Source organism: Neolamprologus multifasciatus, chromosome 9 (assembly GCF_963576455.1).
Source record: "Neolamprologus multifasciatus chromosome 9, fNeoMul1.2, whole genome shotgun sequence".
Classification (NCBI taxonomy): Eukaryota; Metazoa; Chordata; class Actinopteri; order Cichliformes; family Cichlidae; genus Neolamprologus; species Neolamprologus multifasciatus.
Window position 1 is genome coordinate 29,926,877 of NC_140447.1, and position 284,261 is coordinate 30,211,137.

At 42.0% G+C, this 284,261-nt stretch overlaps 15 protein-coding genes, 1 long non-coding RNA gene and 1 other non-coding gene across 40 annotated transcripts in view; 11 read left to right on the forward strand and 6 right to left on the reverse strand.

The window, feature by feature from the left end:
- The first annotated feature begins 3,876 nt into the window (after positions 1-3,876).
- On the forward strand, positions 3,877-19,982 carry apoob (apolipoprotein O, b). Of its 3 annotated transcripts, none has more exons than XR_014875971.1 (10): positions 3,877-3,988; positions 4,331-4,441; positions 4,622-4,747; positions 5,741-5,773; positions 7,200-7,254; positions 7,360-7,455; positions 8,497-8,588; positions 13,846-13,935; positions 14,021-14,909; positions 18,550-19,982. XR_014875971.1 is itself a non-coding variant. In XM_085171988.1 (9 exons), the coding sequence occupies exons 1-9, from the start codon at positions 3,971-3,973 to the stop codon at positions 14,063-14,065; spliced, it is 663 nt and encodes a 220-aa protein (XP_085028114.1). In that variant the 5' UTR covers positions 3,877-3,970; the 3' UTR covers positions 14,066-14,723. The 3 variants fall into 3 exon arrangements, 1 of the variants encoding a protein (XP_085028114.1); XR_014875972.1 differs by having other exon boundaries at positions 14,021-14,118; XM_085171988.1 differs by lacking the exon at positions 18,550-19,982 and having other exon boundaries at positions 7,203-7,254; positions 14,021-14,723.
- Positions 19,983-22,598: 2,616 nt separating this feature from the next.
- LOC146511816 (diamine acetyltransferase 1-like) lies at positions 22,599-25,415 on the reverse strand. The gene is made up of 6 exons (XM_085171994.1): positions 25,152-25,415; positions 24,114-24,165; positions 23,953-24,033; positions 23,187-23,288; positions 23,069-23,109; positions 22,599-22,983 (listed from the first exon to the last, which is right to left on the reverse strand). Exons 1-6 carry the CDS (start codon positions 25,212-25,214, stop codon positions 22,807-22,809), a joined length of 516 nt encoding a protein of 171 aa, XP_085028120.1. The 5' UTR covers positions 25,215-25,415; the 3' UTR covers positions 22,599-22,806.
- A 4,658-nt stretch (positions 25,416-30,073) lies between these two features.
- On the reverse strand, positions 30,074-38,726 carry LOC146511817 (sterol 26-hydroxylase, mitochondrial-like). Its single transcript, XM_085171927.1, has 9 exons — positions 37,562-38,726; positions 36,518-36,699; positions 34,572-34,771; positions 34,240-34,437; positions 33,833-33,996; positions 33,490-33,656; positions 32,260-32,341; positions 31,919-32,119; positions 30,074-31,619 (listed from the first exon to the last, which is right to left on the reverse strand). Exons 1-9 carry the CDS (start codon positions 37,856-37,858, stop codon positions 31,503-31,505), a joined length of 1,608 nt encoding a protein of 535 aa, XP_085028053.1. The 5' UTR covers positions 37,859-38,726; the 3' UTR covers positions 30,074-31,502.
- A 3,315-nt stretch (positions 38,727-42,041) lies between these two features.
- On the forward strand, positions 42,042-55,620 carry acot9.1 (acyl-CoA thioesterase 9, tandem duplicate 1). 2 transcript variants are annotated; one of them, XM_085171944.1, is made up of 16 exons: positions 42,042-42,223; positions 43,733-43,836; positions 45,539-45,565; positions 45,966-46,011; positions 48,216-48,386; positions 48,842-48,879; positions 49,780-49,863; positions 49,943-50,046; positions 50,178-50,251; positions 51,279-51,346; positions 51,427-51,538; positions 51,636-51,726; positions 52,353-52,438; positions 52,533-52,620; positions 54,286-54,436; positions 55,042-55,620. In XM_085171944.1, the coding sequence occupies exons 1-16, from the start codon at positions 42,210-42,212 to the stop codon at positions 55,095-55,097; spliced, it is 1,314 nt and encodes a 437-aa protein (XP_085028070.1). In that variant the 5' UTR covers positions 42,042-42,209; the 3' UTR covers positions 55,098-55,620. The 2 variants fall into 2 exon arrangements, with proteins under 2 accessions (XP_085028070.1, XP_085028071.1); XM_085171945.1 differs by lacking the exon at positions 45,539-45,565.
- A 578-nt stretch (positions 55,621-56,198) lies between these two features.
- pdha1b (pyruvate dehydrogenase E1 subunit alpha 1b) lies at positions 56,199-66,289 on the forward strand. 5 transcript variants are annotated; one of them, XM_085171939.1, is made up of 13 exons: positions 56,199-56,371; positions 57,453-57,473; positions 58,322-58,474; positions 60,753-60,818; positions 61,280-61,453; positions 61,578-61,704; positions 61,795-61,886; positions 61,976-62,068; positions 62,247-62,402; positions 62,698-62,769; positions 62,977-63,044; positions 63,128-63,236; positions 63,335-66,289. In XM_085171939.1, exons 1-13 carry the CDS (start codon positions 56,312-56,314, stop codon positions 63,497-63,499), a joined length of 1,356 nt encoding a protein of 451 aa, XP_085028065.1. In that variant the 5' UTR covers positions 56,199-56,311; the 3' UTR covers positions 63,500-66,289. The 5 variants fall into 5 exon arrangements, with proteins under 5 accessions (XP_085028065.1, XP_085028066.1, XP_085028067.1 ...); XM_085171940.1 differs by having other exon boundaries at positions 56,200-56,371; positions 58,322-58,420; XM_085171941.1 differs by lacking the exon at positions 58,322-58,474 and having other exon boundaries at positions 56,202-56,371.
- On the forward strand, positions 66,240-135,525 carry rps6ka3b (ribosomal protein S6 kinase A3b). 8 transcript variants are annotated; one of them, XM_085171893.1, is made up of 23 exons: positions 102,684-102,789; positions 103,741-105,655; positions 106,017-107,893; positions 118,029-118,145; positions 118,573-118,654; positions 119,946-120,026; positions 120,142-120,221; positions 120,585-120,691; positions 122,819-122,856; positions 122,984-123,126; positions 124,194-124,264; positions 124,749-124,837; positions 125,654-125,718; positions 125,847-125,949; positions 126,044-126,153; positions 126,700-126,825; positions 127,805-127,894; positions 129,799-129,957; positions 130,507-130,668; positions 132,035-132,111; positions 132,516-132,633; positions 132,759-132,899; positions 134,629-135,525. In XM_085171893.1, the coding sequence occupies exons 3-23, from the start codon at positions 107,699-107,701 to the stop codon at positions 134,749-134,751; spliced, it is 2,277 nt and encodes a 758-aa protein (XP_085028019.1). In that variant the 5' UTR covers positions 102,684-102,789; positions 103,741-105,655; positions 106,017-107,698; the 3' UTR covers positions 134,752-135,525. The 8 variants fall into 8 exon arrangements, with proteins under 8 accessions (XP_085028021.1, XP_085028024.1, XP_085028019.1 ...); XM_085171895.1 differs by lacking the exons at positions 102,684-102,789; positions 103,741-105,655; positions 106,017-107,893 and adding exons at positions 66,240-66,380; positions 83,116-83,175; XM_085171890.1 differs by having other exon boundaries at positions 103,741-107,893.
- On the reverse strand, positions 75,870-75,963 carry trnai-uau (transfer RNA isoleucine (anticodon UAU)). The gene is made up of 2 exons: positions 75,926-75,963; positions 75,870-75,905 (listed from the first exon to the last, which is right to left on the reverse strand). It is a non-coding gene; the product is annotated as a tRNA-Ile (tRNA).
- A 124-nt stretch (positions 135,526-135,649) lies between the features above and the next one.
- Positions 135,650-152,676, forward strand: LOC146511822 (NACHT, LRR and PYD domains-containing protein 3-like). Its single transcript, XM_085171857.1, has 15 exons — positions 135,650-140,902; positions 141,883-141,987; positions 142,201-142,320; positions 143,706-143,810; positions 144,015-144,134; positions 145,019-145,123; positions 145,338-145,457; positions 145,687-145,791; positions 146,579-146,691; positions 146,800-148,591; positions 149,423-149,596; positions 149,903-150,076; positions 150,218-150,394; positions 150,592-150,765; positions 151,200-152,676. The coding sequence occupies exons 1-15, from the start codon at positions 140,793-140,795 to the stop codon at positions 151,222-151,224; spliced, it is 3,519 nt and encodes a 1,172-aa protein (XP_085027983.1). The 5' UTR covers positions 135,650-140,792; the 3' UTR covers positions 151,225-152,676.
- LOC146511823 (uncharacterized) lies at positions 150,446-160,021 on the reverse strand. Of its 3 annotated transcripts, XM_085171962.1 has the most exons (3): positions 159,901-160,019; positions 158,142-158,371; positions 150,446-158,036 (listed from the first exon to the last, which is right to left on the reverse strand). In XM_085171962.1, the coding sequence occupies exons 2-3, from the start codon at positions 158,142-158,144 to the stop codon at positions 156,927-156,929; spliced, it is 1,113 nt and encodes a 370-aa protein (XP_085028088.1). In that variant the 5' UTR covers positions 158,145-158,371; positions 159,901-160,019; the 3' UTR covers positions 150,446-156,926. The 3 variants fall into 3 exon arrangements, with proteins under 3 accessions (XP_085028088.1, XP_085028089.1, XP_085028087.1); XM_085171963.1 differs by lacking the exon at positions 158,142-158,371 and having other exon boundaries at positions 159,901-160,021; XM_085171961.1 differs by lacking the exon at positions 159,901-160,019 and having other exon boundaries at positions 158,142-159,191.
- Positions 160,022-160,747: 726 nt separating this feature from the next.
- Positions 160,748-167,566, forward strand: eif1axb (eukaryotic translation initiation factor 1A X-linked b). The gene is made up of 7 exons (XM_085171996.1): positions 160,748-160,920; positions 161,780-161,863; positions 164,164-164,267; positions 164,446-164,496; positions 164,779-164,860; positions 165,384-165,475; positions 166,339-167,566. Exons 1-7 carry the CDS (start codon positions 160,905-160,907, stop codon positions 166,342-166,344), a joined length of 435 nt encoding a protein of 144 aa, XP_085028122.1. The 5' UTR covers positions 160,748-160,904; the 3' UTR covers positions 166,345-167,566.
- A 116-nt stretch (positions 167,567-167,682) lies between these two features.
- map7d2b (MAP7 domain containing 2b) lies at positions 167,683-204,586 on the forward strand. Of its 7 annotated transcripts, none has more exons than XM_085171910.1 (17): positions 167,683-169,380; positions 170,331-170,417; positions 171,260-171,313; positions 171,530-171,690; positions 182,860-182,998; positions 186,470-186,559; positions 189,702-189,788; positions 191,849-191,967; positions 193,361-193,434; positions 193,563-193,756; positions 194,168-194,306; positions 194,864-195,044; positions 196,180-196,284; positions 197,510-197,573; positions 200,117-200,258; positions 201,210-201,505; positions 202,513-204,586. In XM_085171910.1, the coding sequence occupies exons 1-16, from the start codon at positions 169,344-169,346 to the stop codon at positions 201,499-201,501; spliced, it is 1,965 nt and encodes a 654-aa protein (XP_085028036.1). In that variant the 5' UTR covers positions 167,683-169,343; the 3' UTR covers positions 201,502-201,505; positions 202,513-204,586. The 7 variants fall into 7 exon arrangements, with proteins under 7 accessions (XP_085028036.1, XP_085028035.1, XP_085028037.1 ...); XM_085171909.1 differs by having other exon boundaries at positions 202,524-204,586; XM_085171911.1 differs by having other exon boundaries at positions 201,231-201,505; positions 202,524-204,586.
- LOC146511826 (uncharacterized) lies at positions 197,582-199,730 on the forward strand. The gene is made up of 2 exons (XR_014875979.1): positions 197,582-199,535; positions 199,575-199,730. It is a non-coding gene; the product is annotated as an uncharacterized LOC146511826 (long non-coding RNA).
- Positions 204,587-206,771: 2,185 nt separating the features above from the next.
- Positions 206,772-219,212, forward strand: LOC146511827 (uncharacterized). Its single transcript, XM_085171902.1, has 11 exons — positions 206,772-207,021; positions 207,935-207,978; positions 209,202-209,852; positions 210,194-211,012; positions 213,884-214,053; positions 214,636-214,756; positions 214,908-214,977; positions 215,082-215,218; positions 216,574-216,640; positions 218,001-218,100; positions 218,774-219,212. The coding sequence occupies exons 2-11, from the start codon at positions 207,944-207,946 to the stop codon at positions 218,785-218,787; spliced, it is 2,184 nt and encodes a 727-aa protein (XP_085028028.1). The 5' UTR covers positions 206,772-207,021; positions 207,935-207,943; the 3' UTR covers positions 218,788-219,212.
- On the reverse strand, positions 211,590-232,386 carry lipib (lipase, member Ib). Of its 2 annotated transcripts, XR_014875965.1 has the most exons (11): positions 231,863-232,386; positions 227,852-228,243; positions 227,104-227,212; positions 226,810-226,911; positions 225,642-225,731; positions 225,391-225,558; positions 224,753-224,842; positions 223,623-223,731; positions 223,177-223,350; positions 218,284-222,283; positions 211,590-216,081 (listed from the first exon to the last, which is right to left on the reverse strand). XR_014875965.1 is itself a non-coding variant. In XM_085171936.1 (10 exons), exons 1-10 carry the CDS (start codon positions 231,912-231,914, stop codon positions 222,199-222,201), a joined length of 1,371 nt encoding a protein of 456 aa, XP_085028062.1. In that variant the 5' UTR covers positions 231,915-232,386; the 3' UTR covers positions 211,590-222,198. The 2 variants fall into 2 exon arrangements, 1 of the variants encoding a protein (XP_085028062.1); XM_085171936.1 differs by having other exon boundaries at positions 211,590-222,283.
- Positions 232,387-238,214: 5,828 nt separating this feature from the next.
- LOC146511829 (stomatin-like protein 3) lies at positions 238,215-245,841 on the reverse strand. The gene is made up of 5 exons (XM_085173618.1): positions 245,819-245,841; positions 244,634-244,846; positions 241,256-241,475; positions 240,459-240,617; positions 238,215-239,450 (listed from the first exon to the last, which is right to left on the reverse strand). The coding sequence occupies exons 1-5, from the start codon at positions 245,839-245,841 to the stop codon at positions 239,115-239,117; spliced, it is 951 nt and encodes a 316-aa protein (XP_085029744.1). The 3' UTR covers positions 238,215-239,114.
- An 82-nt stretch (positions 245,842-245,923) lies between these two features.
- Positions 245,924-257,855, forward strand: LOC146511830 (SH2 domain-containing protein 1B). Its single transcript, XM_085171995.1, has 4 exons — positions 245,924-246,166; positions 247,235-247,298; positions 254,822-255,071; positions 255,169-257,855. Exons 1-4 carry the CDS (start codon positions 246,024-246,026, stop codon positions 255,207-255,209), a joined length of 498 nt encoding a protein of 165 aa, XP_085028121.1. The 5' UTR covers positions 245,924-246,023; the 3' UTR covers positions 255,210-257,855.
- A 7,506-nt stretch (positions 257,856-265,361) lies between these two features.
- cip2a (cellular inhibitor of PP2A) overlaps positions 265,362-284,261 on the forward strand; it is a 22,300-nt gene continuing 3,400 nt past the window's right edge. The window contains exons 1-17 of the mRNA XM_085171880.1: positions 265,362-265,493; positions 265,718-265,850; positions 266,069-266,216; positions 269,739-269,851; positions 270,532-270,626; positions 270,734-270,830; positions 271,064-271,186; positions 271,597-271,742; positions 271,818-271,893; positions 276,046-276,267; positions 276,392-276,554; positions 276,637-276,784; positions 279,436-279,535; positions 279,641-279,759; positions 279,853-280,033; positions 281,608-281,682; positions 281,891-282,001. Of these exons, the coding sequence (XP_085028006.1) occupies positions 265,749-265,850; positions 266,069-266,216; positions 269,739-269,851; positions 270,532-270,626; positions 270,734-270,830; positions 271,064-271,186; positions 271,597-271,742; positions 271,818-271,893; positions 276,046-276,267; positions 276,392-276,554; positions 276,637-276,784; positions 279,436-279,535; positions 279,641-279,759; positions 279,853-280,033; positions 281,608-281,682; positions 281,891-282,001 (2,019 nt within the window). The 5' untranslated portion in view covers positions 265,362-265,493; positions 265,718-265,748. The remainder of the gene's footprint in view (positions 265,494-265,717; positions 265,851-266,068; positions 266,217-269,738; positions 269,852-270,531; positions 270,627-270,733; positions 270,831-271,063; positions 271,187-271,596; positions 271,743-271,817; positions 271,894-276,045; positions 276,268-276,391; positions 276,555-276,636; positions 276,785-279,435; positions 279,536-279,640; positions 279,760-279,852; positions 280,034-281,607; positions 281,683-281,890; positions 282,002-284,261) is intronic.

The following is a 284,261-nucleotide window of genomic DNA, read 5'->3' on the forward strand; positions in this document are numbered from 1 at the left end:
TTTAAACTCATTAAAATGAATGGTAATTTCCAGATGGCAAATAAAACAATATTTATACCTATCTCTATTGAGGCTTTAAGGTTAGCTGCTATTACAACAGCAGCTAGCTTTTTACTGTTTAAGCCCCCATAACCTTAGCAGTGCTAACTACCTGGTTAACCATCTATGGAACCTACTAAAAGCTGCTTAGTTAACTGGTGTTCGCAGGAGTTTAGCTCCTATAACTTTATTATGAACTTATTAAAATGGTCTCTGTAACATATTAAATATCAAACTGAACAACCAAAATGTTAGTCTTAGACAGCAACACAGGGTTTTAACTTTAGCTAAGATTAGCCTCGGCTAACTGAAGATGGCCATCTGCCTTTGGCTGTCTAATTGGTTTTCTTTCCAAAGCTGTAAATGTATTTATCACTTACAGTGGGGGAAAAAGTAGTTTAAGAAAGATGAACCATAAAAATAAGTCCAAAAGTAAATTTTCTGTTTTACAGCATTGCCAAACTAATTGCTGTTAGCTTGAGACGTGGTTTGTTTCAATTGTGTCATTTCTATGGAAGGTTGTTTCTACAACTTGAAGGGAGAAAATCCTATAAAAATGAATATAAATCTGTATTTTTGGTCATCCCGAAACTTACTGAATATTTATTACTTAAATCTTCAAGTTTGGTATCACAACATTTTTGACTTGCTTAAAAGTAACTTAAAAATGTCTAACTTGGACATTTAGACAAAATTTCAAGATACCGAAGTGAAATTTTGTTGCAAGTTTTTAATTTTTACTTTGTTCAATCTGGCAGTTTCTTGTTTTTTTTGTTTTTTTTTTGTTTTTTTTTCTTTTGGTTGTTTGTTTTTTGTTTTTTTTGTTTTTCAGGGGTGAAAATAAGCTTCCATAGATTTCACATCTCACAATGAAGAATAATGAAATACAGAAGTAGTAAAATATATTGTTATATTTAAATATTTATAATTAATAAAAAAGATCTTTACGCGAAAGTAGCTGTGGCTAACTCAGACTATAACTGTAGCTTTGTAGTTACTATGCTTTTGTTTATAATCTATTCCATGAAATTGAGGTAGCAATGACCACAAAGGGAAAATAGATGGCAGCCATGATGGCTGCCCTTATCAGGAGTTTAGCTAACAGTAAGACTTAGCTTTAGCATTAGTAAGGTGACCCATGGCTTTTTCAGCAGCTAGCTTTCTCCTGAGTTTAGCAATCTGGTTTGCTGCAAAAATACACTTTTTCTAGCCGTTTGTTGTAAATGTAAATTTAAAAAGCTATTTTCTTAACAAAGGACACACTTATATTGCACATTTTTGTATATACAATGAAAAAGATCAAATCAAAACCATGACAGCTGATCATATATGTATTTAATGTCTTGATTTACTGTTCGCACCCCAAAGATTCTTTCAAATCTGCTTCTGTTCGTATTAGAGGTTCTTGCTTCAGGTTCATTGTTTCTTTGGTCGGTTTACACACTTCATATTTTATCTCTGCAGACAAGATCTGTGTTTCGATGTAAGCTGCAAACACTGGAGGTCAGTATAACCAAAGCATTAAGCTGTGAAAGAATCAAACAGTTACCAGCCAGTGTTTAAATGACTTGCACCAGTGGTGTGTTCATTTCAGACATTAAGGTTTCGCCTTCCCCAGCTGATGCAAACTCCGTCTTTGTAGCTTGCACGTCTCAGCAGTGGGACGCCTCGATCCTGCAGCCCAGTAAGCCGTGCTCGATGACCAGCTCCGTGCTTGTATTGTTTTTATTTTTGTCTTTTTTGTTTTCATGAGCCAACTGTGAAAAAGGGCTAGAGCACACACTGATGCAGTTTTGTCTGTTAGCTGTATATTTAAGTTATTTATTTTCTACAGGTATTGCTTTTCACTGAGCTATGCAGTAACAGTTGTAGGATTATTTATTATGACGAGACTTCATCATAAGTCGTGTTGTTTTCAGGTCGTACCTCATCGTCTGTCCTTATTTCATACTCGGGCCGTTTGTCTTCTCTGCATGTGGCTCGTCGACGGATGCTCTGAGAGGTTTTTCTTTCAGTCTTAAGGCGTACTTTAAGTATTGCAGCACCTTTGCATTTTCCTGTATGCAAGTACTCAGTGTCATACTTCGCGTTCCTCTTCTTGTAGCAGCGTCAGGCTGTCCACAAATCTCTCGAGTCCTGAGCTGCAGCTTTAACAGTGTCTCTGCAAAGCCACTTTGGTTTCTTTGGTGGGGACATAATCCCCAAATGGTTGAAAATCTTCCCCCACCTACACGCCTCTGCAGCAGGCGAGAGGCGTGTCCCTGCAGTAGATAATTTACGTCGCATTTCATCTCTTTGTTGACATTTCAAAAGCTCGAGTCAGCAGATTTAGGACATTTTTGCTGCAGAGGTTAATGTTTTTGTTTTTTTAAATCAGCTAAACGTTGCAGCCATATCTCTGTACCAACAAGTCATTTAACAACTGATTTGGACACTTTAACCCAATCAAACTCCGTTAAAAATTGAAGTTGAAGACCAAACAATAACACAAAATAAACTTGTTTTGCTTTTAAGTTCTGTAAACAGTTCAGTGCTTCAGATGTTTTAAAACTCTTGTGCTCTTTACTTTAGCTCAGCGCTTCTCAAACTGTGGGGCAGGCCCCACTGATGGGCCACAGAGACACCGCATGAAGGGCAAGGATGATGAGAAGCAAAATAGGAAGCGATTCTAAGCTGAATAAAATATTTTTTGTAAGCAAATAAAACGGCGTAGATCGATTGAATTTCAAATTGGGTCCCTTTCTACTGTTAGTGATTTTAAGGACCTCCTAAATTTAAGTGCATGGTTCTGCTGTCTTAACTGAGGCAGGAAAATGAATCTTTTCATTAACTGCTCCTCCCTTCACATCTCCTCCGTGTCCCTATACTCTGCAGCTGATACCTTAAACGTCATGTGCCACTGCAGTCTGCTCGCTGCTCTTCCTCTTCTTCCTCCTTCTCTCATGTCGCCATTTGAAGAAGAAACTTGTAACCAATAAAGTACTACTGTCCCAATTCGAGGCACATCCAGTCATAGCGCAGCATCCTTTAGTCCACCAGTCTGTCAGTAGGAAAACAGAGTAGAGGATTAAAAAAAGGCATACCTTGCTACAACGACTGTATCTGAAAAAGAAAGTAAAATCAGATTAACATATCTTATAATCTGAGTAGAAACTCTTTGGAAATGATTTGTAACTTCTTTCCAGAAATAAATGTTCATATTGGTCAACTTTCACCTGCATTTGTGCTTTTCTGACTCTGTTTACTTTGTCTACATGACATTTCCTCCATTACAGATTAATGAAGCCAGTTGAAGAATGAAAATGAATTAAAACCTGCATGCAGGTTTATTATAATTATTATAAAAAAAAATCCATGCAATATGCAAATATCAGCTGATATTTGTATGTACACAATTATGACTGAAGTTGTTTATTTACTTTACAATATTACAGCTGAGACTGACAGAAAAAAATGGATGTAAATAAATGTGATTATTAAAATATATCAGTCACAACATAAAATTAGGAACTAACTGGAGAAGTGGGCGTCCCAGAAGCTCAACCTGTATCAGTCCTTGAGATAAGTTTAGTATTTTACCCCCACTTGTTATTTATCTTGAAGTCGTTCTATATTTTTAGTTCAACACATAAGGACAGAAAGTAAGAGACTTGGGTGGAGTGAGCTTATCGAGTGCTGGCACCTGCTGAGACGCGTGTTTCCCTGATTCCCCCACCCATTAGTATTTTATTTTGTTTCGTTTTTTTACATTATTACTTTTAAATGTTGTTATTTTTGTTTTACTTGGGTTTATTTTATTCGATTTTATTGTACCTAAATTAATTCAAATATTTTTAATATGTTTATGTCGATCGTAGGCTCCTGGAGCATTACGCATGCGCCTCTTTCCTCTGGCTTGCCGTAGAAAAGCGAAAGTCATCCAATAAGGAGCATGTCATATGCTAGATTGGTGAGTTTTATTCATCGTGTTCATCGTTTGTCACACGTAAAGTCATCCCGTTTTAAGTACTGTCTCTATGTTGTCGAAACTTGAGGTTTTAAAAACAAAACGACAATGAAAAGTCAGTTAAACGATGCTAGGCTAATTGAAAGCTAACCTTAGCATTGTGTTAGCTCCTCCGTATAACAAACAGCCATTAATCATGAGGAGACACCGAAACTCCTTTTTGTGTTCCTGTTTTGTTGTATTATATCTGAATTCGTGTTAAATACGTGTAACTGACACCCCAGAGTCATCCATCGTATCACTGCGTGTCTAACCGGTGTGTTTACTATGCTTGTTTGCCGCCAGGTGTCGCTATGTGCCGCGGCTCCGGGGCTGGCGGCCCTGCTGAGCGGCTCGGTGCTGGCTGCAGGTGAGGGGAAGAAGAAGAGCAGCCAGCCGCCTCTGAGCATCGAGGAGGTGGGTTCAGACAGAGCCTTTCTAAAGACTTTGTCTTACTTTGTCTGTGACTTTGTTTACATCATGTTTATGACGTAGTGCACACAGCCACAGAGGTCTGGATCAGAGTCAGAGCTGACCCTGGAGGGACAGCTTCTACATCGCAGAGCTTCAGAAGGTCACACTCTGTATTTGTTTCAGCTGCCGTCGCTGTACACCAGCCCTGAAGCAGCGGTGGCCCAGTACGTAGAGCCAGAGGCCGGGCCGGTGGAGCAGAGGGTGGCCTCACTGAGGAAATGGGCAGAACCATACACGAGCCAGTGTCAGGTTTGTTTACCTAACCTCAGGTGGAAAACTCAAGAGAAACAGAAAATTAGTCAACCTTATGATGAACATGGACATCTGTCCAAAGCAAGCAGCACTTTATATATTAAATTATATTTGACCTATAAGTACAGATTTTATATACTTTCAGACTGTGGCAGATCAGTTCTTATAGATTTTTGTGCTGATGATGTGTTTCTGGAAGAGAAGCTGTCACGCGGCCTAAGCTGTTGTGCTCCTGTTGTTCTTCACAGTCTCCACGAGCCTGTGGCTTTCTTTCTAATAAAGGACATTGTGGGATCCTTTTTTCTTCCTCTCTGCCACCGTTGCAGAAACGTTCCCACTGAATCCAAACAGCTCGTGTTGCCTCAGAGGAGGCGGCATTTCTGTTTCTGTGAGGTTTGTGGCCTTGAGGTGAAGACGTGCAACAAGGACATGACGACCAGTAACTGGTTGCTTCCAGAGAGACGCCTGGGAACTTGTCTTTGAAATTTCTTTGCTTTCTGTTCTCCTTTCGTTGATCTTTTTCTTGGTTTTCTTTCTGTTTTTCTCTCCCTTCCTCTTGTTGTTCTTTTTTCTTTCTACTGCCGTGCTTCCTCACCTTTAAGCCTTCCAACCATCCTCCTTTCTTTCTGTCCTGCTGTTCTTCCTTTCTTACTGACATCCATCCTTCCTTCCAGTCATCATTCCTTCCTTCCTCCTTTCTTACCAGCTGTGCTTCCTTACTTCTGTCCTTCCATTCGTTACATCCATGATCCTGCTATCTTTCACCCATCATTCCTTCCATCGGTCCTTATATCCATCCTTTCTTCTATCCTTCCATCCATCCTTCATTAACCTCGTCTCTCCTTCCATTATTCTTCATGTGACACAGGAAATAATCAAACCATCAGACAGAAGCAGTTTGTCTCTGTTCTGTAGTTGTTGGTAAATAGTAAAACGCTCCATTAACAAGTGAAATTCAGCATCTTTATGCGCGTCTCTTGTTTTTTGCAGGAAACTGGCCGAGCAGCTTTGGAGAAAGTGGAGGTGAGTAAATGCTGGAACTTGAGCTGAAATATTCACAGCATGCACAGTAAGTATAATATCACATTTGGCCCTTATGAGCAGTGTTGGTCAAGTTACTTGAAAAAAGTAATCAGTTACTAATTACTGATTACTTCCCCAAAAAAGTAATCCCGTTACTTTACTGATTACTTATTTTCAAAAGTAATTAATTACTTAGTTACTTTTTAAAAACATGATTTACAATCTGAATAGGTGATAAAGTGATAGATCTTTCAGCCCAATTCTACTTTTTCTACATAATCATCATACAAAATGTAATCAAATGGAAAAGTCTCTTTTTAAAACTTGTTTTATTCGTTTTAATCTTTTAACTTTATGCATCAAGCAAAAATTTAATTATCTGCAACATTCTCTGACTGGAAGAAATTAGTTTAACATTTAAACCTATTTTCTGCACATTCCAGCACATAAAATAAAATATTTTTTGTGTTTACACTCAGTCTTTCAAATAGATGCAAGTAAAACACAGCAGAAAATAAATAAAGTCAAAGACTAGCGCTCCTGTTGCTCTATTTTCACCTGTAAAGCAGGAGTGGAGTAGGCGGAGGTTTACCCTGGTGCAGGTGTGCAGCGGTCAGTGGAAGAATCCGCGAGTTTCTCTGTGAGTTTCCCATTACGTCGTAGCTACTCGGTGCTTGCTCGGAAGTTTAGGGGTTTTTTCCGCTGTAAAAAGAAGTTTTCTTCCCACGCACAACGGACACTAATGTTTTTGTCACTTTTTATGGAATCAAACTCAAAGTAAGGTCAGTACTTCCACACTTTAAACGCTGCACGCTCATACTCTCTCTGCACTCGATATATGATCCATTGTTGATCTGCACACAGCTGTTGTCACGAACGTCGCACTCGCTTACGTCACTGTCATGAGACATTCTCGCAAAAAAATCACGGTTTTAGTAACGCAGTAACGCAGCGTTCCTACGGGAAAGTAACAGTAATCTAATTACCGTTACTTTACAAGTAACGCGTTACTGCCCATCTCTGCTTATGAGAGATAAAAATATACCCAAAACCAGCCTGAGGAGGCTTTGGGCTTCGTGTTTAGGATTGTATCTTTTTCTTGGATCCTTGTAACTTCTTACAATCTGACAAATACCAGACATTATGACACAAATGTCTGAAAACAACGAGACAAACATGATAAAAGAATCAAATTTTAAAAGGAAACATGGATATAAAGGTCAGAACAGCATGTCGTGGAGAACGTCGGCTCTGTAGGTGAACGTGTGTAAGTGAGGAAAAAACTGTGAATAATCCAAAAACACCTGACAGAAATATTGATACTGAAAGTGAATTGAATTAAAGAGTTAAATAGCTGTTAAAACAAAACTATCAAACTCTTGTGTGTCTTTTTTCTTTGGTCCTCCTGATGATCTTTGGACCTCAGCAGGTGTACCAGAGGGTGGAGCCCGTCATCGGCACATCAGTAACGACAGTCACAGGTGAGGAAACGCTCGTCACTGTCATCAGCTGTTTAACGAAGGCGTGCGTGGCAGCCTGTTTGTGTTTGAACATTACATTTAAAGCTCCGTCACTCTGTCCTTCAGACGTGTACCAGTTCCTCAGTGACCCTCCTCCTGACCTCTACCCCAGTGTGGCGGTGGTGGGTTTCTCCGGCTTCCTGGGACTTTATTTGGCCAAAGGTAACGTGGGAACATCGGCTCTTTCTCACTGATGAATCGCGTCAGAGGGACCGATAACGAGTGTTACAGTTTAGGTTTTTACAAATGTGTCTAAAGCGACCTTGACAAAGCGCCGTCTCTTCACATTTTCCTCCGTGTTTTGCTGCTGATACATTTGGAGCCCTGCAGCTCCCGGCAGGCTTGGAAACGTGTTAATCTAAAGCTGTTAGATCGTGTCTCATGTGGCTGCTCACAAACTTATGAATGTTATTAAAGTGGATCTCCTCTGCTCGTGTCCAGCTCCATATTTTTATCCGTGGACTCTGCTGGAGAACAAAATAACCCTCGTTCATGTAGGCGTGCTTTTCCACACTTAAATGTTTCGTTCGTTTAAATCAAACTCCGTTTTCCCCTTGGTGTTGTTCATTTGTGTAGATGTAAGCACGGTGGTCTCACTCAGGTGAGGACCAAACAGACCCTCTGCAGGAGGATGTGGTCTCGGTCCAGACAAACGACAGTGCGTTTGATTTATGTTTGATTTAAACAGCTTCCTGTAGGCAGACTGCAGGGCGTCCTGCACACCAGCAAAAGTCCTGCACACTGCAAACCCGAAATCAATGTCATGTTGTTCAATATATGTTTAATGTTGTACACAAGTAATACAGCTCATTCATAAAGTCCCAGACACAAAGCATCGTTTTGTGTCTCTTTGATCTTATTTTTAATTAAAAAAAAAGGTTTTGGGTCTCGGTTAGTTAATGTTTACCTCCTGCAGCTGTGATCTCATAGTTACATAAAGAAGATCAACATTATAAAGAACATCTATACTGTATTTTTATGTGTTTGCACACACACACACACACACACACACACACACACACACACACACACACACACACACACACACACATACATTTACTCTGTAAACGCTGGATTAGTAGCTGCTCTGTCTTTGAAGATATTCAGTGACCCAGTAAAAAGTTTGTACAGGTAACGAGGAACAGAACAAAAGGTGACTGACTCTCTCTCTCTCCCCCCCCCCCCTCCCCCCCTCCCTCCCAGGCTCCAGGCTGAAGCGGCTGGTGTTCCCAGTTGGCCTCATGGCCCTGAGCGCCTCCATGTTTTACCCTCAGCAGGCTGCGACCGTGTTGAAGGTGTGTGTTTATGTGCTAACACACAGCAGAACAGTATCTGAGTGTGACTGTTTGTGACCAAAACATAGACTGTATCTAAAAGATGGTCACAAACACCCTGATTGGCTTCTTGTAGCCTTAACTCGGACGTCTTAGCCTCGTCCATGATGCTTTTTCGGAGCCGGAAGTGTCGGCACTGCAGATGGATCACACAGATGCTAATTAGAGCTGATAGGGGAGGATTGTAGCTCCTGGATCACTCAGAGTCTCTCGCCTGGTCTTTTCTGGTTGATTTAAGTCTCTGACTGTCCTCGTATCCAGAGGCGAACATCTGCCCACGCCACGTACTGTTAAAACATGATAAATATGATGAAATTAGTTTGTCTGCTAGCTTACGGAGCTGCTTGGTGAATATAAACTGTTTCACACTGAGGAACAACTGTTGCTGCGTTTACTTTGTTTGAATCAGTGTGAACGCTTCACCTGATGCAGATAAAAACATTCAAACTCAGGTTTAGTTTTCTGTAATATTCCCCACAGCGCTGACAGTCAGGAAACAGCTGCCAGCACCTCTGCTTGTTTCAGTTATTTTAATTTTTAGCCACAAATAAATTTGTTCCACCGAGGAAATTAACCTCCTGACTTTCTAAACGTTATCAGCCCAGCTCTGACGGACGAATCCCAGATGAAATCTTTCCAGGGATCATTCGTAAACACGTCGTGCGTTTGATCTGTGACGCGTTTCCCGTTCGGAAAGGGTTGTGTTTCCGTGCAGGAAGCCCGGGCTGTGAATTGTGTTTCTAATTTCCACTTGGGTGGTTTTAATCACTTTGTTTCCTTCACACGAGCGAGACAGAGGCACGCCCGGGCAGATGCACACAGCTGTAACACGGTGAGGATGTGAAAACATCTGATCTCACGACGTAAAAGAAGTGTGTCAGAGTCCACTCAGGAGATGTCTGTAGTGTTTCCAGTGACGTTCACATTCATGAAAACCTGATGCTGAGCTTTAAATGAAATGAAAACAGGAAACCAGGACTGTGATGTCACCGTTGACACTACAGCCATGTCACTTTTTACTAGGGATGGGTATCGTTTAGGTTTTATCTGATACCGGTGCCAAACCGGTACTTTTGAAACGGTGCCGGTGCTTAAATGGTGCTCAAACCGGTGCTTAAAGAATGGAGAACACAAAATTGGTCCAAAAACCTCTCATGTTCAGCTGTTTTTTTGTAAAAAGATAACAATGTTAGCCTTTTCTGCAGCTATGGGGCATATATGGTATCACTCTTGGCTGGAAGCAGCTTAAACAATGGAAAAAACACAAACTTTGTCCAAAAACCTCTCATGTTTAGCTGTTTTCCACTTTTTCTTTGGTCATTTTAGCCTTTTTGGCCAGGGTGAAGGGAGTATCTGCCATCAAACAAGAAGACAGCCGCATGTAACTATGATGGTGTTTGCTAGTTCACCTTACATGCATTAATGTAATAACGTGGTTAGCCTACTCAACGTAAATTATACACGAACAACATTAAGCTACTCACGCAGAGAAGAACGGCTGCTGCTGCATCATCATCCTCATCATTTCTGCTACACTGGCAGGGCTAGGGGCCAGGACTCTCCTCTTCGGGTTTTTGGGGGATGTTGCTAACTCCGGGTCGATAACAGGCACCACACCTGCAGTAGATGCGCTCGGTGTGAGGTCTCGCAGCAAGCTATCAAATACGGCGCATTTTTCGGCTTTTAAAAAAAAACGCTATGCGTCGCCAGGTGTTTCATCAGATTTCAGGTGTTACCTCCTTTCCACAGTATCACCTTAAAGCACTTGTTGCAGGCTGCTGAGTTTGCATATTTTGCTGTGAAGTACAGCAAGACTTTTGACCGCTTCGCCTTGGGCATTTTTAATCTGTAGCTCTGCTCTAAAAGAACGTACGTACCTGGACCCGCCTACTATCCCCGGAAACGTAAAATGATTGGCTAGAATTCAAAGTGTATCACATCTCAGGAAAAAAAAGCACCGAAATAAAGCACCGAAATGTGCGCTGCTTTTCGGTCTGGTTACTACCGTTTATGTCAGAACCGGTGCCATCATGGCACCGGATACCGGTACCCATCCCTACTTTTTACACTGGCCGGTCTGCTGCTTCCTCCTCGGTGATGCAGGTCGTGTCGCCAGGCAGAAAAAGTCTCCGTGTCAGCGCTCGTACCAGATCAGAAGAAGTTTAAACAGAAAGCAAAGCAACCGCAAAGTTGTCTCCAGAAAGTCACGTCGTTATTTCAAGCTGCTGCAGCGTCTCGCTGATTAAAATACAAACAAGAGGAGCGCGACCAATCAAAACCACCGACCCGGATGTTTTTATTTTGCTTCCACAGTGGTTTATACGTCACACAGCAAGTGAACCATCCCTGGTTCGATCCTGGAAGGAGACGCAGATCCCTTTGGGGCTGCGTTAGGAAGTAAAAACTCTTTTTGTCGCACGTACATGCTTCAGATCAACAAACAAAAGGCAGTTTTTAAATGATGGTTTAATTTATTAAGGAAAAAACATCCTAAAGATCTCAAAAAGCAACTCATCATGTCACCATCTAAAGAAACGACAAAGTCACTGACAGCCATCAGTCCAGTTACAAAGACATTTCTTAGGCTTTGAGATTCCAGTAAACCACTGGGAGAGCTATCATACCTTCCCAGTAGTGGCCAGTCTGCCTGACTCCATGAGGTCACAATAGAACCCAGAACAACATCCAAAGAACTGCAGGCCTCACTTAAGGTCAGAGTTCATCATTCAACAATAAGAAAGACACTGGGGGGGGCATCTATGGGAGAGATCCAAGACAAGAAGCACTGCTGACCAAACAGAACGGCTCACAAATGTCTAAAATATAGTTTTAAAAAAGAAGAAGAAACGTCTGAATGACCCCCAACAAAAATATTCTGTGGACTGACAAAGTTGAACTTTGTGTCCTGTAGCGTTGGGTGAAGAGAACATCACCATAACAGTCAAACACAGTGGTAGTGTGATGGGTCGGGCCTGCTTTGCTGCTTCAGGTCCTGGACGACTTGCTGTAATTGATGAAACCGTGAATTCTCATCTGTACCAGAAAGTCCTGAAGGAGAATGTCCGACCAGCAGTTCCAACCCTGAAGCTCAGGAGCTCTTTGGTTCTGCAGCAGGACGGTGAGCAAGTCAAATTTATATAGTATATTTAAAACAACACATGTTGTACAATTAAGATAACCAAAGAAATAAAAACATAAGGAGACATGATAAAAGTTAAAAAGAATCATAAAATTAGAAGATTTGAGTAAGAAGTAAGATAAATAAAAGTAGTACAAACTCCTTCTGATTTAAAAGCCATGGAGTAAAAGTGGGCTTTCAGACGGGTTTTGAAAGTGTCCAATGATGTGAACGGACAGTCACAGCAAAGGCCCGGTGTCCTCTGTGTTTAATCTGGACCTTGGACAGCTAAGAGCATCTGATCCACAGACCTCAGTGATCTTGCAAAACATCAGAAAGGTACGAGTGTGCAAACCCACGCAACGCCTTAAAAACACATAATAAAATCTTAAAATGAATTTTAAAGCTAACTGGCAGCCAGTGTAAGGATGCCAGTACGGGAGATATGTGGTCTCGGCTGCGTGTGCCAGTTAGTAACCGCGCTGCAGCGTTTTGGACCAGCTGCAGTCGACTGACTGATGACACCGGAGTAAAAACGATTACAAAAGATGGCATGGACAGCTCTCTCAAAGTCTCTCAAACAGAGAACGGCTTCACTTCAGTAAGTAGTCAAAGGTGAAAGAAACTGGACTTGACGACATCATTAATCTGTTCATCAAATGTTAGAGTCAGAAATCAAATGAAAGTTTTGGACTGAAATCCAACTGAGATCAAACAGGCTGTTTCTGCTCAAACATCCTCCAGTGTGGTTGAATTTACACAATTCTGCAGAGAAGAGTGGACCAAGTTTGTCCACGTCACTGTGGTCGTCCACAGTGACGTGGACAAACTCACTGTCAGTTATCACAGAGGCTGACTGCAGCTGAAGGTGGGACAGCCGGTTATTATCTAAGCAGCTTGGAAAGAAAAGCGTCTGGACTTGTTTAAGTTGCTTGAAGACGTTTCACCTCTGATCCAAGAAGCTTCAGACGCTTTTCTTTCCAAGCTGCTTAGACTACGATGACCTGGATGACTGAGAAGCTTCACAGACATACGACCGGTTGTTAGGGCCGCGTAGGATTGGTTGACTTTTTTCCCTTAATAAATAAAATTATCATTTAAAAACTGCCTTTTGTATTAACTCAGCTTTTCTTATCTGACTAATATTAAAATTCATTTGCTGATCTGAATGTGCACGTGTGACAAATATATATTTTTTAAATCAGGAAGTGGGCAAATACTTTGTGTCGTCATGGTTCTTTCTGTGCACGAAGTCTTTTATTGCTTTTTAAAAAGTCTGGTTTTATTTTGATTTCAGTTAAAAGTAATGTTTCCCTCTAGCTTTGGTTTAAGTTCACTGTAACCTCGGTGTAGCCTCTGAATCAGATGTGAAGTCTTCTCTCCTTCCTGGGTTGCAGTGCCTGTAACAATTGTTAAATATTAACCAAAGGACGACATGATGAGCTCAGTTTCGCTGCTAATGTCAGAGAGTTCAGTCGCCCTCAGCTCGACACCAGAAGCTTAAATTGAAATCCCCACTTTTGGAATTTACTTATAATTCAAGGAAATGCTCTTTTTCTGAGTTCAGTGATAATGATGGGGGCGCCATCATGGCTGAGCAGGTGACGCTTACACCAGAGGCTCGAGTCCCGGACCATTTCCTGTGTGGGCCTGCCCACTCTGCTGTCCGGTAAAGGCTGAAGCCTGGAAATAAATCATTAATAAATTAATGAATCATTCGTATTTCATATTCTTGTTATCGATCGTGGCTCAAGAGTTGGCAGTTTGTCTTGTAATCGGAAGGCTGCCGGTTCGAGCCCCGGCTCAGACAGTCTCGGTCGTTGTGTCCTTGGGCAAGACACTTCACCTGTTGCCTGCTGGTGGTGGTTAGAGGGCCTGGTGGCGCCAGTGTCCTCGCCTCGCCTCTGTCAGTGCGCCCCAGGGCGGCTGTGGCTACAATGTAGCTGCCATCACCAGTGTGTGAATGACTGAATGTTGTGTAAAGCGCTGTACAAAAACAGGCCGTTTATAATTCTAACAAAATTCAGCAGCGACCAAACGTCAGCTTCAGAGATCCTTTTCTGTCTGTGCGTCTGCGTTTAGCTGATGTGTTTCCTGCAGGCGAGTCGAGACTCGGCGTACACCTGGACTCAGCAGGGCCGCGCTGCTCTGGAGACTCTGTGGAAAAATCCACCGTTTGGCAAGAAGGAGGTGAGTCTGCGGCGGATGCTTTTCATGTGTTCGCTTTGCTGTTTTGATCACCTGATGAGTTTTTTTTTTGTGTGTGTTTGTGAAGCCTGAGAAGAAAGAGCAAACGAAGGGCAGCGACACGAGCAGCTGAAGACGGCGAGCCGCTAACACCTGTGGACCTCCCCGAGCTGACGGTCGTTACATGTGAGCTTCACTTTGAATCTTTCCAAAACACCTCCGCCTCTTCCCAGAAGCGGTTCGGCTCATTGCACTGGACGCCTCCTCCTCTTCCTCCTCTGTAAACATTCCTTCTTTCTCCTTCGATGACTTCAGCTCCTCCGGTTTAACAGAACAGGTCACAGTGTCACCTTTCAAAACACTTCCTCGTACTTTAACGTCCCATTCTGCTACACAGACCCACTAAACTCAGCCCGATCAGTCGTTAAGACCCATTTTTATTCACATCTGTCAGGATTTTCTTCTTCTTTTCTCCTATTTTGAAGCAAACTGAATATTTTGACTGTTTGAAGAGCTGGGATTGACTTCTTTCTTTAGTTTTTACTATTTATGTCAGTGAACTTAGACGGCATATATCCCAGAGCTTTGCCTCTGTCCTCTGGAGGAGGATGTAAATGAATGAAGTCGCCCCCGATGTAGTATTCAGGTCACACTGTGATTCTTATAATCCTGATTTAATGCAGTGTTAATGTGTGCACCCATCTTCAGGTATTAATGAACTGCATAATATCCATGTCTAACATTGTACTGTATATATTATGTGTAATTAAATCCAGCATTTAACACTAAAACTGCATTTATTTTTCTCTTTTGATAGTTAACCATAAAAATACATATTTAAATTATTATTATTATGTGATTACATCCTTAAATCTCACCTGTATGTTGTAGTAAAGAAAAATAGATCTCACTGTTTTCACAAAGACGACGCTGAACGGTGCAGTTCCTCTAACGTCCACTAGAGGCTGGGCCTAAAGGTTAGTCACCTCTCACGGATTCCCATGCACATCTGTACCACATCTGTACATTTAATTGCTTTATAGAAACTGTCCAGAGGGGATTTTATTTTAATAAGTTATCCGTTTGTGAGCCTTAAAGTGAACAGCTGTCACTTACAGCTCCACGTACGTTAGCGGCTTCGCCTCCACCGACCTGAGCGACAGAAGCACAACAGAAAAACCAAGAGGACGACTTGGACGTTGTCCAGCGTTGTTCTTTCTCACACCGTTGGTGCTGGGAGGTTAAAGACCAGCGAATGCCCACAGTGGCCGTATGGGATGTTTGAGTTCTCACTCTAAAATTAAACTCCGGAGGAAACTATTACTGGACGAGTTTCCTGTTTCCCGGCCGTCTGTTTCTGATCCTTTGATGTTTGAGAGTTCAGGCTGCAGACTCTGGACTCGTCAGCATGTTTAGCAGGGATGCTGAACAATCAAAGGCCTCGGATCAAAGTTTACATTTCTGTCTAAAATCAGCTCTGTGCTTCCTGCTGCTCGGGGCGGGTCCATAAAATGTGACGAATATAAAACTGAAGCAGTTCCATATTTATTCATACAGAAATAATCATTTTGGGCCTGATGGTGGGGCTTTAGTTGCTTTCAATTGCAGTTCTTTTTATGCAAAAGCTTTAAACAAATTAATATTTCCCTCAAAATCTGACTTGAAATACATCAAATCGACCCTGAATTTTTGAGTGGATTCTAGTTATTGCAGTTACGTAAAACCAGCAACACAAACCCTCAAAAACAAACATGTCGGGTTGATTTCAAAACGATCACTGACCACAGTGATGCGCGAGTTCTTGAGAAATATGTTTTTCTGTTTTACGAGAAACGCAAACATGAGCTTCGACTTTCTGTGAAGTCGAAGCTCATGTTAAGCATCGATTCAAAGTGAGCAGGTCAGATATGAAGCTGTAAACTCACAGAGCCAATAAAAGCTGGTTTTATTGCTACGCTAACTTTGGTATTTATAACTAAGGCGTGCAAAATTTAACCTCAGTGCTTTTTATATTTTCGAAATTACAGGTCATGAAAATACACGATGCTTTTAGCATTTTTAAGTCCCGTAACTACAGGCGATATCTACATGAAATTTCAGGGCTAAAAATTTGCAGCCAAATTTGCAGCTTCAGGTCACAGGTGTGGAACTCCAGGCCTCGAGGGCCTGGAGGGTTTAGATGTGTCCTTGATCCAACACAGCTCATTTAAATGGCTAAATGAGCTCTTCGACATGTCTTGAAGTTCTCCAGAGGCCTGATAATGAACTGATCATGTGATTCAGGTGTGTTGATCTAAAGCCTGCAGGACACCGGCCCTCGAGGCCTGGACTTCGACACCCCTGGGTTAAAGCATAGGAAAGATCCCAGCCCTGATTCCTTCTGTGTCTCGTTACTTTTCTATCACTGTTGTATTTTAACACTCATGATTGCAGCTCACGGCTCAGATTCACAGTTTAGATACTTTAAATCGATCAAAGCTCCTTTTTCCAGATTTAGTTGCTTTTTTCACCCAATTTCTCCTTGAAAACGAAGCGTTTGGACATTGATGCCTGAAAAGAAACTGAAACTGACAGACTGTAAAACATTCGTGTGTCATGCAGAGGCTCACACCCTGCAAGAAAACAGGGAAACCTCAAGTAGAAGCACCTCAGTGTGGAAACAGTACTGCAACTGATAAGAGGCTTTGTTACTGATGAGATTAAAGGACACTGAGCTGTGCAGCCAGTAATGACAGTGAGAAACACCGTGAACCAGTACAGCAGGAGTCCCCAATCCCAGTCCACAGCTGTGTCCCAATTCAGGGTCTGCACGCTTGAAGTACGCGTACTACGTACGGTGCGTACTATAAGTACGAGAAGTGCGGAAGTGAGAGGCTTGTGAAATGGGACGGTATATGCTTCGTCGCGCTGTTCAGGTTGCCTAGCAACCATGATACTAACCGCGAGACACGTTACATACAGCTTTGTGTGACAGAAATGAAGGAGAAAATTGTTTTGTTGGTCAATCATTTTTGTCATGACATCACTTTGATTAGTTGAGTATCTGAGGCTGAGACCACAGGACTGTAAAACATGATTCAAGGGCTTCATTTCTGTACTGAACAGTCATTTAAGATTAGCTAGTAAATAATAATTAGCTAATGTTGTTCATGAGACTAAAGTCATCTCACTATGGTAATGTAAATATAATATGGCCAATATTATTGTCAGATTATTATGAGATATATATATATATATATATATATATATATATATATATCTCACTGACTTTCAGCTTGTTTTGTTTGTGGATCTATGACTGACTTTAATTATCCATAAAATCATCAGATTCTCTGTAAGATTAAGGTCGACTACATGTATATTTAGAAGTAGAGGCTTTAAAACCAAGTTAACACTGAAAGTACAAACATCACTAGTGTCACATAACTTTGCCGACATGTGGCCAACAGCAATGTTTTAATGTTCTTCATTATTAAACATTCGCACATGAATAAGTGACGTCATATTCAGTACTTACTTTTGACAGTTCACTCTTCGGCCGCTCCCTTCTTGCAGCAAAATTATTCACCGCCGCGCTATGAATTGTGGGATATATGGGACCACGAAGCGTGCACCGGACCACGCTTGATATTTGGGGAAATCGACGGCGCATTTGGAGTATGCATTTGAAGTACACTTCGAATTGGGACAGCCGTCGTCGCGTGGCGGTGACGTAACCACACTTAAAATGCGTACTTCAAGCGTGCAGACCCTGAAATGGGACACAGCGCACGAGGGCAGGTCCCTGCAGGTTTTAGATGCGTCATTGATCCATCACAGCTGATTCAAATGGATAAATGACCTCCTCAACATGTCCTGAAGTTCTCCAGAGGCCCGCTAATGAACTGATCATGTGATTCAGGTGTGTTGACCCAGGGTGAGACCCTGCAGTACAGCTTACATGTTGCATGATGTGTTAAGTTGTTTACGCACATCTGAATAAGAATTAAGGAACTCAAAGCTGAGGAAGAAGAGAAAAAGCACAAACAGCAGCACATCGGCTTCCTGTTTGTCTGACGCATGCTGGGTTTTTATTTCAGCTCATGCTTGTTAGAAATCAGATGATTTGGCTTCTTGAAAGTGCCGCGTTGTTTGTTCTGACCCAGAGCTGCGTCACGTGTTCAGACGGATTAAAGAAAGCAGATGTCAGTCAAAGTGCAAAGACTCTGAAAACGTGTTTTAGTCTCATTAGCTTCGAGTGAGGCCCTCTCCACCTGTAACCCTCGTGTTTAGTATACGTGTGTTTTTAAATGCTGAATTAGCTTTTTCATATTGTTTCAGGGTAGAGAGCACAAACTTGTGTGTCAGTGTGTTAGTTTAGCGTCAGGGTTTGTGGTTCATTCACTTCAGCAGCTGTTTAGATGAGACAAAAGCAGACGAGGACAAAGAGACGACCTGTCGGCTCGGGTCACAACGATCCCTCGTCCTCACGCATCCTGTTTTATTTTGTTTTCCTCGTTCTGCCCTTATTAGTTTCAATTAGCCCCGTGTTTACACTGATCTGTTTTACCTCAGCGCTCACTTCCTCGCGCTTCACCGTCTGTGATATTTATACAACTTCTTTGTGTTTCATTTCAGGACTTCTGAAACCCTTCAGAGGATCTATTTTCCCGGTGGAATCGTAGCCACAGACCATAAATCCACAGTTTCCAGCTGATAGTCACAGACCTGTTCTGGTTCCCTTACTTCCTGTACAGTTATGCACAGTTCAAGTGTGTAACTGTTCACATAATGAAGTCAGTGTTTGTACTGCGGTGAGCTGAAAGGTTCATGCTGCTCTGAAGGCTACATTTCAGACATGTGAGCTGCTTTTTATCATTTTATCTGATGTAACGAGTTCTTGTTGCTTAAACTTAAATTCGTTTTTATGACGAGTAGTTCACAGCATCACTGCTATGATAACTAATTATATTTATTATGAGACACTGGAGGGCAAACGTTGGTCTGTGGTGGAGCTGTGTGCAGGAGGAGGTCAGTAGAGTAGCGGTGCAACAGACGCTGCTCTGTTGGATGGAGTCAGCGCTCATGTGCAGGGTGTAATCGAATGATTTGGGCTTTAAATCCCACACAGCAGCACATAAAGTGTAATTACACACAGCTGCGTGGTTTCAATCCGCCCGGTGATGAGGGCGCACCTTTCTCTCCTCAAACCAGGCGGCTGGAAGAGAAGCTGGAAAAATCAAGAGACTCTGAGATGGAAAAAGAAGTCAAAACTATTCAGGGGGACGTTTTCTCCTCTCCTTTTATGCTCCTTACACTCTGCTTCCCAAACAAACCTCCCTTTAAAGGCCCAGAGTCTGAGACTTTGAGGAAACCGGCCCGTGGAGTTAAATGACCTCACCGCACAGACATTCTGTGGAAAACTGCGTGCTGCTGTGTCAGCGGGTTTTAAATGATGTCAGAGGGTTTTCCAGACTTCTCATGATATCAGCACAAGTCTGAATCCAGCCAGCTAAGAGATCTCGTGGGGTTATATTCAGTAACATAAACAAAACAAACCACAAAGAGGAGCCCTGAAGCACAGCGCCTGTGCAGCTAAGCTTTAAAAACAGTGGATTTATCCACGTAAGGATCCTTATGTTGATGCATATGAAAAGCAAAGGTGGGAAGTTTCTCAGATTCACTTGATTTTAGATGGACTTGATCATAAATGCAGCCCTGGAGGCCTGACGGGCGTCACGGATAAATTCACTGACCTGCAGAAGAATTTCCTCCACCTGATGAAAGCTTAACCAGAAATATCGTTTAATAAATCAACGTAAACGAGGCTGATGAGCTCAGTTGTTAAAACAGCACAGAGGAAGCTCTGAAGCAGGACCTGCAGCCATAATCAGAGGAGACGCTGAACTCGTGCTGACAGGCGAACAGTAACTCTGCAGACAGATAACCGTCTGTTTCCGTCCACGAGGTTAAACTTTACGACATGACTGTTTTTCATCATTCGCTGTTTCGTTATCAGGTCCCTACATCTTTATGGCAACGAGATTCCTTCTGGAACAATCTCCAGTTATGATAAGAGCTGTAGAAAACTATTAAAACATACGTAAAGCCACAGGAGTTCACAGTCCAGCCTTTGACTGCTTTATGAGTCAAACGAGGCTCCACAAAAACATCTGATAAACTGAAACCGGAGGATGTGTGGACACACTGGGCTTCAGTAACAGTGTGTACTGTTTGTGTTTGCAGGGGCTCCATTTCCATTAAAACACTATTTTTTGAGCTGCAGGTTTTATCTTGCACAAAGAAGAACAAAAAGCCTGAATTCATTTTATAATCTCAGAGTTTTGCTTGCAAACGTTTCCCAGAACCGCAGCAGCATCAACAAAGCTGCAGAGCTGCAAACCTGTATGTAAAAGCTTTAAGTGCAAACAGGTGAAATACAGTAAACAAGGCAAGAACAGACGGTTTCATTCTAACGAGCTTTAAAGTCAATGTTTGGTGTGACTGCTGTCATCCAGCACAGCTGAACTCTCCTTAAGAGCTCTAAAGAAGAAGGCAGCTGGACTTTGTTAGGTTTGTGAAGACGATCGCCGCTAATCCAGGAGGCTTCTTCAGTTCTGATCGTGTGTGTCATCACCACGGCGTGGAAAGAAACCGCTGCTGCCACCCACGATGCGGTCTCGAGATCCCGTCACACCTGGCCTCAGGACCCACGCCTTTCTCCACACCCATCGTCAACGACCACCTCCAAACGGGACGCTTTTGTTTTTAGAACTGAAGTTTAAAGAAGTCCACTTTCTTTCTTCTCTCAGGTCTGTGGGACGACGATGACCTGGGTGAGAAGCTGCACAGTCGGGCTCTCCTGCAGCTCAGTACTGTTCAGGAATAATTCTCCGAGCTTCAAGGACATTAAAACGTCTGCCCGGCCTTTTGGTCCCACGCTGCTTCAGTAATGTTGATGTGGCTTCTGGGAAGGCCGTGCTATGACTCTGTGCTCTAGCACGTTCAAGTATGCTTTCAGTGCCCTGGCATTCAGGGGTCAAGCTGAAAAGTAAATGTTATGAATCACATGTTCCAAGATGGCGTCGTACGGTGAGTCAGATTACCATGGTGCTTTTCTGTGTTCATAGTTTCATTCATCTCTTACTGGCTGACATTAAGCTCCCAGTGACAGAGCCGCCACAGTTTTGCTCTCCAAATATTTAAACGTTAGAGTCATCTCTATATCAGACCTGTTTGCTCTCGTTTCTTAAGGACATGTGGTTCATGTGCCGTGTAGTTTACAGCCATCAGCTCTTTAATCACCTTGTTGATGCAAATACACAATTTTATTCTGGTCAAATGTTCAGCTTTTGCATTTTTCAGTCTTAAAACAGGGGAACCAACGTGTTTGTGACCAGAGATGGGCAGTAACGCGTTACTGTAATCAGATTACTTTTTTCAACGAGTAAAGTAAGGGATTACTATTGCAAAAACGGTAATTAGATTACCGTTACTTTCCTGTAGGAACGCTGCGTTACTAAAACTGATTTTTTGCGAGAATGTCTCATGACAGTGACGTAAGCGAGTGCGACGTTCGTGACAACAGCTGTGTGCAGATCAACAATGGATCATATATCGAGTGCAGAGAGAGTATGAGCGTGCAGCGTTTAAAGCGTGGAAGTACTGACCTTACTTTGAGTTTGATTCCATAAAAAGTGACAAAAACATTAGTGTCCGTTGTGCGTGGGAAGAAAACTTCTTTTTACAGCGAAAAAAAAACCCTAAACTTCAGAGCAAGCACCGAGTAGCTACGACGTAATGGGAAACTCACAGAGAAACTGCCGTATCCTTCCACTGACCGCTGCACACCTGCACCAGGATAACCCTCCGCCTACCCCACTCCTGCTTTACAGGTGAAAATAGAGCAACAGGACCACTAGTCTTTGACTTTATTTATTTTCTGCTGTGTTTTACTTGCATCTATTTGAAAGACTGAGTGTAAACACACAAAATATTTTATTTTATGTGCTGGAATGTGAAGAAAATAGGTTTAAATGTTAAACTAATTTCTTCCAGTCAGAGAATGTTGCATATAATTAAATTTTTGCTTGATGCATAAAGTTAAAAGATTAAAACTAAAGTTTTAAAAAGAGACTTTTCCATTTGATTACATTTTGTATGATGGATTATGTAGAAAAAGTAGAATTGGGCTGAAAGATTTATCACTTTATCAGGTTGTAAATCGTGTTTTTAAAAACTAAGTAATTAATTACTTTCGAAAATAATCAGTAAACAGGATTACTTTTTTGGGGAAGTAATCAGTAATTAGTTACTGATTACTTTTTTCAAGTAACTTGACCAACACTGTGACAGGCTGCTACTAACAGTTGTGTGTTGACGACACTGATCCAGCCCTCAAGTTAGTTTCTTTTTTCTCAAAAAAAAAAAAGTAGTTGTAGGTCTTTGTTTGGTGGCCTTAGTGGCAAAAGAAAGACGTTCTGTAAAGGTCGGCGCCACAGACTGGATGAGTGGCTTAAAACCAGGAGAACTTTTAACGTCAGAATCTTCCTTTGATTCAACAGGACACGAGTGACTCCTGCACTGTGACCTGTTAAAGTTTCCTAATGAGTTTGAATTCTGTGAATGAAACGATGAATTCAAGTGCAATCAAAGGCAAGTATGTAATCAACTGAAGAATGACACAGTTGTGTGCGATTAGCAGTTTTTATTTAAAGCAAAAAGTGATTTTAAGATCGAATAAAGACGAGTAACTCTGTGACAGATTAGACACAAAAGCCTCACTAAGACTACGAACTACATGCAGGTTAAATGCACCAGGTTACTGTGATAAATGCTGCGTTTCAAAGCTGAACTCTTCTGAAAAGCCGAGGCGCGTCTGCTCGGTCGGGCCTCTTATTCCTCAGATGGAGCGGCCATCTTGACGAGGCTGTCCTTGTCGAACCTGAAGAGCCTCCAGCCCTCCTCCTGAGAGAGGTCCTCGGCACCGCGGCGCTTGTAGAACTGGACCGACGGCTCGTTGTTCTCCGCCACCACGAACATCATGCCGGTGCAGCGCGTCTTCATCGCCAGCTGGGAGAGGACGGAGAGGAGTTTAGGTTGGTGCGCTCAAAAGAACCGCCAAAGTCAGGATGCACTTTAGTTTGTAAACACTCACATTACTGAGGTGCCGCAGGATCCCTGACCCGATGCCCAGCCCTGCAGAAAGGAACAAGTCAGGCCATCAATGAAGCTGCAGAGCAGGAGTGAATGTAAACAGATGGAGATGTTTTTACCTCTGTACTCATCCATCACATAGAACTCCTCCAGGTAGAGCTGCTTGCCCACCCAGGGGTCGTACGTGAAGTAGTACATGGCGAAACCCACCACCTTGGGATCTGCAGGGAGAAACAGACCATGTTAGGCTGTTAGAAACCAGACATCTCCTTCTTGAGATTATGTGGATAAAATATATGCAGCGCAAATAAAAGCAGGGCTGATGTTTAATGTTTTGGGAATAACACCAGGCTTAGAAGCTGTGGAGGAAAATTCTTGTTTAAGATGTGAACAAAGAGACAGTTGGGCAAAAATAAATAAATGCAACACCAGGAATGGCTCCATGCAGGAAAACTTCTACTTTAACCTTCAACCTCCTTCTTGCGGGAAATCTGCCTGAACTTTCTCGGCCTAATCAGACTGTTTACGAGCGTCTGCGCTACAGTCACTGGGAATGTGTCCAGATGGTGCCTCAGGTGATGAGGTGCTGCAGGTCAGGCACAAACTGTACATCTCAATGGAAGCTACGTCGTGAAGAACAATTAAATAAACGTGTTCAAGGGGATTAACACCTGCAGGCGAGCGTCTGACTCTTGGCCTGTATTTACAAAACCAGCATGCACACCCTGTGGAAACGCTGCGTCTCAGCAGACTGTGGGAAACATTTACTCTCCTTATCAGGTGACCTGATAACCTGAAGGTTCCTGGTGGAAACTATTTAAGCCTCAGGCTGAAAACCGATCCAAGTGTTTTTGCTCCAGAAAGAGGATCCGTGGAGTTTCGTACCTTCACTGTTCTTCTCTCCTTGGATCTCAGTGATGATGCAATGGTAAAACGGGGTGTCACCGAAGCCATCCTCAAGGAGCTCTACAGGCAAACACAACCTTTAATTATTTACACAACAGAGCAGGAGTCTTTTATTCATCTACAGGTGACTTTAAACTCACCTTTCTCAGTCAGTGTCACCTGGTGCTCCATCTCCTCGTATTTTGCAAGTTCCTGGAACAACAGTGGAATGATGTCATTCGTAGTGCGACACAGCGCTCCTGATGCCGTTTCATTTTTATTTAGTCCATAATCCTGTTTGTTTTGAGCTCAAGTTCTTTAACAAGCAAAGTGTATTGCAGCGCTGCAGCTTATCCAGTATTCTAACAAACATTTTATTGTGCGACAATTAAGGAAGAACACAAACGAATCATTGTAATAATTGATCGGTATCATTATGGTGATTAAAATGTGAGCATCAAGGGTTCTCTCTTTTCCATCACCTCAGTTTTATTCAATGTGAATGATTGAGCAAATTCACAAGAAATGAATTGACATTAAGGTCATTAAAAGGACCAGAAAAGAGTGCGGTTGAAAAAAATAATCTTTTCTTTTTACAATTGTAGTGGAAAATTTTAAAATGGCTTTACACCTTACAAGCCAAAAAGTTAAGTGGAATTAACTAGAAGGAGCCCATTTTATTTATTTTTTAAAGCCAAGTTTACAAGTAAAGTCGATAAGGTCCTTTAAAGGTTTATTGTGTAAACTGAAAATGACGTGAACTTTAAATTCGAGTCCTCCTAAACGCCCTGATGCTAAATATAGGCTCCACCAGTTTCCAGATCAAACCGGCACCCTCTCTGGGGTTTCACAGATGTCAGCTTGTTTTTCTCCACTGTAATAACATTTCTGCGTCGGGGTCAGCCGTGATACGGACACCGCGTCAGACGGACCATATTTAGACACCCGGCCGCTCTGAGTCATCTGACGGTAAAGAGAGGCCTCCGGCGCTGACCTCATACTCGGACATCCTCCGGAAAGCTCACACCTGCCGATGTTTCGCTAGTTAACGGATTTCCACAGCTAACGGATATTGCAACACGTAACAGTTCCCTTTAGCTCATTTTCGACCGCTGTGTTGAATTCCTGCTCGTTTCATATCAAATTAATTACGTTTATCCCCAAAACGGTATTTGTTTTTTTAAATCCCACAGGCCTACCTTCACCAGTCGTAATATATCAGGCACGTCTCGGGGTTCAGCTTTTCGTAATTTATACTCCATTTTCTTCTTTTACTTTTTTTCCCTTTCGTCAGAAGTCCTCTGTATGTAAATTGGAAGATTAGGTGTTTCTTCATTCGCCTCGCAGTGGCTTTTCCCCCACAGTCAGCCTCTGGTCCGGACGCGCTCGTCGAGATAAAACATTCAGTACGACTGGCCCTCGGCTGGGTCGCTGCCGCTCTACTGTGCTCCCTTTGTTTATGTCAGGGCTTTTATAGCCGGCTCGCGCTGCAGTATAATTGGTCGGTTCACCCAAGTATCGGATTTCTGACAAATCAGCGACACCCTCTGGTCACTTTTTTTGTCCAATCGGGGTACAAAGAACGGTCACATGTGGGGGTCTGTTTTTATTCTGTCATATGTTTTTGATGGAGAAAAGGACCTGGGAAAGTGTTTTTATTCTTTAGTTAAACAATGTTGAACTAATGTTTAACAGTCAAACAATGTGCTAAATATTTAACACATTAAACAAAAGAGTAACTTAACTGTAACTGTATCTGAAGTTCAGAAAACAACATCAGTTTTGCCCCAGAGATAAGATAAGAAGCACATAGATCAGTTTGGCACCAAATAGTTACGTAACAGATAAACAATTAAATGAAGAAATATTGTTTTTACAGTATTTAAAACAGAAATGTTCTACTATAGAAAAATGAAGAACATTACAGGACACTCTGGGCAATAATAATAAGAATGATAATGAATAATGGATTGGATTTATATAGCGCTTTACAAGGCACCCAAAGCACTTTACAATGCTACTATTCATTCACTCTCGCATTCACACACTGGTGGAGGCAGCTACAGTTGTAGCCACAGCTGCCCTGGGGCAGACTGACAATAAGCTACTTTTCTGTGATTCTACACATTTATGATGTAGAAAACTGAGACATATTGTTGAAATTGTCCTTCATTTTCTTTGAAGATATGTCAAGGATGAAATATTTAGTTGAGTGTCTTTACACTGACAGAAAGACATTCCTGTTCTACAAGGAAGTGAAGCCACTCAGCAGGGATCTATTTGGGCAGTTGTTGTGAAGGTTTGTCTACTTGATTTTAAAGGTCTTTGTGGAAAAAAAAGAACCACATTTATGGAAACACCAGTTTTTCACGTTTCTTTTTTCCTCCAGGAGGTTTAATTTGAACTCACAATGCTCCAGTACAGACTTCAGTTCAGGTCTCTCCCATAATGCCTCTGTCTGCCCACACAAGTGGAATTTTCCACCACAAGCAGACTCTACATATTCATGTGCAGAGTAGAGTGTGTGTAATGATTAGGTGTGGTTAGATGCTGTTACGGATTCAAATATTGAGGATGGATACAGGAGGAAAACCAAAATAACAACACTGGTCCGGCCGGGTCAAGTCAAACGATGATTTAATGAACACACGCGTGGGAGATGGACACCATACAGCAGACAGCATCAGATCTCAAAATGGTGGAGCCTTGATCAAACTCTTATAGCCTCTAGTGGCCCCACCTAATCATAAAGCCTAAACATTCACATTCTTTCTCTCACACAGCGCCTAAGCTACGACCTTGGCTCCCTGTTTATCTGCTCCTGCTGAGATGGGGCAGTATGCTCTGTTCTCTTCTAACCAGACAAATAAGGCGATGACTTTCTGTGAACAATATTTCTTATAACTCAGCAGTATAATGCATCATAAAACAATATCATTCATTCACAATAAATCAGCAGTCTAATGTAATGCAAATCAGTTTACCAAATGTAATAGTTATCACCTTCTTCTAATTCAGGAGAATAATGCAAACTAAAACTACATAATAATTCACAATCTTTAATTAGGGGTCTAACATGGCATAAAGTAATATCATAATCCGACAATGCTTTGCAGACAGTCGTAGCATTGATGTACTGGGGGGAACAATGATCCTCTGAGCACAGGTGAAAGGCCACCCCCACCCCTGCAACTGTAACTGAGACTGAAATTGATGCAATACAAGACATTTAATGTTCCTAACAGTGTATAACGTGGTTGTTTTCATGTCTCTTTATAGTTGCTTTATTTATGACGCTTCTTATACTTTTTTTTCTTCTCATATATTTTGCCGTTGTTGTTCATTCACTTGTAGAAGACGGACCAGAACGTTTGCCTGTCCAGAAAAGTGTTCAGCTTAAAAAACAACAACAACTAAGGGGAAGGTGTGCCTCAGGAGTATCTTGTAGTGAAAACCAGACATTTTTAACCCTTCTGTTATGTTTGTCTCCAAGGTGAAGGAATGACGTGTGGGTCAGCTTGGGCATGTTTAGTTATCCAAAACAACAAAAAACCCACAGAATAAACATGGTTCATATCTCATTATTAACTCCATCACTAACTATTTCAGTCATTATTTGATGTAGTTGTGTTCTTTACGGCTCACAGATCATGGTTCGATGAGGATATATCACTTTTCTTTTTTCATAAAAAGTGTTTTTACATTTTTTAAGTACAGTGTTGAATAATGGTAGTTGCCAGCTGAAAAAAATATGAAGTCTCCATCACTGTAAAATGTAATATTGTGTTTAATTAAAAATATTAAATAGGCTGAATTCAGTTTTTATCAATTTGTTATTAGAACTAGATTTTAATAAGTTACCAGTGCATTTTATGAAAAAACGCTGATAAACTCCATTTACTTGAGTTGTCTTAACTTACCGAACGCGATGGACACGAACAAAATCGCCCCAAACGCCCCTAACTTGACGCGTGCACATTCGCGCCTCAACGCGTGTCCAAGAAAAATCCATCGTTAAATATATGTTAAATATATATTATAATCTCAAAGGACAGCATTATATTTTTGATATTAACAGTAACTCTGGGCCTCTGTAGGGTGTGCAGCTGATCTCATCACTGTCTAAAAATGGATAAAAAAAACATAAGTGTTGAAGACTATTAAGAGTAGCAGGTGTGTAGCATCCTAACTAGCTAGCAACAAGCCTCCAACACAGTGCGTATGCTAACGGCTAATCTAACTAACGAATTAACAACAGAGTGATTTTAGAACTCTAAGATGATGAGCTGTGTGTCTTTTTTATAACAGTGACATGGTTGTATTTACCTTAATTAAACGAGTCGTCAGTCGTGGTAAACCAGCAAAAAAACTCGAGCAGCCGGGCTACGTAAAAAGTGTAGGGGGGCGTGTTTGCGGTCACGTCCAGCGGGTGTGTGGGCGGGAGCGTTACACAGTCGCTCCACCTCAAGTCACTACTGCGCAGACTCTGGCTCCAAATTTGCAAGATGGCAGCCTCCACAAGCGGGATATTTTGGCTTCATTTTTGCACAATGGTAGGAGGCGGGGTCGCGTCGTCCATGTTTTCTACAGTCAATGGGACACAGCAAGAGTCTCCCTTCTCTACCTACCTACTCTACTCCCTTACCTGCTTTCCCGAGTCGGTCCCAGAATCGCCCGCCTAGACACCAATTACAGGCGCTCAATCCCACCTGCAGAGCGCCTGTCCATCTGCCTGAGGTTAGTAAAAGTATTTAATACGGTAGTCCTTTGTTGATACCTGTGCTAATATATGCTAAACCATCCATTTATACACTGCTAACATGGATGTGCTATGCTAACAGTGAATGCTGTCGGTGTTTACTGATAGCAAACTGTGGTACGGAGACGACTGTTTATAATATTTCTAGTGATACTCAGAAGGTCTCATCAAGTCCCGATTTAATTCGATTTATGCTGTTATCAGTGTTTGCAATGATAGCATGGCTGTGGTGTCATATCAATGTATGCGCTCGGTGTTTGCTGATATCAAACTGTAGCATTAGGACCACTGAGTTAACCTTTGTAGTGATACTCACTCCTTTTTATTTAGACCTGGTTTAATTCTGGGATAGTTGAATATTTATATATAATCACCGCAGACTGTTTTAGATTATATCTAATATATATCATGTAATTATCCTTATAATTACAAAATGTTTTATGTAAGATTTATGTTTTGTAATTTGTAATTTCAATAATGTATTTTGTAACTGCAGTACACATAATACTCATTTTAAACAATTTTGTCCAGGTTCCTTGCCAGCAAACAACTCCTCCAGAGAGGCTGTCCTGGTGAGGGAGTTTAGGAGTAGGGATGGGTACCGGTATCCGGTGCCATGATGGCACCGGTTCTGATATAAACGGTAGTAACCAGACCGAAAAGCAGCGCACATTTCGGTGCTTTATTTCGGTGCTTTTTTTTCCTGAGATGTGATACACTTTGAATTCTAGCCAATCATTTTACGTTTCCGGGGATAGTAGGCGGGTCCAGGTACGTACGTTCTTTTAGAGCAGAGCTACAGGTTAAAAATGCCCAAGGCGAAGCGGTCAAAAGTCTTGCTGTACTTCACAGCAAAAGATGCAAACTCAGCAGCCTGCAACAAGTGCTTTAAGGTGATACTGTGGAAAGGAGGTAACACCTGGCGACGCATAGCGTTTTTTTTAAAAGCCGAAAAATGCGCCGTATTTGATAGCTTGCTGCGAGACCTCACACCAAGCGCATCTACTGCAGGTGTGGTGCCTGTTATCGGACGAAGAGTTAGCAACATCCCCCAAAAAGCTGAAGAGTAGAGTCCTGGCCCCTAGCCCTGCCAGTGTAGCAGAAATGATGAGGATGATGATGGCAGCAGGAGCCGTTCTTCTCTGCGTGAGTAGCTTAATGTTGTTCGTGTATAATTTACGTTGAGTAGGCTAACCACGTTATTACATTAATGCATGTAAGGTGAACTAGCAAACATCATCATAGCTACATGCGGCTGTCTTCTTGTTTGATGGCAGATACTCCCTTCACCCTGGCCAAAAAGGCTAAAATGACCAAATAAAAAGTGGGAAACAGTTAAACATGAGAGGTTTTTGGACAAAGTTTTTGTTTTTTCCATTGATTAAGCACTGCTTCCAGCCAAGAGTGATACCATATATGCCCTATAGCTGCAGAAAAGGCTAACATTGTTATCTTTTTACAAAAAAAACAGCTGAACATGAGAGGTTTTTGGACCAATTTTGTGTTCTCCATTCTTTAAGCACCGGTTTGAGCACCGTTTAAGCACCGGCACCGTTTCAAAAGTACCGGTTTGGCACCGGTATCGGATAAAACCTAAACGATACCCATCCCTATTTAGGAGCTTCAATCATTTGTGTTTTCTTAAATTACCCTTCAGGTGTATAAATAGGCTGGTCCCAGAGTGTCTTAATAGATACATCCAAAGACAAGATAGTAATCGCATTACTAGGAGTATAGTGAATGGCAACTGCAAAATATCATATTGCAGATCTAAATTTGGACAATCAGCGTTTTCCATAAAGGCTTGCCATCTGATATCAAATTGATTACAGATATTAGTTCCTTTACATTGAAGGTTACAAGTTAGTTAAAGGGAAATCAGAGGTGTAGTGATTTCAATTAATCTTTTTTTTGTGGGGTTTGTTTGTTTGTTTTTACATTGTCTGTTAATTGTAGCTGTATTGATGGTGTATTTTGGTTTCATGAACATGTATGTTTTAACTCTGTGTATTGTGAATGTAAGCCCAACAAGGGACAATTGTTGAAAATTAGCTATAGCTATAATGTTATGTGCAGCACATCAGTTTCATGTTTTATACTTGGACTATGTTAAACTGCACTGTCTGTTTTAAATAAAGAATTATTATTATATCACTAAGTACACTAAGAGATTATGAGAGGATGGATATACAGAACTATAAGCTGACTGCTGCAGTACATACGCACGATCTGATATCCTCGTGTTGGTGTTGTTCCCAGATCATCATACTAAATGTTGTTCCAGGATCAACATTGCAAGTGACCAATCAGAATGTTGTGATGTCATACTTTTGCGACTTCGGGAAAAACCGGCGTAAAACAAAAAACTGTACTTAAGCTGCGAGAAACCGCCTTTGTCCGCCGATCAACGGACCCTAACCCTGACCCTTTAATAAACGCTAAGCAGAATTGATATTGTCCTTGCAACATTGGAATTTCATAAATGCACGAATGGGTTGGTGCGCAAAAGAATAACGTCACAATAATGTGATTGGTCACTTGCAATGTTGAACCTGGAACAACATTTTCATGATGATCTGGGAACAACACCAACACAACGATATCAGATCATCCCAGTACATACATAGAGGAACAGTGTTAAGCTGAACTCTTATAGCATTACTTTGATGATACAACATTTAAAATTGGATGAGTTTAAGCATTTCAATTTGTGATTACAAAGGTTTAAAATCCTCTGCTCCCGTCTCACTGACTTAATACAAACCACCATCACTCAGTCTGCTGTCTTTTCTTATCTTCTGTCCACAAAGTGCAAATTTAGTTGTTTGTCTGGTATCAGAACTGTGCGGCTGATGGATTTCAGCTCTCCCAGTGTGGGGTCGGGTTTGATTTCAAACTGCCTGGTAAGCTGTGAAAAAAAATAGAGTTAGTGAGTTCTCTGAAACGTGGATGACAATTGATTTGAATATAGACAAATGTATTATCCCACACAATCACAAGCAACAGAGATGCATAAGACACATATATACCCTTCAGCATTAATGAAGCCGTTCCAGATTTCCGTCAGATTTTTTCCCACTTCCCATGAGACCCCTCCCCCCCCCAAACCCCCGCACTTATTGTTGGACACACCTGGGTCACATTTAAAAAAATCCAGGAGTTTCCCTGGGATGTTCAGCAGTTTTTTTTCTCCTTCTTGTCACTTACTTGAAACAGGAGCAGGTACATCTCGAGCTCAGCAATCCTGCGACCGACACAGCTTCTTACTCCAAAGCCAAACGGGATGGAGCCGAAGGGGTTCGGCCTCTCACGGCCGTCTCGGAGCCATCGCTCTGGCTTAAATGTGAACGAGTCGGGGAATGTGTCCTCATCATGGCTGATGGCATAGTGACAAAAGGTGAACGGCGTCTGTAAAGCAATCAACAACTGGAAGTCAACACAATATGGAATACTGATCCTCACTTATAACACAATAGCCTTTTTATATCCAGGCATCATAAATATGTCTTATTAAGTTAATACAAAAAGCAGGTTAAAAGCAGACCTACTTTTTTTGGAAACTCATATCCACCAATAGAAACATTCTTTTCTGCAATGATCCTCGCATTGGCAGGAACAACAGGATACATCCTGCAAGACAAGTTATTTTTTGTTTGCATGTTACTTTAGGCTGGTTCATAGTCTGGCTTCTTCTTATGCAGGTGAATAAGAAAATTGATTTTTGAAAACTGATGAATTAGTCTACATTTAACCTGTTAAGAGCCATGACTTCAAATAAAACCCATTTTGGCTGCTAAATAGACAAACTTTAGGAAACTAGAAGCTTATTTTCACTTTCAAAGATTTTCAGTTTGGCAAGGCAAGGCAAGTTTATTTGTATAGCACAATTCAACAACAAGGTGATTCAAAGTGCTTTACAGAGACATTAGAAACAAAAATAAAATAAAAAGCATGATTTAAAATTGATTAAAACAAGCAAACAAACTAACTAATTAACAAACAAACAAACAAAACAGTATATAAAATCAAAACAGATAAAATCAGAACAGTAGATAAAATCAGTAGTTAAAATGTAAGTTTTGAAATTTAAGCTTAAGTGCGGATTTGGTGCTTTATTCAAATGCAGCTGAGAACAGGTGAGTCTTCAACCTGGATTTAAATAAACTGAGTGTTTCAGCTGATCTGAGGCTTTCTGGGAGTTTGTTCCAGATATAAGGAGCATAAAAGCTGAATGCAGCTTCTCCGTGTCTGGTTCTGACTCTGGGAACTGATAAAAGACCAGATCCAGATGACTACACCCAAATTTCTCGCCTGGTTTGTGGTTTTTAGGTGTATAGACTGAAGTTCTCTGGTGACCTGTAATCGTTTTTCTTTGGCGCCAAAGACTATTACCTCAGTTTTGTTTTTGTTTTTGTTTAGCTGGAGAAAATTGTGGCACAACCAGTCATTAATTTCCTCAATGCATTTACCAAGAGCCTGTACAGGGCCTTGGTCTCCTGGTGACATTGTGATATATATTTGTGTGTCATCTGCATAGCTATGGTAGTTTATTTTGTTGTTCGTTATAATCTGTGCCAGTGGGAGCATGTAAATGTTAAACAGAAGGGGTCCCAGGATGGAACCTTGGGGAACTCCACATGTGATACTTGTCTGCTCAGATGTGAAGTTACCTTTTGATACCTATTTGGCTGTTACAAATATGTGAAAACTATCTATTAAAAACATGTTTGTTTACTGCATTAATCACTTCAGTTAAAGCTAAATCGTAGCAATCTCACCTCAGCGTCTCTTTGATAACTGCCTTTAAATACGGCATGCCAGTGATGTCAGCAGTGGTGGGGATCCGGTCTAATGGTACCATAGTGGACACTTCCTTATAGAGTCTTTCCTGGATATCAGGGTTCTTGGAAAGCTCGTGCAAAGCCCACGTGAGAGTGTTGGAGGTCTTGGGAGTTTAAAAAATGTGAAAGTAAACTTTTGAAGAAATATATGCTGAGCCTTGCATACATGTACATGCAAAAGAAAAGTGAATACACTGAGTGGCGAGCTTTGATGATTAGAGCCGTGCAGAGTGCCTTTTTACATGTGATGTTTTATTACTAGTATTGGTATTCCATTTACCGTGTCCACTCCAGCTAAGAGGAGCTCAGTGACGCTGCCATACACATCTTTAGTGCTCATCTGCGTGTTTGAGAGTAGGTATGTCAGGTATTCACCCTCCACATCCTGCTTGTTGTCAACCTGCTGCTGAATCATCTCCAACTTCTTGTCAATCAATGTTTTGGCTAGAACAGGTGCAGAAAAATGGTGCAAACACTGTATAATATCAGTCAAAACAGAATGCAGTCATTTACTCATAAACCTATATAAATACCAGCTGATAGAGAATAATACCGTGGCTCCTTACGGGAAGTTGGTGCAAAACCCCCCCACAGATTAATTTTTTTCTTTTTATAATACTGTTTATTGTTTCCTAACACTCTAAAACTTAACTAACACATCAGGACTGTGAGGTTCAAACTGCTCACCAAAGCTGAAGATGCCCTCCCAGCCAGCAATGTAACGTCTCCAGTAGGGCAGCAGATTCCGGCTCCACTTGGGAAGAATAAACACCATCGTGTTGTTGGAGAACATCTGGACTATGGAATTGATGAAATCTTGTGTACCACCAGGAATTTCCTCTTCCAGACAACCAAGCCTTGTCTCAAACAATATGGAGGCAATTCCTGAATGGATAAGAAAAAGAAATGGCAATGAAGCTAGCAACAAAGCAACAAATTTATTTATTTTTTTTAATTTATTAAACTAATATGTTATTTAGTCCAGCGTTCAGCATTTGCAGTTTTAACCTTCAGGCTACCTTCTAGTGAAAACAGATAAAGCTCATTGGTAATGTTGGTCACAAAGTCTCCTGTTGGGCTGCACTGGCACAGACTGCGCATCTTCTTGGTGAAGTCTTTAACCACATCATTGATAATCCCAGAATACTGGGCCGAGTCCTTCGGATGCAGCATCCGCTTGTTAAGCACCACCCTCAGCTTGTACCACCTCTCTCCCTCCCTGTTGGAACAGAAACATGTTGCATCCTTGATTTTGAGCACTATTTTAAACCAGTTTGTCTTGTGAACAGAGTAACCCTTTGTGTTTAAAGTACAGCAGAAAAGACAGACCTGACCTTCATTGACTACTTTGATTATTTACTGACTGGTATCTGTCACGGCGAGTGGAGTGAGCCGTGTAGAGGAAATGAAAGAGGATCCAATTGCAGGCACTTGCTGAGATGCGAATGCGGTTTATTGTAGAACACAGGTGTCGAACTCCAGGCCTCGAGGGCCGGTGTCCTGGAGGTTTTAGATGTGTCCTTGATCCAACACAGCTCATTTAAATGGCTAACTCACCTCCTCAACATGTTTTGAAGATCTCCAGAGGCCTGCTAATGAACTAATCATTTGATTCAGGTGTGTTGACCCAGGGTGAGATCTAAAACCTGCAGGACACCGGCCCTCGAGGCCTGGAGTTCGACACCCCTGTTGTAGAACAAAGGTGGAAATGGCAAAACGGAACAAAAATAATCTATACTGAGACAAACTAAACTATTGAACAACAAACATGAACACGGAGGAATGTAGACAAAGGTACATGATGGTGACAGCAAGGAAAACACAGTAGATACGCAGACGGACCAGCGACTACAACAACAGAAGACACGACTTAAATACACTCGGAGAATACACACAGGTGGAAGTAATTGACAAGAGGAGACAAGGGAGGCAAACTGAATACACTCACATAAGACACTGACTTTCACAATAAAACAGGAAACAAGAAACCATCACATAAGGACGCGGACTCGACACTGAGAGGCAGAGAGAATGAGCCCGTTCTCACTCCCGAGGCGTAACATGCCGACGTTTTGTCACGTCCTGCTGCGTTCCTGTGGAACGCAAAAGGAGACCTTCGGCGTTCTTATGGTACGCGGCGGGTTATGGCCGAAATCCAGTGCAATGACGCTCCCGCGGTAATAGACGTTCCAGCCCTGTATTCCAGCCCTAAACCTAACCTTATCCCTAGCCCTAACCATAACCTTTTTCCTGATCTTAACCAGGACTTTAATGACGTTAAATAGCGTGTTTCTAAGCGATTTGAAGAAAAAGAGCGAACATGTGTAGATTGAGTCCATACGGTTCTCATATTTCCTTATTTTTCCGAGGTCGTCGTTTAGGAACGTGGTGGGTAGCCGAAAACGTAATATGTTGACGATTTGTCACCTAGCCTAAAATGTGACGCTTTGGGAGTGAGAACGTGTTGGAATATAACACATGGAACTCAAACTATGCTAAACATGAGACACAACCGAAGAACAAATCCTTAAACACGAATAAACAGAAACATAGAATTCTAATAATAATCAGCGAAGCACACGAGTCTCAGAAAACAATCCAAAATGCAAAAATAAACCAAAACATAAGAAACTCAAAATGCTGGGTCGAAAACGACCTGAACGACATAAATAGGTTTTCTGCTGCTACTGCACTGAGCTTGACGGAGCTAAAATTAAACATTGATCCCCTTATATTGTCACCGGTTCATAAAATTGTGGAGCATTAACATTTTTCTGATTTCTTATCTTTATGGAATATACCAGCCTGAGAGGGATCTATTTAACCCAAATAGGTCAAAAACAATCCCTTCCACTCATAATAAAACTCTTTCCCTGGAAATCTGTTACGTATTAGAATCTAAGCAATCACAATGAGATTATTGTTTTAGGTGGGGCAGCATTACTGCACTGTTTGGTAGTCTTACTCTGTAAAAGGTCCATAGCCGAATCCTCTCATGTCACGATATTCCCTCCACACACTCATGTCTCCTCTACAAGGGAACTTCTCATCCTTCCTCAGCAGCTCGGCCAAAAGCTCTGGGGTGTTCAAGGATATTGCTCTGAGTCCGTCTCTGTAAATGGGCCCATACAGCTGCTTCTCGTAGATCTGACGGTGGAAAAGTGATAAAGGTAGAGCTGTGTTCTTATAGAATAAAGATAAAGACATTTGGGGATTTTTGCAATGTGTAATTTAAAAAGCAGACATTATATTTAATCAGTCCGTAATCAGATGCCAGAGGTCAGTGTGTGCTGGGCACGATCTGATATCCTCGTGTTGGTGTTGTTCCCAGATCATCATACTAAAGGTTGTTCCAGGATCAACATTGCAAGTGACCAATCAGAATGTTGTGACGTCATACTTTTGCAACTTCAGGAAAAAACGGCGTAAAACAAAAAACTGTACTTAAGCTGCGAGAAACCGCCTTTGTCCGCCGATCAACGGACCCTGACCCTAACCCTTTAATAAACGCTAAGCAGAATTGATATTGTCCTTGCAACATTGGAATTTCATAAATGCACGAATGGGTTTGTGCGCAAAAGAATAACGTCACAATAATGTGATTGGTCACTTGCAATGTTGAACCTGGAACAACATTTTCATGATGATCTGGGAACAACACCAACACGACGATATCAGATCATCCGTGTGCTGGAGTGGCTGCATGTGATTCATCAGAGAGAGAAAACAGCCCGAGACTCTGTGTCAGTTAGCTGTGAGACAAGCTGATACTGTCTGAAGGTAACTATGGAAAAAAGAGTCACACAACCAGCCCAACTTTTTCTATTATGTATTGTCACTGGAGGAAAATGCAGTCACTTGTAAACCCATGAGCTCGCAGATTATCAAATTTGTCACCAGGGTTTCTGAAATGCATCAAGTGGAAAACACAAAACATCTTTGAACTCGAACTGAAACAAGCACGTATCACTGTGAGTGAACAGAATAAAGATCGTGCACCGCAGCCTACCTGAAGCTCATGCATACGTTTGTAGAAACCCTGAAACACCACTCTGCAAAGAAACTCCAAGAAGCTGACATGTGGGAGATCTTCCACTGTCCGAGGCTTTTTCTGGATGGTGGAGAGGGCCCCTGAGGCGGGGGAGACCCTTGCCACCCCTCTGGAGCAGACTGGGGCCAGGGAGATAGGGCACGGCAGCAGTGAGCTGCATTTTCTCTTCACCAGTCTACTGGACAGCCATGCAGCCATTATGAGGGGAGAATAGAAAATACAGAGAGCTCCTGTTGCATGCAGAAGACTAGCCATAAAGGGAGGGGCCACATCTTGCTAAAGGTTTAACCCTTCCAGCCCAGCTCTTAAGGATCAACAAAGACAAGAAGCCACAAAGGACCACAAATGGAAAAATACCTAAACTCACATTTTTCGGGTGTGTCCTTCTTGGCCCACCATATCCCAGAATTCATAGCGCGGCCCAGCCAAACTCCAGTTTCCAACAATGGCGGCCGCTACTAAGTTTTAAAATTACTCTTACTAATCTTTCTGGGTCACAAAATAAACTTTTAACATATTTTCAGGCGAGAAAGTAGCTGTGTAAACCTCAAATATCTGCTCGGTTTATCAAGTGTTACGGATTCAAATATTGAGGATGGATACAGGAGGAAAACCCAAAATAACAACACTGGTCCGGCCGGGTCAAGTCAAACGATGATTTAATGAACACACGCGTGGGAGATGGACACCATACAGCAGACAGCATCAGATCTCAAAATGGTGGAGCCTTGATCAAACTCTTATAGCCTCTAGTGGCCCCCACCTAATCATAAAAGCCAAAACACTCACATTCTTTCTCACACAGCACCTAAGCTACGACCTTGGCTCCCTGTTTATCTGCTCCTGCTGAGATGGGGCAGTACGCTCTGTTCTCTTCTAATCAGACAAATAAGGTGATGACTTTCTGCAAACAGTATTTCTTATAACTCAGCAGTATAATGCATCACAAAACAATATCATTCATTCACAATAAATCAGCAGTCTAATGTAATGCAAATCAGTTTACCAAATGTAATAGTTATCACCTTCTTCTAAGTCAGGAGCATAATGCAAACTAAAACTACATAATAATTCACAATCTTTAATTAGGGGTCTAACATGGCATAAAATAATATCATAATCCGACACAAGATATCGCATATTTGCAAAAGTGCTTCGAAGTTTTCGGAGACGTCTGCTACCCACCAGCTCGATAGCTCGCCGGGAGCTCGAGGGTTACTGATGCAGCCGAGAACGGCACAACTCCCGGCACATCATTTTCACATCACCGCGGACATTCGCTACTCGGGTTAAACGTAATATATAAGTCATTTTGATAACTTAAAAATGTTATTGTTGGGCTTTTTTCAGTGTTTTATTTGTTCGTGAGTAAATCGGTTTGAATTTGGACACGACATATGTCTCCTTTTCTAAAGTTGCTTCAAAGGGACTTCAGAGGACAAGTAGCAACCAAGTGCTTCTTATTAAATACACTTTATTAACTGATCGTTAGTAAGAGTAATCGCCTGTGTAAAGGCAGACGTTTTGGCAGTTTGCTGGTCTGAAGCATCCAGGTGCATGTTACCATAATGACACAATCTTCCCAGAATTGGGCGTCCTAATTAATTCACCTCAAGGTCGCTTCGTGCAGCCCTCAGAGAAACTGTAAAAAACACACACGCCCTGAGCTCCATCACAAACTCTGAAGGCCTCAGTCAGTATGTTAAAGTTCATGATAGCACAATTAAAAAAAGACCGAGCAAGTTTGGAAGAGTTGCGAGGAGGTGCAGACTTTCTTCTGCACCTACATTTGGATCACCTCGATCCATGACAGTCATTCAGGCAGTAATGCCTGGACTGGAAACAAGCCATCCTTAAAATAATACAACATTCCAGCTCCTGTGTTGGAGTGAAAAACAAATGTGTTGTTTAAATCAGAGACTGCACTTGTGACAGAACAACAAATATTTTATTTTGATTATATAAGTAAGTACAAAACAAACTTGTGGCCTAAACTTATTTTCAGAATAATTACATCTGAGACTTTGTTTCATTGTAAGATTATAACAGTGATGGCATATAATTGTTTGTTGTTCAGCAGAACAGTGTCCAGTATGTTGGCTGTTATACTTTGTTGTGTTTGAAAATAAAAGTTGGGCTGATTTTAACATCATTACAAAAAGTGTTGTTAATTATTTTTACTCATATTCAGGTTACCACAAATTGTTTTTTCATTTAGTTGAACTTGAAATGTTTGTCAGTAGGTAAACAATTCGTATTGTACAGTCAGAAATATCAAGTTATTCTTAATACTGCTGACTTGCAACGTATAAGTTGTCCTAACAGTCACCTTAAGTAAGCTTTACTTAGTTTTTTTGAGGCAACGAGTTTCCTTAATTTTTTTGGGTTCTGGGAACTAACAAGTCTGTACAGTGTACTCAAAATAAATAAGTTACCCTAACTTGGTCATCTTAAGTAAACTTGATCCAATTTTTTTTTAGTTCTGGGAACAAATGAGCTTGTATAGAGTACTCAGAATAAATAAGTTGTCCTAATTTAGTCATTTTTAGCTAAGCTTTACTCAATTTTTTGAGGCAACGAGTTTCCTCAATTTTCTTGAGTTCTGGGAACTAATTAGATTTTACAGTGCAGAGACATTGTGACACGAAATATACGTGTAAATATGTGAAATTAGCTACTTTCATTGTATATGTTGATTACATTTATTAAACCAAGCAGAATAAGTTCCATGTTGAAAAAATACTTTAAAATAATTTTAAATATAATATTCAATTTTGAAATGGATCACTCTGACCTGAAACATATCAGGAGGGTTAAAGGAGAATCACTTTCCCTTGTTTCCCCTTGTGCTTTGTACACTATGATATGGTAAACACCATATTACAACATGTCAACATGTATCCACTCATCTAATAAATAAATGAAATTATTTATAGATTCATAAAAAAGTACACAAAGATTGTTTTGATATTTTACTCATGCATACAGTTAGGTTTGTTACTGTTTCACTGACCCACGTTCGACAAAAACATGGGTAATTCAATAAATACAAAGTTCAAGGTTCTGGCAGAGAGAGTAACATTTCGAGATAAAAAAATAAGAAGGACAAATTATATTAGAGTGGCAGATTTAGGCTGAACAGAAATATAAAAAACAGAAATGTAAAAGTTTTTTAAGCGGCTGTTTGGTGAGAAAACTGAGCGCTAACAGTTTACTTGGAATTGACTATGTGCACGTTAGCATATGCTACTTCCGGTGCGGAAACTCCTGTGGGGAGCTTTGTTTCCGGTGTCCTATTCGCGCCCTGTTTACGGTCCAAAACAAGTTAAGCAAATGAATAAATCAAGCGGCGATTTACATTTCTATAGATGTCTCGGGCATTTACCCAATATATCTGTAAATGATGTTCATCGACTTGTCGATATTTATCCCCGCCTCAGGGCAAAAGAGAAAAGGGATTCAAATGTTATATTTCTCAGCTGTCCCTCGTTTATCACGGGTATTATGTTCTAAAAATAACCAGTGATAGGTGAAATCAAGTAGCCAATTTTATTTTTTGACGGTGCAAAACGTTTCGTGGACATACAGCACTGCACTTCAGAGTCACACTGCTAGCGATTGATGCAGCGATTCTGTACTGTACAGGAGAGATGTCACGGAGGAGATCGTCTGCAGCGATCAGGACGCAGGACACAATGTGACATAAAAAAAAAATAAGCAAGCAAACTTGCACTAAAAAATCCGCGAAACAGCGAGGTGAAATGTGAACCGCATTATAGCGAGGGACCGCTGTAATTTTAAAGGTAAGTCACAACATACCCTTCTTAAATACTAATGTATAGAAACCGTTACCAGCAATTGTTTATTTTTTGTGTGGCTTTTTTCACGGTTCGTTAACATGCTGTGTAGGTGTGTACTTGACTAGCTGATATCGACATAACGGGGAAACATCTGGTTTGACTATTGTTCACCTGTAGTTTGAATGCTGAACATTTGCCTGTTTAAATCATAAGACCAGTCACTATACAGAGATGTGCTTCTGAATGTGGACGATGTGTCTTCTGCTGCAGTTCTGCTTATGTTGAGTGATGTAAACAACTGATCGATTTAAACTCTTTAAACGTCAAAATTGATCATTAGATTTTTTTTATGACACAACAGTGGTGAGTGTTCCCACCTTCTGCTTTTTGTAACTTAACGCGATCTTTCCGTTTTCGAGTTTTGGACATCAATTTTGGAGTATATCTTCGCAGTAGCGATTGACCGCAAAGTAAAGCTACCGGAAATGTACAACCCCACATCCGGTCTCAAACCAGGAAGTTAGCATTTTCTCGTGCACAGGGTCAATGTCTCTCAGTGAGCACCACCGTGTGTCTCAGGAACTTTACCTGACAGGCTGAACTGAGGGCGTCAGGGGCAACGGACCCTGGGCGCTGCGTCATCACGCAGTGGGCGGAGCTGCGTGCCACCGCGGAAGCCACCCCGTCATCAGCCTGTCTTTCTCTCCTCAAGAGAAAACTTTGATTCTTCTTCCTTTCTCTCCCTTTTTTCAGCCCACCCGCTTCGTTTGGACCCTCGAGGCCTCGGCTCTGTCATCCCGGTCAAAATGCTCTCACAGAGGTTAGTGACGTAAAACAAAGCTCGTGCACAGCTTTCTCTACGGCGTCCGCGCTGTTAAAAAGTGACGTAAGTGTAGCGAGGGACGCGAAGCAGCGATAAACAGCGATTTGTGATGGTCCTTTCTCTGTTATGACTTCAGTGGTGTGTAAATGAAGAGTGACTAGTTAACCAGGCCCACAGAGGGCGGGGGTCTGTTTCCACGAAGGGCGTGTCTGCAGGAAATAAAGACAGAGAGCAAATCAGGAGGCCTCACACAGATAAACACCAAAGTTAAGTTATGACAGCTACACAGGCTAGTTCAGAAACCTCTACGCAGTTTACACTCCTATAAGGTCAAAATGACCACTACGAAGTGTTTCACATGCACAATACCACATAATAATAATAATAAAAGCAGAAACATTATCAGTTAAAATGTTTGATTTTAAAAAGACGCTAGTTCTTCTTTTCATCCTCCTCTGTCACTCTTTGCATGTCCTCCTTCACCACATCCATGAACTTCCTCTAACTTCCTCTTTTCCATCCTTTCTCCCCATCTTTGTCCAAACATTCATCCTGAGCTGTGTCTCTAATTACTAATCATAACTAGTCCCATTCATCCGGCTCACTCCCAGTGAGAATCTGAGCATCTTCAACTCCTCTTTCCCTCGTTTTTGTCAGCACCACTGTCTCAGAACCACAGATCATAACAGGTCTCAATACCATTTTACAAAACTTCCCTTTTGTGACTCTCATCTTCACCTTCATCCTGCCTTCTTCTTCAGCTCTAAGGTTGCTGTCTGTTACACGACTTGAGTGTAACACGAAGAGTAAAAAACAGTGAGACTTCCTAGTTATAAATACAGTGGGAAATTAACTTAATTCTAATCTTTTAACTAAAGATGTAAAATCTGTAAGAAGACGACTGAGAAAGACCAACAATATAAGTAAGACTTCAGAGAATGTTTTTGATGAAGAGAGCTGAAGGCCCTCGGGCACGTCCTTCGACAGCTGAGCGGCACAGATGAAACCAAACAGAGTCGGGGTTTCTTCTACACACAGGTTAGGTCAGAGTCAAAGAAAGAATCAGTATTGTTATCAAGTTCTTTTTAAATTCCTTTGTCAGAAGAGTTGTGAACCTTTTGTTATGTCAGTCATTGATGCACAGATTGTTGCTAATCCAGGTAACACAGACTCACAGGACAGTTATCTCACATGATAACTGTCCTGTGACCCAATCTAACAATAATAAAGATCTTTGAATGTTCTCTTATTTTTAAAATTGTATTTTAATCTCATAGAGATTACATTTAAAAAAAAGATGTTCAGAAAGTGGACATGCAGTAATGAGCTATAAATGTGACCAAGCTGCAGAGAGTCACGCTCCTCTCATGGGGGGGCGGTAACAGTCTGATCAGCTGTTCGGGATCTAAACTGCTCACACGCCCGGCCTGAAATAGAGCAGGTTGGTGTGTGTGCCTGTAACAGGACTTTGGTAATTTTTCTGTGTCGTCATCGTGCTCGCTTCAGGTTTCTGCTGCTGCGATCGGCCGCGTCCTTCACGAGGAGGTCGTTCTGCACGGGAGGAGCGTTGCAGCAGGGCAAGCAGGGAAAGGCACCTGACATGATCGAGGGTAAGAAAGCAAACGCACTTCCTGTTTCACATCACCTGATTGAACAGCAAGAACACAGCAGGGCAAAGAGTGAAGTAACACATGTCAAATCAGAGCTATGATGGAACAGTTTACATACATGAAGCTAATATCAACACAATGCAAATGTCATGTAATATGATGATTATCACATCTATCATGAGTTCCTGTTGCCACCAGGTGGCGTTATGCCATTTTAGAGGTCTCCACACTCTTAGCTGACGTTTGTGGCAGATTAGATATTTATACGTCTGAGTTAAAGTAAATTCTTGTGTTGTGATGAAACATCAACATTTATGATGACACAACAAACCTTCAATGCGAACTCAAAAGTTTCTCAATTCTGCATTTGGGAGGTTTTTACATTGAAGTCACCAAAATTTATTATTTTTATGGATCAATACATTTAAATTTAATGACCTAGTTGAGCTTAAAATTATATTGTGAACAGAGCAGGACAACATGTATTAGGCCCAAGTATTCAGAGTTTGTTTCAAGTCTATTCTATTCTATTCTAAATCAATAGAGTAACATTTAGGAATAAGTGCGCAGAGGAAAGTAAAAGCTGTTTGTAACCACAAAGGTTCACACAATTATGTAAAAATGAAAATCTGCCTCAAGGCCTGGAAAACCTTTAAAGATAAAAAGCTTCAGTTTCTTTCAGGTTTTCTCAGAGAAGCTTTGTTGTTCATCCTGGGATGTTGGATTTGTGTACCTGGTTTCATAGGCTGCGTTCACACTGCAGGCGAAAGCGCATCAAATCCGATTTTTTTGACCCTATGCGACCCATATCCGATCATGCTATGACAGTGTGAACGGCACAAATCCGATATTTTCAAATCCGATCTGGGTCACTTTCGTATGTGGTGCTGAATCCGATACATATCCGATGTTTCAGAAAGCTGCTGTTTGATGGTCAAGTCGCATTAAATCCGTCTTTTACGTCACTGACACAAGACAGACGCCAATTATCAGCCGGAGAAGACATCGCGAACGCTTCCTGCCCATCCAGTGAAACTGTTGGGAACAACGTTGGAGAAACGTGAACATTTTATTTGTACTGTATAATCTGCAGATTCTGACAGAAATCTGCAGCTATCCTTTGAAGCAGCGCTCCTCTAAAACAGCAATAAGGATCATTATTAGGTTATTTACATTTTTATGTAAATAACAAAATAACTTAAAGCAAAAATTGGGAAACGTAAAATCCGAAGTCTTTATATTAAGGTCCACCAGTCAAACAATACTGTTGCTCTGGGTCTAAACAGAGCGCGTTGTGTGACGTCTTCTTTTGACATCTTCACACTAGAGCGCGTTTGCTGTCGCATTTTATTTGTAGTGTGAACGAGCAGACAAAAAAATCAGATTTGATCAAAAAATCTGATTTGAGCATCAAGACCTGCAGAGTGAACGTAGCCATAAAGGTTGATGAGAGATAGTGCTGGGACACCATGAATATTTTCACTGGTTTTCAAGCATGTTAAGTGTGATGTACTTGTGTAAATGATAATAATAAACAAAGCAAGGCCCTAAATATGACCTGCTGTATCCTTAGTGGAACCAAGTCTCTGCTGTATTCAGGACAGAAGAGTTTTCACTTTGTACATTTGAGTTTATTCTGGTCTCCTCATGAGTCCGTCGTCCTCTGAGCCCCGTGTGTTTAATCCTTTGTGTTTCTCCACAGGAAATCCACAGTTTCATGTGTCAAATGGTGCGTGTTGGTAAACCAAGATGAATCACAACTATCTGAACTGACGAGCTTATTAATTATCTTCTAATTTACTCTAATTACATTTTAACTCCTCCCTGCATGTTTCCCCAACACTGTCTGCTAACTGAAGTTTCAGCTTCTGCTGTTCAGCCTTTTCATAGAGCTGCATTTTACGTTCAAAGACGTCTCCTCTGGCAGAAACAAACCTTCCTGTAGCAGGAAATCTCTCGTCTTCTTCCCTCTGTGGCACTCAGTTTCAGTTGTATGTTTTCTTGCTGTTCAGATGTTGCTGAGCTGCAAGTCTCAGATCACATTGTAAATAAATGTGCTATATTTAATGGCAGCCTCGAAACTCCAGTGTTCAGATCTTTCATACATCTGCTTCGTCTTCTGTTTTCAGTGCGAAACAGGCTGAGAGAAATCGTGGGAGCTTCCACAAACTGGAGGTAACTGGCGTGACTCACAGTTCAAAATCATCTTTATTTACCTCCTGCTGTCTGAAATGAGCTGTTTTAGCTCCTCCCCCTTTAAGCCACCTACAGCTTAATGCCTTAGATGAGCATATTATTGTCATTGTCTCTCTGTGACATCATACAGACCCAACAGTAGAAAAAAACTGTCAAAAACATGCGTTTTTACACACAGACTGACCTCATTTTATAAATGTTGTGGTTAATGGTTTACTTTAAATCTTAGTATGAATCCATTTCTGGTGAAACAAATCTGTTTGTGACTCTCTGCCTGTAGAAGAATCGGCAGCTGGTCTCTCCTTAAACATCACAGCATCCTTAATAATTTCTCAGCAAATGTTAAAAGCCGCCATCCAGTCAGCAGCCTTTGAATGCAGTAATAAATTGTGCTTTGATTGTTACGTTTTGGCAAGATTATCAAAAAAGATATTTTTGGTCATTTTGCTGTCACAGAGTTACTTTTGAGCAGTTTGTTCATTTGTGAAAACCTGTCTGACTGGATACTTGAGATTTAGGTTTGTTCTGTTGTTACCTTCGGTCGTTCAGTTTTGTCAGACAGCCCTAGTACTGTTAGAGGTTCCACAGGGTTCTGCTCTCGGACCCCAGATATTTTATATTTACGTGCCAACAATCGGTTGAATAATTATTTTAAAAAATCCTGAGCATCAGATGTTATTTCATTGCAGATGACACACATATATATTAGGGGTGCAACGACACACAAAATTCACGGTTCGGTTCGATACAAAAAAATGTTCATGCCTTTTTAATTTGTCATTTATTAAAATTATAAATATATATTTGAACTCAAACGTACATTTTTTTTAATTTAATGTTGCTGAAACAACAACGTAATATAAATCTATCTGATCGAGGAATCACTCATCTTTGGAAAAGAGATTTTATTACAGAGAAATGTCTCTTTCCAAAATAAAAGCTATACTATACGCTTCTTCTGGGCTATATTCTCAGCAGCATATTAAACATATCAGGTCCCCATAAGGAGAATCATGTGCTAACGGCTGTCTAAATGACTCGGGTAAAGTTTGTAGCATGCGTGCTTGTTGTTTTTGTCTGCTTCCACTTGTCTTTGCACGAGGATGATGTCGGAGTAAATGTGCAGTCATATTCGTTGTGTTCCCACTAGTGCTGTCAGCGTTAATCTGAAATGACGTTAACGCCACAACACAGCAAATCTCCGTTAACGAGCTACCGCGGCTCGCCCCCTGCGTGGGGCTGGACGGCCAACACGTTAACGAGCTAACTGCGCTAACACACTAGTTCCCACCCATGTAATTGAGCATTGCGTGGCACATCCGACATACTGTTTTACTTTAGTCCATGACGCGCTTACCTTCAGGGTCATACGTCACATGAAAACCAAAATAGGTCCAAACGCCAGATCTGAATGAGGGTGGGGGAGGTTCAATTTGCCATGTTGCAACGAGCTTAGCTTCTGTCTCGCTAGCTTGCCCTGCGCTCAGTGAATCTGTGTTCGACTACTCCGCCTAGGCTGCACTGTCGAGCGCAGATCCACTGAGCGCTCAACACAGACAGCACCGTCAGAAGGAAAGTTGATAAAATAAATTAAAAATTTGTATTGTTTGATACATACTGTATCGAACGGTTCAATATCGATACGAGTATCGTTGCACCCCTAATAAACATGACTCCCATGTTGTTCCTCTCTCGTCTCATGTTACTCCTGTAATTTTATCAGATATTAAATCTGCTGTAGAATCGTCTTTTTTCTGGTAAAGACACTTTGGAGAAAAAAAGGTCGGTCATTTTTATCTGAAGGAATTTTGAGAAAAAAAGTAAATAATGTGTTGATTTCCTGTCTGTTAGATTACTGTTGTTCACTTTTCAGTACATAATTGTTAAAGCTTTTAGCTTCCACACACCTAAATCCAACCCTCACCTTCAGTATTTCTGACTGAAGTCTTAAAAATAAAGCTGACTGAGCTTATTTATCAGCAGTTAGATGACACATTTTTGCTGATACTGTAATTACAGGACTTTTATTGCTTTTTTTTGCTTAATAAATATTATAAAAGATAAATCTAAAAAAAAAGTAATCAATAATAATAATACCAATGAAATATATTTACATGAACAAATCCAGGGAGTCTATTTTTAACATGTTATATTTAGTGACGCGGTCTCGTTCTCGTCTGCAGCGACCATCAGCAGGCCATGGCGGAGCGTGTCTCACTGTCATCCATGTTGGCCAAATCTCAGAACGAACTTCCTGCCAAGAGGATGAAGGACAGCTACCTGGAGGTCCACCTGCCCCTGGGCTCTGAGCCACAGCTCAGGGAGAAGTATCTGACCTTCCACAACACCGTCAGGTAAACACACAGAAAGAGACAGTGAAGTGAGTGAACCAACAGTACGTTTACCATGAAAGGAAAATCAAAGAGCTACATCACAGTCTGATAAATCCATGTCTCCGCCATGTGAATGGTGACGGGTTCAGTTACATTCTTTGTATTGGGTAAGCAACAACCTCCAGAGCCAAAAGCTGCACTTCCCTTAATGACCACTGGAGGCAGGCTCCAAAAAGGAGTCAGTCCCCAAAAGGCCCCTGTGTTAAAGTGTCTGTTTACAGTAGAAACAAACTTGTTTACAGCATGCTGCAAAACGTCATAGCTACTGTACTGACTGCTTTTATGACTCGCCTGTTTAAATGCTAGAACCCTGTGTTTGTGCGCAGTCATCACAGCAGCCTGCTCTCTGAGTAAATGTGGTCCAGTACGTCTGTGCTTCAGTTTTGACCTTCTAACTGTTTTCTGTCTCGTTTCAGGTTTGGCAGAATCCTGGAGGACCTGGACAGTTTAGCAGGTACGCAGCAGATTAGATGATGGGGAACTTCACTCATTCAAGCACTAATTACACAGTTAGGTTCATTTAATCTTGGGCGCTGAAATATGGACAGGAAGTGTAGACTCTCAGCTTTTATTTGAGGGTATCCCCATTCAAACTGGATGAAATTGTTACAGGAGTGTTAAAATCTACAGTTCGGTACATCCTGTGAAAGAAAGAAAGCACTGCTGAACTCAGCAACGCCAAAAGACCTGGACGTCCAGCCATCGAAGTGAACGATACTCTCCAGGAGGTCTACCAAGTCTACCATAAAGAGAAGCGGGTGTGAAAGTAAATACTCGGGGTTCACTGCAAAGCGAAAGCCAGTCATAATCCTCAAGAATAGGGAGGCTAGATTGGGCTGGACAGGACAGAAGGGGCCGAATCAATGCTGATGTGTTCAGAGACGAACTGTCTGCTCAAACCCAGCTGAACGCAGTCAAACCGATTGGGCGGCGTTTCATAATACAGATGGACAATGACCCCAAACATATAGCTAAAGCAGCCCACTCCTGAATGGACCAGTCAGTCTGATCATGTATTTCAGTTGATGAAGATTAAGCTTTGGACAGAAAGACCCACAAACCAACCTGGCAGAGCATTAACCAGGAGGAAACCAGCATCTGATGATGTCCATGAGCTCAATACCTCAGGCTGTGATCACCAGCACAGGGTTTTCAACTAAGTGTTAGAAATTAACGTTTTGTTTTGAGTTATTTAAGTTGAAAGGATTCAACCCACTGGATTAAAGCTGAAAGTCTGCATGTGGGTCATTTCAAATTCACTGTGGTAATGTAGAGAATCAAAGTTAGAAAAAGGTTTTCTCTGTCCAAATATTTATGGACCTAACTGTCATTTCTCCTCTTCTTTCTTCCTCAGTCCTCATCTCTTACTCTCACACCTACAACTCTGAACTAAAGAGGTCTCCTCTGTCTATTGTCACTGCCCTGGTGGACAAAATCGGTAAGTCTCTCAGGTACAGGGTACAATAAACCACTTTGGTTTGTTTACCACTAATATCTTTGTGTGTGTGCTTGGTCAGACATGAGGCAGCACGTCATCTACCCCGACTGCGACATCAAGTTCACAGGTCATGTGACGTGGGTGGGGAAGTCGTCCATTGAAGCCAAGATCCACATGTCACAGGTGGGCGTGCCTAACCTGCTTACTCGACTATATGCAATATATACAAAGAGAGTAATTCAACGAAGAGTCTTAACCCTGTTTATGCTTTGCTGGTGGTGTAAATTAAAACCAGATGTTTGTCTCTCCTGCAGTACCGTGACGGAGCGTACGCCTCCGTTCTGGATGCTACATTCGTCATGGTGGCCCGAGACCCAGGAAACAAGAGGTATTACAGCATCACTACAGTGCCAGTGCTTTTATTTTGAAAAAACAAGAGTTTAGAGAATCCCAATTCTAGATGTATCCCAGGGCCCTTTTTTTTGGAAAATCTGACATAGTTGTGATCAACAGAACCAAAAGTCATTTTATTTGCCTACGAAACACATTTTGGGGGTTAATAGGATCAGAGTTACTCTGAAAGTAGCGTTCTAGTTTCAATGTTGCAGAGGCTGTTAGTGACATAGATCTGATCGACTCTCTGAGTATCTTACCTCACAGAGATTTCAGAGTTATGATTAATAACGATGAGGGGCTCTCAGCCCAGCCCAGCACTGTAATCTGGATTCTGTCCTCTGCTCGTGTGCTGCCTCAGGAGATTTTGCATTATTCCAGATCCCTCAGGTCATCTGGATCCGGTCTTTTATCAGCTCCCAGAGTCAGAACCAGACACGGAGAAGCTGCATTCAGCTTTTATGCTCCTTATATCTGGAACAAACTCCCAGAAAGCCTCAGATCAGCTGAAACACTCAGTTTATTTAAATCCAGCTTGAAGACTCACCTGTTCTCAGCTGCATTTGAATAAAACACTAAATCCACACTTAAGCTTAAATTTCAAAACTTACATTTTAACTACTGATTTTATCTACTGTTCTGATTTTATCTGTTTTGATTTTTGATTTTATATACAGTTTTGTTTGTTTGTTTGTTTGTTTTTTTGTTAGTTAGTTTGCTTGTTTTAATCAATTTTAAATCATGCTTTTTATTTGTTTTTGTTTCTAATGTCTCTGAAAAGCACTTTGAATCACCTTGTTGTTGAATTGTGCTATACAAATAAACTTGCCTTGCCTTATTCCATTTGTTTGTTTTGGCTCTCTGCATCGAGAAAGTGTTTTCATCGAGGACTAATTATGTGCAGGGAAATCATTTTATTTCTCATTTCCTGTGCAGATTTATTTTTGCAGAGCTTTGCTTCTCAGTCCTAAAAGTGGCACGGTAAACTCATGGATGTGTTTCTGCTTCTTTTCCCTTTTCAGGGCAGCGTTTGTAAATCCACTGACGCCTGAAGGACCCGAGGAAGAACGACTCTTGCAGGAAGGCGAAGGTGAGAGCCGATGAAACAATCGCAGCTTTTACGAAGAGCTTAGTCTTTGCACGCTGATCTTTACGCTCACTCTCCCCCAGCTAACAAATCCCGCCGCGTGGAGCTGAGCACTGCGTCGCTGCTGAAGGTCGCTCCCACACAAGACGAGAGGACGGTCGTTCACGGCCTTTTCCTCAACACCCTGGACACCAAGTACGACTGAAACATCACAGGATATTATGAGGATGTTGTATTTGCTTCATATATTAAGATGCACTCGGTTAAATCTCTGTGGATGTTTCTTTTGCAGCACGGTCAGTTTCCGCAGCAGAATTCTGCCCTCAAACTCAGTGTGGATGGAAGATGCCAAACTGAAAGGACTGGAGATCTGCCATCCTCAGGTGAGGATTACACTGAGGTTCATTTTAGGCTGTGAATATATGCAAGGTGTGATTGAAAAGCCAGTTCACGTAATGTATTTCTGATCACTTTCCCACTGAAGATCATCTTCTCGTGCACCTCTAACTTGAATTCAGCCTTTTAAGTCTTCCCTGAGATTTAACTGGAGCCTCTGGAGCTGTTTGTACCAAAGCAAGACAATCCGAGTCCACCCGATGTGCTGCTCTGTCATAGCCGGAGACTCGACTCCACAATGTTCCTCCACATGAAAGACGGCTTATTTTGATCAACAGAAGTTTGACGTTTGAAGTTTGTGGAGAAAATAAAGAGTGTACAGAGCAAAGCTGAACTCGGGAACACGACTTTTAAGGATTCATGCTGGGAGCTGTGTAGACCAGAGGAGACGGTCTTGAAGGGGAGATTCCTAAAGCTTTTTGTAATCACACCTTGTATATATATGAACTGTTTACTTGGATATTTCCTTGAGTTGTGTTTCTTTTTTTCCTAAATACCAGCAGCTACGTTTACATGGGGAAAATGGATCTTTTGTGGTTTCCAGTTTCATGGTTTCCTAAATTATTTCAGCTGGAAAACTTAAAAAACCTGTTTCTGTGTTTGCGTTGACCAGGAGAGGAACATCTTTAACAGGATATTTGGAGGTTTTCTGATGAGGAAAGCTTACGAGCTCGGCTGGGCCAACGCCTGCTCCTACGGGTGAGACATTTAGACTAAGGGTGACTTTAAAGGGTTAAAGAAACGTTAAAGAATAACTGCTGTAATTGTCGTTGGTCCTTGCCGTGTGTTGCAGGGGTTGTCGGCCGAGTCTGGTGGCTGTCGATGATATCCTCTTCCAGAAACCTGTGGAGATTGGATCTTTGCTGATGCTCTCATCGCAGGTCAGAGCGTCTTCTTTATAGGTGGACTACCTGTATGGCTTTCAGAGTTAGTTAGAGACCAGCCAATGGAAAAAAGGGAGGAGTTAGATTAAAAAAGTAAAATATTTCACTTGGAGCTGATGGAGACAAAAATGGAGCTAAAGTAAAGTGATTGTCCTTTAAGTAAGAATGTAAGATGATGTTTTAGTTGCTAACTTTTTACACCTACAGCACTCTTTGTAAAAAATGATATCATAGGAACTAGATGTTTTTTTACATGTGTTTTTGTGACTGAGATTAGACCAAGAATGAAGATGTTTTGAACTGAATTATTGGAGGTCACCTCTACTGCTCCATATTGGACTTTGCTAGAGAAGCTTTGGATGATTCAAAGTTCAAAATAATCCTGATTTTTCTGATATTTCTTATCACTGTTATGCTGATGATATTCAGTTGTACGTTTCTTTTATGCTCGAGGATTTATCTAAGCTTCGGCGTCTGAATGATTGCTTAGATTCGATCAAACGTTGGATGGCTGCAAATTTCCTCCAACTCAACGATGGGAAAACCGAAGTCCTCGTATGCGCCCCTGATAGGTTTCTATCTCAGAGTGAAAGCCCTCGGTCCTCTCTCACTCTGTGTTAAATCCTCTATCAGGAATTTAGGCGTCACCTTTGACGCGACTCTCACGTTAGATGGCCATGTGAAATCTCTGGTTCGGTCTTGTTTTTATCATTTAAGAAATGTGGCTAAGTTAAGCCCGATTTTATCTCGCTCTGAATTGGAGATTGCTAAACATGCATTTATTTCCTCACGCTTGGATTATTGTAATTCGCTGTTTATGTGTCTAAGAAAAAAAGTTCTCTGGATCGTCTGCAGGTTGTGCAAAACGCTGCAGCTAAGCTTTTGACAAAATCCTCCAAGTACTCACATGTGACACCGTTGTTATCTCAGTTACACTGGCTTCCTGTTAAAGTCCATTTTAAGATCCTGATCTTGATCTTTGATCTGCTACAGCCCGATGTCCCAGCAGGTCTTTGAGGTCATCTGATCAGGGCTTACTTGCTATAAAAAATACTTAGAGGAGGACTAAGGGTTTTTTTTTCAAAGATTTATTTATTGCTTTTCCAACAACATTTTAACCAACAGGAAGAGAGAGTTGGAGGACTAAGGGTGATAGAGCTTTTGCCACTGTGGCCCCGAGACTGTGGAACTCTCTCCCCCAAACATTAAGAACTGTGGACTGAGTAGCTGTTTTTAAAAAAACAACTCAAAACACCTTTTTAAAACTGCTTTTGGTTAATTTTTTGCCTGTTTTATTTTCTCTTTTTAAATCTTTTTTTATGACTTGTAATCTTATGTGCAGCACTTTGTGATTCTGTCTTGAAAGGTGCTATATAAATAAAAAATTATTTATTTATTTATTTATTTACACCTTAGAGCAGCCTCTCAGTTAATCCTGTCTCTAAAACTGGCCTTTTTAGCCCCGCCTCCTTTAATCTAACTTTCCTCTGATTGGCTAAACAAGAATTAAGCGACACGTTTCTCTGTCCACCTTTAATATGAGCATCCACCACTGGAACAGGAGACACGAGACAAAGAATAAGGAAAATAAATACACGAACAGGATAAATGAGGTTTTTATGTCTTTTTTGTGCTTCGGCTGTTTGTGTCTTTGTTTTTCAGGTGTGTTACACTCAGGGGACGTACATCCAGGTCAGAGTTCACAGCGAGGTGTTCGACCCGCTGACCCGACAGCACAACACCACCAACATCTTCCACTTCACCTTCACTTCAGACCGCGACGTCCCCAACATCATGCCCAAGACTTATGGAGGTGAGCCGGTGCAGACAGGAAACAGTTAAAAAAATCAATCTGATTTATATACATGTCAGTAAGTTCCTTTCAAAATAAATCAAATAAACTTCCACGTTCAGTGCCGAAAGAAATCAACTATTAAAAAGGTTGTTAAATGTTCATTTAGCTGCTGGTTGTTATGATCACGCGTTCGTTGATCGGCACTTCTCGCTTTGCCTCACTCTTTTCTACTGAGACGTTTACTGTGTTACGTTTTAAAAACTAGAAATAGTAGCTGTTTTAGCAGCGTTTTCAGCTTTTTTTTAGGTTTCCATGACAACCTGTTGCAATTTTATTACTCACTGGGTGCAGCGTATGCTGGCAGGTTAATCTACAGGTGACCCATGATGTTAGCTCCTCCACAGCCACTGAATAACAGCCAAACTTTAAATCCTGCACATAGAGTTAAAAATGCTGCAGAGTTTCACATCAGATGAAACACCTGCTCATCCTACAAGCAGGTGAAACTGCCAGCTTTCAGAGTAAACGTGATGTTTATCCTCTGACTTCTGTATTCAAAGATCAAACTGAAAGGAAGGAGAACAGCTGTGTGTACTGATGTGGATGTTTTGTGCGTCTGACAGAGTCGATGCTGTACCTGGACGGAAAGAGACACTTTGACCAAACCGTGGCGTGCTGAGACGTCAAACTCACGACCTGCTGAAGCCTTTCAGCATCCAAATGCCGAGCTCCAAGTGTTTCAGTGAGAATAATGAATGAATGCGGTTCTGACATGTTTTATATCACGGTTTCTGAATTTTGAAGAGCCCACACAGGCTGTTTGAATCTTGTTGCTTCAGTCGATCTGGAGGTTTACAAATTGGTGTGTTTGGCGCACTACAGCAGAAGATGCTTTCCCCCCCCATGTTTCTCTATTTTATACTCTTATCATTTTTCCCAGTTGTATGAGTCAGTGTTACAGCCTCTCAACTGTAGAAAATGAGGTAAACACTCCAGCCCTTCTCATCATAACTTCATCCACTTCCGACTCCTCGGTGTTACGATACAGCATGTTACATTTTTATATCTCACTGTTGCTTACACGAACAAACAGCTTTTCTTTTTTACACTTTATTCTGATGCTGCTGCAAAAAGAACAAGGGTGTCAATTATCTGGCCTTAACTGGTGTATTTACTCGAATGCAATAAAAAAGTTTTATTTATCTCGGTGTTACAGTTGTTCCTGTGTGTTTGTTTTTATCTCATTCTGTACAGCTGATGCTTGATCACTGGTTAATTTTGCCACGTAAATATGAGAAACCAGCAGCTTTGCCTTGTTAACACACAGCAGCGCTTCTTATTTTGACATGTTTAACCTCTTGGTTTGCAGTAAATAATGTTTGTGACAATGGCCTGATGTATATTACTTACCAACGTTTCGGTAAAGATAACCACACCACACAACCAATGCTAGCTTTTTGATGACTTTTATTTTCTGTTTGTCATCTATGATCTATAAAGTGCACAGCTAAGGAAACCTCAGAACAGGGTCAAAGCAAGAAAAATAACCAAATTTTTGGCTTTCAAAATAATCTGTTATTAAAAAATAATTTCCCAAATAAAAAAATAAAATAATGAACTATTTATTTAATCTATCGTTGAGTGGAGGCTACAGGTCGAGCCAGAGTTTAAAATTAATTACTAACGTTTAACTTGTTAAAATAAATTACAATGATTAGCAATTAAGCGTAATACTGGGGTGTAAACGTGCCTCTAGTTGTCGTCTAGCTATAAATACCGAGCGGAACCAATGTTGTGTGGGACTGTGGGAGTCGGCGCCGTTTTCTGCTCGGACACTAACACGGAGCATCCTTCGTTAATCCTCTCCGGGCTCCGGTCGTCTCCGTGTGTAGCATGAAAACCATGTTAGCCATTATCTCTAACGCACTGTGCAGGATGACCGGCAGGAATGCGGTGAGTTTTCGGGGGTTGGTGTGGACACGGAGGCCACGTTGTGTGCCGGGGCCGGTCCGCGCTAACCATTAGCTCGCCTTGTACTGTTTAGCTTGGAGGGGGGCTGACCTTGTTAGCGGCAGCTAACATTAGCATTGGTGGCTGGTTTGAGCTCTTATTTGCAGTTTGCATGTTGTGGTGAAAGAATGGGTTATTCATGCTCTCGTGTGATTGGCTGACTGGACGGAAGCATGCATGAATGCAGTGACATGGCTACAGTCGGGGTGCTAGCTCTTTACCTCTCTCTAACCCTGAATATGTTATGCCTCTGGTGGTCTGCCTTCCTCACACAGCACGGAGAGCTTGTACTGCCACGCAGGCGCTGATGTGATCAATACCGACCAGCATGGGCGCTTAAACACGGAAGGCGGGAGGACGAAATATTAGGAACATATTTGAAATGTAGTATAGGAGCTTCTGTGAGTGCATCGTGCAAATGTAAACCTCTCACTTTGCTCTCAGGTGTGCTACCTCCAGTGTTTGTCTCTAAAACGTTTATGAGCATGGCGCACGTTTTGAGAAAGTAGACACAGTTACATGCTTTAAAATTTTATATATATATAATGAGCTAAAGAAGCCATTACTATGGCTTCATAGTACACTTCTTTTAGTTTCCCATGCTCAAATATAAACTTCTAGATGACATGAGATGTAAACAGGACTTCCTTCATGGTTCAAAATCAGGCCAATCAAGAGATGCTGGGTCAGTTTAAAACACATCAGCGCCTCCCTGTGGGTCAGTAGGACTGGCAGCAGCATGTCGAGTGTTTGTTGTGGTGCATCATTTACAGAAGCTTCCTACAGGCACTGCTTTACTAATCATATCATCCAGAATGAGATGAACAAAAAGATGAAAATGCCTCAGTCGAGTCTCACGCTTGCCTGTGGGAATCCTGTTCCCCTTTCCGCTGGTGCTCACACCTACCCTCCGGCCTCCCTGCTGTTTTTATTCACACACAAACTCACTCAAAGACTCCCCATTCATTTTTCGCTTCTCTCCCTCTCCCTCCTCTCCCACCTCTCCCCGTCGCCTGAACCCTAGGGAGCCCAAACAGTGTCTGAGGTAAGCAGCTGCTGATGTTTGTCTGCAGGCTCCGTCCTGCTGTGGTGGTGGTGGTTCCCAGGGAGCTAACTGAAGCGCAGCTAAAAGAATCGCTGTAGCGTTTGCAATGATTCTCCTCATTGGTGTGGAGTGTTTGTAGTTCTTTATAGTCTTTGAGTCATTTTTCATTTAACACGTTCATTCCACATTTATTTGCTGTTTATTTCCTAAAGCATTAATTTCACACTGGTACAACATTAAGCTGAATTTTCAGCACCTAAATAAACAATTATCACTTCCCAAAAATGATCTTAAACCTGCCAAAATAACAAATGTCAGGGTTCATTTATCATTAATGTTGTTTGTTAATAACATTAAATTAATAATAAAATAAAAATCAGTCCTGAAATAATAAAATTAAAATGACTTGTAAGAACACTAATGCATCAATTAAATGAAGAGAGAAAATGAGTAAAATTATAAACAAAGTAATACTTGATAATGTTCATTTAAAAAGGCAAAATAACATATTTTAAAATCAGTTTCATAAAATGTTCTTTGTTCTTAAGCTGCAAAGATTCATTAACAATGATTAAAAAAACAGCTATAAAGCCTCTAATCTACATAAATGGCTTTGCTGGTGCTGAAGTGATTAATCTGGGATTACAGATGTTGTGCTTGTGTGAAATACGAGGTGTTGTGTGAACACGTTGGGCTGGTTTCAGTCTGTCCCCTCTGTGTGTCTCATCTTTTTAGTCTCCACCTGTCATGTCTGTCTCTGTCTAGCTACAGCGCCTCTCTCACCTGTAGAGCTCCACTGGGCGTGCTCTGTGCTCTGGTCTGATTGGTTGGCTCCTTTTGTTCCCCAGCTACTGACTGACCTGTCAGAGTTTGTTGATCTAACGTCGCCGGCAGCGCCCGCCTCTGCACAGACCCAGCGGCTTCCACCTAAACCGCCTCCAACAGCAGTCAGTACTAGAGCAGCGTCTGCGCTGTTAGTTAGCGGCTGTGCTGACAGACCAGTAAGGACTCGTGAAGCTTCCTCCATGTCTGCTGCCTGCTCACTAACAGGGCCGGGGAACCTAACCAGAGCTGCTGCATGGATGGATATGTATGACTTAAGAACGAATGACCCTATATGCACCGACATGTCTCGTTAATGCTGCACTCAGAGCAGTGCAAAGCAGGGAGATTTCTTTGATCCCAAAAATGAGGTGGGAAAAAATGATGAGATGTTTTTTAAACATGGTTACGTTTCCAGAATTTCATAACTGGTGCATTCCCAGTCAAAATGATTCCATAAATTGTGGGAAGTGTGTTTTCCTTTGTTTTCAAATGGCTCTGGGACCCTTGGGTAACGGTTTTATTAGGGGTGCAACGATACTCGTATTGATATTGAACCGTTCATACAGTGCTTTCGGTTCGGCATATGTATCGAACAATACAACAATTTTAATTTATTTTATCAACTTTCCTTCTGACGGTGCTGTCTGTGTTGAGCGCTCAGTGGATCTGCGCTCGACAGTGCAGCCTAGGCGGAGTAGTCGAACGCAGATTCACTGAGCGCAGGGCAAGCTAGCGAGACAGAAGCTAAGCTCGTTGCAACATGGCAAATTTTCCTCCCCCACCCTCATTCAGATCTGGCGTTTGGAACTATTTTGGTTTTCATGTGACGTATGACCCTGAAGGTAAGCGCGTCATGGACTAAAGTAAAACAGTAATGCTCAATTACATGGGTGGGAACTAGCTGTTAGCGCAGTTAGCTCGTTAACGTGTTGGCCGTCCAGCCCCATGCACGGGGCGATCCGCGGTAGCTCGTTAACGGAGATTTGCCGTGTTGTGGCGTTAACGTCATTTCAGATTAACACTGACAGCACTAGTGGGAACACAACGAATATGACTGCACATTTCCGACATCATCCTCGTGCAAAGACAAGTGGAAGCAGACAAAAACAACAAGCACGCATGCTACAATCTTTACCCGAGTCATTTAGACAGCCGTTAGCACATGATTCTCCTTATGGGGACCTGATATGTTTAATATGCTGCTGAGAATATAGCCCAGAAGAAGCGTATAGTATAGCTTTTATTTTGGAAAGAGACATTTCTCTGTAATAAAATCTCTTTTCCAAAGATGAGTGATTCCTCAATCAGATCGATTTAATATTACTTTGTTGTTTCAGCAACATTACATTTAAAAACTCTACTTTTGAGTTAAAATATATATTTATAATTTTAATAAATGACAAATTAAAAAGGCATGAACTTTTTTTTTTGTATCGAAAAAATATCGAACCGTGAATTTTGTGGATCGTTGCACCCCTAGGTTTTATGGGTTAATTGTCAAACAAGGGCTTCTACTAACTCCTCCTGATCTATAAATCTGTCCCATATCTTTGATTATAAAAGTCAGAAAATTACCTCGAAAACTTAAATTACAGCTCTTGGCAAGGTAGAAACTGACACTTTCGTCATTACAATGATCAATTTATCAGAACTGTTTTTCTTTCTCTTGGTCTTTAAGTGTTAAATCCTACGTGCACATTATACTTTCATGAGCTAAAATGATCCCAAACTGGCCCTCGTCGTCGGGCCCGTCCACACCAGGTCTGCTGTGTGCAAACTGTGGAACAGCACTGCAGCCGGTTAATGACTTGTATCAGAGTGCCCCTCGCAGGTCTGGTCACTGTGAGAGATTACCAAGTTGATATTAAAACCACAAGGAAAGAAATTTAGCATTTGGACAGTTCTGCCAAAAAAAATTTCGTGGGCAACCTCACCAAAATATTTCACCTGAAGAGGTGAGCGTGCACGTTAACGTGACTGATCTGTGGACAGTGAAAGCAGCAATGGTTATATGCAAGTCTGCAGCTTGCAGGGCTGCAGCTGAGCACAGCTTTGAGTAATTGTTTTGTCTGTAAAATATCAGACCATAGAAATGCCTCTAAGGGTCTTATTGAAGAACTAAATTACCTTTATTAATTAACTCTGTCGTGTGGTGCAGGACAAAAGAGGAGTCAGACTGTTAAAGGGCCTGTTCAGTAAAAACCACAGTGCATTATTGGACTGGGTTTGTTCTCCCTCCCTGTTACTGACCTCCACAGTGTCACAGATTACTGAAGGTTAGTGTGTGTGTGTGTACCACCTGATCCCACTAACCCCGCCTCGCTCCTCCCCCTGCTCTGACGAGGAGGGCAGCCATCGCGCTGCTCAGTGTGGAAGACCTGTGACCGCTTTAAGTCGTGTTGTGATGCTGCAGTGACGGAAACACTGTTTCAGTTGGTTGTGTTTGTGTTCCAGGGAGCCAGAGTTGTTGTCTCCCGCTCCTTCGCTGACTTCACACCCCAGGCGACCTTTGACATCAAGGTGAGCACAAACGAGAATCACTAATGGCAATCGCAGACTGAAGGAAGGATTTTTACCCCCATAAAACTGCAATCAGTTAAACATCTTAGTCGATACTGAATGTAGCTCAGAAGAACGTAACATAAAGATGGCAAGATGAAACTTATCAGGGTTAATGCACAAACTGTCCTTTCAGATAAAATATCATGGCTATATTTGTAAAGTTGATTCTGCTGTCAACCTCTGAATCGAATCGCATCAGCAATAGTTTCAGTGTCATGATGATCAGCACGAGTCCACTCAGGGATCTGCAGGAGGCTCAGCACTGATGGATTCAGCAGTAAATTAATAAATGTGCTAATCTTTGGTTCAGGTCTGGATTTGTGTAGTTTATTAAAACTTCACTCAATTGTGGACCAGAAATGTAAAATCTTCGGTTTGGTCTTCTTCTCCAGTTTGTGGTGTTTTTGTTTTTGGTGTAGAAATGCGACCTGCACCGCCTGGAGGAGGGCCCCCCGGTGAAGGCGGAGCTGACGAGGGAGCAGGGCCTGCAGTATTACCGCACCATGCAGACGGTGAGGCGCATGGAGCTGAAAGCTGACCAGCTCTACAAGCAGAAGATCATCAGAGGCTTCTGTCACCTGTACGACGGACAGGTATCAGCGCCTGCAGGCCAGGAACACCACTCATTTATATTGCAGCCAAATCTCAGTGCGTGCAAGAACATTTAGACAAATGTGTGAGTGTGGTGAGATGCAGAACATGTGGTTTCTCCTGCAGGAAGCGTGTGCTGCAGGCATCGAGGCTGCCATCAACCCCTCGGACCACCTGATCACTGCGTACCGCGCCCACGGGTACACGTACACCCGCGGCGTCTCTGTTAAAGAGATCCTCGCCGAGCTCACGGGTGAGAGCGAGAGGAAGGTCTTACAGTCTGAACATGCGCACGTCTGAAGTGGAGCTTAGTCTCATCTTCACTTTTATGTGTGCTCCTCAGGTCGTAGAGGGGGCGTGGCCAAAGGGAAAGGGGGCTCGATGCACATGTACGCGCCACATTTCTATGGAGGCAACGGCATCGTGGGCGCACAGGTGAGCACGTTTAAAAAGCCTCTCACACCTGCACGTCTCCATAGTTAAACACTCATTACCGTTTCAGTAACTCTCTGTGAACTGTGCAGGTACCTTTGGGAGCCGGCATCGCTCTCGCCTGCCAGTACCAAGGCAACAACCAGGTGTGCGTTACGCTCTATGGAGACGGAGCAGCCAATCAGGTGAGATTTAAAAACAATTAATAAATAAATATTTTATCCGTTTAAGAAATATCACTAAACTCATGACTGTCTCAAAGGGAGCTGGAGAGGCTGCTGCAGTTCTGCGTTGTTTACGTGGTTCAGCTGTGCTTTTAATACCTCTGTAAAGCACTTTGTGACTCCTCTCTGATCCAATCAGGGCCAGCTCTTTGAGTCTTACAACATGGCCGCTCTGTGGAAGCTGCCGTGCATCTTCATCTGCGAGAACAACAAGTACGGCATGGGGACGTCGGTGGAGAGAGCTGCAGCCAGCACAGACTACTACAAGAGGGGAGACTTCATACCTGGACTCAGAGTGAGACGCTAACACATTAGAGCTGCAGGGCGGGGTTAAACATGGCGGGTAAATGTGCCGGTCCTGGGCAGCGGCTGCAGTGTGTCTGATGACTGTAGACTGCCGCTGCCCGTTTGGACCCAGACTATAACAGGAAGAGGCTGCGAGCCTGTCCTGGCAGTTGCAGGTGTGAGCATGCATACAGCTGTCTGATGCTCATGTATGATACTGCGCACAAACACACAGGGTCGCCGCAGGGGTCGCTTCTGTGCGTAGACGTGTGCCAATGGTCAGGTTTCTCTCTGCTCTCCTGCAGGTGGATGGGATGGATGTCCTGTGCGTCAGAGAGGCCGCACAGTTTGCTGCAGATCACTGCAGAGCTGGAAAGGTGAGGGTTTAGATTTTTAAAAAATACATAAATTTAAAATACAACCTCTGTGCTGCACTCAGTTATTCATGCATGTGAAGGTAGAAGTCCATGGACACCCACGGGCTTTAATTTTGAAGGGTTCTCGTGGTGCAGAGTTTCCTGTAGGATCTCTAAAAGGCTCTAATGTTTCAGAGCATCGATGTGAAGCAGCACTTTGTGTTTCAGGGTCCCATCATAATGGAGCTGCAGACCTACCGTTACCATGGACACAGCATGAGTGACCCAGGTGTCAGGTGAGTTACCTTTCTAAGTCTGGGTTTACCGGACCCTGGGGGAGTTGTGACTTTTCTGAGTAATTTGGTTTGACCTCCTGCAGCTACCGTACCCGCGAGGAGATTCAGGAGGTCCGCAGTAAGAGCGACCCCATCTCCATGCTCAAGGAGCGCATGCTCAGCCACAACATGGCGTCCGTAGAAGAGTTCAAGGTGAGCGCGTCCAGACGGCAGTGATGCATCCACAGCTTCAAACCGGTTTAAATGTTGGCAGCTGCAGGGATTACAGCACCTGATTTCTCTCCCGTCAGGAAATCGACATCGAGATCCGTAAGCAGGTGGAGGAGGCGACTCAGTTCGCCACCTCGGACCCGGAGCCGCCGCTGGAAGAGTTGTGCAACCACATCTTCTCCAACAACCCGCTGCTGGAGGTGCGCGGGACAAACCCCTGGTCCAAGCTCAAGTCTGTCAGCTAGACGCAGACCACACACTCAACCTTTGTCCCTCACACATTCAGCACCTTCCTTTAGGACTTTGAGGTTTTCCTTGAAACCTGTCAGTGTTATTTATTTATAGTTTACTGTATGACTGAGATATTATTCGTGGTGGAGCCAGAGTTGTTGGACAGGACAAACATGCTGCACTGTAAACGCACAAATCCCAACATCTGACATGGAAACGTGTCCGTTAGAAACCTTCTCCATGTTTATCCTGCATTTTAAACTCTTAGGAGATTTTTAAATGTTCCAAACTTGTGTAGATATTCCCTCAGAAGTGTGACTTTAAACTTGGGAAGTGCAAATGTGATGGATTGTTCTGGTAGTAACTGTTTTTAATGAGTCGCCGCAGCCTGAGCTTCATTCCAGAGCAGTCCTCATCTGAAGCAGCTTCAGTGTCCAGGATAAGGACACAATATTAATGTATGTAACCATAAAATGGCTCTAAAAATGTGTTTATAAGATGAAAGCAAGACTTTAGTCTCTAAATGCTTTAGAGCCTCTCACTATCTGCACACTGAGGGCTGCAGGATCTTTTAGGAATGAGTTTTTGTTTTGTTATTTTTCATAGATATGGTTTGTTTTTCCAACCAAACAGTAAAATGACCTTTTAAAAGATGAATAAATAAAATAATAGTAATCGAGCTGCTTGACTCGACTACTGACGAGACAAACGTCTGGACTTGTGTGGGGAAACTGAAGCTGGCAGCTGGATGCACTACATTTGAGACTTTCTGGGCACTTTATGAATTTAAAGGAGTCTGTTATAAGATCTTTCCTCTGTGTTCTTTAAAGTTTACTGTATCTGAGCCTGTACAGATATAAAGCTTTCTTATTTACCTGTCTGAATGGTGGAAACTGAAGGTTGTGAAATAAAACAACTTTAAAGCAAAGTGGAAGCGTGTTTGTTTGAATCATATTTTATTTGCTCAGCTGTCAAATGTGGTCACAAAGTAATGCTTCAAATATGACTCAAAGGTTGATCAAACTAAAGGAAATCCATGAGCTGTGTTCAGTTCCATCCTCAACCACTAGATGTCACTATCAGGCTGAAAAACTGCTCAAAACTAAACATTTATTTATTTTTTTTTCATTTTAATTGGAGTAAAATTCTCCCCCGGCTTTATGCTGGTTTATTGTCAGCTTCATAATATAAAAATGAACATGTCTGGACCTTTTTAGCTCGACTCCGACAAACATGAAATGCTGTAAATTTAAACCACTGAAAAGTTGTCACAGAAGAAAACGGAAAAAATGACACAAGTATTCAAAACTGGATTTTGTAGCGACGCACAGCTTTAAGGAAACGATGCGGTGAATCCAGGAGTTACGTTCATGAGGTTCTTTGTTGATGTTTGTTTTTGGTTATTGTGTAGTTTTTGATCTCGTTTTGTGTACTTCAGAAGTCATTTTACTTTCTGTGCTCGTGTTTCTCGTTTTTGTGAGAATATATTATATGTATATTTTGACTGGTTTATGGTCACTGCATCGTTTTGGTCAGTGTTCATTTGTATATTTTCTGGTAACTTGGCATTTTATAGGTTTTCACACATTTATGTTGTCCTGGAGCTTTTTTTAGTGGTTTATTTATTTTGTGGTTCACTAGTATAGTTGGAATAACTATAGGGCTGTGGGCTGTTTGTGGACATTTAGCAGGTTTTTGTGGTCTCAGTATTTCTGAGGGTGGTTTTGTGCAGATGTTGTATATTTTTATGGTCATTTGTGACTGTTTTGGACATTCTGTAGTCATTTTGCGGCTACTGGTGTATCACTTTGTGTGTGTTTACTGATTTTGCATATTTGACATTTGTTGTCATTTAGAGTAGTTTTGTGGTTATTTTGTTTACATTTGGCTGCTTTGGTTATTTTTACATCTTTTGGTGCAATTTGCCATGTTATTGTTGGATTGTCATCATTTTGCAGGTTTTTTATTTGTATTTTGTGTACTTTGATGGGTTTTTATGGGGTTACGTGGCTTATTTTGGATAGTTTGTGGTCATTTCGAATATCTTTGGGATACTTTTTGTATTTTGATCTACTTTTTATGTTTTGTGGTCATGTAGCTCCTTGTTCGACAATTTAAAGTACTTTTGCATATTTTGGGGGTAATATTTTGTATTTTATGCTACTGCTTCGTGTTTTGGGTTCACGTGGCTTAATTTACGGGTCGTTTAAGGTCGTTTTACGTACTTTCTGTGATTGTGTGAGGCACTTTGGCGCCACGCTGTTAGGCTTTATCGGTAAAAATAATCATTAACAAAACAACACCGCCTGAGTGATGAATCGCAGAGTGTTTATTCATAAGTTCAGATACGTGCTCGTTCACTCTTTTATTACCTAAGTGAGAATGCCGCTTGTCGTCGTGACGTAGTTGTGACGCAGCGCTCTGACGGACAGGTAAGCCGACACCGGCCGCCATATTGGGAAAGAACGGAAGTGAGAGAGGGAGAGGTGGAGGTAGAGAGAGAGAGAAACGGAGATAAGTCAATCAGTTTCCGAAAAAGGGCGTCCTCCTCCTCCCCCTCCTCCTCCTCTTCGTCTCTCCGGAGGAAGGGGCGGTCTCAGCGCCGCGGCAGATCCGGAATTAGCCCTTGTTCGCTCGGCTCCGTTCGGTCGGTTGGTCGGTCGGTTCGGTTCCTGCCGACGCTGAAAGTGGACTACTACCTTCAAACATTTTCTTTAAAGAATAAGAGCGAGGAGAAACAGGCGAGAAAGCGTCCGGAGCGAGGGAGGTACGAGCAGCAGAAAAGAGGAATAACAGAAGAAGAAGAAAGAAAAGTAGGGGCAGAAGAAGAAGATGCCTCTGGCTCAGCTGGCGGACCCCTGGCAGAAGATGCCGCTGGGGAGGACGGCTGGAGAGGTGAGCACACTTTGGTTTGTCCTGCTGTCACACTGACTGACAGCTGACTGGGGGCTGCAGTCACAGCAGCAGCTTTTAGGGGTTAAAAACACGAAACAAAAAACACAGCACAAAGAAAAGCGTCTTTAAGTCTCTGTCAGGCAGAGGCAGCTGCTCACAAACACAGCAAACTACCGTGAGACCAGTCTGCAGGTAAACCTGTGCTTCAAGAAGCGCTGAACATGTGCTGGCAATGACAGAGTGCTCAAACAGTAAGCTGACAATGTCATCAAGGACGAAATTACATTGCACTTCTATTGACAGCAGCTGCGAAGTGACTGCAGGGATAATTATTTTTATGACCCTAAATTGGACCGTAAACTCTGGGAACATCTGTTTATTTCCCTCTGAAGACACAAACATGAAGTCATTTTCATTGCAGAGATTTTACACCAGTTCAGGAGGGCGCAGAAGTACACCAAAGTGTCGCATAAGCTCCCAAATAAGCACAAACTCTTTGCAGGAATGTCCTGGGTGTGATCCAGTGTTAATCAAGTGGTTTAAAATATCATAAATTGCAAAAATATGAAGGCGCCTTTCAGGGTAATTAGATTTTTTAAGTTAAAGTCATTCTTCTTAAACGCTAAACTACAACACAGACATCATTTTTACCCTAGAAAACTTCAGCAGGACGAAATTAGCTGGAATAAAACAACATAAAGTATCAAGCGATGACCCAAAGGCGCAAATATGTAATAATACTTTATGCACGAGTATTACAGTGGTACTACAGGGCACGGAAATACTATAAAGTACCACAACATCGCTATAAGGTGCCATGGACAAGTTTCTGGTGTTAAATCGAGAGGTTTTAAATGTCATAAAGTGTGAAAAATTACATTGCGTTATGGTGGACAGCACCAGTGACTATAGAGGCGTCAATTTGTCCTTAAAATTTGGTTGAAAACATTATAAAGCTCCAAAAAGATAGGGTTAGCTGCATTAAAACACGACGTAGATTATGATGTGTTTACTCTAAACACCTGAACGTGGTGCACGCCCTCCAGACGTGTCACATTTGTGCAACAGGAAATCCCGAGCATGTGCTAGAATATTTTATTACTAAAACAATAAACTAAAAAAACCTGTCACGGACGCACGTCAGTGTCAGTTAAAAGAGACTGAAAGTGTGGTAAGAGACAAGCATATTAAATTAGACTGTATTAGTACTGCTGAGTGACTACAAGGACACTATTAGGAGCCTAAATTGGATTTTAAATACTTAAAACACGAAGTAATATTCTGTGCAGAAATATTACACCAGCACAGTGTACAGTGGGCTCAGAAGAACAATAGAGCTGGTGTTTCATTGAGAGGTTTAAAACGTCACAAAGTACACAAATATGAAGGCAAATCAGATTGTATTATTACACAAACTCTATTGTAAATGAGATTTAAAGCAGCACAGAGCTCCAACAGGGACTATATTAGTTGCACTGAATCACATCACGAAGCAGTTTCGGCACAGAGTTGTTACATTTGGGTTTTATTTGTCAGTCTGTTTAGAAATAACAGGTTTTATTAGGACCGAGAGCAGCAGCTAAAGCTGCTATAGAGCCATCATTCTGACCTTAAGTTAGACTAAAACCACCACGAACCTCAAACAGGACTAAATTAGTTTTACTGAAGCACAACAGAAAGTAGCATAAGATCATTCTGAAGACACAAAGATGAAGTTTTCTGTGCAGATGTATCACATTAGTACTACAGGGAAGAGAAATTGTTGCTATAAGCTGCCACAGTTGTGTTAAAATCTCTCTGCAAATGCCCTGACCGTATTATAAAAATGTCAGAAAGTACAAAACTACTTCAGGACTATTACATTTTTTACTATTTAAGCAGATACAGACTCACCGGCAGGCTCTACACACCAAACGCTCTACAAATTCATAGCAAACAAACTGTGGACGAGGACATAAAATGACCTGAAGAGTCTTTTCTCTCTGGCCCGACCCTGAAGCTCAGTGAATTAACTCTGAGTGTCACAAACTCACTAAATCACCTTAAAGTCTCAGTTAGACAGCAGGGCGTAACACTCCCCCCCCTCCCCCCTCCTCTATTTTAACAAACCATGCCAAGTCTCCTAAGATCAGTCTGTGCTAAAGCTGTGTTGCAGCTCCTGCTCGTTGCCTTAACTATTAGTCCAGTGTCAGAATGTGCAGCTGTAGAGGTGCAGTAGTTAATGTCATGTTTGAGCGCTAAACCAGCAGGTTAAAGGTTATTATTAATTACAGCACCAACCAAATCTTAAGCTCCTATAAGGACTTTACTTTGACCGCAAAATAGATTAAAAACCCAAGAAAGACTGTGTAATATGGTACAATATAGAAGTACTGCTCCAAATATTTCATTCATTTATATGAATCTGTCAGTAAACTGTGGGGTGCAGTTAAGGATCCTTAACAGCACCGCAACACATGAAACGATGTGTGATTATAAACCACACAGATTTAATAAAAAACTCTGCAGGCGTAGTTAGACGAGATTAAAAAAACCCAATAATGTTGCTACAGGAGTGTCAGAGCTGCGTTAGTGTGAGATTGAAGGTGCATGAGAGGGTAAAATCACTATTTGGTCCCACGAATGCCATAAAAGAGCTTTTGTCACCGTATTGGTTCAATGGTGTCAGCAGGAACATTACAGTGACTCTAAATCAGATTGAAAACCTACATAAAAATCCACTAACATTCAGTATAGGTATCAAGTTTTCCTCTAATACAAATAACATAAAGGCCCCATTGATTCTCTACCAGGAGTAGGCCTGCAATTACCCCAGAGGTACTTCTGCAGTAAAAAGAGTGTCCATGTAAATGTGAGCTCAGCTAAATAAAAAAACCCTGAAATTATAATTAAATTAAAGAAGTTCAAGCTGAAAAACTAACAGTCAATTAAAACTACTTGATAAGCTGTTTAAACGAGCTGAAAATTTAATTAAAATTAAATAAAAATCTTTAATTTTACACCTCAGACTCAGACAGTTGGAGACCCCTCTTTATCTCCAACTGGTTGCCAGAAGTTTCTGTCTTTAGGTGGAATTTGATTTGATTTGATTTTAATTTTATTGATTAGCATTCAAATATCTCAGTGAAGACAGAATAAAGATTACCACAAAGCAAGAAAGCATGAGACAAGGCTAATCAAAGGGTATTGGCTGAAGCATTTGCTTCCATTTGCAACCTTGAATAGGTTGCAAAGACTGTGCTGCAACCTCCTTGTGAGTTGATTGGTCACTAATGCACTGTAAGCCCAACCAGGTTTTAAAATTGATGCGATAATAATAATAAGGCGTTGCAATAACATGTTGCAGACAGGGAAGCTTCAGAGTTCCCCCTTGTGCACTGACTGTGAAACATCAACACTCCTGGTTGAAGGGTGTTTCTTCCAACTCTTCTTTAGTTTTAATTTCTTATTTATTGGCAGTTATAAAAGTTGATCCTGGCAAACAGCTAATATCTAAATAGCTAACAGCAACATGTCATGAGAGGAACCCGCACCAAAAACCTTCTTGTATTTATTTCGCTGCTTGCAGATCGATGCAGTTACCTGTTGTTTGCATGCATGACGCAGACTTGTCTGCAAGCACTCAGGCAGCAGTGAACAGGAAACAGGGAACGTTAATGTTGAAAGTAAAAGTCGTGGCTCACCACATTTCAGTGACTCATTTGAAAAGGCACAACGTTGGTCTCTGTGTTGCACTCAGCAGGTAGTTGGTGAGTGTTTGCAGACAAGTCGGAGTGTTGTGATTTTCTGGGACAGACAGCCTGACATTTAAAAAGGAAATAGTCCTACTGTGTTTTTCGTGCACACATGACATCAGGATTATTTCTGGAATTGTTGTTTTCCTGAGCTTCTCATAAGAAGTGTCTCTCCACCTCGCTACATAAACACTTTGAGTGCAATTGATTCGCCATAAAAGAAACAAACTATACAATAAACATAGTTAAAAGATGGGTTTTAATGGTAGTACAACCATTTTTAATGTTATGCAAACTTCCTTAAGGACACAATAACTGTACAGGTCACATCACCATCAGTTTCTAGGCCTGTGTGACTGGGGCGTCTGTTAGAGCCACGCTGACAGGAGGCGACCGTCTCTGCAGAGCCCTGCTGTTGTCATTGACGATGCCAACTGTTGTTTAGTGTTGTGCGTTTTTACATGTTCTCCAGAAACAGTCAGTGTGAAGTAAATCAGACACATGGATTCCTTAATTTATTAGCGTAATTACAATTAATCAATAATGGAAATGATCGTTGGCTGGAGCTCTGAGGGATGTTAAATGAATAGCTTCTGTGTCTGTGCAGCTCTTCTGAAGCATTTCTGCGTGTTGTAAGAAACTGTGTGAGTGCTGTTTCATCACTGCAGCCGCACACACACACACAAGTGCACGCATGCTAGTTTCTGCATTTCGGCGACGACTGCAGACGTGCTTCGCTCTTTGTGCGCGCGCTGAACGATGTTTGTCTTCAGGGCACCAATCCAAGCGAAGCATCCACTCAGCTTCGCCTCTCACGCTTTTATCTGCGTCTTTTGTTGTCGCGGTGGCCTAGAAAAAGCTCCTACAGGCGCTTCTCCGCATGCCAAAAGGCTGAGAGGTGTAACGCCGGGGTCAAAGGTCTGGCGTTATTGAGCAAAGCGGCAGCAGAACGATCCCGTCGGTCTGACAGTGGTGTGTAAAGATGCCGAGGGGGGAATACCAGGGGCAGGTGAGAGCTTGTTGGGTGGCGAGACAGAAAAAGAGGCGCTGACTGCAGTGACTCAGTAATTTCTGTGTGTGAGGGTTTATTATTCACGATCTGCCTACAGAGTGACACACACACACACATTTCTCCATGCAGCCCTTGTGACACCTCATACAGGAAGTGGGGACACACACACACGTAAGCTCTTCCTGAATCATGCAGCCACAGTGACACCGCCCTCTGCTCTTTATCAAGATTCAGAAACTTGTAGGAAGGAAGAACTGGAAAAAACCACACTCTCACACACTCTCACACACTCTCACACACTCTCACACACTCTCACACAGAAGCTGGTTTTGTTTCAGACTTGTATCTCAGGTTCAGGAGACAAAAGCTTTCTTTAGAGCAGCCGGTTTGAATCAGTAGTTTTTATTTGTTAAGCAACAACAAATAAATCAGGCAAATAAAAACGACTCCAAGAGCTTTCACACACTAATCTGCCGCGACCTTCACCAAAAACAACGCTCTGTCACGGCTGTAGTGACTGTCTGCCACCCTAACTCGCCGATAATCAGTGCTGGTGTCACTAAATGCCTCGTTGGCAGGTTGTTTCTGATCAGGTCACATGCAGATAAACTCAAGATGATTCAGTATCTTTCAGAACCGACTTTATCAGCAATAAGGAGTAAAGGTGATTTAGTTGTCTCTCGTGTTGTTGGGGAGCTACTTTGGCCCTCTCGTCTTTACAGCGTTGCGTCAGTTTATTTAAATTTGCTGATATTTTACTTATGCCTCTTTACCACTTCCACCTACCCTGGTCGGCACAACTCGAGTCGGTTTCTATTGTTTTCTGTTTCGATTCAGTACAACCTCAGTGTGGATGAGGTAGTTACAGCAACGCAGCCCAGAAGTATGCAACACAAACACAACACAACAATGGAGGACGTCAAGGCGATGGTGTACCAGCTGCTCGATGGTAAACATCTGCATCTCGTCGTCGGACCAAAGTGTTGGTTTGGGAGTGTTTCTCTCGTTGCCGGGTTTCAAAAACAGAAGGTGTGACTCATCCAATGATGTCACTCCCTGGCCAATCAGTGGGATGCAGTTCGTTGATGTTTTCGGCTCGATTGGAGCCCAAGCTGAGTAGCTTCTGTTTCAGCCGAGCTTTATCTGTCAGACAGATGATGATGACTGTGAGGTGCCCAGGGCCTGTGGCTGCAGAAGAAGCCAAAATGTTCACACCTCCACCGCCGTGCTGAGGAGTTGGTATGAGGTGTTTGTGCTGGTATGTTGTGTTTTAGTCTCACCTGCTAAAGATTCTTGTGGTTTCTTCAGATAGAGCTTTACCTTTTCTAACTCTGCTGTCGTGAACTTGAACGTTTAACCTTCAACTGAGGCCCGTCGAGTCTGAGATGTAGCTGTTATTTAATTAAATGCACCTGATTAGCAGCACCTGGTTTGATGCCAAACCCCTTAAATCCTATAGAAGAAGCAAGAGTGTGCTTACATTTTCACGGGACTGTAGAGAGACCTGTGAAAAACTTTATTTATTTTTTATATGATCGGATGTTTTCTTTCAGATTGCCTTTTATTAGCTTTGGCCATTTGAATTACCTAGCATACCTCTAGCTTAGGCCTCAGTCACACTGACCTAGACACCAGCCACCAACATCAACCAGAAAGGAGGGCGTTCACCGACATGTTTTAAAATGTGCACCTTAAAAAGCAAATATTCTCCATTTTTAGCTCGTGTCACACTTTTCCAAGTTTCACTAATGCTCCACGAGTACCGAGCAGACAGGTTGGTGTCGTCAATGCAGACTGTGGTCAAACGTATTGTCGTGGTTGACTCTAGAGCGAGAGAAACCTCTATAATAAGTTTCTCCCACAGCTCTAAAGAGCCTCGACCATTCAGGATTCTCCTGAAAGCCCCCCCCCACGAAGTCCAAAGAATGGACGTTTGTATTTAGCAGTTCTTTGGCATCTGAAACAGTGGTCCCCAACCCCCGGGCCTCGGACCGGTACCGGTCCGTGAGTCGTTTGGTACCGGGCCGCGAGAGTTGAGGCTCAGGTGTGAAATGTATGGTTTTCAGGGTTTTTTTTATCGGTTTTCAGCGTTATTTTGTTATTGTTTTTATTGTTTACTTGGTTTTCCTTGGTCTTTTCACGTGTGTTATGAATAAATCTTCTTTTTTTCGGTACCGGTACTAGTTTTATTTTGTTGTATTTATCCGCAACACCTTAAAGGCCGGTCCGTGAAAATATTGTTGGGCATAAACCGGTCCGTGGCGCAAAAAAGGTTGGAGACCGCTGATCTAAAAGATAAACTCTCCCAGATTCCTTCAGAGTATCTTATAAAGCCTCAACACAGAGGTGCTTTGTGAGCATTTCGTGAGCATATGAAGCATCCCGACAAACCGTCATGTTTACTTTATGTCCCCACCCAAGCCTGACATACCAGGATGTTTCAGCAAGCAGAACACGTCCGTTAGAGGTAGTCATGCTCATCATCTCCAATTGAGGCTTGCTTTGATATGTCCTGTTTAATCTCATATATAATGACAATCATAATTATTTATACTGCACTTTTTTTAATAAAAAAATACTTACCTAAGTTATTTTTCCAGTAAATGCTCATAGTTTCTTTGTCTTAAATGCTACCAGCCTGACTAACATTGAAAGCCTCTGCTCAGACTCTGGGATACATCTTAACATTTTGTTCTTTTTATGCCAGACGTTCAGATCGATTATGTGACAAAGCCAGTGTCTCTCCAGAAACAAAATCCTGGTTATTCTTGGATGTCTGCAGGCTCTGCTGCTCCCTGTGATGGGACATTGGCACTGATATCCAGTTTCACTTTAATTCGATCATCTCCTGAAGATTCAGTTACAGCAGATAAATACCAGTATTAGAAACACTCACTTCTTCCATCTGTTAAGTGCAAGATTTGAGGTGGAATTAATTTCATTCTGGCAGCACAGAGGGCACTTTGATGTTTTGCAGGGAAGCTAACCTCCAATTTAACCATAAAGTAACAAACAGGTACAAAAATAAATCGAGAAGATGTTTGTTGTAATAGAAAATGACATTTTTGTGTTCGTTTAATGCCCGATTTTCTCAGTTTTACACATTCTGTATCCCAAACTATTTGTAATAAGTATCTGCAGTCTAGCACAAATACACATGAATAAATAAAAAGAAAACAGCAGCAAAGCTGTGACAAAAATAAAACTTGTAATGAAACCTGCTAACAGTGACATCTGGTAATAACTGACACATCGTTTTCAGAGTCGAAGTCAATCCATGTCGTTATGGTGAATTTGGGTTGTGGTACAAATGAGCGGAGTCCCTGATTGGTCCTCATCCACCTGCCTCACAGGCCTGGGTGTTGTTAGAAGGCGAGATCACAAAGCAGTGCATCCGCCATGAGAAAGATTTGCCTAGATTTGGTTTAGTCGTTATCGGAGCGTTACGGTAGACTTCATCGGACCGCAAGTAACAAGTGATAACATCAGTTTAACCATTTGAATAAACTTCTCTTTCCCTGCTTTTTGCTTTGCTGAGAGCAGAAGTCGAGCTGTGCCGACTCCACAAGTTTTGACAACGCTCCAAAGAGCAGGCTGGCACGCCAGGAATGTTTGGCTTTCTCTGCCTTGAAGTGCCTCCGTAAAGGTTCAGCGGGGTGGAGGTCAGGTGACGGTGGAGGAAATTCCACGACAAGCTTTTCAGTTTGCAGAGCTTTGAGGTGTGAAGGGTTCAGTATGGGTGGAGTGTGAGAGTTCCACAAAGATGACGGAGGATGGGGAAAAGCACGGTGGGTGTTTCTGGAGAAAAGCATGTTCTCCAGAAACACCCACCGGGCTTTTCTTTGGGGTGGAGTCGATTCCAGGCATATAAAATCCCACCTTCGGGTGCATTTACATCCTTGTACAGTTGCCTTGCACTGTCCCTCGAGTAGGTTTCACTTAATCACAGCTCAAGGACCAAGTTCACAGTTTTAAGACTTTTGTTGTTTGGGTCCATTTTTTGGAAGCGACAACATGCTGTCCTCTGATGCCCCTCGTAGATTTCTCAATTTCTCAGCAGTAATTTTAAGGGCGGCAGCTGTTGTTGAGGAAGCGCTGCAGTTTCATGCTTGGGCACGATTAGTGGCCACACTGCATTTTTACTGTTCCCACCTCTATGAGGGGACAAGGGCACAGTATGCCACAGTGGTCCAGGGTTGGAGACTTGCACTTGCACAGTGTTAAAGGGAAACTACCCTGTAGTGGGCTATTTATGGTTATTTAGTTCTACAGCTTTGCATTTCCATCACAATAACACTGCGTTTTTGGATACAGCAGCAATAAAATAAGCTTTTAAAACTTTTTTGCGTCACAGCCATGACCAGAAGTTTTGGCATTCGTGCAGATTTAGTGTTTCATGCATTTTGTTTTTTCAGTTTCTCCCCTTCAGCCTTAAAAGGATGATGGGAGTTTGCCATTGTCATGGGGCATGTGGGCGGATGGTGAGGATAACAAGTTGAGAACGAGATGATGTAGGATTTTCAAATTTATACGTCTGCTAAAAATCTAAGAATTTGAATCCTGGTGAACTTCATGTCAAGGTCAGAGGTCAAGTGTGCTTAAAATTCAAGATTATTGTCATGTGTGCCAAGAAAAAGCATTTCTCTGTACATTAAAATTCTTTCTCTGCTGTCCACACGCAGAAGCCTGTTAATATGTACAAATAGATAAAATACAAATTGCATGAATAAAACTGCAAGTTTTTGCTCCAGGTGAGGCTCGAACTCACAACCTCGGCATCACTCTGCAGGTTACTGTCCTATAAGTACCGCGCGCTGACCGATTGCGCCACTGGAGCTCCCTAAAAGCTTGTGAATGCAATAATTTAAGAAGGAAGTCTCCTAGGATTTTCACATTTATCCCATAGGTGCGTCTCCTAGGAGGCTTAGGCAGCCGTCAGTGTTTTTACTTCTGCTGGGCCACTTTTGATTGATGGGATCCATTCCTGTGTCACCAGAGCGCCAAGCTGATAAAGGTTTGTGGACTTCTGCTTTTTGAGGATTGACCACAATAAAATGTCCACATGATGGATCACTTGGGACACCAAGGCAGACGTGATAACCTAAGAAGGGACGTTAATGTTTTCCATCCATGCCATAAAACTTTATTTATAAAGCTGAGCGATTGTGAGGTGGAGTAGGCCGGTTTGAGTAAAATCCAATTATAAGCAGTTATGTTTGATCCAGCAACGTCCTGTTTGAAGCTTGAAGCACAGTCATTTCTAACAGGTTTACAATGACTGCAAGTTGTGTTTTGCAGAAAGCGCCACAGATTATTTGCGTAGCATCTGAAAGCTGACAAAGCGTTAACCCAGTCAATGCCGCTAAATCAAGTCTTTGAAATATTTTAAGCATATTTCTCGTGTTTGAAACGTTTCTAAATTCTCAAAGTATCCGATTAGTTTCTGTAGACTCAGCCTTTTTAAGTTACTGCAGGTAGTTAAACCAGAAACCTGGTGCAAGTTTAAGACTTCAAAAAAATGTTTTTCATTCAGCTTTCTTAAATGCATCAGTGATTAAAAGTTCTATAAAGCAACGTTAGCATTTAAAGACTGAAATGTTGGTCACATTGGAAAGCTTTTTAGACAGCCACACCACATATGAAGGCTGATAACGAGCTGTCTCGGTTCAAAGTGCTGGTCATTCTTTTTGGCTTAAAAGTTCTGGTTCGGACTCTGTTGTTGCTTAGCAGTAACACAGGCGATTTCACAGGAAAGTCTGATTTGACTAATGGTTATAAATCTCTCGTCCTCCCGCCTCTTACGCACTAGCTGAGATAAGAAGGCCGGTTTGAAGAGTTCAAAGTCCACATGGTTTCTGGGTGTTGTTTGAATATAGTCTCACAAAAAAACCAAACCTCTCCCATAACAGAAAACAGACGAGCTCCACCTCAGCAGCATCACTTCCCTCGACCTAGGATGCCCCGTGCTGGTTGGCAGACCTGCCAGCTTTTTTACATAATGATATCCGGTTACGTTGCCAGCAGCTCGACTCTAACTTTAACGATTATTAATACCAGGTGTGGCTGCAGAGTTCTGTGCTCAGATGTCATCATCCTGATACCTAATCGATCTATAGATTAATAAAAGGAGACAGTGGAGTCTAAAAGCCTTTGAATGCTTTTAATTTCGACTTCCTTTTCCTCCCTAAAAACAGGAACTGAGCTCTTGTAGTGATCCTTCGACTGCAACATCTTTATTAACTGTAGCTTCCAGGAAATTTCCTAGACGTGAGGGGTCAAAGCTCATCTTTATCACTTTCCCTCAGGAAATCATCCCAAAAGAACTTCTGATACCGTCAGGAACTCCCACTATCTGGATTTCCTGCTTCACCACATAGTTGGGGGCGAATGAGACCCCGTGGAGCAGAGCATTTAACAGCTTTCATCGTGCTTTTACAAGAAGAGGTCGAGACAACATGTACAAATCCAACTTTAATTGCAGTAAAATATGCCTTTCCTTCTGAGAACATGTTGTTGATGCTCCTGATGTAACAGGTCTGGTTGGAACAAGACTCAGGATGGTTTTGTTTTACTCGTGAACAGCAGTCGAGACTTTCCAAAATACTTTAGATGATGATGGGAGTTTTTATTTAGATACAGCTATATTTATGCTGCTGGTGTCATCAGGCATCACGTTAGGTTGTCCAAAATGGACAGGACTCTGGGCAGCTGTGACTTAATAGTGTTTTCTTCTTGATCGTAGGGGTCGAGGTAATTGATCTAGTTTTGTTTTGGATTTTTTTTTTATATTTTACAGGCTTAAATTGTAGTAAAATACCTTTCTTTGAGAAGTCACATGACAAGCAGCTACTTTACATTTTTATTTTAGACATGACACCAGCAAGCAGTCGCTTTCCACAGACTAATCAGGGTTTTTCCTGGCTCTGAGTGGACTTTTGTAGGTGTGATAACACATTTAAGTGTGATTAGCCATTTGATTATAAGTTGCCAAAAAAAAAAATTATTACAGAACTGCTAATTTTCCTTTCGGGGGAAGTCCACGGCCTCTTTGGGAGATTCCAACATGTTTTTATATGTAGGAAAATCCCTGTATAAGTTTCCACGTTGATTTAAAAATGCTCCAAAAGCCTCTGTTACGCCAACTGTGACGTGTTCTTGAGGCGTGCTGGACTCACTCAAATCTTTTCCTAAAATAAGACACTTCTAGAGAACGATTCGAGAAGTCAAAGCATGAATTGAAGCAATCGTGGAGTTTTCTCCAGAATGTCTCGTCTTTCTGTCTCAGTAATCTGGGAATCTTTGAGCTCGTCCACTGAGAAATAATGGCTGCTTCTCCAACTCGGCTGTGTTGGCTTCGCTGTGTTCACCAAAATACAAAATGTAAGAAGTGGACGACAAGCCAATATGAGTTTTGGCCCTTGCTCCACTTTGCGAGGGCGACAACGGCGAGCACAAACTCCCTGCAAAGTTTTAATGGTTCTGTCATAAATCAGGCAGGCGTATTATTTTGCACAGATCTTACATAATACCAGTGTTGCATGTGATAATTTGGTAAGTTACAAACTTCTAATAATGTGACAGCTTTGCTGTGTAGCCCCAAAATAACCACATGGAGACTTTTGTGCAATTTGCATGGATACTTTAACACAAAGTATCCATGCAAATTGAATAGGGCGATCGTGGCTCAAGAGTTGTGAGTTCGTCTTGTAATCGGAAGGTTGGCGGTTCGAGCCCCGGCTTGGACAGTCTCAGTTGTGTCCTTGGGCAAGACACTTCACCCGTTGCCTACTGGTGGTGGTCGGAGGGCCACCACCAGAGGGTAGCGCCAGTGTCCTGCAGCCTCGCCTCTGTCAGTGTGCCCCAGGGTGGCTGTGGCTACAATGTAGCTGCCATCACCAGTGTGTGAATGGGTGGATGACTGGTTGTGTAAAGCGCTTTGGGGTCCTTAGGGACTAGTAAGGTGCTATATAAATACAGGCCATTTACAATGTTTCTTAAATATGTAGATGTAGATGTGACAATGCACCAAAGTTAGAGAGTATTATTTTATTATATTGTCAAAGAACATTTTTAAATTGTAAAAGTAACTTTCCCAACATTATTTTGTACCTTCTTAGGCTTTCTTATTATGTAATTTGAAGCGTTAAGCAGTCGTAAGAGACCAGTAAAGGACTGTTTGTGTGGATGAGATCTTTGCGGTTGTAAAAACTGCAGCAACCTGTCGACGCATCGATTCTTTTCTGTAATGTTAGCACTGAGTTGTGCGGCGGGCTCGGTGGTTAGCGCTGCTTTCTCAAGGCAAGGACTGAAACATTGGCAGGACTCTTCTGTTTGTCTCGAGTTTACATGTTCCCACCATGCTTGCATTGAATTTCCATGGAAAGACATGCTTCCCATCCCGGCCCAGGACACTCTTGCAACATCAGTACTTAATCTCAAGAGTTTCACTTCCTGAAGATTAAAAAACAAGACAAAAACTTTGCACCCACTTTCCACAATTTGTGACTCATGTTTTTTTCTGAGTCATAACTCAGTCGAATCTAACCACGCAGGAACAGTTCGTATTTATAGATTCATTGTGCCAATTCATTTCTGAAGTCCTTTGCAAATGAAGGTTGGGAATCTTTGAAGAAAATATGATTGTCATAAATCCAAAACCTGCCTGAGAGTCATCACATTTCTGAGATGTTTCATGTGTTCGTAGGTTTACACTTCATGCAGGAATTGCTGCACTATAGAATTATGTTGTCTCAACTTAAAAAAATGCAAACTTGTAGCCTTAAAATAAATTAGCATCAATTTAAGAGGGGTAGATTACACAACTCTGAGTATGCAGCGCATTTAGGAACGAAAAGTCACATGACAGTCAGAAAAAAACTGTAAGAAAGTAAAAGTAAATATACTTATAAGGATAAGGATCAGGTTACGAGGATGGTTGTCCATCCATCCATCCATCTTCATCCGCTTTATCCGAGGCCGGGTCGCGGGGGCAGCAGCCTAAGCAAAGAGGCTCAGACCTCCCTCTCCCCAGCCACCTCCTCCAGCTTATCCGGGGGAACACCAAGGCGTTCCCAGGCCAGCCGAGAGATATAATCTCTCCAGCGTGTCCTGGGTCTGCCCCGGGGCCTCCGCTCCTGGCCGCCACCCGGCACACAATGCACCCGACCCCTATGGCGCCTCCTGCGGGAGGATGGGCCCATGTCTCCTCTTCGGGCTGTGCCCGGCCGGGCCCCATGAACTAAGGCCCGGCCACCAGGCGCTCGCCCTCGGGCACCCTCCCCGGGCCTGGCTCCAGGGCGGGGCCCCGGTAACCCTATCCCGGGCAGGGTAAACTGTTTCCTCGATGTTCTTTTCATAAGGGTCTTCTTCGGTTGTCTTCTTCGGTTGTCTTCTTCAGTTGTCTGCGCTGTTATTTTATCAGAGCCAGATAATCATTGTTGGCTTGACAGCTCTAAGCTACTAGAGTCACACTTTAGTCACACAGAGTTAAAATAGCACAGCAAACTCCTGGCGACACAGAAAAATTGCAATGACCTTTTTTGCATTCGCTTTTTTGCACCCTCAACCTCTGGGACACCACTTTCAATGACAAGGTGATTGCACAGGAGGGAACCAATAAATCGTGGTCTGACTTGGACTGATCGCAGATTGGTGAAGACTTCCAAGTAATGACGTAGTGATTTGTCATTTTCAACAGTTTATCCCAGTTAACAAGCAGGTTGCACATAATTGCCATCTTGACCCGTTCAGTCACAGACTGACACCAAACCTGACTGGTCAGCATCTTCGCAGCAACCATGATGTCATTTGAGGACCTTTACTGCGTTTACAGTGTAAAGGTTGATTCTGTGTGTTTTTAATGGTGAAAATGGACCAAAATCGTCCCCACAAAACAAACGCTGCACACTTTTTATTCATGGTCTACACGACTGAGCCATTCCACTGCTTCCTCTGCAGCCACCTTGTTCTCTCTTAATCCTGTTTCCTCTTTCTCTTCGTAATCCATCACTCTCTCTCCGTCCGCTGCCTTTGCTCTCTCCTCGCCCTGCCCGCCACCCTCCTCTTCACCTTTTATCCGGTTGTGCAGATTACAGGCCAGTAATTGCTCCCCGAGTTGCTCTCACCGGCAGAGTAAATAATCGTAATCGCTTTTATTGTTATTATGCTTTTTTGGTCACGCAGTAGTATCAGTGCTATCAGTGTCTGAATCACAGCTGTTGTTCGAGCAGGGAAGCAGACAGGCTGTTAATCCGCGTTACGTAATGCTAATTCAGATCTGTTGTTTTTGTTTTCCCTTTCGGCCGAGCAGATGAGGTACGAAGCCGTCCGAGTCTGTCGGCCCTGCTGATAAATCTTACGTTCAGACCGTCTGGGCCCTTCTTTTTCTTCTTTTTTGTTCCCGTATCTCATTTTAACCTGAACTCTAGTTTGATCCCAACATCACAGCGAATGAGCGGGAGGGAGGTGGTGAGGATGAGAGCTTTTCAGAATAAAAGACGCCTACTCAGTGAGCGGCTTGCTTCACCTCTGAATGGAAAGAATTGAACGTAGGCAGCAAAAGTCCTTGATGTAAAAGAATTATTAATGTCTTTATGCACCTGATTTACCTTATATCTGATTTAAAGGGGACGCGTTCTGCTTCCTTCGTTTTCTGTCGTATTTGTACTCTTGCAGTGGTAAATCTGAATCATGCAACGCTGCTCTTGTAGTGTCTGAGAACAGAAATATGATCCCAGAAATGATCAGATCATGATCATGATTTGGGAGTTTGGAGGTTGGGTCAGCGCCTTGGGCTCTTTGCCGTTCTTCGAGGAGCTCGTGACAGTTTTTGGGTTGTGGTGATGCCCATTGTGCTGTGCTTGGATAGTGTTTCGTAACATCCACATAAATGTCAGGAAGCAGGTTTCCCAGCAGAACGTTCCAGCTCTGATAAGCTCATCATTATCATTCATCTGTCACAGGTTCCATCAATCTTTTTAAAAAAAAAAAAAAATGATTATATTCATTTTTATTCATTTTTCTCCTTTATAGGTTGTGGGAATGTTTATACCATAAAAGATGTTTGAGATCTTTGGATAATCTGTTAGGGTTTTTCTTTTTGTCGTTGGTGTTGTTGTTTTTGCTGATTCTAGTTTTCTTTATTTGAGGTGGATATTTTGCATATGTTTATAAAATATATACGCAGTGTTTTAGTTAGAAAAAAATAACTAAAATATTAAAATGCAAAAATAAAAATGTTTATAGTTAAAATTAACTGAAAATGTCTAAATAAGAAAATAAAGGAAAATGAATGTGGTGATAAATAATAAAAAAAAAAGTATAAAATTTGAAAATAAAACAATAAAAAATAAAAGGAAAGGCAGAAAATATATAGATAAATAAATAAAACTGGAATAATAATTAAAAATAGCACAAAAAATCCAAATTAACATTAGAAAAATGACAAAAATTACATTTATAAAGTAAAATGATAATTACTTAATTTTTTTAAAAAACTTAAAAAAGAATCGATAAAAAAAGTTTATTCTAAAAGAAATGCAGAAATAGAATATCTGTATTTAATAATAAAATGCTAAATAATTAGAAATAAAGAAATAAATTTCATATAAAACTGAAATAAAAAATGAGCAAAACTACAAAATAAATTCAAATAAAATTGCAAGAAAAAAAAATAGAGAAAATCGACAGCACTGGAAAATCAATGAAAACAACGAATGTCAGCTTCCTGTTTACGTCCACCTGAAGTCCTCGGGGTCTGCAGCCCATCAAACTGGACCTTGATTGTTTCTGTACAGATAAGTGTGCCTCTGTACTCGCTGTCTCAGAGGAAGTCGAGCTGTTACCAGTTTTTCAGGTGAGCATGTCTGAGCTTGACGAGGTGACGTCGCCTGCCAGGATCACACAGAGAGCAGCTGCTAATTAGCATGTCGCTGCTGAGCTCTGCGCGTGTGTGTGTTAACGCCTGACCTTTGTGTGTGTTTGATTACAGGATGCACATCATGATCACGAGGACTCGGTGGGCGAGGACGATTCGATGTCTGTCTGCACGGTGAGTCCACGTCCCGTCCTGTGTTTTCCGCTCACAGCAGAGAGGCTGCAGACTGTGTTTGGAGCTCTCTGTTAGTCTTTCCTGGCATGTCGTCGGCTTCACTGTAAACACGCCGAGGTCTCTGTTTGCACTCAAAATGCTCTGGAGGCACTCACGCGTGCAGCCATGAGTCTGACCTCCTCGTATCGACGCTTAAACAGCTCTTCTGGTCACTTGTACATCGATTTGCGTGCGACCTCGTGTGCAAAAGTTTCAGTTGCATTCACACAAAGCAGAGTTTTTGATTTAGCCTCTGTTTGAGAAAACTGACGCCTACTCCTGCAGGATAATTGCTGGTATGAAAGTGAAGCAGAATGTAGCTCACTATTAAAATCATGAGTCATCTCAGAGCAGGAAAAAATCCTCCCTCACATCCTTGGCACTGATCGTTATCATCATTTATTTGTGATGCTCTTCACATTTCAGGAGTTGTTTTGGGATTAGATGATATTTTCTCTTCAGGCGATTCCACCTTCTTCTTCCTGTGGCCCACTTTTATCCTCTACTCACACATGCTGACTTTCATTTGACCCTGTTTTGGAGAAAATCACTGTAAATACAGGATATTTTGAAATGCATGTGGTCATGCACGAATTACTAAACAGGCCTAGTGGACCTGAGGGATCCGGCTCAGTTCTAAGATACGAAACGATCACAATAAGTACAACTGAGTCTAGAAGAGACACAAAACCAATAGAAATGCTAAATGACTGCAGAGAGAGACACAGAAGTCACAGAAGTGTGCAACATTGAGACAATTAGAACACTGATGGGTGTAAAATGATTAAAAACATGTATAATTATTGAAAACGAGTGCAATGTTGGAAAGCAAAGAAATGTGCAAAACAAGCAAAAGAAACAACCTGAAATTGGTACAAAACGAGGAAAAAGCAGCAACCAAATAATAAAAAAGTGAAACAAAGTAACCAAAAAGACACAAAAATGACCTCAAGAGTGGAAATTGATGGAAAATCACCAGAAAAATGCATAAAATACCCACAAGAAGAAGGAAAATCACCCCTAATAGGTGTAAAACATTTGCAAAATACATGCAAAGTAGCAGAAAATGATGCAAAACATTTGTCAGTAGACACAAAAGATCATAAAAAGACTAAAATCCTCAAAGAGAATCACAACATCGCTGAATTAGTGCAAAATAATGAAGAACTATCTCAAGTACTTTTTTTTTTTTCTTTAAGTACTTTTTTAACCGGGCCATACTCTTTTCTCTTCATTTGTATGTTTTCGGCATAGTCGTGATCAAAGAAAATCCGTTTCTCCTTTATATATACAGGCTTCTTCCATGCAGCGCGTAGGATTTGTTCTTTAATATTGAACTTTAAGAAGCGCACCACCGTTGATCGAGGGGGCGCCCCCAGCGGCGGCTGCACTCCCAGCGCCCGGTGAGCTCTCTCTATCCCTAGGTTCTTCTCGCTGCCCAAGTCCACGCCGTCCCCCAACTCCGATATCATCATGCTTTCCACATACCTTAGCATGGAGGTGCCTTCTATGTTCTCAGGGATGCCATATATCCTTATGTTATTACGGCGTGAGCGCCCCTCCAAATCCGTAACCTTCTCTTGGAGCTGCCTCTGGTTATCCAGCAGCTGAACAATGGCATCCCTCACTCCAATGTCCCATTTCTCCTTCCCCACCATGTTTCTTTCCATTTCTTCCAGACGTTTCCCCACCTCCTCGATCCTGCTTGTGGCGGCAGTAACCTGTTGATTTATCTCGTGTGTTAACTCGCTCATTTGGGCTTTCATGTCCTCTTTCAAACTTGTTCTCACGAGCGATAGCTCCTTCTTCATCTCTGCCTTAAGGTCTTGCATGCCCTCCGCCACTACTTCACTCACCACCTGTCTGAGGGGGCCCAGCGCTGATGTTGTGGCCTCCGCCACCATCTTCTCGCCCTCTTGCTCGGAGCGTGTTTCATTTGTCTTACTCTCAAGTCGCGTTTCTAAGCTTCGGCCTGGGGCTCGTCCCTTCTTATTTTTATCTCCGCTCATTATTCTTGAGGGGAAAGTCGTTTTTAATGGATTATATTCTTGAATTGTGGATTATTTTAGCTATCGATGCAGGAGCTCCTGTTTATGGGCTACTCTCACCACCATGACACCGGAAGTCCGAAGAACTATCTCAAAGAAAGTTTATGAGTCCTGTTTTTCAGTGACTGCTGTCTTGTGTGAGTCCTCGAGCCTCTGAATGGCTTTTTGTACCTTTAAATGTTGGTGAGCCTTCACTTGGGACTGGTGGGGAAAAAAGAGCGGTGCTCTGTAAACAAAAATAAGCACAGGTGCAGAAACATAATTTAAAGGATTAATTGGTTGTTTTATGAAATGTGGGCGTTCTCATAAGCTACAAAAGCAGAAGCGGCTCCTCAGACGTTTCAGGAGCCGTGTGGTCCTGCACAGAGCTCACGGCCTTGTCTGCGAGTGTTTGAGCAGCAGCAGGGAGGGCAGCTGCACGTATTGATTTTTTAAATGCAGAGGAGATGGTTTATGGATCGACTCTCTGGTAGGAGCTGAGCACTCATTACCTCACTGCACAGAGTCGGCAGCGCTCGCACAAAGACACACGAGCTCTGCAGCAAGAAGCTGGATGTGAAAACATCACCAGCGTCACATTGTGTGAGTGTGTGTCTGCAGGTCTGTGTGTGTGAATATATTACATAGCTGTTAATGAGTGACTTAGACTGTTCCACTCAGTGTGAAGCGAGTGTGTGAGTGTGTGTCAGGTTAAATCGGGGTAATGAGGCAGCTTTCTCTCTGTGTCACGTTGCTCAAAGTCTTCCAGTGTGCAAATGACACAAATTCACTCACCGCTACACTTGTGAGGACCTTCACTGACACAAGGGACGGCAAAGCGAACAAGTTCTGCAACGGTCAGACCGCAGAGCTTCAGAGCTGTGAGTAAGTCTGGGAGAAATGACCACACTTCTCACTTGGTTTATCACCTCAATAAGCACTTTGGTCAGTTAATGGCCTCAGTCACTGGTCTCAGGTCTTACTGAATAAAACATGACGTTCTGTAAATTTTATTCACCGGTCGTCCAAACGGAGGAGGAAACAGGGTGTGCGTGTAACTGAGACACTACACGAGCCAGGCTGATTGTAGTAAATAAAAAACCCTGAAACCTAAAGTTTAAAAGGAGAACTTACTAATAAAACAACTAAAACTTTGATATGGGACAAATAATTATGGCAGAGGGAACCAAAAGAAGCAAAAATGCAGAAAATGCAAGATGCAAAATGTGAGAAAATTATACAAAACGATAGAAAACAGCCAAAAAGAGGATTTCAGAATGATTAAAAAGCAACCTCAGTGATCATATAAAGACCAGAATGACCAAAGCCTGACCTAGCATGGCCAAAATGTGACAGAAAAGGACAAAAAGAAGGAAATGATCAGGAAGGGAGCTCAATAACCATGGAGGTATGCTACAGAGAGGCCAAAACAGTCCCAAAATCATGGACAGCAACCATGAAGACGTGCAAAATGAGAAAAAATGATTAGAATGATCGGTTTGCTCTCCCAAATGTTACAAATATGATACACACCAGACTCAAAGCAGACATGAAGACATGCAAAATGAATAAAAAGAGAGCTCGGTGATCATAAAAATACCAAAATGACAAAACAATGGCCCAAAACAGTCACAAAACAATATTGAGCAACTATAAAGAGATTAGAAAGAGAGCTCAGTGATGACGAGAAACAGTCAAAGGACCACAGAGAGACACAAACAATCAAAATGTGAAACAAAACGATGGGAAGCAACCATGGAGACAACATGAACAGAAAGAGCTCAGAGGTGACTAACATGTGACACAAACGATGAAACTATAAAGAGAGGCAAAATTATTAGAAAGATATCTGTTCATAAATGATTAAACGCCTGCGAGGCACAAAATAATCCAACAACAGCAAAATAGTTGAAGTTCAACACACAGGAAGTGTGTTTGGGTTTATTCTGTGTCACTGTGGTCAGATTTCATCACAACATGTCAGGAGACGCTTTGGTGCAGATCTTTGCTGAGACTTGGTGAATCTTCGTGAGTCAGCTAACTTCAAAAGCTTGCTTTCTAATTTCCATCCTGAACTCCTGAAAAGCCTCGAGGCTATCGTGAAGAGTGGACGGGAGCACTGAGTTTCATTTCAAACATGTCAGAGACGTAAAAACCTCACTGCTTTTTTAAAAACTCTTTAAGTTGTACTTGCTATTAATGGGTCGACCCGTAGTGCCAACAGCAGTCAGTGATGTTTGACCACGAGCCAGAAGGAAATTCACCAGCAGCTTTGCAAAGTAGGATTTCATTTCCTCAAATATAGCAGATATTTTTGTTTATCGTTTGGCAGGAAATGAGAGGAACTGCTGTGGTTTGTTATCTAAAGTGACAGAGACTCGTTGGATTGGCTTAGATGTGCACTCACATGTGCAGACAACCACCCAACTACGCCTGTGAGCCAGTAAGAGCCGATAAAAAACAGATGAAAAGCACTGAAAACACACACACACACTCCTCAGTTCTCATTCACACACACACACACACACACACACCTCAGCTCTCATTCACACACACACTCGCTCAGATCCTGAAGCACCTCCATCACAGCGCTGTTACATCCATTGAGTCGATAACACACACACACTATCATGAGCTCAGGTGTGACTGCAAGAAACACACATTCAGTTGACACACTGACATCATCGTTCATTGTTGAGTCAGTAACACACACACACACACACGCCTGGTTTGCTATCTTTGTGGGGACATCCCATTGACATAAAGCTGTCCTTCGCTGCTTACTCTAACCATCAAAAATGGTACATTATTAGACAATCGACATCGTTTTTAAATCCAGATTAAAAACACATTTTTATTCACTGGCTTTTGACTCAGTGGTTGACTGACTTGTATTTACTTATATTTTATTGTTTTCGCTATGTTTATTATTTTATCTTATTATTTCTTACATATTATAAATATGTAAGAAAAATTGTGTATGTTTCTGTTCCGTGTCCTGTGTACTGTTTGTTTGTATATTTGTCTTTTTGGCTGCTGTTACAACCAAATTTCCCCCTTGTGGGACAATTAAAGGATTATTCTATTCTATTCTATTCTATTCTATTTTATCTTGCAGTCACACCTGAGCTCATGATAGTGTGTGTATGTGTTATCGACTCAATGGATGTAACAGCGCTGTGATGGAAAACGCTACGTCCAGATGAACAGAATCCACTTTTGGAGATATTATTTTATCACATTTATTATTCTTATGGTATCTATTATGTTTCTATTGTTCAGCACTTTGGTCAGCCTTGTGTGTTTTTAAAGTGCTATATAAATAAACGATGATGATGATGATGATGATGATGAAAAATGAATGCCTAACCCTAAACCTAACTATAACATTTTGAGTGTGAAAAATGCCTTCAACCCCATGAGGACCTGGACTTTGGTCCCCACCAGTATAGTGAATGTCAGATTTTGGTCCCCACCAAGATAGTAAGAATCCATACACACACACACACACACACACACACACACACCTACACACACACACACACTCTCACACACACACACACACACACACACACACACACACACACACACACACACACACGCTAAGGCCCCCAGTGAGGCAGAAAAGAGTTTCCAAACAGCCGAAGGAACATCGTTGCTCTCTGAGGGACCAACTAACATCTGCTGCCATCTGCCGCTGCTGTTCAGCTGTGTGTGTGTGTGTGTGTGTGTGTGTGTGTGTGTGTGTGTGTGTGTGTGTGTGTGTGTGTGTGTGTCAGACACAGTATCATGTCTCATCAGGATGAGGTCACTTGTTCGCCGTGGGAGCACCATGTTGAACACACACGTGCACCAGCTTCGTAGTTTGTGTGACCTGCTGCGCCGCGGGTTTTGCTCTCCCAGCAGATTTCACTGGCTGACTGCGTCGCTCTAAATGGTTTAAATGGGACTTCTTAAATATTTCATAAATGCGCAGGTGTGTGCAGCCTCGCACAGTGAGATTTGTTCCATCATCCTCTGAGAATCGATTGAGGCAATGCCAAACTTATGATAGCACCTTCTCCTTCCTGTGGCCCACTTTTAAAAACAAAACATCTGCAGAGACGTGCGATTTAACGTAAAAGTGACACAAAAATGTTAAAATAAAGAGATGAAAACCAGCCATGAAGAAAAGAGGAGCTGATAATTAGAAAGATGCAAAATAAGTAACATAAGACGTAAATATACAGCAAAGTGGTTGAAAATAACTATAATAATAATAATAATCATTGTGAGATTATGGAAAAATGTAAAACAAAATATCCTAAAACTACATGATAGAAATAATGACCACAAAAAGCATGAGATACAAAATGACCAAACTGTGACATAAAATTTCCAAAACAGGGATGAAGATGAGCACAAAGAACAGGAAGTGATAGCAAAAGGATACTCTCATGAAGCTGCTGAAAACAGTTTGAAAGCTTTTATGACTCAGGCTATTATAACAGGATTAATACGTTCAGGGACAATCAGCCCATCAGTTTCCCAGAACAGCGTCCTGTTATTGATTAGCCGAGCGATTGGTAGTGTTTAGTGAGCACGTGTGTCCCGGAGAGAACAGCCAGTGAAAGCTAATGTGTGATTAGTTTCAGAGGGTTAATGAGAAAAGTCCAGAGGTGGGTTTCAAAGTAGCTTGCAGATTTGTAGGATCTATGGGAAGGCTGAAAGGCCTTAAACAGCGCCCCCTGTGGATGTGTAGAGTGATGTCTGTGGATGTTTGTCCTGGTGTTTGTGTGGGTGGCAAAATAAAATATGTCCGGTATCTGTGAACAGTTACCGGTAGAAACACCTTGTTGCTGATTAAATGAATGATTGCTTGATCATGAGGAGCAGTGATGTTTTTACAGGTTTCACAGGTTTTACAGGTCAGTCAGGTGCACGCGCTGCTCAACATTCATCACGATTTTGCTCCTTGTTTTTGGCTGTTTAGGTTACTGCATGACCAGAAGTCATTTTCAGAGCTGAGCTACAATTAATTTGGCCAGTATGATTATCAAACACACTTTGGAGAATTTGATCGAAAAAGGCGATTCTTGTATATAGGGGTGGGCGGTAGAAACGGTAGAAATTTGGCCAACTGTAGAGATTTTGACTATACCGCTCTACTGCAATAGCGCATGTTGATGGTGTCATCAAGCTGCGCCTGTTTTGGTCCAAAGCATTGCAGCGGCTGCAAACAATATCATCTGCAAATTACTGCGCTCCCTCCACTTCCCTACCATTGATTCATTAATGCTGAATTCTCTCGCAGCTGCTCTATTCCCCTGTTGTTGCAGTATATTAATAACTAACCTCGTATTGTGGATGAATAATCTCAGTTGTTCTCCTGACTGAAGTTTGGTCTGTTTATAGCATCCTGCTATGTGATTGCATTTGTCCCTGACCACTAAAAACCCTCACATTAACTTTTCTCGAGTGGAAAAAAGTTAGCATTCACTGTGCTAATGTTATGCTAACGTAGCTGTTTTGCTAGCAATCACGTAGCACATCATTATATACCAACTAGCTTAACTACAGTAACCCTACTAACGTCACTGCTGTTTAGTTTCCTGTCTTCATTTATGTTGGAAGTGATAGCAAAGCTGTACGTTTTAATTTTTTTTATTGATCTCTCACTCAAAACATGCTATGTCATGTTTAGGTAGAAACTAGCGAGCTAACTTCCTGCTAACTTCTAACTCCGTTAAATTTAATAAATTCTGTTTTCATGGATGCCTGGATGTAAAGCAGGAACGCTGATCATTTTATTAAAGGTGAAAGAATTTAGACCGTTTTTAACTCTCAGTGTTCGTTTGACTTTGGGACCTGAAGAAGACGGAGTTTTGGACCCAGATTACTCTGCAAGGCTCCTGACTACGGCAGCCGTAATGCTCCGGCTTCATAGCTTACCAAAGTCATATTACATTTTTTTTGACAGATTTCTGTGCGCTGTGTACCACATAAAATTGGTTCGAGGTCAGTAACCACAACCAGAATTCATACATAAGACACACTGCTGATTTTTGAGAAAATTAAAGGATTTTAAGTGTGCCTTATAGTGTGGAAAATACGTTATACAGAAGAAAAGAATATATCGTGATATATATCGTTACCGCACATGCTTCAAATTATACCGCGATATGGATTTTAAGCCATATCGCCCAACCCTACTTGTATGTTAGTTAATTGATTTGTAATAAATGAGTAACTGAGCTTTGCTCCCCACCTCCTGCCTGTCTTGAATGTTTCCCTCCATCAGCTCTTGCACTCACCTTGCTTTCCCATTTCTCTTACACCGTCGGGTTGTAGTGCACGGTGCATATTGATGGATTATGGTGTCTTAAAGGGTTTCAAAGCCAGTGGCCGGTGGCCAAGAGTGCAAAGCTGTCTGGAATCTCAGAGGGGTGTCCGTCCGACTCGTTGGTTACTCAGTCTGCTCTCTCGATAACCAGCCTTTCCAACTTTCTGCACTGTACAGGAGAGTAGACAGGATGGAGCTGGATGGAGGTGTAATTGTATTAGGTTAATGTCTAAACCACTACACTATTGATCCCTATATTTGAGGTCGTTATAATGCCACAACACTGTAGGAAAGCACAAGCTTTTATATGCACTTGCATGAATGGTAAATCTGTGAAGGCTAGATGATGAGGTCATTATTTAAATGTGCAGCAGTGTGTTGCTGTGTTGCTGCTCTGCTACATGTGCTGCAGACAGCTTCGTAAACAGGAGTCACAGCTGCTGTGACGACTCTGTTTCAAACAGAAGACAAGTGTCTATTTCTCAGTTGTTTTGTTTTGGGAAAAGAAAGATGAAATCTAAGTGAATAGAGAGGATATTATGGTGTGAGCTGTATGTGTCTGGTTCTAGTGTGAAGCCTTAAACGTCACGAAGAATCTGCTTGAGCTGCAGACGAGGGTGTTTGAGCATGTCTGAGTCGTCTTTTCGACTTCAGCTCAGTGGGCGAGGATGAGACGAACATCTGGAGGAAGTGCTGGTTTTCTGGTTGGCATGAATCACATCAAAAGCAAGAAATCAGATAGGCTTCTAGTAAACTGCCTGCTCATAGTCATAGTTTTATAGAAGAGGTTTGCATAAATTAATGTCAAAACACACGTTTTTTTAGGTCACCTTCCCTGTTACTGTCCAGAAATGAGGCAACATAACCGACATGACGAGCGGTGGACTGTGAAGCATCATTGTAGCCACTGACAGGAAGTCTGATGGTCTTTCTGAGCGGCGGTTTTACATGTAAAAATGGTTAAAATAAGCGTGTACAGCTGCTGTGAAAGAGGTTCGTCAGATGACTTCATTATGAAATCAAGAAGGCTTCTGTGGCGCCGCTCGTGTCACGACTTCATCATCAGAGACACTTCGATTAGAAATAAATCAGCTCGGTCGTCATGGTAGCCAAAAAGGACAGCTTCAAAACAACACAATGGCAGACGTTCATCTGCCGTCTTTTGTGTACAGTCTCTGCATTGTTACGTGCAGGTTAATGCGGTCTGAAGTTGCCGCTGAACGCTCGCAGCTAACGAATCCCGACATAACATGTGGAGCTTTATTTCCTCGTTCCGACCTGTTTCTCCTGACGGATCGCCGGAGGAGGAGTGAATTATTCATTATTCCCTGAGAACGAGGTCTTTACCACAAGTGTAAAAAACGTGATGAATCTCCTTATTAGAGAAGTCATGTTTCAGATTCTATAAATCATCCTCAGTGGTGTGTGTGTGTGTGTGTGTGTGTGTGTGCGTGTGTGTGTGTGTCTGTGTGTGTGCGTGTGTGTGTGTGTGTGTTGACTGTGTACGAAGCGCTCATGGCAGATGGTGTTTAATCTTCTCCGGCCATCTGGACTGACTTTCTCTGGCGTCTTTTAAACGCCCACACACACACACACACACACACACACACACACACACACACACACACACACACACACACACAAGGCATTTTACTGAGTGCGCTCAGGTGTGTGTGTGTGTGTCCATGTGTTGTGTATATGAGACAACATTCTTTGGAAACAGCTCATCCAATTACAATTTAGACGGTCACAACCTTCAGACCTGCAACAAAAAACGACAGACACTGTGTTTTTGAGTGTGTGTGTGTGTGTGTGTGTGTGTGTGTGTTGTCTAGACTGGAAAGTTGTCCTCAGATTTGGGGCTGTTTGTTCTTCTTCTCTGAAATCTATTTATGTGTTTGGGTTCAGCACTTAGAGGCTATTTGTTCTCATCTGTGGTCATCACTGTGAGTGCGCATGTATTTGGGAGGGAGGCAGGAAGTGTGTGTGTGTGTGTGTGTGTGTGTGTGTGTTGCGGGTCTGAACACCTAAAATGGAAACCTCTGCCCCTCCCACGCTGGCTAAAGTGGATATTGATGGATACAGAAAGCGCGAGAGAGAGGAGATATTGATTGATAGGAAGAGTTATAAAGCGAGGGAGGAAACATGTGTGTGTGTGTGTGTGTGTGTGTGTTTGTGTGTTTGTGTGTGTATTAAAGTGAAGAGGTGGATAATAAGGAAGAAGAGGGGAAGCTTTTTCTCTCTGTTTAGTTTCTGTCGGGATCACTCTGTGAATTCCTTTGTGGTAATAGGCAGGGTCACTGTGTGTGTGTGTGTGTGTGTGTGTGTCTGTTTTGTGAACGAGGCATTGTGGGTCTAGCCATTGTGAGGTCACAGGGTGGTGATGTAATCTGTGTAACGCGGCGCCGCTTTTCCTGAGCGCAGTGGTTACTCGCTCTCTCCAGGAACAGATTTATCACACACAAACAAACCACACACACAAAACCTGGCCTTGTGACCTTTGACCTTCACTCTCTGTCAACCTAGCAGTGTATCAATGACTCTACATGCTTTGACCTTCCTTATAAGTGAGGAAAAAACCCTGTAGGGCCGATTATTACCTGTTAAACTATCAGTTATTGTTTTGAGTCTTTCAGGAAAAATGTTCATCCTGACTTAAAAACATCCAAAGTGATGTTTTTATTCCTGGACTGTTACAGAAGCTTAGCATGACCTGCAGTTCAAAATAATCCTCCTTTGTCTCACACTGAGTGGTGGTGCCGTTTTAGCTCCGCCCCCCTGAACACTGCCACACCTGTGTCTGATTGCTGGTTGTTTTTATGGACGGCTTCTTCAAATTAAACACATTAGAAACGTGTAAATTTACTTTCACAGTTATTGTGAAGCAGAATCGGCTCCGAGCATCGTTTCCAGTTTTCGTTTTGCTTGATTGTTTTTCGTTTTCTTCCTTTAGAAGTTCAGCGGACACAAAAATAGGACTGCAGATTGCCGCGATGACGGGCCGATAAGTCTGCGTGCTGATTGCTTTCTTTAATTTAAAATCAGCTTCCTGTTGTTGTTGTTGTTGTTGTTGTCGGTGATGAGCGGCGACGCAGTGATGAAAGGGCCTGCAGCCAGCAGTTATTGTTCAGTCTGCAGGTTCCTGATTAAACGCTTAATCTGTGAGACGTAATTTCACCCAGAAAACCTCAGGTTACAACGTCGTACAACGAGCAGCGTTGGGATTCTCACTCGTGGAAACAGCTCATAATGTTGTATATTCATCATATTTCATTCGTGCTTCGGATGTAAAACAAAACGAATATTAGTGACAATGTTTAAGCAAAATATCGACTAAAATAAGTAAAAAAACAAATATTTTTTAAGACAAAAGCTAAAAAAACTCCCATCTGTGATCGTTTAACCACGTAAAAAAGGTCTCTGTGGCTCATGCGGAAATATCTGAGGGGGATTTTGGATGATGAGCGAGGAAGAGGAGGTTGTTTTTATTCATTTATTGTTGTATTAATATTACCGAGGAGGAGAGGAGGAGGTGGACGAGAGGAAGATGCTCTCAGATGTCTGACTGACCCTAGCTGGAATTTGACACAGAGACTCAAAGCTGCCCGCCTCCTCCTCTTCCTCCCCCTCTGAGCCTTCATCATCATCCTCCTCTTCCTGTGGAATTTCATGTCACACACTTCCTGCTCTCAGAATCACAAACGCCGTCTGGTTTTCTTTCCTTGTTATGTTTTATTTTAAACAAACTCCTCTCCTGCTTGTCCTTTCTCTCTTATTTCCTTTCCTTGTGTCATGTCCTTTCCTTACTTCCTTTTCTTACTGCTCCTTTCCAGTCAGTTTTCCTTGTTTCATCATCTCTTTATCGTTCCTTTGTCCTCTTCACCTTCATAGGTACTTTCCTTTTTTATCTCCTCGTTAATTTCACCTCATCGTTTCTCATTTCCTCTCCTCTTTCCTTTTTAATTTCTCTCCTGTCTCGTCTTTTATTTCATTTTTTCTTTGTCTTTCCTTAATCTCTTCTATTTCCTTTTCTTATATCCTTGGCTCTGGTCTGTTTCCTTTCCTCACTTCCTCTTTTATTCCTGTTCTTGTCCTCCTGGCCTCTCCTGTCATTTGCCCTCCTTTCCTCTGTTTCCTTCCCTCCTTTCCTTTCTAATCTTTTGGACTCTGCAGAGGTTTCCAGCTTCATCATTTTAGATGTATTCAGACGATGCGTTCAGTGACCTGTGGGAAATCACACTGTAATATAAACAGTGTTTATCACATGACGCTGCAGACAGACGCAGACTCTGAGGGCGCTGATGTAAAGTTTGTTGGGGCGGGGTGCTCCAAGGACAGATGTGTGCCTTCCTGTGCAGATGTTACCAGGGAAACAATGACAGGACATGCTTTAATCACCAGGACGAACAGCTGGAGGGCCTTCCTCTGTCTGTCTGTGTGTGTGAGAGGGAGTGTGTGTGTCCATCAGTGCTGTAACACGTTTGTCCAGTTAGTGAGTTTGAGCGGCAGCGTGGTGACAGGAGACAAGCGGGATGAAGACACTTTTATTTAACGTTAGAAGCAGGCAGTACCAGGTACACACACACACACACACACACACACACACACACACACACACACACCAGACATACAGACTGTTGGTACAGATTGTCGTTAGCTGGCTGTCTGCGTTTGTTACATTTCTCGTGATTCACAGTGTCTTTGGCGTCCTCGTAGTCTCGGTGTGTTTGCATTGTTTTTGAAGTCTGTGTGTGTGTGTGTGTGTGTGTGTGTGTGTGTGTGTGTGTGTGTGTGTGTGTGTGTCAGGTTTAGTGGGGGGTTGTGAGCAAACGTGCAGCTTTGCTTTGGCAGCAGAAAAACATATTCTCGCTGTAAGGGAGCGTCAGCTATTTCTGCCGTTTCCTTTCATGACTCATCTTAACTCTGCATATTTTGACTTAAAGTTGGAGTAAAGTTATTCAGACATGAGCGATCTGCTCTCGCCAGATGTGGCTCAGGAGGTGGAGATGCGCCGTTTGATCCCAGCTCCTCGAGGCTGCAGCTTAAAGCGCATAAAATAAAAGCAGTGTGAACGGGTGAATGCAAACCCCAGCGGGTCAGTAACACAATGCTGAGCTTTTGTGATGCTCTTTAGGTTTTCCTCTGTTGGCTGAATACGTCAGAGCCTGAACAATGCTGGACTGTGAGGCCGGCCGCACCAACAACGAGCGATTTAGTGGTGTGTAATTAGCGAGCAGACGTGGATGGATGTGAGCTGAACGGCTGGAACTGAGTCGCAACACTTGCCGGCTGCTTTGATTGATTATTGATGAGTATTTATCTCTGACTGCAGGATTTATGTGAGCGATGAGCCTCTCACATGGAAGGAAAAAGTAATTCACCAGTTTTTGCTGTGCTGCAGTGTGTGTTTGTGTGTGTGTGTGTGTGTGTGTGTTTGTTGGCATCAGATGAAGCGCTTTGATTTCCTCTAATGAGAGGGGAGAGCGACCGAATGAAAGGACAGTGGGTCTGCTGTCCAACAGATCACAGCGAGGTGTGTCGTATGGACATATCACCATGGTAACACGGTTGGCATGGCGACAAAGTTTTCTGTCTGCGAGCTGTCCCCCTTCCTTTGTCCACATCTCTCTCTCTGTGTCCATCCCACTGTCACTCAGTGTCTCTCGCCCCGTGTTGACGAGCTTCGTTAATTAGAGTTTCGTCTGATTGATTTACAGGAAAATGATCAATATGTGTCAGATAGTCGGTCATAACAGAGTTGAAAACTTTTCTTTCTTCTAAATTTTTTATATTTTTTGTTAGTTTTTTGTTTTTTTAAGTTTAGTTTTGATGTTTCGTTCCCGTGTTTTTAAAGAGGAGATGACAGGAGGGAAAAAACACGGAAAACTCGTGACAATGACTGAAGACGACGTGCGCTGGCAGCGTAGAAAACAGCGATGTATTTACAAAAACATAATTAAGTTAAAAGAAGGCGCATTAATCGGCTGTTTGCTCGGCTGACGGCGTGCGTGGAGGACAGGAGGAAGTCGCGGGGCCTGTCGGGGACAGGAGGCTGCAGGAAGGTCAGAGCTTTTACAGCTGAGCACGAGCTCCGCTTATCCAGATAATCACCCTCCAATCAGCTCCTGCAGGACAAAGCTTACCACAGCCGAAACAAAACAGAGACACCCAGTGACCGGCCGGAGTTTTTTAAATGTAACTCATTATAACGTCAGTAACAGTGGAAAGATGTTTGCATGTGTGTGACGACCTGTTTGCTGTGACTTCAGGCACCTGCACCAGCACATTACAGACCACTGAGTCTTTGATGAGTAATGTCTAGAAAGGCTGTGGTGCACGTGTGAAAGCAGCACCTCGGGACCCGCGGTGGACTTTTCTCTTTCATTACCGTTCACTTGACAAAGGATATTGTGACTGATGAGCCCGCGAGGAGAGTTTCTGTGCTCTACATCATCTCAGCCTCCAGAATCACATCCTCCCAGCCGCCTCTCTCTCCGCGTGCTTCTCGGTAGATCGCTTACAAAATCTGAGCCTGAGCGCGTCTGATGTGCCGAGCCGTGATTGAGGATCTTGTCTTGCCAGCTCTTGAATTAATGATGATGTCCTCCCTCAGCTCCTCCTCATCTATTCTTAATGCTCTCGCTCTACTATAGAGTTCGGCCTCTGCTGCAGATCGTATCCGCCTCTCTCCTCCATCTTTTACCCTCCCTCTCTCATTTCTTACTCGTGTCTTTTTTTCTTCTTTTGATCCGCCGTCTCGCAGATTAAGCTTTTATGTTTCTTTTTTTTCTCTTGTTGCTTTCCGCTGTCAGATTTGTCCCTTTCCACCCACACTACCACCATAAAATAAGATAAATTCTTGGTGAAATGAAAAGTACAGTGGATACAGTGGAATACAGTATTTCTTCCTTTAGCAAAGGCAAAAATTCAAGAGAATTTAAGTTTATAAGCTCTAATCGTTCATTTCTGAAATGTTAAATTCTGAGTTGTTTATGGAGATTACACTAAAATAACAGTATTATACTGTAAAGCTCATATTGTGTACAGCACACCATCGTCATAGCGTTACAAGTTTATAGTAGGGGTTGAATTCTGAGCTCTGAACTCATTGTCACGTTCACAAAAGCAGTTTGAGGTGATTTCAGCTTTGTAACGTGCTCAGGTGGGCTGTGGTGTTTAAACATTACTGCCAAGAAAATATCCCGACTAGGAATGCACCGATACCGGTATCGGGTATCAGGCCACTCCTGTCACCTAAGAACAGGAAGCTGAGGTATCGGTGGTCCAGGCTGCTGCTGCTGGTGTAATTTGTCGGGATTAGGGATGTACCGATACCACTTTTTACCGATACCGATACCCGATACCGGTATCTTTATACCAATACCCGATACCGGTATCTTTATACCAATACCCGATACCGGTATCTTTATACCGATACCCGATACCGGTATCGGTAAAAAGTGGTATCGGTGCATCCCTAATCCCGACGCATTACACCAGCAGCAGCAGCCTGAACCACCGATACCTCAGTTTCCTGTTCTTAGGTGACAGGAGTGGCCTGATGTGGTCTTCTGCTGCTGTAGCTCATCTTTTTCAAGGTTGGATGTGTGTTCTGTTCAGAGACGCTCTTCTGCATACTTTGGTTGTGATGGGTGGATATTTCAGTTACTGTCAGACCTTCCTGTCAGCTCGAAGCAGCTCGCCCTCTGACCTCTGACATGCTCGGTTTGAACTTTATTGTTCCAGTGATCAGTGCTCATAATGAGCTCAGTGTGTGTGTGCTTCAGATGGGTTTTCCCCTTGTGGCTCCTCAGTGGGAGTGTCTGTCCTTATATGGTAAGGACAGTCAAAGCTTCTTTTTTCAAGGGACAGCCAATCAGAAGAAAGGTTTACTTCAGACACGAACAGGTTGGATAGGATGGGCTGAAGTTCTGCAAAGTATAAGATAAACAAGGATTATTTTGAGCTCTAATTCATGCAAAGCTACTCTTTTTTTTTTTTTTAAATATTATGTTTATTGACTTTTATATTACAGAACAAGCAAAGAATAATAGTACAGTTAACATGAGATTTATATTAAAGGATTAGGATTGGATTGATATGTTTATTGATTAGCATTCAAATATCTCAGTGAAGACAGAACAAAGAACATAGTCCCCAAAATAAACAAATATAAATTAAAAGAAACAACAATAATAATAAAAATAAATAAATAATAAAATTCATGCAAAGCTACTCTAATGCAATCCGAGAATAACAGGCCCCCTTTAAACAGAAAAACATTGATGGTCCAAGTCGTTACATGACAGCAGATCATCTGCAGTTGGTCACTCCCAACAGGTTAGAGTCATTTTAATGTTTTGGTCCTTGAACTCTCCTAATAACTGGCTTCATGATTAAACGCACAGATTCAAACGTTAATAGAAAGCGTCGTCCTGCTGTCCCTCTGAGTCCCACACCGTGGCGTCCTGCTGTCCCTCTGAGTCCCACACCGTGGCGTCCTGCTCTGGGTTTTCTGTTTCTGTAGGTGGAGCTCTTTTCTTTCAGATCTCCTGCGGGTGGCTGTCGCTGTCCTTGTGCAGCCGTCCCCTAACTTACCGCAAAGCTCGTAAAGTGTCATATTCAGCTCTCGCGCAGAGACCGAGCTTTAAAAGGCATCGTTTGATTGCATTAAACGTTTCTGCTTTTCTGCTGAACCCGCGCTTTGATCTCTTTGACAGGTGCCTCTCAGATCTGAGCCTCTGCGTTCGCGCGCGCACGTCCGTGTGTGTCACTCGATGCGAGGCCGACGGAAATGCACTTGATGCCTCTAACCTGACAAATCCCAAATGTGTGTCTCTTTGTGTGCTTGCGTGTGCGCGCGGTGGCCATCCGGCCTGTTAATTTGATTGCGTAACGGGCTTAGAGGGCACAGATTGTCTGGAATGGAATCCCGCTCGCTCAATCCATGATAGCTGCTGCCATGGAGAGAGGCTTTATACACACACACACACACACACACACACACACACACACACACACACACACACACACGTCTACTTTGACATTTGAGGCGTTTAGCTGATGCTTTTACCCACTGCTACTCACGCTGAGAGCAACAGTGGAAAAAGCTTTAGTTCAACAGGAATTTAAAGCAGCTTCTCACACACACACACACACACACACACACACACACACACACACTCACACACACACACATAAGGAATACATAACAACAGCCTGGTTGGCATTATTACTCGAGTCCCACTTGCATCTATTTTTATTAGTGCAGTTAATAAGGGATATGCATGTGACGCTGGAAATGTTTCCTCTCATTTCCTCTCGCTGTCTGACACTCGCTATCCGCCGTTAAAGTAAACTCAGACACAGCCAAGATTTCCAGCTCCTTTTCCAGGCCAAACTCTGCAGTGCATGTAAATAAAAAGTTGACAAAAGGCGCCTAAAATAACCCGCGTGCTTGTGAAACTGAGAAACGGGAACCTACTAATAGAAGTTAAGGTAAAACATTGTTGACAAATATGAAGTTTTTCCCATTAAACCAGCTAAAGCTGGGGAATGTTTCCCCGACCCCATCAGAATGGTTCATTTCCTCTGCAGTAGCTTTCATTTATCGGATGAAGCAGTGCAACCTTCATACTATTATGAATGAAATTTCAGGCCCTTGAACTGCACAGGCTGATCAAAAATGTGCAATTTGTATCTTTTCATAACTTGTTAAGTAAGTAAATAACCAGGTGAAATTTTCAGAGCTGAGAAACTGCAACCGAAGCAGCTCAAAGTGCCGCCGTCGAAAGCAAAAATCTGTTTTTGTTCAGCACAATTTCTTTAAATGTCATCAGCTTTGAGTATCGGTGTCGTGGGAAAACTGAGCCAGTTTCACGTCTGTGACAAAAATGTGTCCGGCTGATCGTTGGTGTTGGGCGGCAGTCATGTGAAATTGTCCAAAAGCCTCAATCAGTTATTTCTTAAACAAACAGAGCTGAAACTTTCACATGTGCATCCCTGCTTTCCTTCCTTCCCGCCGCTCGGGTCTGATCATCGGGGAGTTTTGTGTTTGAGTCATTATTTTGACACAGGCTACAATTGTTAGACGAGCTTATGTATATATTTAGCCTACCACTGGTGAAAACTTTTATTTTTGTGATTAAAAATGGCTTAAAAGACTTCTGACATGATGCTATTTACCTTCAGAAGTTCAGGCTCAATCATTCACCCTTCTCTCCCCAGTGATTTTTTAACTCGCTTTATTTATTTTCTGATCTTTCTGAACATTTTTCCCAAGTTTAAAGCTCAAATCAATGAACTCACTCTGACTTTTACTGTTTTGCTTCGACCACGATGCACAGCTCTCTCTCTCTCTTCAAGAACAGTTTCCGGTCTAAAAATCTGTTTTCTTTATTATTTGCTTGCTTGTTACGCACAAGTCTACCGTTGTTTACAGCGCTGTCGGCCAACGTTTTTTTTCTTTTTCGTTTTACTTACTTCGGAAAAGAAAACCTAATTTCTGCCGTTCAATACTGAACAAATTTAAACTTTTTAAAATTATGCAAAATGCAAAATGCTTAGCCGTGTCTCTAATAAAACCGCTGTAACTTCAGAGGTAACGTTCATGTGTTGATTAATGGTTTTCTTTCGTTTTTGATGTACTGCAGAATATTTTTATAAAATCTCAGGCCAGGAAAATCGCCTTCATGTTTTTCTGTGTTTTATCTTCAGCTACTTTGACACAAAGGCCTCTGCTGTGACGCTCACACCTTTGATAAAGTCTTGCGTGTGTCAGCTTCCCTTTTATAGATACAAAAATATGTAAATGTACTGATCTGAATTATAATATTTCTGTCAAAATTTCCCAGATTCAAATCGAATTGAATCGAATCGATTTGGGACCTTGTGAATCGGAATTGAATCGATTCTACAAATCAGTGCGTTGGATACATCACAACAGCTTATAGCCTGAAGCAGGTGGAGACCAGGGGAAAGTGCACATGTAGACATTGTTATTACCTCACATCATTTCAGCGTCATAAAACGCGATTTATCAGATTTTGTGTTCTTCCTGTTGTTTTTGTTGGCCCGGAGCCGGCGAGCTGCTGCCCCACTCGGGGCAGTCGAATGAGCTGAAACGTCCCATCACCGATGAGCAGTTTGTTTTTCTCACAGTCTGTATTTTCCCCTTGAAATGCCAACACGAAACTCGCTGCATGTGCAGTTTAAACCTTATGAAAAGTGATGTTTTCATCAGTTTTTCTCCTTTTTCATTTCAGTTACCTGCAGTTTAACCCTTTAAAGCCGGTCAGAGCAGCACGCTCCGTTTTGCGTAACTATTTTTAAATCCCGGTAGCTCTGCAACCACGTGAGCTAGCGCAATAATTTTTTTGCATATGAAACCTGAGGAGTTGTACTTACATCTTATGCCATCAGCTTGTCCTCGGTCACAGTTTCCTTCCACATATAGCTTTGCAAAAACTGCATAAAAAGCACTTGCAGCAACAAAAACATAATATTCCAGAAACACGCTTTGCCGATCCGATCAGCTGTTCGTAACACTTCCTATGTCCATCAGCACGAACTATCGCATGTCAGCCATGACCTGCCCAAAACCGGAAGTGACGTCATTTTTGCGGAAATGTAGTTTTTTACCGTCCGGGCCTCAATGAGCCTATACTGGTGTTTTTAAAGGTTATCTTTGACTTTATGACTTTCTGTGTCGTTTCTGGGATGCTTAGGACTCATATTGCACTGCTGGAAATAGTTTATTTTGATGCATATGCTGCTTTTTTGCAAATTTGCATTATAATATTTATTTTCGTTTTTCCTGCAGTATATAAAAATTGGTGTATTTCAAAAATAAAACTATGAAGACAATCAAAATAAATTTCCTGTGGTGGGAAACTATTTTGTGCAACTTTTTTGTATTTACAGTTTTGAGGGATAAGCCTCTTAAATTTCTCTAACTAGAAATATATGTTAAAAAAGCAAAAACGATTTTCAATTTTTTTGTAGTTTATTGCACTTTTTTGCAATTTATGTAATTACTATGCACTTAATGCATACATATTATTAAAATCTAGGCTGTAATGGTTGTATTGATGTATAGCAACTTGAAATGCTCCCAAAAATGGCTCCACAGCATGTAAAAATATAATATAAGCTCTGGCGGACTTGGTTCTATGGTAGGTCTTAAAGGGTTAAAGGAGTGCTCATCATTTGCTCCACCACTATTTTAAAGCTTTTGTGACACAGATTTACAATATAAAAGACAAATCTACTATAGTGAAGCACTAAAGTGATTGCACTGGACAGACGTATCTGACTATTTAGCTCCATCTGCTCATGTCTGCTGTTGGTGCTGGGCACATAGTGTTTGGTTGGTGTATCCGAACTTCCTGCTGCTGCTACAAGTTTATTAGTTCATGCGTCCTGTTGACAGAGTGTTCGTATCGATGCAGGTACTCTTTAGCTTTCAGGCCAGTCTGCTTTGATTTTCGCCTCGCTGGTTTCTGTCTGCGCGGAAACGAGCGCACGGGCCTGAGAGGTGACAACAGGTGGAGGTAATCGAAGAAATGTCACCCGTCCTTTCGGTGGGTGACGCTCGCATTGTGCACATTGTGTCTGCGCGAGTGGGGGCGGGATGTTTGCAACAGGTGGAGGATGTTTGGTGGGAAGCGTCCACATTGTGTCTGTGCTGGAGCTGAAGCGGGTTGGCTGTGGGTTTTGTGGATGTTTGATTTGCGTCACTGTCGCCTCTGACTTCATGCATGCCCGTCTGTGTCACAGTGTGGTTGTTGCATGAGCAAGAGGCGGACCACACGACTAAATACAAGATATTTTTAAAATATGTTTGAGCAGTAATATTTGTGACACACAGAACTTTAGAAAACTCCTAAAATGTGAATACTTAATATATTTTTCACACGTCGCCCTCCTTTCAAAGCAGGAGCCAGAGTGAGTCGACTAATCTGAAGGTCGGGGGTCTCAGTTCTTCTAGTCTGGGGCAAGATACCCCGAGTTGACCTCAGCTTGTGTGTGTGACTGTTAGGTCAAAGGGGCAAATGCATAGAAAAGGATGTGCTTGTATCAGTATGCTATCTGTATCAGCTGTTCCTCTTTATGTTTGTCTGCACCGCTTCTACTTCTCGATCCTGTCAGTCGCATTCTGACCACCGACGAGCACTTTGTACATTTGCACCTGATTTTATCTTGATTATTATAATTCTGACTTGAATCACCATGACGCATGCATCATTGCGTCTTTATTGTTTACCTTCAGCACTGATGTGCCGATTGAATCTGTGCACAAATGAACAGAGTTGTGAAAATGAGGAGAATGTGCATATTGGCGCTGGCTGAACACGAGCTATTGTATCAGCATAATAAAGACATTAGATGCTGTAGGTTTACAGCCTAATACAGTCATACACAGATCTCAACTGGAATGAAATCAGTCTCTGCTGATATGAACTGGGTAATGTGTTAGGAATGAAAGGATGCCACATTGTTTGATGGGAATGAAAGCGATCAGCCTACAGAGGGTTGAATTCAAAGTGAAAACATTTAGGTTTGTCCACTCCTGGAGCGTTATTGTGCAGCAGGAGGAACCCAGGACCCGCTGCACCAGACCAGTGAGACAGAGGATCCAAGGAGGCTCCAAAGTGCCGATGCCTGGCCTGTAGAAGTCTGTGCGGCCCTCCGTGGATGTGCCTCACCGGATCATTACTCACCCATCATCAGACCACTCATGGTGAACAATGTTACAGGCAGGATAACGATCTCCAGTCGATCTCCAGACCCTTTCACATGTCACATGTGCTCAGGCGCCATGGTGCCATGGAGTGAACACAAGGCCCATTAGACGACGTCAGGCCCACCCTTTGGTTGGGTCACAGCAGTGAGACTGTCCTGGGAGACACACCAAACCTTCAGAGTGGGATGTGTGATGGGGATTTGTTACCTCTGCATGCTATCACCTAGCCAACAAAAACAGCCCTACAGAATAAACCAGGTGTTGCTTTTTGGGCGTTGTTTCACTGTTGTCCTTCTAGTTCACATGAGATTAATTTCAATATCCCAGAACTTAAAGCGACTTGACGCTGTATTAAAAATTGCTGAAGTATCCTCGAGGTGTCTTTCCACCACATATTCACAGCTGTTAAGGTCTTCATCGCTGTAACATCTCGTCACATTTCTCAGCACACATCTGGATCAAAACAGTTTTCTGGTAACATGCGCTGACGTGTTAAACACCAGGTTATGTTACTCGAACATCCTGTCGCAGCTTCAAGTCACTGATTCTTCTCATTTCTGACTCCAGGTCTTTATTCCTGCATTTACACAGTTTTGTTTAAGTGTAGTTAAATTCTGTATACGTATGCTTTTTAGCATTATTTCTCCTTCTTGTCCTTAGCGGGCGACCAGCGGCGGTGGTCTGCCGCGCAACCAGTACGCTGCTGTAGGTGCCGCAGGTTCTCTTGCTTGACCAACGATTATCTTCCACGCTTTTCAATCTAAGGCGATGGTTCTTTCCTGCTCGAGGTCAAGTCGAAGGGCCTTCAAATCATCCTGGATTTGTTTCATCCATGTCTTCTTTGGTGCATTTCGATGCACCCTCCAATCGGTGGGGTGGGTCAACCAGAGTAGGCCATGGGGGTAGCGGTTTGGGTCCATTCGACAAATGTGGCCAAACCAACGGAGTCGGCGGCGCTGGATTAGGTCGCCGATCGTCGGTTGGCTGCCGCAGCTGGTGAGGATGGTGTCATTCGAATGACGGTCATGAAGGGAAACGCCGAGAATGCATCTAAGGCAACGCATTTGGAAAACTTCGAGCTTGCTCAGGTCGTGTTTGAGCATTGTCCACGTCTCTGCGCCGTAAAGTAGAATGGGCAGGATCAGGGTTCGGTAAAGGCGGATCTTTGTCACCAATGAGATTCTTCCAGACGCACCAGCGCAGGGAAGCGAATTTAGCATTATTTAACATTTAATTATCTAAAAATGTTCCACTTTAATCATTAGATTGTGATGTTGTGCAGCAAACCATGGCTAACAGAGCTGGAGCAGGAAGATGTGCAGCTGCAGAGGCCTCGAGGCAGATACTTAGTGACAGAAAGGAGCCATAATTAATGACATCTGAACTTGTTTATGTGTCATAGATAAAGGAGCCATACAGGTGTGCTAAACACAAATAGAGGCATTAAAAATATTCAGCGTACAAAGCTGCTGACAGGGAGTCAGCTCTGCCACGCCTCTCCTTTGGGAAGAAACATACCTAAAAGGCAGTTGCACACTGTTGCACAACCTTTCAAGGAATGATGTTGTTTAACCTGGAAATTGTACAGAAAAGATTCCACAGTGTTGTCAGGCTTAAACGTGCCCCTGATTGGATTTTGAACTTCAGTTTTTGCTCATGTCACTTTATTCACAAACCCAACCTTATTAAAACAGTCTATAAATAGCTGTTTAAAGCACTTCTATTATAGTTTGGTAATAATTAGACTGAATTGTTTCACTTCAATAACATCACCAGTGTGCACATTAACAGCCTCTGAATGGGCCTTTTTGTGTGTCTATTTATTAGAAGTATCTTTGCGGGGAAACCCCTGATTTCTGATAGATTTCTTCTTCTTGTGTATTTGCAACGACCTTCCTGGTCTGTGCGAGTCAGCATGAGAAGGAATAAACATGTAGATGAATGAATCTGTGTCTTAAGTGAAATATTTACACTCCAGCATGTTCAGCTGACACTTTAAAGATCGCACTCATTGATATTTTTAAGTGAAATCTGCATGTGGGATGTTTCCCTGAACGCCTGAGTGTGAAAATAGATGTGGGAGTTTTCTTCCTTGTGGTATTTAGTGGTGGGTCGGAGAGTTATGTGAGGGAGTGGGGATCTCCAGGACACCTGGTGGAAACACTGGGTGGAAGGTTACAGCTGCGTGTTGGTTGAGGACTGGAGAGAAGTGGGGCGGGATGGGGGATCCCAGTTCCCTTCTGGATTTGGATCTCTCCTCCTCCTCTCCTTTTCCTCCTCTTCCTCCGGGTATCCCCTCACACTGACTCACAGACACACACTAGTTTGTCCGGCTGAGTCCAAAGTTATCGCCGCTGCAGCTCCCAGCTCCTCGGTTCAGTTCAGCTTGTGATGACACAGTGCGCCGCCGCCACCGCCGAGGCCAAGCCGGCATGCGTGAGCGCTCTCGTCGGCCTCATCAGAGCACTGAGGAGTCGGCTAAAGTCGCTCCGACAACTCCTGAGACCGAACCAGAACGGCGTCCGCTGGGAGAAACCTGGAGGGACGGTTTTAGACTGCTGTGGACCGAAGCTGTCCAGTCTGGCTGTGAGTTTCTCTGCATGCGGGGCATAAAATAGTCGTCTTACATCCTCCTGGCAGTAAAAATGTGCTCATCAGCAGATGATAAATAAGACAAACTGTAATATTGATCCAATTGCAGTGCATTTGAACATTCGAAGGAGTCCTCACAGCGCTAACAGCTTTGATTTCAGAGGATATTTGGCTCTAAATTGGTGGAAACTGAGGTTTATTTTGAGTTTTCCTGCTTTTCTGAGCTCAGGTACCAAAAGGACCGAGTCTCAGCTCGGCGTGGGTGTGTGTGTTTGTGAAATCAGCTGCTGGTGTGGTGATATTTCTGAAACCAGATGGCACACAGTTCAGATTTACTGTTCATTCTGAAGAAAATGTTAATTTGATGAGCTTAAAATCAAGACTGAAGTGTATCTGTTATACATATACTTATATGTAGGCAAGAATAATTAATTCATTGTGTATCTGTGTGTGTGTGTCTGTGTGTGTGTCTGTGTTGGGGGCTGTTAAGGCTTCAGGGGAGTCGGGTTACGTCCTCTCAAAATCTGACGTGTCCTACCATCAGCTTCAAAGGTCTTTGTCCCACAACAACATGTCAGAGTGTCGTCGATCTAATGGACACATTCCTATAAATCAGCTTTACTCTGTCCAACAGTGTCCCTCTGCAAAGGTCGACTATGATGCTATTTTTAGACAGTATGTCAATTGAATGTATTTCTGTTTCACGCGTGACTGAACGTTGGTATGGAGTTACGTTTGTGTCCAGGTTATGTAATCAAAAAGAACAACGACTCAGTTTTGAGAGCGAAACTTTCTGATGTGTTTCAGTCTTAATGAATTATTAGCAACATCAAAGACTGTACATAAAATGTCCCGGGCTTGTTTTTATCATGTTTGTTGGACAACAGTTAATGTTAATTAGGCCTAGAAATCGTAGCGATTCACTCACCACACGAGCACAGACTTCTTCAACAAGCTGGTGCTACAACTGGCTGCACAGCAACGTGTATTATATCAAATATTAAAGTAAAAACATGTTTGGAAGAGTTTAACCCAGCACAGTTCTGAAAGGATGAAATTAGCCGTAGAGGCCAAAGCTGGGTTTGTTTTTAGCAGGATGTCTCTACTGTAAAGTTGGACGTTTAGCATCAATTTTTGGAGACTGCCTCAAGTGGACAGTAGAGGAACTGCAGTTTTTGGCTTTGGTAAAATCCTCAGTAAATAAATAAGTGAAGGAGTCAGTGCAGAAGACAGAAAGTATATTTCATATAGAAGAAGAGAAAGCTAGGTTGTAAACTGAAGCATCAAGCATCCCATGAAACTACTTATACACAATATAAAAGAGGCGCCAGGATCAGCAGATTTCCTGGTCCAAAGCTAGTCAAGCATCAAGGTTGTTACCAAGTGAAGTAACAAGAATTTGTTACTATGTATTATATCTTATAAGATATAATACATAGTAACAAATTTACATACTATGTATGTAATTCTTGTTACTATGTAACTTGTTACTATGTAACAAGAATTTGTTACTATGTAACAAATTCTTGTTACTATGTAACAAGAATTTGTTACTATGTATTATATCTTATAAGATATAATACATAGTAACAAATTCTTAATAATAAAGACATAAAAACTAACTGTAAGTACTTTCAGGAGACACAGTGCAGTTCATACCACAGTTTTCCTTATGAGTAATAAATGAATGATTGTAATATGAGAGGAACTCATCTAACCCAACCCCTGAGCCACGACCGGTACCGGTCCGTGAGTCGTTTGGTTTCGGTGCCACGAGAGTTGATGCTCTGGTGTGAAATTGATGGTTTTCAGGGTTTTTATCGGTTTTTAGTGTTATTTTTTTTAATTGTTTCTATCATTAGTTTGGTTTCCCTGGGTCTTTTTTTTGTTTTTTGGTACCGTACTGGTTTTATTTTGTTGTATTTATCCGCGACACCTTAAAGGCCGGTCCGTGAAAATATTGTCGACATAAACCGCTGATCTAAATGACCTCAAACTTGAAACTTTGCTTACTTGGGTATCCAGCAATAAACTCTCTATGTACAGTATACAGCACTACAGTACACCTGCATGAGTCATGCAAACCCATAACACGAAGCTCCTGGCGCACAGTTTTTGTGCCGATGTTAATGTCAGAGGAGGTTTGGACTCTGCAGTCACTGACTGGTGACGGCTGCGGGTAAAAGTCAGTGTCAGTTTTTCTCTCATGGCTCAGTTGCTGTGCTTCCTAAGTGCTTCGCCTTTGCAATAACAACATCTTACAGTTAATCGTGCAATATTAGGAAGGAAGAGATTTCACAAACTAGCTTGTTGCAACAGTAGCATCCTGTTACAGTTGAATTCAGTGATTTTGTAAGAACAGCTCATTCAAATGTTCACAAACTCAAACTGCGCTGAGGTGTTTGACTGTATGCACAAGCGGCACCGGGACTGAAAACAGCTGAATTCAAAGATTAAGAGGTGTGGCCAAGAGTTCAAGAGCAGACTGACAGACAAACACAGAGTGCTTAATTTTACAGTGAAGGGAAAATTGAGGAGAGTGAACATCTGGCCAAGACATTTTCTTAGTTTTCCTAAAGCTGCACAAAATATAACAAAATATTGCAGGCTCTGCGTCACCTGGGTCCCCGTCTCAGTCATGTCTGACCCCGCGATCTGCAGCATCAGCAACAGTGGCACACTTTAACTCATAATGCACGAGGAAGTCTCCCTGAAGCCGGTCGCACGTACGGCTCGAGTTGATTTCCCGGTCGGAGCAGAGGTTGGAAACATGCGCTCAGTTTATGTTAATCTAATCTGGCGGCTGTAATGTGTCCGCCGGCGAGGTCTGCTGCTGCAGAAGTGTGTAACAGCATCACACCGACTCAATCTGGCCTCTTAATTAGATCAGACGGCAGACAGATGATGTGAAGCTGCTCCGCTGCGTCGTGGCCAGATGTGCTTCTCAGACCTGTTTACAGGAGCTTCTGTTTGCTTGGTTTGGTACTCAGGCGTGTCAGTAAACGCATCACGGCGGATGTTTCTGGACGACTGGATGAGGGAATTTTTATGAATGATTTTTTTAAAGATTTTAGAAAACGTTTCTTTAGACCGTGCTGTGGTTGTCGGGTTCAGGTTTGTCACGGGGAGTTTTCTGTAGAGCCCAACGCCCGAAACAAGCAAAGAAGGAGGTCAGAGGTCAGGAAGGACACCTGACGTTAACTCAAAAGCTTCCTAATGAACATAAAGAAAGGACAAAGTGGCAAGAGGAGACAACAGACTCTGATTTGTTGACGTTAACAGCAGTTTGGTTTGTTGTGCTTGTGAGTGTTGACTTTAAAGTTAAAATACCAAACTGCCAATTAACACATGCATGTAAAATGGTTTTATAGGGTCTCCTGTGGCCTAGAAAACAGCTGTAATTCACCGAGCTGCACGAGTGGCATTTCGTCAGGGCAAAGAGTCAGGATCTCCTCTCTGCTCAGTCAGTTTGACATTTGAGTTTTTCCACAAATTGTCTTGACAAATAACAGTTTTCACTTTAATGCACGTTGAAAATGCTGGTAAACAATTTAAAGCAATCTTGATATAGACTCACATATTCTAACACAAAGTGTTACGCTGGAAAAAATCAAACACCTTTCCTGATTTAACTTCTAGCCACTGGAAATCCCACTCGGCCCCGACGATGTGCTCCAGGGTGGAGGACAGAGAGCCGAACTGTTCCCTCTCGCGTCTGTGCTGATACGAGATGGCCCAGTTTAGCTCGTTTCCTCTAAATCTTCTACCTTGGATGGCTCAGGATGTTACGGTAGAGCTCCACACTGATGCTCGGGGATGAATTCTTTGTGTTTCTTTAACTTTAAATAGAATTTAAAAGAAAAATTAGCTTATAAATAAAAAAGGACACAAGTTCATATGGTAGGGAGGGAGGCACCTCTAATCCCTGCTAACGCCTGCACCACAGGAAGTCTGATGGGCTGGGTGCAGCAGACTTGTGTCCCTTGGAGAGCCGGTGCAGCGCCGATGAAGTAAGCAACAGAAAAGCTAAGCTGACGGGCAATAGATGGTGGACTTTGTGACAACTTTGAGTGTTTCCTCCTCTAGATGAACTTTGACTGAAGAGTTTCTTTTAGTCCTCTTGTACGGTGGCCCTGAGAGGTCAAAAAAAGGAAAACGTTACAAAAGCTCACAAAACAGATGAATCGTGCAATTAAAACACAAATTACATTACATTTTGTTTCTCTGCTTCTTTTCTAAAAACAAACCTTTGAATAGTTTGGTTTCTGTTGCTTCCACAGCGGTTGGGTCATGTTATTGTCTAATCACGTCTGGTGGGTTTTGTGTGCATTTGCTCGTGTTTATTTAGGCTGCAGTGCATTTGACCTCTCGGGGCCACCGTAATCTTGGCTTGACCTAAACACCATATGAGTTTGAACTTTTAGGGAAAAGGAAATGCACTTCATTTATTACACTGTAACAGCAAAATGCAGAAGAGTAAATGCATTCATAACCTGGGAAACCAAAAGTGAGTATTGAGGATAAAATCCAAATATTGCCCAGCTCTATAATCCTGTGAGTGTTAAAAAACAAAACAAAACACGAGGTAGTATTTCTGTCTGGAACTGAAACTGAAGTAGGCGAAGTCGTACTTTAGTGTAATACCAATTTGTTCCATAAGAGGGTGCAGCGAGTCACTGTAACCTTTATTTAGTGTTAAAGTTTTAAACATTTTTATTTTGAATGATGGTCTGGAAAAAAGGTAAAGCATTGTCGGGAAGCTGGAAAAACCACAAAAAGACCAGCGACAGGTAAAACACTGCCCCCTGGTGGTGGAAGTTTTAGCTAAATTTTGTGCTTTTTGTGCCAGTTTAATGTCTGTGGTGGTCAGAAGCCCCACCCACCTGTCGTTCATGCACCTGGATTGTGAAGGGCCAATCAGAAGAAAGTTGGGTTAAACAGGGAGGAGCTTGCTTCAGACGGAGGAGGAGTTCATTATCAGATAAATCACGCAAAGCCTCTCCAGTAGAGTCCAAGAGTGTGGAGCTGAACACGAGCAGATCAGATCACCGGTAATTAGTTCAGTCATTGATCAGCAGGGTTTCTTCAGTGTTTAGCTGCTCGTGTGTGTGTGTGTGTGTGTGTGTGTGTGTGTGTGTGCGCAGAAATGAACCGTAACAGCAGAGGGAAGTTGAAACACCATCAGTGTGTTTTTATATATAAGAAGTAAATATAACATAATGAGGATAATAACGGGTAAAAGAAGCATTTAACATGTGTGGGGGCATGCAGGTGTGCGTATACCTGTGTGTTATTTATATTTGTGTGTGTGTGTGTGTGTGTTATTTATATTTGTGTGTGTGCTTGGTGCACAGGTGCAGGGTTTGCAGTTTTAATCCTGTGATTAAGAGGTGCTACATGAGCATCCTGTTGCTGCAGCTCTGATCCTCCATCTGCGTTCTGACTCACACACACGCACACACACACACACACACACACACGTATATTCAAAACGTCAACAATGCGAAACCCGTCAGTTTTTCTCCGTCTATTTCCATCAGTCAGCAGCGTCCAAATTGTTTTTGTGCGTTTATCAGCTGTTTGCAGCTCTCAGCCTCAGTCTGGATGTTTGGTCTCATTTACATTCAGCGCTGTGATGTTAGCGCGAAGAGCTGAATAATATTTGACTCTGAACTAGCTGTTAAACTCAGGTTTTCTCTTTTTCTTCCTGTGTCAGAATAATCACCCTCATATAAGCACGACTGGTCCTTGTATAGTTAAAATATAGTTAATATAGTTTTATTTCATAACCCAAAATATATTTGATGTGTGAGTAAATAAAAGCCCACTTTAAGGAAAACAGTATTTACAGTCTGATATAGAGGCAGCGAATGTAACAACATTTTAGTAAAACGAACAACTTTTGCTGCGTTGATAAAAATATTAAAAAGAAGTTAAATATAAGTTATTTCAAAGGATATTTTGAAGTTGAAAGTAATGATGCTCACATATGACAGACATGGTCATGATAAAAAAAGATACTTACTTATACTTTTAATTGTGATTAAACTGGAAATATGAAAGTAAGAAAGAAGACGTGAGCTGAGCTAAAGTCAGGGAGTGAGTTCAGCTTTGAAGCAGTGATAGAAGTAAAGGAAAGTTGGGATGCTGAAAGGCAATGAGTGGATCAGCAGGCAGGTTGGAGTAATTCACATCTTGTTTCTCTCACAGCTGCTTGTTTAGGGTCAAGAAAACACACAAACACACTTTGGGTGGTGATTGTATCCAAATGTGTGTATTTGACCATAAAATGTAACTGTGCTAATCAGCTGTGACTTTATGCCTCATACCAAGTTTGAGCCATAAAGTTATGCAAATAAAATAATGTCAGTGTAAATAAAGGCGAGTGCACAGTGAACCACAGCTTCCTGTTAAATAAGAGCTAAAGAAGAGTCTCTAAATACCAACGTGCTGGTCGTCCTCAAATAGATTCACTGTTTACACAACCACGTGTTGAAAAACAGACGGCGAGAGCCTCTGACTAACGAGGATTAGCCACGAAAAGCGGTGTTTAAGTGACTCACGGGTGGCGGCGAGCGTGAAGGTTGCTGCCTGTACGAGCGCTGTCCAGGGAGGAAACTGAAAGATTAAGCCTGGCAAAGAGTCGGGCTTTACATGAGGCAGTAACTTGTGTTTTTATGGATCATTTAAGGAGTCACTCCATAGCTTTATGTGCTGCTGTCCAGGCCCGTGTCCTCTTTAATGATTGAACCTTTGATGTGTTTGAAAGAAGCATTTTAAATACATTTTATTCATAGAAAGATATCCGAGCTGAGGCTCACAGCTGTAGTACTTGTTACGTTGCATCACTTGTTTTGGACACATTTCAGGCACTGAAGAGATCTTATATGGTACTTTTACTCAAGTAGAGTATCTGATTACTTTTTCCACATCTATTACACGTCCCTCCCGACTCCAGCGTGTGACTTTCCAATGAGAAAGAGGCAGAGAGGAGAGAGGGAGAGGTGTGATCCGGGGAGGAGAGGTGAGAATGGTTCAAATAAAGATAGAAAAGGCGAGAGAATCAGAGGGAACGAGGGAGGAAAGTAGGGAGGGAGCGAGGCGAGGATTTCTCAGAGGGAGAGAGAGGTAGGCGCAGAGAGGGAGAGGCAGAGGAGGAAGCGTCAGGGATGAGCAGAAGCCGGCGCCGGCTCCAGTCGATGCTCGGGAGCAATGTTAGCACCACAGAGCCTGATCCGCAGCCGGGACTACAGGATCCATAATGCACTGGGACACTCCGCAGCGAGCAGGTCACCCACCTGGGAGCTGCAGGTATGAGGAGCAGGAGGAGGTGGGTGGAAAGAAAGAGGATGGAGCACAGAGCAGAGCAGGGAGGATGATGGGAAGAGGTTGGAAATGCGGGGTGGGATTGTTTACCTGTTGTCTGGTTTACTGCATGAGTATCCTGAGGAAGGGCGAGCTCTCCAGGAGGAGACGGAGGCTGAAGGATGGATGATGGCGCTGAGCACAAACAGACATGCAGTGAGGCGACGTTAGTCAGCCAGCTACAGCGGGAAGCAGGTATCGGGGGCGGCTCCACGACAACTCTGTGTGTCTGTGTGTGTGTTGTGACGTCCTGCAGCGACGATGACGAACGCTCAGGAAGCCTGCTCAACCTGTTCTGTGATTCAGGGAGATGTGAAGGAGGAAAGGGGACACTGAGGGGAGCTGTTGTGTTTTTAATCCCCCGACCCTTCTTTTCCCAGAAATCCTTTCAAAATAAAACTCAGAAAAAACAAGTCAGAACTTGTTCCACTGATACGTGTCAGTGAAGCAGAGACATGAGATCTGTCAGTGTCTGATTGGTGCTGCTGCACAGGGGTGTGTCCTGGATGTGTTTGAATGAACCAAGGACAGGCGGCGGGCTCTCAGGATATCAGTGTTTGATCAGAAGTAAGTAAAGTGTAGAAAATTGGCTCAGACGAGGTTTGAAAGAGGCTGTTATGGAGGCGACCGAGCACATCACCACAAGTGGTTCGCATATGCAGTCATGAGAAAGAGGAAGTGCATCCTCTTTCAAATCTCAGGTTTCATGTATCAGGACATAATACAAAAAACATCATGTGGTCGTTAACAGCTTGTAAAGTTATTTAAATGATTCATTAAAAATGGAGCAGTTGAACCGCCTTTAGTGGCAACACCTTGAAGTAATCGTTTTCTGTGTGACTTTGTCAACCTCACACATTGTTGTGGAGGAATTTTGGCCCACAGTTCAGTGAAGTTTGTGAACACTTGTTTACTCACAGCTGTCTTAAAGTCCCACCGCAGCGTCTCAGTCGGGTTGAGGTCTGGACTTTGACTGGGCCCTGCTGCCGTAGATTTGCTGCTGTCCTCATTCTCCTCAAGCTTTAGCTGTGAGACACGTGGCCTCACATTTGACTCCAGAGTAGAGTTCAGTAGAGTTCACGGTCAACTCAGTGTCTGCAGAACAAGCCCAAACCATCAGCCCTCCACCGCTGTGCTGACAGCTGGTACGATGTGTTTGCTCTTGTCTGTCCAAACCACTTTGTTCCACAAGTCTTTTGATTTGTCTCTCTTCCACAGCATGTCTTTATCCTGTCTTCCTTCTCTCACCCCAACCAATCACAGCAGATGGCCCCGCCCCTCCCTGGGCCTGGTTCTGCCGGAGGTTTCTTTCTGTTAAAAGGGAGTTTTTCCTTCCCACTGTCGCCAAAGTGCTGCTCATAGGGGGTCATATGATTGTTGGGTTTTTCTCTGTATCTATGAAGCGCCTTGAGGCGACTTTTGCAAACCTCAGCTGTGCTGCCAGGTTCTTCGTAGAGATGGGAGCCTTTCTGCTGGGATGAACTTTAACACTTAACTGAGATCTGTAGAGTCTGACGAGTATTGCACGATCTCGTCCTTGGGGTGAATTTGCTGGGACGTCCGCTCCCAGATTGGTGTTTTGAATGTTTTGCTCTTCTCACTGTAGAGCGACGGACTTCAGATTGTTAGCAGGCTTCCCTTAGCAGCCAGCTGGGCAGCAACTGTGGCTTCTCAAAATATATCTGAATGCTTCACACCTGCAAACTCCTGCTTTCATAGAGCCGCTCACAGCGATGGTGATCAGTTATTCAATGCATTTGATTAGCAGCACCTGGCTCCTACTCACCCTCCTGATTCCTGTGAATGCAGTGAGGATTCTGCGTTTTTGTTTTTCTGTTTAGTACAAATATATGAACAAAAGATTCGTATTTATTTCATATTAAAAGCTGTTATATTCAGTCACACTGTTTACACGTCTGAGGCTTTTATTGTGAAAATTAAAACCAGAATAAGCCTTCTTCGTGATTTTCACACAAAAACAAACTTACTCAGGCTGCACTCTGTGCTGTATCTCAGCGGCTGCAATGCATCATGGTCTATTAAAGCTAAAGTGGGTGCAGAAATTGATCTCCTGCCTCCTGTAATGGCTGGATTTTGAGTAGAGGATAAATGCAAAGTCACCTCCGTGTATTAATGGATGTTTACTTTAGGATTTTTTCCGCTGCCAGAAAAGTTTATGGACGTCGGTCTGCACATCCATCAATAACCTGAAGCGTGCTACGGAACAAGCTATTAAAATAGCAGAACGTCACTTACCAAAACTGGAAGATAAACATCTCGGATGGCCTGTAAAGCACAGTAATCCATATCATATGTCAGATGATGCTTTAAAAGTGCTCCAAAAGGCACCAAACAGTTGAAAGGCCCGGCTTATTGACCTCGATTAGTTTGAGGTGATGCAGAGCAGACAACCGTCCCCTAAAGCTGCCTCCTCTTAATAGCCTCAGCTCCAACGCCAGTGTCCAGATAGTTGCGTTATAAATAAACTCATCGAGACCAAAGCAGTTAATCTATCCGACTGTAAACATGTTTATTTCTACTGTAAATTTGGACATTTCATGGGAGTCTATGGAGGCCGACTCGGGTTTGGAGCCTCAAGTGGCCACTAGAGGAACTGCAGTTTTCATTTTGCAGCTTTTTGGCTGCTATTTGGTAGAAATGGAGTATTTTTAGAGCTGTTTGAATTACAGCCAAGAATTACTGACCTTTGACCTCTTCAGACCTTAGTAATTATAACAAGCTTCAATCCGTGTGTGTGTTTCAGGATGACGTCCCGATTAAGGAGATCAGCATCACTCACCACGTGAAGGAAGGGTCGGAAAAGGCCGACCCTCGGCAGTTCGAGCTGCGCAAAGTCCTGGGACAGGGCTCGTTTGGAAAGGTGCGTATGTGTGTGTTTTCATGGACCTATCAATGTGTGTGTGGGCAGGGGGCGGGGGGGTAAAGTGTCAGTTTTACTTCCACTCAATTCTCCTGTAACGTTTCCCTCGTGCCAGTGTTTGAGAGTTGCTATGGTGATGGCAGGCTGAGGGCCCTTCACTCTCGCACTCAGTATCATCGTCTTTATGAACGAGCAGTTAGCTTCCTGCTTGGGCTCCGAGTGTGTGTGTGTGTGTGTGTGTTTATGTTAATCTTCATGAGTGCGACCTGGATAAACAAACTCTCATCCTCACACAGAAACAAACGACACTCACAGCGTGCATAATGACATCCAGCTCTTACATTTAATCAGTAACGATGATTTATTATTATTTCTGTGTGTGTGTGTGTGTGTGTGTGTGTGTGTGTGTGTGTGTGTGTGTGTGTAGGTGTTTCTGGTGAGGAAGATCACAGGACCGGACGCTGGTCAGCTGTACGCCATGAAGGTGTTGAAGAAAGCCACACTGAAAGGTAGAAAACTGAACAGCAGGGCCATTAAACACTAAAACCAGCAACACCACCACAGACTGTGTTTGTATATTAAAGATGGCCACGCCCACCACTTTGTCTCCAAATGCTCCAAAAGGCAATAAACTGTCATGGAGTGTGGATGGAGCGGAGCAGATCTCCACTTGCAAAGAGACGGTGAATTTATTTACAGTGCAAAATAATAACAGTTCAGTCCTTTGGCCGCGGCGCCCTGTGGTGAATTCTCTCGGCTCCCGAAAGTGCAGTTTGGCGATGTGAAGGCAGGCGACACTCGTGATTCAGCTCCCGTGTTTTCCTCTCCACTTCCTGGTGCGAAAGACAAAAAGGAGTGAGAAGCTTTCCGAAATTAGAAACAACCATCTAAACTGTACTAACGAGTCTAATGATCCAGCGCTGATGAAGCCTGGTCACAGCGTTAAATACATCGGCGTCAGACAGTAATAATTCGCCGCAGCTGGTGTGTTGATCAATCGCCGGTGTGGAGAAAACTCAGAACGGAGCTACTTCCGCTTCCGGGGACGTGCGGCTCCATCAAAATAAAAGCACACAAATGAGCAGGTCGCCCGGCAGGTTGCATTCACTGCATTTTAGCGCAATGAGTAAATTCACTCATTCACAAATATGCTTAGATATGAAAACAGTTCTTGTAGCTGGCTGGTTACGCCTGGACACCGATTGGTGACGACCAGTCGCTGAAACACGGGATTGGTTGCAAAGTTTGCTTTGGTTTCTGGCAGATCGGCACAGTCTGTACTCTGTATGGAAGATTCAGCTAAAGTTTATTTACATAGCATCAAATCACAACAACAGTCTCCACGAGGTGCTTTGTATTATAAGAGAAGCACAATATAACAGTGCAGAGAAAACAATCAAGCACCTGGTGACAGTGGGAAGGAAAAACTCTTGCCTGTTGTGCCTTGAAAAGTCACTTAAACACATTACCAGAAACGTTAACATTTCTAAGTTAATTTAGCTCCATTTAAAAATTAATTTAGGAAACTAATGTGCTGAGAGAAAGAACTGAAATAAATTCTTTAAATGAGCTTTGACTCAAGTCAGACGCCATCTGCTGCTCGAGTAAAGCACAGCATGCTCCTTTGTTTAGCATCCTCTTCTTTCTTACTCATTTCTCTTTCTTATTTTTCTCTTTCTTGCTGCATATTTTCTTCACTCTCCTCCGTGACCCAGTTACTCGTTTGTAGCCAAAACAGAAACCGAACAACGGAGGCCGTGATTAACCTGCTGATTTTGTGTTTTCTGTGTGCGTTTCCAGTGCGTGACCGGGTCAGGACGAAGATGGAGAGAGACATCCTGGTGGAGGTCAACCATCCCTTCATTGTCAAACTGCACTATGGTGAGTCAGCCAATAGCAGAGCTCTGCGAAGAGGAGTCACCGGCCAATCGGAGCTGGTCTTTGAGCGCTGCGGTGGAGCTTTTTAAATACTAACTCAGTTACTTTCGCCCTCCAGCGTTTCAGACGGAGGGGAAGCTCTACCTGATCCTGGATTTTCTCCGAGGAGGCGACCTCTTCACTCGTCTCTCTAAGGAGGTAACAGCAGTTCAGAGTTTAAACCAACACAAACAGCGGGTATAGAAAGTGCCCAGCATTTCTAATCGCTATTTAAATCAGTGCATGGTGGTCCTGCACCCGTCTGAGCTCTCAGCTGCTGAAATATAAGCCCATCCATCCATTTTCTTAACCAACTATTCAAATCAGGGTCGAATGTGTGCTGGAGCCGATAGATACATATATGATAGAATAAACTAAACCCTAAAAAGTCCGAATAAGAAATTAAAAAAAGCAAGCTAAAGAAGAAAAGACTCAGGCTTTTCATTGGTCCTGCACTTACAGCATGACTACTGCTGTTTAAGGCTGCATGGTCAAATCTAAAAAAACACACGTGTGTTTCAGGTAATGTTCACAGAGGAAGACGTGAAGTTCTACCTGGCGGAGCTCGCTCTGGCCCTCGATCACCTCCACGGGCTCGGCATCATTTACAGAGACCTCAAACCTGAGAAGTATGCACACACACACACACACTCACACACACACACACACACACAGCCTCGTGCATGTAAACAAAGCAGCGTGCATCCCGGCAGGACGATTAGGTCAGCTGCCAGGTTTCCCTCGTGGAGATCCCTAATGCAGTTAGCAAAATGGCTTTTCCAGCCCACTAATGTCTGTGTTTACGTTCAAGTCAACTCTGTTTTATTTAAACAGCATATTTAAAACAACAGGAGTTGTCCCGTCTGTGGAGGCAGAGAAATGTGGAGAGAATAGAATTGATTTTAAGGCTGTGAGCTGTTCTGTTATTTGGAGGCAATAACAGAAACGCCTGCTCACCTTTGGTGTTCAGGTTAGGGGCTGTGAGCTGATCGCAGAGAGCTGGAGGAAACTGTGGAGCTGGAGATCCTGACACACAAGTAGTAAAACGTTTAAATGGCAGTGCAGTTGAGCTCAGAGCGACGTCTTGTGTTTACTTTGTCGGGCAGCTTTGAACCTGTGAAGCAGAGCGAGTGCAGCTGGACCATCAGAAAAGTCTAACGGAGAGGTGATGAAGGTGAACCATCACAGCAGAGGTCAGGGAAAGTGCAAAGTTAGCAGGAATAGTCCTTTAACCAGGGGTGGTTAAAGGCCCGGGGACCAGAATCGGCCCAACAAAGACTCCAGTGGACGGCTTTGAAAAATGTGAACGTGGGGCATAAATGTTGGACTTTGAACTGTAGTTTCATACGTTTTACAGCTTTTCCTGCTGATAACGACCTCCACCCCCCATGGCCAGTCATACCAGAGTCATTAACCCTTTATGTACCATAGCTTGGCAGGCTTGCCTCTTTACATGACTGTAACTCTGTTACTGTTTGTTCAAAACAAAGAAGAAATACTGTTAAATCAGAGTTACCTTCTCTGCAGGGCACACGTTCATTTCTTACAATTTCAGCCCAAAGTGTCGTGCTGGCAGGTTTCTTTAATTTACTCCAGCATTTCTTTATCATGTAGAAAAACTGAGGCTAGGGATGCACCGATATCGATACTGGTATCGGGTATCGGGCCCGATACTGTAAAATGTGTGTGTACTCATACTCGTAAAAGTTAACCGATACCATGAACCGATACTAACTTATTTCATTAGTCAGAGGGTGGCTTGTCATTTCTGTTGTAGTTTTTTAGATTGGCCACTAGGGGGACATCTCGCGCTAAACAGGCACAGGGTTAGGCGAGTGAGACTGGCAGCTCCAGATAAAAAAGAGAAACTGGAGGCTGCTGTAGCTAGGCTAAACAAAATGTCAGCAGTGTGGAACAGCCAAATTTAACTCAGGTTTTGGAAAAGCGAAGAAAAATGTCAAGAGAAAATCCACGGGCAGTTTAAATAACAGAGGCTCTGACTCATTTTATCACTCTGGATGACCAGCCAATGCCGGCCGTGGAAAACATAGGATTGCACCGTCTTCTCAGCATACTCGAGCTGCAATATGACCAACCGCCCACACATCAGGGAGATAATGGTGCCAAAACTTTCTGAAGAGGTAAAGAAGTGTTTATTTATTATTCTGAAAGCTCGAGACAGTGCCAATAGTTCAGTGATATTTTGTTAAATTACAATGTGGAGACTCTGCAATAATTTAACAGAACAGCTTATTTTTCACTTCAAAATTTTTTATGGTCATTTTTATTAAGATAAATAAATAAAACCTGTCTTCCAATTCATTGCATTTGTGTGTGTGTGGTAGAAGTATCGTTTTTGTACTCTGTATCGGCAAGTACTCAGATCCAAGTATCGGTATCGTATCGGTTTGAAAAAATTGGTATCGTTGCATTCCTAACTGAGGCATAATGTTGGAAGTTCTTTTTTACAAATCTCAGGGAATACTTGTGTAATTAAACTTCTTTACACGGACATGAAGGCTGTGTGTGTGCCCACGATGTAAAGTGAGTTTGACGTCCCTGCTCTCAAACAAGCCTCCATGCTATAATTTAATGACGTGCCATTACGGCGAGCTGCTGTCTGCCCCACAAATCTTTAAGTCTCCAGAATCTTGCCTGTGAAAGCTCACTCATGACATGAAGGCTGTAAGTGCACAATCACACTGAGTAATGCAGCGTTTGAAACAGTCTGAATACAGAAGCTTCTGTTGTTTCAGCATCCTGCTCGATGAGGAGGGACACATCAAGCTGACCGGTGCGTAACCTTACACCTTTTTAACCTTACACCCCTGCCGCTGTGCTCAGATACTTACTGCTGCTTTCTCTGTGTTTTTATCATGCAAAGCTCATCTTTTTACATGTGTGTGCGTTTGTGTGCTCAGACTTCGGCCTCAGCAAGGAGTCGATAGACCACGAGAACAAGGCCTACTCTTTCTGCGGCACGGTGGAGTACATGGCTCCAGAGGTGGTGAACAGGCGAGGACACACGCACAGTGCCGACTGGTGGTCGTACGGCGTTCTCATGGTGAGAGTCCCAAATAATCCGACTGCAATAAATCTTATCGCACTCATTGTGTCATATCAGGAGTCCTGCGGTCTCAGGTGAGCTGGAATGAGGTTTTCTCCTGCTCAAATTATTTGGAGCTGTTTGCAAGCTGATAACATTTTTAAATAAGCTTCGTCCTCCGTGGTTCCCACGTAAACATTGTTGCACAAAAAGTAACAAATTACATTTAAATTTGCTGCGTTAGTACAGCTCAACAGCCCCGACATTTATGAGGAGGTAAACATCCATCCATCTGTTTTCTGCCACATCAGTTACAGCAGAGAAGCTCCTGCTCCCTGGCCTCCTTCCCCAGCTCTTCTCAGAGGGACACTGAGGCTTTCCGAAGCCAGCTGAGAGATTTGTTCTCTCTGGCATGTCTGGGTCTGCTTTGGGGCTTCCGCTCAGTTAGGCAAGCTTAAAAAACCTCAAAAGGAAGGCATCCTTATCAGATGCACAAACCACCTCAGCTGGGTCCTTTTGACATGAAGGAGTAGCGACGTCCTCCCGCCCTCCGTCTGGATGTCTGAGCTCCTCAGCCAGTCTTAACCCAGACACCACAGAGGAAGCTCGTTTCTGCTGCTTCTTTTCTTTCGGTTACCACACGCAGCTTAAGTATAAAACACAGCAACTTTAGAACCGATAAGATATTTAAGATTTACTATAGTTCACAGCTTTAACAAGCCAACGAGCAAGTTTGATCCCGGGAGGTCAGATGGTTGTAGTTTGTATCCTGAGGCCAAAGAGGTGAGAAAACCTGGGCTGTGTTCACAGGAACAGACCATGAGACAAAGAGGAGGGCGTGACTTTTAGATTAACGAATACACAGGTGCACATAATCAAACTGATTTTCAGTGGTTGTTCTTTATTTTGAGCCGTTGTTGGATGTTTTATCAGTAAAATGTCAACAGAACTTGAGGACTATTAAGTATAAAAGTATCTTAAGCTTCCTGTTTTCTGATCTTATTGCACATTGTTATATCAGATCTGTCCTAAAAACTCATTAATTAATAAACCTCTGAGTGTGATGGTGTCCTGTTTTCTCACAGTTTGAGATGCTGACGGGAACGCTGCCATTTCAAGGAAAAGACCGGAAAGAGACGATGACCATGATCCTCAAGTAAGACACCTTACACTCCTATCCGATCCCCACCCTGCAGCTTTTATTTGAGCTCCCTGTACATCCGAGAAGAGACGGAGAGAGAGAGAAAGTACAAGGCGAGTCAGCCCAGGGGAGGATTGTTATTAGAGGAGACAGAGTGCAGCACTCAGGAGGAAGAGGAGGATGAGGACTGAGGAGAGAGATGATCTCAGAATGTGCTGATAGCTCTTCATAAAAGAGAGAAAATAATCACGTTGCAGTCGGTGAGAATTAAAGGAAATATTAACCCCTCCTTCTTCCTCTCTCGCTCTCGTTTGACTCTCGGTATCCGCCCGGGGGGAAAACTGCTGAGCAGACTCTGCAGAGTGCTGAGTGTGCTTCCTGTGTGACATCGACGTGTTTCTGTCTAGTCTTTCAGATGCTGGGTACACAATACAGAGCATTCGATATGTTTCTCTCTCCGTTTCATCCCCCCTGCTGCCTTTCTCTGTGTCCATCGCAGGGCCAAGCTGGGAATGCCGCAGTTCCTCAGCTCCGAAGCTCAGAGTCTCCTCAGGAACCTTTTCAAGCGAAACCCCGGCAACAGATTAGGTAAAACCTGCACACACGAGGCACGTGAGAGGCTGTTAAATGGGTTTGTGGTTCACAACTATCTGAAGATTTGTATCCACCAATCAGTGGAAGCATTTTCTTAGAATAAGTTTATTTATTAAAGCACCCAGTGAGACTAAATAATGACAAAAATGGGAGTTCTCAGTTTTGAGCTCTCTGTAATCCTGGAGATACAAGTCTGCCTGTTTAATCACCCCATGTGACCTGACCTGCACCCTGTGTCACCCTCTTTGCATGCCCTGCGTCTCCGTCCAGTATATTCGCTGGCCCTCCGTCACACATCCAAACCACCTCCGCCTCATTTCTAACCCCGTCCATCCTCGTCACTCACAAATAAAAATAAAAGTTACATCACAGCCCCGTCTGAGCCCAGTTTGAGCTTCAGCAGGTGTCTCGACCATGTCTGCATGCATAAATGCATAAATGCACTGTTTAGTTGTTGCCATGTGATTGGCTGATTAAGATGCTTAATGAATAATTACAATCCAGCGATTGAGCCGTGACTTTTGAGGCTACACGTGTCACATGCTCGGCAGGTGGGAATGTTTAATGTTTCACCGCTGGTGGCACCAAACACAACCCGAGGGCCTCCGGAGGCCACAGGTTCATATTTACTGCATGCAACACCTGCATCTGTTACGCTGTGTAATTCACACAGCGTAACATTCAGCCCTTTACTGTGTTTGTGCGTTTCTGTGGAGATTAGCTCCAAACAAAGTCTCAGCGGGTCTCATGCAGCCGGTGAAAATGTGATTACAGCAGCATCGAGCTCACTGTTGGTGCTGTTTGTTTCAGGAGCTGGGCCGGATGGAGTGGAGGAGATCAAGAGGCATCATTTCTTCAGCACCATCGACTGGAATGTCAGTTTCTCCTTTATTGAGAAAACTCTATCTGCTTTAACGACGGCAGAGTCGTCTTTGGTTATGATTCTGTCTGTCAGCATGTTTCCTCGTCCTTCTGATGTTCCTCGTATTTCCTCTCGCTGCAGAAGCTGTACCGCAGAGAAATCCACCCTCCTTTCAAGCCAGCAGCGGGGCGACCTGACGACACTTTCTATTTTGATCCAGAGTTCACAGCTAAGACACCCAGAGGTACAGGCTGTCACTCTACCTCCTCCTCCTGCCCTTCACGCTGTGCAGAGCTGAGCTGTAGCCGTATTAACAGCTGTTTCTCTGTGTGAACCAGACTCGCCGGGGGTCCCGCCGAGCGCCAACGCCCATCAGCTGTTCAGAGGGTTCAGCTTTGTGGCCATAACGGAGGAGGAGACGCAGCCGCTGCCCAATGCTATCGTACAGGTACAGGCAAACGCCTCAGAGGCAGAAATAATCCAATTAACTGGGCTAACCCTCAGTGGACGCAGCCGACGAGCACAGCACGCTGTCTTCACACTCCACCCTGGAAAATGTCATTCACACATTTGCTTTCCCGAGGTTTCACCTCCTTCCTTTCTGGCAGAAAGCAGCCAAAAGCAGATTATGTAGTTTTCTTTCTATATAAGTACCTCGTACCTTTATCACCGACAGTAGATTAAATCATGGATGAGTCGTTTTTTAAGTGAAACAAGAACATTTTCCAAAATCTCCTGAGAAACACATCCAGACGCCACATCTCTGCACTCTCACATCTCTTGTAATTAGTCTGTTTGTCACCTCAAAATAACAATAATCATCTGATATAAGGATTAATAATCAAAGCATCAGGTTCCTGTGGGTGAAACTGTTTGTAATTAACGCTTAACGCACAGCATGAGCACGAGTGCCGCTGCCGACGTCGGGCAGAAGTCTAAATCAGGCCTGAGTCGTTATGACGACTCACATCTGTTTACATTTTTTCATGTGCAGCAACTTCACAGAAGCACGTCCCAGTTCGCAGACGCCTACGAGATCAAAGAGGACATCGGAGTCGGCTCCTACTCCATCTGCAAGCGCTGCGTACACAAAGGAACCGGCATGGAGTACGCAGTGAAGGTGAACAGCAGCCCAACATCTGCTTTTGTGTTTTTAATACACGCAGGGCGACGGCGGGTTTGGGAGGTCTCTGGAAAGAAGCTGATGATGTTCTGAAAGATGATTTCTATCACAGATATTTATTGATTCTTCATATTTCTGTGACCATGTGAACGTGGTTGAGCTTTTAGCTATTTTAGTTTCGTTTGCCGTCTCTGACGCTCACAGTTTACTGTGTCGGTATTTTTGACATTTAAGGCGTAAATTAGTTTGAAACAGCTGAAAATGTACGGTAATTATGCAAAACGTTTGAAACGTAACAGATCTCAGCTCCAAACTAAAAGTTGGCTTCAGATTTTGTTTTGTGCTGCTGGCTTGGAGACATTTCAGGATATTCAAATACTGTTGCTGTTGGTGATAATGTGCATATTTGTCAAAAATGGGAATAAATTAACATAATTGACACTGTTTTTCTGATTTAATGCCACGATAAGTGATGCATTATCTAAGTAGGAACCGTTGACATCCTGTCCTGTAAACGACTGAGTACACTCCATAATTCAGTGGCTTGTAAAACCTTTAGCAGCAATAACTTGAAGCACATTTTTCTGTTTGACAGAAATCATGGCTGTGGAGAAACGTAGCCCACTCTTCTCTGCAGCACCGCTTCAGTTCATTGAGCTTTGCAGACATTCGTGTATGCACAGCTGTCTGGACGCCCTGCTGCTGTGCCTGCGATCATCGTACTGTTGCATGATCCAATTTGATGTTGATCTGACTGGAGTAGAAAAGCCAGCCTGACAAGTTCCTGCTTTTATATTGCTGATGATCGAGCACCTGCCTGCTGCTTCCTCTCTTATTTCCTTTCCTCAGTGCGGCCGTCCTCAGTTTTTCACAGGACTCCATAATCCTGCAGAAACTATGTGTCAGCGTGTGGGATTTAAAAGATCTTAAACTTTCAATAAAACACTTTATATTCAAAGCACTGTCTCTGTGGCAGATTATCAACAAGTCCAAGAGAGACCCGACGGAGGAGGTGGAGATCCTGCTGAGATACGGGCAGCACCCCAACATCATCACCCTCAAAGATGTGAGTCACTCCCTGCAGAGTTTTTAATTGCTCTAAATCTGCTGCTAAACTTAACCAGGCTCTTCAGTCTCATGGTTATTTTCTTATTTAACGTTAAGTGCAGCTCTCCCATCAAGCCCAAAGGTATCCTGACATATTTATAAATATATTGTTTCATACTTAAAGAACCACGTCTACACCAACATTTGATATTAAGCATCACATCAGTTATAGGAACACAAAGCATCAGTGTTGTTGTTGTCGTGACACCAACGATGATTTAAAGGTGCTCAGCGTGTCCTCCTGTGTTCAAGAATAGTTTGAAGCTGTGCAGGATTTCTTTGCGCAAACAGCAGATGTGAAGAAACAACTGTAATGAATCTAGGCTCGGCTGTAAGTTCATGCAATACCAGTTTGTACCAGAAGGTGGAGCAGTGAGTCACCTGTAACCTGTTAGGTCAAGCTGCCCCCTGGTGGTGAACATTTTGGTTAAAGTTGCACAGGTTAAGTACAGAATGCGCCTTTAACGTTAAACTCTTATTGTGAAAATCACCCTCAGTCTTTGTTAACCCTTTAAAGCCGGTCGGAGCGGGCACGCTCTGTTTTGCGTAACTATTTTTAAATCCTGGTAGCTCTGCAACCACGTAAGCTAGCGCAATAATTTTTTTTGCATATGAAACCGGAGGAGTTGTTCTTACATCTTATGCCATCAGCTTGTCCTCGGTCACAGTTTCCTTCCACATATAGCTTTGCAAAAACTGCATAAAAAGCACTTGCAGCAACAAAAACATAATATTCCAGAAACACGCTTTGCCGATCCGATCAGCTGTTCGTAACACTTCCTATGTTGGAATAGACGTCAGCGTGAACTATCGCATGTCCGCCATGACCTGCCCGAAACCAGAAGTGACGTCATTTTTGCGGAAATGTAGTTTTTTACCATCAGGGCCTCATGAGCCTATACTGGTGTTTTTAAAAGTTCTGTTTGACTTTATGACTTTCTGTGTCGTTTCTGGGATGCTTAGGACTCATATTGCACTGCTGGAAATAGTTTATTTTGATGCATATGCTGCTTTTTTTGCAAATTTGCATTATAATATTTATTTTCGTTTTTCCTGCAGTGTATAAAAATTGGTGTATTTCAAAAATAAAACTATGAAGACACTCAAAATAAATTTCCTGTGGTGGGAAACTATTTTGTGCAACTTTTTTGTATTTACAGTTTTGAGGGATAAGCCTCTTAAATTTCTCTAACTAGAAATATATGTTAAAAAAGCAAAAACGATTTTACATTTTTTTGTAGTTTATTGCACTTTTTTGCAATTTATGTAATTACTATGCACTTAATGCAGACATATTATTAAAATTTGGGCTATAATGGTTGTATTGATGTATAGCAACTTGAAATGCTCCCAAAAATGGCTCCACAGCATGTAAAGATATAATATAAGCTCTGGCGGACTTGGTTCTATGGTAGGTCTTAAAGGGTTAATATGGAGTGAAGCTGCCACGTGACTCATCCAGGGTCACTTTCCCACCTCTGGGCTCGACCTGAATATCTGGCGAGCTTTTCCAAGTTGCTGTCGGACAAACAAAAATAATAATTTGCATGCTGTGATGTTAATGATTTCATTTTTTCTGTGACTCACTGCTAATTAGAGTTAAAAATATCATCCTGATGATGCTGCTGTGAAAATGCCCCCGCTTGCATTTGATCCAGTAACTAATGATGGTTTCATCTAAATTGATGGTTTTCCACTTGAAGCAGCACTGAACACCTGCATGCCGGTGATTCTGCAGCAGGTGTTGGAGGCATATTTGTTTTTGCTTTTAATTTTAAGAGCTGAATAAATAAATTCACAGGCGATTTCTGTGACTAAATCGCTGCCGACTTACGCGTGGGTCGGTTTATTTTCATGTCGTAGGTGTATGACGACGGGCGGTCGGTGTTCCTGGTGACGGAGCTGATGAAGGGAGGCGAGCTGCTGGACAAAATCCTCCGTCAGAAGTTTTTCTCTGAGCGGGAAGCCAGCGCTGTTCTCTACACCATCACCAAGACCGTGGAGTACCTGCATGTGCAAGGGGTGCGTTTCTCCAGAGGCCTTTAGGAGCAGCGGTAAAACAAAGAGATGGACACAAAATGTTCGAGCTCGTCTTTCTGTGGAGACGTGCTGGTGTTCGGCTGTGATAGATGAGAGCGTCTCCACTGTGTCAAATTAAAAATGTTCTTTATGAGTTGAGACTTGGTCACTTTAAGTCCCATTTAATACAAAATGATGTTAATTCAGTAAATTAAAGCCCCGTTAGAGCTAAAGAGGAGGATAAAGCAGGCTGTGACAAGCTGCTAACATATGAGCGTGCAGTGTCCACTGCACAACAGAAGAATTTAAATAATAAATAAGCCCATTTTTACATCATGCAACAATCAAAAGTACAAATAAAGAATGGCAGTAAAATAATAAATGGTTACTAATCCTTTGATGTGGTAGCAAAGCTCTTTCTGTCCATGTCTTCAGTAGGTTTAGTCAAATTTGTATAATAGCTCCGATCCAGCAGTCGTGCGTTCGAGGTGAAGAGAGAAAAAACCTGCTGTAGTCGACCTCCGTGACTCTGTCGCCCTGCTGGGTTTACAGGTGGTGCACAGAGACCTGAAGCCCAGCAACATCCTGTATGTGGACGAGAGCGGGAACGCCGAGTCCATCAGGATCTGCGACTTTGGCTTCGCCAAGCAGCTGAGAGCGGAGAACGGCCTGCTCATGACGCCGTGTTACACCGCCAACTTCGTCGCCCCCGAGGTACGTCGGGGTTCCTTTATTTTTTCACCATTTTTGCTTTGTTTCCTGTCATCATCGTGCGTGGTCTGTAGGACACCACAGATTTGCCATTTTAGCATCTTTTTACTTAAACTTTCACTTTCGCGAGGTTCAGAATTCCTTCCCATGTTTCGTCTGATGCTTCTGCAGTTATTTAACACATTTAAAACAAACGTTGAACAAAAGTCAAAAGTCTCCCATCGAAGTGCAGCTCCGTCAGGTGCCCCTCAGCTCCAGGACGGCAAACTTTCCGAGGACAGAAGGGAGCGGAGCACGCTGATGAATTCACAGCCTTCAGTTGTGTGAACAGACTAATGTTGTGACACTCCTGCGTCTTCCTCACAGTCAGCTGCTGTCCTTTAAAAACTGAACAAGTGTTCAAAAACTATCGACTGTTTCTGCTGACAAGTTCAACTGAAAGATCTCTAAATATTTATCAACTTATCTGCTGGTACATGCAAACTAACCTGTTTACCTGTGGAATAATCACAGGTGCACAACACCAGCCAGTCTATTGTTTCTCTTAGAGCTGTTACAGTATCAGAGTTTTATGATTAAAGCTGAAATACTGACATTCAGTCATCAAAATACTGATGGACAATGCAAATGCTTTCAAATGCTGATTTCCTGTTGCCACCAGGTGGCGCTGTGTCTCTCAGTCAGTATTGGCACGAAGGCACCTGGACTCTCGTCACAGGGTTGGTTAAACTTCTTCTGCTGTAGCCAAACATCAAAATTCACCGTGTCATCACGGAGGCTTCATAATTTAGCATCAAGAAGGTCGTCAGATTAAACGAGCAGAAGAAGATTCACCGAATCCAAAATACTCAGGTTGTTTTGTGGTTCAGGAAGTCTGGACGTCACGTGACAACATGCAAGATCCACAATGTATAAAATATTTGTTAGCTAGCTTCCTGCTCCATAAAATTGCTTTTTAATGAGATCAAATAGATTCTTTTGATGGCTTCTTTTACACGACTCTCCATATAAACACTTAACAGTGATTCTTTTGCTGTCTGCACCTGTTTGCACCTGTTTGCACCTGTTTGCACCTGTTTGCACCTGTTTGCACCTGTTTGCACCTGTTTGCACCTGTTTGCACCTGTTTGCACCTGTTTGCACCTGTGCGTCATCGCTGTGTAACTAAGCCTGAACCAAACAGTCCTTCAAAGACAAAGCCTGTTCAGACAGCCCTGATTATACAGCTGCCAAGTGTAGGGAATATAAATATATGTGTGAGAGGTGTAATCTTGATCATTTGGAGGGTGCTGACGCTCTTTTTGTTGCAGAGAAAGAAGAAGGCAGGAAGTTACTTTTGCTTGAAACTTGTGTTTTCTGTTCCTGGTAGGTGTTGAAGAAGCAGGGTTATGACGCAGCCTGTGACATCTGGAGTCTCGGAGTCCTGCTCTACACGATGCTAACAGGGTAACAGAGACTCTTCGCTTCTAAGAAACTTCATTTAACATCGAAACTTTTCTTTACCTGACATCAGTTTGTCAAAGATGCTTCTTTGTTACAAAAAGTAACAGAAACGCCAACAATGATGGTTCATGGTTATCAGGCGGTTTCTAACCACAGCTGGTTGATGGTGAGCTGCTGGTATTTTCTGATGAGACGCGGTCTGAGGACTCACTGAGAAGGCAAAATGAAATTCCTTATGAAACAAATGTCATCAAGGCAACGAGTGATGATCTCACATTGAAATAATTGATGTGTTTACACTGTCTGTGTGAAATTAATGGCTGTTCTTTCATAGTTTTGGTGCCTGTTCTAGATGTTTGCAGGTCTTACACTTTCTGCATATCATCCCCTTTGCTCTGTCCTTCCAGTTTCACTCCATTTGCTAACGGTCCAGAGGACACCCCGGAGGAAATTTTGGCTCGGATCGGCAGCGGGAAGTTCTCTCTCAGCGGAGGGTACTGGAACTCTGTCTCAACTGAAGCTAAGGTGAGGACACCGACTGTTTCCTAACAAACAAACAGAAAAGTAGCTCCGATTGAAGTGAGCCGCTCACCGTCACTCTGTGATCGTCATGGTGACCCGGAGTTCATTTGTAACCTCTGACCCTTTAGGACCTGGTGTCTAAGATGCTGCACGTCGACCCCCACCAGCGGCTGACAGCGGGGCAGGTCCTCAGACACCCATGGGTGACGCACAGAGACCAGCTACCCAAATACACCCTCAACAGACAGGACGCACCACACCTCGTCAAGGTAACCATCCATCATCCATCCATCCATCCATCCTTCCATCCTTCCATCCATCCATCCATCCTTCCATCCTTCCATCCTTCCATCCTTCTATCCTTCCATCCTTCCATCCATCCTTCCATCCATCTCTCCATCCTTCCATCCATCCATCTCCCCATCCTTCCATCCATCCTTCCATCCATCCATCCATCCTTCCATCCATCCATCCATCCATCCATCCATCCATCCATCCTCCCATCCTTCCATCCATCCTTCCATCCATCCATCCATCTCTCCATCCTTCCATCCATCTCTCCATCCTTCCATCCATCCATCTCTCCATCCTTCCATCCATCCTTCCATCCATCCATCCATCCTTCCATCCATCCTTCCATCCTCCCATCCTTCCATCCATCCTTCCATCCATCTCTCCATCCTTCCATCCATCCTTCCATCCTTCCATCCATCCATCCATCCTTCCATCCATCCATCCATCCTTCCATCCATCCTTCCATCCTCCCATCCTTCCATCCATCTCTCCATCCTTCCATCCTTCCATCCATCCTTCCATCCATCTCTCCATCCTTCCATCCATCCTTCCATCCTTCCATCCATCCTTCCATCCATCTCTCCATCCTTCCATCCATCCTTCCATCCTCCCATCCTTCCATCCATCCTTCTATCCATCCATCCATCCATCCTTCCATCCATCTCTCCATCCTTCCATCCATCCTTCCATCCTCCCATCCTTCCATCCATCCTTCTATCCATCCATCCATCCATCCTTCCATCCATCCTTCCATCCTTCCATCCATCCTTCCATCCATCTCTCATCCTTCCATCCATCCTTCCATCCTCCCATCCATCCATCCATCCTTCCATCCATCTCTCCATCCTTCCATCCATCCATCCTTCCATCCATCTCTCCATCCTTCCATCCATCCTTCCATCCTCCCATCCTTCCATCCATCCTTCCATCCTTCCATCCATCCTTCCATCCATCCTTCCATCCTTCCATCCATCCTTCCATCCATCCTTCCATCCATCTCTCCATCCTTCCATCCATCCTTCCATCCATCCATCCATCCTTCCATCCATCTCTCCATCCTTCCATCCATCTCTCCATCCTTCCATCCATCCTTCCATCCATCCTTCCATCCGTCCTTCCATCCATCTCTCCATCCTTCCATCCATCCTTCCATCCTTCCATCCATCTCTCCATCCTTCCATCCTTCCATCCATCTCTCCATCCATCCTTCCATCCTCCCATCCTTCCATCCATCCTTCCATCCTTCCATCCTTCCATCCATTCCTCCATCCATCTCTCCATCCTTCCATCCATCCTTCCATCCATCCATCCATCCTTCCATCCTCCCATCCATCCTTCCATCCATCTCTCCATCCTTCCATCCTTCCATCCATCCATCCATCCATCCATCCATCCTTCCATCCATCTCTCCATCCTTCCATCCATCCTTCCATCCTTCCATCCATCCATCCATCCTTCCATCCTCCCATCCATCCTTCCATCCATCTCTCCATCCTTCCATCCTTCCATCCATCCTTCCATCCATCCATCCATCCTTCCATCCATCTCTCCATCCTTCCATCCATCCTTCCATCCTTCCATCCATCCTTCCATCCATCCTTCCATCCATCTCTCCATCCATCCATCTCTCCATCCATCCTTCCATCTCCATCATCCGTCAGTGGTTGATTGATTAATTGATTTGTATTCTGGCTCCTCCTACAGGGTGCGATGGCGGCCACCTACTCTGCCCTTAACAGGAATGTCCCCCCGGTCCTAGAGCCTGTGGGCTGCTCCACTCTGGCCCAGCGGCGAGGGTTGAAGAAGATCACTTCCACCGCTCTGTGACCTCCTCTTTCTCCTCCGCCTCCTTCTTTTCTTCCTCCTCCCGTCAACTCTGACCTCAATCTGACCTCCGCCGGACCTTCCCTCTCCCTCACTTCGGTCCGGCGGGACAGACTACTGATGGACCTGGGAACCGCTAACGCCAAATAGGAGCACAGAGGCCGCCCCCCTCCCTCCTCGATCTCTCCTTCACCTCTGCGGGCTCTTCTGATTGGATCTCTTCTGCTGTCTTACCGTAGAGTCTCAGCTTTAGCATCACTGTTCAGCAGCCGGACTCAGCTGTCGAGAAAACCTTAAAGGGCGAGCCCTACGTTTCTCTTCTCTTTTTGCTTTGGACAATCAGCGCTAGCTCGCAGACCCAGAGGGCGAGTGCGCGTCAGGAAGATAAAAGTACTGTATTTATTTACTCCAGACGGGGGAAATCATAGGAACAAAGTAATGTAAGGTATGCATTTAAAGAGCTAGAGTCTTTGTTATCATACTGTGGTCATGGTTCTGCGTAGCTGTAGATCCTGCATTTAAACCTCAAGTAGCCTGAGAGACGACGGTGTCTGCAGAAAAGGACAGACGGTGGGAATCACGATAAACACGAGCAGCCTCAGCCTCAAAATGATTTTAAAATCCAAAAAGCTAAAGCAGTGTGTTGGGGTCACTGAAGGTCAAAAATTACATAAACATTAGCTTAAAGTCCTAAATTTATGAATAGAAAATGACAAAATTAAGAGAAATGAAACAGCAAATGTTGATGGGAAGAATTCCAGTTTTACCTGAAAAAGAGTTTTGCAAATTTATTAGAAAAATAAATAAATAATTTTATGAGGGGAAAAAATGTGAAGATTAGTAAGAAAAAAATGGCAAATTTACCAGAAAAAAAGAAAACACCTCTCCAGTTAATCTGAAAAAATCCACATTTTGAAAAACAAAACTTTCATTAAATTTTCACTTTTATTGGCTCCGTGTGGCCCCAGACAAAAACATCATGCATATCCATGCTCTGTAATCACGTCACACACTGTGGCACAAACGCTTTTCTCATAAATTTGCCATTTCTTTAAGAAAAGTGAATGAAATCGATTTTATTTAACCTTCAGTAACCTGCTGCAACCGTCTGCAGCCTGTGTTGTTTTTGTCGGACAAACTGAAACCTGCTATCCAGTATTTTAACTTTAATGTGCAACAACAAAGCAAAGAACAAACATCTGAGCCGTGTTCTAGTCCAGAGTGTTTGACGGTGGGCTCGTTCAATCATCCAGGCAGCAAACGTGATGACACCTCCAGATGTTTTTTCTTACTGCCAATCAATCCCATGATAAGATACTGGAATCACTGTTTGCTGGGATTTGTTGTCAGCAAGAAAAACATGATCGGATTTATTCTTTGAACAAACGGAAATCCAGGAAATCACAGAAGAGTGATGAAGTGTGGAAACAACACTTGGAGCAGAAAGAGCCCACTCTGTCTTTGTAACAGTATCAATTTTAAGCTGCACATGTTGAGCTTTTGCTGCCCCCTGGTGGCCACGGGAGGGCTGTGCTTCTGAAACGCTCCCAGAGTAGTTTTGTCATCAGTATAACGTCTCCTGGACACTCTGGTCTGATATTTAACACTATTGTCCTGTTATTTTACTCTTTAATCTGGTTTTTAAAGATCTTAATGTGATGAAGGGCGGTGCTCCCTCCTCCTCCTCAGGAGACTGGAGGCAAAGCTTGAGCCTATCAGCAGCTGGGATTTCAAATTTTAGCACTAAAGCTTAAATAAAAATGTCAAATATCCAAATAATTAACTTTATCTGAACTTCTGAGCGCGATCAGAGAGCTGCTGATAAAACCCTGAAACATGAGTAAAATCAGGTGTTTGTGGAGCAGGGCCGAGCACCTCTGACTTAAAGCTCCTCTCTGGCTTCTCTTGTGCAGTTTTAGGATGTGCCAGTAAATTTAAAGCAGAAGACGAGGCCACAGAAGCAGCTTTAACGCTGAGTTTTCTCCTTCTTCCTTCACAAACACAAACTAAAATGATCTGTTGCCTGTAAATGAGGCTGACGGGTGAAAAAGGCGTTTCTCGCCTCCACCGATGGTCACGCGACGTCTGTACGAGCCGGCTGATCTCCTCCTTACGTGCAGCAGAACTGTAAATACAGAACATGTCGAGCAACTCAGGTTTCTATGAATCAAGACAATGCATTTTTATACGTCCAGGAGGAGGCGGTGTACATACAAATATAAAAAACAAAGCACACGAGTGTGAGTGGAAGAAGGCGAGCGAGGCACAGAGAGGTTTATCAGACCTGATATGAAACAACTCCAAAACCTGAATCCTTGTTTTCATCTTTGCTGATGTTGATTTTATGATTTAAACGTCTTACATTTACTTTTCGACGTTTTTCTTTTAAGTCAAACTCTTCTGTCTCGACTGCTGTGGCGCTGTTTCTGCCAGGTGAGCTGGCGTCTGGTGCGTTTCCTGTTTTTGTGTCAGCGAACCCTTTACAAATCTGAGAAAAAAAACACTTTTAAAAACATTCCAGCAGGAGTCGAAACTACCGGAGGTCCAGTGGTGGAGAAATCAGTGAAAGGGTCAGTTCACTGAGACTTGTGGACGATCTGTGTGAAAAGAATCAGTTCTAGCCACTAAAATACAAACATGTCCATCGTTTCTACATTTAATATCTCGTTAAACTGAAGGTCTTTGGGGTTAGGCCCTAATGAAACACTTCCAAGAACAAATATCTGATTAATTGTGTCAATATAAGTCCTTCATCGTCATCACAGCTCACTGATTTTACGTCCTGGATCGATACGAGCACCGACGTCGCTGCCAGACGTTGTTACGGCCTGTTAAATTCCTCCGAAGCTTCCTCGTGTCCGCAGTGTTGGGCATTCAGGGCTGTTACGCTCCGCCCTCTCTGCGTGCGCCTCTGCTGCAAACAAGCGAGCGTCACATAAAGCAAAAAGCGCCGGACTCAGACTGTGCGAGCTCGTTTTCCACCAGCAGAAGAAAAACAAAAATCATGTTTAAGTCGCTTAACGGTGTAAATCGTTTATGTTCAGATTGAGGCTCCAATTAAAAAATTCTAAATTATGAGAAAACGTCCAGATTTAAAATAGAAACTGGAAATTTAGAAGTAAAATGTCCCTAATGAAGTTTTTAGATCAAAATGCTTTTAAACGAGTCACGTGTTAAAGATGAAATTATGATATAAGGAGTCCAGATTTTTTTAAAAATAATAGACAAAGTTTCAACATAACATTTTAGGCTTTAGAGATTAAATATGAGATTAAAATGTGAAATATTAAAAGGTAAAGTCAGATTTTGAAAAACAAAAGTGGAAAATGTCAATAAAAAGTTCAATTTAAAGCCAAATTCCATTTTTCTAGTTGAGATTTAAACAGTTATGAGCTAAAAATGATTATATATATTATAAATTATAAAAAATAATAGTGAGACAAAGTTTCAACATAACATTTTAGAGATTAAATGTGAGATTAAAATGTGAAATGTTAAAAGGTAAAGTCAGATTTTGAAAAACAAAAGTGTAAAATGACACATTCCCCAAAAACAAATCAAATTATAAGAGAAGTTGTTTTTAAAATACACGTTTGTTTTCATCGTACATTAAAAAGTCATTTTTCATTAAAAAGCTTATTTTAAACTCAAACACAAATCTTTGAAATGAACTTTTCATCTCTGTTATGTCATTTTAAGACTTTTATCTCTGAATTAATTTCTGATATTTTTAACTCAGTGAGACGTTTTTCACTCCGTCTGGAACATTTTTTGGAATCGTGGCCAGTTGTTGTTCGTCTTTTCCTGGTGGAGACGATCTTCCACAGCCGCTGAGCTTCTTGCTTCTGCGGGTCAATGATTAGAAACTGCTTCCTCTCTGTGGTCGTCTGGGTGTCTGTGAGAAAAAGGGATAAAATGCAGATTTTCTTTATGTTTTATATATAATTATTGAATATATATGTAAGTGTTGATCTCTTCCTCGTCTATCCATGTACAGCTCTGGGATGATGAAACGCTGATTTTGTTTTCCCCCTTCATGACCAGAGGCATAGCTTTCTTTCTTCTCTCTTCATCCTCGCTCCTCTTCCTCTCCTTCTCTGATTTGATCCTGTCGGAGACGCAGTCAGCCCTGCTGCTACGCCAGCTCTCAGTTTTTGTACCTGCGGCGAGAGCTGGACTTTCTATTAAAAACAATAAAAACAATAATCAGTCAAAGAGTGTCGTGCTTTGATCTCCCTGAAGCTGTTACCTCATTTCTTTCTAAAAAACATGTTCTCACTTTCACGTTGTTACAACTGACACCAGAGACGCTTGAATTTAAATGTGAAAGCATAATAACCTAAAAATGATACTGCAGAGAGCAGGAAGTGGCATCTCCACACACAGCTGACAGCTGATCCCTGGGAACACATTTTAATGACCATTAAATCAGTGTGATTTTTGCTTTAGCACAGCAAAAAGCGCCTGTTAGTTTGTTGCAGACCTGGAGTGTAAATGTGCCTTTGAAGCAGCTGGCTCATCTCCTGTTGGTTCAATGTGCTGCAGGATAATAACAGTGCACGTTTGAGGGATATTTGTTACTTTATTTAACACAATTCACGGGGCTACATGCTGGACTTAGAGGACAGAAGCAAAGTTTGTCTCTGATGCCGATTCCAGTGTGTGTGGTGTCGATACCATGGATGTCCGGATCGTTCTGCCCGCCTCACAGCTCAAAGACTGGAGAGCTGCAGATGGACTGAGGACGACGTCGCCGCCATGCACAGCTGTCAAACCGCTCATGAGCCAAGAACTCAACTGTTGCTCGGAGGTCCAAAGTCCTGTCTTCAGATGAAAGTGAATTTTGCGTATCATTAATAAGAAGCTCCCAGAGCAGAGATGTCAAACTTCTAACACCGTGGGGGAACCAGTGAAACTCTTCTTTCTGTGAGTCTTTATCTTAACATGAGACGTCCAGTCTCAGCGGCACGCATCAGTTTCTCTGCATGGTGAACTAATCTGTCAGCACGACTCTTTGGGATTAAACTGTAAGAAATATGTTTAAATAGAATAAAAATCTGGTGCTCGGACTCTAAGTATAGTACTGTAGTTATAAAACAGGAAGTATTTGTTAATAAGGGTTTATTATTATTTGTTTTAACTTATTTTAAACTGAAATTTCTTTAGAAAGTAAAAAAAGTGAACGTTTATGTCATTTAATTGTTTATCTGCTACTAAATTACTATGTGTAGTTAGCATGGCCATGGGGGAAGTGTCAAAATAAGCTTATACGCTACATTTGAAACTCCAAAACTTTACACCATCCTTCACATTTTCCAAAGCTGTCCACTGGCCTCTACCGGGCTCTTTACCGGGCTGATTCTGGCCCCTGGGCCTTATGTTTGACACCCCTTATCTGGAGCCTGGAAGAGGAAAGGAGAAGCCAAGGTGCCTGAAGTCCAGTGTGAGGTTTCTGTAGTGTGTGATGACGATGGTGCTGATGGTGGCAGATCAACGGGTCCGTAGTTAAAGCAGCATCCGCCTGCAGATGTCAGAGCTGCTATGGACTCGGCACCTGCCCACAGAACCAAAGCGATACCAGATCAACATCTCCATCAGCTCACTGCATTAATAACTACACCATGTTTAAATAAACCCCCTCCCTGCTCACACTGTGCTCTGAGCTTCCCTAAACCACTGCTGAGCTGAGAGTCCCTCCTCATATTTCATGTCATTAGTCCGATTTTGGAGGATTGTTATTAAATATTCATGTTTGAGGGATTAAATTGGCAGATGTAGTCATTTCCAGAAACTGGAGAGAGGAGGAGCAGCTCCACGGGGGGCGGGAGAAGTGAAAGTGAAAGTGCTGGACTCCATTTTGGAGCAGAGGAGCAGAAGGAGCGAAACGAGGTGATCTCAGCGTAATGATCATTATTCTGCTGTCAGAGCGTCTCCGTGGGTGAAGCAGGGAAACAAAGACGGAGCTTTTCACCAGGCGGATTCAAAAAGCTGTTTCACTCCCGAAACTGACACGTGTCCTTCTTTCACTCTCAGACTGAGGGAACATGAGTGATTTGGCGGAAGAAGAGGACCGAAGCTGCCGGCCTCTGAAAAGAAACCACCCCAGACATCATCCTGGGGCTCTCAGCGATCACCCCGGAGCCTGGGATCTAAAGTAAGACCCGGTTTGTGCCCAATGCTCATGCTGCTGCACCCGGAAGGGGAAAATCGTGCTGTGTGTCAGATCAGCTCCACTTCACTGCTGCACGAAAAACATCCGCGTATTTTACGCACATAGAAACATGCGTGGACTTTAAAACCAGCTCCTACGAAGTGCAGAAGTTTAACATGTTTAGGGAAAAAATGTCCCCACTAAACAAAACTTAAACTGAAAGAGGCAGAGCCGCCCTGTTACAGACCAGAGGGGCTGCGAATGGATCCAGTCCAACACTCAGCAAAACCTGAAACCTCAGAGATTCAGTTGGTCATCAGCTGTGAATTCATCAAGGGCGCCACCAAAAAAAAAAAAAAAAAGGGGGGGGGGGCATTGGCAACGACTTTAACAGCAGGAAATTAACTTTGCACAAAATTATTTTCTGCCTCTTTTTTTTTTGCCATATTTTTCAATTAACCTAAATTTGACAACAGCATAATGAAACTGGAGATTCTGTGTTAAATGTGACACCCCCAATATTTTTACATGCCCCCATATGGCCACCAGTATGAAAGAAATTCTGGTTGCACCCCTTTAATTCAGGCTCACACGAAAGGAGGCGTTTGCCATCATTTCCCCCAGAGTGGATCGATGCCGGCTCCGGTCAGAGACATTACCAGAGGAGCTGCTGATTATATAAATCATATAAGAGCAGAAAGCAGCACGGATGCTGAATATCAGCCAAGAGATTAATGCTGCACCGCTGCTCTGCGCTGTCCTTAATGTAACATCTGCATGTTAGAGTAACTTTACACTGCAGCTCAGCCTTAAACTTGATCCATTAACATTAACTCAGGTCCAAGTAGCCTGACGAGGAGACGTGGAAATCACAGATTTAAATTAAATTATTTTACTGACACTGACAAAAAAAAGATTTGTAAGTCATTCCAATTTTTTAAATTTACATTTTACAATTTGATTTATTCTACATTTGTGCACAGACAGAGAGCAGCGTCTCCAGGATCCGACTGTTTGTCCATGAGGAGTGACATTTCCATAGAAGCCCCTCCAGACTTAAGGAATCAACCTGGACCCTCACACACAGAGTAAGACTCAGTTTGTGCTGTAAACAGAGGTGAAGGTGACTCATGTTGAAAACTAAGAATGCATTCCCATGAACACAGCAAAGCTTCAGTGATGAAAAGAGAAACTTGTTTAATGAGCATCAACATAAACTCATGAATAAAGGAGTTTTTGCAGTTCTTTGTGCATCTAATAAAAAACAGGAAGGTTCCAGTTTATTATCTTTGTGTTTCCAGACGTGGGCAGCACAGACACAGAGGAGCGTCTCCAGGATCCGATTATTTCTCCATGAGGAGTGACATTTCCAGAGATGCCCCTCCAGACTTAAGGAATCAACCCAGACGCTCACACACAAAGTAAGAGACCACATCTTCTGTGAACAGACCTGATGGTCAGCTTTCAGAGCGAGGAATGTTTTTTAAAGCAGAACTATTAGTTCACGTATATCTCTCTATTCCAGGAAACTTTTTATTGATTATATTAAATATATATATATATATATATATATATATATATATATATATATATATATATATATATATATATATATATATATATATTATATTTGAGTTATATCTGTCTGATAGGTTACATTTGTTCATGTAAATGAGGAGTTTTCCTCACACACATTGGAGGTTTTCTGGGATCTGTAGTAGACCTGATACTTTACACCTTGTAAACCCTTAAAAAACTGCATATGCTGCAGAACTGAAGAAGCCTCTTGGATTAGAAGTGAAACATCTCCATAAAAAAACGTAAAGAAGTCCTGTTGCCTTCTCTTCAAGCTCCTAAACTACCATGACCTGGATGACTGAGAAACTACACATACGTTTAATCAGATACTCACTTGAAATAAAAACCTTCTTTCTCCTGTTTTTCTGTTCACGTGGCTGCAGACACATCTGGTCAGCGCCCAAACTGAGATAAAATTCAAAATGAGGAGTTATTTACCGGTTTGAGGATGTTGTCTTTGTACTGTAGTGTAAATGGGATTGAGCTGATTTATATTTGACACAGTTTTAGAGCTGTTGGTGCGAGCTATAGACCCACCTCACACCTTTTTTTGCCTAAGGTCTTTGAAAATGTTGTTTTTAAGCAGCCTGCTGAGCATCTGTCAACAAACAATCTGTTTGAGCCATTTCAGTCTGTTTTTAGACCAAATCACTCCACAGAAACGGCCTTAATCAAAGTGGTAAACCATCTGTTGGTGAATGCAGACAATGATCACACTTTACTTTTATTACTGCTAGATCTACGTGCTGCCTTTGACACTATGGATCCCTGTATTTTATTGCATAGGCTAGAACATTTTATTGGAGTTACAGATTTTTTTTTATCATGGCTGAGATCCTACCTGTCTTAAAAATGATCTCTCTGAGACCTGTGCAGTCAGGCATGTCTATGTCCAACAATATTTTCACGGACCGGCCTTTAAGGTGTCGCGGATAAAAACAACAAAATGAAACCAGTACTGGTACCAAAAAAACGAAGATTTTTTCATAAGACACGGGAAAAGACCCAGGGAAACCAAGTTACCCATAAAAACTATAAAAAATGGTGATAAAAACACTGAAAACCATAAATTTCACACCCGAGCCTCAACTCTCGCAGCCCGGTACCAAATGACTCACGGAGTGGTACTGGTCCGTGGCCCGGGGGTTGGGGACCGCTGCTTTAGTCCTTTTAATCTGATTCTGACACAATAAGAGCAATTTGTGATTTATTCTACATTCGTGCACAGACAGAGAGCGGCGTCTCCAGGATCCGATTATTTCTCCATGAGGAGTGACATTTCCATAGAAGCCCCTCCAGACTTAAGGAATCAACCTGGACCCTCACACACAGAGTAAGACTCAGTTTGTGCTGTAAACAGAGGTGAAGGTGACTCATGTTGAAAACTAAGAATGCATTCCCATGAAAGCAGCAAAGCTTCAGTGATGAACTTGTTTAACGAGCATCAACATAAACTCATGAATAAAGGAGTTCTTGCAGTTCTTTGTGCATCTAATATAAAAACAGGAAGGTTCCAGTTTATTATCTTTGTTTCCAGAGGTGGGCAGCACAGACACAGAGCAGAGTCTCCAGGATCCGACTGTTTGTCTATGAAGAGTGACTCCTCCAGGAAAGACCCTCTATACTTCAGTAATAAACCCGGACCCTCACACACAAAGTAAGAGACCACTTCTTCTGAGAACAGACCTGATGGTTAACATTCAGACCAAAGAACAACGCTTTCTTAAGCAGAACTATTAGATCACATATATCGCTTTATTCTAGGAAACTACTTATTGATTTAAAAACTGGGTTTATAAGGTATAACACAGTCGTGTATTCCAGCCCTAACCATGACCTTAATCGTGTTAGGCAGTATTTTCCAAAGTGATTTAGGTAGAATAAACGTACATGTGTAGATTCATTCTAAATGGTTATATTGTTTCCGCATTTTTCTGAACTTGTAACATAGGGACATGTTGGGTGGCCAAAGTGTAATATACAGACGATTTGTCACCCAGCGTAAAATGTTATGCTTTGGGAGTGAGAACATGTTGCTAAACTACCATGACCTGGGTGACTGAGAAACTACACATACGTTTAATCAGATACTCACTCGAAATAAAAACCTTCTTTCTCCTGTTTTTCTGTTCACGTGGCTGCAGACACATCTGGTCAGCCCCGAAACTTTGAGATAAAATTCAAAATGAGGAGTTATTTACCGGTTTGAGGATGTTGTCTTTGTTCCTTTATATAAAGGGGATTGAGCTGATTTATATTTTACACAGTTTTACAGCAGTTTAGGTAAAAGTGTTTTGACTTCCACAGTTTAAAATGCTCATCTACAATTAACACTGGAAAAAAGAAAACAGAGGTGTGTATCCCAAGTTATCTGTTGATATATTTTAACTCCATTCTTCAGCACGACATATGCAGCTGTGAGGTTTTAGTATCATGATGCATGGGAACATGTTTTACTAAAGAAATCCTGAACTTTAGTCCACTTAATCTGATTCTGACACAATAAGAGCAATTTGTGATTTATTCTACATTCGTGCACAGACAGAGAGCGGCGTCTCCAGGATCCGACTGTTTGTCCATGAGGAGTGACATTTCCATAGAAGCCCCTCCAGACTTAAGGAATCAACCTGGACCCTCACACACAGAGTAAGACTCAGTTTGTGCTGTAAACAGAGGTGAAGGTGACTCGTGTTGAAGCAGGAAGAAAACTAAGAATGCATTCCTATGAACACAGCAAAGCTTCAGTGATGAACTTGTTTAATGAGCATCAACATAAACTCATGAATAAAGGAGTTCTTGCAGTTCTGTGTGCATCTAATAAAATCAGGAAGGTTCCAGTTTATTATCTTTGTGTTTCCAGACGTGGGCAGCACCGACACAGAGCAGAGTCTCCAGGATCCGACTGTTTGTCTATGAAGAGTGACTCCTCCAGGAAAGACCCTCTATACTTCAGTAATAAACCCGGACCCTCACACACAAAGTAAGAGACCACTTCTTCTGAGAACAGACCTGATGGTTAACATTCAGACTGAAGAACAACGCTTTCTTAAGCAGAACTATTAGATCAGATGTAACGCTCTATTATTGATTAGTTATGAATTATTAAATCAACATTCGAGTTGTACTAAAGAAATCCTGAACTTTAGTCCAGTTAATCTGATTCTGACACAATAAGAGCAATTTGTGATTTATTCTACATTCGTGCACAGACAGAGAGCGGCGTCTCCAGTATCCGACTGTTTGTCTATGAAGAGTGACATATCCAGAGATGCCCCTCCAGACTTAAGGAATCAACCCGGACCCTCACACACAGAGTAAGAGACCACATCTTCTCTAAATAGTTGTTAATGTCAATTACAACACAGAGCTGTTGACATGTATTTGTCCATTGTCCAATCGTATTAGCAAACTGTCTAAGCTTTTACTTTTATAGAGATGTTCACATTTGATTATTCAATGAAGCGCATTTGTTTGGAAGGCCCTGGATGATACGTACCCTCCTAATCCCTATGGAAGCAGTAAGGGTGCACTTAGATTTTCAAAGGTCCTGTGAAAACATTATTTTCATTGTTATTGTATACATGAAGCAGGATACAATTCACTTATGTCTCCAAGACATAAAGACCTGAATGTAACTTTTCTCCCTATAAAAACACTTTGTAGTTTGGTCTACTGGTCTTTTGCTAAAGCTTAGAGTCGTCCTGTCGGTATACAAACTGTAGTTTGGCCTTTTAAAAACTTGTTGTCTCAGCTGCAGCATATATTGTCCTAAAAGCTACTATCCAGCATTAATGGTGCTTTAACAGATGTGGAAGTTACCCATGCACAGATGCACTATTGTAGCTGTGCTCCGGTGCACTAATAAAAAGCCAGAGGGTTCCTCTGCTCTGTATCAGGGACCATAGCGTCAGTGATTGGTCAGACTGTACAATAGTTTTTGATTTTCTTTCAATAATCCTGCTAATCATTACCTCATTTACATGTGTGATTCTGTTAAAGCACAAATACAACAGAGGTGTTGTGTTTAAATATGATTCAATAATGATATTTTTCTGTAAGCCAGCATGTTATTAAACTTTAATATTTATGACACTTCTGCAGACAGTGCTTCACTTCATGCAGGGACTGGTCTGCTTCATCAAAGCTGCCCTCCTGGCACCACTCAGGAACCACAGCTGGAGTCCAGACAGCCAGTCCGAGCAGCTTGATACCAAGTAAGACTGAACATCTATTTGCTGGTAGATTCATTTCTGAAAACTGGAGTTTATCTTCTTGTTCAGACATTTAAGAGTTTTCTTTTATTGTGTTTTCCTTCTTTTCAGTTGATGGTGGTTTGCAGAAGGTTTTAGATGAGCATAAGCTCAAACTGAAGAGGAAATGTGAACGTGTGACTGAAGGAACTCATGAAACCAAAGGAACCCTCCTCAACAGGATCTACACTGAGCTCTACATCACGGAGGGGCGGCCGGAAGATGTGAACACGCAGCATGAGGTGAGGCAGCTTGAGACACCTTCCAAGATCACCCTCGAGGACACTCCAATCAAGTGCCACGAGATCTTTAAAGCCTTACCTGACCAACAAACAGATATCCGAGTTGTGCTGACAAATGGCATTGCTGGAGTTGGGAAGACCTTCTCGGTTCAGAAGTTCACTCTGGACTGGGCAGAGGGCTTGGAAAACCAAGACATTAATGTGGTGGTTCTGCTCTCATTCAGAGAGCTGAACCTGATCAAAGATAAGCAGTACAGTCTTCTGGAGCTGCTCCACGTTTTCCATCGAACATTAGAGAAGGTCACAGCGGAGAACCTGGATCTCTGTAAACTTTTGCTCATCTTTGATGGCCTGGATGAAAGCAGACTTTCACTGGATTTCATCATAACAAAGATCATATCAGACGTCACACAGAAGTCATCAGTCTGTGAGCTGCTGACAAACCTCATCGAGGGGAATCTGCTTCCCTCGGCTCTCATCTGGATAACTTCCAGACCTGCAGCAGCCAATCTGATCCCTTCTGGATGTGTCGACAGGGTCACAGAAGTACGTGGATTCACGGATGAGCAGAAGGAGGAGTACTTCAGGAAGAGACTGAGTGATGAAGAACGGTCCAGTAGAGTCATCTCCCACATCAAGTCATCTAGGAGCCTCCACATCATGTGTAGAATCCCAGTCTTCTGCTGGATCACCGCTACAGTCCTTGAAGACATGTTGACTACAGATCAGAGGGAAGAGCTGCCCAAGACCCTGACGGATATGTACTCACACTTCCTTCTAGTTCAGATGAAGAGAAAGAAGCACAAATATCATGAGGGACAAGAGATGGCACAGGAGGTAGCAGAGGCTGATCGGGAGGTTCTTCTGAAGCTGGGAAGGCTGGCATACGAACATTTGGAGAAAGGAAGCGTCATGTTCTACCAAGAAGACCTGGAGGAGTGTGGTCTGGATCCCGATGAGGCCTTGGTGTATTCAGGGGTTTGTACAGAAATCTTCAAAAGAGAGTGTGTGATCTTCCAGAAACCAGTCTACTGCTTTGTTCATTTGAGCATTCAGGAGTTTCTGGCTGCAGTCTACATGTTTCACTGTTACACCAACAAGGACATAGAGGTGTTGAAGCAATTCCCAGGGACAAAGTGGGACAACAAAAACAGTGACACATCTCTGGATGTCTTTCTGAGCAGAGTCATGGACAAGTCCCTCAAAAGTAAAAATGGCCACTTGGATCTGTTTGTTCGCTTCCTTCATGGCCTCACTCTGGAATCCAACCAGAAAATCTTAGGAAGTCTGCTGGGCAAGGCAGAGATCACTCCAGAAATCATCCAGAGAACCGTTAACAGCCTCAAGGAGAAGAAAACAAAAATCGCCCCCGACAGAAGCATCAACATCTTCCACTGCCTGATAGAGATGAACGACCTCTCGGTATCTCAGGAGATCCAAGAGTTCCTGAGGTCAGAGAACAGATCAGAGAAGGAGCTCTCCGAGATCCACTGCTCAGCTCTGGCCTACATGCTGCAGATGTCAGAGGAGGTTCTGGAGGAGCTTGACTTGAAGAGGTACAAGACATCACTGGAGGGGCGACTGAGATTGATCCCAGCTGTGAGGAACTGCAGAAAGGCTCGGTAAGTCCAGGTGGAAATTCCTTTTGGAGTCAAACGTAGTATTTGACTCTACCAGTGTATCATTTGGTACCGATGTGAAACTAACGGCAGTATGTTCAGTAAGTTCAACTCCATAAAAAGTAGACAAAAGCCGTGTCCAAATTCATGGGCTGCATCCTCCTGAGGACCCGGCCTCGCAGTCTACGTGGGCCGGGTCCTTCGAAGGCCGGGTAGGCCAGAAGTGAGCGAACTTTAATCTCAGCCAAACCAATTAACTCACGAACAAATAAAACACTGAAAAAAGCCAAACAATAACATTTTTAAATTATCTAAGTGACTCAGAGCACTATTACAAATATGTGATATCTTAAAAAACTGAGCAGATATTTGAAGTTTACACAGCTACATTGTCACCTGAAAATATCTTAAAAGTTTATTTTGTGTCCCAGAAAGACTAATAATAAAACTTAGTAACGGCCGCTATTGTTGGAAATTGGAATTGGCTGGGCCGCACTATGAATTCTGGGATATGGTGGGCCACAAAGGATACACCCAACCCATCCTTCAAATCTGGGGAAAAGGAGGACGGATTTGTCGGCCTCATTTGTCGGAGTCTACGACTTTAGACAGCCTTCGTCACATCGGCCAACAAGTGCGGCCTCAGGAGGATGCAGCCCATGAATTTGAAGACCCCCAAAGTCACATTAAACGCAGTGGACAATAACATTTTCCTGGAAAAGATGGCCTCTCAATATCTTTGGGGAATCTGATGTGTAGCAGACTGCGGACTGTATGAGGTCTATAAATGTATTGTAACACATTTTGTTGTATGTGTATTAATGTGTGTGACAGACTCCCTGGCTGTGACCTCTCAGATACTCACTGTGAAGTCGTGGCCTCAGCCCTGAAGTCCAGACCCTCCCACCTGGTACATCTGGACCTGAGTGAAAACTACCTGAAAGTCCCAGGAATGAGGCTGCTGACTGGTGGACTCAAAAGTCACAACTGTAAACTAGAGAGTCTGAAGTCAGTTCATACTTTAAATTCAAAAAATAATAATAATTCTTCCCTCAAGTGTTCAGTGATCAGATTTTCACAAACATATAATTTAATATCTAATATCTCAATATGTTTATGACTAATACTAATGACTATAGATGCTTATTTGAATCTACAAATAATCTGAACTCGTCTTTTCCTGCTGAAGATCGAGCCAAATCCAAGCTCATCAATAACATAGTTTGACTCTCAGGCCTGTTTAATAAAAGGTTTGAGATTGTGGACACTAAATGTTCTCAACTAGGAGCTTAAACTGTTTTGTTCTGTGTCCAGTTTGAGTTCATGCAGGTTGTCAGAGACCAGCTGTGATTCTCTGGTCTGTGCGCTCAAGTCCAACCCCTCCCATCTGAGAGAGCTCAACCTGAGTGACAATAAGCTGCAGGATTCAGGAGTGAAGCTGCTTTGTAATTTTCTGGAGAGTCCTGATTGTCGACTGGAGGCTCTGAGGTCAGAGTTTTATTCTATTCTGGTTTCCTGCTTTTCAGTTGATGGTGGTTTGCAGGATTAGGAAATGTTAACACACTTAAAACCTAAAATACGATTTGATTGTAAAATATGTTATTTAGGCGATCTTTATTTTTCATTTAGGTTGAGGATCTGCAGATTGTCATTCTACAGTTGTAGTTTACTGGTCTCTGCTCTCAAGTCCAACCCCTCCCATCTGAGGGAGCTGGACCTGTCTGGAAACAACAAGCTGAAGGATGAAGGGTTGCACTACCTGTGTGATTTTCTGGGCAGTCCAGACTGTAGGCTGGAGATTCTAAAGTCAGTCAACATTTTTCTTTTCCACTTTCTCAGTTTGAATCACTGCATCTATTTGCCTTTATTTTTTTGTTTTTGCGTTGCAGTTTTCTAAACTTCTCTATGTTAAATTTTCTTCTTCTCTGAACACATTATTATCAAACACCTAACTTTGTGAAGCGGGAGCTTGTTTTTCTAAACCTGTTTTATTTTTTATTCAGACTGTGGGAATGCAGATTGACGAGGTCCAGCTGTCACCCTCTGGTCTTAGCGTTGAAGTCGAACCCCTCCCATTTGAGAGAGCTGGACATGAGCAACAACTACTTGAAGAATTATGACGTGACAGCACTGATTATTCTTCAGATGAATCCAGACTACAGACTGGAGACGTTCAGGTCAGTAGGAGGTTGTTATTAATCTGCTTCAGCCTCACCAATCAGCCTGTCATAGAAGTCCCCTCCTCATGATCTCCCCTTTATAGATTCTATGGCCTTCGGGGCACTTTTCTAAATATTCAACATTAAATTTATCGGACTTGAGTGAAATCTGTTCAGAAATAAGACTTGAATCCATTGAATTCTAATTTATTTATGTAGCATCAAATCATAACATCAGTTGCCTCAAGGTACTTTATGTTGTAAGGTAGCAACCCCTCTGTAATACAAGCATGCAAGTCTTTGAACTCAGCATGCTTACGGAAACATGAGAGCTGAGGAAGCTGCTATGCTGCTATTTATATTGTGGCTCATGTGCTGCATCAGTGACTGACAGCTGACTGCGTGAGTCTCTGTAAACACTAACTTATCACCTCAATTGTTTCTCTTTTCAGGTGGGAGTCACCAATGCGTAAGTGAACGTATGTCCTCGTGTGCAGAGACGCTCTGATTGTGGCCATATTGTTGGGACGTAGACATTCATCCAGCAGCGACTGACAGAAGAGTGAGAGGAAGTGTAGATGATTGTCAGCGCTGCAGAGTGGACTGCACCGTTTTCAGAAACCAAACCTTCTACACTGGGATCCTTTCTAAAGCTCCTCCGTTAACCCTCTTTGGAAATCCAGTCTGGGATCAAATCCACCGTTTGTACATTTCTTCAAAAGAATATTCAAATCAATTTTATTTATATAACACCAAATCGCAACAACAGTTGCCTCATGGTGTTTTATATTGTAAGGTAAAGACCCTACAATAATACAAAGAGAACAGAGAAAACCCCGACAATCAGATGACCCCCTATGAGCAAACGCTTTGGTGACAGTGGGAAGAAAAACTTCGTTTTAACAGGAAGAAACCTCCAGCAGAACCAGGCTCAGGGAGGGGCGGGGTCCCTGAACACTGTTTATCTTGGCCTATCTCCCACCAACATATATATATACTATATATATAAACTATTAGCTGCACAAATCCCGCCCAGTAACTCCGGTGCCTTAGTGACTCACTCTCTTCCTGATTGGTGGCATCATTCAAATCCCGCCCAGGAACAGCTGCAGGTCTCAGGACGACTGGGTGACAGTAGACAGATGATGCGATGATTAGAGATGTGATTTTATAGAACGTGTTTGTTGCTGTTGTTTGTATTTAGCTCAATGATAATGATGGCTGATAAATGTTTACTTATTTCATGGTCTGCGGCCTTTTAAAAACAAAAATCTGATCTGACAGAACCTTTAACCTTAAACAAATTTCCCACGTGTGGGACTAATAAAGGTTATCTTATCTTATGTCAGGTGACTTGGCTGGGATCGCAAACTAAAATAAACTTAAAATACCAAATCAGCCCGTCACACATCTTGTATGTAGCGTGGTTCAAAACTGACATAACCAGGTCACCTGTCTCAGCTCTGTTAAGGTGGACTGTCCTGTGGTGCTGTGAACTCTCCAGAGCACTACGATACAATGTTTACAAACACCAGTATCAGTTTATCAGAAACACCAGTATCTGTACTTTTAAATTATTTGCCATTTTTGCCTTTATTGAATAGTGAAGACAGACAGAAAGCAGAGAGAGAGACACAACAAACGGCCACAGGTCAGACTTGAACCCAGGCCACTGCATCTGTACTTTCACTTTCACTGTTTTTTTACTGTTAAAGTACAAAGTTATCTGCACTCTCCCACCAGAGTAAATTTATTTTTGCAACAAGAGTTAAATGTAAACATAATAAGAAAGAAAACAGTAAGCGTAGTAGCAGAAATGTGCTCACAGTGCTGCAGTATTTAACAGGGCCCACCTGTTATAAATGCCAAAAGCTGGGTTGTGTGGAAGCTTGTTCCTGCCACTGAAAAAACTTGTTTTCCACATCAGTAAGTCATAATTCCAGTTTACGGTTTGAGTTCAAAGTGTTTTTGTTGTCAGTTTATAATTTTCTCAGTGTTTCGAGTCTGAGCCCAACCTGAACTGTATTTTCAAGTTTGATAATAACCTGAAAATTTGACTTACAGATGGAAAAAAGAGAGGAAAAACGCGTCTTTTTTCTTGCTATTGTTGTTGTTTTGTCTTTCACTGATGTTAAAATAACCGTTACCACATAGTCACCTACTGACTGTGTTTTATTGTATTACCTCTGACAACCTGTTTTGTGTCTCTTTGTTTCTTGATGCTCGTTTGTGCCTTCAATACAAAAATGTTAAAATACACGAGACAGCCCAGACTCAATAACCCTCATCCACAAATAAACTTCAGATTAATAGTGCTCCCAATGGGACTACACATAGCAACAGCAGAAAAATGTGCATGGATGTTTAAAAAACCACATCATAAGTAAAGAAAGAACATCTGGTTGCTGTAGTTGGGTTTGGCTGCAAGATAAATCTGTTTTCATTAGATTTAAAGCCATTTTTGATAACATGCATTATTATTGCTGTAAAAATGTGCACAAAAAGTCACGAGCAGCTGCTGGATGGAGGAAAATATTATGAGCTCTTCCTGATTAACATCTAACCTAAAGAGGAACTTTTTTTTCAAAAGCTGCCCGCTTTGGCTTCACCTGCAGTGGGGATGCCAACAGCTCGTCTCCTGTCGTCTTTCACCAACATGGTGCTACAGACTAAAGTTAGAAACACAGCTTGCATCAGAAGATGCTTGACCAGTAGCAGAGGCAGCGAGTCCTGTTTGCTGAGGTGATGGAGGAATGGGCCGGTCGAGCAGGAAGACTCCTGCATAAAAAAAGCTCCAGGCGTCACACGAGGCCTCCGTAAACAGGCTGTTAAAAAAAGCTGTTTTTAAAATGGGAAACAACCTTATTTATGGGAATGCAGCCAAATGTCTACTTTATATTTATCTTTGTAGTTTTTACAGCACTTAAGTGCAAAGCATAAATGTATGTTTACACTACACCTGTCATTTGAATAAAAAATAATTTGAGACAGAAAATACGGGAAAAAGTTTTGAACTTTGTGAAAGAGTCAGACTTCACAGGACGTGACCCTCAGGAGCGTTTTATTGTCAAAGATGCAATATTTAGCTTATCTCAACTGAAATCAGGTTTTTATTCAGAATGTTTGATTTTGAAGTATGTGAACTGTTTTGTTGTTTGTTGGCTTTTTGTCTGCTTGTTGTTCTCAATTATTTTTTTTTATTAAAGAAATGTTTTTAAAAACTTGCAAAATAAAAAAACTGACACATGAATCACCTTGTAAACCCCCTTCAGTATAAAAACTCATCCACACTCACTTTCCAGGGTAAAAATGTGAACAGAAAACAGCAGCGCTAAGAATCAGTGGCCTTTCCCTTTAATGCAATGTTGCAGGAAAAAAATGAAATCACCACAGCAAAGAACAAAAAAGCAAAAAATGAACACAGCAAACCTGCAATTTCAATTAAAAAGAAGAAAAACTAAAACGCTCCATAAAACAGCTCGTTGTGCAGCAAACTCAGCTCATATTCGAATGATTTTCACCGCCTGTAACATAAAAAGTACAGTTATGACAGGATGAGTTTAAAATAACATTTGAAAGGTTTCGGCTCCTGAAACGAGCGAGCTCTGTGGCACTTTAATTACACACGGCCGGCTCTTTAAAAGCCACATTTTAGACTCAAACAGAGTTTTATGTTTGATTTAGTGTTGATGCATATTTCAGTACAAACTTCACAAACGCAGTTAAGACTGTAACATTTCATTGGTTTCCAATGTGTGGCCAGAGTCCACTAAAAGAGTCCTACATTGAGTATAGAGGGACAGTGTAATGATAATTATCTGTATTCCTGTTACACAAAGTTATGTGTATTTTAAAGTTTTTTGGGTCTTTTTAAATATTTGTAGCTTTTTCCGCCTTGGAAAGCTCCTTCACAAAAGGTTTAACACGTACTCAACAAAAAAGGCAAAGGAACAGCTTTGAATCTGTCTTCTGTCGTAACCTCTTGAGGTCAGCTGACCAGTTATATAAAAATAACGCACACCACGTGAAGTGAAAGGTTCAAACTTTTGGCATTTTCACTCCACAAACAGCTTAAATGTCTTAGTGTTTGTGGTGTTTCCTTTGTTTGCTGGTCCAAAGTGTTTGATCCTTTTATTTTAGCACCTGTAAAAAAAGATCATGTGATGTGACTGAAAGCTTGGGTCTGTTTGTGTTGGCTATATTTTTCTGTAACACTTCATGAAATGGGAGTTACACCTGGAAAGTTTCTGTAATAACGCCTCCAAACGACTGCGTTTATGTTTGGGAAATTCAGTTTTAGTCCAAGAGTGCGATTTTTAGAAAACTGCACCAGATTGGCTGTAACCTGCTCTGATGTCTCAAACTTGGACTGTTTGCCCTTTTTTCTAGCTGACTTTTACCCAGTTTACCAAAACTGTGCTGATACTTAATCTAGAACCAGATCTGAGGTTGTCTGTCAACAAAAAACAACTGCTACCGGTACCTAAAAGCTGGCAAAGGGGGGTAAGGTGCCACGAAGGCCCTTGGGCCTCCTCCTGGTAGGACATGCCTGAAACACGTCACCTAGGAGACCCCTGGAGGCATCCCAGTTTATATATATTCATTTTATTGATGTACAGTAATAGTTACCTGCTGGTTGTAGGGGGCCATGTAAGTACAGTCCTGCTATTCGTGCAGGGACGCACCTTGTTGGGCAGGGATAGCTCAGTAGGTAGAGTGGTGGCCCCATGAACGGAAGGTCGGGGGTTCGATTCCCCTGAACAGCTACCCTGAGGTACCCCTGAGCAAGGTACCGTCCCTACACACTGCTCCCTGGGCGCCCAATGGCTGCCCACTGCTTCACTGAGTGAATGGGTTAAATGCAGAGAGGAATTTCCCCACGGGGATCAATAAAGTACACTTTCTTTCTTGTTTGAGAAAATGAGCGCTTGAGCGCGTAAACTTAACCCTGAAACACAGCGGCTGCTTCTCTTTGGTGAAGTTTTGATCCACCTTTCACAGCAGGAGTGTTCCAGAAACAAGCGTTTAGTCTTCAAAGGATCTTTTATTTTGAAAATGTTAGGGATGCAACGATACCAATTTTTTCAAACCGATACGATACCGATACTTGGATCTGAGTACTTGCCGATACAGAGTACAAAAACCGATACTTCTACCACACACACACACACACACACAAATGCAGACAAGTTTTATTTTATTCTCTGCCGATAAAAAATAAAATCTTAATAAAAATGACCACACACAAAAAAAAAAAAATTTCTTTGCTTTTCCAAAACCTGAGTTAAAGTTGGCTGTTCCGGTCCACACTGCTGACATTTTGTTTAGCCTAGCTACAGCAGCCTCCAGTTTCTCTTTTTTATCTGGAGCCGCCAGTCTCACTCGCCTAACCCTGTGCCTGTTTAGCGCGGTATGTCCCCCTAGTGGCCAATCTAAAAAACTACAACAGAAATGACAAGCCACCCTGATTAATGAAATAAGTTGGTATTGGTTCATGGTATCGGTAAATTTTTACGAGTATGAGTACACACACATTTTACAGTATCGGCCCCGATACCCGATACCAGTATCGGTATCGGTGCATCCCTAGAAAATGTATCAAATTCTTTATGCTATTGCTGTCTCTGACTTCCTGACCTAATCGCCTGCTCTGTGCGGCTTAACTTTCTTTTAAAAACAGACTTGAGGCGACCCTGAAAGTCACGTCTGATGGAATCACAGCTGTGATCATGACGGGTTAACCTGCAAGGTAAGAAGACTAATCTGATTGTGTGTGTGCGCCACAGATATCAGCAACATTTAAAACAATGGTTACTGAAGGCTGTGATTAAATGTGTAAAATGTCTTTTAAATACACACACAGTAGTTACATGGACGCCTGTGCTGATTCTGACCGTTTCCTGGACGTTTTTCTTTGAGACAAGTTTTTTGTCCCGTTTCCTCAGCTACGATTATCCCTAATTGAAAATAAAGGAAGGGAATTCAAATAATTCTTAGACACTTCTACTTAAACAGTAACATGTTTGGTCATTAACTGCACACACACAAAGGTTTTCTAACTGTTAGGGGAAAAGTTTTTTTGCCCAAAGTTCAGTTCAGATGCATAAAATGTGGGATTTGACCCTGACGTCTGTGAGCCGCTTCACTCGAACACGAAGCTAAACGGTGAGTCTGGAGCGTCAGAAGTCGGAGTCGTCTGTCGCCGAGTTATCAGCACCGGCGGAGACTTCAAAAGTCTGCAGGCGGCTTTCATTAGCCTTCTGCTCAGTCATCTTCTTCTTGTTGTGGTTTCTGATGTGCACGCTCAGACCCCGCTCAGTCATTTCGTAGATCTGACACTTGGCGCAGTAGTACGGCGACACCCCGACGTGCCGGAACTGGTCGGCGAGGTACGACACGAGCGTCTTGAAGCCTTTGTTGCAGATGTCACAGCGCGGGATAACACCTGGATGCTCCTTCTCCAGGTGCTTCTTCAGGCTCCACCTGGACCCTTTGAACCCCTTCTTCTCCTCCGTGCCGGCTTCCTCCTCGGCTGCGCAGAGGCGGCAGACGAACACGGCGTCCTGGTTGGCGTGGCGCCTCGTGTGCGCGTCCAGCTCGATCTGAGTGCGGAGCGACTGCTGGCAGGAGGTGCAGAAGAACGTCTTCTTCCCCTCCATGTGGTGCATCTGCTTTAAATGCACCGCCAGCCCAGACGCCCTCTTGAAAAGCTTGCCGGGCGGCGGGCACATCGTGCACACCAGTTTCTTACCTGAGCCCGAGTTCATCTCCATCACGTCGCTGTAATCCTCTCCCAGCGCCAGCACGCTCTTATTGCTCACCGTGAACTCTTCGCTTTTGATCTCCTCTTCCTCGGTTACCAACCTCCTCTTCTGGCTCACCTGAGGTCGCAACCTCGCCGGTCTGGACGGCAGCAGAGCTCCGGGGTTCTCGCTGACCACCGGAGTTTTAACAATCGGCTCTTTCGCTGGGAGCGACCGATCTACGGACATCGTGAACTGGTAACTCTCCCCCTCCTCTTCAGGGTTTGAATACTCGATGACGTAGACGCCGTCATCGTCATCCTCTCCCGCGACCTCGTCCTCCGCAGGCAGCGAGCACTCCACCTCGTAGAACACCTTCCCGTCAACGTGCGACTCCTCTTCAGCGATGTGAGTGTCGTCTATTCTCACGACTGTTATCTGGTCCATCCCGCCGGCGCCATCCCAGTTTTTGTTTCCGGCCATGACCGAGGATGATGATGCTTTTCCTGCACCTCCGCTTTGAACGGTCGACTGTTTGAAAGACGTCTGAAAGGAGAAAAATGTATTAGATTAAAACTTCCCGCAGCAAACAGATAAACTACAGAATGAAGGCATAAAAAGTCTTTCTTAGATATATCAATAAATCAATACCATATACACAGTATTTCCTGACAGTAAATATTGGTTTGTGACTGGCGTCCTCGTTCTGCTCGGCGTGGCAGCTCATGAACCAATCCTCCACCTGCATCACATCCTGGTTAGAGAGCAGCTCCATCTCAAAGAGCAGAACAAGGACTAACATCACCCAAGACGGTGAAGCCAAAGTCAGTCTGACCACAGGATCAGAGTCTGGCAGTCACAGCAAAAGCGCTCTGATCAGCCTATTGTTGGAAAAACGGGAGACAGGAAGGGCCGATGCAAGTTTGTCAATAGTGAATCAACTTTCAAAATAAGAGCATATGGGAATATGTGATAGTGAACTGACTGAGATGCTGTCTGAAATTGATAAAACAATAAAAATAAATCTCAAAACACACCTGAGTGGTGTGCTAGCTTGGAACATGCTGGACTCATAACAGATCATTTTGTGTGGAAGAAGACTCCTATAATGTGTGAAAGGCCCCTTTTTATGAGAGCGCACTCAGAGCCTCAAGGACAAAGTCTGCCCTTGTGACACCCCTCATCTCTGACTCGGGGTTTATAGGTAAACTTTCTTCATCCCTCTGGGCAGCCCACCAAAGTCCACGTGTGAAAAACACTTAACATTTATTCATAAATACTAAATATTATCCAAGTTTTATTTTTGTTTGGAGTGACCAGGATGGAAAGACTTAGAAATAAAAAGATCAGAAGGAGAAGAAGTTAGAGACACGAGCCTGAGGTGGTTTGGACATGTGCAAAGGAGGAGAAAGGATGTTGAAGATGGAGCTGCAAGGGAGGAGGAAAAGAGGAAGACCTGAGAGAAGAATCATGGATGTAGTGGAGGAGGACATGCAGGCAGTTGGTGACACAAAGGAAGATCCCAGGGATAGGGTGGGATGGAGCAGCTGAAAGACGAAGGTCTGCACGATTAATTAATGATTAATGAATATTAATATTACATGTCCAGGTATTTGTTCGTAGTTTTTATCTGTACATGCTTGTATGCTACTCATTCATTGATGCAGGTATGCATTAACATATAAATAGACAATAAACAAGAAAATTATTGTTCATAATACAATTATTATATTATTATATATTATATATAGTACAATAACTACTTGGATTATTTACAAAATCTGTAATTGTGTTTATTATGTCAAATAATCATTTGTGATTACAGTAAAATACTTACGGTATAACTGTCAGTATTTTACTGTTTATTTATGTAACTGCACAGCTCTTGCCCATAATTCATGCAATTGCCATTAAGACCATTTTTTCTATTATAGTATTTTAATTTTCACATACATGTAGATTATATTAGCCGCTATTATAATTTTTTATTATAATATTGTATTCCTTTTTTATAAGTGCACGTTTAAATGTTTATTTTGATCATTCCTGTTATAACAAGACTTCCATTCAAAATGTTCTGTTTTAAGTAGAAGTGAGACGTGAGCAGCGATACTTCACATTTTAACGAAACGTTTTTTCCTCTAATAAATAGTCCGCCACCACCTATTTTTCTGCTCAAGTCTTTTCTGTTTATTCTTTTAAATAACAGCAAGAATAGAGTCAACATTCAGCACGACCCTGCTGCCGAAGTCAGCCATCACAACCATTAGCTTAGCAACGAACAGCTAATCAGTAGATAGGGGCAGCTCTGAGGTTCAGATTTCTCCACTATGAACTAGTTGGCTCTTTAACATTAAAGGAGAAGAGTTGAACTGCATGCACAAATGTTCAGATACAGCTAATCGTTCACCTTTAGTCGATGCAGATGGTCAGATTTCCTGCAGAAAGCTAGCTGAGCCACAAAAAGAAAACACACAAAAAGACGTGTGTTTTCTTTCAGGACAAACTAACGAGCTGAAAACACATGACAGAGCGCCCCCTGGAGCCCTGGATGTACTTTAAAAGTACCAGCAGTCAGCGAAAAACAGTTCAGTAAAATACTGTACAACAGAACGATACTGTACGATAAGATACAAGATACCCCAGAAGGGACTCAGTTACGTGTAAACTAATAAATAAAGTCACATAAAATGAGCTTAATAAGTTAAAATGTCATAATAATAATAAATATAAAAAAAATAAACATTTGTAATTTAGTAAGGATCTCGGGGTAAATTTAAAAATAAAAATTACATTAAAATGGAATAAAAATGAGTAAAGGAAACAACAGAATAGCCCTCAACATAAAAAATCAATAAAAAACTAAAAGAAGATTGGAAATAAAATACAATAAAATTTAATAAAATATCATTTAAAAAAATCATAATCTAATTCCTGAAGAAGCTCCACAGGTTAAGGTACATGTAAGAAAAATATTGAAATGTTTTTATAAAATAAAATAAAACATAATAATGTGAATATAAATCAATACATTAATAGCTGAAGAAAATAAAACAGCCACAATAAAAATGTTTTTTAACTGTATGATAATAATGTAAAAATTGAACATAAACAATAAGAATTACTACTACTACGGTACTTTTACATTTATTAGAGGTTAATTTCGTCACTGTTGCTTCTTTACTGAAAGAAGCGCTTTGTCTCTGTAACAATGCCCCGTTCCAATAAAGTACTGAGGTTTTGAATGTCCTGGTCTGCGCATGCGCCTTTCTGATCAGTGATTCGACGCTGAGTAGCTAGCATCTCGTCAGATCTGTGCTTTCTCTGCATTCGCTCACTTCTCGTGAACAGTTATTGTTTAACAGCTGGTCATTTCTACCGAGCGGAACTACCGTGACCGAGGCGTGAAAGAATATGCCCAAAAATAAAGGTAAGGTCAGCGGGAAGCCGTTCGTTAGCGACGTGTTTCAGTTGATTGTGTCGGAGCCCGCCGCGGACACACGCAGCTAAAACGTGACACGGACCGGCTGCTGCTAGTTAGCCCAGCGGAGCCTCGTTTACACGACCGTTAGCGTGGTATACGTGATGTTTACCCGCTCTGTTTGGTTCTATGCGGGGTAACTGTGAATTTAGGAGAAATCTAATAAAGTTCTCCTTCTCCGTTAACGATTGAGCTAACCTGATTATTGGTGTAGTCCGCTGCTAATTATTACAGCTAACCAGCTAGCTTCTATCTAGTTACCCCACCTACCCCACCCGGGCTGGCCCGTAATATCCGCCTCCAATTTTCACCAATATTCAGCCTTTTAAAACACCAGAGTGTCTTTAAACTGGGTTCTAAACTATTCTCCAGATGGTATTGTAGCGTTTGGACGATGTTACGACCCTTAACATAAAGGTTAGCTCCTGTTTCTGTCCGGTTCCCCTTTCAGAGAGAAGCTCACACAGGCGTTGAAATTAATGCCATCTCTGCTGTGTACCACGATAAAAAGCCAGTTTGGATAACTGAAATTGAACCATTCACATGTACTTTAAACAAGATGTCAGTGTTGTCTTGTTTAGCAGAAGTTTCTGGTGTTTCTAGTCATTTTTGTTCTGTTGCTAAACAAAAAGCTGCCTTAAGCTTGATTAAATTTAACTCCACTCAAGCCAATCTCATGAAATCTTAGTATCGGTGTTTTTGGTTGATTGCTTATGGCGCCAAAATTATTTATATGTACGTTTAAAGAAAACAAAACAGTGAAATTGACACAAACCACTAATGTATTTCTGCTTGTTTCTGTTTACAGGTAAAGGAGGTAAAAATCGGCGACGTGGAAAGAACGAAAATGAGTCTGAGAAGAGGGAGCTGGTGTTCAAGGAGGATGGACAGGGTAAGTCTGGGTTCAGTCTATTCTGTTTGTGGGTTAGAAGAGTTGCCTTCACCTCCGAGCTAAGCAAGTATGCAAGTATTGCTTGCACAATATAATGCTGTTCACAGAAAGGAGTGCCTTACAGAAAATTGCCAGGTAAACAAAACACTGACGTTATAGCACTGAATTTACATGTTCAAAAAGGAGTAGGACGAAGTATAAAGTTATTCATAAGGTCTAGGATTAAGCGTCACTGCATGTCCTTAACAAACAGTAATTTAGTGTGTTTGATGTGAGTGGGATGAAGAGGGAACAATTAAGGTTTTAAAGTATGTCTCAGTTAAAATACAGTATTTCATCTTATTATGGGAAAATAAAATTGAGTTACACAAAGGAGAGTGATGAGTAAAATACAAAATAAAATGCAATAAAGGTAAAAAAAAAAATTAAACCTTTTAAATGAATGGAACAAAGTGCTGTTTAAAAAGCTGCATATTATTGGATAAGTTGGGTCTGTAGAGTGAGCTCGGTAAATTCAATAAAACAGAATAAAAAGTGCCTCCCTAAAACAAACACATCAAATACTAAAAGTATAGTGGTCAGTGTATGAAGAGTTATTTAAATAGTAATAATAAAAGTTTGTTCTAGTGTTAGTTTAATGTATCAGCTGTAAAACTCAGTTACACAGAGCTATGTTTCATATATTATGTCTCTCTCTCTTTTTCCTTTTTTTTTAGCATCTGCAAATAAAAATGATCTCAATAACTTGAAATCAAAATGAAGACATGATATAAAATTTTTAAATGCTTTGGGAAACCTGAATATCATCTAAACGTTCAGAAAGTAACAGGATGAGTACAAAAAGACAAAAATAAATTTAAGGAGGAAAAAAAATCCCGATTGTTGTAAGTTGGGCACAGTTTTAAGAACTGTAAATGAGAGTGTCATAGCTCATCGTTCATGCTAGAACTACTTAAATCTCTAAGACTGAAATGTAATCTTTCAGTCTAATCTAATCAGTTTTATCCAAACAAAAACATGCTTGACGTCTTCAGTCCTGTGCTTGCATATGTGACAATTATTTGATGGTAAATCAAATATTTGCTTAAAAAATGTCTCGTTAAGCTGTGAGGATTTAAAATATCAGCTGTAGTTGATGAACACACCAGCTCCCCAGCCTGCAGGTGTCATTTAATTCATATCAATTTAATTTTGTTTGTATAGCACCAATTCACACCAACAGTTGCCTCAAGGCGCTTTAAGGTAAAGACCCCACAGCATTAGAAAGAAGCCCCAACTTTTACATGACCTACTATAAACAAACATTTGGTGACAGTGGGAAGGAAAAACTCCCTTTTAACAGACGGAAAGGATTTAAGAGCAGTGATGTTTAGAGCGCTGGATGACTGAGGGGTTTACTGGCTTTACTGTCAGGATCCAGCTGGAGCTGCTCAAATCAAAGTAACAACCCTCTGAGGAGCAGGTTTAAAAACAAATTAAAATTTAAAGTTAAACATTGCAATCACTGGATGATCCATCTCTTTGTCATTATGCCATTCACAAATATTTATGGCTGGATCCACTCCCAACAGCCTCGGTGCACGTGTCACTGATCCTACCAGACCTGGATCAGAGAGTCAGGGACCTCCTGGGCAGTCTGGTGCTATTTGGAAACATGGGTACAGAACACTTCAGAGGTTCTGGGGAAGGTGTGGGTCAGTTCTGCCTTCATCATTCAAGAACTGTTCTGTACCAGGAAGAACCCAAATCACCAGGATAGCATCGCAGTCATTCTGGAGTGTTTCAGGCTTCAGACTGTCACGTCTGTCACATGTGCTCAGTGTGAACAGTTTGTTCAGAAACATGCACACGAGTAACCTGCAAAGCAGCACATTCTGTTCCTGCTGCTCGGCTGCTGTTATCTACAGCTTTGTCTAGCTCTCCTCCTGCTGGTGTCCACTCTGAATCTTGGCGCTCTGCTGGGAGACTCGGCAAACTTTCCTGTGACCGCAGGCATGGAGATCCTGAAGATCTGGACTGCACGGGCAACCATCAGTACCCGGGACACTAACAAAAAGCAAAACTAGAGAAAATCAGTCAAAGGAGGAAGAGCGAGCAGTCTGTGGGCACCACCTGCTATTCCCTTTGTGGGGGTTGTGTTGTTGTTGTCTCATCCAGTGCATCTGTCACTTTCATTTGCACCAAGGCAGCTGAAATAGATTCATAATGGTTTATTCCTCCTGTTCTGAACAGTGTCCTTTATTACAGGCGAGTATATCACGAGTTGATTTAAGCTTCCTTTGCTCTCTCGTGTGTCTCAGAATACGCTCAGGTGATTAAAATGTTGGGGAACGGACGTCTGGAGGCGATGTGCTTCGATGGAACCAAGCGGCTTTGCCACATCAGAGGAAAACTCCGGAAAAAGGTAGGAATGAGCCGAGCACCTTCTGTCGCCTTCTCCCACCGTCACACCACAGAGGAAACTCTGTGGTGTGACGCCGCGTCAGCATTTTCTCAGGCAGCCGCCGTCAGCGTGTGCGCGGGTCACAAAGTGCAGCGTGACCCTGTGCGACTCATCCCTGCTTTGTTTTGTTTTCCTCCAGGTCTGGATTAACACGTCGGACATCATCCTGGTCGGGCTGAGGGATTATCAGGTGTGTTGGTCGCTCACACAGGCTTCAGATCAGACCACTAATACTGTGTCAGTCACTGAGAGGGCACCGTGAAGCTTTAACAGCCTGAACTACTTTTCCTAAACTTATTAGTGTTTTATCAGTAGAGATGTTGATGTTTATGTTGGCCACAAATAACAAAGCTGCTCACAGTCGTGTTTACATGGAGAGTCCTACTTACAGGGCTCTGTAAGGGGGCTTAGTTAAAACTTCTCAAGTTACTGTGATCAGTAACACAAACTTCAACCCCAACTTCTGTTCCAGGACAACAAAGCCGACGTCATCCTTAAGTACAACGCAGACGAGGCTCGCAGTTTGAAAGCGTACGGAGAGCTGCCAGAGCACGGTGAGTTACGCTGCACGTGTCACATTAATGAGGCGGTTTTTTAAAAGCTTGCTGTGTTAATGTTACTGCAGCTGCTTGTCTGGTGTCTCCACAAACATTAACGTGTCAGACCTGTAGGTGAAGTCGTATTCTGTTTACTTGCAAATCCAATGTGGAAAATAGTTGCAGGTTTTGATCAGCAGAGGGCCTCATTGCACATCACAAACATACTGAATTTTGGGACTGAGCAAAGTAGCAGCACCGTGGTGATGACCCGACCAACTGCAGGAAAACAATAGAGGAAGCGTTAGGGCTACCCAGTTAGCCATGCATGAACTTTCAAAATAAAAGTTCAAGGTTTCTCCACTAATAAATCACGTGCAAGGTGGAGAAGTGGTGACTCATTTCCAAACTGCTCCCTGATGATGATCATTCAGAGCATCTATAACTGCACAGTCCGACCCTGTGGCGTGATCAGATTCACTCCGGGGTCGGCGTGAGTACTCGTGAGATTTTTCTGATGCATTTTCTGTTTCATCTGCAGCCAAAATCAACGAGACGGACACATTTGGACCTGGAGACGACGATGAGATTCAGTTCGATGACATTGCAGATGATGATGAGGACATTGATGATGTAAGTTGGCGTAATCGAACAATATTTTTTTATATATTGTAAGTACCTGAATTTAATTCTTCACAGGAGTGGATTATAATCCCAAAAGTAGTCTTGAAGCCAGGACAACACCTTGAATTAAATATAAACAACTAGCAGCATAATTTTACTTTCTTTTTTTAGTTCTAAATCTCCATCAGTGACCTTATTTTCTGAGACACAGTGGAGCCAAAAATGATCAGCAAATATCAGTGTTTGGTAAACTGGTTCACAATGAAAGTCATTTCTGATCCCGACGTGATAAAACCTGCGTCTCCCGTGAGAGTTAACTGAAAGTCGGGATGTTTTTAATGGAGAAAAGTGGATGTCGAGGTGTCAGAAGCTCGTCACAGGTGAAGCAGTTATCAGTGAGGAGAGAATTTGAGAATAAAGCTTTAGTTGCACAATTAAAGCTGCTGCGTTAACTTAGAAGTTTCCTGCTTTGCTTGCTCTTAAACAAGTTTGGTTTTGGAGCTTGTGTCATCAAAAAAGTTGTGGTGGTCACATTTTGCTTATAAATCATAATTGGTCGTATTTAAGTTCATTTCTGATTTAAAACAGGAAAAAAAAAAAGATGTGAGGAGACAGTTTAGCTGAGCGAGCCTGGGCGTAAACTTGTTTTTAAGTGACTTTGGAGTCTTGGACCTTCTAACAGCCTTATATTGGCTTTTTTCAAATGCATTTGAGAGATTTTATAGATATTTGATGATCCTCACCATCTTTAACCCCCAACATGATATAAACTGTAGAAGTAGTTTGTTTGGTCCAAATATGGTTGATAACCAAACAACTGCGTGCACGCTGGGATCAGATTGTGCAATAATGTTTCCTCTTCCTCTTCGCAGATCTAAAATCCTGCCACTGGAGGGAGAAGGTGGGATTTCATTAGAGATGCTCCGATTGGGATCTTTCGAGCCGAACACAGCGCACCGAAAATAATTATTTTTATTAAGATCAGCCTATGCCAGTCCAATACAGTTTATTAATATACAGTATGTTTAATCCAGCTTGTTTATCATCAGTAGACATCTTTGTTGTTTGGAGAACTTTAAGTGCATTTCACACGGGGGAGATCACCATCAGTACTTTGATTTATTAGACAAGACGCTGCTTTAGAGACGGTCTCAGTTATCAGACGGAGACCACTGAGGAGGATGATTACGAAGATGATGATGACGCCGACAGTTTGCTTTTCCCACCTTTGTGGAGAATCTGAGCTGATCGACTGCATCATACGTGTAAGGTGAACATCTGGAGCGTTTCTAGATTTTTACCTTTTGCTTCCAGCTGCAACAGAAAAAGGCAAATCTGCCATCTCAGTTTTGTTTTTTTCCTCCTTAATTTTACACACAGCTGCACAGAAAACACACTCATTGTCTCATGACTGCAAAATATCTCACACCTAGTGCATGTCATCTTTTAAAAATGTATTTATATTCATTTCACACTGTGGAATTTACAAACGAGTACAGAATCTCTGGATTCGCCAATAAAAACATTAACTAGTTTGTGTTTTTCCTCCTTGATCGTTTATCGTTGTTTGTTGATGGCAGAAAGAATGCGGTGACCTCCACGGTGGCTTTTTGCTCCCTTTCCTTTACGCCCTGCCTGCTCACATGAGCTCGTATTTTTAGTTTACACCCAGGCTGAATGAAGGCAATCCTGCTCCCCTAAAATCAAAAGAAGACTCAGATGTATTTCTCTGTTTACTTCCCTCATTTGTCTTTCTGTTGTTGTTTCTTTGTCCTCTTTTTGAACTCTTTGCTGCTCGCAATTCCGGTCGCTAGACCAGCGGTTCCCAAACGTTCCCCTTGCAAACATCCCCACCAGTTAAACCAGTAAAACCTCACAGCACAGCCATTTATCATCGCATAGAACCTGTAGAAAAATCAGTGATTTATATCTGCAGCATATTATATCTATTTCCCCTCCGAGGAGGAGGCCCAGCACCTCAGTTTGGGAACCACTGCTCTAGCTGACGTGGGGCCTGTTGCTGTTGTAACTGAATTAATAAAAAAGTAAAATGTACTATGATGTTTGAAGGCTGGGTTTCCAATAAAGATCTTAACTCCACTGACCTGGCATCGTGGTTTTTGGGCGCCTAACGCACTTCCTGTGTCGGTCTGATGGTGGCAGCAGGACAGATAAACTGACCTTAAGCTGAGGACATTCGGGGCTGCAGGGAACAACAACTGGTATTTTTGTCCTTACAGTGGAGAGGCTGTGCAGGAAGTGACGACCTGCTGTGGTGAATCCTTCAGCCTCAGGCTCACAGTGTGCCTGCTCTTTGTCTCCAAATGGTTTTATTTAAAGTTGACCAGTCCTCCTGTCCCTTATTTAAGTTCTTATTTCATATTATTTCTACTCTTAAATGTTTACGTTGGGGAGAACAAAGGCCAAGCAAAGAAGCTCAGTAATGCAGGCTTTTTCTGTCATACCTAACAAAGTAAGATGTGTGTGTCTGTCTAATTAAAGTGTGTATCCAGAGTTTATCAAGATATGGATGTAAGCAAAAATCTTAAACTTATTTATGACAGAACTGCAACATTGTATATAAAATGTTTCTGAGCTATTGCAGCACATCTGTAGTTGTAAATGTATCTTTAAGAGGTCATTACAAACCTAAGATTTTGTTTTCGCCTTTCAACCTAAAAGCTGAGCAAATATTTGTGATTTATAACACCAGTAGTTATAGTTCCAGCTTATAGCGCTTGCATAAACAATACCTAATCAGATCAGAACCCTTGGTATCTGTTTATACTGCATTTATACTCTGTGTGTTTGTGTCTTGTGTCCTGCAGGTTTTTCAAATAGGTCCATTATTACCACATTATTGGGTTTATGTAATATAATATAATTTGAATGCAAACCGAAGCAGATTTTGACCATTTTTAAGACATGGGCTGGTTTAGTTCGTTGAATTTCTGCAATTATCACACAAAAACATCTGTATCTGAGAGGCTGTTGTCCACACGTTTATTTTTTCTTTGTGATTTATTAAAAAACCTCATTGTTGTTATTTATAGCGCTGCCATCTGAGGCGACTCAGTAAGCGTGTGTGTGTTTTGATCTGAAAACAGCAGCACTGACCCACATTTACAGCAGCCATCCTCACGGTTTGCAATGACGTAACTGCATCGCTGGGGCCGGCACGTGCGGCCTGTCACGAGCCAATTTCAGCTAGTTTTACTGCCACGTGAGGAAGAGAGTGTCCTTTTGTGACGACAAACGGATTTAATCTGAAAAGTTACAAAAATGAAAGTAAGTGACATAAACATATTGTAAAGCTGCTTTACAGCGATTTATTCTTCCGCCAAGCTGCTTTTATAGTTCTGGGTAAGCGACAGTGCCGCTACCTGGTTGCTAAGCGACGCATAGCGCGAGTGGGCGCATTAATATGTAAATTAGCCAAATGTAAAGCGGTCACAGGTTCGTGTTTCCGTTTTAAACCAAAAAGCTGGAAAAATGTAATATTATTTTTTTTACTACACGTTAAATACTTTTATAGTATCACAAAGAGCTATGTTTAATATTTTTATTTCATTCCAGTATTTTTATTTTTATTTTAGTCCCGACCTTTCGTTGAAGCTACCCTTGTATTTGAAGCTTTAAATATGGCTACATTGGCGGTATCGGTTCTTGTTCATCTGAGAGAAGTATATACGAGGACTGACATGAAGATTACGTTTTATAGCATCGAATAGAAATCCACTCTTGCTCCCCTCCCCTCCCTGTGCCTCCTAGCATCCTCCTAGACTCCTCCTGAGTCACTGTGTCGGACCGGCGCTCTCCTGTGAGGGTCTTAACGTCTTTCTGGCTCTTGTCACGTCCCTCTACTGGAAAACACTCGATGACCCAGGTGGCTCCAGGTCCAGCTGACATGACAGGTGAGAAAAATATTCGCTCCTATTTATGAATCTTATATTAAATGTATAGTATTGGCTGGGTAATCTTCCTACGCTCAGAAACGCCCATGGACAAACATTAACCCACAACCATTAACCTGGATAGGACTGAGTCACGCTGCATTTTCATTTAAAGACCTTTAAAGAGTCATGCGTTACATCCGCATATACTGAAGAATTACTTTAGATATGAAACACATTTTCGATGTGTAATGTTTAGGCATGGTTTTGCATGTTGCGTTGTACAAATTTGTTGTTTCATTTCATATATAGAAGTCTACGTGAGTGATACACATCAAATGACGTCTTGGGAAGTATATTTTATGATAGGCCAGCATAAATATTCTAACTGATTATGTTTGCTATCCTACCTTATATTGATTCCACCCATCCCTCTTTATGGGCTGTCAGCTCTTTAACCATCCACAGTCCTCATCATCCTCTTAAAAAAACAGCAGATTTCTGCATGTGATGTGATGTACACTGGAGACAGAGTGTGGGAGAGGGGACTTTTGGCTCATGTTTGCATGTATTTGCATATCTAATGCCTGTATGTTAAGACCACTGCTGCTTTCAATGTTTTGTTTTGTTTTTTAAAACCATTGAAAGCAGCAGAGTGCGGTGGATAGTTGCCCTTTGGCTGCTTTCAGTCTGTCAGTTTGACAGATTAAGAGGGAAAAAAGGAGCAGGAAGAAGGCCGGAGGTTACACTCAGGGGTCTTGGTCTGACATCAGACCCCCAGAGGCGAAGCAGTGACTGACAGAAAATGTATTGCATCTGGACGCCCTGTGACTGATAGCTTTCCTAATCCCTGCTCTTCCATATTGACAAACAGAGTGGTCACGTTTGCCGCTCTGGCTTTACATTTTTAGCTTTACTTTGCTTCTCGGCCAAGTGTGAATCATGTCTGACTCTTCTCTCCCGAAACACAGCGCTGGTCCCTCCTCCTGCGCCAACACTCCTCGCCAACAGGCACGCATCTCCTTCTCGATCACCATCCAATCACAGGAGCCCTCCAGGTAAATGTGTAATCTCATCACAGCCTTTTACATGCTCCCAGTATTTTAATAAAGAAGAAGGTGACAGTTCTATTTATAGAGCGCCACTTCAAAACAACAGTCATCTCCAGGGGCTTTATTTAGTGAGCTGAAAACAAACGGCACAATCACAGCATCCCCTATGAACAGCACTTGGTGACTGCAGGAAGGAAGAACTCTGTTCTGATAAAATCAAGCATAGGAAGTGAATGACTTTGCAAAACAAAAACCTGCAAGAGAGATTAAACAAAAGTAAATGACACAGTCATATTCGTGGAAGCTTGTTTCTGCCCCTGGAATAAAACAAAAAGGTTCTTTTGCCCTTCAGAAGTCAAAATTTTGGGTTATTATTTCAGGATTACTAACGAAAACGTCTGAGAAGATAACTCAACTTGGGAAAATAACCTGAAGATAAGAGTTACCGAGTGAAAATTTTAAGATAGCAACCTGAAATGTTGACAACAAGCTTCTGTACACTTATTTATTTAATATGTGTTTGTTGAAGGACATATCCTGGTCAAAAAATGACTGATGATTCTTCATAATCTTATTGGAAGTCTAAGGAAATGCCATTAAAAAGTCAGCGTCTGGTTAGACACTGAAACATAGATAGTTGCAAACTAACGTTAGTATTATTTTTGAGTCATTCCCGTGTTTGTCTTAACTGCTTTTCAGATTGTGTTTTTGTGTGGTTAAAATTCCAAACAAAGTGAATGTGATTACATGTAGGGGTGGAGCTAAAGCAGCATGATGAAACATGAAAGATAAAACATATGTAGAACCTGCAGGCGGCCAAACTAATCATTTAATCTTTCCTTTTACAGGCTCCCAGCTGCATTTAGCAAAAGAGCAAAGCAACGACGGAGAGAAAATCCGAGGTATGAGCGATTGTCCAGCTGGTGTAGCTGAGTGTGGTCTGTCTGCTTCATCTGTCACTGGCAAACGCACACAGATTGTTGGAGGCTTTCCTGTGATACGCAGTGTGCTGTATAGTGGATCAAGAAGTGCATTATTTCCCTTAAAATGTTGTGGAGGAAACAGTAGAAGTTGAGTTCCTAAATAAGTAAATAACGAACACCCCGGTGTGTGCGCAGAGCTGTCGGAGGTGCTGCAGGACAAAGAGCGTCGCGTTCAACAGCAACTGGAACGCTGCGCAGAGGAGCGAGGGAGGAAGATGGAGGAGCAGAGGAGGAAGGAGCAGCAGCGCAAGGTGGCGGCCGTGGAGAAGAGACGAAAACAGCAAGAGGCGGAAAAGGTCAGAGGTCACAACACACTAATGCGTCGTTCCATTTAACTGGGAAGCCTGATTTTAGAACGATGTCATCCCAAGATAAGCGGGTTCTAGTGGTAAAGTTGAAAAAACTGGATTTGCTTTGCTCTTTAGAAAGGTAGAATTCACTAGCTAAACAGCGTGAGGCTTGGTTTTTGTGCTTAAAATCAAAGCTTCTGCACGTTCCTGCACAGGGTCTGGTTCTCTGCGTTTGGCTTTTTAAGCCACTTAAAAATAAAGCTTTCTACCACTCTCTTCATTGTTAGGTGGGGGCTGGTGACCTGCTCTGACTTGGACTTGAAAATTCTGACTAGGAATTCAAAAAATTCTGTCTTTGAACTTCAAATGGAACGGACCATAACCGTGCTTTCAGATAACATGAGAAGAGTAGAGACCCACCAAGGCTCTGAAGCATATGTGGCTTCAGATAGGGTTTAACTAGTGACAGGGTTATTGGGAAAGAAAGACGAGCTTCGCTAGCTCTCTGCTGCTTTGGGTTTCAGGTAATTTGTTTGCATTGCAGACTGTCAAGGAAAAATACAGGTAACATAAGAGGCGAGTCAATTCATGGGCGAATAGTGTGGTTTGGAGAAAAATCTGACTTTGTGCCGTCTTTAAACAAACTGCTAACACAGCTAAACTACAAGCAGTACTAGTGAGCTAAAGGGGATACGCACAGCTAATTCATTCAAACCCCTTCGGGCTGGTCTGGTACCTGGTTGTCAACTAACAACCAGGTTAGCTAAAAACTGCTGTAACTTGCTTGCTAACATTTCATGGCTGTTTCTCAACATGTATACTTGTGTTCTCTCTGACTTGTGAAACATACAAGTACAGTTCCAGTTAAAAGTCCACTGTGTTTCTACTCCACCCATCAAGGATGCTTCAGGTGGTGACTTGTGTGTCAAAAGTAGGGCCAAACTCTTACATTTTGAATATATTAATGTTTCTGTGACACAAAATAATAATAATAATGATGGATTGGATTTATATAGCGCTTTTAAAGGCACCCAAAGTGAAACCTTCAAGATGTTATTAGTCGAGAATGTAGTTGTGGTTAACCTCAAATATGTGATTTATCAAGATTTTGCCTATTTGTACAAAAGGTCTGGCGTTTTTGGAGATGTCCATCCCCTAGTTTAACAACCAGCCTCTTGCCTCGCCAGCTAGCAGCAGTTTTAAAAATGATCTGTGGGAACCGGGTGCTCTCGGCAGGTAACATGAGCTCCGACTGCCTGACTCCAGGCACATCCTTTTCCCTACTCGGTAGACATTAGATGCACGGTATGATTCACTTAGGTCTTCTCTGTGGGGTGATCTTTGGTTTATTTCAGTGTTTTATTTATGCTTAAAATATATATTTTTAATAATCTGTTTTGTAAAGAACTCTGTTATTATGCATATCATATGCACAGGCCAGTAAATGAAATTAAGGGTTAAAAATGTATTTGAGGGGAAATACTAACTGTGTCCTCCCACCTCGGAGGTTCAGATCTCAAATGAACTTGCGAAGTATGAACTAGCAAGAAAAGCCCCCATACCTCAGTAGGAATGCTAGCTGGCTAGCTTGCCTAATTACTTCATTATGATGCTAAATTCTTTATAGTGTCAGATAATTTTATCCATCAATAAATCTAGAACAAACAATCATATATAACTAACATTTAATGTCTATAGTAATAGCTATTATCATGAGGGTAGTTAGCCAGTTAGCTGTACGTTAGCCACACAGTGTGTATCTGATATTGGCAGCGTTAAGCTAGAAAAATACTCTTTTGTACGTTTTTAAAAGGTCATTAGTGTGAAATAATTAATTTAGACAGCATCGAGACAATGATGTAATCAATCATCAAGAAGGTCAGCACAATAAAACTGGATCATCCAGCCCCGGTCACACAGACTTTATGCTTCTCAGTGAAATAAAATCTGAGCTGTGCTCCCCTCAGACTGTCTCCTCCTTCATCTCCCCCCTTCAGAAACCTGATCACAGGACAGTTATTGGAAAGACAGGCTTTCTCCGTTTCCCACCACTGATCACTCTTTTCCCTTTTCTGTCTGCGAGCTCGCTGCTCTCCAACACTGAATTATTAACCGTGTCGATCCATAATCGAGTCAGTGTGTTTCCAGCTGTGATGTCAGGCTGAACCAGAGCTTAGGAAAGTACTGAGTAATTAATGCAGAAGCTCTAAAGACTTTCTGCCAGCAGACCAATCGTGTGCATTCAGCTGAAACATGAAAAGTTTAGCTGGCTGGTTGTCTGCAGACTTAAAGTTACTGGACATTATTGTTTTCCTGAGCAGGGCACCATCTCCAGGATTGGGATATTGAAATCCTCTCCTCACGTTATTGGCAGAAAAAATCAGCAACCAAAAAACAAACCAGGATATGAGATATAATAAGATATAACAGGAAGCAGTCATCTGTGGTGTTATGTTAGAGGAGCGATACATTAATATTCAGGTTCAGCTGAACTGCGATTGAAGTTCCAATATTTTGCGGCCACTGCGTCACCTGAAAATTAAAATTAAAATTCTTACTTCTTGTATGAATATCTCTCTTCTGTGATTTTAGTCCGGCCACTCTGCGTTTCATGATTATCTTCTTGGGCATCTCCAGTCTGCAGCACAGCTGATTTTTTACATCTTTCTCTGGAGGCCGTCTTCTGACCTCGTACGCTGAGCCCTCAGAGGCGTCTTCATTGAATTAAACTTACGCCAACATCAACTCGTGTTTCAAACTGATTCGCCTGAAGTAGAGATCAGTAATGGACTGAAGATTGTTTAGTTAATTTCTTTCTAAGTCCAGTTCACATTTTCACTGTCCATCCATCTTCATCCGCTTTATCCGAGGCCGGGTCGCGGGGGCAGCAGCCTAAGCAGAGAGGCCCAGACCTCCCTCTCCCCAGCCACCTCCTCCAGCTTATCCGGGGGAACACCAAGGCGTTCCCAGGCCAGCCGAGAGATATAATCTCTCCAGCGTGTCCTGGGTCTGCCCCGGGGCCTCCTCCCGGTGGGACATGCCCAGAACACCTCACCCAGGAGGCGCCCAGGAGGCATCCTTATCAGATGCCCGAACCACCTCAACTGGCTCCTTTCGATGTGGAGCAGCAGCGGCTCTACTCTGAGCCCCTCCCGGATGGCCGAACTTCTCACCCTATCTCTAAGGGAGAGGCCAGCCACCCTTCGGAGGAAGCTCATTTCCGCCGCTTGTATCCGCGATCTCGTTCTTTCGGTCACTACCCACAGCTCGTGGCCATAGGTGAGGGTAGGGACGTAGATCGACCGGTAAATTGAGAGCTTCGCTTTTACGCTCAGCTCCCTCTTCACCACGACGGACCGGTGCAGCGTCTGCATCACTGCAGCTGCAGCCCCAATCCGTCTGTCGATCTCCGGCTCCCTTCTCCCATCACTCGTGAACAAGACCCCGAGATACTTGAACTCCTCCACTTGGGGCAGGAACTCATCCCCGACCCGGAGTGGGCACTCCACCCTTCTCCGTCTGAGAACTATGGCCTCAGATTTGGAGGTGCTGATCCTCATTCCCGCTGCTTCACACTCGGCTGCGAACAGCTCCAGTGCGAGCTGGAGGCCCTCACCCGATGAAGCCAACAGAACCACATCATCCACAAAAAGCAGAGATGAGATTCTGAGGCCACCAAAGTGAAAGCCCTCCGCCACTTGGCTGCGCCTAGAAATCCTGTCCATAAAAATTATGAACAGAACTGAAAGACTGACATTTTCACTGTCCTCTGTAATTATCACACTACATCATATTGTCACAATACTGGCGCTGTTTTTGTATCCTCAGTTGGCTGTGGACGCTTCCCTGTCCCACAGCTTATTCTACCACATTTTTAGCACATGTGGGGAAAAACAGTCCTATAATACAAGAATGAATATTTCAAATAAATTATAGTCAGATTTTCATCAATTAACTGGGCTTGTTAGATTGTGTCTTTCCACCACTGACTCAAACCTCTCTAAACACACTGGACGTCATTTTCACTCACTTTTAAGATGTTCCACACAAGACGTTTTGAGGGCTGTAGTCAACTTTGGCTTTGCATGTTTCTGTTTGTACAGAAGCATCTGATCTCATCATGCCACACACTTTACTGGCCTGAGACCTGGTAGGTAGTGGGACCAGTGTCGCTACACGGGAGGAATTCCAGTTCCTGTTAATCCCACTGTACAGAAATGGGCTGTATCCCAATTCAGGGTCTGCAGCCTTAAAGTACGCAGCCTCAACGATCCTCAAGGGCCGCGTACTTAAAGACCGCTAAGGCCGGAAGTGCGAGGCTTGTGAAATGGGACGGTCTAGCCTCCGTCGCGCTGCCCAGGTTGCCTAGCAACCATGATACTAACAGCTGGAAACGTTTCATACAGCTTTGTTTGAGAGAAATGAAGGAGAAACTCTTTTGTTCATTTGTTTGTTTCTACATGAGCTTTGATCATTCTCTGATTAAGCTCAGCTATTGAACGGCGTATATTTTAAAGTAAAGGCTTTAAAACCAAGTTAGTACAAACGTCACTAATGTCACATGACTTTGCCGACATGTGGCCAACAGGAATGTTTTAATGTTCCTCATTATTAAACATTTGCACATAAATAAGTGACATAATATTCAGTACTTACTTAAAGTTTACTCTTCGGGCGCCCCTCATCCGCCGTTTTTTTTCGGCAAAATTATCCACACCCACCGCCGCGCTATGCATTCTGGGATATGTTGGGCCACGAAGTCTACACCGCCACGTCCTTGAAATTCAGGGAAATGAAGGACGCATTTGAGGGCCGCATTTCGAGCAGCCTTCGAATTGGGACAGCCTTCGTCGTATCGCGGTGACGTAATCGGCCTTAAAATGCGGCCTTTAAGGCTGCAGACCCTGAATTGGGATACAGCCACAGTCTGCACTTCAGCTGGGGGCGTTTGTAAGAATAAATACAGTGATTGGAGCTAAATGTATACACATATACTGCATCACGCTGAAAAAAACAGCTCTCTTACAGTGAGGCTGACTTCGCCTGAAATCAAGCAGTGACGCGTGGAGCACTTACAGAGTGTTGTTTCATTAAAATCAAAAATTGGAACTATTTATTGAGCAACTTTTATTAAAAACCTGATTAAATTTTCCAAAAGAAAAAAGTTTACGTTGTTTCTGCAGCTCCACAGAGCCCCACTCATTCTGGACTCTGTGTGGAAGAGGAGAGCTCGTCTTTGTTAGAAGTTCTCTGTCGGAGCAATTTTTCTTTGTGCTGCTTAATAAAAGCTGGCAAACAGCTCAGAGGCACATTACTGCCCCCTTCTAGCAGTAGTAGCACATTACAGCTTAGCAGGCGCCGGTAACAACAAGGGAAAAGTATACATTAAAAAATAATCCATAAGCCATTCAGCATTTCTGCGATCTCTCATATGACCATTCCTACTACACTGGAGACAAAGGCAGTAATTTTCTCCTTTGCTGGACTATTTTTTAAATCATAATCCTGTGAAATGACTCAGATTCACAGACGGATGTGCAGCAGATATGATGATGTAGCTGCTGAGACGAGCTCTTTCTGTTTTTACTTCTTCTTCAGAAGCAGTGAAACACATCACCTCACTCTGCGTGAGTCATGAGTGGGCGTCACTCTGCCTAAAACCACTGACTCATGTTATTACACTGCTCAATTAATGATCGGCTGTTTCGTATCGAGAGCAGACATTTCTGGCGGTTGTTGGAAAGCTAACCAGCGCACAAAGGGTTAACAGGTGGTGCACAGAGAGAGGAGAGAAGAAGAGGAGGAGGGGGATTATTATCTGTATTGATGTGGAGGCTCTCTTTGACTGCTAACAGCCTCCACCTTCTCCTCCACCTCGTGTCTTCCGCCTCATATGCATAACTTAATGATATAATGATCAGCTGGGCTCACGGGACGATGACATCACCTCCAGCGTATCGTGTGTCGTTTACTGGAACAAACAGTCGATGCTGTGACAAGCACATATTTCACCTTTGAACCGGAGAGCAAAGCTGCAGGATCGAAGAGCTTCACTTGACAAGAGAGAGTTAATACAGGATCCAAACTAAAACAAAGCAAAGTACTTAAAACGAATTAGCTTGTAGTCACAGTGCGGGATGCATTTTTTAATTTATATTTATTGTACCAGGAAGTAGAGACCTCACCAGGACCCATAAACCACATTCAAGAAGATTTTTGATCATCGTTTAGCACTGATAGATGAAAAACACTGAATCCATTATAAAATATAACAGTAATCCTTTGCAGTTTCATAAATTCATTAGCTAACGAATCATTTGTCAGTATTTAAAGCAGATAGGTTCCTCCATGTTCTGTGGTGCAGCGTGCTACTGAGCTTTGGTTCCACGAGGCTCGTGTTAGAGGCTACTGCGGGCCTTTCTGAACCAGTCAATAAATAGTTTTGTCTATGAAACAAAAATAAAAACTGCTTTCAATGGCTCCTTTATTCACGAGGAGTCACAACAACGGGTAGCCTCGCTTGTTCGATTTGGCTGAGGTTTCACGCCCTTCCTGACACAAACCCCACAGGGATTTGTCTCCTCCCAGGATCGAACTGCGGCTCTTGTGCTTTTTAGGTGAATCTATAAACCAGGAATAGAACGAGGAGAAAATACCAGCCAGAATCACCTGGATTTTAAAATGTTTCCTATTCCAAAAAGAAGTTTTAAAGTCTCTCACCTTTTAGAAGCAATAACGTTTTAATGAGTAGTCATTGGAATAGTTGTTTTTTATCGTCTGTTGATGAATTTCAGTTATTCCAGCTCTGCATTGGAGTTTAATGGTTTTAAAACTCGAGATAATAGAATTGTTTAGTGTTTGTCTCTGCAGTTAACTCTTTATAACGCCTCAGATTTATTAATTGGCCTTGTACAAATCAAATTTAATGTGTGTGTGTACATTGAGGTTTCTCATGTGATGTCATGTGCACGCTGCTCGGGTGTTTTCCACCGTGTTAGATGTGTGTGGTGGGGAGGGATGCTACAGTGGGTGTGTTGTCACGGCTGACCTTCATCATTTGATCATGCCTCCCCGTTTGAGTATGTCGCCGGGACCTGCTTCACTCTGTGTGGTGTGAAGCAGCACCTCCCAGAAACAAAGCAGAGGAGGGTTTTGTTACACTTAAACATAACCATCATGACCAGGATTTGAAATAAGGAGGTCAGTGTTTGTACAGGTGTCGCTGTGAGGTGATAGAGAGCTGGTACCCCTAATATGGTCAAACCTTCTGTTTATGAGAGGCAGCCAATCATCCCAAAAAGCTGATTCTGTTCATGTGGACGTAGCGTTTTCATAGTGGAAGCAGCTAAATTGGATTGTTTCAGTGGATGAACTGAGGGGCTGCACAGAGGCTCAATATAACATAAAAACAGATGATTTTGACCTGAGAATCATGCAAAGCTACTCTAATAAAGCCCAAGAATAAAATATGCAGAATGGATTTATTATTAGTCTGAGGTTATTTTGGAGATAAAAACTGAACCTGGTTCATTTTTGTCTAAATATGTAACCACTATTAATTTGAGTAGTGTTATTAATTACTGACCATGTCTTGTTGACAGCTCACCTGCAGCACTCGACTCTGTTTTATTTGTCTCGTGAACGGTTTCATGTCGTGTCTCTAATTGTGTTGAGTCCTTTCATCTCATCAGACAGGCTCACTTCACATTCAGCACTGCAGAGGTGAACGAGTCCATTATGACTAACTGGCACGTTTGCCTTGTAAATCATCTCAATCAACACGCTGCTCTGCCGCTGTAAATAAAGCAAATTGCACTCTAGTAAAAGGACTCATCAGGAGTCAGTTATGAGGGGACCTGCAGGCTGCTCGTCCATCCCAGCCCTCCTCTCTATCTTTGATCTTCCTGCCCCACTCTCTCTCCACATCTTCACTCCCTCCCTCACCTTCATCACATTCTGCTGTCTCCCTTTAAATCCTGACTCCCCCTCCCCCGCAGCCTCTCCCTCCTCCTGCAGTTTTGTGCGTGACTGTGCATACACCTTCACCCCACCCCCATAGTGCTGAGGTGGGGCATTTCCACCCACTCCATATACAGACAGTACACTGAGGCAGTGTTTCAGCTCTGTGCTGGCCAGTTACTCTGCATGGGCCACCGTAATGGTCGATGACTGAATTTCCCAGAGGAACCCACCCGAGGGATTAATAAAGTTTTATCTTATCTTATCTTATGATTGTAAATCCAGTATGAGCAGAAAGCCGAGCCACATAAAAAGCAGGCGGCTCACTTTTTACCCTCTGCAACAAACACAGAAACAGCTCAGTGTACAAACAGGTGTAATATGAATAAACAAATAATAAATACACATAAAAATAAATGCAGGGATGATAATATTTACCTCGTAAGGCAATGAGAACATCACTAAATGGAAAATGCTTCTTCTGGTCTTACATTTTTACATAAATATAAATAGTTTCAAATAAAAGTCTGTTTTCTAAAGAAGGACATTTAACATTTATTTTTTAACAAATAAACAGTTTAAATATGAAAAACAGCAAATTTCAAAATAAAACAAAGGGGCCTTTACAAATATACCTGAACCTGAAATATTCTTTAGTCTTAAAAGGCTTCAATTTACTGCTTTAATATATCTGAATATAATAACAGCTCATTTTAGATTCACAAATGTGTCTGATTTCTTTAAGGTGCCTGAGGCCTTTATTTGACATCCTACATATTTATATTCATCAAAATAGAAACAAGTGTCAGTCACGTAATGACATTAGGAAACCCGACAAAGTCATGAATCTAAAAATGAACCCTAATAAGTGTTTTTAATACAGCAGTGAGGACTTTAATTTTGGTTCCATGAATTTATTCCCTGGATTTTACTTTTCAGGTAATTGACTCCTTATTTTGCCCCTTAAAACATTTTTGATTCAGACGTCTCACGTGTGCTTTGATGTGGGATCAATGATTTTCTGACTTATTTCCTGGTGTTGTGTTATTGAGGTTTGTAGGGCTGTTTGTAATGCAGAGCTTTAGTTGTTCTGGTTTTTGTTTATTGAGTTTTTGCGCCAGTCAACTATTATGTTATTTCTTTTTGTGGCTGTAGTTTTGTGTCTCTAGTGTTAGCGGTCTTTTGTTTATTTCCTGTTTTACTTTGAAGGTTGACTTTCTTGGATGTCTTCCATTGGTGTTATTTTCTCCTTCATTATTGTCCGTTCGCCCTGATTATCTTTACCTGTGCGTCAAAGGAGCTTGCAAAGAAAAGCGTCTGGACTTCTTTAAGTTGCTTGAAGTCGTTTCACCTCTCATCCGAGAAGCTTCTTCTGAAGTTCAGAACAGAAGAAGCTTCTCGGATGAGAGGTGAAACGACTTCAAGCAACTCAAAGAAGTCCAGACGCTTTTCTTTGCAAGCTCCTTTGACTACGATGACCTGGATGACTGAGAACCTTCACAGACATATTTTACCTGTGTGTATTAACTGCACCTGCTTGTCTGTATATAAAGCCCTTTGCCCAGCTCCGTCTTGTGCTGTTTGACTTTTCCAGTGAACCTATCAGCTTAAATAAACGCTGCACTTTGCTCGACCTCTGAACTGACCTTCAACGCTCTTATATTGAACATCTCAAAATAATTGTCAATATATCTGTTTTTCAAACGACAGAGCCAACAAACTTAACAAAGAGTGAGAAGCGCCGATAAAATAAGAACCAGCCTCGAGCTGTGAGTGAGGTGAACTTTGGAAATGTCGACATGTCACGTTTGCATGCAGCGCAGAGTAGTTTGGATTTGTCCCGTGCGTCTCAGATCTGGGCGTTGCAGATGCTGATGGGGTGTTTTTATTTTAATTGTGTGGTTTATTTAAAAAATCTGCTGTTGGTGCGTTTTTATAATGCAAGAATCCAAATTTTATGAAGTCTTTTCTTGGCTGAACGTTCACCTGAATGGTTGGATTTTTGAGGCGTCACTTGAGGCCACAGGTGTTGTTTCAGGGATGTGCATGTGTCTGCATGTGCATCTACAGCTGTAAGCACAATAGGACAATCAGACATTCACTAAGTAATAATGATGCTCTGGAACAAAGGAGCGAGGTCCTCTATAGTAACAGCAGCACACAGCTCACAGCAGAGGGCGGGAGGTTTGCATCCAGGGTCTTTGTCTGTTTTCCCAGTAGCTTAGGTTTCTCTCTTGCTCAAGGACAGTGTTGCAAAACAGAATTAGGTTGCATCTAGTAATTTATAGTATTTTATTTTGGTGTGTCAATGTGTGATAAGTTAAAATTGTGCTGAATGGGCTCTCACTCTGTGATCTGGAGCAAAATCCTTCCCACAGATAATAAAACAAGGACCTCACCGTGACTCCAGCATGTAGACATTAAGGATGTAAATCATTAGGAATGAATAACAGCTGTCTCGCCATAACATTTAATACACAACAGGAATGTCTCTGTGAGTTCATATAGGCCGAAATCCATCAAAGATTTTTATTGTTTTCCTCAAACTGTGATGATGATGTAAGATTAATAATTATACCCAGTCATGGTTTGCTCATCTTGTCTGCCAGTCACTCCCCAGTGCTGAGTGTATTTTTATTTTCTAGGAATGGTTATTGTCACACTGCAGCATGCATGCAGTCCAGAGGAAAAGGTAGAGGAAGGCAAAAGGATGAAAGAAATGCAACCAGTATCAATCTCCGATCCACCCACCATCTGTGTGTGTGTGCAGGCATGGTCCCCTGTGTAAACGTGTGTTCATGCATGTGTATGTATGTGGTGGGGGGTGGTGACGGGCTGCATTTTGCCTCCTCCCGTCTGACTAAAGTGCTTCAGAAACAGACTCAGTCATTAGAGAGGGAGTGGGTGATCGACATAGAGAGAGAGAGGGAGGAGTGAATTGAACTGCGAGGTGGGGGAGAGAGGGAGCGGCAGACGGAGGAGAGAGAGCGAACAGAGCTGCTGTATCACTGAGTGGCAGACGGGCAAGCGAGGGCTGGTGACCACCAGCAGACAGCGAACAGACGAGCGCGAAGAGGGGCGAGGCCGCTGCCGCTGCTGCTGCATGCGGTAACCATGGCGCAGCCATCTCCGAGTGCATCGCCCGGCATCCGTCGCCGTAGCGATGGCTCGGTAAGAGAATCTCTCTTCTTCCCTGTTTCTGAACGCAACGAGCAGGAGAGGCTGGAGGCCATGGTACGCCGAAGAGCCGGGGGCCCTGAAAGACGAGGAGGAGGAGGTGGAGGAGAAGCCCGGGAGCACCTGGATAACAGGCCTAAACGGTGGACATGGGGAGGACCGCCTGACGGAGTGGAGGGTGAGTACCAACAGAAACGATGATGATGTCATTGGAGGGTGGGTTTGATTTCTAGAACTCGGGGGGAGGGGGGGGGTTGGTAGTGATGGAGAAGTGGAGAGATGTTTCAGGAGGAGGAGGTCTGGAGGTCAGGAGGAGAAGGGGGGGTAGCTGTGGGAATAAAGGGTGGAGACGTAAAAGCAGAGGACAAAGAGCAGGTGAAGTGAGGATATAGAGAAGGAGAAAACAGAGCGGGGCAGTGGAGGAAAAGGGTGGGGAGGCTGCAATGCAGGAACGCTTTGTCTCCAAACCCCTTCAGGCTTTAGAGACTCAGAGTGAGTTCATAAAGCTTCAGCCTGATCAGACGGGCTCAAGCTGTGCCTGTAAACTGCTGTTTAAACGTGCTACAGGTGCCCGTTTATTTTTATGTTTGTGTGTTTTATTTCCGAGCTGGGATGCAGGACTAATTCTCAGAAGACCTTGAACGCAACAAGGCCACACACATAAACAAAGTGCGACACAGTATCCATCACTCGTATTTTATCTCTTTTCTTCACCGTCACTCTCTTCTGAGATGTTTTCTGTCTTCTTGTCGGCCCGAGCCTGGCTCTATGCTGTGGTGCATTCATAACGCCATCAATTATTCACAGTACCCACCAGCTGAGCCGGGATCGGGTCCACCAGGCAGCTCCTCTGGCTCCGGCCCGGCTGGCTGGGGACGAGGCGCTGCTCTGGGATCTGCGGGGCCCGGCAGAACGCTCACTGCAGCAGAAACGGCACCAGCTCATCTTACAGCTCGATTAAAGGACAGACACTCACCCAAAGACGCAAAGTGTGTGTTTTTGTGTGTGTGTTTGTGTGCTGCGTATTTTCCTCTGGTCCCGAGCTCCAAAATGAGCTGCTACTTTATTCGAACAAGGTGTTCAGGCCGTGATAGCAGCTGCTGCAGATTTTTACCCAACCGGGATCACAGCAGATACACAACCCTGTAAAAAATATCAGGATTTCTTTTATGTGTGTCCATTTTCAAAGGATCTTTTCTCCTCTTGTTGCCAAGACGGGGGAATAATTTAAAAATAAGCACCAAGATTACGGTTATTGGCACCGGGTGATGTTAATACAGGAGCATTCAAAGGGACCCAGCAGTATATCTGTGTATGCGTTTTTGGACAATGGCACTTTCCTTTATAATGTTGCGTCTGTACACCACCACAGTGGAGTTTAAATCACACAGCCAACATGTGATTGAAATGCAGGCGTTCATCTTTAATACCTTGTGAAGCTCTGATCAGTTTTGCAGCATTTGCCTGAATCTGAGGAGAGTATAACCCTGTACGCTTCACAACTCGTCCCGCTGCTTCTATCAGCAGTCACATCATCAATAAATACTAGTGACCCACTTCCACTGGCAGCCATACATACACATGTCAAAACACTGCCTGCACTATGTTTGACAGGTGATGTGTTATGCTTCAGATCAGGAGCTGCTTGCCTCTTCCAGTCGTCCTGGTCGTGGTTAATCTTGGTTTCATCTGCCCAAAGATTTGCATCTTTTTATGTTCTCTTAGAATGTTCTAGAATGTTCTTGATTGGTTAGATGTTGTTGTTAGATGTTTTCTTAAGCAAGTAATGAATTCTGTAATCGTCCACTTTAGTTGTCTTCTGTGGTCTTTCTGGTCTTTGATGTTCCTGAGCTCACCAGTGTCTTCCTTGTTTCTGAGAATGAACCAGATTATTGATTTGGCCACTACGAAAGGTTTTTTTGTCTTTTATACACCGATCAGTCTTAATAATCACGACCACGGTCATATGAAGGGAATCACACTGATTGTTTCTTCATCGTGACACCTGTTAGTGCCATAATGAAGATGATCTGTTCATCGTAGCACTGCTAACACATCGTATAAAGTTTATGTGTTAGAAGCAGGAAAAATGTGGAGCAAAAACAATCATTGGCGCATCAAGTGGTCCAAGAAGGGAACAGTGATGAACCAGCGACAGGGTCACGTGAAGAACAAAGGCCGGTGTTCTGACAAACCATCCTACTTTGGCAAAACGTCCTACCATAAGTAGTTTATGCACATTTCTGCTGTCACAGAGTAATTCCAGCACCAATTTAAGTAGGTATGACGGTTTGCCACTTAACTTTGCCCATCAGAGTATGCTTGTAGCTCATATGCATACAGCCAGGATGGTTTGCCACTTCATTTTACCCGTTAAAGTATGCTTGTAGGTAACATTCACAAAGGTAGCATGGTTTGGCACTTAATTTTACCCGTCAGAGTATGTGTGTAGCTGTCATTAACAAAGGTAAAATGATTTGCCACTGAATTTTAGCTATTAAAGTACGCTTCTAGCTCATATTCAGAAAGGTAGGATGGTTCGCCACTGAAATGTAGCTGTTAAAGTATGCTTCTAGCTCAGATTAACAAAAGTAGGATGATTTGTCACAAAATGTTAGCAGTTTAAGTATGCCTGTAGGTGACATTCACAAAGGTAGGTTGGTTTGGCAGTTAATTTTACCGGTCAGAGTATTTTTCTAGCTAATATTCACAAAGGTAGGACAATTGGCCACTGAATTCTGTGTTGTGCGCATGCGCAGAAACAACGGGTAGGATGGTTTGGCAGGTAGGATGGATTCCCAGAACACCGGCTCTGCTCAGATCCAACAGATGAGCTGTTAGAGCTGAAATTACAAAAAAGGTCATTCCTGGTAGAAATGTGTCAGAATACACGACACATCTGTTTGCTGTTTCTGTAGCAAACAGCTGGACACAATATTATACAAGTCATAATGTTGTGCCTGATGGGAGAGAGTTTATTTTGGCCTGTCAGCCTAATGACGGCCTCCTTCACTTGCACTGACATTATTTGGATGTCACAGTGACAGTTTCAGTGAACAGCTACCGGCACACTCCAGTTCTTTGATCTGCTGAATGTGTCATAAAATAATGAGGAACCAGGCCTCAGCCATGTTCCCTCTGTCAGCTGGTTGTCAGTCAGTTAACTTACTGAATATGGGACTGTGTGTGAATCCAATACTCTAATAACACATGTTCACTGTTTGATTTCAAATCCTCTGTAGTGGTGTAAAGAATCAAAACTACAAACATGTCCAGCGTCATTAAACCTGTAGATCTACATGCTGAACATAGTCGTTTAAACAGTTCTCTTACAGCAGATGTTGCTTGAACCTCCACATGATGAAATCAGGATCTTAGATCTTCCCTGAGAGGACAGTGACACTTTTGCACGTATTCGGCTCACAGCTTTGTTGTGTTTCACTCCTCTTGTTGGCTTGTTTGCCTTTACAATGTTTTTGAACCGATTTTGATGCCTCTTTCACTTTAACCCAGCGTGTGTGTGCGCGCACCGAGCTTGGTTGTTGTTTTCTGTTTGTATGCCTGTCATGTGTCCCTGAAACAGGTGTGTGTGTGTGTGTGTGAGTATGTAATGCTTTGCTTTCTCCGCTCTGCTTCACCTGCTGCCCAGGTAACCTTAAGACCCCACCCTGCAATGCCATTGGCTCCGCTCAGCCCAATGAGCTTCCTGCTGCTTCCAGTGCCAGCCAGTCCCGTAACGGTACAGACCACATGACTATGTGTGCCACACCCACCCACCGCCACCTGCAGTCGATCCTCTGTTTGCATGTTCGTAGCCGTCTTTGTGGCTGTAGCGTCATCCTGAAGTGTGTGATAGTCGTGTGTATTATATTTCAACCCTTTTAAAAATGTTTGCACTGATTTTTGTCACGACTGTTCTTAGAGGACCTAATAAAACGCGCTCCACCCGCGATAAATCTGAATATTTGTAAACAAAGTTGCAGCAAAAAAGTTTGCACAGGTTTCCTCTGCCGTAAATGTAGCAGCATGTGCAGTATGTTGGCACACCAAAACTGGAGCACAGACAATGTGCAATTAACTGCACAGTAATCAATATTATTGGTCCACATGAGTTAGTCCAGTTAACTGAGGTGAAGCCTGCAGACAGCTCCAGCTGCATTCGCCTTCCTCGCCATCCAACTTTCAGTCAAAGCAGCACAAGCTTAACTTTGTCCTTAAAAACATTCAAATAAGTAAATTGTAAAAGTATCTGTTGCTGTTATGAAGTAGGAAACTATCCAGAGGCAGTTATTTAAGCACATTTAAAAAACACATTTATTTTCTGAGTAAAAGTTGTAGATGTTAACATGGGAGTCTGTTGGGACTGACTCCAGAGAGAGTCACTCCAAAGGGAGTCATATTTCAGTCCACATGTGGCAGAAGCATAAAGAAAGGCTGAAAGAAACAAGTCAATATATTCAATTTAAAGGTGATGACAAAATAACCTTTTTATTAAAGCTAAAGTTTAGGTGTGTAATGTATGGTTATATTTACTACATGTACAGGTAACATTATCATTTATTATCTGGCCATAGAACAGCCTCCACTGCTGAATCTGCTCATCAAAGGACAACATTATACTTTAACTATTCAAAGGTTTTTACAACATTTTAAAGTTAAAAATGTTCCCAAAAACTTAATGTGTGAAATCTTTACTCAGAAAAAAATCTCTGTAGAGCTCTAAATGTTTTTTAACGTTTACAAGAGCTTTGACCGTCACACAGTGGTGACAGCGCTGATCGGAAAGAGTTAAAACCAATCAAACGCGTGACCTCCGACCCACTCAGTGTGTGTTATTTGTGTCAGCTGCCGGTGTTCTCCACCCATCTTCATCAACAGTGCCGTCATATTTCCTCTTAGAGCATCTGGTTTGAAAGGCCCACCACACATAACTGCGTATGCAGCACACACGCTCTCCCACCCCCACAACAAAGGGCTGCTCCTCTTCCTGTCTTCCTGGCCCAAGGCCTTGTTTAGCGATGCATACGTATTTTTCTCAGCAGGGAATTTTGTCTATGAAACACCCTGCTACTACACACACACACACACACCATAAATCACAGCAGACTTCACCCTGCAGCTATCTGAAACTTATTAGACCTCACACGCGCTCACACACAGACACCATGCGATCATTACTGTCCCATATCACGACTCAAATAACCTCCATGGTGTTTTGCACTCAGCCTGACCCGCTGGTGCACTTTTGCACAAAACACGAAAGGCAAAAACAAAACCCCTAAAAACAAAAAAAGACCTTTCCTGTGTTGTTTGGTAGTAATTTCCTGTAGAATAAAAGCAGGAGAAACAGAGTAAATGAATCGGAGTTTAAAACTGCAGTCAGGACACAGTTTCAAAGAAATATTTGTCATTTAAAAAGATTCGGCAGTTGATATTACAAGTTACAGACCTCGATGTAAACCATCGGTCTGCTTCACAGAAAGGATGACTTTGGATCGGGCCACAGTTTTATACCCCAACAATAACACATTATTATTATGACTATCTCCTTTCAGAACCAACAGGCTGTCTTGTTGTGTCCCTTCGAGTCTCCTCTTTGTTCAAGTCCCTCTTATCTGCTCCTTTCCTGGAAGGACAGAGACAGAAACACCTGCCTTGATTATTAATATTATCCTGATACTGATTCTATTTATCATTCGGGACCTTCTGTTTGGACTTCCTTTGGCCCAGAAAATATCCTCCTGACTGTTATCTGCTGTTAGCATGCAGTAAAGACTCTCTGCGCTTCTACGTCAATTCAATATTTCAATTCAGTCATAACGCTGAATGACGTTTCGACCCTCAAAAACACAGAGCACACCGTTTATGAGCACATGCAATGTGTACATAAAAATCCTAAAAAACAGCTTTATTTAATCATTTTAAATCCTAACAACAAGCTAAAGCTAGAAAAACACACAAATATAAACGATAACTGTGGCTCGTTGCTTTCTGTTTATCAATAAATATTTTCTCTGTGAATTCATCAGATCAAAGTAAAAGTATTTAAGTTAATTACATTAATTGAAACATTTGTAGCATTTAGTTAAAGCAATTACAACATATTTTAGGGTAGAATTAACAAGAAGAAACAGTAAAATTAGTTAAACTAATGAGGCAACAAAGACTAAACTTAACAAATATTTTAGGAATATGAAAAAAATAAAACAAAAACTGTGACATGAAGTCTGAGTGACTGTGAGGTAAAACATTTTTTTAAATCGTTTTTTGAAGATTATGAATGAACTTACTGATAGTAAATATTTTATTCTTTTTGTTACTTATAGTAGCTCGCTAAAATGAACGTTTTATGTTAAACAGGTTAACAACACACTCTTCTAAAGATAAAAGGGAATAAAAAAAAAATCATGCAAACTTGGATTATTTGGAAAGAAAATAATCCCTTACTCCTAAAATCTAATCGCTATCCCAGAAAATCCCAGAAAATCCCAGAAAGCAGATCTTTGGAGTTTTTAAGTCCTGCTTTTGTCCGGTCGCGTTCTCGTCTCTGAAACGTTCACCTCACAGCTCTGCAGTCGCTGCTTCGCTATCATCATCCTCCATTTCATGATGAAGCACTTCCTCGTGTGTGTGCGTCTCTGCTGCTGTTTCGTTTCTGTCTTACATCACCAAGGTTAATTCATTCAGCGCCCTGCACGGCTCATCGATCGGCGGGATTACTTTCTGCGTGAGCCGGCAGATTTGTGTTTGTCGTGTGAGGGGTGTTTGTGCTGGGATCGGACGTTCACTGGACAGTTTTACACCGAGCAGCAGCTGTTTAAGTCGCTGTGGTGTGTGTGTCCGTTTAAATGATTCGCTTTTCTGTTTTTGTGTTGCTTCAGCGGTTGACTTCCTGTCTCCACTAACTGATCAGCCAATCAACAAACAGCTCTCCAACTCTTCAGCTGCTCTTCACTCACCGGACAGAGGTGAGACTTTATGAACCTTAAACTAAAAATCCCCTTCAGGTCCCGAGTACCAAACTGGAGAGCAGGATTCAGGCTTAACTCTTTGTTTCCAGTGTTTCAGATCAAAACAAATACATGTAAAAGTAAAAGTGTGAAGAAGTCATGCAGATAAGAGTTATTTCAGCTCTGTGCCTGCAGACCAAACACACAGCTTTATAGGTAACAGCACTCTGCAGCATAGATCTAATAAACTTGGGTAGAACATCAAGTTTAATGCATGAGGCTTCAAAGAAAAGGCAAAGTGCAGTTATTCCTCTGCTGTTTGTCTCCCTGTGCTCCTCCTCAGCAGCTGCAGGACACATCCTGTACAAACAAGCATCTGCTCCCTCACCTGAATCATCTTCTTTGTAGATCAGTCTTTGCTTTCTTAGTCGTTACCTCCATCTCGTCTTTCTGAGCTTGTTCAGGTTTTTCACAGGTGTTGAGTTGATCACCTGCACGGCTGGTTTTCACACAGGGGGTGGCAGCAGTCGCTCTGTGGGACCGATCCTGTCAGAATTATTTCTAGCACCATATTGTCTCAAATATTTGGATGTTAGCAAATAGCCAACTCGATTCATGCTCAATCATCCAAGTAAAGAAAACCCTTAAAGTTGGTTCTGTTCAGTCTTCAATCTGTGGTGAGTGATCAAATGTTTCTGAAAACACTACGTCCACGTGAGCAGAATTAACTTCCTGAGACATTTAGGTTGTTGACTGGCAAATGATGAAAGAGTTAAGTAGGCAGATACACCCCCTCTCACCCCAACCGGTTGCAGCAGATGGCCCCGCCCCTCCCTGAGCCTGGTTCTGCTGGAGGTTTCTTCCTGTTAAAAGGGAGTTTTTCCTTCCCACTGTCGCCAAAGTGCTGCTCATAGGGGGTCATATGATTGTTGGGTTTTTCTCTGTATCTATGAAGCGCCTTGAGGCGACTTTTGTTGTGATTTGGTGCTATATAAATAAAATTGAATTGAATTGAATTGAATACAAGCCCTTGTTCCTGGCTCACCTCCACACGGCTGGAGTCTGTGTTTTATTGGGTGGAGGAGAAGGTTTAGACCCTTTCTAACCATGCAACCTGCAGCTGGGTGCATAAATCCTGTGATGACAAATCGATGACAAAATGAAAGTCGCCTCAGAAACAAATCTCAGCGACTCTGCAGCACCTTGAGTTTGACGTTGGAAAAGACATTATGTACTCTTTAACCCTCCAGCTCCTTTATCCAGACATGTTAGGATCCTGCAGGTAACTGTAGGCGTCCTCCATCACCCCTCGCCTAAATATGAACACATCTCAGGTGCATGATTTCCACCTCGAGACAAATCCCAGCTGGATTTTCCCGACATTGTCTGAAAGTCATGAAGAAAAACATTAATTTACATCAATCATCATGTGTTAAAAAGGTCAGCTTTTTAATCATGAAAATACACATTTTCTAACAAATATGTGAAGTCTTCATTAAAAACTAAGTAATAAATAAATAAAAAGAAATAAAAAATTTTGCCTTTTTTTTTACCTGCACGCTTGTTTTTAAATAATTTGACTTTAGCAGCTTGTTTTATGTGTGGCCCTCTGCTTTAGCCTTGCTGTTGTCACAATATTGGGATTTTAAAGCATTGGTGAACATTAATTTTTTGTTACTTGCATAATTTTAAATTTTATTTATTTATTTTTCCTTTTTAATTTATTAAATTCTTACTTTAAGGGCAGAAAAACACACAAAATGACATTTACAGCCAAAGCCTGCATGAACACTGATTTTACTTGACTAAACTTAACTCCATGGTTAGTTTGAGTTTGAGTTAGTGTCATAACTAATCCGTCTGCTTTGACACATTAAAAATATTTTACTTGTGTTTTTAAGAGACAAAAAGTTAATGCTGGTTTTTCTTTCTGGAAGCGCAGTGAGCCTCTCTGAAACTGTTTCTCATTTGTTTGTCTTCCTAACCGAGCGTCTCATTCTCCTCCATCTGTGTCTCTGTCTGTATGTTGTAAACGTATTTCACGTGTCATTTCTGTGTGTCCGTCTTTGACCCGTCAGTGTCTTTTGTGTCCCATCGAACAGCTTCATCCAACAACCACAAACTAACCAGGAGTTCCTCCAACCGCAGAAGCATCGCTGGGTTCCCCGAGGAAACATCCAGAGCCAAAACACCCACGGTCAGACACACACACACACACACACACACACACACACACACACACACACATATAACACCACATACCTCTTTGTAAGCGAGGTGTTTGGAGCTAAAAGGGCACATTAGCAACTGTTGTGCTGTGTGGTAATCTGATGAATATGTAGATCTGAACCTTCCCTCTCTCAGAGCTGTGGACTCTGTGTGACGTGTGACGAGTGTCAGCACTGTTGCCAGGTATGAAACGTGGTGTTTGGACTCTGGTTATAAAACCTTAGTGTTAACATTTTGACCATGTTGTGTTTTTCTTAGAGCCAGAAGTCATATTTGAGCAATAGGGTGGAATGATTATGGCGCGATGCAGGGCCACAGAAATCTTGTGCCAAATAACAGACCAATAAAACACTATTTTATTTAAAATCTTGGATTCTTCTTATTTTTTCTTGGGTTATAAAATGATTTAATATGTTTACAGGTGGAGTTTTGTGTTTTTGTGCATCTGAACTTTTCTTGAGTTTTGTTCTGTTTTGTCTTTTAGCCTAATGTCTGCACCTCTGTTTGAATTTGTTGTTGTCACACTTTTTTCTGCAGCAGTGTGTGAACTCTGTTTGTAAAGTTTACATATTTAAAGCTGTTCTTTTTATCTTTAGAGTTATAATTAGAGTTGACACTGCTGATGTCTTAAGCCTCTCAGGCTAAAACTGCTAAAAAAGGAAGTGCATACACATGGAGCTAAGATGAAGATTAGTATACAGCTGGGAGCTTCTGCACTTGTGTTGTCATGCGTGTCCGTTAGCCCCAAACTTTAAACCTTAACATGAGGTACAGAAAAATCCCCCAATGCAGTCATACCAAACTCTAAATGTCTTTATTTCTGTTGTAAATTTGTCAATTCTGAGTCTGTGGGGACTTTCTGTCAGAGCGAACATTAGATGAACTGATTACCTCATTATTTCAGCCTCAGACGAGGTTTCTACTCGGTACTGACTAGTTTCAGGATGTAGCTGCAGGATTAAAGACGTGCAAGTTACTAAACTGGGCCACACCGGTCAAAAAGCCAGTAAAGCTTTCAGTAATGAATTCATTTGGATGTTAACAAACATCTATGCAGTCAGAACTGTTTAGTAACTGTTTGATTGCAGCTAACGAGCATGTAAGAGGATCCTCTGTCTGCACGGATGCTTCGGACAGGAAGGAAGGACTCAGTTTTAATGAGGCAGGAAAACGACCGCTCACGTCGTTGTAGTCATTACTGATGTGAGTAAGCTGCATCCAGTATGATGAAGCTTCATCCTGACTCATCCTCACTGATGGGTCTCCGGTTACACGGCTACAACAAGAGCTTCACGAAGTCCTGATGTTCTGATTATCATGTGTTTAAACAGCCAGTAATATTTGTTAAATCTGATTTTTAGGGGGAGTCAGCAAACACACCAAGCCGCAGTTCTTCCTTCAGGGCCAACAGCAAGGGCCCCGCCACACCGAAACGGTACACACACACACACACACACTTTCCCTAGCCACATGCCAGTTTTCTGCCCTCGCATGTCTGAACATGAACACGCACACTTCACCTGAAGCACAGGTGACTTGATGTGACTCTGTTGGTTGCTTCAGGGTGAGGTCCAGCAGGAGTCGCGCCCAGTCTCCCTGCTCCCCCGGTCAGTACCCGCCCTCCCCTCTCCGGCAGAGAGCCACCACCCCCGGCACCGACGAGGTCAAAGGTCACAGCACCCTGGAGAGGAAATCCACCAAATCTGAGACATCGGAGAAGAAGATCCCCAAATCCACCAGCAGAGAACTCAATGCAGGTGAAGACAAACGTGCAGCAGTAACTTTACACATGCAGCCTTAACTAAGCTATCAGTTTATTATTGATGCCGATTGAATTCAGGGGACGGTGATAGTGGTCAAAATACCACCTGGTATTTGTTCAGCATAATTCAGGCGAATGATAAACTCTAAATGTCGAAGAAAAAAGCAAAACAAGAAGGTCGCCACAGAATCTGCAGAGCGCACATCGAGTGAAAACACAACCGAAGATGCTCCTGGTTTTCCTTTCTGTATCTGTACTTGTATCAGCAGGTCTTACCTGCAGGGCTCTGGTGAGATGCTCCCCTCAGCTGAGCATTTATGAAGCTGTAATGTTGTTTAAAGGCTTTTTGAAATCGTTTAAACTGTTTTTTTTATGTTTTTTTGTGTCTCTCCATCCTCCCCAACAGAGTCTCCGGGCACGCCCACAGGAAGGAGCGTGGGTGGGACCACAGACGCCGAGGAGGCATCCAGACTGCTGGCCGAGAGACGCCGTCTGGCCCGAATACAGAAGGAGCAGGAGGAGAGACAGCGGCAGGAGGAGGAGAGGTGAGTGCTCCTCATACACAGCTGTTCACTGGACCCAGATGTTTCTGGTTTGTTCTGTTTCTATCTGAACATGTGAAACGTTAGACTTATGATTCTTGATTTTTCGGAACATTTAATGGACATTAGATGGAGTTTCGCTCATAGTTCCATCATAGCAGTCAATACTGTCCAAAATGCAGCATTTTACTCCAGTTCTGATGAGCAAAATAATTTTTTTAGATCCCCAAAACACAAAATAGTTTGTTAAATGCAAAGTTTACAGGGATGGTTGTAGATGGAACAAATTGGAGAATATTCAAAAGCCTCAATTTATAAACAGTGTTGTTTTTGTCCTGTTTATAGGGACTAGTTATGTACTTATACTGCACTTTTGTAGCTGGAGTTATTCAGAGCTAAGACTGAGTAAAAAAAGTCATTGATCTGATTACTTTGACTGTTTGCTGTGTATACTGAATTATCAATATTAACAATGCGTTAAAAATAGAAATTGTCAGAGATGATTATCTTTGTCTCGTCTGTGGCGCCCTGTGAAGTTCAGACTTTGTGGTTTTCTGCAGGTTGAGGGCCGAGGAGGAGCAAAGGAGGCAGCAGGAGGCCAGAGAGCGGCAGGAGAGGGCGGCGCGGCAGGCCGAGGAGGAGAGGGTGAGGCGGGAGGAGGAGAAGGCGAGACGGGAGGAGGAGGAGAGAAGGCAGAAGGAGCAGAGATGGAAGGACATGCAGGATCAGCTGGACAGAGAGGTCCGTGTCAATGAAATGACCTATGATGTGTTTTATTGGTATGAAGGTGATACTGCTCAGTGTTTGCATAGTTTCAGCTCAAATTAATAATTGTTCACAATGTTCACAGATCGTTTTGGCTCATGCATTTGTGTTTTTATTGATGTACTTACATGAAAGTGTCCCACGTTGCTATCCTTACCCTGCTCTCAATACATTCACGTTAGGACTCAGTTTACTGTAAAAGAAGGATTTATGAGTGTGTTTAGGTTTTTAGTTATGGGTGTCATGTGTATTGATTTAATATTATAAATGAATGTTAACATGTAGGTGAAAGCTTCATGCCATACGGACACAGAAGCAGAAAAAAATGTCAGAAGAAGAAGAAAAATCTATTAAAAATAAGTAAATACAACTGGAAATCGGATTAAATAAGACAAAAAAAAAAAAAGATTAAATAAATAAATAAATAAAAATGAAAGAAGTAAATAAATAAAAAGTAAATAATTAAACAAATAAAGTAAATTTAAAAAATGTTAATAAAAACATTTTTTTATTATCACTGCAGTTTATTTAATGCCATAATAATTTCATTATAAAATGCTTTTTTCTGTTATGTTTGTTTATAGTCCCTCTTCCAGATGGTAAAGTACAGAAGTCTGTTTCTGCCACTGTAAGAGCATTTTTATTATATCAATAAGTCAAAATTGGAGTTTATTATCTCCAAATTTCAACTTTCAAACTCCAACTACTGAGAAAAAAACTTAATCAAGTAAAGCTTTGGAGATAAAAGCCCCAATCTCTGATTTATGAATGCCAGCTGAATGAAAACTATTAAAACTGTATTAAAAGAAGAAGTTGGTGAATTATGCAAAGAGCAGACACACAAGCTGCAGTACCATATCTTTATTTTCTACCTCGTACCTGTTCGGTTGCAGGTGCAGTGGTTAAACCCTGATTTATTATTACAGTGATTATAAAGAGTGATTAATGATCAGTGCAGATCGACAGCTCGTAGGTAAGACCGGCCATGACAGTGTTAGAGAAGCAAAGGGGGCGGGGCTCCGGTTCGACTCTTGTATGTTTTCAGGTAACTCATGTCTACACAGTGTAAACTGAAGAATGGCGAGAATGTGATTGGCTGTGTGTTTTTCAGAGGGAGGAGGCCTTCCTGCGAGCTCAGAGGGAGGCTGAGAGGAAGAGGCAGGCGAGAGAGCTGCTGCACATCCAGGAGGAGCAGGAGAGACAGCAGAGGAAGAAGGTACATCTCCATCTCAGAAAATTCACCTTTTAAGATGTTTTCTCACGTGGGATCCAGACAGTTTCAGGAGACTCAGATATGACGTAGTTTTTTATTCTTATGATATGTTTAAATTTGGTTGCTGTTCCCCCGTTTCCCCTGTGCTACCAGGCAGGATTTGAGGCTTAGTGGGGTAACTGAAGGTTTAACCCTGAGGTTTTCAGGTGACGATGATTCACTTTTAAAGCTGCGTATACAATAGCAAGAGATTCACTCGTCACACACAACTCTGAAGCTGCTGGTCGCTTGCAGACGTTGGTACACTCACACTCTCTCTGGTCTCTTCAGTCACTGTTCTGCTCACTTCACCTCACCAGCAGTTATTTCGCCCTGAGTCATTTGAAGTTTCTGTATATTGTTCACTGGGGTACATCACCACGGTAACGTATACCGGAGAACTAGCCCTCTCCAATCAGTTCTCAGGACAATGGATCATCATTCCTGGAAGAGAAATGATAAAATCAGATCTTTATCTCATGAGGCAACGTCATTCCTGTTTTTCCTGTTGGCTGCGATTTTGAAACAGCTTCATTCTTCTGTAGGCATACATACACGATCCCGAAACACAGCAACATTTTTGATTGATTGATTGAATCTTTATTTTGAACATGTTAAAGTACAACAACATAGAATTAAAAGAGACAAATAAACAAAGCAAAACAAAAAGAAAACGAGCAACCACAACTACAAATAACTTTCATGTTCAAAAAGGAGCAGGAAGAAGCATAAGCTTATTTAATCCCACCCCTTTTCCACTATCTAGTAATCTATAGACTACAGAAATACCTCCTTGCAATTACAAGGAATTTTGTGGACCTTAAATCAGAGTCTAAGCCTTTGTTTAATTCTGTTTTTATGTTTGCTTGTTCTTCACTTCGTCGCAGAGAAACGACAAAAACTGTCGTCTATGAATTTACTGTAACCTGTCAGACTCTGAAACCACCTTCATGTGGCTGCTTACAGACGTCAGATTAAATGAAGCCATATAAGGAAAATTATCCTGGATGTGTTGAACGGAGCTCCGGCTCTTTGTTTATTCTTGACTTCTATTTGTTCCCTTTTTGCACCGTTTTCAGACACTTTTACGAGCAGATGGATTATCACGACACAACATAAACTCAAAAAGTTTGATGTGATCGTCGTTTATTTCTCTCTGTTAACATCAGCCGTGTGTCTGCTTCTGCAGAGAATTGAGGAGATTATGAAAAGAACAAGGAAGAGTGAAGTGGAGCCTCCATCTGCTGCTCCAGGTAAATGGATGTAACACACACACACACACACACACACACTACAAAACTAATGACTTAATTTTCCACGCCAGTGCCGTTCAGAGTCCTTTTCCCTGTCGTCCTTTGGATGGGAAGCGTTTTTGAAAATCTAATTTCTCCACCACGATCAGGCCTCTCTGTGAAATTGGATGTGATAACTGGCAGCTGCAGTGTGACTCAGCAGTGTTACACAGGTGGGGGAACAGCACCTCCTGATGGGCGGAGGTGGGATAAATAGCCAACGCTGAGGAGAAAAACTGCAGCGCTCGCTGAACTCGCTGACCTGAACGGACTCGCGTGCCGACGCCTTCATCAGCACAGCCGAAGTGAATCACTCTGTAATCACTGCAGCTTTACATTATGATATAAAACATTTATAAGGAACATTGTTACACTGGCCTCGCCAGCAGGGAGTTCCACCTGCTTTTATCAACATCTTTTAAATACTTTAAACATAACCGATGGTTCTGAACTGAAGGAGAAACTATTAAATATATCAGGAAATATTTAAGTAGAGGAAGCTGAACACCAAAGCATTCAGGGTGCCTGGTTTTTCTTCTCCCCCACGCATCATTATGTGTGTAAAAATGGTTTGCAGTAACAGTTGACTGAGGGTGTAAAACTGCTTTTTTAACAGGAACGATTTTGTTTGTTTATTTGATATTTTTAACCGTGCACAGAAATATCGACGTCATAAGAAACTACAGCGTCTTGTACTAGATTTAGCTGCTGGCTCATTTCTATCTGCAGTCACTGGGGAGGGAGGACGCAGAGCGCCGTGGCTCACGCCTAAAACAAAAACTGTAATAAAATCACAAATATCTAGGAAGCCTCGGCTCAGCTCGGGGTGTTTGAGGGCTGTGAGGTCTGCAGTGGAGTTTAATTAATGAAGCCTTTGTTGGTTAGTTTCAGGAACGCTGTTGGCTTGAGGTGCTTAAACCTCCTACTCTTAGTGGTTAAAGCCGCTCCCTGCAAATAATTATGAAGCGAGATAATCACCCTGAATACGGCTACGTTCACTCTGCAGGTCTTAATGCTCAATTCTGATTTTTTGATCAATTCCGATTTTTTCGTCTGCTCGTTCACACTACAAATAAAATGCGACAGCAAACGCGCTCTAGTGTGAACGCTCACAGCGGCCGCATGCGCAAAAGAAGACGTCACACACAACGCGCTCTGTTTAGACCCAGACCAACAGTATTGTTTGACTGATGGCCCTTAATATAAAGACTTCAGACTTTACGTTTCCCAATTTTTGCTTTAAGTTATTTTGTTATTTACATAATAATGTAAATAACCTAATAATGATCCTTATTGCTGTTTTAGAGGAGTGCTGCTTCAAAGGATAGTTGCAGATTTCTGTCAGAATCTGCAGATTATACAGAACAAATAAAATGTTCACGTTTCTCCAACGTTGTCTTCCCAACAGTTTCACCGGATGGCCAGGAAGCGTTCGCGATGTCTTATTGGGCGCTGATAATTGGCGTCTGTCTTGTGTCAGTGACGTAAAAGACGGATTTAATGCGACTTGACTGTTCAAACAGCAGCTTTCTAAAACATCAGATATGTATCGGATTCAGTACCACATATGAAAGTGACCCAGATCGGATTTGAAAATATCGGATTTGTGCCGTTCACACTGTCACACCATGATCGGATATGGGTCGCATAGGGTCAAGAAAATCGGATTTGATGCGCTTTCGCCTGCAGTGTGAACGTAGCCTAAGGTAATGTGATCATGATCAGCGTCTGAACAGAGTAAATCATTTTTGACATGCACAGAATTGTCGAGTTTTCTGGAAAAGTAGGATTGTGATTTGGATCTCTGGATTTCTGCTTTTATCCTCACCTTGCTGTGATTTCTCACATTTCTCACTTTTTTGTCGTATTTCGTTTTCCAATGGACCTACCGTCTCGCTGACGTCATCGTTTGACGTAACAGACGTGCAGTTTGAATAGTTTCACCCCAAAAATCAAAAGAAGTGTTTAAGTGGACATTAATTAATGATCAGTGTAACTCGATCGGAAAGAGATTTTCATCCACAGTAACGTGATCGGATCAGAATCTTCCGACTGGTGTGTTTACATGAAGCATTTTTATTCCAGTCAGACTTTTAATCCGGTTACTTGTGTCATTGTTTGAAGAGTATATATGTTAACGTCTGATGAATGTTTCTGTCTGAAGTTTGGTCTTGAATTTTTGAAAATGTGGAAATAAAGAGATCCTTTGAAAGTCTGTAAATTAAGACAGTTTCCTCCTTTTAAGAAGCGTAAACTATGTATTTGGGAAACTTTCAGCCTTGGTGGAGGTTTGGAGTCTCTACTGTTTCATCCGGATGCTTGTCACCACTGATAGAGGTGGAACATCTGAAAAAGGGAGCGAAATTTACTGCAGCTATAAAGCGTTTCTCAGGATTTATTTTCAGGAAGTGATGCTGAGCACTGGTCACTGATCCGAGGCCGGGATCAAACCTTTAGCACCTCTTTTATAACCTCGAGTAAAGACTTCCTGTGTATGTTGGCAGCAATCGAGGTGCGAGGTGAAGCTGCTGTCGCCCCGGAGGAGGACGCCGCGACTCCCGCTGAAGCCCCTGTCATCATGCTGGGACCCCTGGAGAAGAGCAGTTTGGACGAGCTGTCAGATGGGGTCCAGTCCATGGACGTGAGGTAGGTCTCCCCAAAGCGTGGCCTGTTCCTTCCTCCTCATCTCATTTAGTCAGCTGTCTGCATCTCAAAGGTTTCTGACACCCCAACAACTGAGAACGCTTAAAACTCAAAACCACAAACCGGAGGAAAAAACAGGAGTCAAGTGCTGGGATTTAAAACGTGGGAGCAGAAGACATCATAATGCTTTAGTTCAAAGTGAGCCAGTTTGGCAGTATGTCATATCTCCTTACTTTAAGTTATATTAACTCAAATCCTTTTCTTTGCCCGACAGAAGCCAGCGTTCACTCGATTTAGTGTCAGGTCAGCTCTCATTCAGCACTGTGGTTGAGAGCGAGCCACTGGAGTTTTATTAATCCCTTTTCTTTACAACAAAGTCTATAGCTCACATTACCTCTGATGTACAGCAAGGTTCAGTCTTAGGTCCTATTTTATTTCCTATTTGTTGGCTTCCCCCAGGCCTCCACATTTATCCAGATCAGTCACGTGTCTTTACACAGCTACGCAGAAAACAGATAAAATCGATTGATCTAAATCACATCAACTATTTTGATCATTGCTGCGGCTCTCTTCACAAATTTGATATTTATGTGTGAATATCTATGGTTCAGTAAGACTAGAAGAGCTCTGCAAAAATCCTAAAATGCTAATAAAAGGAAAAACATAAAAATTTCCTAAAGCCAAGCTGATCAGCTGACCATTACTCTTTGATCTCTAAATAGCTAATCTGAACTGCTGTGACATTACAAGGAGGTGTTTAGCCCTGCTGATCATTTACTCTGTAATCCATTCATCGTCTTCTCATCTCACGTCTGGTTAAAGGCTTCATCCGTCATGTCCACAGCCGAGCCTGATGATTGTGAGATCAAATACTGCTCATTAAATACTGACGCTGCCTGTCGAGACGCTCTAATAAACTAAATGTTGTGTCTCTGTCATCGTTGTTCCTTTAAGCTCTCCATCTGTCTCCATCAGTCCAGTGTCCAGGGATGAGCAAGCGAGCGCGCACGAGTTCTCGCCGGTCACCGAGGGAACAGACGGCTGCCCGCTGGGGCACCTGATGGACGACGACGCCCCGGGGCGAGGGCAGCAGCAGGCTGCAGAGGTGCAGCCTTACCCCAAAATGCAGGCTGGAAGCGGGGTCGGAGACCTCAACAAGAACCTGCTGATTCACGGCTACAGCGCCGCCTCCGAGTCGTCCCAGCTCATCCACAGCGTCGGCCCGAGCAAGCTGGACATCCAGTAGCCAGGTAACAGAGACCCCCCCCCCGACTGTTCTGTCTGTCTTCACTGCTCTACTACATCCAATAAAAAGGCAAATACTCAGTTTTAGACGATATGATATAGTCATCCCAGGTTAAGAAGCCACCTGCTTACGAGGAGCAGCCAATCAGAAGATATTAGCTAAAAATGAGAAGGTTTGGCCAAGAAGACGACCTATAGGCTGAAGGCTAATACAGAGGCCTGTAAACATCTGGACCGTGTACACAAGTGCTGTTATATTTAGAAGTCATCCATTCATAACATAAACACAACATGTTTTTATACAAATACAAAATAATTACTTAGTGCTGTAAAGTGGTTCTAGCTGACTCCGAGCCTTCAGGCTCCTCCCTGCATGCTGCAGGTGTCTCTGCTAAACAGACAGAGGATGGCTGCTGTCAGCCTGCAGCAAAGTTTACAAGAAATCTGACAAATGTAACAATATGACAGATTAAACCAGCAGTTTATCTGCAGACAAACAGCTTCAGTTTTTGTTCTTAATTAAACAGTTTTGTCTCTGTTGTAAGATGAACAGGTGGTGGATGAGACTGACATGTAAATCTGTTGATTAGACGTTTTAATAAAGGTCTCTCACACACTTTTTATGCAATTGTGATAACAGTACAGAAAAAAGGACAAGCAACCATGATATGAGTGATTACACTTCTGTTATGTAATCAAACTTTTGAGCTAAGAAGACACTGCAGGACCTGAATCTCATGCTTTTAAATACAGTGAAACACACCATTGTCCTGCCGTGCTTTCGGCTCTCTAAGCACGCCTGCTTTCTTCTGTATGAAAATAACATTTTTGTTTTAAAGTGTTGGGTTTAATATGTGCTTGTTGAACTAAAAGAATCCAGCTTTTGGTTATGTTGAACCCAAAACTTTACTTACAGACAGGAAAAAACAATATAAATATAAATATAAATACATAAAGTATTTGTTTGCAGAATGTGTTATTTGCCATACTGAAGTTCTTAAATGTCTCTTATCTCTCTTTTAGGACCTTTTTCAGGAGGCCGGCAGCTAAAAACAGGAGCCAGGAGAAACAGACCAAGAGACCAGAACAGCAGTCATCATCTCCACAGGAAACGACTGCTGAACACCTGATTTCTCATCTGTATTACCAAACCACACACGCGCATCACTGTTAAGCTTCTGGCCACATTTTAGGGCAGTGCAGGTGGGCAATTACAGCTCTGAGAAACACAGTTTGACCTAATCATGCAGGTAATGTGATATATTTATATATATGTGAATATTATGTTACAGAGTGAAGTTTAGGTCACAGTTTATTCGTCTAAAACCCAAACAAATTCAAACTTGGAGCTACTTCCCCTCCACGCCTGAATCCAGTATTTCCCAGCTGCACTGCCGCCAAACATAACTCGCCCGCTTTAATCTGTCATCTCTGCTCTTGAAACCGTTGTAAATAGATGTTTGAGGCGGTCACGGTGGGGACAGGAAGCGGCTCCGTAGCAGATGATCTGGAGGAGAGCCGTGAGACTGATGCTGTTGTGTGAATCTGTGTGTAGCATCCTCAGCTTGCCGAGCTGTTTTACGGCCGTGGTCGTGGGTTCCCGTGTGTTTATCCCACCTCTGACCTGCTCTGCTGTAGAAAACCATCAGAAACTGAAACGATGAACCCGCTGTCGACCCGTAGCCTTTAGCTGTTGTTTCTCTGCCGCTCATCACTGGACTGACGGACCGATTTGAGGACTAGCAACAATCAAACACGAGGAAAAAATGCGACCCTTCTGTGGGGAAAATGCTACATGTCTTGTAATTTAATGTGCGGGCGGGGGGATATTGAGACAGCGTGTTGTGTATTTGTCTGGCACTGACTGTAACCACGCAAGCTGCAGTTTATAGTGTGCACTTACAGTAGTTGTATGTTTGTTACACCGCTCTGAAGACGCTTAAATCTCCAGCCCACGTCCCCGAGTCAAATATACCTCACCGATTCAGAACAGCTTTCACCACCTCGCAGCTCATCACCTCTGAGGCCTTAAACCTCTGTGCAGTCAGCATCCTCCCCGTCACCCTCGGGCACGTCCACTTTCAGCTGATTTTAAAGGCCCGTTTCCACAAGGACGAGAACCACAAACACTCCCCGAGGAAAACTCAATAACCAAACTCATATTTATGGACATTTTAAGGAATTTGAGCTACAGAAAAGCTTTAGCCTTTAAGTCACGGTAATCGCTTTCTTTCCAAGTTCCTTAAATCTTTATTGTTAAATTTATCTTTTTTTTTTTTATTGTTGATTTAATGTATGTATCTATTTATTTATTTATGGTTTAGGTTTTTAGGTCCTTAGAGAAGATACTGGTGTAATCTTCAGTACCATTTATTACAACATAGATCGTCTTTATACAAAAAAAACCCACCTAAATTTCCAGAAATGTTGCAGAAGACACATCCTTGGTGTCATGAACAGTTTTTTTACTGGATAAATAAGATCATTTATTATTTTGGCGTGCATTCCAGTGTAAGCCTGTGCAGGCACACTACAGCGGTGGTTTGGTTTCTTGTTGTGGGAACCGAGGCCTCTTCTGCGTCTCCAAAGCACCACACAGAGGGGAGGAAAGCATTTCCCCGTCACCCCAACGACCTCCAGCGCATTGATTTTTCTCATCAGCTTCCCTCCCTCCACGTTTGCTCACTGCTCCTCCAGATTGTGCTGAAACGCGTCGTCAGAGGGTCCCCCGGGTCCCCTTGTGTATGAAGTAGACATAAAGGATATAATGTTTATTCTAATCTTACTTAAACTCTGTGACACTGCAGCTTGGTGGAATATATCATTGTAAATGTGGTGCATGGAAAACTGCTGAAAACGAACAATAAACTTCATCAAGCCATTCGTGTCAGTGAGCCGGATAAATAAACTAGTGAATGGAAAACTGAATCATTAAGGAAGTGAGGGACATGTTTGAGATGTTTAGTCTTTGACCTTCATATGAAAACGATCTAGTGTAGGGCTTAACGCGGACGCTTTTCTTTATCATTATATCTCACTGTGTGTTGACTTGATGCTGCACTGAAATTAAAAATCACCTGCAAAAACTGGATGGATTATCTTTTTTCCAGAATCAGCTTCTGCATTATTTAACCTCCTAAGACCCGAGCTCTTTCATAGCATGCATTTTTATTTTCTCTTTGCTGTTTGGGCTGATTGGACCTGATGAATGTAAAAGATTCTTTTTTACCTGATTTTTGTTTCCGAGAAAAATGAGATCCACATACGAGGACATTCGCTTTAAGTTTCGATAGAACAGTGGCAGTGTCCTTGTAAGTGGATATCAGGCCCTTGTAGAGCAAAATTTAGTATTTTAGTTTGGCAACCCAAAATGTGGACAGCAGATCGTAGGAGGTTAAAACAGATTCAAACTTCCTGTTGGGGTTTTCAGCCTTCAGCATGAAAATGATTTTGATGTAGATTTTTAAACCACTGACTTCTGGATTATAGCAGCATCAGAACCACAAAAACGATCAAATCTGCAAAGCTTTTAACTAAAGGGAAAGGTTAATGATTTTCATTAACGCCAGCTGCGGCCTCAAGGCTGGAGCTGAACAAAACACCCTGATAACGACTGTGTTTAGACTGTTCCCCCCATCCCATGCAAGGCCACCTGGGTTGGCTGGAAGACTGTTTACTTAGCCTGGCGGGGCGAAGGACACTGTCTCAGCTGAACTCTGGACACACACACTGATATGCACACACTGATCCCCCCTCCCTTTCCAAACGCCCTCGACGCTTGTGCCCTACTGGGGAAGATGGCAGTCGACTGGACCAGCGCAAACATGCTGCAGGACCGGATGCGCTGTCTACACAACCCATCAATACATCCATGAATCCTCTCTGTGGTCATCCTCTTTTCCTCTTTCATGGCAGTTCCAGCTATCCACTATCTTCACTCTCCATCCTCTGCACAAGTTCAAACCTTCTCAGCCTCGTCTCTCTGACTTTGTCTCCAGCCTGAGCTGTCCCTCTGAAAAATCATAACATCTCCAGGTTGGCCTCCCCCACTTTGTCTCCAAGCCAAACATCACAGCAGGTCTCACCACCATCCTAAACCTTTCCATTCACTCTTGCTGCTATGATTCTGTCACAAATCACACCTGAAACTCGTCTCCAGCCACTCCACCTTGCCCGCACTCTCTTCTTCACCCATCGTGTGCACTGTTAGCTGCTTTGGATGGTTGGCTGTCTTCATTTGACTGACTTTCCAGGCTGACTTCCGCCTGCTCCCTACTCTCACAACGTCATCTGCAAACATCATATTCCGCAAAGATTCCTGCCTGACCTCATGCTTTTGATATATAATCTGTTTCATTTGTCTGTTGTTAGCAATCTAAAGTTTGTGTGAAGGTAGGTACCAAAAACAGCTCGAAGGGATTTAGTTTGGATGAAAATCGGGTCAAGGTCACGGCAAATATGAAAATCAGTAACAACCTTATATTACCCACAGTTTTCTATTGATCAGTTCACAACAATATAGTAGGCTTTGGTGGACATGAGTACCCAGGTTGGCGAAGCTTTTGACCTTGACCTTCATTGTAAAAACCTGAATCAAAGTTAACCTTGAAAAAAAAATCTATCATATGAAAAGGGCATAACGAGAGCTGTACAAAACTATACAAAAACACCCTAGGGCATCACAATGATGCCATAATGTCACTGTATTGTATTAAAAACATCATAGAACATCAAAGTTTAGTATAGTTCTTGCCCTTCGGAGAGTTGCGCTCTCTGAGTACGTTTGTGTTTGAGAATCTGCCACAACTAAAACACAGACTAAAGAGGGAACGGAAAAACATTCCCCTCATAAAAGTCCAGGAGTTAGTCTTCTCCCTTCACATACATTTGCAGACTGATGTAAACAGTGATAAACATAGTTGTGTCCATGTTTATCAAAAATAAATGCAATAAAGTAAAATAAGTAAAACTTTTAATACAAAATTAGATAACAAAATTACATAACATAACAAAAATATTAATTTCAACAAAGCTATTATTATTTGTTTTAGTCTGTTGATATTTTGTTTTATTTTCCTAAACTACAAGAAACGACTTATTTAAACTATTATTTCTTCATTTTAATTTGATTTTTAATTACAATAATAAAATATTCCAGCTAAAATAAATAAATAAAGTATCTCTATCGTAAATATGGTAAAATAGTTTTCATTAAAGCTAAACGGTGTGGCTGATATTTAGCACATATTTTTAAGAGGCTTTAAACCATCTTATTTTGAAAGGCCCGTGGCGGAAGTGTTGAGCTCAGGTTTTTTTGGCGGATCTTTGGGAGCAAATGTCCACACAGTCTCAGTGTTTAACGGAAAGAGTAGCACGCAGCTGGCGTTTGGTTAAATTTAGCGACAGATAGGATTGTAATCTCGGTTTGTAATCTGTTATTTGGTCGTATTTTGGTGCGTTTATCCTTGTTTTAGCTAGCGTTGTTAGCCGTTGGTTGGCCTGTCGCGCGTCGCGGTCAAAGGTAAGAGAACTGCGTAGCATTAGCTGCTAACCAGCTTTATCCTTGTTTAGTTTACGAAACATGTGTTATGACATGCAAGATGCTGTTTTTGATGCTCTTTAAAGCAAAAAGCTCCTCATACGGAACCAGAGCTGTGGTTTGTGTAACATTAAAGAAGAAGGGGCGTTGTTCGATTTATCGGTATTGCCCCTTAAAGCACCGCTCCTGGTGATCAGTGAGTTAATTAAATATCTTAGTTTGTAGAAAATATTCAGGTCGGTGTCATGTGAGACCTGCAGGCATGTATCCAGTCTGAAAACCTACATTACAGATGGTTTGGATGAGTAATCGATTAATGCAGTGGATACTGGTTAACTTTATTTTTGATGGGAGTAGTTAATGCATGCTTATAATATTTGAGATGGGAGCCCTACTAATGTTAACTTAAGCTTGTTTAGCTTATGCAGAGTAACGTTAAAAGAGTCTTATTTTTATATAGCTGTGGTAGCAGTTAGACCTTTAATAACTTTGTCAAATCTATTTTGCTGAGCTAGAGTTTCCTGAGTTACACGCTTGTAAAATAGTTTGGCTCTTATCTGTAGATTAGAAACTAAGTATACATACTATGGTGGAAAGTCAGGTGTCGGCCCACCTCTGTCCAGTTGTTCTACACCAGTGCGATGTTTTTGCTGAACCTTATTAGGTTGTTGTAAGCGTATGTGTCCATTATTTTAATAACCACGTTTCTTTGAACTTTTTGAAATCATGCCTGCAGTGAAGTTTAAGCCCTGTTCAAGCTTTCTTGCAGAAACGAATGCACTAGTTGAAAGGCTGAGTTTTGTCCTCTTGAGCACCTGCTGCAGAGTTGACTGTAAAATTGGGTGTTTTCCCGGCACTCTTGATGTTGTAATAAAATGCTGTTCTTTCCTTTAAGGTTGACAAAATGTCAATACCACGGTCTCGATCACCACATTACAGGTAAATACGCTGCACTAACTGTACTTTTATTATACATCCATTCTAGCGTGTGACTGTAGTGTTTGGTTACTTGGGGAATATTTTATATTGTCTGGTGTCTGTTTTTAGATATTTAAGATATCTAAAATTGTTGCATTTGATGTTCATTTGACGCATGAAGGGGCGTTAACCCTGACATTATAAAAGTACTCTCAAGTGTATTCTTAGAGAGAAGATCTATGCTGATGTGATGCAGTTTACATCTTCCCACGCGTGTGCTCAATAAATCATCGTTTGACTGAACTCTTCTGGGCCAGTGTTGGTTTTGTTCCTTGCCTCAATATTTTTGAATCGGGACAACTGCAATGCTCTGTTCACGAGAACATTGCAAAGCACCGTAACCAACTTTATCTGGCAGAGTTCTTAGTTAAAGAAGAAAAAAAAGTCTGACCATGTCACAGCTGCACTGAGGTCATTATTTTGGCTTCCAATTAGCCTTAAAGTTGGTTTTAAAATTTGAAAAGTTGATTTTAATGTCCTGTATGGTGTGAAACCTTAATATTTCTCAGACAGTTTTATATTTTATAGTTTAAATAGTTCTGACACGCTATCATCTGTTATTGGGTGTACTCCAACACAGCTAAACTCACAAGTGTTCAATTTCTACTAATTTTATTGATTTTAAGTTACTGTTCTTGTCATTTTTACTGGTATATTGTTGTTTTTCATTACATCATTACATTTTTAGAAATGAATCAGACTTTTTTAAAACTGGTAATTGCAGTCCTTATTGTTTTGAATATACAGTGGAACCCCGACTTACGAAATTAATTTGTTCCAGAGGGTCTTTCATAAGTCAAAATCTTCGTAAGTCGATGCACCTTTTTCGCCTTTTGAGTGAGGCGATGCTGGCTGAAGATGAAGTTCTTGGTGGTTGAAGAAAGCATACGTATGCATGTACATACGGACGTGTACATGTACATAACATTATGGGATTTAATTCAATTTTTTTAAAATTTATATTTCATCTATTTTGCTACGCGGGCATTCGTAAGCCAGGGTTCCACTGTACTTATTTGCTTATTTTCTTACACTATCTTGCTAGTGTTCTAGATTGTACTTCCAAGTGAAGTTATGCTTCACAAAAATTGATTTAAAATGATTTTCTAGATGCTGATGTATTAATTCCGGTGCTATCTGTTTCTAAAATTATATATATATCTTTTCTATGTTCACTTTTTCAGGAGGTTGCCATTGGAGGAACCTGGCTTTGATCCACACAGACCAAGTGGAGATCTGGATGGGATTTCTATAGACAGAAGGGAACGCTTTCGGAAAGGTTCTGAAGAAATCAGGGAGAACTTCAGTGAAGACATGTATCCAGAAGGGCAGAGGAGAGCCCCTCCATTCACAGATGACCATCGATTTGAACGTCAGCCTTACAAAGACCGGGAGGAGTTTCACCACAGGAGGTTATCACCCTGCCATGATGTACGCTATGAAGAATGGAGGTTTCCCCCAGTGAGAGATGGAGGATTTGATGGAGATAGGAGAAGAGAAGGGTTTAGAGAGGAATTCCAGAATTTTGAAAACAGGAGTCGGTCGCCTCCGAGGTTCACGAGGGAAAGGTTGCCACCGACACAGAGGTCTAATTCAGACCAGAGGGATTCGGGGATGGGCTGGAAGAGAGAGGAGCAGGTCAGGGATCGGTGGAGGTTCACAGACCTCAGTCCCAGTTTGAGGTCTGACGACCAAAGAGTTGGAGGAGATGGGGAAAGAGGAAGGAGATTCACTCAAGGTCCTAATAGAGGCAGACAAAGGGAGAACCCACATCATGAGAGGGGCCTCCCTTTTAAAAGACAACGAAGAGAAATGGATGACGTCAATCATCCTGGGTAAATTTTAAGCAAAATGCTTTGCAGCACTATCGGGAAATGAAGAACGTAGAAGATTCCTATCTTCTAATTTTCTGTAGCGCAAATTTCCTCACTGTTCATCTTCATGCCTTAATTTCACTAATGCACTACTCTAGTGTTAAATATTGCATGGCTTATAGTTTCTTACCTTCTTTCTGAGAAATGTAAAGTTCTTTTTGTCTTATTTTGACCTCTTTTCATTATTTGTGTTATCAGTGATAATACACTAATGATTACATATTGATTCATTTAGGTTTGATTATTTCCAGTCTGAATTTAAAAGTGAAGATGTTGAACCGCCTCCTCTTATGCCACCACAGGTCCAGGAATGAGAAGGACTTTGGGGAAAAGGGTTACTCAATGGAAGGAACCAGACATGAGTTTGGTGAAGACACTCGGGGAAACCTCCCCCACGGAGACGGTCGGTACTCGGGGCCACTTGTCATTGAACACGATCACGGCATCCGAGACAATAGAAAGCTGCCACGATGGGAAAGGTTTGATGACCACAGGGATCTCAAGCCTGAGTTTGATCGACAGAGGAAGCCCCGTCCAGGGGGCTCCTCTGAGGAGCTTTTTAGGAAGACGGGAACCAGGTTGGATGATCAAGAAGATCCACGAGAACATCGTTATCAAGGTAATTCGGGGGAATCAAACTATTATGAAACTAGGAGAAGCCCTGTGCTTCAGGACAGGTCAAATGCAGCAAGATATGGTGTTCAAGGTGGCCCCATGAATCACAGGGGGAGAGGTGCCACTCAACCAGCAAGAAGGAGGTACAACCCAAATCAAAGCGGACGGCCAGGACAACCAAGAAATCACCCACGCTTACAGCAGGCCTCCCAGGGATACCAAGATCTTCCTCGCGAAGAGCAGAGACAAGGGTTCCACCCCGTTAGGGAAGATTATGACGACGACACTGAAGATGAGCCCAACTGGGCAGAAAAAGACAAACTTCAACAGTGGGAACAGGAAAGGCCTAGAAGTCTGGAACGGCCCCCAGGGAGGGATTTGGACCCTAAAATGCCCCATTTGAGGCAGCAGGGATGGAGCAATCAGAAAGCCAATAATATGACGGTTTTAACAGAGGAAACGCTAACCATCAAGGTGGACATGAGTCGGCCCATGAACCAGAACAGGTAGAGTATTTTTTTTTATCTTATCAAGGGTGAGGGGTGAAAGTTCACACTTTCTTTTCATGATCTTGTGAAGAAGAAAAAAACCTATGAAGCTGCCACATGGAGTTTGAAGACTGGCGCTGAAAAAAGAACAAATAATTTTATGTCATCTGATATTAATTTTGGATGAAATTGATCTGAATGCTGGCAGATTCAGAACCAGTACTGGAAATGTGTTCCCTTATGGGGAATTAAAGGGATCTACCCAATCATATGTGCCGTTACCTCATACGGCCGGGATGCTTCATAGAAGTTTCTCCAAGGAGTCCATGTTCATTTAAAGTGGAAGTCACTCTCATGAATACTTGTGGACTGCAGGACACCTCAAGGAAAACAAAAGGAACTTCCAACTCCATGATGTTAGTCCCGAACCGAATATGGCCTCTATTTTAGGAAGCATGGTGCTGATGCGGAGTCTTCATTTGTGCTTTTCAGAATTCACCTGGAAGAAAATTTGCAACAAACTTGTTTCATTGAATTCAAGTTCCAGTCGCACAAATAAAGGAGTCAATTTTGCACTTGATTTATTTTTTAATGCGTTGAGTTAAATTTTGTAGATGAATCCAAAGGACCTGTTATTTGGTAATGAAGATGACTGAATCCTAATTTATCCCTTTTGAGGATGGAAAGGTGCAATTTCTACCCCCAACTCTGGATGATGTGTGATTTGAAACTGCTTTAAGAGGCATATTTACCTTAAATCTACAACATTGTTGGTTTTTACTGATTGATGGACTTTGAAAGCTGAATGTGGGATACAAGACACAGTACGGACAGGATTCGATCAGCAGATGCAACTCCTGTGGGCGCTGGCAATCACACATGTTTTTCAGGAGGATCTCAGACCGTGTCAGACTATAAAGTCTAAAGAAGAGTTTGCTACTGAAACCTACATTCAACCATGTTTTCTAAAATCAAAAAAAGAGTGATGTGCACCCTCCAAACACCACCTCTCACTCCGTCATCACTTGGTAATATGGTGTCTTTGCTGTGCTGATAACATAAAGAGAGTTTTTGCTTCTGCTTTCTTTTGGAGCTGCTTGGAAATGAAAAATGATTCTCAGTGAATTAGGATTTGCCTCGTATGTGCATTTAAGGACACAGTGACATCTGGACTAATGCTGCTGCTACTGGAAGAGGAAATATCTGTTCCTTCTCTTGTTTTGAAAGGGAAGTTGAGCAAAGCTGGCAGTAACCGATGGTACTACTAAAAATAAACATGGAAACTCTGATATGCGCTGCGATAAACCACACACCTTGTTGTCTGAATGCCAGAGAGGAAGTTCACCACAGCAAGCAAAAGAAGAAGACGATGATCTGAAGGCTCTGCCATGGAGAAAATGTTGGGAAGCCATAAAATGAGACATTTTGCAGGAAGACGAGAAGACTTGGCAGCCACTGTTGGGCCACATACCAGAGATGACATTTAGAAATCAACGAGAAACCTGTGTGCACCAATCGGTTATGGGAAGAAGGAGAGACAGTGAATGGAGTCCTGCTCAGAAAGTGCATGCTGTGAGTGAGTTTTGGCCATTTCATGTTTGTATACGCACAATCTTATTGGAAAGCGTGCCGAGGATCCAGATGCAAGGAGTCGTCCAAGTAAAGGGAGGCACAAGCAAGTCCCTGTTTTGTGCAGCGAGCCACTGGAGTCTGATGGATCATGAAAAGACTTCAACTTCACGGCCTAAACATTAGTTACAGGCTTTTTGAGGAGGAGACTAATGACGTGAATATCATCAACCAGCTAAAATAAAGGATTCATCATCATCATCACAGAAGATAACTGGGGAAAATGCACCCTCATTAACGCTTTGAAAAGATGGCGACGAAGCTATAAACCTGAATAAATTAGGAGCTGGAGCATTTCGAAGCAGCAAACATAAAAGGATCATTTATTCTGACGAAAACTGAAGTGAAATTGTTCGTAGTTTAAGAAGAGAAAATAAATCCAGGAACATAATCTTCAGTGGTGACAGCAGAGAATTATAGGCCTTGTCAATGGTTTCAGAAGAAGACATCAGTAATCACTATTGTTGAAAGGAAAAATGGACTCCATATACAGCAAGATCACTAATCTGGATAACTGGAAACCTTCAATCACATCTGTTACCAAGAGGTTAATCAGCATCGTGCTTCGACAGTGCTTTGAAAAGGAAGCTTCTAAAAGAAGTAATCGTGAGGAGGAGGATACGAATTTAAAGATTGTGTACAATCGGACATTTCTGTGTCGTTCCTCTTGAACCGTGACAGGACTGGAGAATCCAGCAGACAAGCGGATCAGATATCTGAACTAAGAGTGGAAGATTTCGTACGAGAAAAGAAGTGTGAACTTTCGCCCCAAGCTTTAACTCACCTGCCAGTTATATAAAAACAAATAAATAAATTTTAAAAAGCGTATATTGGGCTTCTCTGGCTTCTCCTTTAAGCCTTTTTAAATATCCATTAAAATGAATAAAATTGGTGTGATTCTCTGTGCGCTTAAGGGTGAAAACCTTCCTTTTTATTCAAATACAAGACTCTAGTTACTGTAAGCATTGTGATTTGTGGGACTCGTTAAAGGTAAGTTTACTGGGTAAGGTAACAACTTTTTTACTTAAGTGTGATTGCTACAGAAAGGAGTGTACATTTAAGATCCATCTTTTAAAAAAACACTGCATTAAATAAGGATGTAAACAGTGTAGAAACTAAATATTAAAATGGCATTAAAGCTAATTTTCAGTGAATTAAGCCATGCTAAACAAACGCCGATTCCTGGCCACAAGGATCATTTATCAAGTGTTTATTCATTGTGTTGGTATCAATCTCCCTCTTTTCTTCCTCGTCCTGCAGCTCGCTGTGTTATTCCTCAGACAGGCAGCTCTCTTTAGATCTGGTCAATGTTGGTCGCCAGCGTCTGGACTTCCTGCCCATGCTGGAGCACTCCGGCACATATCAGGAGACCGCCATGCACACTGGGACGTTTGCCCAGGAGATTATCACACTCGTGCACCTTGTCAAAGGTTAGTACTGCATGTTGCACACGGGGCCTGCTGATGTTTTCTGACAAAACAACAAAAACTAGGTCCAACAATGTGCAGCACAGTGTTTGTGGCAATAGATTTTGGTAGGTGCGGTTATTGCACTCCTCGTCTTCCTCCTAAAACTAGTCGGAGGCTACACAGTCTTAGGCACCCACAGGTGGTCTTTGCATTGCTCTGCAGCATCAGCCAGGTTAGGCTACCAGTACATGAAACAGTTCTCCACGTGGTGCAGGGTCTGGTTAAAGTAAACCACCCAGCTCATGTCAGATCTCCGGAGCCAAACCAGTCTGACTCTGGGATGAAATGCGGCCTCTTTTCTTAGACATTAGCAGGACTTGCTGGTTAGCAGCAACTAAACTTTCAAAATAAGAGTAACGGGATTCTGTTGTTCTTTAGGACAGAGTAAAATTACCAAAAAAAAGGATAAAAAAAAAAAAGAAAAAAGAATAAAATATAAATAAAAGGCATCAAGCAGCATTGATGTGCGTGTAATCATATAGAAGAAAAGTGAGCTAAGAAGTACAAATAGTCGTGTTTTAAGTGTGTTGTCTGCGTTTACAGAGCAGTATTTCAGAGGGGATGGGATCACCCTGAACCAGCGCTTCTCAGCTCCACAAGAAGGCAGCTTTTCTGAAGAAGAGATGGAGGAGCTGACGTCGGACGAGGGATTCGAGTCAAACCAGTAGGTGGACAGGCATAAAGTTTGTTTTACCTGCCGAAGTAAAGTGATGGTTAAAGCAGTACATAAATTATAAGAAATATATTCATTTCTTTTTACAGACGCCTTAAAAATGACAAATCTTTTCTCTCTGCTTTCTCCTTCTTGTCTGCAGAGGTTTCAGTTTGGATATGAACTCGCTGCTCAGTGACGACAAGCCTCTGTTCTTCTCGAGACCAACACAGGTAAAAAAAAGAAAAGAGAAATAAAGAAATGCACTCGATACTTGAGACTATTGGGAGCTCTGGTTATGACTGATTCATTAATCCTTCTGGTAAATTGACCTCAGGGCGTGAGGCTGCAGCCGGTGCGAGGTCCAGGTGACCTGAGGCACGACCTGGAAAGGAGGCGACAGGAGAAACTGGAAGGGGTTAAAGTTACAATAGCTGGGAGCACTATGTCACAGCGCCCCCTGGGTGCATGCAGGTGGGTTTTAAGTCTTCTTATCAATCACTTGACAATGTTTCTGTAGATGCTGTTTTTGGCAGAATATATTCATGTGCAATCATCAGAAGGGCAATCTTTCTTAGATTAGGTGCAAGGATGTAGTCGTTGTTACGTGGACCCTCCAGAGCACAAAGAGGACTGAAGGAGTGAGATCATTACTGGAGAGCTGAATGGACATCATGATGTTAGTTGTTGGTTTTTGTCCTCTAGTCACATGATGGATGGCATGCACATGTACTTTTTAGGTTGATTAAACATCTGTGCAGCAGGTCAAAGTACAGTCTGCTTATGGGGAAACATCTCTGCAGCCCCAAATTATGGCAAAAAACTAAAATAAACAAATGTGAGTGAAGTCAGTAAACATTTCTTTGAGCTCCACGAATCAATAACTCACAAGATAATGTTGCAAAAACATGGTCCAAGCTCCACCAGTAGCTCTGATTTCACGCTGCAGCCCACTGCACTGACTTTCTGTTGTTTACACATTTTTATTAGCATAATTATATTACAACGTTGCTGTTGTAGCCTGTAAGAGCATAAAAATGGTCCCGTTTTAACAAAGAGTCAAATGGATTTGTTTAGCTTGGAGTTGAATGTCTTTTGGAGTCACTCCAAGAACTCTTCAAAATAAAATGACCTCAGTTTGTCACAAACAGTCAAACAGGAAGTGAGCTCCCAGTGAGCCAGGCTTTATTTATTAAGCTGATTTTTGGTATTCAAGGTGTTTTACCTGTGGTCATGTCATGTGACCTGACCGGCTTTCATTCTTTCTTGTGGTTTTCATCAGTGGCTCAGTGGGATGATAATGGATAGCTCCACCTTTAGCAGGCTGCACCTGGTGTCTGAAAGAAGAGTCGACGCATGTATTAAAAAGATGTTTGTTTGCCTCCAGATGTTTTCTGCACATTGACATTTAACTCACTGTTGTGTTAATATAACTGTCATACTGTACCAGCTGCACCGTGGGCCAACATGCTGTACAGAGGAGTAAACACATAAAAACAGCAATGAAAAAGACCAAAAATAAATAGAATACAATAAAATCAACACGTCAAATCCAAAGAGAAGATGTGGAGGAAGAGATTTAAAAAGGTTTGTGTTAGTCGGCCTGATGTCCCAGGCCAAGGAACGTATTTGTGGTGGTGGTTAACGCCAAACTCCATCAGCTCAGTGTTTTTATCGTAATGTTAAAGGTTGAGGGCCATCCAGGCTTTAATGTCTTTAGGACACTTAAGCACAATATCCTTCAGTTTTAAAAAACTGAAGTAAAGTTTTATTCTTGTCAATAACTGATTAAATAGTTTTAAAATGTGTTGTTTTTGTTTTTCTGTCAGTGATTCAGTGATGGGATACAGCGACAAGATGCCTCATATGGACCACAGGAGACGAGATGGAAGCACGGTGAGCATTAAGAGCCGGGTTACAGCGAGTCTCACCAGCCTTAGTCATGTGACACGTTTGGTGATGACTTCCTGAAAAGGTCAAAGTGGGCGTGTCCCAATCCAGGGACTTCATCCTTTGAGCGCTTGAAGTCCGAGGCTGTTAAATAGGACGGTCTGCTTACGATGTGCTGCTCAAGTTGCCTAGAAATCCTTATACTTTCCGCCAGAAGTGTTTTAAACAGCAAAGGAAGGGATGAAATGAATTTAGTTTTGGATTTTATTTTATTTTACTTTTACTGATTTTTTTTTTTTTTTTTTGCCATGTTAAGTATCTTAAGCTGGGAGACCACAGGTGTAAAAACACGATTAGCTGATGTGTTTAACCCTTTAAAGCCGATCAGCTCCGTTTTGCGTAACTATTTTTAAATCCCGGTAGCTCTGCAACCACGTGAGCTAGCGCGGTAATTTTTTTTGCATATGAAACCGGAGGAGTTGTACTTACATCTTATGCCATCAGCTTGTCCTCGGTCACAGTTTCCTTCCACATATAGCTTTGCAAAAATTGCATATAAACCACTTGCAGCAACAAAAACATAATATTCCAGAAACACGCTTTGCTGATCCGATCAGCTGTTCATAACACTTCCTACGTTGGATTAGACTTCAGCGCGAACTATTGCATGTCCGCCATGACCTGCCCGAAACCGGAAGTGACGTCATTTTCGCGGAAATGTAGTTTTTTACCATCAGGGCCTCATGAGCCTATACTGGTGTTTTTAAAAGTTATCTTTGACTTTATGACTTTCTGTGTGGTTTCTGGGATGCTTAGGACTCATATTGCACTGCTGGAAATAGTTTATTTTGATGCATATGCTGTTTCTTTGCAAATTTGCACTATAATATTTATTTTCGTTTTTCCTGCAGTATATAAAAATTGGTGTATTTCAAAAACAAAACCATGAAGACACTCAAAATAAATTTCCTGTGGTGGGAAACTATTTTGTGCAACTTTTTTGTATTTACAGTTTTGAGGGATAAGCCTCTTAAATTTCTCTAACTAGAAATATATGTTAAAAAAACAAAAATGATTTTAAATTTTTTTGTAGTTTATTGCACTTTTTTGCAATTTATGTAATTACTATGCACTTAATGCAGACATATTATTAAAATCTGGGCTATAATGGTTGTATTGATGTATAGCAACTTGGAATGCTCCCAAAAATGGCTCTGCAGCATGTAAAAATATAATATAAGCAATTTTTACAGTGTCTATATGGAGGTATTGTATGTACAAGACACAAATATTGTTCTTTTAATATATTGGCGCCACTGTGTTTGTCTTGTACAGCCAGTGACTTGGGTCTTTTTCTGCTCCACAGGGACCGAGGAGAGGAGCTCTGAACAGGCTGAACGCAGGCACCCAACACGGGAACAGTCGCTTCGGCTTTCAGAAACAGAACTTCCGCAACAGCTTTGCAGGTAAATTTAACAAGATGGCTAAAAGAAATGAAAAGTGATGAGTGACTGAGGAGCTGAGGAGTCTGATCCTCCTCACTGCTCATATTCTCAGGGTTTAAGGTCGTCTGACACTGATGGTCATTTCTCACCAGCTCTCATGTTAAAAACATATATGAGAAAAAAGTTTTCTTTTAAAAAGATCACCTTTTTCCTTCCGTACAGCATGTGCGCTCGTGTTGCTGTCACCAGCAGAAGCTCCTCCCTCTTTAACCCCACCTCTCAGTCTTTATTCTGACTGCCTCCCCCTGGAGCTGGTTGTAAAGCTGCTGAAAGGCAGACGTCACAGCCGCGGCTCGCTGCTATCTGAGGCTGGCTGTGACACATTTAGTCGGCTTTATTTGGTTTGTCCCCGTTGTGTAATGGACCTTAAGCTCCTCCCCTTCTCCCTGCCTGTCTGAGGCGCTCGGTTAGTGGGATATTCCCTCTGAACTTTACCCTGCTGACACATTTTAATCAAAGGTGGTTTCCTCACCCGCCCACACAGATCAGCTTCCTGGATCTCGTCCAATCCAGTCTTCTCGGTTTTAACTGGTCTTTCCAGTTCGACCAGTTAAATCCTTGTTTTCTTTGTTTATTCTTCACCCCCCTGTTAGCCTGGAGTTTCTTTCATCTCTTTCTGTCCCCACCTCCACAGGTCCGACCTGGTGACCGGGCTCCTCGAGTGGTTTCCGTTTGCATTTATAAAACCAGCCGTTCTCGGGCCGACCTGCGTCCATGGTAACATGTCGGATGTGAAGAGGCCTCTGCTGTGGCGGTGTTTTTGCGACGGACGCAGCAGACTGAGAGATGAAGTAGAAAAATGTGAAATACTGATTCGTGCAGCGCTGGTCTGTGTTTGCACCTGTTATGTTGCTTCTTCTCCCTCATAATTTGATTTGAAACCATTTCAAAATGTCTTCGTGTTGTCGGTGAAAGTCTGAGAGTTTCCTCACGAACAGGCTCGTTTTTACCCGTCCTTGAAAGTCTGTTTGTAATGAACATTTCTGTGTTTTGGTGACAGGTTTTGTTCTTTGTCCTTGTTCTGTGTACACGGTTCAGCTGCTCGCTGAGCAAATAAAACGTTTGTTTTTAAATCGTGTCTGTTGATTTTAAAAGTTACATTTTATTTCTGAGGGAACCCGTACGCAGAAAAACACATTTGAGTCGTTGGGGTTTTTGAAAGCGTTCAAACTTGTTGAGAAGGAAAAACGAGTTAAACTGTGCTTAAAGTGAACCTGTGTGCTCAGGAGTGTGACATCATGAACCACACTTAGGGACAAACGCTCCTCAGCTCCCAGTCAAAGACGCACCGAGGGTTAGAAGAAAATGGTCCAAATAAAATCAGTTTTCTCTCTTCACACATCCATGAAAAATGAGGTTTAGTAAAATCGGCAAACACAGAAATCTTAAATTTTAAATGATATCTTTGCTTCTACCGGCCTGTCACAAAAATGTCGTTTGTTTGGATTTTTTTCCTTGAATGTATTTTTTTAAGCCAAAGATCGATTAACAAACAGCTGCTAGTTTCAAACTCAAACAAAATAAATAAAGAAACTGAACAAACGGAGGCAAGAGAACAAAAACGGAACAAACCTGTACAGCAGATGTTTACACTCATGTCCTTTAAATGTAGGAAAAATCCAGCAAAGCTCTGAGTGATGAGTCCAAATTTAAAATTGTAAGTCACAGTATGTTTGGAGGTCAGGAGCTGCAGCCATCTGTGAAACACTGTGAGGGTCATATTTGTGGCTCAGTTTCAGCCAGCAGCGTTGGTGATCACGTCACAATCGATGCAGAAAAGTACCTGTCGGATTTTGATCCACCCTGCGAGACCATCTGGAAAGCATCTGATTGGTAAAGTCTTCATTTTTAAGCGTGACCCCAAACACAGCACTGTCAGTCATGGACCAGCCTCCCCAGTGTCCGGACCTCAACATTATCACAAGAACAGAAACAGAAACATCCAAAGAAGAGCTTTGAATGTTCTTCATTAGCCCGGAGAACTGTTCCTGAACACTACTTAAAGAAATAACAGCGCGTTCAGGCTGTGGTCATACAAACACTGACTTTCAGGCTTGTTATAATTGATATATGTACATCTGTACATGGACTATATTTCCAAATAGGTTTACATGTTTCAATAAATCATCTATTTTCCTGCTGAAATGTAAAGAAATGAGCGTTGGCTCGAGAATTTGGACGAACGTAATATGAAGTTTGATTATCAATGATAATTATTATTATCGGAATAAACATTAAATAAATGTTCTTTAATCCAGTCTTGCGCTGGGTTCTACAGCAGCTTTAACTTGGGACCAGTGTGGTGTGGAAGTTGCCGTGGTTACGCAGACTTAATTTCATTTACAGGTTCAAAAAGACAGTCAAAGCAAATCCATCTGGTCTTTGATGTTATAACAAGTTATTTATTTCAAACAATGTGAGAATACATAGCGCTGAAAAGTAAAACCTGCTCAATGCTCTTCTACGTTACCAACTACTTCTAACTGTATATACACACGTCTACAGTCACATATCACATGACCCTGAGCTCCGGCGCCACAACAAACTGTGCAGCTTAGTTTTGCTGTGAGCAAAGGTCATGGCAGTGTCACAGTTCAGGCAGCAGCGAAGAGATAATCCGTCTCCAAACGGATCTTTTTAGAGCGCTCGCTTTACGTGTGCAGCAGGAGGAGGGGGGGGGGGGGTCTGTGAGGAGCTCAGACAGAAACGCTCGAGAGCTGCTGGTAGAAAGGCAACGAGGAAGAAGGAGAAGCAAAACAGGTCACCAGAGAGCAGCGTTTAGTGCAAGATTTCACCGGTTCACATGGCTCAGTGAACGCTCTTCAGTGGGTTTACTCAGCACTCAGTGTATCTGATGAGATTTTGGGAGTTTTCTACATCATCAGTGGGATTTCCCCCCTGAAAACCTAAATAAATAAATACACAATTAATTTTTAGTCAATAAATTACAAATTATGACATAATTATGTGTGGCAATTATTTCATGGTTCATGCTTTAAAGGGGAGATGTTCTTTGGGCTGTTTTAGGCAGAGAACCACGTGATCATGAACTCAGGAGATCAGAAAGTTAGAAGCAACGATGACAACACATTACAGGTAATCACTCCACCTGAGAGTGCCACAGGAACGCTTCTTTCCATGAATCCAGATTTTATGACATTATACTGTTTAAAAGCTCCTTTGTAAATTCTGTCCCTGCCACTCGATGTCAGTGACAAACTCGCAACATTTACAAAAATATGAAGAAGTAATCTAATTTTTTTTCTTTCTGCAAATGTGTCGTCTTCAAACACACAGATAAATTCTGCATTTCCTTGTGGACAGTGTGAGTTTCGCAGCAGGTGAACTGTAAGAGTGAGATGTTTTTTATGTTGTCATTTGTGCTTAGAAATATATAATCGTTTGCATGCTGATATAAATCATATCCTTATTAGGTCTGATAAGACTCTGTGTGCACTCGTGTACCATGAGATGAGAGGAAGCAGCCTCGACGTTGTAATTCCCTTATAGCTGTTGATACCAGACTGTCCTGTTTCTTGATGTGCAAGACTGTGTATTTGTAATTGCATATTCATGAATGATTGCTTGCTGACAATAACAAGGGCTCTAGCGAAGGAATCAGTTGAAGTTGGTTGAGTTCAGGTGAAGGAATCTTTTCCTCGACTTTGGCTGACTTCCCTCGCACAAACACGGAGAGCGCCTTCTTGCCTTGTTTGTCGTGCAGTTGTTGGTCTCGCGTTCCAGCGGGTTTTGTGCCTAAAACCCAACATGAACGCAGACCGATGAAGCTCAGCAGCAGCTTCCTCCAGAATCTTGTTAAAAATCTCATTTTTCTTGTAGCTTAACATAACTTTCATTAGCTTTCATCCTCCTGGTTGTTAAAACCAGGAGTAATCCACAGCACGGCGAGGAGGCTGGCAGCTCTCCTGTGGGGGCCGCCGCAGGTCCGCCTGGTGGGATGGGAGAGCCTGTAGCACCCAGAGGACGCCTGAGGGTCCTCTAATAGGATTACAGGTGAGTCCGATGGGTTTCCAAAGAGGGAATTAGGCTGTGTTAAAGTCAGAGGCGGGAGCCGCAGGGCAGAGGCCGAAACGCCACCTCTATGTTCTCCTCCACGATGATGTCGAAGCGGCACATCAAAGGCCTGAAGGAGAAAAAAATGTAACTGTTAATACAAACTGTAGCCTTTGAAGTGGACTTATTCTGCTTTTCTCCTGTTCCAGTGCAATATCAAACATGGCCAAAGTGTCAAATAATGTCGGCGTATTTACAGGTAATCCCAGTTTTTTTTATGCGCTTGATGAGATGTCACTAATATGGTTATTTCACAGTTCCAAGATGTAAATTTTAAAAAGTTAAATACGTTGTGCTATTATATGTACGTATATATATATATATATATATATATATATATATATATATTATTTATTTAATATTACAAATATTCAAATAAAAGGTTGACACAATGACTTTGACAAAGTCTAACATATCAGAAGAAAGTTGGCTTAAAATGGGGAGTGACTCAGAGAGAGTTTAATATAAAGAAGGATTATTTTGAACTGTGACTCATGCAAAGCTACTCTAGCAGAGCCCAGTGATGTTTAAAGATTTGTTCGTTTATGAAAGAGCAAACTGGAAATTGTCTAACAAAACAAATGTGCAAATATTATGTTTTATTTCAACCCTTTCAATGTTGACTTATTTATTTAATGTAAGAAATGCGTAAATTCAGCCTGTTAAATACGACCAAATAAGCTCACAGTTATGGTTACATAAACACAGATACGGGTATTTATTTATAATTCCTGCACATTAGTGCTTTAATAGTCACATAATTTATACTTGGAATAACTTTTTTAGTTACCAGGTTGTAGAAAATCCCCCAACAGTGTGATAGTGTCTGCAACTTTAGTTTTGTTTCCTTTTAGGATGTCACAGGTCAGACTGAGAGAGAGAGACACCTCCACATAGATTTTGAGACAGTTTATCTTCTAAGACTGGTTCCTATTCAGAAACACTAAAACTAGATCCACCGACCTCTCAGGAAGCTCCAGTGGCGTGAAGCGGATCCGCAGCAGCCGGATTTTGTAGCGAGGGCCGATGACGTTGCCGGTGTTGATTCGCAGGGAGATCTTCTGGATGTGCTGCAGATCCTCATCGAACTGGGCCAGCAGCCGCGTGGAGGTGTACTGCTCAAACCGGAGCAGCTTACTGTGCGCAGAGACGAGCAGACCGTAAGGTTTAACTCATTCATTTAAAGTCTGTATTTGTGTGTTTATGTTGGAAAACAAGAAACACAAAAAACTGAAAGATGACTTTTATCTCCTTTGCTAAGATTATCTATCTATCTATCTATCTATCTATCTATCTATCTATCTCATTATCTCATTAAAGTTTTCATTGACTCAGAATTTAAATTTAAAATCAACCATTTTTCCTGCTTTTCATAAATCCAGTCTGTGTGAAACAGCAGAAAGACTCACTGGTCTATTCGGGCCTCTGTGACGTTCCTGCCGCTGTGCAGCCGGATGTAGACGACCCCCCAGCGCAGGTACTGGTTCCATGTCACCATGTCCACTCTGTACATCAGCTCTGACACACACGGGACACACACAGCGTTAAAATCCAACACAACACTCAATCATCACTCCTTTCTGTTAAAAGGTCCTCAAATATTTTCTTAAAAAAGTCCCAGCACATATTGTAGGTGGGGTCCCACAGTGGGATCAGCATCCACAGAGTCCAAATCCTTCTTTAACTCTCTGATGTCCAAGTCCTAACCTCTAATCCTTAACTCTGTGCTCCCGTAAATATTATGATATAGAGTGATTTACTTTGGCTTTTTGAAATTGTTCTTTCAAGTTCTGACAGTCAGAGTACAAAATCATAATAATCGTTCTTGTTGATGCAAATTTAAACTCTTAATAAAATAATTACATTATAATTTAATGTCAAATCCTGTTTTTATTGAAATCAAACCGTTTGGGACATTTACTGAACCAGCACATGCTACAGTGTTGTGCCTTTAATCTGGCTATAGGTGGTTGCTAGGCAACATGATACATCATGCATAATGAAAGTTTTGTCAATATATTATTAAATATATTAAAATGATACAATATGCTTTTCTAACACTATGACTGAGCCAGTTTAGCCTGCTGATTGGTGGTTGCTAGGGAACACAATAACGTAATAATACCTGATGTAGATACGAACCTTCAGGGCCTAAGTTTGGTTGATCAAGTTCTGCTTGTGTGGCAAACAGACAGGAAGTGCATTTATTTATGTGAAATTTAAAGGCCCGAAAGAGTCTACTCTGACCCGTGCAAAAGAAACAAAAACTGTGTGGCAAGATCCTTTTAAACCTTGTTTTGGGACAAATTAATCACGTTTTAGGACGTCCCTGGCTTGAGGTTATGCCTTTCTTTTCATTTAGTTAGCAGCTTCAAAATAACCACCAGGGTAAGTCTGTGCTGCAGCTGCGACTCACTGTAGGAGGACGTCGCTCTCAGAGCTAGGGACGTTGAACGCATCCTACAGCGAAATTCCATTCTTTTCAAAGTCTGCTTCACCTGAGACGTGAACTTTTATGAGGTTCGTGTGTCATACTTACTCTTGTAGGGCAGCGCGTCGGTGGTGCTGAAGAAGACTTTGGTCTGTCCGAGCTGCTGCAGAGTCTCCCTCCACGGGCTGACGTCATAACCTGCAGGTGAAGCGTACAGGTGTTAAGATCAGGTGCCTGATAGATGTCCAGCATCTTAATGATACAAATATGAACACTTTCTGCGAGTTACTGGTCGCTAAGTTGCAGGTTATCACTGACGACTAGCTCATCAGCGCCCCCTGATGCACCCCAGCAGACCTGCAGCTAGTTTCTGTGAACAGGCTTCTTTAAATCTGCGCTGTTTAAAGCTTCAGAACCAATAGGTGTCGTCACAATGGTGGCTCCACCTTTTATATACAGTCTATTAGTCTGCAGCCGAGATCTAATTGTGTTTTCTCTGAAGCATCACTTAAATTTAGATTCCTTGAAATGCGTGCAGAATCGCCCGTAGAGCAAATTTAAACTCAGATGAACTTTCCTGATTGAGACGATGGAAAACTTGCTCACTTAAGCCAAGTTCTGGATTAACGGGATTAATTGCAGAGTATTTATCTGCAGGGGAAGAACAGGTTGTGTAAACATGTAGCAGGAGATTGATTATTTTCTCAATCGTTTCCCTCTCAAGGTCATTCAGTGTCAGCACCCACCGAGTACGGGGCAGGAGGCCGGTTTGAAGGTCTCGCACTGCAGACAGCGGGCGTCCAGGAAGTCGCTGTAGGACGAGCAGGGGTAACCGGTGAGGGTGCAGGTTCGGTTCAGAGCGCACAGGAACAGGAAGACGGAGCGCTGATGGTCACACACAAAGTAAGATTTACCTGGAGGACAGAGATCACAGTGCGCTCAGCACATGTGTGTTATTTAATGTGTGTGTGTGTCTCCCTAGTTTGTGTGGGCTCACCTGAAAAGATGGTTTTGGGACACCCCGGCTGGTCGGCGCCTCCGTTGGCGTAGAAGTCAATGTGGCCATGAGCTCCTCTCAGTCCAAAGGCTGCACAGAGAGCGCAGCGTGTATCACAGCGACTCTTACATGAGGTCACGAAGGTTTATTGCTTTTTAATAAATACTTTCTAGGTTCATCTCACAGGCGTTCGCTTCTTTCTTCTTTCTCATCGACTCGCACAAACTCTAAATATACATATTTATATATTCATGGTTGAAACTGTAAGTTTAGATAAAAGGGTTCAGTTAAGCTTTTTATTTTATTCTCTTTTAAATTTTAAGTTTAGTTTATTTATACATTTAAAAACCATGATAACCTTTTTAGTGATAAAATAACAACATTAATCATTTTCATTTATTAATAATTATACTTATATAACTATATAACGATTTAAATTTAAAAAAAATATTTCTAATGTCAACTTTTTTATTATATATTTTTGTATGGCTGAAAATTTTGAATGTTCATAATTAAAAACATTTATAATAATATTTATATTTTTAATAAAAAAGTAAGATGTGTTAAATAATAACTAGAATTAATTAAAATTATATTAACATTTTCATTCAGTTATATAACTATATTTATATAACTTGCTACTAATTTAAATGTAAGAAAAAAACAATGTTTATAAACAGAATTATCTCTACTTCTAATGCCAACCCTTTTTATTAATAAAAATGTGGAATATTTCCAAATAACAATAATAATTCATAATAATATTCATGCTTTCAGTTTATGTAAAAGTATATTAATACAAATAAGTAAAATATAATTAAATATATAAGTCATGATCAGTAAATATATGTATTCATCTATAAATAAAAGGATTTATTGTAAAAGAAGGAAAGAGATTTGAATGATTTACCAGCTAATAACGTAAAAACATTGTTAGTAATGTGGGACTGATTGATAGAAGATCCTATAAGAGCTGCTGTGACCTCACAGGCAACACTCGTGTTTGTAAATTAACAGATTTGTTTATTGTTCCTCACACCATGACAACTAAAAGCTATTTATTTTCCAGTTGCTTTCTTTGTGTAAATGATCAAAGTAATAAGGGTCAATATTAAAATGATATTAAACCACTATTTAAATTATTATTAATTCTGCATTAGATGCTTACAGTTCATGTCGGTGTGAAGGACGTCCACAAACATGGCGTCTGAGGGGTCCAGCCTCTCCTCCGGCGTGGCCCTGGTGAACATCGGTCCAGCAGGGTCCAGACCTGGAGAAGAGGAAGGAAAGAAGGGAGGAAGGAAAGAAGCAAGGAAGCATGTGAGTGCTTTTGTAGTTTTCCATCTGCTCACTCCACAGCGCTGCTTTCATTAACCTGAAAGGTTAAGAACATCTGACATAAATACATGATAATGAAGTACATTTACTCACATACTGCACCGCTCTGAGTACTTTATTTTACCTGTGATACGGCCAATCTTCCCCTTCAGGTTTGCTCCCACAAAACCAGCCAGGTGAGCTCCCAGACTGACGCCGATCAGGTGAACTGAGCTCAGAGAGGCTCCTTCAGCCTGTGGGCACAAAAGCTCAGCGTTACAGGTGAGGTATAACTCTGTCTTTTAAATATACAGGATAATAAAGGACATGACAGAACTGCTGATTTTCACACAGAGATGTCTTCTAATCTCTTTTTCTTTACTAAAATTTAATGTGCCCACAAAGTGGCGGAAATACCAAAAGCACCAAAACTTAGATCCATTCTTAAGTACTTGAAGGACCTGTAACCTGGGAAATATTTAATACTTGTCATTTAAAAACATCTGTAGACTGGCTGAACTGGTAATTCTAGACTTTGAGCCGGACTTCTTGGGTAGGGAAATGGATTTGGTGCAATTTAGAGCATTTTAATGTATGTTTCTGATAAATAACACATTAGTTGAATAAACAATCTGTCCAAAGTTTGTGAAGTTTTCTGTTTTGTGTCTTTGCATTGGATTGGTACACTTTGCCGACTGAGACTAGAAACAACTTGAACCATGGCCACTACTGGCTCTAATAATCCTAGATGGTGAGAACTGTGAAGCTAAAGTGGACGTTCAAATCTCAAACTTATGAGTGATGCTGCTTCTATTGGTCTAGTGGTTCAACAATAGACTGCAGGATGATTACAGGAAGGGAAAATAAAAGTTTGGGCTGAAGGTCTGTCTCACCTCCATCGTCATGATGAAGCCCGTCAGGTTGAGAGCGGCCTCTCTGGTGTAACTCACAGCAGTGAAGTAGTTGAGGTTGGCTGCCCCTTTGTTCCAGTCCACCACGATGATGTTCATGTCTTCCTGCTCTGCTAGCAGGTGGACTATGTGGTTGATCCAGATAGGGGGAGCGCCGGTGGGCCGGTAGCCATGGATGACAAAGGCGGTGGGACGGGAGAGGTTAAAGAGCGGCTGGGAGGACAGGTGGTGGTGGTTCAGTTCGCGGCCACAGTCGAGGTTGGAGCGAGTGTAGAGCAGGAGTCGCACGTACAGGCTGGTTCCCACGAAGCAGTGGGTCAGGTCGAGGTCGGTGAAGTTATCACAAGATTCGCCTGATTTACTTTCCTCCTGGCCTGGAGTCACAACATGGAAGATCAGGAAGTGCAAACTCAACTTTTACAGATGAATTCAGGTTTTATGTAGAATTAAAATGAAAAACAGGTCCAAAGTTTCTACAGGCTACAGTGGGAATATTTGTTTCATCCATTTCAGTTTAGTAGATTTTTATATCATTTTAAAGCTAAGGCACTAAAAAATTTCAAGGTAAAGAGTCAATGATACTAATGAGCCCCAACAATCAGTCTGACTGCTGTAGACCGCAGCTCTACAGGAATATCAATCTTTATTTATGATGACAATATTAAAGGCTAATATTTTTAGCTAAATAACAGCTTCAAGCAGACAGCCAGTGTCATCATCCTGGATGATTCACAAACTGAATCGTGGATTCAGGCTGACATTAGAGGCACGATCCACAGACGGACAGTAACAGGTTCAAAAACTGTGAAGCTGCAGCAGTTTGAAAGGCATTTCATTTTTTAGCTTCTTCACATTACTTTGGATTGTGTTAAATGAAAAATAAAGACTATTAATGACTCATTTTATGTTATTATGTAATAATTGGTTTTGAATTCAGATAATAGCCTATTATACCGACAGGCTTGCTAGTTAGAGTTAATTAATTAATTAAAAGTAAGATTTAGTTAGTTAGCTTAAGCTAACTAGCTTAATTAAAAGTAATTAATTAATTAAAAGTAAGATTTAGTTAGTTAGCTTAAGCTAACTAGCTTAAGCCAAAATACTGTCATCAGCAGTGTTGTTTCATTTCACACACTCGTCCCTCTACAAATAAACCATAAAATAAAAAACATCTCAAACTGCTTGCTAAAACCAATGATTAATGTTGTGTTGCGGTCTACGTCTTAAATTAGCATTAGCTACATGCTAAAGCTAGCTAGTCAGCTTTGTAGTTATATAAATGAGCTGATTTATGCAGCCAGTGACAAAATATAGGGTTTGTTAGTGCCTTTTTTGAATTAATAAAGTGTAGACAGTCTCTGTAGTACTTCTTTTGTAGTTTGCAGAAACATTAGCCTAATGTTAGCTTAACACAGCTGCTTTTTCTATTTTAGTAACAACTTTTGTCGGACCGCTACATGAATTGGGACTTGACAGTCTAAACCTTCTGGGACTGTATTCTCTTATTGAACTTGTTCCATCTCAGAGGAGAGATGAAAGGTATCTTTGTTTTCCATAATAATTTGTGAAAACTTCATCTGTCATAAATCACAGATAACTGAGCAAAGAAAATTTTTGAGCTCCTTTTTTTTTGCTAAATTTGGTCTGAATATGAAGTAGAAACATTTTCTTCTGCAGATATGATATAAAGTTGAGTTTAAAGATGGCCTGTTATGTTTTTCCTTATTTAATTTACACAAATAATCCCCAGTCTAAATGTACTGCTTCACACAGAGGGGACAGCCTTACGCACAGAAGCCCCGCCCATCTGATGCTTGAACCTTCTGATTAAAAGGGGCTTCCAATCACAGTGAGGGACGGAATAAATTCCTTGTTTCAGAGAGACACAGGATGAATTTAGGGGCTACACTCAGGTCCAGTATGAGATAAATAAGGATTATTTTGCTCTATGAATTTTGCAGTACTATTGTAGATATATTTGTATATTTGAACTTTTTTGAATTGGGACTGTTCATATGTATATAGTGCCGCAGAACTGTGCACCTTACCGCCCCTCTCTTTTCCCACGTCTGCGCTGGGTAGGAGATGCTCTAAATCTCATCGTACATGTGCATATTGACAATAAAAGGTATTCTATTCTATTCTATTCTATTCTATTCTCTCCTAGTAAAGCTAAAAAGGAGCATAATATCCACTTTAAACCCACACCTGATGGCAAGTATTGTCTTGCTTGCACTAGCTTGTGTATTGCTAATTTCTTGACATATTTTCTGTCACTGGACTGATGCAATGACTGATATTTATCACCTACAAATATAAGAAGCATTTACTGACCCATGCAGGCAGCTCAAAATAAAACAACAGAGTGTAAATTTGGCTGTTGTTAGCTGTGAGAGAATGTTCTCATGACCAGGTCAAAGGTCATTAGATTAGTTTACAGTTCAGTGCGCCTCGGATCAGGACTGTTTTTCCACTGGGTGTTAGTTTAGCCTCTTTAGCTCTGTGCTGATTAATCTCAGAGAGCAGGGAGTCTCGTTAGCTTGTTTAAAGTGTCTGTAGCCTGCATGTTGTCAACTACACAGACTGTGCAGCACTTAGTGTGACTGGGTTAAAACCATGCTTATTATTAAAAGGTTTGTTGCTTGTGAGCCCTTTCCTCTAAAGACACTCATTCATGATTATCACCATCCTAATGCAGAGGCTTAAGAAACCCAGGAGAGCGTTTTTAATTAAATTAGGAGAAATAAGTGAATACTTGTGAGTCAATCTGGGCTGCACCTTATTAGTTTTTGCAATCTCAGAGGTCTCTACAATCTGCCCAAACAGGATATTTTTAACGTTTCAGTTCCTTCCATCATAAGAGCTGCACATGGGGTGAATCTTATTATAATACACCTGTCTGGATACTGGAATTAGGGGCACCTGGATTGACAGGTGTCTTGACGCCGGAAGCTTTAGCTGTTAACTGTTTGCTAAGCCTCACCTTTGCTGACTTGAGTAACTAAACCGGACCTCTGCACAGTGTTTGTGCTGCAAAAAGCCTGCACGACGTCATCTCAGACTCAGTTAGTGCTAAATGTTAAACTTCATGACAGCACAATTAGAACAGACTGATCAAGTATAGAAATGTTTGAACGAGTTGCCAGGAGAAAGGCTCTTCTCTCTAAAAAGAACATGACAGTGCAGCTTAGGTTTGCAAAACTGGAGATGTTTGACCATAATGCACAGCAACGTGCAGTCAACCATGAACTCCTCTGTATACCAAAGTATTCTAGTCAAATGTAAGGCCATCTGTCTGACAGTCAAAGCTTGGCTGAAACTGGGTCATGCAACAGAGCAATGACCGCCAGCACAGCAGCACATCTACAACAGAGTGGCTGAAAGAGGACAGAATAAAAGTGCTGCAAAGTCCAGACCTCAGCCTGACTCAAATACTGTGATGGGTCCTAAAGAGAGCTGTGCATGTGTCCACAAACCTCAATCAACTGAAAAAACATTGTAAAGAGTCCAGAAATCATGTGAGAGGCTAATAAAGCCAAACAGAAAACAGTTGATTCATATAGATTATTACAGCTCTGCAACTGTGTCCATCTTTTATATACAGTCCAGATCAGTGCGTTGTGGGTTGGGGGTTTGACTCCCTGTGTGAGCAGCTCTCACACCTGAGCGCAACACTGCCCTCAATTGGATCAGACTGCTATAAAAAAGCACTCATCCAATCAGCACCCACCCCACCTGGAACACAACCGGTGATTACAGCTGACACACACACACACACACACACACACACACACACACACACACACACACACACACACAGGCTCTGCTAACATTTATATGAAAAGCTCTTTCTCACTCCACAAACACTCAGAGTGTCTGTTTCTGTTTATTTAGACAAACAGATACAATTATTTTTAACTTTATCTTGAAGATAAAGCTGAGCATAAATCAGGTTTAAGCTTTTGCTCTGTCGGAAAACTGGACTTTTCTTACCTTTGCAGAGCACAAGGAGCCCCAGCAGAGCCAGGAGCTTGCAGGACAGCATCCTTCCCACGACCACAGTGACGCAGAGACAACGATCAAGCCGAGGAGACTCGCTGTGAGGACGGTAGGAGATCTAAATGCAGTGTGAGGACAACTGAAAGGAGGAGGGACTGCTGAGAGGGAGGGAGGGAGGGAGGAAAGGAGGTGGTGTCTTTACTTGGATCAGAGTGGAGAGAGGAAAGAACCAATGATAGTAAGAACATTAAACAAATGAGATAAAGGAAAGGAGCATGAGCTGATGGAACGAGGAAAGAAAGGACAGAGGAAGGAGGATTTGATTTGTGGTGAAAGGAAAATAAAATCATGTAATGTGATTTAAAAAAGGTGAAAGCTTCAGAGCTTCAGGGCAGACGATCACTTCATAGTCCAGGAATTAAATTTTACAAAACCCGACACCTCCTTTAATGTTTAGCACAATGAGATAAAATGTGTTTTTTCAGTTAATAGAGTGAACAGAATAGAGAATTTCGCTTCCCAAGGTTGAAGAACATGGAAATCAATGATTCCAGAGGTGAAACAGCTGTTTTACCAAAATCATTTTCATTATATGTAAATGATTATTTGCATAGATTTATACCTGCTGCACTAAACCAAACAATTGATGCTCCTGACTGAAACTCTGGGGTTAAGAAGTTTTTGTGGAGAAAAACTTAAAAAACTTGCTCCTGAATGGATCCAGATGCCGTCCAGGAGAAGAAGTCCACTTCCTGTTAATCTGGATGTAGCGTTTTTATTGGAGGAACATTTTGTCACTCATCTGAGTGACTTCTTCAGTCTCAGCTGACTGCCGGCTTCCAACCTTATAAACATTACCTTTATAAGGTTATTAGCCCACTGAAACGTTTCTCCCACTGATCGCTACGTCCAGATGAACAGAATCAACTTTTTGGGATTTACTTACCCGGATGATTGAGCATGCACTTCCTGTTAACTTTGTTGTACAGAAACTGGCTGCCATTCAGACAAGAGCACAGCAGGGGGCGCTTGTGAGATAGTCCCAAATGAATGGGGGTGAATGGAGCTAAAGGTAAAAGTACTGCTGTCACACCCACAGTGGGTGGATCTGCATGTCTCATTTTGCACAGACGCCCTTCCTCACGCAGCGTTCCCATGTATCCAGGTCTGTGACCGGTGCTTGCAGCACACATGACTTATGACCCCCCATGTTGGCGCATCTCCTCTCAGAATCGAGTGAATGGACCTAAATTGCCAACATCATGATTAAGACTTGCTTGTGTTGTGTTTTTACAAGAAAAAACACAAAATAATGACAAGAGTTTACAGAAGAAAAGTTAAAAGGATCTTCATTCGTTCTGATCTCAAACACTCCGCCTATGAAACAGGAAGTTGTTCACCATGATTATCCAGGTCACGTCTGTCCATGTGACCAGCAGTGAAATGTTCCTCTTCTTCAGCCTAAACATCATTACATCCTCTTACTACACAAACAGCAAAGCGATCCTGAGGGAATCATAAAGTCTCAAGGACACAGTGTTTATGTTTTTCAAGAGATGAACTGATCAAAGGAGTAAACTAGAAGCCCTCCACAGTCAGGATGTGAGCTTCTCCAAAAGCAGCCCTCAGATCTCTTTCTATGTGACCCTAAACAAATCCTTTCTTTCACTTTCATTTTCAAGACTCTCTGTAAGAAAGGGTCGAAATGTTTGTGTGATGATCTACTGGGTTTTATGTTGTGTCTGCAGATTTGAAGTTTTAAAGACAAATTTTGCAGCTCGTGCAGAAGGTTGAGCCTGTTCCCAGTGAGGTGACCCACTGATTAGTGAGGGATGATTATGGGTAAAGTCGGAGACACCCACCCAGTGATGGGTAATAATAGCTCCACAGACTCTGACCACAGTGCACCCAGCCCATCCTGGCCTGTACTCGACACAAACACATGTAATTTACCATCTACGGAGAGCCGAGGCCAGAAGCAGCAGGAGACTCGGGAGAGGCAGAAGCAGAGAGCTACAGTAACGTCAGAGCTAAAATCATGCAATTAGTGGTGGAAACAGGAGCCTGCTTTACTGTTCAAATGCCTGCAGTGTGCATAGAGAGTTTAATTAAACTGTTTCTAATCTAAGCAAGGGTTACATTCACACCACGAGATTTCAGTCATGAAAGAAAAATCGTACAGATTTGCTCTGTACTTGCGCTTTCAGAACTGCAAGCCTAAACAGGTTTTGCAAGATGGCTGCGCACGTAGTTGCAGCAGCTCAGTGTCCCACCGATCGATGTTTGGATAATTCTGTGTAGAAAAGGTGACAAGCTTCCTGGGAGTCAACACAGAGGAGAAGCTTTCCTGGAGTGTGGACACCTCCGAGCTGCTGAAAAAGGAGAACAGAGACTTCCTGAGAGTTCTCAGGAGGAATAAACACAGAGACTGTTTCCCAATTCAGGGTCTGCAGCCTCAACGATCCTCAAGGGCCGCGTACTCAAAGACCGCTAAGGCCGGAAGTGCGAGGCTTGTGAAATGGGACGGTCTAGCCTCCATCGTGCTGCCCAGGTTGCCTAGCAACCATGATACTAACAGCTGGAAACGTTTCATACAGCTTTGTTTGACAGAAATGAAGGAGAAAATCTTTGGTTCATTTGTTTGTTTGTTTCTACATGAGCTTTGATCATTCTCTGATTAAGCTCAGCTATTGAACGGCGTATATTTTAAAGTAAAGGCTTTAAAACCAAGTTAGTACAAACGTCACTAATGTCACATGACTTTGCCGACATGTGTCCAACAGTAATGTTTTAATGTTCTTCGTTATTAAACATTTGCACATAAATAAGTGACATAATATTCAGTACTTACTTAAAGTTTACTCTTCGGGCGCCCCTCATCCGCCGTTTTTTTTCGGCAAAATTATCCACACCCACCGCCGCGCTATGCATTCTGGGATATGTTGGGCCACGAAGTCTACACCGCCACGTCCTTAAAATTCAGGGAAATGAAGGACGCATTTGAGGGCCGCATTTCGAGCAGCCTTCGAAGTGGGACAGCCTTCGTCGCGTCGCGGTGATGTAATCGGCCTTAAAATGCGGCCTTTAAGGCTGCAGACCCTGAATTGGGATACAGCCACAGACTGCTGGTGTCCTTCTACAGAGACACCATTGAGAGTGTTCTAACCTATTGCATATGCATCTGGTACACTAGCTGCACAGTGGCTCAGAGGAAAGCACTCCAAAGGATCCTTAACACTTCCCAAAAGATCACCGGCTGGCTTCTCTCCACACTGGAAGATCTACACAAGAGCCGCTGTCTTAAAAAGGCCCAAAACATCATAAAAGAAACTTCACATCCTGTTTGAACTGTTGCCCTCAGGCAGACAGTACAGAGCAATCAGTGTAAGGACTCAAACACAGCTTTTATCCAACTACAATAACACGTCTGAATACTGCTACAAAAAACCGCCCATCACGCCACTCTTGTATTAATCTATGCGCTGACTGAAGCATGTATGTGAATGTTTGTTGATACCTCTTATTAGCACTTTAAGTATTCTATTTATTTTATTATTGAATTTTATTGTTTTATTTATATTTTGATATTGTTAGGGATGATGCAATGGTCGGGGAACATTTTTAATTTCGTGACAATGACAATAAAGATTCTGATTCTGATTTGCAAACTTGAGCAACATGTTTATGACGGTCATGTCAAACGTCTTATCAGAGTCGGGAGTGCAGGTAAAAATAATAAGAAAAACAAAACCAGGAAATAAAACTATTTGTAACCTCTGCACTCGAATTTCGAAAGTAAATTCAGAGAGTTTCTAATCTTTCTTTGCCTCTTGCAGTTATTGTTCGAACACTGAAACCATTTCACTCACCTACGCAAAGTTACTGATGGTCGAAACAATGGCGAGGGGGGTTCAATCGAAACCGCAGATGGGCACAATTTAGCCTCAGACCACCGATGTTCTAAAAGTAGAACTGAAAAACCTACAAAAATCAGTTATTCTGTTTGTGCCCACAGTCTGCACTGCTGGTCTCTGTCCTGCGATGAGCTGCATGGTTCTCCACCTGCTGCAGCGTCTGGTTTGACTGAAGCACGTCTGCTGCAGAACAAAGACTTCCATCCTCAGCTGCAGTCAGTCTGTCAAACAGTGATGTTTAAACGGCAAACTGGTTTGCAGTGGCTGAATTTTCAGAATAAGAGATTTGGGATCGTCCAATAGTAAACCCTAAAATGTACCTGTGCGGCCTGCAAAGTACATTTTATGTGGGAAAAGCTGCATATATACAATAAAGAGTGTGTGTTGTTCCTATTTAGTTTGTGTCTAAGTCAGTCCGGCCCACAACCCTGATGATGTCACTACTCTGTAGCTTCTTAACTGTGACATCAACACTTGCTCTGTCATGAAAATGTACAAAAACCAACTTGTGTGCTTCTCGATTAAGTTGTTTAACGTCTTCCTTTCATTTCAAGAAGCCATTGTTTGAGTTTTTAAAGTCCCCACTGCTTCAACAACCTTCCATCCAAACATTCACGCCCACATTCCCTCCTACAGCCAATTTATAATCTCCAGCTGACCTCACGTGCACGTCTATGGACTGTGGGAGGAAGCCAGAGTACTTAGAGAGAGCATGCAAACAAAAAGAGATCCTGGAATCAAACCCAGAACCTTCTTGCTGTGAGTCAGCAATGTGACCACTCTGCTTTCATGCAGCTGCATCAGATAGAAAAATCAAAATAATTCTGTTTTATTGAGCTTTCATTCTCTGCAGGTTTGTGTGTGTGTGTGTGTGTGTGTGTGTGTGTGTGTGTGTGTGTGTTCCATCCATTCACTGTGGGTCTTTTAGGGGGTCTCTGCAGAGCAGACTGAGCACTGATTGGCTGGTGAGCACCCAGGTAAAAAAGGTCACGATGTTCTGATGAGTTAAAGAGCTTATCTCATCGGTCACCTGACTTGACAAGACAAAGAGGCTGAAGAGGATCTGGTCAGAGAGATTATAAAATCAGCGATGAGCGAGCAGGCTTCAGGATTTCTTCACTAGTAAACAGCTTAACGCAGCCTCAGCGGTCAGTTATCACACAGGGAAGATATTTCTGTGAAGTCTCAGATTCATGTAATTCAGTCTAATGTCTGTTTGTGTTCAGATACTTTTAAGTTTGCAGGAGCACCTGGTGAGGCTCTTTGGTCTGTTTCTCAAACCATATGACTGTTAACATATGTGGTAAGTATGCACTGCCCACTAATGTTAGCTGGCATTTTTATACTATAATTAGTAAATTATTTTTCTCATTTTTCATTTTAATTTATTGATTTTGAGCTATATTACTTCCTAAAGCTGCTTTTTTAGAATTTATTATTATTAATTTTATTTTTTCTGTTGATTTCAGCTCCTTTCTTTCATCTATTTGTCAGAGTCTGGAAGCCTAAGAAAGACTGAAACTAAAATCAAGACCGACAGACCTAAATGTTTGCAACCTCCAGAAACCTCTCACCAACTACTCAGGGATTACCCAGTTTTCCCCAGTAACTGGTCTCTAGGCCTGTGTGACTGAGACTTTGAAACATGCATTTAACTCTGCTTGCACAGACAAAGAAAATACAATTTCACAAAACATTAAATACCTACGGTCGTTTAAAAGGTTTGAAAATTTAAATTCTAATAATTATCCATCCATCTTCTTCCACTTTATCCAGGGCTCCCTTCTCCCATCACTCGCGAACAAGACCCCGAGATACTATTCCATGTCCCTAATCCCCTTGGTACCCAGGGATTAGTCCGCCAGGGCCTCCGCTCCTGGCCGCCGCCCAGCACACAATGCACCCGAGGATGGGCCCATGTCCCCTTTTCGGGCTGTGCCCGACCGGGCCCCATGGACTAAGGCCCGGCCACCAGACCCTCCCCAGGCCTGGCTCCAGGGCGGGGCCCCGGTAACCCTATCCCGGGCAGGGTAAACTGTTCCCTCGATGTTCTCTTCATACAGGTCTTCTGAATTGCTCTTTGTCTGGTCCCTCACCCAGGACCAATTTGCCATGGGAGACCCTACCAGGGGGCAAAAGCCCCCAGACAACATAGCCCCTGGGATCCCTGGGACACACAAACCCCTCCACCACGATAAGGTAGCGATTCACAGAGAGGTCTAATAATTATTACTTAATATAATCAATTAAAAATATTAATTTTTAAATTAAAACAAATCTTATTTTCTAGATTTTAAAGTCCTTTAAAGTTTCAGTTTTTAATGTCCCCTGCAGGTAAAGTAGGTACTAATTAAACATCTATAAAATGTGCAGTGTTACTCTGTAGAAAAGAACATATACACAACAATTTGTGAAGTAAATTCAAAGTACCTCAGGTTTATACTTAGCTAGCATGTTCAGAATAATAATACTGGCTTTATAATCTGAAGGTGGGGTCAGCTGACTCGAAGGAGCTGGATGCTCTATTATTGGAATCTTCAGCTAATCTGCGCCTTCTGCTCAGATTATCACATCGTAACCACTGAACCGGGGCATATGCATGTCTCTGTTAGAGTGTTATGTAATGGTGATGGGATGTCTCATCATGGATCTCTGACACCGTGAGCTGCAGCGCGGGAGATTCCCTCGCCAAATCTGAGCCGGTGTCATAACATCTTGACGGCTCGAGCTGCAGCAATGAAGTGAGGCAGAACCTGAACCTGTTTGCTTTTAAAACTATGATACATAATATTGTTAAATTGCCTTAGTGCTGCCAAATCAGCTGTGATTTACTGAGGCACAGATTTTGGCTGATGTCAGGATGGGATCCACACGGATTGGGCTGCTTCATCCAGCGGGTACTTGGGCAGAAACGGGTAACTATCTGAAAAATGGTGGAGGACACAGACTGCTAGCCTGCCTCCACTCCAGGATGTTATGCTACACGCCATCAAAGCAGACCGTTTGAGACTGAGTGATCCAGAGACCAGAGCTTGTGTTTCATTGTCATCTTGGGTCAAGCAGAAAAAGAAAAACACTCAAATGTCTTAGTGGCAACAAATCAATTGAAATGAGTGTAATAAACAGTAACATGCTTATATGGCTTTATCATAATGACCTGTTCTGATAAAGTCTGAAAGTTTTATGGTTCATACAGCACATTAACACGTCTGTCCAAAGTGACGTGGTGTTTGGCAGGAACCAAATTTCAGACGTTCCACAAATACAAACACTGGGTGTGACATCACTTATTTACACTTTACAGTTAGTGTAACAGTGAGAGCGCTGAATGCTCACACAGGTTTGTTCCTTTGGGTTCTTTCTCTTTCACGCTCTGGTTTAAACGTAAACTTTTTTATTTTTCCAGAAAGTAGCTGCAGAGTTTTGGTGTTTGTGAGGAGCCGAGGCAGCGAGGAAACGGCGACATCCGGGAGTTCTGTATGGACGGGGAAGACCACGACAGACCGCGCGCTGCTCTTCATGGACAGCAGTGACTGCAGGAATCTCAGCTGTAACGCCACCGTGTTTCCTTCAAATGTCGACGCCGCCTTCACCAAAGCGTGGGACACTGACACTTCCCCATTGGCTGCAATCACCTCAAACAGAAAGAACGGGCAGGTACAGACAGATTATTTTAACTTTATTAGTACAACTTGTTTAAATTACAGATCACAATAAAACCATTAAACTTTACATGTGTGCTTCAAAGAAGCCTGAAAAGGTGAATGTCACTATTAGAACCTAATATATGTAAGATTTTATAACACCAATAAATAAACAATCTAAATAATAAAGTAAAACGAAATAAAACATGCTTGTAACGAAGAAGAATGAAGAAGGATCATTGAGTGCAAGAGGAACTGACCTGAAAGATAAGATCATGGCAAAGCTTGAAAGCTGGACCCTCTGTAGCTGGTTACAAGACTAAGTGAAATATCCTCTGAGGATCTGCTAGATGATGTGAATGCAGCTCTACAGACATTGAGGACGGCTACAAGTATCTGGGAATCCCACAGGCACATCGGAAGAGGCTACTTGGAAAGCTGCAACCGCCAAGTACCTGCAGAGAGTCAGGCAAGTCCTGAGGAGTCAGCTGAACGGTAAGAACAAGAACCTCCGGGCTATCAACACCTACGCCCTGGCCGTGATCAGGTACCCGACTGGGATAATAAGCTGAAGAAGGAGGAGATAGAAGCCACTGACATCAAGACCAGAAAGCTCCCAGTCCTGGGAACAGCTAAGATACTGTACAGGACCCTCGAGCTCCCAGGCCTCTGGTAGAGGACCCGAGCTTGAAGGATAAAGACAACCCCGCAGAGGCGAGAGGGGATTTTTTTTAAAAATACGCACAAAAATGTGAACATAAAAGAAAATCTAGAAGAAAAAAAATCATTAAAATGTTTTTGTTTTACTTTAAAAACATAAAAATAAACCAGTTAATATAAAGAACAAATTTTAACTTCTTTTTTTTCAACTTTAAGGTTCAGGGTACACTGAAGGTGATAATAGCTTTTCCTTTAATTCATCACACAGGTGTGTCTCTGAACTTCATGTCTGTCTTTGTGTATTTCTGTTAAATTAGCCTCAGTCGGCTGTATATGTATATAAGGACAGATGTCTCCATGAAGTAAGTGTTAGTTTAATGTCCTCTGGAGTGATATAAACATGACTGTGTGTGTTTGTGATACGGCTTCTGAAGCCCTGCAGCGCTGCAGATCAACAGGGGGTGTCAGGGCTTTGAGCTCCACCCGCTCCATCTGAACTCCCCACGATTTGAATTTGAGGCACAGCGCCATCTGCAGGACAAATCAGGCACAGCAGGTTGTATTTACTAAACGTGTTTCTCATACCTGACAGCAGACTTAAGAAAAATAAAGATGGCACTCACAGGTGAACTCTTCCTGAAATCACCCCAAACTCAGCTGCTCACCTTTGTGATGATATGAGGTGCAACAATAAATCTAAACCCACGAACAAAAAAAAACATAAAAGAAAAAAACACAACAACTGTGAGAAAAGTTAAAACTGTGGAAATGTTTTACAACTGATGTTAAAGTAGCAGCGCACCGCCGTTAATCGTCATCTGTCTGAGCAAATATTCTGTCTGCACGTAATAAAAACAAGTTGTCATCTGCTTTGCTGAAACCAAGGAGGCGCTTTGAGGTGTAACACGTTTGAAGTTTATAAATAGTTTTAAAAACAGACACAACAAGTACCTCGAAACACTGGTGTGCAATAAAGGATCCTGAGTTTGAAACCAGGAGGAAATACAAGCCCAGCATCGATGTATCAGAAGATCCATCCGTCTGGATAAATGTGAAAGTTGCACCAGGAAGGGCACTGTCCATCAAACATCCGTCTACTGTGTTGGCTTGAAGTGCCCGTCTACTTTTAAACACTGCAACAACACTGACTCTCACTGTGTCTCACTCACTTCCATCCTCTTTACCGTGGCGAGCTTCTGTGTTAACACGTCCTCCAGAGTGTGAGAACCTATCATGGGCTTCAGAGTCGTCTGGGCCAACAAGAACACGGCCTGGGAGCCGTTTACATCACCCACATGAACCTTTAACGGCGCTGCATCCACAGTCAAGACCTGGTGACAGCAGAAGGCAGGGAGAGGTGACGAAGCATCAGTGTGCAGAAACAAATAACTTCAGACTGTGATTGTGGAAGAAAAGCAGCTGATTCTGAGCAGGCCAGGTGGACACGTCACAGATTTGATCCTTATATGGGAACAACGGTCAGTGCGTGCTAGCTTTCAGTGATCACAGGATGCTGCTGCCCTCTTGTGGCCAGATATTAAAGAACATGCGCAGGTCTGGATGGCGTCCAACCAGGGGATGAACCAGACCAGACCTGCAGAGCGTCAGAAAGAGGAGAAGATCCCATTTTTATTAGTTGTGCTTGTTGGCATGGTAACACACAAATGTGAAAACTTGAAAAGACCAAAAGAAAAACACTGAGGCAGCGTGCAGTGCGAATAAAAATATGATATTTAAAGTCTCGTGTAGTACGAGTATTTGCACTTTATACCTAACATAATAATGTGTGTAATGAGGTATTTTTAATCATTACTTCAGCATCAATCATGACAGAACCACCAACATTACTCTGTTTGTTCCACAATCCTGTATTTATTCTAATAGTTCTGAATTTCAGCTGTAATTTCAGAGTAAAGCTTTTCCTTCCACTCTGTCATAGCTAACGCTGCACATTTACACCCACAACGATGAAACAGAAGCTGAAGTCTTGTTGCTACAGGTCAAAAGAGAGAGAATAATGTCTGGTACCAGGTCCTTTTGCTCGTCCTTCAGTAGCCTGGCCCAGTGTGAAGACGACAGCAACCACAACCTGCTCATCACAATAACACAAAACACTCACACATTCAAAGATGAATCCTACAGAGCTGAGGGTGCACTCAGTGTTTTTGTGCAGTGATGACTGAAAGTTTCCGTTTCACATCTGTGAAAGTCACCTGATGAAGCAGAGCTGGCTTCTACATTACAGATAATTTACTCTATTTATCCAGAAGATTGGGATTCGGCAGCTAAAACCACTAAACACATACTAGAAACGTAAAATCTTCACTAAGCTGAGGAAATAAATTTAGCTCAGTATAATAAAATACAACATGGCAAAACAAATTATGTTCATCGAGGCAAAAGAAGGAGCCCATACAAGTTTTTCATTTTAACTTTAATGTCAGTTAACTAAACAGTTTCTTTTATTCGCTTTGCTTTTTAGTTGGTTTCCAGAATTAAAGAAATGTTCTCATTTCAAAGTTATTGAATTAACAACGACAGAAAACCAAACAAATCCTCACATTTGAGAAGTTCGGAGCAGACTCTCTCCTGAGTAATCATTAGTGATTAGAAAGCCAAACAAAAGTAAAGAAAGAAGAATTCTTGCTTGTGTTGCACTAGTGGAAAAAGCAGCAGAGAAAACAGGAGGACAGTTTCTAACATTGGATGAGGTGAGCCTGCAGCACGCCTTCAGTCTGCCACCGCTCACCGTGCTGACGTGTATAAACTCTGCACAGAGGGTGGAGGAAACACCAACTTTAAACTTTGGTGAATATATTAAATGTAACTGATGCTTACTGCAGGGCTGCAGAGCGCCTGCTGCTGTTTAAAGTGTGTTCTTCTTTTATGATGTTCTTTATAATGCTCGTGTAATTTTATGAAAGAAGAACAGGGTTGAATGAGCAGCATGAAAATAACCTCCATATGTAGTCAATGCTTTGGAGAGAGTTTATATTCTGATAATTATTTTATCTTTCTTCTATTTTATCTGTAACAACATTACATTTAAATCTCTCCTGATGTCTTTATATTTAGCTTAGAAGGAGCCAGACTGATGTAACTTTTTAAAGTGCTCCTGAGCAATACTTCTCCACACTTCTGGCTCCTCTTGGAACAGCTTCCCCACAGCTCCTTCCTTCTGCCCTGGTTTCAACACAGATGGAGGTTACAGCAGTTCTTTGCCAGATCATTGTTGGTGTTATGGTGAACATTGGGCCACCTGTGGTGACTGTTGTTTGCAGTAACGCCATTTCTCCGAGTTACCTGCAGCAGCGCTCTTGGAAACTTCGCCACCTTGGAAACATTTTTGTGGAAACCTCAAACCAAGCTTGTCCACTTCATCACGTGATCTCAGTAACTAGTCAAAAGATTCTGTCAGCTGATCAACAGGCGGCCTACTCTCTGCCTGCTGCTCTCACTAAGTCTTGGTTTGCCACCAGCCGCCCACAGACCCAATCGCGGTTCCATCCTCCTACACAAATAAGACCCACACAGTTGCCTATGCAAACTATATTGCTCTCTTAGACTTCGTTAACCTCCTCTGGCAGAGCTCCTGTGTGCGACACTGTTCTTCTGCTCTGTCATGATCTAAGGCTGCGTTTCAAGGCAGCGGAGTTTGTTATCTAGTCAGAACTGATGGAATTATGGACACGGGGAAGCATTGCAATGATCCCAAACACACTTCCAATGCAGTAAAAGCGTATCCGCATATCTGGAGAACTATTCCTGAAGACTTCTTAAAGAAATGACCAGAAGTGATGAGTGTGCTCATACCATATATGGACTTTCAAGCTCATTAGACTTGTACAAAGTTTTGTTTTGTTTTTCACATGTTTGCACATGTTTCAATGAATGCACCTATTTTACTGAAAGTGAAGAGGCTCATGACTTTTGCACAGTATTGCATTGATGACAAGAGTTTTAACGCACACAACAAAACTGCAGGTTTTTGCTCAGGTTTTGGAAAGCTGTGTGTTTAATAAAGTGTGTGGTTCTTCTGCCTGTAGAAACCATCACGCCGCTTCCTCGTACAGACTGGGTTAAATGTGTGTGTTAAAAGGTTATTCTGCTGGTTTCTCTCAGAGACGGATTAGCAGCATCTACACAAACAGAAGCTCAAGCCAGCAAGTCGGTTTGCTGCTCTCTGACACTGCGACCATCTAGTATTTTAAGCAGACTAAATATGGCTTTGAACTAAAAAGCTTTTGTACCTGTTTGTTTTTAAGTTTTATCTTAGAGAAAAACAATAACATTCAATTTTTAAGACTGGAAATAGTTTTCCCCCCAAAGTTTGTATAAAAACACCCAAAAGCTGCAATAAAAATCTTGTTTTTATTCACTTTTTTTACTCAGAACTTAATATGCAAACCCCAACTCTCCCACCCAAAACAACGATATTTATTGCACAATGAATGTTTGTTTACTAAATAAAACAAATGTTCTATCAGCTAATATTTTAGCTCTACTCTCCGATGACTCATGATTTCCTCTCAGTACAGTTTATTTACAGAAACGAGAGTCTGAGTCTGAGCGGTTTCCCTTCTGTTACCTTTACACACATCCAGCCTGAAATGGGGAAGGTGATGATGATGATGAAGACGACCGACAGTAGGGTACCGACTGCCTCTACCACCACCCCGCTGCTACTCTGGCCTCCACCTGCAGAAGACGGAGAAGCAGCAGGATGGATGAAACTAAAACTTGCTCTGTGCTGACCTGATCTACCTCATGACTTTGACTTGCCTTGTTTGTAACAATGAGCTCTCAGCCACACAGGCCTGCAGTGGTCCGTGACCCCTGATCTGTGACTGTTAAGCTAATTGTGACATCATACAAGGGCAATTAAATATTTGTGATACCTGACGAGAGTCGGTTAAAAAATAAAATAAATAAAAACCAGGAAGCCTGAAAATCCGTTTTGACAGTAAAATGTCTTAAACAGATTCTGCTCTGAATCCTGAGGCAGACCTGCCTTTATCAAAATGTTTTTAATAGTTTTACAGTAATGGCGCTCTAAGACAGCGTTCTCCAACCTTTTTTGCGCCACGGACCGGTTTATGCCCGACAATGTTTTCACGGACCGGCCTTTAAGGTGTCGCGGATAAATACAACAAAATAAAACTAGTACCGGTACCGAAAAAAGAAGATTTATTCATAACACACATGAAAAGACCCAGGAAAACCGAGTAAACGATAAAAACGATAACAAAATAACGCTGAAAACTGATAAAAACCCTGAAAACCATACATTTCACACCTGAGCCTCAACTCTCGCGGCCCGGTACCAAACGACTCACGGACCGGTACCGGTCCGAGGCCCGGGGGTTGGGGACCGCTGATCTAAGGCATCATTAGGATATAAAGTATGATATAAATGAGTTTGTAATTCATTCGTCTAAGCTTGTAACCAGCAGGTCTCTGCTCTGTGATTCTAGACTTTACACATTGTCTGCTTACCGATTCTTTGACTTCCTGTTCTCACCTCTCTCGGGTTCTTTAACTAGAAACATTAGTCAGTTATATGTGCACATGCCTGCACATGTGTGTTGGCGATATCACTGATGTTACTTTCTCTCTCCTCTCTCACTCGTGTTCACACACACGTTACACACTTCCTGTGAAACTGCCTCAGTGTGAGCGGCTCTCTTCTCTCTTCTCATTCTGCTCACTGCCTCCGAGCGCTGTGCACTGACCTCTCTCTGCTCACCTCCGTCATCCCGTCGTTTCCCACCACGAACCCGGACTGAGCTCTTTCATGGCCCCTGCGCGCTCTCCGAGGGAACTCAGAGAGCGAGAGGAGCCGTTCTTGGAAATGAGCCTGTTTTGAGAAAGCAGAAGTTGCTGAGAGGTGTTTTGGCTCGTTCATGTCAGTCGGTTGTCTGCTGGCTTCTCTTCACCATGGCAGCAGCTCTGCCTGCGTGCTACCACGGCGCCCTGACTAAGAAGGAGTGCGAGGATTTGCTGGGAAAGAAGAACAAGGATGGAGCTTACCTGATCCGAGACAGCGAGACCATCCAGGGAGCCATGTGTCTTTGTGTCTAGTAAGTACACCAGACTTCCCTTTATCAAAACTTCTTTCTTTTAACAGCTTCATAGGTAAAGACACTCGATGGTATCATTAGAATATGAAGCCTAATATAGAATATGGCATCATTCATAGCAGCTTGTCACAGAGGCTAACCTTGTAACCATCCTGGTGCTTCTGTGAGGATTTGTGGTTCTGACTTTAAGTTAAATCACTTTAATTCTGAGAAGAGCGCGATGAGGAAAAGACTCTAATGTGACTTTGGTTCAGGAGGACTAAACTAAATAAAAGTCCCTCAAATCAAATTCAAACCTCTCTTTCTGTCTCTGAAAACCTTATAAGGATGTGAAGCTTTTAGGCAGTGAGGAGTGAGGTGAATATAGTGACCTAAAATCCTCTGTAGCGAGCATAAAAGGGGAAGGAGAGCATGTTAATATAATAAACCAGGGAATTTAGTTTTAATGAGCTTTGTTAAGAAAGGCCGTTGAATAAAAGCAATAATGGAAAAACGTAACCAGCTCTTTTTTGCTGATGCAGCAGTGTGCACGCAGGTGTTGACAGCGGGGAGCATTTAGTATTTATATGAATTATATTAGAGGCAAAAGATGTTCCGTTGATCTAAGCAGATTATTCTCTATAAAAATCACGATAAGAACGTTTTTGCGTGGGTATTATTACTCTAGGAAGTGAACACCTACACAAATACCACAATATCAGCTGTGGTCAAGTAAGGTTCCACTCCAGCTCGCTGCTGCTTCTGCATCTTTTTTCCATGACCTGCTCGTCGTGTTTACATACAAGTAAAAAGTACATTAAAATTTGCATAACTTTTTTTTTGTGCACTGCCAACGTTTTCTGTTTGTGTATTAGTTGTTAAGGAAGCTGACAGTGATGCTTATTACTGATAAGAAGATTCATGAGAATGAGAAAATTGAGTCATGTGACCATGTGTTCTTCTTCCTCTTTTATTTTGTGTGAACAAACAAAGTCAGAATTTTGTTGCATAAAATGTTTTTTACACACGTCCTTAACCTTACTTCTTCTACGGTCCTCTAACAGCAGCATAAATCTCCTTTTCTTTCAGTAAACAGAAGGTGGTGTACACCTACAGACTGCTGCAGTCACACAATGGCTACTACACCCTCCTGGTAAAAGAACACACACACAAATGACCACATGCAGAAACATTTGCAGGTCCTTGAATTCAGAATTATTCCTTGTTCTGTGTTTGCAGTAAACTCAGACTCTAAATACTCTTTCCCAGCGATCACGCTGCAGGATTTTAAATCAAGCGGTAAAATATTTACTCTTAGAAGCAGAAGAGTCTTTTCTGTTCAAAAATGTTCTTCAAGGGGCCGCCTCCTGCCAAGCGTTCTTTAAGGCATCACTTTGTGTGGTGTAAAGGTTTATTTGGACGCCTCATCCTCATTATTGTTTTATGCATTTTAGCCTTTTTTGATAGGAAAGCACAAAGAGTCGACAGGAAGGCAGGGAGAGAGTGATGATGTGCAGGAAAGGGTCTGGGGCAGGCTCAAACTCAGGCACCTGCTTGTGCGGCACCTGCAGTAGGTCATATGAGCAATAGCGATGCCCTGTTATCATCAAAGCTGTGCACCTGAGAACACAGGCCCCGACAAAGTCGACACCCGTGCCACGAAGCTGCCTGCTGCAGTTTCTGTGCTGATGTTAATGCCAGATGAGGTTTGCAGCGCTGTAGTTATAGAGACAGCAAAGCGCTGGTGACGCTTCTGCGTGATGCAGCGAGCCTGTGCTGGAACTCCACATGATGTTTTACTTCGTGTTTGGGTTTCTGTGGTTTCCAAATGCTTCGGCCTCGCAATAACGCCACCTAAAGCTAATTGTGGACAGGAAGAAATGTCACCGACTGATTTGTTGCAACAGTCACATCCTATTAAAGCACCGCACTCGAATTCAGTGGCGTTTCTAAAGACCGACTGATTGGCTAGGTGCTTGATTTCCTTAAGGATTGTGATTTTTACATGCCTGTGGCTTTGAGAACCTCAATTCAAAAATTAATTGAGGTTTAGTCCATATAGTGTATGTATATTTAAACATATTTGCATATGTGATCTATAGCAGCGGTCCCCAACCCCCGGGCCTCGGACCGGTACCGGTCCGTGAGTCGTTTGGTACCGGGCCACGAGAGTTGAGGCTCAGGTGTGAAATGTAGTTTTCAGGGTTTTTATCGGTTTTCAGCGTTATTTTGTTATCGTTTTTATCGTTTACTCGGTTTTCACGTGTGTTATGAATAAATTTTCTTTTTTTCGGTACCGGTACTAGTTTTATTTTGTTGTATTTATCCGCGACACCTTAAAGGCCGGTCCATGAAAATATTGTCGGGCATAAACCGGTCCGTGGCGCAAAAAAGGTTGGAGACCGCTGATCTATAGTACATAGAAAATATTTCTTTTTGAATTTTTAATGTTATGGACTAAAATAAACAATAATGAAATGGTCAGCCAAGCTATGTGCTATCATAAAATTAGCAAAACTCAAAAAGAGGTCTCGGCACTGGCTTAGCACAGTCGGATGAGCAAGTGGCCAACCCGGGTTTAAGTGCTGCATGTCTTCCCCTACGCTTTCCTGTCGTTCTTTGCTGTTTCTAGTAAAGCCAGTTACAGGCACAAGCTCCTGGTCATTAGTCGGAGCTACTGAGACCTTATCATCACTACAGCTAACGTCTGAGAACATCTGAGAACATCTGAGAAAGCTCTCCGAACTCTTCCACGCTCTGACTTCCAAACTATGGAGCGTGGATGTAATATAATATAATATAAATTCATTTATATTGTATTTCAAATAGCTAACATGAAACAAACTATTAAAAACTGAAGCAGAACATAAACACGGATGTTCAGCGGCACATCTTTGGGGAACAATTTTAATAGAAATTTTTTCTCCAGTAAGTGTTTGTTGAAACTGAGACGTTAAAGCGTCCTCAGAAAAATTAACCACAGTTCCTCAAATAATCCCAGAGTTACCTCAGACTCTCCTACTTCAGTTCAATTCAATTTCATTTATATACAACAGCAGGTCCTTTGTAGTGTAAGGTGAAGAGGCTGCAATAAAAGAGAGAAAACCCCTGAACGAAATGACCCTCTCTGAGCAAGCCGAGTAGTTCTGAGAGCGTAGATGTTTTAAATGGTAGAGCTGTGAAGATGTGACTGTCAAGGTTAAAGTTATTCTGTCGCTGTGAGCCATCTTTGTCCTTTGTTTTGTCTGTTTTGTGTGTTTCTTGGTAAATGAGTTGCACTCAAAAGACGAGTGAAGGGAGGCAGAACTGTACGAAGTTTACACAAAGAACAATCGCACAGTTACACAAAGTTACAGACGACTTCAATACCAACAAAACACAACCACACAAGTTTAATTTGAGTATTTCAGCAGGTTTCAGTTTTAAACAGATAAAACCACAGATCATCAGCTGGTAAACAACCCAACAACTCACCCCAGCAGGACAGTTTGCCATGCTACACCAGAAGATGCAAAGAAGCAAATTTACAAACATTATAAAGAGCTCAAAGTGTTATCCTGCACCTACGCTTTCATATTTCTATTCAATCAAACATACTACGAGCAGGACAAGTCCAAACTCCTCCCACAGCCAGCAAAAATGATTTTCATGATCAGTAGCGTTCTGATTATTTGCTCAGTTAGCCGTCATTGTATTTCAGGGAAAAAATGTTCTTATCATTTTCTCAAGATGTTGAGAAAGTGATGATGTTATCAAGATGTTGTCTTCAAATAATTTGTATTTGGTTCACGGACAGAAACCCAAAAACACACATGACGTGTCAGAGGAAAAAACTCACGACGCCACAAAAACAAAATAATATGAAAAAGAAAGATATTAATAGTGCGAGAAAGAAAGAAAGATAAAAAAATCGAGGCTGATGGACTGAAAATTTATTTCACCAAAAAAATAAGGGAGAAAATTCTGTCAGTGTATTTTAGCAGAATCTGTTCTAAATCCAGTTAAATATTAGAGGTGGGAATCACCATACATCCCACGATACGATATTATCACAATACTTAACGCACGATACGATATTATTGCGATTTTTTAAAATATTTTGCGATATTCAGATTCTGTACATAAAGGTAAACTTTATCAATATTCATTTTATCTAATATCAAAGTCTCACACTCAGTCTTTCTCTCATTTCAGTTTGATTGTTGACAAACTGAACGGTTTGTATTACAGTCTAGTCCAACTTAACTGAATCAACCATCTGGTACAATTATAGCTATTCTGAACTATGCAGTTTATGAAAACTATGCAGCCCCTTCAGCAACTGAAGAATTTGAAAGTAAATTAAAACAAAATATAATTTTACATTAAATAAAAAAGTTTTAAACTTAATTAAAATAAAACATGTCTTAAATTAAAATAAGTAAACTGTCATGTTTATTAAACACATTTGGACAGTGAAGGAATGTCAGGATTCTTGCTCAGAAAAAGGATCAACATGCTCTGAAGTCAGAGCACAAAAACCTTTTTTGTAACAAAATATCGATTTCTGCTGTCCCTGTATCGATACATTATTAGCAAACAAAATATCACCATACTACACAGTATCAATTTTTCCCCCACCCCTATTAAATATGTTTTAATTTTCATATATAAAACGACGATGGCAACACGTGTTTCTTACCTTGTGCATACCGATTAAAATTGTGGAGCTGGATCAGCCAAACATTCCTACAATTTGAATCTTATTTCTTATCAAAGAGGGTATATATAATTATTACATTTAAAAATATTTTAACTCTATGTGAAATGATCTTCTAGTTTTACTCCTCAAGCTGAAAAACATCATTAAAAAGTCCATGAATTCATTTCTTAGCGTTTCATCAAATTGCCAGGCGGCTGAAACCTGAACCAGCCGATAGTGGTAAACAGCGCATTGCTGCTAGCCACCTGCTAACAAAGTGTTAAACAGATCGTGTTTTGCTTATCAAAAATCTCACCACAAACTTTAACGAGAAAGAAAATACGTCATGTTAAAAAAACAGAGGACCTATTAGTAATCCCTGAGGAGCCATATTGGCGGCTTGGGCTCAGAGCGGGGCGGCTCCCACCAGGAAGGTCAGTGGTTCAGTCCCCGGCACCTCCAGTCTATATGTCAAAGTAGCGTGGTGAAAGCTTCTGGGCCAGTGTGTGACCAGCATGAGTGAAGTCAAATAAAAGCATAGTAGAAACCAGTTTGACTGCTCAAATCAGTCACTGTGCACTTTATTTTACAGGATTTCAAAAAAAAGTTGTTTGCTGAGAAAAGGAAAACACAAAGTTAATGGTAAAACCAGTTAAAAATAGTTTAATATGCTATATATGTTTACATTTTGTTTTGAGTTCCATTCAAAAGAGGAAAATACTTTGGTCTCATCACCACGTCTGCACAAAATCAGTTTTGCTTTAAACGTCACCAATGTTTCCTTTAAATGTTTCCATCCGTCTGTTAATCGTTGTTGAAGTTCAGCTCGTTCTCTGTTTATCTCAGAGTCTTTCCCATGCCTTTAAAAATGGAAAACAAACGCTAAACAGCTGACTGTACATGAATATTTCACCTCGATCATGGAAAGTCAGTTGTCGTGAAGTCTCCCCACAGGAAACTCCTCTGACGTTAGTTAGACCCCACACTGAAGGGCAGCATTTTATCAGAGTCAGTTTTTTCCACAACACGCAAAAAAATAAGTGTATAAAAACATAGAAGTCACAGATTTATTCAACTGCTGCCTGCGTGCGTGAGCTGTTCGTGACTTTAAAAGTAAACCCGTGGGCTCAGTCTCAGGATGTGGCTCAGTCTCACTTTCCCCCTACTACTATCTATCATTTGGAGGTGATTTAAATATTTAAAGATATATTTATTGTAATTTTACGATCTATTTCACTATTCTACAATACTTCCTTTGCTAAAAAGTAAAGGAAAAGTGTTGTTGTTGTTGTTGTTGTTGGCCTTTTTATAGTCTTTTTGAAATAACTTCTCCATTAGAATGAATCTTGTGCTTCAGTGCATTTGCATAATTTACGAGACAGCCATGTCTGCGAATGCAACAAAAATTAACTGTTACCAGCTGATTTTTCATTCAACAGTCTTAACAGGACTTGAGATAGTCTGGCCTCAAAATCAGTAAATCTACAAATGCACTTGATTAATTTGTTTTCTATGAAAGGAGACGTTTGCAGGTGTACGGAGCCCCGCAGGGGACATGGAAGAAAAAAAAAATTAAGACGGACTTTTGTGAGATCTCGCAAAACAAACTCGGGATCTCGCAAAAGTTTTAGCCGCATTCTTCGGAGGCCGCCAGCTCGAAGCCGACCGGGAGGTCGAGGCACGATGTGCCGGGAAAGCGGTGTTCCTCCCGGCTGTAGTAGGTCTCGACCTCCCGTTAGCTTCGAGCTAGTGGGTGTCAGATCTCCGAAAACGTTGGAGCACTTTTGCAAATATGTGATGTCTTGTAAACCGAGCAGGTATCTGACGTTTACACAACTACATTCACGCCTCAAAATATCTTAAAAGTGTATTTTGTGACCCAGAAAGAGTAATATTACAACTAAGTAGCTGCCGCCATTGTTGGAATTCAACTTTTGCGAGATCCCGAGTTAGTTTTGCGAGAAACTCGGATCTCGGACTTTTGCAAGATCTCGCAAAAGTCCATCTTAATTTTTTTTTCTCCCATGTCCCCTGCGGGGCTCCGTACATGTGTGTGTGCTCAGTTAACCTGTTAAAGTTCATGAAAGCACAATTAGAAAAAGACAGAAGGCATATGGCTTGTTTCAGCTTGTTTCAGCTTGTTTCAGCTTGTTTCAGCTTGTTTCAGCTTGTTTTGTAGCCACCTTACAGTCACTGAGTCGTCCATGAACACCTCCAAAGTTTTCTAGGGTCAAATATGAGGCCATCGGTCAGAAAACGGGTCAAACAGCAGGACAATGATCCCAAGCACAGCAGCAAATGTACAAAAGAGCGACCTGAAAAAGAAACGAATAAACAGGCTGCAAAGGGCCAGTCAAAGTCCACACCGCAACCCGACTGAGATGCTGTGGGAGGAACTTAAGAGAGCTGCGCATAAACGAATAACCACAAACCTCACAGAACTGAAGCAACTCTAAAGACGAGCTAAAATTCCTCCACCAGCAGAGAGACTCATGCACAGTCACACAGAAAACTATTGCAAAGTATTGCAGCTAAAGGTGGTTCAACAAGCTGCTGAATGAAGGCATGCACTTCTGCATTGTGTTTAGGTCTTTGCCAATATTACACCACGCCATAACAATATGTCACAAGTCACCATACAGGACTTCTTCTGAGGTTACGTTGACATAACTTTAAGAACAGATAAGAACTAGATTCATTATTTGTTCTTCTTATAAAACCGTAGTACTTTTTACATCGACTGTATTTTCAAGTTTTGACGAAAACCTCATAAAAAAACAAACAAATAAACACTTGAGGTTTGGGAAAGTCCAACTTCAAATTCAGTTGGTTCCAAATGAAGTAGTAAATATTCAGAAGTGCAGTGGAAACCCCCTTTAAAAGTCACAAATGACAGTCATATTAAAAGCGAGGGGTCCTACATGCAGACTGAGCGTTGTTCTCATTGAACTCTTTTCACGCTCTTTAAAAGCAAAACATTTGATGATGTCACGGTTTGCTGTGGAAAAGTGACACTGACTTTTTCCTCCTATTTTGTTCACATGTTGCACAACAGTGAACAAGCACAGTTGTGTGTGTTTCCCTCGTGCTCCCAGAACAGCTCCTACCTGTTAGGTGCTGAAAGCCTTAAAGGAGTTCCTGATGCAGCGAAACCTACGTGTGATGTCGATCGTCTGATCATCCGACCATAACTTTCAGTATGTGTCAGCTTTGGCCACAATAACAAGCTGTTTACAGGCATCCATGAAATAATTAGAAAACTGTTAAACTGAAGCGGTGCTGGGAACATGACACGCATGAAGTTCAACTACGTTTATCGCACCATCGTTCTGCTTCTGACAATTTGTTGAGTGACGTTTTTATAGTCTTACAATTCTTTAAACGATGTTTCAAGGTTCCAGTTGAATACACTGGCTGCAGTCCAGAGTGTACCCCACCTCTCGCCCTGTCACAGCTGGTGTAGACTCCACCCGGCCCATAAACTGATATTCAGTTTATCTTTATTAACTGAATATCTTTGGTGTGCTCAAGCAAAACGTGGTGAAATTGTCACTTTTTCTGATCTTCTGGATGTTTTTCAAACAAAAAAAGAAAAGAAAAAAGACAATAACTTGCTTTAATAGTACGAATGTTTTCAAAGTTACAAGCCTTCGAAACACAAAGTAGTGCTACAGAAATAAAGGAGATAGCCACATGAAATCTTCAGGCGTGAAAAACAGTTAAACCTTGTTAAAAACTGCAACCAAGTTTCACACCCACTCCACGTGTCACAATCTGAAGACGAAATTCAAAATAAAAGCCAAAGAAACAAGTTTTTTTTGACAAATGTTCGAGGGTCATCTCACCATGTGAGATCACTAGCTGCTTAAATACACGATAATATATTTTACACTTTATTTTTAAACAGCTCGTCTTGTAACTGTGATTACTCGGCTGATTTTTGGAGGACGATGGACCTTTGTTATATTTACTTTATGCTGTTCTTGTTTCATCAGACAGCGGGAGGTTTGGACGAGACGTTTTTTAAGACTATTGACGATCTGATTCGTCACTACAAGAGGAAGAACCAGGGTCTGGCCATGCATCTGCGCCACTCAGTCAAAAGGAAGACGGCCTTGCTGATCCAGCCGCAGAGAGAGCTGCAAGCACAGCCTTCGAGGTCATCCGAACAAAGGCCGCGCAGGACTGAACGTGAGCCATGGAGGCAGCCCGACACCGTACCCGAGGAAGAACATGATTACGAGAGTACGCCTTACATTTTCTCAGTTTCTGTTCTTTTCTGTCTTATTTCTGTCTCGCAGCATCTTGTTTGGTGTGTTTGACCTTCGCTCTGTTTATTCAGATGCTCCTGAGTCTGAGTACGTCGAAGTCCTTCCTGATTAACGTCGGCCATCAAACACCAAATGAGACGTTTGGGGGAAATCAGTGAAGAAGAAGCTCACAGGCTGGATCTTATTCAGGATGATGACATGTGGACGTATACCTACATACATCATCGTCATCGCCATGTGTGCTACAAGGGTATCAAAACTTTTACTGCAGCTGAACTATTCAAAATGCTCTTGGATCAGGATTCCAGGAGATGCACTGGATTTGAACTCAGTGCTCCCATCAGGATGAACTGCAGTAACTCCATCGTCCTTTATCCTCCACTGACGTCATCTGGTCATGAACTAACTGCAAAACTGTCACAAACCTGAGACAAACAGCTGTTTTAAGTTATTCCACTGGTGCCGAAGGAGCCAGGCCGCTCGTGGATCCACCCAAGTGATAAACTTTTAGGTTTTGTTGTTTTTATTATCAAAAGCATATGTAAATATAGATTTATGTATATTTTTATTGCAACAAAATTATGTATTTGGTGAGATGCTGTCACCTGGTTTATGAAACGAGGAGCAGAAAGTGGGCAGGAAGAAACGCATCCTTATGAAAAGCACGATGAACCAACTCGGTTTATTTTCCATCTAAATGCTTTAAGGTTAATGTTGTACTGTGAGGTTTACTCTTTATTTTTCCCAAAGTGGTTTAGATTTATTTTGTGCATACGTCTAATAATTAAAGACAAAAAGAAACTGTCCATGGCAGCAAAATGAAATAAAATGTCTCACATTTGTGAGAGTGCTGAATCTCTAAAACTGAAATCGCTCCAAAATATGATGAGTCACTGTGACTTCAGCACAACGTGCTGGAAAACCTGAACATTCAAAAGTGACCTCCTTCTTCCTTGTTTTCTTTAGTAATTCAGCGAATGTGTTTAGTATTTCTATATTAGGCTACGTTCACACTGCAGGTCTTAATGCTCAATTCCGATTTTTTTTGTCTGCTCGTTCACACTACAAATAAAATGCGACAGCAAACGCGCTCTAGTGTGAACGCTCAAAGCGGCCGCATGCGCAAAAGAAGACGTCACACACAACGCGCTCTGTTTAGACCCAGACCAACAGTATTGTTTGACTGATGGCCCTTAATATAAAGACTTCAGACTTCACGTTTCCCAATTTTTGCTTTAAGTTATTTTGTTATTTACATAATAATGTAAATAACCTAATAATGATCCTTATTGCTGTTTTAGAGGAGCGCTGCTTCAAAGGATAGCTGCAGATTTCTGTCAGAATCTGCAGATTATACAGTACAAATAAAATGCTCACGTTTCTCCAACGTTGTCTTCCCAACAGTTTCACCGGATGGCCAGGAAGCGTTCGCGATGTCTTCTCCGGCGCTGATAATTGGCGTCTGTCTTGTGTCAGTGATGTAAAAGACGGATTTAATGCGACTTGACCATCAAACAGCAGCTTTCTAAAACATTAGATATGTATCGGATTCAGGACCACATATGAAAGTGACCCAGATCGGATTTGAAAATATCGGATTTGTGCCGTTCACACTGTCACACCATGATCAGATATGGGTCGCATAGGGTCAAAAAAATCGGATTTGATGCGCTTTCGCCTGCAGTGTGAACGTAGCCTTAGTGACGTCAATATAAATTTACATTTTTACTGTCAGAATAGTTTTATTCAACAAGTTGCTGAAGACATTCCTCTGAGATTTTGGTCCACGTTGACATCACAGAGTCACATCCATGAGGTGGATCTCCCTCCACCACATCTCAAAGGTGCTCTATTGGATTGAGATCTGGTGACTGTGGAGGGTGCAGCGAGCTCACTTTCATGTTCAAAAAACAGTTTGAGATGCTTTGAGGTTTGTGACATGTCCTGTTATTCTGCTGGAAGGTGCTGTGTTCATAAAGAGATGGAGACAGGCAGTGACAATACTCAGGTAGGCTGTGGTTGTCACATGATCCTCAGTTGATACTAAGGAGCTCAAAGTGTGCCAAGAAAATATCCCATCATCATTAAACCTGCGGCTCGAACATACGAGGCCGTCGTGTTCTGACTCTACCGTGTGAATGTCGAAGCAGAAATCGAGACTAGTTGTTTGTTTTCATTTTCCGTTGTCTGATTTTGGCGAGCTGTGTGAACTGCTTCAGTTTCCTGTTCTTAGCTGACACTTGTTTATGCGTTTAGAGAAGTTCTTTTGCATACATTCATCGTAGTGATGGATTATTTGAATTATCTTTGCCTTCCTGTTAGTGTGAGGCAGTCGCCCAGAGAACTGCTGCTCTCTGGATATTTCCTCTTTTTGAGAGCAGTCTCTGTAAAAAGCGTAGAGATGGTTGTGACGGCACAGTTCCAGTAGATCAGCTCGTCTGGTCGTAGCTCCTAAACCTTCAAATCGGCTGAATCTGTGGTTTGGTTTAAAAGTCTGAAAATTAATTTCTATAGGTGATCTTTTCTTGAGCCTTTTCCATAATCTGGGCCCTTTGGTTCTTATTGTGTTTGTATAAAAGTGTATGCAGGAAGAAAAGTGTTGCACTAATAATATTTAGTGAGAGATGAGGAAAAAGGTCATGCATGAAGGAAAAAATACACACTAAAAGGGTAAAGAAAAGAAAAGAAAAGAAGGGAAGACTGCAACAGGAAGTATCAAGGAAGTGCCTGAAATGACCAAAATGACAGCAAAGGGAAGTGGAAGCTGATTGAATAGTCGTGACAGGAGGTGCAGACAAATTGGAGAGAAATTAAATGAAAACTATTGAAGGGTTCAGTCTTTGCACTGTCTCAAAACTGCATTGATGTTATTAATAAATCCAGTAAAATCAAATAAAATACCCTGCTTTTCCTGCTATGTGACTTTTTCGCTCATAAAAATAAATAAAAATTTAAACATCATCATCTTTTCGCTTGTTTTTTGGAGCATGAACAAAAGTTTGACTCTGACTCTGAACTATTCAGAGTCAGAGGTGATTTGTGGCAGAAGGTCAGCAGCAAGAGTGAAAGGGGAGGTTTGAGGTGGTGCTGAGACCTGCTACGATGTGCGGTTTTGAGGTGGTGGGACTGACAAAAAGACAAGAGGTAGAGTTAAAGATTTCGAGTTTCATTGTGAGTGACCAGAATGGACAAGATTAGAAAGGGTTAGATCAGAGGGACAGCTCGGCGGTTTGAAGACAAAGTTAGAGAGGGAGGGCCGAAATACTTAAATAGCCATGTGCAGAGGAAGGATAGTAGAAATACAGGACAAAGTATGATGAATTTCCTCCAGCTGCAAGGCTGAAGGAAAGGATGGAGACCACAGAGGAGGTGCATGGATGCATCAAAGGTTGACAGTCAAACTCAGGACCTTCTTGTTGTGAAGCAACCGTGCTAACCACCGCACCACTGTGCTAAAGCTGTGTTTGTCTCTGGTCCTTGAGACGGCTTATTTTAGGCGATTCCCATCAAGATGCTTCAGTCAAACAGCCCTCAGAGAGTTGCAGCATGGCCTGGAGGTGTCACTATCACAATCTGCAGGGAGTACGATCATTTGTTATGAAAAGAGAGGACCCAAAAGATTAAAGAAGATTAAACAAACACACAGGACGGTTATTAGGGAAGAGGAGACGGCAGGGACAAATCAGGAGTAACGAGACAGTTACAGCAAAACTCAACATAACCAACAAAACCAATAAAATAGGAAGCATATGTTTTGATCGCTGGCTCCAGTCTGCATGCTGAAGCCTTTGGTTACAAGATGCAGAACCAACATTAGTGTGAATGAGACTGTGAGACTGTTTACAGCATTCGCTCCACTTTGAATTCAGTTTGAAGAAGTAAAGAGACCAAAACACAGACACCGCAAAAGGACGAAACACGGGCAAGAAAAAAGTAACCAGAAAAGGAAGCAAGGAAATAGATAAGGCAGCACAGTGGCACGGTGGTTAGCACTGTTGCCGCACAGCAAGAAGGTCCTGAGTTCAATTCCAACATCAGGTCTTTCTGTGTGGAGTTTGCATGTTCTCCCCGTGTTTGCGTGGGTTCCCTCCGAGTACTCCGGCTTCCTCCCACCGTCCAAAGACATGCAGCTTGTGGGGATAGGTTAACTGGATAATCCAAATTGTCACTAGGTGTGAATTTGCGAATGAAAGTGAGTGTGAATAGTTGTCTGTCCCTGTGTGTTGGCCCTGCGACAGACTGGCGACCTGTCCAGGGTGTACCCCGCCTCTCGCTCTATGACAACTGGGATAGGCTCCAGCGCCCCCCGCGACCCTGAAAAGGAGAAGCGGAAGCAAATGGATGGATGGATGGAAATAGATAAGATCCACATGAATAGAATAGACAAAATACGGGTGCTCCAAGCAAACTGTGCAGGAATAAAATATAAATAGCAAACAGAAGAAATAAATAACAAATGGGGGGAAATATGTAGGATGAACAGGAACAAAGACACTGGGGAACAAAGTGGTGAGGGTTACTCAGACCAACATTAACTGACTAAATACAGTGGGGCAAAAAAGTATTTAGTCAGCCACCGATTGTGCAAGTTCCCCCACTTAAAATGATGACAGAGGTCAGTAATTTGCACCAGAGGTACACTTCAACTGTGAGAGACAGAATGTGAAAAAAAAATCCATGAATTCACATGGTAGGATTTGTAAAGAATTTATTCGTAAATCAGGGTGGAAAATAAGTATTTGGTCACCTCAAACAAGGAAAATCCCTGGCTCTCACAGACCTGTAACGTCTTCTGTAAGAAGCTTTTCTGTCCCCCACTCGTTACCTGTATGAATGGCACCTGTTTGACCTCATCATCTGTATAAAAGACACCTGTCCACAGCCTCAACCAGTCAGACTCCAAACTCCGCCATGGCCAAGACCAAAGAGCTTTCGAAGGACACCAGGAAAAGAATTGTAGACCTGCACCAGACTGGGAAGAGTGAATCTACAATAGGCAAGCAGCTTGGTGTGAAAAAATCAACTGTGGGAGCAATCATCAGAAAATGGAAGACATACAAGACCACTGATAATCTCCCTCGATCTGGGGCTCCACGCAAGATCTCATCCCGTGGGGTCAAAATGATCATGAGAACGGTGAGCAAAGATCCCAGAACCACACGGGGGGACCTGGTGAATGACCTGCAGAGAGCTGGGACCAAAGTAACAAAGGTCACCATCAGTAACACACTACAACGGCAGGGAATCAAATCCCGCAGTGCCAGACGTGTTCCACTGCTGAAGCCAGTGCATGTCCAGGCCCGTCTGAAGTTTGCCAGAGAGCACATGGATGATACAGCAGAGGATTGGGAGAATGTCATGTGGTCAGATGAAACCAAAGTAGAACTTTTTGGTATAAACTCAACTCGTCGTGTTTGGAGGAAGAAGAATACTGAGTTGCATCCCAAGAACACCATACCTACTGTGAAGCATGGGGGTGGAAACATCATGCTATGGGGCTGTTTTTCTGCCAAGGGGACAGGACGACTGATCCGTGTTAAGGACAGAATGAATGGGGCCAAGTATCGTGAGATTTTGAGCCAAAACCTCCTTCCATCAGTGAGAACTTTGAAGATGAAACGAGGCTGGGTCTTCCAACATGACAATGATCCAAAACACACCGCCCGGGCAACAAAGGAGTGGCTCCGTAAGAAGCATTTGAAAGTCCTGGAGTGGCCTAGCCAGTCTCCAGACCTCAACCCCATAGAAAATCTGTGGCGGGAGTTGAAAGTCCGTGTTGCTCGGCGACAGCCCCAAAACATCACTGCTCTTGAGAAGATCTGCATGGAGGAATGGGCCAAAATACCAGCTACTGTGTGTGCAAACCTGGTAAAGACCTATAGTAAACGTTTGACCTCTGTTATTGCCAACAAAGGTTATGTTACAAAGTATTGAGTTGTATTTTTGTTATTGACCAAATACTTATTTTCCACCCTGATTTACGAATAAATTCTTTACAAATCCTACCATGTGAATTCATGGATTTTTTTTTTCACATTCTGTCTCTCACAGTTGAAGTGTACCTCTGGTGAAAATTACTGACCTCTGTCATCATTTTAAGTGGGGGAACTTGCACAATCGGTGGCTGACACTGTACATGAGAACTGGCAAAGTGAGACGCGGTCACAGAGAGTGACAAGGTACAAGGCGCACAAAAAGAGGGACTGGCAAAATTAGAAGCCTGTCAGAAGTACAGAATACAGAGACAGACAGACAGACAGTGAAACAAATGTGGAGACAAAACCCGCTACATACAGAGACAACACTAACACGGCCTGAACATGAAAGGAAACAAATTTAGACAAGCAACTAAGAACGAGAACCATGAATAACTAAAGTATTTTAATTTGGAAGGGAAATAATACTAGACACATGGTGCACTCTGAATATCACCAGTCTGTTGCAAAGCTAACAGAGACAGACAAGCATTCACACCTACAGCTAATTTAAAGTTACCACTTCAGCGTCACAGCTGGGTCCTTCTCTGTGTTATAAACTACACAGAGAAGGACCCAGCTGTGACGCCACAGTAGTTCATTTGTTGACTGATACATCGATGTAATCTCTCAGGAACGAGGGCGGAATGCCAACGACCGCCTGTCTGTTTTCAGAGCTGTATTTAAAGCCGTGCTCAAATCAGGCAAAGTTTTAAGTGTTTCACATTTTGATGGGTTTCTTTCAGCTGACATAGTTTCCATTTGGGTCATGTGGCGTTAGATACCCCAGCGTGTGGTCAGGGGGTGAAGAGCCCGGACGATTAGTGGGATTTTAGGTGTGGTGCTTTAAGGATTAACGTACAACCATACTTGGGCTGAGTTTGACACTGGTTCTCTTCAGTAATTAAAATAGCTTTTACACATGATAAGATCAAATGTCAGCTGCACTGTGACAGTCGAGGGGCCACACTCAGATATATTTATTCGCTTGTTCTCTTTGTGTGATAAGAGTTTCCATCTGAATTTAACCCTTGTGTGGGGCTGATCTTTCATTTCATTTTATTTCAAGCTCGGATTCTTTGCCTTTGACGAGACTTCAAACCATTCCCACCATCCTTATTAACCAACACGGTGAAGTGATTCTTCGGAAGGTGATGGGATAGGAAGAGTTTTCAGAAAGTGAGGCTTTTTGTCTTTACTGGAGAGGTCAGTGCAGACAGGACGGATGGGGGGAAGGCGAGGGGGGAATGACACACAGGAAACGGTGTTGGTCAGACCCAAAGACAGGCGTGGGCAGTGAGGACTCCCACCTTCAGCGGCTCTGTCTAATCAGTCTGACAGTGAGTCTGAAGACAGAGCAACCCAACAACACACGTTACTATGTTACCGCTAAGCAGGACATTAAATCAAATTAATGAGACATCAAAACAAGAGCTGGAGCCAAAGACAGCCATGAAGTCACAGTGTACACAAATACACAAGAAACACAAAACCAGCTGGGTGGATGTGGCTCGGGAACCTTCTGTTACCTTGAATGTTTTGAACGCTGGCTGCTCCAGTCGGCTTGTCTTTGTCCAAGATTTCCCCTCATATCTTGGTTATGTTTATTTTTTCTTTTATTAAACTGATCACTCATGAATGTGCTCTAACATCTAACCATCACATAACCATCTACACAGTGTGTATTGTTTGGGAGTGAGAACACTACACAAAGGGTTGATCTCGATCTTACTTTCCTCTGTTTCTGAAACCTTTTGAGCTTCAAAGCAGAAGAAATGTTGGTGTGAACCCTGCTTTCACTTCACAGCACTCGCTGGTTACATTTTTGGGTGCTATTGTGTGAAAATCTGAAATATGACGATTCACATCTCTGCAGCTACGTATCTCAAACAAGATTTACATTTACACGCAGGTTTTTCCCCCTCATGCAAGCGGAGTTATCGCTTCTATGATTTCAGTTATTTTTAGCACAGAGAAAAACTCTGCTGTCCTTTGACGTGGAAGTTCTTTTTTAAGCTACGGAACCTTTTTAAAATTAAATGAGTTTTAAGTAATGTGATTATAACGAGGAGGCAATCGCCTAATCTGCATATCTGTCTATTTTACTTCCTCACCCGTTGTGTTTGCTCATTGCTGTTACATGCCGTTAAATTTCAGTCTTAAAGGAGCCTGTAATTCGGCGATTGTCTATCATTTGTGCAAAACGAGCTTCTTTCTTCAAAGTGAAGAGCTTAACCCTCGTTGTCGGCACGAGCAACACACAGTTGCACATCCTGTGTTTGTTTTCACACCCTTTCAGCACGAACTGCTTCTGTTCCTCACTGACCTTTGTTAAACATAATGCCCGCTGTGCCTGAGATCAGCTGGGGTTTAATCACTGGGCGCAATTTTTTTTTATTGAACATCATCATCCGTTTAAATACATGCAGTCTTTTTTTTCTTTTTTTAAAATAAAACCGGCAGACAGGAAAACGTCAAAGACACATAAGAAGAACAGAGCGCGGCAGAAAGCAGTGATGGGCCCCTAAGACCATCAGCACGGTCTAACCACAGTTTCCACACTCAGACACTGAATCAAAAAGATGCGCACACCACACACATCCACCCACCATTGTCTGCAGTCTGCAGAGAATTCAATTAATTTGATCAAAGTCACTGCAGCTTCTCTTGTGTTCTTTAATTTGTTAGACTTCATAGTGTTTGCATGGGCTGCTGAGGTCAGCTGCACATGCATCATCATGTGGATGCAAAGTGCTTCTTTTTGTCTGCATGTGTCCTAAAAACAACATGCAACCTATATATGGCAACAAGAAACCTCAGTGCTCGATATCCTCTTTCGGTTAGTCACGTCACCCTTGAGACATTATTTATGTTTCCTTATGTTTACCTAGTTATGTTCATCATTTATTATTATTATTTCTTTCTTTCTGTGGAATTTGGTCACAGTTCTTGAGCTGCTTTCCAGACTAAAGTGAAGTGTTGTAATTGGTATGTTTATCTAAATGACTCATATTCTGATAACACAACATGCATCATTTATTTGCCTGCTTCTAAGAAGCCGGCAAATGCAAATGTGATTTTTTAAAGTGGTCTGAGCAGTAGTTTTCAGGGTCTCTGAAGGACTTTCAGCTTTTCTTTTGTTTTTATTTCAGTGGCTACTTTACCACTTATCTTCAGTCACTCGTACTTTATCATTTTCAGATTAATGTTTGTTTTTGTTTGTTTGTTTATTAGATATGACAAATACTACAAGAACTGGACTGAAACATCAGTGGCAGACGGTCTTGTGGAGTGCTGAATCCAGATTTAGGAGGAGGATTCAGGAGGAGAGAGTTACAATAATTGATTTCCACAGCTTTCTGTAAAACACAGTGGAGGCTCTGTTGTGGTTTGGGGATGCATTTTAGCCAGGGATGTTGGTCTTTTCAAAATTAATGGAATTGTGGAAATAGAAAAATACAGACTGATTTTGAGGCATTTTCAGCACAATGATGAACCCATACAGCCAATGCAGTTAAAGCATACCTGGATAGAAAACACATTGGAGCACTATCAGTCGTGGATTGGCCTCTCCAGACCCCGATCCTACTGAAGACTACTGAAAGAAATAATGAGAATGGTTGCCTAAGAAAGTTCAGACCATGTTGAAGAAAACAGGTGGTTATATAAAAAACTGATGTATACTCTTGTTGCTATTCTAACAAGGGTATATATCAGGACAGGAAAATATGCTGTATTTTCTTGTATGATGATTCAATAAATTGATGACCCCCCACCCCCCCCCCCCACCCCCCCACCACCACCACCACCACACACACACACACACACACACACACACACACTGTTTTGGTTTCTATTTTTTGGTGAAAAGTATACTGTGGAAAAAACTGTTTGCTGTTATTTCTTTTAGAGTAAACCTTACAGGGGTTTGTGTGTAAAAATCAATTACATTTGTTGATAAATAATTCAATAAAATAAAATTTTCTGAAGGTCATGTTTCAATGTAAATTTATTACATTTAAATAAATTTAATAATTTAATTTAATTTAATTCATCTTTCACTGTTGAACTACTACGGGTAATTGTTGCTCCGCCCCCTCTTGTTACGTGTATTCTCACATGGTCTCGTCCCTGTAATAAGGGTGTGCATTTTCAACAGCTTAATCTGTTTTAAGCCATTACCATTAAATTACTAAGCATTGTTTCAATATGGCTCTTAAAACCCTTCTTAATTTTTAAAAATTGTGTAAATATGGCACCAAATAATCAATTATAATGTCGTTAATATTGATTTTATTTATTGTCCCCCCCCCTTTCTCGTACATGGTACGATCCCTTCCCGTTCGAAGTTGAAGCGGGAGGAAGTTGTCGATGTGTTGCCGGTTGTTGATGTTTCTCTAAAAAAAGAAAAGGCACCGCAGGTATATTATTTATCGAATTGACATTTATCATATTTATCGTAATTTAATCTTATGTTTTGAATAAACGAGTCACAGTTTCAGGCTTTTATGATTAGTTTATTTTCTGTTGTCATTACAATGAAAGATAAGCTGGCTAGCTAGTGTTAGCCTGCAGACTTAATACGGACGTTGGTTGAAAGCTTGTAAACTAAATAGTTTCTCTCTTGTCTCTCTCTTTGACAAAGTCTCCTTACAGTGCAGTTTTTGTTGTACAAGATGGACGTGACGACCTGTCTGAAGTCTCTGCTGCTGGCTATACAGCAGTACAGAGACAGCAGGACAGCGCAGCACGCAGCGCAGCTACAAAAACAGGTGGAGGTGAGCTAACTGTTCAGTTTATACATCCGTCAAAGTGGAGAATCACACCTGAGTGGCTTTATGAGGCACCACGTGACGCAAGCAGTGGTTTGGGAGTAGAATATACAAAGTATGGGTTTGCTGTGTAATAATTTAGCCTGTGATTACAACTCAAAATGCTGTTAGGGATATGTGTATCCTATCCCTGTGTAGTTTACGTACATGCCGTGTGTTTGCAGAAGCTTTCAGGCCTAAAGTGCGAGCAGCTGCTGTCCTCAGCTCAGGTTCTGCCCAGCGAGTGTGTGAGTGGGCTGGTAGAGCTGGCTGGAAACCCAAGCACCAGCCCCACCCTGACGAGCTCCATCATCTCCCTGCTGTCACAGCTAGGTACAGAAGACCTCTTCATACTTTATACACACTTCAGCACCAGTAATGGACCATCACCTGAGTGCTCTGGCATTTTGAATTCAAGTTTATTAGTTAACTAAAACTTTATTTTTTCACAGAAATGTGAAATTCCAGAAAAATCCCAGATTTGAGTCTTTATGTGATTGCTTCTGTCAACCCAACAAGCATTAGGGGCCTTTGCAATCATGTCATAGGGATGTAGTTTTATCTAAATGGCATAAACTATTGTGTTTATATTGTAAGCAGGGGAGTAGTTGCTAGAGCAAAAGTATTTAAAACATTCACAGACAACTTAATCTGTATCGGTTGTCATTATAAAAGTGTTGTAAAGCCTTCTTTAGGCATCAAAAAGCTGCTGGCGTCACAGATTAGTGGCTCAGAAATGAGCACACCCGATGAGGGAGTCTGTTGAAGCCAGTGATGCTATAACAAAAATAATATAGTGAACACGCAGGTTTTACACATGTCCCTCTCTGAAAACGGTGTGACAAATGAGAGGAGGTTGAAGAAGAATCAATATATTTTTCTATAAGGGTGAACTTATCTGATAGAGTTCGTTAGGGACTGATATGAGGTCCTGAGGTCTGAGACTCGAGTGGAGCGGAGGATTTATCTTGAAGACAGCTGTATTACCACAAACTGTCCCATCCTATACATCTGTGTGTAACAGCTGATCTGTACAATGTGCAGAAGAACACAAAGTACTTGCCATCGCCTCTGTCAGTGCGCCCAGGGCGGCTGTGGCTACAATGTAGCTGTGTGAATGTGTGTGTGAATGTGTGTGTGAATGTGTGTGTGAATGGGTGGATGACTGAATGTGTAAAGCGCTTTGGGGTCCTTAGGGTCTAGTAAAGCGCTATACAAATACAGGCCATTTACCATCAGATCTCAACTTCTCTGAAGACATATGGCATGTGTGTGTGCATTTTTTTTTAACCTTGAAATACCGATCATTACATGACATAAAGAACAAAGATCAGTGTGTCGATTTATGCATATGACACAGTAATGTGTAACTTCAACACAGGGACAGGTTAGGATCAGAGTGTAAATAACATCTTGTGTTCTTCTTTGCACATCGACACTGTCAAAGATTCCTATGTGGTTGAATAGTTTGGAATAAAACAGCTCTACTCTGGATGAGTCCTACCTCCACCTGAGTCTTCAGATATATGTGTAACTCTTGAGGTTAATGCTAGAATAGCGGGACAATTCAAAATTCACCAGATAATGAGGCAGAGGGATGGCATCGCAGTCAGAGGGGTGACCTATCATACAGGGAAGAATAAAAAAGAGAGGAGAAAATGTAAGCACCATGTAGGAACTAATGAAGATGGGCACACAGATGACTTTATGTTCTTTAATTCAGTCTGAAGTTTTATTACTTTTCCTGTGTTATAGCCGAGCAATGTAAATTTACCGCTGTGGTGAAATAACCTTAAAAACAAGTCAAATGTGCACATATATGACCGATATGCTCTTCTGCATAAAAAACTGCACTTCACATCCGATTGCAATGCCTCATTGAGCTGTTGACAAGAACCTTTCATAGTATAACTGGTCCAAACACTAAGTCTGTGAAGGTTCTCAGTCATCCAGGTCATCGTAGTCTAAGGAGCTTGTAAAGAAAAGCGTCTGGACTTCTTTAAGTTGCTTGAAGACGTTTCACCTCTCATCCAAGAAGCTTGTTCAGTTCCTGGGTCAAATGGTGGAGAGTCCAAGATTTAAGCCCTGTGGGAGTAACCCCCCGAGAGGGACAAAAGGACCCCCTAATGATCCTCATGAGCCAAGGTGTGAAAACGGATGTAGGTCACAATCAGCCAAGGTTTTGGGTGAGCTCATTGTGAAACCTAGCCCCACCCTATCATGTGATTTCCTGAGGTCAGATGGCAAAGGGTGTGAGTGGGCATTAAGGCGTCTGGGAAGGGATCTCAAGCTTCTCAGATGAGAGGTGAAACGTCTTCAAGCAACTTAAAGAAGTCCAGACGCTTTTCTTTCCAAGCTCCTTAGTCCAAACACTAAAACTGAAAACTAAACTCAAACGAGCAAATCTGGAACTGAAATTAAACTGAGTGAAAATCAAATTCAAAGAGAACTAATGTGGAAGAAGTCATGAGAAAATCTAAAGCATCAGTAACTTTGTGTACAGCTGTGTGGACATCATATAAAGTGAGTTTTTCACTGCCACAAAGACTGTTACAGGTTCAAGCTCACACAGCAAATCTCCGGCTTTATATAAAATATTGTCGCTTTCAAAGTATTTCTGTGATGCAGTGTTATTTTATGGAACAATTGTTGATTATACAGGCATAATATATAGAAATACACGGTGCCACTGGCTTGAAAATATATCATCCTGAAACCTTTGGTGGGGACCTGAGTCTGAGACCTCTGCGTCTAACCGTCTATGTGAGCCCATTATATTGATGGGAACTGCAACTTTCACATGTTATGGCCATAAGGGACATTTAAGTGTGTGTGTGTGTTTGTTTTGTTTTTTCAAAATTAAAACTAGTCTTAACTTTGATTTCAGGATTTCAGAAATCTACAGTATTTATTTCCAATTCAAAACCAAAACTTTCATTTATTGCCCTTTACTACAGTGTTCTTACTGCCTCACGTGTTTAACTCATGTCCATACTGCAGGCAGAGGGGAGTCAGACCTAGTGCTGCAAGACCGGACACTAGAACAGGAATGTTTTGAGAAGCCTGAGCATGGACAGTGTGTAATCTGGGGCTTTGAAGTTTAAGTATTATGATTCCTAGAAGGGAAATAAGAACCTTGTCAGGTAATCAGTAATCTAGGATCCAGATGTTCTCATCCCTGGTTTTATCCAGTTCAGACAGATTCTTCGATATCAGGGAGTCCAAATTAAGAAATGGTCTGTGGTAAGGGGGACAGAATAAATCCCTCTGAAAAGTGAGACCTCTCTTAAAGATAATTCAACAACGCTCCCTTAATCTGCTAAGACCATAGAAGGATGCTTCACAGCCTGGTGTTCTACATGTAGCTTATACATATATACACTCCTGCACAGGCTTCTCAGACCCTGGTATGTCCTCTGAGGTTTCACCTTCTTTTCTCAATGTCAGGCCCTCTTTCACCTCATCTCCTTACAGCACTAAGTATGGCTGCCCTCCTACGGTTCTGAGTAAAATCGTGTCTGCCTCAAATATATGTGCAGCATGTGGATTTCCACTGTTTTTACAAAATTCCGATAATAACAGCAAACTATTTGTTTGTGTGCTGAACTTTTCACAGTGTGCTGGAAGCTAACCTTTGAATGCATAAATAATCAGAGGCCAGTTGGTCAGTTAGGCTTATTATTGTCTCCCAAAGAATCCTATCATATCGGGTCAGGAAGCTGCTGCATCAGTAAGCAGAGAATAGTAAACAGAATGTAAAGTGTAGTAAGAATAATAATTAAAAAAAGGATGTTTATGATTTCTGAGACAGAAAATCCAAATGCTAACGACTTCATACACACTCATTCCTCACAGCCTGCGACGATCAGAGCCGGGAGATTTTGCACAGCAGCTACAACCTCACCAGCACCCTGGCTGCTGTCATACACTGTCACAGCAACACACCCGGGGAGCCTCTGGTGCTGCAGGTAAGCCCATTAATACAGTCGGTGTGCTGCTAGCTGGGGGCGAGACTCAAGCAATTACAGGAAACGTCGTAGCTGTTTACACACAGACTGAAGCCCTGAAGTCTTCTAAACATTACCGTCAGCTTGTGCGAGCACAAACGTCTCTGCCAGTTCAGTGTCAGCATGAGTGTCGTGTGTCAGCTATAGGACGTCAGATTGTAGATGAAAAATTCAAAGACATAATTTTCATTAAGTGTAATAAAACTACTGTCCAGATGTAGAAATCTAACAAGGTTGGTTGTTTTTTAACGCTTTGGTGCTTTGCTAAAATCACTGCAGTGTTTCAGAACTAGCAGAAAGAAAGTGCCGTGGTGCTTCTGCTCTTGGTGTCCTTGACATTTATACAAGTTAATGCATATTTCATATTTCAGAATTGTGTTTTACAAGAAACTCTTTACCCCTTGAAGGCATACGAGGACTAAGCGTTGAAGCCCTTTCCTGTACTGAGCAGAACAAACTGTGTGTGCATCAGGAGCTCGTGAGGGTAGTTTCTGCCTGTGCAGACAAACCCAAAACTATTCCAAGAGTGGTCAAACCAAATCTTTATTAATATAGATGTAGTAATTAACTGAAGCAGGTTCATGACTGTACTGTCTTTCTCTAAAACTGTGTCATCTGTGTTGTGTTGCTCTGTATTTCAGTGCCTCCAGGTGCTGCAGAAGCTGACCTACAACACTCGCGTCTTCCAGTCCGCCAGCTGCATCCACGAGCTCATCACTTTTCTCATGACCAACATGTGAGAAACATCTCATCTCTGCCTTTATGTTATACTGAATTACTGCTCTTTATGTTTTGATTCAATACGTTTCAATTAACGAGATTACCGACGGTCTTTCATCACAGCCAATCTCAAAATGAAGACGTTGTCATGTCATGTCTCGGCCTCTTGGCCAATCTCTGTCGCGACAACATCTCCGTGCAGATCTACATCAAGTCTCTGGTGAGTTTCTGCTGATTCACATACAAGAGGAAGACTTCTAAGAATTGGAGGCCCGAGAAATTCATGAGCCGTAAACCACAATCATCAAAATTAAACCAGAAAGGCCTTTAAATATTTTACAATACAATAATAGGATACTCTAATGTTTTTGAGATGCATTATTCAGTTTTTTGGGCCACATGCATTTATTGTTGGTGACCAGTAGGAGTGAAACTGGTTATGTTGTTTTGTAGGACAACGTGAAGCAGTTTTATCGCACACTAATCAACTTTCTGGCGCACAACAGCCTGACTGTGGTGGTCTTCACGCTGTCTATACTGGCCAGCCTCAGCCTGAATGAGAAGGTTGGAGAGAAGGTAGGTGAACTCTGCTGGGATCTGCGCTTAACAAAGTGTCTAAAGACAAAACAAAGAACTCTTTCTGTAAATGTCCAGGTGCACAGACTGGACTGAAAGAGAGTGAAAAAGCAGCTAACGTCCAAAAATAAGAAAACTTTGAAAGAACTCCAAAAAAAACCTGGAGAACTTTTGCTCAAAAAACACTTTTTTTTAAATTAAAAGGCAATCTGACAAAATGTCATCAAACGAGACTCAAGACTTCTGCAGGTCTCTGCCATGACTCGATTTTTTTTCTTAACAGCAGAAACAATTGTTCCTTTTTTACTTTGTTCCTATTTTCTCTTCTTGTTTTTATCTGTTGAACAGTAAACAACATTCATGCTGATTCACATAACATCCTGTCTCTAATCTCTGGGATTTCCTCGTAGCTCTTTGATGCAAAGAACATCCATCAAACGTTCCAGCTTGTGTTCAACATCATCGTGAACGGTGATGGTACTCTGACCAGAAAATACTCAGTCGACCTTTTGGTTGATTTGTTAAAGAACCCCAAAATAGCTGATTACCTAACAAGGTATGCAGATGATTCACAGCTCTTTTCCTGAAAAGCTGCTTTAAAACTCTGCTGAAAGCATTTGTCTGTTTCCAGGTATCCCCACTTCTCGGCATGTGTGTCTCAAGTGTTAGGACTGCTGCATTCGAAAGACCCAGACCCTGCAGCCAAGGTGAGAGACGACAAATATGAGAACCCACAGCAGCTGTGCTTAACTCTGTAAGTTCCCAGTTTTCCCTGAAACCATCACTCGTGACACAGTTTGCATCAGACGTGATGCAGCTGACGTCAACACTGACCTTTTTGTGGCAACAAAGTGGGTCGCTCTTAGACAGTAAATTCCAGTGTGGTCCGTGATGAGTCCAGCCATGTGACTTCCTCGCTACTAAATATTCCACAGTCAGCTGTTAGTGGTATTATCACAAGGTGGAAGCGATTGGGAGTGACAGCAACTCAGCCACAAAGTGGTAGGCCATGTAAAATCACAGGGCGGGGTCAGCTGAGGAGCAGTGCACAGAGATCACTACAGACCTCCGATTTCACCTGGTCTTCAGATTAGCTCAGAGGCAGCGCATAGAGAGCCTCGTGGATTGGGCTTCCATGGCTGAGCAGCTGCGTCCAAGCCGTACATCACCAAGCGCAACGCAAAGCTTTAAATGCAGTGATGTAAAGCACGGCGCCACTGGACTCTAGAGTGGGGAGATGTGTTCTCTGGAGAGACGTTGGTGGAGGGGGGATTATGGTGTGGGGTTGTTTTTCAGGAGTTGTGCTCAGGCTCGTCGTTCCACTGAAAGCAGCTCAAGGTACCAAAACGTTTTGGACAATTTCACGATCACAACTTTGTGGGAACATTTCATCTCTCTGTGTTCCAACATGGCTGTGCACCAGAAACAATACAAGGTCCACAAAGACGTAGATGAGTGAGTTTGATGTGCAGGAATTTGGCTGACCTGCACAGAGTCCTGACCTCAACCTGATAGAAGGCCGAGCCTATGAATGAAGAATGGGATGTCACTCAAGTTCATATGCACATGAAGGCAAGTACTGCTCAAACAAAAGGCAGCACTCAGGTAAACTTCAGGGATATGAGCATGTCCAGGTAAGAAGCAGAAGCCTGGGTGGATCCGTTTCACCTACTTTGATGCAAATCACAACAAGAGGAGCGCATTCAGCATGGCTGAGGGATAGAAAGCTGCACTTTAGTCTTAGTTTTGTCTTTATGGCTCTGAGACGTCTGTCTGAACATCAGCGGATTATTGTTAACGTCTGCATCATCACGGCGTCTCGTTTCAAGCAGCACAAAAGCTTTGCATCAAATCACGGAGCAGCTTCAGGATATGCTCACGTCTGTTCAGTGCAGCCACTGAACCACAAGGCTTACAGACACAAACTCACTCATCTCTGCACTTTAACACATAAAATTAATATATTTAAAAATATATAAAACAATAAAATTAATTTCTGACATAAATACAAATTTTGTTTGTTTGTTTTTAGACAAATAATTCTTTTAAATCTTACTGCTCGTTAATAAGACAGAAGTATTTCATATCCTGTTACTTAATCGATTAATATCAAACACCACACTTGTACAAATCATAGTTTCAAAGTTCTAAACTTGGCTGACATCGAAGACCTTTGAGGTTTGACCAGAAGAACGATCGATCCAGCGAACGCTGAGGTTCACAGAGCTGCTGTTTCAGCACTGCAGAGGCTGTAATGTGTTTCAGTGGGGATGGTTAGTGTTTGGTTTCACAGCTTATTTTGGGACCTGGTGTTGAAAATCTAACATAAATATCTGTGTTAACTCAAAGTGATTAACTGAAGTCAAACGGACAGAAATGTCCTTAGTGAGCACAAGAGCTGAACGGAGTCTCACTGTGGATTACTGAGCGTGCATACAGATGGTCCAAACGTGTTTCTGTGTGTTTACAATAGCAGCATTTTGCTGTTGTTGTTTTGTTTTGCTGTGCAGCAGTTAAAGAAAGCTGTTCTCACACAGACTCACGTGTTTTTTCTTCTTACAACTGGACAGCAGCGTTTCTGATAAACCGGTGTCTCCTATTAACTGATGACAGTGAAACAACACTTACAGGAGCTGCTGCCGACAAACCAGCAAATAAATGCAAGGAATATTTAGTCTTTAAAAATGTTAATGTTGTTTTTTTGTAACAGCCTGCTCTCTCATTATTTGTGCGTGCAGGTTTAAGTGGTTACGTTTGAGATGAACGATTCTGCAGCTGTCGGCGTTTTTATCAACTGCTGCCTTATAAAGAGACTGTGCAGTACATTAAATGTCATGATGAGTTAATTTTTTGTTAATCTGGAAGAACAGAAGCAGAAATGACCTCATACTTTCTTAAACTGAAAAACTAAACTGAAATGATAAAAATCTTCTATCAAAAACTGGAACTAAACTGAACTAAAAAGAAACAATAAAACGTCCCAAAACACGAAAGGATTCAACTTGAATTTCGAGGTTTTCTTACATTTGTTCAGGAGTTTAAACAGAAACTAAAATTGATTTATAAATTTAGGAAACTGTTGATTTTAAAGTCACTCAGTGTGTTTCCTTGAAATGAAAACGTGATGATGTAAAATAACCAAAACCACGAGCACAAGAGGAAGCAGGGCGGGGGCTTCACAGCTCTTTGGTTGCACTTTACCTTTGATGTTTGAATTGAAAAATGAAACGCTGTAAAAACTGTAGTTAATAGTTTTAATATTAACAAGCAACACAGTTATATTGTTTAACTGGTTCATAGCTGGTTTGCAAACCTTTTTTTGTGATATCAGCTGAAGAGCTGTTGGACATTTGTTGGTTATTATTTGGTCGATGGTTTTATATCACAAGACCGAACTTGTTCAGTTTTGCTTTCATCTTTCATGTTTTGCTTTCGCTACCTTTTCCATGATGCTCAGGAACTAATAACGCAGATTTAGGAACTCATCATGGTTTGGGTTAAAATATCAGGAGTGAAACCGGTGACAATGTGTAACGTCACAAAAGCAACGGCAACAGATTTCTTTTAATAGGCAAGTTTATTTGTATAGCACAATTCAACAACAAGGTGATTCAAAGTGCTTTACAGAGACATTAGAAACAAAAACAAATAAAAAGCATGATTTAAAATTGATTAAAACAAACAAAACATAAAATCAAAACAGATAAAATCAGTAGTTAAAATGTAAGTTTTGAAATTTAAGCTTAAAAGTGTGGATTTGGTGCTTTATTCAAATGCAGCTGAGATCAGGTGAGTCTTCAACCTGGATTTAAATAAACTGAGTGTTTCAGCTGATCTGAGGCTTTCTGGGAGTTTGTTCCAGATATAAGGAGCATAAAAGCTGAATGCAGCTTCTCCGTGTCTGGTTCTGACTCTGGGAACTGATAAAAGACCAAATCCAGATGACCTGAGGGATCTGGAAGGTTCATACTGGGTCAGGAGGTCACTGATGTATTTTGGTCCTAAACCATTCAGAGCTTTATAGACCAGCATCAGAACTTCAAAGTCTATCCTCTGACGGACAGGCAGCCAGTGTAAAGACCTCAGAGCTGGACTGATGTGGTCCACTTTTTTGGTCTTAGTGAGGACTCGAGCAGCAGAGTTCTGAATGAGCTGTAGTTGTCTGACTGATTTTTTAGGTAGACCTGTAAAGATGCTGTTACAGTAATCAAGCCTACTAAAGATGAATGCATGGACTAGTTTTTCAGGTCCTGTTGAGACATCAGATCTTTTATCCTTGAAATATTCTTGAGGTGATAGTAAGCTGATTATAATAATAGATACTTTTTATATACATACTAACATAAACATACAAATGTGCCATAATAATATTATTAATAATGATAATAATGTTGCAAAAATGTTGTTATATATAGATTCGTCTGTTCACAATTTATCAATAAATAAATATTCAAGTTTCACTGGTACAAAACTGAGAAAAGTATCAGATGTTTGTTGCAGTTTTATTCGATTTTTAGTCAATTCTGTGATTATTATAAGCTTGAAGCTGCTGCTCGTATTACTCACAGGTTATGTTGAAATTTGGGTGTTTTTTCTCTGAAGTTTATCTAAAGATTGTGAGCAGATGCATGAAGATGCTTCTATCTACTGTGAATATGATCAGACTGTTCCTGCTCTTAATCAGCTTCCATTCTAACATATAAGAAAAGCATTATCCCCCACCTTGAGTTTTACTGCATGATTGCACACTTGCCTCTTTCTGCAGCTTATTTTTGGATAAAGGGGAAGGAAAGCCTTTGTAAGCCAGCTCAGCTGCTACAAACCTTCATCTTGATGTGTGTTTCGTGTGTGCTTTGCAGGTGTTGGAGCTTCTCCTCGCCATGTGCAGTGTCTCAGGTCTGCGCTCGCTCCTGTGCGAGGTGGTTTTCAAACCGGCGGGACCTAAACTCAGAGCCGCAGGAGGGGACGGTGGACGCAAGGCGCAGTGTGGGCTGGCACTGGTGCAGTGGCTGAGCTCGGCCGTGGAGGGTGGCGAATCTTGCTCTCTGCAGGTCCTGCAGCTATTGAGCGAGTTACTGGAGGTAAGGTAGACCCACCGGGATACAGGGGAGAACCTTTTCTTCTGATTACCTGGAAGCCGTAGTCATGATTAAAATAAAATGTGTTAGCTGTCCACCCACTTCTCTTCCTGTCCTCTCCATCCAGGAGACGCTGGGAGCAGAGAGTATGCCTGATTCTACACTGAGCTTTGTGGAAATGCTGCTTCCGACACTGTTAGGGCTGCTGAAGGGCCTCAATCTCTCACAGGGAGATGCTCACCTGAGAAAACACTGTCTCCGCATCAGCTACGTCACCAGCCTGCTGCTAAATATCCTTCACGCGACCCTGCCGCCCTGCAGTCTGTCTGTATCTACACATGTCTGATTCCTTCGAAGCCTTAACTCTCCCACTCCTGTGCACCGAGGAGGCCACCAGATCCTTGGTGTCCTGTCAGATAAGCGCTCAGCTGTGCCTCTCACAGGTTGAAGCGCTCCTCTCATGTTGCCATAGCAGCAACCCACTCAGCTGTCTACCTCCCAGCTCTGACGATGATCTCAGGTGAGTGAAAGCTCTGACGATGTTTTGCTCAGCTTTTTCTGGGTTCGAGTGATTTTTAGAGATGCTAGAAAAGCAGTGGGATTTCCAGACCGTGCATTATTAATGCAAAATACAGCTGCACTGCTTTATGTGATCAGTGCTTTGTACTCACATTGTCCCTAAAAATCTTTAACTCTTTACCCCTTGAAAGTTTACCATGAGTAATACTTGAAGCTCTTTTCTGAACTGAGTGGTTTCTGCCATTTTTCAGGTGTTTGCATCAGAAGTTAGTGAGGGTGAGGGTGGTGTCTGCCCATGCAGCTACCCGAAAATGATTCTTAGTGTTGTCAAACTGCATCTTTTTGATATTTACTGACGTGTCAAACCTCGTCAGTAAAGGTGCGGTGGAGATCATCAAATGTAATTATGGAGGGAAAAGATTTCAGAAAATCCCCTAAAACAGCCGTGCTGAGCCAAGTCAGCCATGCTCCATTTATTGGTCACTGTTGGTGGTTGTTATGAAACTTCACCCACTGGCTCTGATATGTAGAGAAAAACACCAACCAACCATCAACACAGCCCACGAGCTGAACCAAAGATGTCAGCAGCCCAGGTGACTCCTCTGCTGGGATAAGCTGGCTAATGCTAACATGATGCCCAACAAGCTTTGGGAGAACGTCTGTTTGTTGTTGTTGTTTCTTTAAGAGGCTCAATTACACAAAGAGCCACAAGCAAGAGTAAACATGAGAGACACAGCACTGATCTACATAACAGATAAGGAAAGCAATCCACTAAATGCTGTATCAACTTTTATTTTTATTTTTAAAGAGCTGTGCAGACTTGCTACAGTCATTCACTTCCACAGAGGCATCCGCTAAGCAATCCACTATGTAATTAACTAAAACTAGACTAAAAACTGAAACTACATATGAAAAAAATTTGAGTTCATTCAAATAAAAATATAACAAACAAGACTTTTGAGAAACGTTTAAGCTAACTGAAACGATTTTAGGAACTCGAAAAACAAATTTAAAATATAAAAACAGAAAATATCCTCAGTTTTACTGCTTGTTAATCTGATACAGTTTGGTATCATAACTTAGCTGATGAGGCTTTGGTGGACGTGTTTATTGAGTCATTGGATGTCTACAGACTCAAGACTGTCCTTCATACTAGGGCTGCCACGATTAGTCGACTATCAAAATCGTTGACGACTGATTTAATAGTCAACACGTCGTTTGAAGCTTTGTAAGATCACAAAAGACGCAGGAATAAGTAGTAGGATTTAAGAGTGTAATAACGGACTGAAACAGAAGATGGCAGCACTGCATGTACAAGGATGCCAGCTGCCGTTAAACCCCGAAGAAGAAGCTGTGTCCCAGAATTCATAGCGCGGCCCAGCTCAGTTTCCAACAATGGCGGCAGCTAGTTAGTTTTAATATTACTCTTATTATTCTTTCTGGGTCACAAAATAAACGTTTAACATATTTTCAGGCGAGAAAGTAGCTGTGTAAACCTCAAATATCTGCTCAGTTTATCAAGACACCACATATTTTCAAAAGCGCTCCGACGTTTTCGGAGACGTCTGTTAGCCACTAGCTTGATAGCTAGCCGGGGGCTAGGCTCACTAGAGCCGTGAGAACACCGGCAGATCGTTTTCAAACCCACCGCTGTCTTTCGCTACTCAGGTTAAACATGATATATAAGTCACTTAGATAACTTAAAAATGTTATTGTTTGGCTTTTTCAGTATTTTATTTGTTCCTGAGTAAATCGGTTTGGCTGAGATTAAAGTTAGTTTTTACACAGCTGAATAAACGTCAAGCAGACAGCTGATTATCAGAAGTGTGAGATGCTGAGAATATACTCAGGTGTCCTGTTATATTTTAGATAGCAAGGAGTTTATTAAACTTCACCGAAACAATCTGCAAATTTCATTCAAATTTAATAAACTATCATCTTGTCTTTATTTTTAGTTAGCTCATACCTTAAACACTTAAAGCTGTAAGCTAATGATAGTTATATAAGAGCAGATGCTGCTGGTGCAATAAGCTGTACGCTGTACATCCAATGGATGATGATCTGATTAGTCGACTAATCGCAAAAATAATCGGTGACTAGTCGACTATCAAAATAATGGTTTGTGGCAGCCCTACTTCATACAATAACATATTAAACTTAACGCTGAAACTACTGTAATGAGGCCCTTTTAAAAGGATAACACACTTGCAGACCACTGCAGCTGGCGTGCAGACTGCACAGACGACGTTCAGAGAGCTGCGGTCTGTGCATCAAAAGAAGAACTGACACAGGCTACTTTACACCACCAGTATAGATGTGTTTCAGCTGTGACTTAACAGACACATGTGAAATGCGTCACTCTATACTTAGTATTGTTACTATTGATAACAGCATTTAAGCGAAGGCGTTTGCCCACTTACATACTTAGAAAGGCCTTAAAATGCTTCCTTCCCACAGAGCTGCAAATAACATTCAGGCACAAAAATCGGCTGCCACCCTGATCCTGAAACAACTTTAAATCAGCTTTTCATGATGAATTAAAGAACTCATAGACATAATGTTATGTTATTATGTTGAGTTAATTTAGCTGATGAAACTTTTCTAACTAATTTTGAGGTATTTTAAGATATTAAAGCGTGTGTGTGGTTTCAGTCAGGTGTGTGCAGAAGCTCTGCTGAAGACCCTGGAGTTGATGAGCAAACTGAGACAGCATGTGAAGGACATGGAGACCAGCTTCTACAGGATGCTGCAGGTATTACATACAGGCTGACGTTATTTAACTTCCGTACGTTCTCACTGACTGCATGTTTTTAGTGCACGCAGGGTTTTGTGTTATTCTCTCTGTTTTATCCCTCAGGACCAGAGGATTGTGACGCCGCTCTCTCTGGCCCTCACGTCCCACCACAGAGACCGCGTGCAGACCGGGCTCTCTCTGCTGTTTGAAGCCACTCCCCTCCCAGACTTCCCCTCGTTCGTGTGAGTCTCATGATCCAAACTACACATTTTTATCCAGAAATATTTAACAGTTCTGTGAATCGTGGACAACATCTCTTTGTTTTTTTTCTCAAGTCTGGGAGAAAGCATCGCCGCCAACAACGCTTACCGCCAGCGAGAGGCCGAGCTGTCTGTGAAGCGTGTGGCAGTGCAGGAAGTCCCGCCTCTCAGGACAAACACCAGCACGCTGGACTCTTCCAGTGTTTCCAGCAAAAGTGTCCACAGTCTGGTGGAGAAGATTCAGACTGGGCTGGAGGTAGAGTGTGCAAGAGTGTTTCTCTGGGACTTTTGAAGCGTGAACATTTCCATGGGGGAGGCAAACAGCTGCGATCACAAGATGAAGCATTTTCTTCTTTTATTGAAACAGATTTGATCTTCAGGTTATTTGCTTCTATGGGTTAATTTTTATTAAAACCGTTAAAGTTTTAAGACCTAAAAAGGTGAAAAAGTTTATAAGTTTTACAATAAGACTTAGACTTAGAGCTTTTTATTGTCATTGTGCAGTTTCTTGCACAGCGAAATTGGGTAGCTGAACCACAAAGGTGCTAAAGTAAGAAGAAGAGAAACCAATATACAACGAAGGCGGAAAGTAAATAAATAATTAAATAAATAGAATAAAATAAAAAATAGTGTATATGTATACATATGTGAGTGGAACTATATACATGGTGTATGTGTAGGAAACATTGAAACAGACTGGGACCAAAATAATTGCACGTGAGCCAAAATTATTGCACAGAACATGGAAAGACTGAGATATTGCACATAGATGATCAACAGCAGTGTCAGGGTGGATGTGTTGGGGAAGTCTTTACACTGTCTTAGTTTGCATTAAGAGTTCTGACAGCAAACAGGATAAACGCCTTCTCCTGGAAACTGTGGGATGGTTGGGTTGGTTAGTCTCTTTGTTTGTTGTTGTTGTCATTAGATGAAGCATGCTTTACAGACTACACATGTACAAACTAGATTACAGATGCTAGTCAAGGATCGTGGCCTCTCGGTGGCTCACAGCGTGAAGTCCTGCGTTCATTAGTCATACACGATGAGGATCAGTCAGATCAACACAACCAAAAGGGGGAAGACGCCATCTTTTGGTGCACTTTAACAAATGCAAATTAAATTTCATCCTCAAATTAACTATTAGGTAATGTAAATTACTCAAGAACACCACCAGGCTAGCAGTGACCTGTTTAGGCTTTTATTTTATTTATTTTCATTTTAATATTCACATTTTTCAGAAACCATAAGTTGTTACATAAGTTGTTTAAATGTCCAAAATTAAAATCAATTGATACAAATAAAAATAATTTAAATAAAATCACCTTTTGAGGGTTCTGCAGATTTTGGGTTCTCTAAAATGGCGTGGCGTCCCAGCACATGCGTGTCCTGCATCCATGTTTAACTTTTACTTTGAAATATTTTAAGGACCAAAATGTTTTTGCTTGATTTTTGTGGGTCAAAACGATAAAACGTTGCTTGGACTGCTGCTAGCTAATGAAACGTCTTAAATTAGAGAAACAAACGTGATTTATCAAACTTTATAATGTAGCTACAGGCTGTGCACACAGTGCAGTTTTATCAGATAATGTACAGAAGTAAAAACACTCAAATATTAGATTCTGATATTATTTTCCACTTTTCTTTGTTCCCTGGATAATTTAAAGTCGTCGGGGCCTCGAAAACTGTTTCACAAAGAAATATTTTATTATTTAAAGTGTTTAAAGGTCGTAAAGTTTGGGAAAATTAGGTGTAACCCCTGGAAACGGTGTCAGCAACATTTCCAGACAAACAAAACTGTGTTATAAACGTTTTCAATCTTCCCGCTTGCAGCTGCAGGAGCAGGTCAAAGACTCGCACGTGTCCGAGATCATCGGCGTGTACGAACAGAAGCTGGTCGCGTACGCGGTGAGTACATCAGGCCTAAGAACAGCGATGAACACTGCTGTAACGTTGCAGACGAGTAACCACGCAGTTTAAAAATCTGTCACATGTTTGCAGTTTGTTTGTTTTTAACCGTCTGATTTTTGCTTCTTCTCTGCAGAAGCATTCAGACTTTATCTGGATTTTAAAGGTTTCTGTATCTGATGAAGGTTTCTGTGTGTCTCCTCCTCAGTCTAAGGAGAGCCGTCTGCAGGACTTGTTGGAGGCGAAGGCTCTGGCTCTTTCTCAGGCCGACCGTCTCCTCGCTCAGTATCGCCTTCAGAGAGCTCAGGCTGAGGCCGAGGTAACATGTTGTTGTTTTTATTCTTTCCTTTAGGTAATACACTGTTTGCAGTGCCAGCTTCTTAAACGTGAGGATCATGTGCTTTTTCTTTATTGTGATGTTAAAACATTAAAAAAAAATCATAACGAGCTATTTAACCCTCTGGATTCCATAAAAATCACTACCCTCTCAGCTTGTTTGTGGCCAAAAATGGCCACCCCTTGTTTACGTTTACAAAATGCTATAAAATTCATATATATTAAGAAAAATTCCCACTTTTTTTTACATGATTTTTTAGATTAGTACCAGTGCTGTTCATGAAAATCAAAATTTCATTCAAATTCATAATTTTAACCCTTTAAATACCAGTTAGATCACATAATCCTAGGAACTCATAAATGGAAAAAATCACAAAACCCCAATTTTTTTCCAAATAAAACATGCCATCTGATTTACTTTCTAACCATGATGGAGGTTAGATGTATAACAATAATTAAAAGTATCAATGACTTTTATACATCTTTGTTTTTTTGTGCAGTGACAGAAAAACATAAAAACTTCCTCTCAGCTTGTTTGTGGCCAAAAATGGCCACCCCTTGTTTACGTTTACAAAATGCTATAAAATTCATATATATTAAGAAAAATTCCCACTTTTTTTTACATGATTTTTTAGATTAGTACCAGTGCTGTTCATGAAAATCAAAATTTCATTCAAATTCATAATTTTAACCCTTTAAATACCAGTTAGATCACATAATCCTAGGAACTCATAAATGGAAAAAATCACAAAACCCCAATTTTTTTCCAAATAAAACATGCCATCTGATTTACTTTCTAACCATGATGGAGGTTAGATGCATAGCAATAATTAAAAGTATCAATGAGTTTTATGTATCTTTGGTTTTTTGTGCAGTGACAGAAAAACAAAAAAAATCCCTCTCATTTTGTTCGTGGCCAAAAATGACCACCCATGTTTACGTTTTCAAAATACTATAAAATTCATATATATTAAAACATTTTTCTACTTTCATTGACTTGATTTTTTAGATTAGTATCAGTGCTGTTCATCAAGACAAAAAATTTAATTCAAATCCAGACTTTTAACCCTTTAAATACCAGTTAAATTACATAATTTTAATGATTTACAAAGGGATAAAGGGATAAAGGGATAAAAGCATAAAATCCCCATTTTTTTTCTAAATAATACATGCAAACTGATTTATTTTCTAACCATGATGGAGGTTAGATGCATAGCAATAATTAAAAGTATCAATGAGTTTTATGTATCTTTGGTTTTTTGTGCAGTGACAGAAAAACAAAAAAAATCCCTCTCATTTTGTTCGTGGCCAAAAATGACCACCCATGTTTACGTTTTCAAAATACTATAAAATTCATATATATTAAAACATTTTTCTACTTTCATTGACTTGATTTTTTAAATTAGCACCAGTCCTAGTCATGAAAACCAAAATATAATTAAAATTTAGATATTATACGCTTTGAACTGGGTGTGGTTCCCAATCAGCCAGAGTTCACACCCAGTTTCACACCTTGGCTCAGGCGATTAGAGGATCATCAGGGGGTCCCTTTGTCCCTCTTGGGGGGGGGACACTCCCACCTTCTTGCCATATTGCCAGAATAAATGGTCTGGAAGCTGTTAGGTTTACTTACAGCAGTAGCAACGTCTGCACCTGCATAAACTCCAGGACACGTTTACAAACAGTGTTTGTTGTTGTTTGCGCTGCAGCTGCAGGTTTGAACTGTGCAAAATGTCCTGTGATTGGGGTTTTTTTTGTTTTTGTTTTTGTTTCTAGAGTTAATATTTTGGGTATGGTCTCTTTTTATGAAAAATACAAGAGTAAAAGTGCTTTTCACATGTGCTTCAAAGCTAAGTTTGACTGGGAACCTCAAAGCTCAATATCCTGCATCCACAGGAATTCACTGCAGCCTATGTAATGTTTGATGCGTCATTATTTATTCCAGTCTATCTTGCAAATACATGTTTGTGCTGCAATGTCATGCACAAACACAAACTATCAGATCCTTAAGACCAAACCTATGTCAAAATTGTTTCATTATATTGGTCCATTGGAGTGTGGTAACCCATCAACCCCACCTAGTGGAAACCAAGAATATTACATGAAATTGCTTGCTTGGCAGAAAATGGCCCAAGGATGTCATGTGGTAGAAAAAATGAAAAACTACAATTTTCATGTGTTGAGTTTAGAATGAAAGCAATTTTACCTAAATTGCATGCTATAGTACTGCCAGTAACAAGGAA

Coding starts and splice junctions, on each gene's coding strand:
- apoob (XM_085171988.1), top strand. Junction 5,774..7,202: donor CAGCTTTGGAGAAAGTGGAG/GTGAGTAAATGC, acceptor GGACCTCAGCAG/GTGTACCAGAGGGTGGAGCC. Junction 8,589..13,845: donor AGGCTGCGACCGTGTTGAAG/GTGTGTGTTTAT, acceptor TGTTTCCTGCAG/GCGAGTCGAGACTCGGCGTA.
- LOC146511816 (XM_085171994.1), bottom strand. CDS start 25,214: ATGGAGTATAAATTACGAAAAGCTGAACCCCGAGACGTGCCTGATATA. Junction 24,166..25,151: donor ATATATTACGACTGGTGAAG/GTAGGCCTGTGG, acceptor CTGTTGTTCCAG/GAACTTGCAAAATACGAGGA. Junction 24,034..24,113: donor GGTGACACTGACTGAGAAAG/GTGAGTTTAAAG, acceptor GTTTGCCTGTAG/AGCTCCTTGAGGATGGCTTC.
- LOC146511817 (XM_085171927.1), bottom strand. CDS start 37,858: ATGGCTAGTCTTCTGCATGCAACAGGAGCTCTCTGTATTTTCTATTCT. Junction 36,700..37,561: donor AACGTATGCATGAGCTTCAG/GTAGGCTGCGGT, acceptor TTCCACCGTCAG/ATCTACGAGAAGCAGCTGTA. Junction 34,772..36,517: donor GGCTATGGACCTTTTACAGA/GTAAGACTACCA, acceptor CTGTTCCAACAG/GGAGGGAGAGAGGTGGTACA.
- acot9.1 (XM_085171944.1), top strand. Junction 46,012..48,215: donor GGAGCTTCCACAAACTGGAG/GTAACTGGCGTG, acceptor TCTCGTCTGCAG/CGACCATCAGCAGGCCATGG. Junction 48,387..48,841: donor ACCTTCCACAACACCGTCAG/GTAAACACACAG, acceptor GTCTCGTTTCAG/GTTTGGCAGAATCCTGGAGG.
- pdha1b (XM_085171939.1), top strand. CDS start 56,312: ATGAAAACCATGTTAGCCATTATCTCTAACGCACTGTGCAGGATGACC. Junction 58,475..60,752: donor GCGGCTGTGCTGACAGACCA/GTAAGGACTCGT, acceptor TTTGTGTTCCAG/GGAGCCAGAGTTGTTGTCTC. Junction 60,819..61,279: donor AGGCGACCTTTGACATCAAG/GTGAGCACAAAC, acceptor TTTTTGGTGTAG/AAATGCGACCTGCACCGCCT.
- rps6ka3b (XM_085171890.1), top strand. CDS start 107,699: ATGACACAGTGCGCCGCCGCCACCGCCGAGGCCAAGCCGGCATGCGTG. Junction 120,027..120,141: donor CATTGTCAAACTGCACTATG/GTGAGTCAGCCA, acceptor TTCGCCCTCCAG/CGTTTCAGACGGAGGGGAAG. Junction 124,838..125,653: donor AAACCCCGGCAACAGATTAG/GTAAAACCTGCA, acceptor TGTTTGTTTCAG/GAGCTGGGCCGGATGGAGTG.
- LOC146511822 (XM_085171857.1), top strand. CDS start 140,793: ATGAGTGATTTGGCGGAAGAAGAGGACCGAAGCTGCCGGCCTCTGAAA. Junction 141,988..142,200: donor CCTGGACCCTCACACACAGA/GTAAGACTCAGT, acceptor TTGTGTTTCCAG/ACGTGGGCAGCACAGACACA. Junction 148,592..149,422: donor AGGAACTGCAGAAAGGCTCG/GTAAGTCCAGGT, acceptor TGTGTGTGACAG/ACTCCCTGGCTGTGACCTCT.
- eif1axb (XM_085171996.1), top strand. Junction 161,864..164,163: donor GTTCAAGGAGGATGGACAGG/GTAAGTCTGGGT, acceptor CGTGTGTCTCAG/AATACGCTCAGGTGATTAAA. Junction 164,268..164,445: donor GAGGAAAACTCCGGAAAAAG/GTAGGAATGAGC, acceptor GTTTTCCTCCAG/GTCTGGATTAACACGTCGGA.
- map7d2b (XM_085171910.1), top strand. CDS start 169,344: ATGACCCAGGTGGCTCCAGGTCCAGCTGACATGACAG. Junction 171,314..171,529: donor CGACGGAGAGAAAATCCGAG/GTATGAGCGATT, acceptor GTGTGTGCGCAG/AGCTGTCGGAGGTGCTGCAG. Junction 194,307..194,863: donor CAGCGGCAGGAGGAGGAGAG/GTGAGTGCTCCT, acceptor GGTTTTCTGCAG/GTTGAGGGCCGAGGAGGAGC.
- LOC146511827 (XM_085171902.1), top strand. CDS start 207,944: ATGTCAATACCACGGTCTCGATCACCACATTACAG. Junction 214,054..214,635: donor ACTCGTGCACCTTGTCAAAG/GTTAGTACTGCA, acceptor CTGCGTTTACAG/AGCAGTATTTCAGAGGGGAT. Junction 214,978..215,081: donor TCTTCTCGAGACCAACACAG/GTAAAAAAAAGA, acceptor AATTGACCTCAG/GGCGTGAGGCTGCAGCCGGT.
- lipib (XM_085171936.1), bottom strand. CDS start 231,914: ATGCTGTCCTGCAAGCTCCTGGCTCTGCTGGGGCTCCTTGTGCTCTGC. Junction 228,244..231,862: donor GCTCCTTGTGCTCTGCAAAG/GTAAGAAAAGTC, acceptor TTGTGACTCCAG/GCCAGGAGGAAAGTAAATCA. Junction 225,559..225,641: donor TCCCAAAACCATCTTTTCAG/GTGAGCCCACAC, acceptor TCTGTCCTCCAG/GTAAATCTTACTTTGTGTGT.
- LOC146511829 (XM_085173618.1), bottom strand. CDS start 245,841: ATGACGGAGGTGAGCAGAGAGAG. Junction 244,847..245,818: donor ACGGAGGTGAGCAGAGAGAG/GTCAGTGCACAG, acceptor GTCATGAGGTAG/ATCAGGTCAGCACAGAGCAA. Junction 241,476..244,633: donor AGACTCAGACTCTCGTTTCT/GTAAATAAACTG, acceptor CACAGTCTGAAG/TTATTTGTTTCTGCACACTG.
- LOC146511830 (XM_085171995.1), top strand. CDS start 246,024: ATGGCAGCAGCTCTGCCTGCGTGCTACCACGGCGCCCTGACTAAGAAG. Junction 246,167..247,234: donor GCCATGTGTCTTTGTGTCTA/GTAAGTACACCA, acceptor CTTTTCTTTCAG/TAAACAGAAGGTGGTGTACA. Junction 247,299..254,821: donor ATGGCTACTACACCCTCCTG/GTAAAAGAACAC, acceptor TTGTTTCATCAG/ACAGCGGGAGGTTTGGACGA.